Here is a 288,358-nt window from a genome sequence, read left to right on the forward strand (position 1 = left end):
GTCAGACTAGCAAGATACCCGTGCTTCGCTACGGTATTGTACTGAAATTTATAATTGAATGCATATTGTTTTAGATGTATAATCTGTCAAAATTTGCGATCTGACTCGTTTTCTGCAGGAATCCGCCAAAATTCGCGATCTGACTGGTTTTCTAACACGGCAAGTTTCCTCCCATTTTTCAATCTTTCTTTCCAGCAATCGATTTCGTACTTCCCGGGCTAGGTCCAGGTATTCCACCCGGTCAGTTGGGTCCCTAAATCTATGCCATCTTTTCCTATAAGCATTTTAATACGGATCAAATCCTTCAACAGGTCCGGCGTGGTGTCGTCTTGGGTGCCTTGGCGGTACTGAACCCGCGGCCGGACAGGATTCTTAGTATTTATCCGCCCCGTCCAGGACCCGTTTCCAGCGTGGTCCACACATTTGACGACGGTCCAGAGCATTATTATTATTATTATTATTATTATTATTATTATTATTATTATTATTATTATTATTATTATTATTATTATTATTATTATTATTATTATTGTGCCCTTGCTGGCAAGATGTAGTGTTTACGGTGCACTATGTCTTCTGGTATGGGCTAGAATAAAATTGTTACTTTCATTGACCTGTCTCAGTCTTATACTTGGCTTTGACAATATGAAAGTGGCTGAGGTATGAGTGATGCTAGTAATGCCATTCCTTATGTAGCCAGTCCCTGCTATGAATGGTGTGAAAATGTCACTCATAGGGTCGGTTGGTGCACGCAATTCGGTGGGCTTGGCAGACTGATGTGCAATAGCAACTTCTGGCTCAGTGAGGAAAGCAACGGGAAACTACCTCACTCCTCATTTCCCTAGTACACCTCTTCAGTGACACTTAGGCCATCTATGACAGCTAATGGTGAACCTGTTGAGGATTCAACCAGCCTTCGGGCTGAATACCCAACTTACACATACACATTATTATTATTAGATGTTCTGGACCCCACAGCAAGATGCAAGACCGTTACTTGGCGGTAAATTACATCTGCTGCCATTATCATTCTTGACAATGTGACCAGCACCATTGTCGCGCGTAGGCAAGTGTGCGGGATTTCTGGCGATACGAATGACATACTTCCGTGCATTATTGACCTTATTATAGAGGTGAACAATTTGACGGTCAATCGCATTCCTATCGTTCATTTCAAATGTGTTTAAATTTTGATTTATATGCCAGGAGATTCTACTGTAATCTAAGAACGTTCTCCGAAGAAAAAGATGGCTGTTGAAAACAAACCCAGGAAAGATTAAAAATGATCGGTTTATGATCAGAATAAGTACACTGACTGACAGAGCAAATGCAACACCAAGAAGGAGTGGTCAGAACTTTATGCCAATTGCAGGGTAGACTGACGTCACTGAGGTATGCTCATGATGTGAAATGCACCGCTGTGCTGCGCACGTAGCGAATGATAAATGGGACACGGCGTTGGCGAATGGCCCACTTCGTACCGTGATTTCTCAACCGACAGTCATTGTAGAACGTGTTGTCGTGTGCCACAGGACACGTGTATAGCTAAGAATGCCAGGCTGCCGTCAACGGAGGCATTTCCAGCAGACAGACGACTTTACGAGGGGTATGGTGATCGGGCTGAGAAGGGCAGGTTGGTCGCTTCGTCAAATCGCAGCCGATACCCATAGGGATGTGTCCACGGTGCCGCACCTGTGGCAAAGATTGTTGGCGCAGGGACATGTGGCACGTGCGAGGGGTCCAGGCGCAGCCCGAGTGACGTCAGCACGCGAGGATCGGCGCATCCGCCGCCAAGCGGTAGCAGCCCCGCACGCCACGTCAACCGCCATTCTTCAGCATGTGCAAGACACCCTGGCTGTTCCAATATCGACCAGAACAATTTCCCGTCGATTGGTTGAAGGAGGCCTGCACTCCTGGCGTCCGCTCAGAAGACTACCATTGACTCCACAGCATAGACGTGCACGCCTGGCATGGTGCCGGGCTAGAGCGACTTGGATGAGGGAATGGCGGAACGTCGTGTTCTCCGATGAGTCACGCTTCTGTTCTGTCAGTGATAGTCACCGCAGACGAGTGTGGCGTCGGCGTGGAGAAAGGTCAAATCCGGCAGTAACTGTGGAGCGCCCTACCACTAGACAACGCGGCATCATGGTTTGGGGCGCTATTGCGTATGATTCCACGTCACCTCTAGTGCGTATTCAAGGCACGTTAAATGCCCACCGCTACGTGCAGCATGTGCTGCGGCCGGTGCCACTCCCGTACCTTCAGGGGCTGCCCAATGCTCTGTCTCAGCAGGATAATGCCCGCCCACACACTGCTCGCATCTCCCAACAGGCTCTACGAGGTGTACAGATGCTTCCGTGGCCAGCGTACTCTCCGGATCTCTCACCAATCGAACACGTGTGGAATCTCATTGGACGCCGTTTGCAAACTCTGCCCCAGCCTCGTACGGACGACCAACTGTAGCAAATGGTTGACAGAGAATGGAGAACCATCCCTCAGGACACCATCCGCACTCTTATTGACTCTGTACCTCGACGTGTTTCTGCGTGCATCGCCGCTCGCGGTGGTCCTACATCCTACTGAGTCGATGCCGTGCGCATTGTGTAACCTGCATATCGGTTTGAAATAAACATCAATTATTCGTCCGTGCTGTCTTTGTTTTTTCCCCAACTTTCATCCCTTTTGAACCACTCCTTCTTGGTGTTGCATTTGCTCTGTCAGTCAGTGTATTTTCTTTCAATTTGATTAAACTGAATAGATGTGTTAAATTATGCAACAAGAAAAGTTTCTTGAAAAATGAAAGCTACGATCATAATGAACTCAGTTTTCCAGTTTAAAAATCACTCCAAACATCAGAAAATCTGATACATGTCCCTCTTATATTGAAAAACTTAACACAGCCTTATTCATCATAATGTTCTTCTATTGAGCATTATTCATCTTATTATAAACCAACCACTTTATAATGTTCTTGAATAGAACAAAATGTTTTATTATTTAAAATCTTAGAGGCCTAATTTTAAAATTTAATGTTCTAGGTGATCCAATTGAGAAAACAGGCTACAGCAAATGGTATCCAGGTGAGCCAAGTACTACAGGTTGTGGTTCTTCCTTAAATGATCAATTGTATGAACTATCCTGCAGCCATAAATTGGCCTTCATTTGTGAGTTTGAAGTACAGTAATTGGAGTAAATGGGTCACTTACTGAAATAAATATGAAATTCTCTTATAAATCTATCTGTTTTATTTTAGTCCTGAATACTTTAAAGAATATTGAATCTAGGAAACATACCTCAGTATCAACCAACAAAGCTGTAATGCTAGGAACAGAAGTGGAAAGAGAAATTATAGAAGCAGCATGGCTTTGTGAAAGGATGAACTGAACGCACTGATGGAATGAATTTCTGAAACCAGATGCTAAGTGTACAATACACAAAGTGTTAAGTAGAATCGTGACTTCATTTTCAGTTACAAATTTGTATAGGTTTCAAACTGAAATGCCCTCTTATTACAGACCATCAAGAAGAAAGTATTTAAAATAAGCAACAAAATCAAGTTAAGTAAGCAACTAATATTGAATTTTCACGACTGCATTGTAATCAAAATTCCCTTTCAACCTATTAGGTCGTGTTTCGTACATGTAGTATATGCTGAAGAGATGTTAAGTTGAACGTTGGTTTCAGTGAAGCAAACAAACTGATACATAGATGAAATGTACACCTTAACAAAAGTTTGGAATACCATATGATTGGTTTTATTGATATCTTTTACTGTACTTGTCCATATTTGTACAATAGCATTGAACAAAATAAACATTATTTCCTCCCAAACAATCCCACTGACTACTGACTCACAGAAATTACCAGGTGTGCTATGTTGTCTACACAGCGGTAGATGGTTTTGTGTAACAACATCTACGGGTGGTGAAAAGAAGGGGAATGTCGGAGTCAACACTGACATATTCTTCAAATTCTTCCTCGTGTAACTCCTGACTGGACTGAGATAGCCAGGCCATTCACTAAGTGTAGGATTTGCCTCATTGAGTTCTCTTTATGTTGTTAATATCATCAGTTTCCCTTTGATTAAACTCTAAAATTTTAACTTTCTGTCTTTGAACCTGCAAAGAAAATGTTCATTGGTTAATGAGTCATTATCAGTTCCTAGTTTGTTTCTTTCCAGTACTTATGAAGTCATTACATGTGTTTGTTATTGATTCCTCTTAGTTTTTGTATTAGTTAGTCTGTTTATCCACATTAATACCAGAATTGCTTCAATCAAATGGGCCATTATTGATTGATTGATTGATTGATTATTTATTTATTTATTTATTTATTTATTTATTTATTTATTTATTTATTTATTTATTTATTTATTTATTTATTTATTTATTTCCTCCTCTATCAACCATGTGACCTTGCCACGGTGGGGAGACTTGCGTGTCCCAGTGACGCAGATAGCCGAGCCGTAGGTGCAACCATATCGGATGGGTATCTGTTGAGAGACCAGACTAACGAATGGTTCATCGAAAGGGGGGTAGCAGCCTTTCGGAAGTTGCAAGGGCGGCAGTCTGGATGATTGATTGATATGGCCTTGTAATAATAATCAACATGGCTTAGCTATGTTGATACTGCCACATGGCTGAAAGCAACAGGAACCTACAGCCATAACTAACCCCTCAGGACATTCAATTCTCTCTGTACGAATGATGTACTGATGATGGCTTTCTCCTGGGTAAAATATTCCGGAAGTAAAATATTCCTCCCATTTGGATTCCTAGGTGGGGACTACATGAGAGGGGGCAATCATCAGTAAGATGGATACTAACATTCTGCGAGCTGGAGCGTGGAATGTTAGAAGTCTGAATCACTGTGGTAGGACAGAGAATCTGAAAAGGGAGATGGATAGACTAAAGTTAGATGTAGATGGTATAAGTGAAGTATGTTGGCAGGAAGAGCAGGATTTTTGGTCAGACGACTACAGAATTATCAACACAAAACAGGGAAAATGCAGGCGTTGGTTTAATAATGAATAAGAACATAGGGCAGCGGTTAAGCTACTAAAGCCAGCGTAATGAAAGGATTATTGTTGTCAAGATAGACACCAAACCAATGCCCACCACAATAGTGCAGGTCTATAAGCCTAGGAGTTCAGCAGATGATGATGAAATTGAAGGAATATATGAAGAGAGAGAAGATTTTATACATGTAAAAGGCGATGAGAATCTAATCGTAATGGGAGACTGCAATGCGGTAGCAGGCCACGGAAGAGAAGATAATATAGTAGGAGAATTTGGATTGGGACAAAGGAATGAAACAGGAAGTCTGCTGCTTGAATTCTGCATCGATCATAATTTAGTCCTTGCCAATACTTGGTTCAAGCACCACAAACGGCAGCTCTATACGTGGACGAGAACTGCAGACACTGGAAGGTATCGAATAGACTGCATTTTGATTAGGCAGAGATTCAGAAACCAGGTGTTGGATTGCAAAACTTTCCCCAGGAGCAGACATGGACTCTGACCACAACTTGTTGGTCATGAAATGCCATCTGAAATTGAAGAAATTGAAGAAAGGAAAGAATGCAAAAAGATCTGATCTAGACAGATTGAAAGAAAAGAGTGTGAGGGATTGTTTCAAGGAACATGTGGCACAAGGGCTAAATGAAAAGGCTGAAGGAAACACAATAGAGGAAGAGTGGATAGTCATGAAAAATGAAGTCAGTAGGGCTGCTGAAGAGATGTTAGGAAGGAAGAAAACATCAACTAAGAATCAGTGGATAACTCAGGAGATACTAGACCTGATTGATGAATGACGAAAATACAAGAATGCTAGAAATGAAGAGGGCAGAAAAGAATACAGGTGATTAAAGAATCAAGTGGATAGAAAGTGCAAGGTAGCTAAGGAAGAATGTTTGAAGGAGAAGTGCAAGGATTTCGAAGGTTGTATGGTCCTGGGAAAGGTAGATGCTGCGTACAGGAAAATCAAGGAAATCTTTGGACAAAGGAAATCTAGGTGTATGAATATTAAGAGCTCAGATGGAAAGCCAATACTAGGGAAAGAAGACAAAGCAAAAAGATGGCAAGAACATATCCAACAGTTGTATCAAGGTAAAGATGTAGATAATTTGGTTCTGGAACAAGAAGGGGCTGTTGATGCTGATGAAATGGGAGACCCAATTTTGAGGTCAGAGTTTGTCAGAGCGGTGAGAGACCTGGAAATGATGACATTCCTTCTGAATTACTGACTGCCTTAGGAGAAAGCAGCATGGCAAGGTTATTCCATTTAGTGTGTAAGATGTGTGAGACAGGAGAAGTCCCATCTGATTTCTGGCAGAATGTTGTTATACCTATTCCCAAGAACGCCGGTGCTGACAGGTGTGAAAACTACCGCACCATTAGTTTAGTATCTCATGCCTGCAAAATTTTAACAGGTATTATTTACAGAAGAATGGAAAAACATGTTGAAGCTGAGTTGGGAGAAGATCAATTTGGCTTCAGAAGAAATGTAGGAACATGTGAAGCAATCCTGACTTAACGTTTGATCTTAGAGGATCGAATCAAGAAGGACAAGCCCATGTACATGGCATTCGTAGATCCAGAAAAGGCATTCGATAATGTTGATTGGACGAAGCTATTTAAGATTCTGAAGGTGATTGGGATCAGATACCGAGAACGAAGAATTATCTACAATCTGTATAAAAATCAGTCTGCAGTGATAAGAATCAAGGGCTTTGAAAAAGAAGCAGCAATCCAGAAAGGAGTGAGGCAAGGCTGCAGTTTGTCCCCCATCCTCTTCAATGTTTACATAGAACAGGCAGTAAAGGAAATCAAAGAGGAATTTGGAAAGGGAATCACAATCCAAGGAGAGGAAATCAAAACCTTGAGATTTGCCGATGATATTGTTATTTTATCTGAGACTGTAGAAGATCTCGAGAAGCTGCTGAATGGTATGCACGAAGTCTTGGGTAAGGAGTACAAGATGAAAATAAATAAGTCCAAAACAAAAGTAATGGAGTGCAGTCGAACGAAGGCAGGTGATGCAGGAAATATTCGATTAGGAAATGAAGTCTTAAAGGAAGTAGATGAATATTGTCACTTGGGTAGTAAAATAACTAACGATGGCAGAAGTAAGGAAGACATAAAATGCAGACTGGCACAAGCAAGAAAGAGCTTTCTTACATACATACATACATACATACATTATCATTATAGACTGTTATGCCTTTCAGCGTTCAGTCTGCAAGCCTCTGAGAATTTACTAAACTTCGCCACAATCCTCGATTTGCAACTAGTGTTGTGGCCTCATTTAGTTCTATACCTCTTATCTTTAAATCGTTAGAAACAGAGTCTAACCATCGTTGTCTTGGTCTCCCTCTACTTCTCTTACCCTCCATAACAGAGTCCATTATTCTCCTAGGTAACCTATCCTCCTCCATTCGCCTCACATGAGCCCACCACCGAAGCCGGTTTATGCGTACAGCTTCATCCATCGAGTTCATTCCTAAATTAGCCTTTATCTCCTCATTCCGAGTACCCTCCTGCCATTGTTCCCACCCGTTTGTACCAGCAATCATTCTTGCTACTTTCATGTCTGTTACTTCTAACTTATGAATAAGATATCCTGAGTCCACCCAGCTTTCGCTCCCATAAAGCAAAGTTGGTCTGAAAACACACCGATGTAAAGATAGTTTCGTCTGGGAGCTGACTTCCTTCTTACAGAATACTGCTGATCGCAACTGCGAGCTCACTGCATTAGCTTTACTACACCTTGATTCAATCTCACTTACTATATTACCATCCTGGGAAAACACACAACCTAAATACTTGAAATTATCGACCTGTTCTAGCTTTGTATCACCAATCTGACATTCAATTCTGTTGGATTTCTTACCTACTGACATCAATTTAGTCTTCGAGAGGCTAATTTTCATACCATACTCATTGCACCTATTTTCAAGTTCCAAGATGTTAGACTGCAGGCTTTCGGCACAGTCTGCCATTAAGACCAAGTCGTCAGCATAGGCCAGGCTGCTTACTACATTTCCACCTAACTGAATCCCTCCCTGCCATTTTATACCTTTCAGCATATGATCCATGTAAACTACAAACAGCAAAGGTGAAAGATTACAGCCTTGTCTAACTCCTGTAAGTACCCTGAACCAAGAACTCATTCTACCATCAATTCTCTCTGAAGCCCAATTGTCAACATAAATGCCTTTGATTGATTTTAATAATCTACCTTTAATTCCATAGTCCCCCAGTATAGCAAACATCTTTTCCCTCGGTACCCTGTCATATGCTTTCTCTAGATCTACGAAACATAAACACAACTGCCTATTCCTCTCGTAGCATTTTTCAATTACCTGGCGCATACTGAAAATCTGATCCTGACAGCCTCTCTGTGGTCTGAAACCACACTGGTTTTCATCCAACTTCCTCTTAACGACTGATCGCACCCTCCCTTCCAAGATGCCTGTGAATATTTTGCCTGGTATACTAATCAATGAGATACCTCGATAGTTGTTGCAATCCTTCCTGTTCCCTTGCTTATAGATAGGTGCAATTACTGCTTTTGTCCAATCTGAAGGTACCTTACCAACACTCCACGCTAATTTTACTACTCTATGAAGCCATTTCATCCCTGCCTTCCCACTATACTTCACCATTTCAGGTCTAATTTCATTTCTGCTGCCTTATGACAATGGAGTTTATTTACTATCCTTTCCACTTCCTCAAGCATAATTTCACCAACATCATTTTCCTCCTCCCCATGAGCTTGACTGTTTGCAACACCACCATGACGATTTCCTTTTACATTGAGAAGATGTTCAAAATATTCCCTCCACCTCTCCAGTGATTCCCTGGGATCTGTTATGAGTTCACCTGAATTACTCAATACACTGTTCATTTCCTTTTTCCCTCCCTTCCTAAGATTCTTTATTACTGTCCAGAAAGGTTTCCCTGCTGCTTGACCTAGCCTTTCCAGGTTATTACCAAAATCTTCCCATGACTTCTTTTTGGATTCAACAACTATTTGTTTCGCTCTGTTTTTTTCATCTACGTACAAATCCCTGTCTGCCTCGGCCCTTGTTTGGAGCCATTTCTGATAAGCCTTCTTTTTACGTTTACAGGCTGTTCTCACTTCATCATTCCACCAAGATGTTCGCCTTTTCCCATCTTTACACACAGTTGTTCCTAGGCATTCCCTTGCTGTTTCTACTACAGCATCCCTGTATGCCACCCATTCACTTTCTATATCCTGAACCTGCTTACTGTCTACTGTTCGAAACTTCTCACTAATCATATCCATGTACTTCTGTCTAATTTCCTCGTCCTGGAGATTTTCTACCCTTATTCGTTTGCAGACAGATTTCACTTTCTCTACCCTAGGCCTAGAGATACTTAGTTCACTACAGATCAGATAATGGTCTGTATCATCGAAAAATCCCCGAAAAACTCGTACATTCCTAAAAGATTTCCTGAATTCAAAGTCTGTTAAGATATAGTCTATTATGGATCTGGTACCCCTAGCCTCCCATGTGTAGCGGTGAATAGCCTTATGCTTGAAGAATGTATTCGTAACAGCTAAACCCATACTAGCACAGAAGTCCAGCAAACGCTTCCCATTCCCATTAGCTTCCATATCTTCCCCACATTTACCAATCACCCTTTCGTATCCTTCAGTTCTATTCCCAACTCTCGCATTGAAATCGCTCATTAGCACTATTCTATCCTTGTTGTTGACCCTGACCACGATGTCACTCAATGCCTCATAAAACTTGTCAACTTCATCCTCATCTGCACTCTCACATGGTGAATACAAGGACACAATTCTTGTCCTAATTCCTCCCACTGACAAATCTACCCACATCATTCGCTCACTTACGTGCCTAACAGAAACTATGTTGCGTGCAATGGTATTCCTGATAAAGAGCCCTACCCCAGACTCTGCCCTTCCCTTTCTAACACCCGTCAAGTACACTTTATAATCTCCTATCTCTTCCTTCTTATCTCCCCTTACCCGAATATCACTTACTCCTAGCACATCCAGATGCATCCTCTTTGCTGACTCAGCAAGTTCTACCTTCTTCAAACATTGATATGGGAATTAGAAAGATGTTTTTGAAGACTTTTGTGTGGAGCGTGGCATTGTATGGAAGTGAAACATGGATGATAACTAGCTCAGAAAGAAAGAGAATAGAAGCTTTTGAAATGTGGTGTTACAGAAGAATGCTGAAGGTGAGATGGATAGATCGAATCACGAATGAAGAGGTACTGAATCGAATTGGTGAGAGGAGGTCGATTTGGCTAAATTTGACAAGAAGAAGAGATAGAATGATAGGACACATCTTAAGACACCCACAACTTGTGCAGTTGGTTTTTGAAGGAAGTGTAGGTGGTAAGAACGGTAGGGTTAGACCAAGATATGAATATGACAAGCAGATTAGAGCAGATGTAGGATGCAGTAGTTATGTAGAAATGAAAAGGTTAGCACAGGATAGGGTGGCATGAAGGGCTGCATCAAACCAGTCTATTGACTGATGACTCAAACAACACATTTATTTATTTATTTATTTATTTATTTATTTATTTATTTATTTATTTATTTATTTACTTGTCTTGTTGCCTAGCTATATAGATGGCTCATTGCATAGCCTGAGCATACACTATCACTCTGAACCAGTTAGCACAGGCACTTATGCAAAGTGAATTCAGTACTGACTGGCCTATGCCCACTGCAATGGTGCCACTATGTCAGGTGAAAGAATCTATATTCATTCTCCCATTATTATCACTTCCTTGTCTTTTGTGTGCCTCTTCCAAAATCTCTTCTGCGTTTAACAGGCTGCGAACAAAAGAACTCCTATAAAAACATTTAAAGTTCTGGATTACCCCTTGATCCATTGGGTGAATCAGTCACATAACATTAGGCGGCAGAAGTGTAGCAAATATATTTCCAGAAACTAACTCAGATACTGGTGGATGCACTTTACAGTTGTCCAAAAGAAGGATGGCTTTGCTGTCTTCTGGTAGACCAACGTTTTTGAAGCTTTCTTTGACTTGTGGCACAAAATGATGAAAGAACCAGTCTTTGAACCATGCATTTGATTGAGCATCATAATGAACAGGCAAGTTCGTAACATTTTTAAATGCCCAAGGTTTTCTAGATTTGCCAATTACAAAAGGAATTATTCGGTGGCTTCCAGACACATTAGCACATAGCAAAACTGTCAATCTGTCTTTGGTTTTTTTTAAACCCTTTGGCCGCCTTTTCACCTCCCGCAGCTAGAGTAGATATTGGTAAGCACCTCCATAGTAGGCCTGTTTCTTCAGCATTGTAAATCTGGGATTATTTCTTCAAACTCATCTTTGTATTTTTCTGCTGAATCTTGGTTTGCTTGAAAGTGTCTCTCCAGTTACATCAAGTCTTCAAATTCCATGCCGAAACTTGAAGTTTCTGAGCCACCCATCAAAAAAACTTCATTCACTTTCTGCAACACCTAAGTCTTGTCCAAATTTCTTTGCCTTTTCAATAACCATTGGCCCCGTTACTGGCTTTCTTTCGGAGCGTACTGCACTGAACTATTTGTACAATAAGCTATCTAATTGTTCCAGTTTTTTTTTTTTTTTTAATGTTTGTCTGGAAGTAATTTTTCAGTTGTTACCGATTGAGAAGCAAATTTCATTAGTTCCTTTTTTTCTTTTTTTTTGTGTCGTAAATGGTTGATGAGCCAATATTAAATTCATTCAACAAAATTTTAATATTCTCACCTTTCTCCAGGCGTTTGATGATTTCCAGTTTCTGGTTGATGGTCAGAGTTACATGCTTACGTTTCTCTCCTGATTTGGAACTTGAAGAAGGTTTTGGTTTTGAGAACATTGTCACTGCTTAAATACCAAGAAAACTTCCACAGGGCACTTTGATATGTATGTCCACTACACTACTGCACTACTGTAATATGGAACCTAGATTGCAAGAAAAAAATGCTGTAGCAAAAAGTGCTCGCAATCAAAACAATGAACTGAACCTGTGTGTGGTGACAGCCAAAAATGCTGATTGTGTCTAACAATAGCAGATGCGTAGTGGATACTTCCAGGTGATTTCGAATCGTGCTGTCGCTTTAAGTGTCACAATGTTAAAAAAACATTTTAAAATCCTGGAATGGTGCCGGACCATCGGGTGTTTTGGACTGTTGTATGCCAGACTAATGGAATTCTACTGTACCTGTAAATATGATGTATAAATCCAATGTAATGTTATGCAACACAGGGTAATAGTACAGAACAATGTATCTTTGTCACTACAGAGTTACAGAACATTGGATCCATTTGTAAATAGGTTATTGGAGACTCTAGAAATTATGAGAAAACATGTTGTGTCATATTTTCTAGAAGCCTGGCCAGGCAATGTATATAAAGTGGCAGTCTTGGGAGTTGGAGTTGAGTTGTTAGCAAGAGTTGCTAGTGAAAGTTGTGAACTCCTGTTGTGATTTTGCTGTGTTGGTAGTTGGTTGACATGCTAATGTTGCAGTCTTCTTCTTCTTCTTCTTCTTCTTCTTCTTCTTCTTCTTCTTCTTCTTCTTCTTCTTCTTCTTCTTCTTTGTACCAGTGCTTTGTTGAAAATGGTGGATTATTAATGTGTGTCTAATTTGTAAATAAAACAGTGTACACAATTGACAGCATCACGTGTGTGCGTCCTTGTAGTTACAACAAGGTGTTATGAGTACCTTCTTTGAACCTTCACTATTCTGCAATTGTTGGTGGCTACCATTCGATGGTTCAATTCTGGATGTGCTTGCTGCGGGTACAAAAATTCTCAAGATCAGTACTTGTGTGACCTTTCCAGGGAAGGAGATGGAGAACTGTGGAGCAGCCAAAGAGTTAAACTTCTCCTGGGCTTCTGGGTAAGATAGTTTATCCAGTGTTTTGATCTCCTGGATCTTTTTCTCCTTCCTAAAAGTGGGACAGTCCTTGGATATTGGAGAATGCACACCAGTGAATTTGACACACATAGGTGATGGTGTGCACTTGACACCAGCGTGCACCAATTTTCCCCAGAGCCCACAGATCGATGAACCTTGACAACGCAATGAAGTGTGGCCAAATTTTTGGCAGTTATGACACCTCATTGGTGCTGGAATACAAGGTTGGACTGTCAGACAGTACATGGCGACTTTGATTTTCTCAGACAATGGCTGGGTGTCGAATGTTAAGATGAAAGCGCCCGTATCGAGCAGCTTATCACCAACTCGCCTTTCTAACCTATGCACATCCATAACGCCCTGACGTGAAAGGTTTATCATGTCATTGTCAGAGGCCTTGACCAAATCTCTGTAGAAAATAACTCCTTGACAGGAGTTCAGGGATTTGTGTTTCTTTATCTTAGCCCCGCCACATTTCCAAACATCATAGCCGCAAGCAACCATCTACTTTGCTCTGCCATTGAGGTTTTGATCAGTACCGATCCATCTTGCAACTTCCACATTTCTTCCACTTCACCACTAACAATATCTTCAACAGAATTGCTTATTAAGAAAGGACTTTCATTCAAAAAGCTCTGACCATTGACCCTGGAAGCTACCAGGAATCGAGGGAGCTGATCACCACTTTCTGTATTCAGTTCAACTGGCGTATACCTTTTTCTCATTTTAAAAGATGCTGTTTTTTGGAGGGTGCCACCCTCTTTCGAATTATTCAAACCTAAAATATCAAAACCCATGGATAGTCCCACAAGTACCCAGGATATAAGACGTCGACCTTTGGCAGAACCTCAACGTATCAAAGGCAAGGCTATATACTCCAGAGGGCACCCGGTATCTGGAGGTATCTGGAAAGGGTCACTAAGAACTACTCTCCCAGTAGTCATGCATCTCCTTGCCACAACCCGAAACTTGTGATTGGGGAGGATAAAACCTCCGTACTTATCTTTTCTACCCAAGGCTGAGAGGTTGGCTGGATAGGTAGAGGAATAAAATTTAAAGAGTTGAGAATAAAAGAGTATAAATGGTAATGAAGAATAAAGAGCCCAGACACCTCTCAGGCAACTCGGGGGATACCTTGATAGTCTGGCCCTACACTGAGGCCAATTCAGCATGAGTAACCCTGTGCTGACACAGCCCTCGGGATCAACAAGCACACAAGCCCCCACACCGACGTCAAGGTCATGGTGTCCCTAGAGGGGGCTGGTTTGAGGTCCACTCAACATACGGGACTGTCTGATGGGAAAATAGCAGCCCCAGTCTAGAGAGCCAAGAATAATGGCCGAGAGGATTCGTAGTGTTGACCACATGACAAATCGTAATCTGCAGGCCTAAAGGCTGAGAAGTGGTCGCTTGGTAGGCCATGGCCCTTTGGGGCTGTTGTGCCATGGGGTTTGGTTTGATTTGGGTATTTATATTACATTTCCTTTGTTCATAACTGCTGGAGGCTATTACTTTATAAATTTTGTTGTAGTTGTTTTAAACAGATTAATAAAAATAATACAAAGGCCCCTAGTCCGTGGCAGACATTAAAATGTCAAGGGGTGCTAAGAATCCTCATGGTGAATGATCAACACTCCAAACCTACCGGGCGAGTTGGCCGTGCGCGTAGAGGCGCGCGGCTGTGAGCTTGCATCCGGGAGATAGTAGGTTCGAATCCCACTATCGGCAGCCCTGAAAATGGTTTTCCGTGGTTTCCCATTTTCACACCAGGCAAATGCTAGGGCTGTACCTTAATTAAGGCCACGGCCGCTTCCTTCCAACTCCTAGGCCTTTCCTATACCATCGTCGCCATAAGACCTATCTGTGTCAGTGCTACGTAAAGCCGCTAGCAAAAAAAAACCTCCAAACCTACTTCTAATGGAGACACTTTAATGATCAGTATCTCAAATGTCAGAAGTATGTACCAGGTGTATGCATAGTTTTTGCCAGTTTTTGTGGTTAAAAAAAAAACCACATATTTTTAAAGGGAAATTCATTTTTTTTATTCAAAATATTGGCCATCGGCTTCTAGACACTTCGCCCATCTTTCAGGTAAGTTATGAATACCATGCCAGAAAAACTGCTTGTCTTTTGTGGCAAACCATTCGTTGAGCCATTTTCTAACTTCCTTGAAATTGCTGAAGTGATGTTCTACGAGCACGTGCCCCATTGATGCAAAGAGGTGATAGTCAGATGGCGTTAGGTCAGGTGAGTACAGTAGGTGCAGAAGGATGTCCCATCCAAGCGATTTCAAGATGACTTTTATTAGTTTTGCTGTGTGAGACACCGCATTGTCGTGTAACAAAATCACTTTGCCATATCTTCTGGCTCATTCTGGTTGCCTTTCAATCGATGCATGATTTAAATTTATCATTTGTTGGTGATAGTGTTGTACATTAGCGGTTTCACCGGGCTTCAAGAGTTCGTAATACACAATACCGCTCTGTTACACCAGACACAAAGCATGGTCTTCTTGCCAAAGAGATTTGGCCTTGGTGTTGAAGGATTGGCTTTGCCAGGTGACAGCCACAATTTTTTCCACTTAGGATTTTCAAAATAAATCCATTTTTCATCACCCATTGCAATTCGGTACAGTAATTATTTTCTTTCATAGCGTTGAAGCAGCATTTCACAAGTTACTTTGCAATTTTCCATTTGGCGTTCATTCAAATCATGTGGGACCCATCTACCGAGTTTATTGATCTTCTGCATTGCTCATAAACGCCTGATGATTGTTTCTTGTGACACATTTAATGCTTGTGCAAATTGCTGTTGAGTTTGAGTTGGGTCATCATCCAGTAACGCCTGCAATTGATTGTCTTCGTATTTTTGTGGTCTAGCAGAGCACGTACTGTCTTTCACATAGAAATCACCACATTCAAATTGTCGAAACCATGTCTCACATGTTCTAATTGATGGAAAGTGTTCACCATATGTTTCTACCAGCAAATGATGACTTTCCACAGCCTTTTTCCTTTGATTAAATCAGAAAAGCAATGTGTGCCACAATGTTCCCTTTCAGGCACAAACATCGACATGATCACTGCATGATACAACACAGACGCTACTGTTGGTAGGTTCATGTCAGATGAACAAACTGACATATGTGCCAAATTCATACGCTGCGTACTGTTCGCTGGTACAATCTCTTAGTGAAACCGGAAAAGACTGGTACATGGCTGGTAAACTACATAATGCAGTTAAAGATATGTAAAGACTAAAATTGAATGTTCTTGGAATCAGTGAAGTTAGATGGCCTGGATTGGGAGAAGTAGATGTAGGGGGCTCGTGTAAGTACTACTCTGGAAGTGAGTTACCTCAACATTCTAATGGAGTTGGAATATTAGTGGACAAACGAGTGAAGAAATCTGTCATTAACCTCCTACCCTATTCTGATCAAACTATGCCAATACAGCTGAAGGCAGAACCAAGAAATATAAACATAATAATATAATAAGTTTCACGCAGAGATTAACAGATTCTATTCTGAAGTAAGAGACCTACGATCATGAGTGACTTCAATGCTAAAGTTGGAAAAGAAAGAGTTGAAGATGTTGTTGGAGAATTTGGACTGGGAGAGCATAATGACAGAGGATACTTATAAAAATTTTCCATCAACAGGATTTGAACCAACTAACCACGGTGTCAGACCACAGAGACTTGATGCCTTAATGATCATGGCCACCAGAAAGGTCAATAATAATAGTTGATATAGAAAATCCACATTTGATAATGATAATCCAGAGCCTGTTTCCTTGAAAAGAAGTGCAATGTACGATAGTATGAAAGTTATTGTTTACACAACTAATGTGATCTCAGTAACAAAGAAACTACAAAACAGCTGAAATAACAGATCAGCTATGATTGCTGGTGCAAACAAGTATAAACAATGTTAACAGCATATTCAGAATGAAGAGTTAAAGGCTAGTAAGGGAGTGAAAATGTTTGATGAAACTTGTTTAAGATATAGTCAAGTGAGAGGAATACAAGAGTATAAGTCACCTATGAGACTAGCAAGATCAGAGGAAGACTCAGTATTGTCCTCTTAAAACAAGAATAGAAGGGGAGGATCCCACAGTGCTAGATGTGATAGAAAATAGGCATTTCGTTCATCCCAGGTGGTAGTCATCATCATCATCATCATTTCCCTTTATCCAGCTGTAGCCGGGTAGGGGCAAATATGGTTCCTCTCCACTTTCTTCGGTCTTTCCACCACTCCTCCTCCAACACTGTGTCCCAGTTCAGGTTTCTTTCTATAATGCTGCGTTGGATGGTATCCTTCCATCTCAATCGTGGTCGTACACGGCCTCTCCTTCCTTGGATTTGCATTTCTATCATCTTTTTTGGCATTCTTTCGTCGCTCATTCGCTTTATGTGCCCAAACCATCTTAGTCGGCTCTTCTCTATTCCATCATTCATTTTTTCCACTCCAATTTCTTCCCGGATTTTCTCATTCCTTATTTTGTCTCTTCTACTCTTCTGTATCATACTCCTCAAGAATTTCATTTCGGCTGCCTGTATTCGACTCTCATCCTTCTTTGTCATTGTCCAAGTTTCTGCTCCGTAAGTTGTTATGGGTACGTAATACATCTTGAACATAGTATCCTTTGCTTCCATTGGCACATCTTTGTCCCATAACATATTTCTTACACTATGATAGAAACAACACTCCCCAGGTTTTTAAACATTTCCACTACTTCCAGGGACTTGTCTGCAAGTCTAATCTGACCTTTCCCTTCTTTCTCCCCTCTAGTCATAACAAGAGTTTTACTCTTTTCTACACTTATTTTCAATCCACATTCTTCAGTCTTCCCATTCCCTACATTCAACTGTTCTTGAACCTTCCTGTCGTCTTCTCCCCAAATCACAATATCATCTGCAAATAACATCATGTTCATTTCTCTTCCTCCATATGCTGCTTTTGCTGTTCTCATGATGTCATCCATTACTATTGTAAACAGGATTGGTGATAAAACACTTCCCTGTCTCAGCCCACTAGTTATTTTGAACCAACTTGTCCTGCCAACTTGTGTTTGCACGCAACTACAACATTCCTTATACAATGCCATGATCATTCTTATTAATCCCTGTCCAATTCCTTTTTGCACCAGACTGTCCCAAACTTTCGTCCTAGGGACACTGTCATATGCCTTTTCAATATCAATGAATGTCATAACCATATCATTCCCGTACTCCCAATGCTTTTCCATTAGTTGTCTCATAATGAAAATGGGCTTTATTGTTGACCTTCCACTTCTGAAACCAAACTGATTTTCCTGTATCTGGTAGGTGGTAGTATTCTAAGTAAAATTGAGTCAAGGTGCAGTAAAGCTAATGCTAATGCTTGCATATGCAATCAGCCATATTCTGTGAGGAAATGAGTCAGTTCCCAGATGAAACTATTTTTACATTAGTCTGTTTTCAGACTAACTTTGCTGTACAGGATTGACAGTTGGATGGACACAGGATATCTTATTCATAAGTTAGAAGTGACAGACCTGAAAGTAGAGAGCAGCAGTGGCAGCTGGTGATTATTCTGATGGTGATGTCATAGAATTCAAAAATTGTAAACAAATCATTCAAAGTTTCAAGTATTGACAGTGTATATTTATGCTACAGTTATATGAAGTCACATTATTTAAATGTGATATTGTACAAGACTGTTCTCTTAATGAAGTATCAATTGAAACAAATTTTGGTAATTATATCAATTTTATTTATTTTCTTTAATCCACATGCACTTTTCTTAAATGTTGTGAAATGGACAGCAGACATTGATATGAAGCTTGCCCTCCTGATAAAGCTGGGAAGCAGAAAAAAGCTCACTGGGGGCTGTGAAGAAATGGATATAGAAGAACAGGGATTGATGAGGAGAGTCAATCTATTTGACTGAAGATGTGGAAACTGTCCTTGTCCATTTGTGCTTTTCTTGTCTTTCCTATTTCTCCTTCCCACACTAACGTTTCCTTGTGATTACCCTATTCTGTGTTCCTTTTAATGTTCCTATTTTTCTTATGATGATAATGATGATGTATAGCCTGTTTCCAAACAACATGTTTAAACTTGAAAATAAGTACAGTGAAAGATGATATGAAAGTTATTGTTTACACAACTAACGTGGCTTGCTCCACATCCAAAAACCTTCTTTTGCAGAGGGTATCAGAAATATACCAGATAGTTCACCAGCTCCTTATTTTTTCAGAGGTAGGTAACCTAAATAACGCGTATATCATAGTCATGTGAAAAACGTTAGTACCTGCTCATTCATAGCCTTAGTACAACTATACTGTTTATATAATGCTCGTGAATATGTTAGAAATCATTAGCGGCAGTGTTATTTCTATTATTTAAACTATAAAGAATGTGTAAAACGATCACATCTGCGAATAACACTATCCTACGTTTGGACAGGAATTGTCCATAAGGACTACACAGCTATGCACCATGGCTCGCGGAGGCTAAGGTGGCTAAATCACGCATCACTGTTATTGGATCAGCCAAGCTGTCTGGTAGTAGGTTCGATACACAGGCTGGTACACCTTTTCTCTTTTTCGATTAATGCCATTTACAGTGACTGTAATATAGCCATATGTCATCCTGTTCTAAACAGAGAATTTTTATTTGGTCCTGAAAAGGACCGTTTTTATCCAATGATACGTAGCCAGGTTGGACTATAACATGATGGTCTGTAGGTACCCTGCATATTCAGTGTAACAAGTGTTTGAAATGTTCACCACCTAGGTTTATGCAGATTTCAGCACGACATTTTAAAGGCATTCTTGCATGCTGTAACATGTCAGGTATAACAGCTTGGCATGCCTCGGTGATCAGTTGCCGAAAGTGACCAGGATTTGTTTGTTGTTTGTTGTTTAAAGCCCAACAGCTAGGTCATGTGACCAGGATCTTCTGGCTCCTGTGCATACATTGCCTGCTTTAAGTGATGATCCCACAGAAAGAAGTCAATTGACGTTAGATTGGGTGATCTGGCGGCCAGTGAATGGGTCCGCCCCTTCCTATCATTTTATTTAGATATGAAGCATGAAGATGGTTCCGGACGACTACTGATCCGTGAGGTGGAACCACATTTGTAATCGCTCGCACAGTGGAACATTCTTCAGCAACTATGGGAGTTCATTTTGAAGAAAATGAAGATAGTGTGCTGCCATTAGGTGTCCATTGAAGAAATATGGATCGATGAGATAGTCACGCAGGATGCCATACAAAACATTTACTCCCCACTACACTTGAAATGGGCCCTGTTTTACCCAATAGGGATTCCCCGCACTCCAATAGTAAATATTGTGCCAATTCAAGTCATTGTTGTAAAATCGTCATCATTGTTGTAATATCATCATTCGTCTGAACACAGGACTCTTTAAAAAAAAAAGCTAATTATTGGTCACCCTGCATAATGCCCATTGACAAAATCTTACTCTAGCATCAAAATCACGTCCGTGGAGCTGCTGGTGTATGTAACTGCAGATGGTATGGGCAAGGGCGCCCATACCCGGGGGCAAGGTGGGGCCGCGGCCCCCCTCTAGCTCTCAGGGAAAGGCGAAAATCTAGTGTAATCATGTGTTTTCCTTTCAAGAAAATGATTTAAAAGTCAGTATTATGTAAAAGCAGTAGTACCGTCCACCACCAACAGGCAGCGGACACCGTGGATTATTCTACCGTAGAATACAAATCGCCATTTATCTTCCAAAATACTAAAATTACTACGTACCTAGGTCTGCCCCCACCCCCTCTAGAAACTGTCATATGGGCGCCCATGGGTACGGGTGAAATTTCTTGTTATACAGTATACGCATGATTGATGACCGGCTGATGGTAGTCTGTTGTGCAAGTGTCCGAGTACTAATATGAGGATTATTATGGTCAGCGTCCAAAACAGCCTCTTCATTTGGACCAGATGTTATGGGAGCATCTCTAATGGAAGTTACCCTTCCAAGTCCCAGTTGACAGCAATCTCATTTCAAGGTTTTGGAACATATCGGTAACCAGTAGTCTTCTGTCAGGAAAATGATGTCATTGCAACTGGACTGCATTCTGCCTTGTTTCCCCATAAATGACCAACACATCAACGTACTCATCACCGGAATACACCGCGAGTGAATGAATACATGCTGTGATGTGACCAGGTAAGTGTGCATAAACACTGTGTGTCCGTTAAAATGGGTCATGATCTGTCAGTCAAAAAAAAAAAAAAGTGCACAACGTTGGAATTGAACCACTGCATTACCGGTATTCAGATACCTTGGGTCACCATCCCGTAACCGACTCAGCCACAAACAGAACATAAAAGATGCTCGCTAAAGGATTATTACTTAAGTATGGCCGTTCGACATCGAAAGTTAATATCCGTGTCAAAGTCTTCAATAATGCTTTACAGTGTTCATTAAACTTTTTACCATTGGAGCACGTGGCATACATATTAATTTGACCGTATCTTCTCCTTAAATTAGCAACAACTCAATGTACTCTTCATAGGAATACATCATGAGGAAATTAATAAGTGCTGTGATGTGACCTCGTAGGCGTGGATTATTATTTGTGTGTGTTGGACTCGGAAGGTTGTGGATTCGAATCCCATGCTGGCCATCCTGAAAATTCTTTTTCCTGGGTTTCCCATTTTCACCACCAGGCAAATGCCGGGACGGTACGTTAGTAAAAGACCAAGGCTGATTTCCTTCCTCCACCTATCCTTAAGAGAAAGACGCCAAATCAGAGCGCACCCCTTAACACTAGAACGGCCAGAGCGGTCATTTTGACCGTTAGCGAATTTCAAGATATTTCCACGCTCGTAATTTTTTACGCATGAGGTTGTTCCTTTGTGACTTTTAATCTTTTAGGGTTATGTACATTCACGCCAAAAATTACATCCGTAGATGATAAGGGAACACCGATATTGTCCCTTATACCTAGGAAGGCCATAAGCGTAAGCGGGCATTTTGACCGCTTCACTTCCTTGATACGGAGAGCTCTATTCTGCTCACTGCTTGCTTCCTGTGATATATTTACAAGTGGCGCTATAGGGGCGTATGATGTAACTAAATGGTATGCCTCTAGCAGTGGTTGCGAATGGACGAGTTAGTGCCTATCCCTTGATGTCGGATAGTGATGGTGATTCGGCTGATGAAAATATGCACACAGTGGACTTCGCACCTACGATAGACGCAGTTACTCCTTCAACCAGCCGTGATCAATCTTGCAGCAGAGGACGATCTCTTAGCAGCGGGCAACCTGTTCGAAGAAGAAGGGGACGAGGGGGGGGGAGGTCATGAACTGGTAAAGTCTTCTTCATTTGCACCAGGGGATCAGTTATGTGGTAACGATGGAACAACTATTTGGACTGTTATCGACAGTAGTGGGAACACCCGTGGAAGGATGGCTGCTCAGAATATACTGAAAGAGGCAGCAGGGCCTACTTCTCATGCTAAGCGTAACATAGAGACTAATAGCAAGGTTAGTGCCTGGCGTTTATTCATTGACGCATCCATGTTGAAGCATATAAAGATGTACACAGAGACCGAAGCTCATAGACAGGCAATGGATAATAATTGGTCTATTTCTTTGGAAGAATTAGATGCTTTCATTGCTTTGTTATACGCCCGTGGAGCTTATAAACTAACTAGTCTAGCTGTAGATCATATGTGGTCTTCTCTATGGGGTCCCACTGTTTTCACTAACATTATGGCAAGAAATAGGTTCAAAGAAATTCTAAGGTATTTGCGCGTTGATCTCCGTAAAACTAGATCCACTCGTTTGCAGACAGATAAATTTGCTTTGGCTTCGGCTACATGGAATAGATTTATTGAGAATTGTTATGCGTGCTATAAACCAGGAGCGAATGTCACAGCTGATGAACAACTCTTCCCCAGCAAAGCTCGGTGCAGTTTCATGCAGTACATGGCCAACAAGCCAGATAAATTTGGCATAAAATTCTGGCTACTGGTAGACATTGATTCTAAGTATGTGTGCAATGGGTTTCCTTATCTTGGGAAAGACGAAATGCAACCCGCCAATGAGTCACTACCTGAAAATGTTGTCATGAAACTTATGGACCCATACCTCATGACAGAACGTAACGTGACCACTGATAACTTCTTTACATCGGTAAAGTTGGCTGAGAGACTGAAAGAGAAGGAAACTAGTATTGTTGGAACAATCAATCGAGTGAGGAAGGAAATCCTGGTGTCAATGAAAGCACTACATATGAATCTGTACGAGACTGTCATACTTCAGAAGTAAGATCACACTACTCTCACAGTATATCAAGGGAAAGTGAACAAAAATGTCCTTCTGCTAAACACTCTACACCCAAGCGTTCAAGTCAGTGAAGATAACAAGAAGCTCCATATTACTACTGAATTTTATAACGGAACTAAGTATGGTGTGGATGTAGCTGATCAAATGGCGCGTAAATGCACCACTAGAGCTGGATGCCGAAGGTGGCCTGTACATGTATTTTACAACGTACTTGATCTAGCAGCAATAAATTCATGGATAGTCTACAAGGAAGTTACGGGACAGAGAATCTCTCGACATGATTATATTCTTGAAGTAATACAAGAACTAAGATCTGATTTTGTGAAGACAAGATCCCGGTTGATTGAACTCCCTACACTTCAGCCTGAGCCTCATATTCAGGTTCAATGTGCCAGTCGTAAGCGACGACAATGTCAAGTGAACTCCAATTGTAAACAGAACAAAACCTCTGACACATGTTCTTCGTGCAACAAAGTAGTCTGTGGAAAATGTTCGTGTAAGGTTATAACTTGCATAAATTGCTTATCAAGTGCCTAAATAGGCTTGTAAACAAATAGAGACTGTTACTTTTACCGTATTTTTTACAAAGGCATTCAATAGCAAGTCTGCCGAAATATTTCATTGTTACATATTAGAAGTGAGAGAATATGAACAATTATTAATATTTAACAATGGATTGATCTGTATACAATACATCCTAATGGTTTACTGTTGAAAATAAATTATTGAACATTCGCATGTTTCCCAGATCCTGGACCCTAGGTATATGTTTGTAAGCGGCAGCGGTCAAAATGACCGCCTGCGGCCTTTATAGGTATGAGGAATGTTCGGCCGTTCTAGTGTTAAAACTAACATGAAAAGAAAAGATTATTATTGTATTCCCGCTAAAATGGAGCACCTCTGTCATTCAAAAAATTTGCTTTATGCTGGATTCAAACCAGTACGCTGCTGATACTCACACACCTTGTGTTCCAGCCCTTAACCAATTTGGCCACGAAGTCAACACACGATACTTGCTAGACTTTAGTACTTACGTATGGCTGTTCTACCCCGAAGGTTAATATTAGTGTCAAAGTCTTCAATTATGTTTTACAGTGTTCATTTAACTTTTTTTTTTTACATTACAGAACACATGGCATAACCTATTAATTTGATCATATTACGGGTACCTATTTTAATTCAAAGCACAATAAATCACGTGTTTGCAGAATGATCCTTAGTATTTGGTGCAGAATTCTGCATAGTAGTTTTTTCCTTTGCTAGGTCCAAGGATCAATTTACAGTGATGACACACAGGTAGCGGAGAGCCTTATCAACCATAAGCGGAAATTTCAATTTATTTGGAGTTCATAAAACTAATTTATTTATTTATTTATTTATTTATTTATTTATTTATTTATTTATTTATTAATATTTAATTAATTATAGAATGTCCCAGTCTGCTAGTGGCTCAAGGAGGGACTGCCCTTTACAAACACAGCTTGGCAGCTTTTAGTTTCAGTTAACAGATAAGGCATAGGTCTACATACATAACAAGAAATATTTTACAATTATTGATTTACTTCATAATATCATTTTTTTTACATGGAAAAAAGAAGATATTAAAAATAAACTAAACTTAGGTGGAAAAATAGCTACACAGTGGTTATCGATTTATTCTCCAACATACTGTTCAAGGAAGTACCTGCATACTTCTTTCTTAAATCTGTACAACTTATTGATTTGTTTTAATTTGGGAGATAGATTGTTAAAGGCTGTGCTTGCTGAATAAGAAATGCTTTTAACACCATATTTGGTAGTGTTAGTGGTATCTTTGTAAAACTGGTTTGCTGATCTTGTGTAACGGGTGTGAATGTCTTTGCTGTATCGTAGTTCTGTATTAACAGAAATCATATTATTTTTATACCTGAACATTTATTTCTTTATTTATTTATTTATTTATTTTATTTATTATGGCTTCTTTCATGTGGCGAAGTTAGGGCACACGGCCCTCTCTTACACTTAACCGCAATACAACAAGTAATATTAAGGTTGGCTATTACTAATTATACTACTTATACTATTTCCTAAATTAAGCTTAAGTTACACACTCACACAATATGCAGCTTGTTACCTCGTTACTTCAGTCCTCTTTTCTATCTCACACAGACACTTGCACACACACTTACAATGTACACACTTATCAACTACCCTTACATTTACATTATATAAAACTAACAGAAACCATTTTTAATTTTACAATTACCAATCACACGCACACAATACACACTTCAATCGGTAACTCTCAACAGGAAGTCTCAGCAAGATATTTTAAATTTGAGGAAAGAGTCAATGCCCCTGACACTTACTGGCAGAGAATTCCAAAGCCTGGAACTGGTTACAATGAAAGAATTATTATACACAGAAGAGTGGTGAAGAGGAATAGCTAAAGTGGAGCCCGAGCGAGTGTTACGGTTATGGAAGGAAGTGAGGAAGTGAAGTTTAGATGAAATATACTGAGGGGAGTTACTATGCAGAAGTTTGTGTATTAAGACAAGTCTATGATATAAACGTCTCTTATCACGTTTTAACCAGTGCAGTGCTTGATAGTAAGAAGTAATATGCACATCATACCTTAAATGAATCTAAGGCAACAGTTCATAACATGCTGCAGTTTCCTAGTTTGTTCTTTAGTAGTGTCTACCAAGATAACATCACAGTAGTCAAGGATAGGAAGAATTAGGGTCTGTGTTAATCTTTGCCACATATTTAGTGGTATAATATCTTTATTTAATTTCAGTGGGTGTAGAGTAGCAAACACCTTCTGACTTACATTTTTGATATGTTCTGTCCAATTTAGAGTTTCAGTCATAGTCACCCCAAGATTTCTCACTGTTTTACTTTACGTCTACCTATCAAATGCTTTCATTCCCCACCCTGAATGGGTGGGGCAGGCCACCTAGAGGATGTCACCCTCTCTCTGGCCAAGAGATGCAGGCAGGTTGGGGAGATGTGAGGGAAGAAGTAGGTGGATAAGGACTTGAAGAAGTAGGAGATGAGAGAGAATTTGCATCTTGTCTAAGTGCTTGTATAGAATACTTTATTGATATTTTAGCAAGTTTTACAATTCAGAGTGATGGATGAGGTGATACAATTCTTAATGATGAGTATGCTGTGCCTAAGTCGGTCGGAAGTAGGGTCCGGGGTAGCTATGGGAGGCTAGGAACTGGAGGATGGTGGTGATGTGTATGGAGAGATAGAATGAGGAGGCGAAGAAGGTCGTATATTTGGAGAGGTAGAGGGATGGGTCCAGTTGGGAGAGGGAACGGAGTTTGTTGTGGATATGGGGGAATACCGGGGAGGGTTGGCTGGGGGCGGCGGTGTGAATTGTTCGATGGTTGACGGTTTCGTGGGGGTAGGGGTGGGGAGTGGGAGGGCTCTACTCGATGGCGGCGACCATAGACTTGTGCGCCGGTACTGATGAGGTGCTGGGCATCTTCTTTACTGGGCATCTGGAGGCGCATCATGAAAGTAGGTCCATGGCTGTTGTAAATTCTTATGGCTCTAAGTACATTGACTCCAGTTTTCCGTAGTTCTTGGATTATGTCTTGCTCGGTGACTTCTGGAGATATCGCACGTAGTACGCAGCTGAAGACGGCTGGTGGGGGCGTCTGTTGTTGGTTTATGGTGGTGAGACTGCGGCGTCCGGCCGAAATTGCAGTGGTGGGGTGGCTGGGGTCTGCTGGGATGATGATATCAAGCAGGATGATGACATTACTGGGGATGGGTGGGAAGTTGTGATGGTGGTGAATATGTCTGGGGAGGGGGTACAAGTTGACGGAGTTATGGTTGTGAGGGTAGTTGTTGTTGTTATTGTTGTTGTTCCAAAGGTGGGTAAGGTTGGTAGGGGCGATGGGGACACCTGGATGATGGGGATGAGATAAGGGTCGGCTTTTATTTGGTTCAGGATGCATGGGGGGGTTGGCACCACTGCGTAGGTTTTATTATGGATGTTTGCTCTGGTGGTGAACAGGCGGCGTTGGGCTTCTCCTCCTTCTAGTTGGACTAAAACATGAGTAGATGGTGCTGCGGTCTGGCCGTCCTGTAGTCTGAAGGCGTTGAGAACTGGAACGTCGTCTGCTTGGAGGTCTTCATATATGTGGTCTTCGGGAATGTGGAGTTCCACGCCAGGGATGAGGCAGTAGGTCATGATGAGGGTAAGCGACTGCCAACTAGGCGTCTGCCTGTTTGTGTTTATATTGGGCCAACTGAGTGGGCGATTAAAGGTGATGGCCACCCAGCCGAAAAAGTTCGGGCGTGTGATATGCGTTTTCCCTCTGCTGAGCTTCCCAGATCTGTCCTAGAGCGTATCCCTTTTCCCCGTAAGGAGCGTTCTTTACTTTACAGGATTGTACTATTATTTAGGAATGATCGAATCGTTGATCTTCTGTAGGAGCTTCTGGGAACCGACAATGATTGCTTGCGATTTTGATGGATTTATGAGAAGTCTGTTTGTGAGAAAATATTCACTGAGTTTTTTCATGTCATCATTTATGCATTTTACTGCATTTGGTAATTCGCTTAAGAAATGTCAAATGCTTTTACAATAAATACAGGCCCCAGACAAAGTGACAGATTATCCCCACTGCTTTTCAATGTGGCTCTAGATTACATCATGAAAATTTGGCAAAAAGGAAACCCACCTAAAATCAATATTTGAGCAAAACCATCAATAAGGACAAACTGCCTAGGGTTTGCAGATGATTTAGCTCACTTAGCCCTTGAAATGGAAGAAGTCTGTGCTAATGTTACCAGTCTCCAGAAAAGTGCATTAAAAATACGATTACAAATATCCTTTGAGAGAACTGAGATCATGCCAATGAAACCCTTTGACATAAACGGTCATCATAAATGATAAAAAAATTAACATAGTCCTACAATTTAAATACCTTGGAGAAATCATTATGCACAACTTAAGCAAGAAAGCAACATGAATAAATAGATCCAACAAAACGAAAAAGCACAATTTCTAACTTGGTCAACTTATAACAAAAAATGTTAATAGACACTTAAGATCCAACACTACAAAACTGTAACTTTGCCTGAAGCCACTTAACGGTTGCAAAACTTTGTTTCAAACTAAAAATGAAGTAGAACTGATCAGCTCCTCAAAACTGAAAGAAGAATTATCAGAACTTACATAAATAAAAAGTAGCAGGTTGAAGGAGTCTGGAGAATTCTCCGCAATGAAACTCTCTATCGAGAGATTGACCCAGTTACCAGCACGATGAAGAAGAAAAGATCTCCTATTTCTTTCACATCTTACGATGATCAGAAAACAGGATGAGAAATCTGGGAAAGAAGACACGAGGGCATTGAATCAAAGAAATTCAATAGGATCTCAAAACAGTTGGACTCAAAATTATAGATGCAGAGAACAAGAATAAGATTACCACCTTTCTTATGAATCACAAATTTTCAACTGAAATAATGCACAGAAGGCCTGTAGAGATTTCAGACAAATTAAGAACACTGTGATCAGAACGAATGAAGAAGTACTGAGTAGATAAGAAGAATCAAACGGTACAACCTTCAAAGAAAAAGTGTACATGAAAGACTCAAGTGATCCAATGTTGCCAATAAAGTTAATAATAATAATAATAATAATAATAATAATAATAATAATAATAATAATAATAATAATAATAATATATGGTTTGATTTGTACTTGTACATTCCTTTTCATTACTTATACTATCAATTAAGACAAAATGTTAGGTAGGCAGGAACATACAAAAGAATATACACAATGATAAGCCAGTATGGACAAAAAGAAAAGACAAGGGTAAACATGAGAAAGGTAAAGGAGATATTCTACATGTTCACACATAGTCATCTTTATAGACAAGTTCTTCCATCACTATTTTCCATATTTTTAGCTTCTCAGCACCCAACAAGCTTGTTTCTGATTCCCAAGTACATCAGGTGATTGGACATTTATACTCACTGAGGAGATAGTCTGTGAAAATCCTCCTTTCTTGATGCAGGAAGTGTAGGATAAGGAGAAGATGAAGTAGTAGTTTGATACAGGAGGCAAAAATAAAATAAGCACCATAGGACAGGCACAGAAGTAGAAAGAGAACCCAAAAGGTTTAATGTAAGTACTAAAAATGGAACAAGCATTATACAAATATAAATTATCAAAGATAGGAAGCTGTTGTTCCCTTAGCCCACTCTAATTTGTAAGTAATGGAAAGGAACAAACAAGAGGCATCACGTATAAAGAGATAGGAGTACATAATAGGATAAACACACTGACAGGTCAGTATTAAAGAACAATCTCTACATCTTCGTATACTACTGTCTTCATACAGAAATAATCTACTTCTTCAATCTCAATTATTCTACATCTGTTTCCCTTAGCCCATGATAAGCTTGTTTCTGCTTTCCTGCTTTATCCAGAGGGCAGGCTGCAACAAGATAAGCCCAGATAAACTCTGTATTTATTCATCTTTCTCCTTATTTTACACTTCCCACATCAAGACTGAGGTTATGCAATTATTTGCCTTTCTCCTTATTCTACACTTCGTACACCAAAACTGAAGATCTGTCAAAATGGCTCCTCAATAAGTATTGAGTCTTTTGATGAAGGTGGGAAGCCAAAACAAGGTTGTCATGGGCTGAAAAGACACAGATATAGAATAACTGGGTTTAATGATGAGAAAGATAGCAGTGTATTAAGATATAAAGACTTTCCAAGTTCTTTTGTGTGAGCCCCCAACAAGTTTGTTTCTGCTTTCCAGCTTGAGGGCAGGCACCAACACTTGTCAAGGGCCCATCTCGACAGATTTTCAACCGAATAAACACAGGGAAAGGGAAGAGATGAAATAGTAGAGATGAATAACTTACAGGTGGTGAAACACTAGGAACAAAGGACAAACACAAAAAAGAGAAGTTACTATCCTTTGTGTGTTTCTTTTGATGTTCCTCTCTTTCTATATATGACTTGATTTCCACTTGTTTGTTCCTTTCCAATACTTACCCTGTCATTGCACTTATCCTAGTTTGCCATTGTGCTTATCCTTATCTATGTTCCTATCCTCCTTCCTAGCTTCTTTGATGATTTATAACCATACTTGTTTCCATTACGTACAGTATATACAACATAGGAAAAAATATCTTAATTTCAGAATATCTTTTCAACAATATTTTATGCATACAATGATAATATTTCCTTCAAACTTAATACAAACTCATTCCAAAATAAGTAGTATATGTGTCATTAAAAAAAGAACTGTTTTCCCAGTTGCCACATCCAAAATTACTGAAACTTACAATAGAGAAAAAAGACAGAAAAATCTTCAGTATTAAAATAGGACAACATTCGTTTAAAAGGGGAATAAAATTTTATTTATTATTCAACAAGCAATACAAAAATATAAATTTACTGTATAAATAGAAACACTTCACCTTAAGACAAGTACATATAATGTTTTACTAGTAGGTATTACTTAGCCATTATACTTTAAGTACACAAAGTAATAAACATAAATTAGTAACATTCAAATAAAGGAACATCCATAACCACATTAGGAATTTGTATTCATGGAAAGAGGAAAGGTTAAAATTTGCTATTAAGATATGTTGAAAAAAAAAACAGATCAGCATTATTCATTTCTTTCTTAAAATGCTATATATCAAACATCTCAAAATTTTTCTTTACAAGGAATTACACCACACCCAGGAAGCTGGAGCCGGAAAATAATGATGATGATAAATGAATGAATGAATGAATGAATGAATGAATGAATGAATGAATGAATGAATGAATGAATTACACATACTTCACTATAACTAAATACAAGACACATTTAAGTTCTAAGGTCTCCTATTTATTTCTTGAAAATGGTAGCATGCAGAAACATGGAACACATTTTTAAAACAAACATGAATCATTCATGAATAAATGATACAGATGGCAGCATCATCTGACTCAGCAGCAGCTGGAACTAGAGACATTTCAGATACTTAAAACAGCGACTTTCACATTGCAGGAACAGAGGTAATCAACTGTTTTCTTCATCTGTGTGGTGTCACCCCATCATCAGTTGAGTAAAACATATGGTGAAGATGTCATGGATCTGAAACTCATCCACTTGTGGGTGCAAAAATTCAACAAAGGTGGAACGTCATATGTGAAGGAAATGAAGCAGCCTCAGGTATGCACCGACTGATTTGGGAACCTGATTGCATGAGTGGAAGAACTGAGTATCTTCCAACGTCGCAACAAAAACAGCCAGAGAGAGGTGCACTTGTGCTTTTCCATCAAGACATTGTTCCTGCACATCTCAGAGGTTTCTTCACAACAACAAAGTGTTTCCTCATGCTCTTTACTCACCTGACCTTGCACCCAGCAATCTTTGCCTCTTCCCAATGCTGAAGAACTCTCTCTAGGTTTCTACGTTTTCCGGTCATGCTGTTCTTACACCAGCAAATTTTCCAGTGTGCAACATTGACCCCTAAAGAAGCCTTTGCAGCAGCCATGTCATTATGGTGGCAATGTTGTGAAAACTGTACATGTGTAGAGGGAGACTATGTGGAAAAGTGACAAAAGTTTCAGAATTTTGGTGCAAGCAGTTTTTTAGAGAAAAATAAGGAACCTTAGAGCTTGAAAGCATCTCATGTGTGTAGTGAAGTATTTATAATTAATTATGTGTTACTATTATTATCATCATAATGCAATGAATATCAATATCCATGAATTCATTTTATTGACATGAAAACCTCTTAAGTATTGTGCTGCACTTATACAAGATTGGACTGAGTAAAGAAGAGCAGAGTTTGATGGTTACAGTAGCCTGCAAATGATTTTTATTTTCCATAGTAAGAACTCCAAAAGATGACTGTTCAGTTTTGATACACTCAATTCAAAAATAAATCTCAGTTTGTGATACCACATTTGGATTTTTGGCAATGTGGCAAGTTGCTTTTTCTCCATAGGTCAATTTATTAGTAGCACGGCAATGACTGAAATGTTGTATCTCTTATGCTTGAGTACAAAAATATGCACACTTATGGTAACAAAAGAAAATTATTATTGTCTGTAAACATTTACAGTAAAATAAATACAAAAATTTTGTAAATAATAATCGTAATGATGATGATTTTCCATTAAATCTAATGCATACTCCAATTTTAAAAGGCATGAAATCTAAACAAATCTTTGCTGGTGACTGGAATGCACAGCTGCAAAATTTAAGTTTTACTGCACACAACAAGCTTCATTTGTATGTTGAGTATTTATCCCAAAGGTGGGTTTGATCCTCAACAGCTATACCATCAGCTGTCATAGATGACCTAGGTGTCACTGATAAGGCATGGTAGGGAAATGAGGAGTGAGGTAGTTTCCCATTGCTTTCCTCAATGAGCTAGAAGTTCCTATTACATATCAGTCTGTCAAGCCCACTGAAATGCATCCAGCAACCAACCCTATGAGTGACATTTTCACACTACATCAACATAAAGCATAATTGAAAAACCATCAATATGGAATTAAATTCATACTGGGCAATTTTCACAATATTCATGGCACGGACTGACTGTATAAAGACTAGCCTTACTAGAATTGTTCATACTTCAGTCAATTTCATTTTGTCAAAGCCAAGGATGAGACTGATACAGGTCAATAAAAGTAACCAGAAGACATTGTAAAACAGCAGGTATCACTAGCAAAGGCACAAGTAACATTTATGGATTTCAATTTTACAACCATCATTACAATAGAAAATATTGCCATTTTGTGTTGGTGCCACAAACAAATCTTGCTCTCAGCTATATTGAATTCTCCTGCAGCTAGCCTATTTCCATGGCTTTCTGCATCAAGTATTACCTTTCATTTGAAGCTCACTTCATATAAAACCCTTCGTTTTGTCTTCCATCTCTTGATAAATTCAAAATCACAAGTCACAATGAACATTTTATTATTGGCAATGCCTCCAAAAGTACATTATCAGTAGCAAAATAAAATATGAAAGCATGCAAAGTGGAAGAGAGAAATGACGAACAACAAAGTAACCTGAACAGAGCTGAAGTACATGCAAGAGCAGAAACTTAAGCGTAATTTTTGAGTCTGCATACAAATCTACTGTTCCATCGATTCTAATACACACATGAATTTCGGACACTAAATTTTTCTGAAAAAGTATGCATTAGATTCAAGTACATATAACAATGCAATCATCATCACAAAAGCAAGTCTCTAATCTCCACAGTAATGACCCATTACTAGAATGACAGATAAAACTAAAGATCTGGCATCCTCTCTGTCCAGAACAAATATAATGTGCAGTCACAGAGATCTGAACCTAGGGTGCAGTGGTGGAAGATCAAGTTTAACAGAGGTACTGCTATTTAGGAACACAAACTAAAAATAAATAGCTCTCAACATCCTGGCAAGAAATAAAATAATCCTATATACTTTATTCTAAAATCTTTCTTTATAAGGTAACTTTGTAACTCATCCATGGCACTCAATATCTGGTAACTAAAAATTTATAACAAAATATTAATTTACCAACAATATTCAGGATTCTATATGATATATCTCTGAAATGGAGATAGAAAACCAATATTTCTAGTTTACCTTATTCTCAGCTTCTGCACTAAAAAAAGTATGAAGATACAGCAAAACTGCTTAACTAACACTTCATTGAAATCCCCATACTGGAGATTTTACCAAATTGAAGATTTTATATTATGACCAAGTGTTGCACTAGTCTAGCATTTCACCGAGCTCGATAGCTGCAGTTGCTTAAGTGCGGCCAGTATCCATTATTCGGGAGATAGTGGGTTCAAACCCCACTGTCAGCAGCCCTGAAGATAGTTTTCCGTGGTTTCCCATTTTCACACCAGGTAAATGCTAGGGCTGTACCTTAAGTAAGGCTATGGATGCTTCCTTCCCACTCCTAGCTGTTTCCTCTCCCATCGTCGATCGTCGCCATTAGACCTATCTGTGTCGGTGCGACATAAAGCAAATTGTTAAAAAAAAAATAGTCTGGCATCTCAAGTTCAATGATTGGCTGAGCAAAATTGTGGTTAACTCTGTCAGCAGTATCTTTTTATGGTATTGCTGATAGAATTGGGGTATATAATGACCAAAGAATGAAACGTCCATCACCATACAATGGCAGAAGAAACTGGCAAACTTTTCTGATTGAAGATGGAGTATATCTGAATTCAGAAACTACCTGAAGTAAACATTGAATAACTTCTACATAATTTAGATAATAGCCCTGATTAACTACTGCATAACTGTTGGCTAGCCATCTAAACAAACTTGAGAAAGATAATAAATAATAATAACTGTATGGCCTCAGCTATCATGAACAAGCATTTCAATTTGATGCAATCTGGCTGCTTGCTCATCAATTTTCACGGTGTGTTTTACTCTAGGCCTCCTAAATGGCAGAGTAAACCGAATCTCTCTTGGGCGTCTATGGCTGAGGTTTAGTGAATTTTGTGGGATGTACACCAAATGTGCCATCAGAGATCTGTTACATACCGACATCATACGCAGACTTCTTTCTGCCCTTCAAAAATCTAACTACCTCTGCCAGGTTTGAACTCGCTATCTTGGGATCCAGAGGCCGACACTCTACCACTGATCCACAGAGGGAGCTAGAAAGTTGATGACAAGCCATCAAACAAAAATCCTTGACAACAGTCCAGTTTCTCCAAAATGTTATATCTTTTACCATTAAGTAACCTTCAATACCTATATTACATAAGAGGGGCTGAAACAGAGTTTCCTATTCCTATGGTTTCCTATTCCCTATCACTTTGACAATCTTCTTCTTTATGGAAAGTGCTTTTCCCAATAACTTCTAAACAGGAACTAGATATTTCAAAATAATTCAGATTTATCAAAATTTATCACAATAATTGATTTTTAAACTAAAATATATTATACACAGTATTTTGACTTACTGCAATAAATACCAGTATATCAATTACTTGGCACAAACAGCTGTTTAGGAAAGTAGGTGTTATATGAACATATCTCTACAGACATATACTGTATTGAGATATTCAGTGGAGAACCATGCAAGCCAAACAAAAGAAATGAATCTTCCTTGGCTGGGTTAAAAAAAAGTTTTTAGAAAGAAGCACAACTACTTTCTAACAACACCAGAAACTTAAGAGTTCATCTTCTCTATTAAGCTAAAGTAATGTTAGTTCAATTTCAAACTGCTTCATTCCTTAAAGAAACATTATCTGATTGAAAAATTCTACTTATGACTTAACAAGAGTATGCAAGTTATTGAAATATTTTATTAGTACAAATTTGTCAAAACAACTAGGCTTCTTGATTTATTGCACTGATCCATTTAAGAGCTTCCCACAAGGAACATAGTAAGCACAAACTGAAAAGTAAGACTTCTCAAACATTCCATTAGAAATTCTCATCATTTAGTTCTCGCTAAGGACAGATCTTAAATTTTTACTCGTAACATAAATGGAATTTTCAACCATTTCTCATCACAAGCCACATCTAATGGGCTGAAGGCATTTTTTTTTTTTTTTTTTTTTAAATTTTAAGACTACTAAATTTGAGAAACATGTACAAACCAAAGATCAATTAAGGAGAATTACTATATTTCATTTAAAAGTTTCTCATACATATCTATTCCTACTAAATTACTACTTCAATACTTTACATGATATTAAAATTCAGAAAGTTCTTCATTTATTTACAAAGTATTTATTTTATTATAAATTCTTCTGCCACCAAGTGGCTGCCTGAAGACAATGAATACGCAATACCGTGAATAGTGATTATAAGTAGGTACACTCTGAGCTGTTTTACATTCATACCTATTTATTTTCTGCTCTCTTACTTATTACAGCTGTATTTAGAGGTATTTGTTCACACTTAACAAGTCTTTATTCCAGGTATAATATTTTCCTTAAAACAGCCATTGTATACATTACATCAGTCCTTAAAAAAGAGGGAAAATGTAATTTAGACCTAGAAAATTTGTACAGCTCAGCTAGTCATTAAAAACAAAACAAAAAAGTAAAAGCCATTTTATCCGGCACCTTTGGAACCAAGAGATTGCCAGTTATTGCAATTCTGCAGATATTAGAATACCATTTCATAATCACTAACATAATATACCATTACATCTAATTTTTGTATACCATGGTGATTCTTGAAACTGGCAAACTAAAGGTGCACTCCTCTGTCGGTTCAATTTTCTTGTACAATTCTTTAGCCTTTTCTATAATCATGGGACCAAAGACAATCATCAATGATCTGCATTTAGGGCTGTCGCCTGGGTGGCAGATTCCCTACCAATTGTTTATTTAACATTTTCTTAAATGTTTTCCTTAAAACACAGCATCCAATGTTGACGTCAGTTGATTCAGTGGTTAATTGGAATTTCAGCAATTCATCTTTCTGCCTATGTATGTCATAAATTTCTAAATTCTTTGCAATTATTTAAGAAAAGACTAGGTAAACAGCAGACAGGGAATCTGCCACTTAGGGAACTGTCCTAAATGCAGATCAGTGGCGACTGATGAAACTCTTTTAGATAGTAGATAATCCAAAGCCATTCATTAATTTATTACAGTTTCTGCCATGCCCAAGTCTATGAAAAATGCCAATTCTTTTATAGTTAAGACCATTCTTTTACTCTTCTTACTTTCTCCTTCCATGAAACTGTAGTAGTGTCAGATAACAAAACAGCACAGAAAATATTGAGTACAAAACTGTATGGAGGAAACAGTTATATTGCACCATGTGTCGGGTAGAATTGCATGGGATAAACTCCTGTTGTCTGTTTATGGGATAATAAATTCAAGTCCAGCTCCATGGCTAAATGGTTAGCATGCTGGCCTTTGGTCACAGGGGTTCTGGGTTCAATTCCTGGCAGGGTCGGGAATTTTAAGCATCATTGGTTAATTTCTCTGGCACGGGGGCTGGCTGTATCTGTCGTCTTCATCATCATTTCATCCTCATCACGACGCACAGGTCGCCTACGGGAGTCAAAAGACCTGCAGCTGGCGAGCCAAACATGCCCTGGGACACTCCGAGCACTAAAAGCCATATGCCATTTCATTTCAATGAATTGAAATAAAATACTGTACTTCAAGTATTTTCTGGTTAACAGAACTTTCTGAATGTTTAATTACAAGATAAAACAACTTCTTCTGCAAGTTAAATATCATTAATAACAAAAATGTTATTTGCTTTATGTCCCACTAACAACTATTTTACGGTTTTGGGAGACGCCGAGGTGCCGGAATTTTGTCCTGCAGGATTTTTTTTCATGCCAGTAAATCTACCGACACAAGGCTTACGTATTTGAGCACCTTCAAACACCACCGAACTGAGCCAGGATCAAATCTGTCATGTTTGGGTCAGAAGGCCAGCACCTCAACTGTCTGAGCCACTCAGCCCGGCAGTTAAATATTATTGATTTCATATGAGTGAGCAATTCAAGTCTATCATAAAGGCCATCAGTCTATGCTGAGATGGCCTTCACTTGAACTGCAATGGTTCATATAACTTAGGGGGTTTGTTTAGAAGAGTGATAGGGAAGTACATTCAAGGAAACAAGGTTGACTAGGGAGTTGGAAGTCAAGTAAGGCTGACAGAAAGTTGTTAGTGTTAATCTGTAGAAGTATTATAATAAAAGGAATAGAATTAAGTAACTTAACAGATATAGTTAATAGATGGATTCGAAGGGACTGAAAAATCAAGACACTGTGTTTGAAAAATGTGTTAAATGAGTACCTGACTTGTACAGTTAGAATATGAATCACTTTATTATAGAGTACTGGTACAACTCTGCCATTGTCCGGTCCCAAGTCCGGAATGAGAAAGGAAAAAGGTTTGCTGGTCTAGAACCCAGCTGTAAAACTGCTAACGCCGCGTGTTGGGCAGCGGGAAATAACCTGACTCCCTAAGGGGGCCAGTGGCTTTGGGCGAACGAGCCCCTTTAGGTGGGGTGATGGTTGCCACAGTGGAGTAAATGCCACTGGAATCTATTATGCAGTGTCTGTTCTCCAGGTTAGGGGCGGTTGCACAAGGCGTCTGTACTCCAGAGGAGCGGCCTCGTTATCACTTCACTGGATCACATCCAGAGTTGTAATTCGGGACCTAGTCTCACACAAGTGACACCTTGACAGTCAACCGTGGAAGGTCTTTTAAGGAATACTCCACCAGCTGAACCAAGAGTTCAGAGAAGGCAGCATTCAGATATGGTGGGCTGCCACTTAAAAGATACCATGAAGTCAGAGGCACAGAAATACCCCAGTACCACATACACGAACGAGACAAAATCAAGAATCAAACCAAAGCAGATAACCTACTTCTCTACACACAATATAAACTCACTCATGCAAACCGGTAAACTAAAAGTGATCACCAACATAATGGACCAACACAAAATTCTTATCATGGGATTACAGGAAATTAGAAACACTGACCAGGATGCCTTGGAATCTCAAGGGTACAGACTTTATAAAGGTATACCCAGGAAGAGAGTGTTGAAGAATGTCCCACAATTTAGAACAGGATTTTTGGTCAGCCTTAAAATAAACTCAGTTCAAGAATTCAAATCACAGTCTCAACGCCTCTCAATGCTCACCTAATCTAATAAAATCTCTACTACAACAAATGCCCATGCTCCCACTAATGATAAAAACAGCTCCTCAAAAGACCATGAGGAAACAGAAGAATTTTGAGACCTATTGGACCAGACCATACATTACATCCCCAAACACCATGTAAAATTATTAATATGTGACTTCAGCACTCAACTAGGCAGAGAAAGAAAATACCGTGACATCATCCGAAAATGCCAGCACACAAGAAAACAAATAAAAATGGAGAGAGACTAGTCGACCTGTGTAGAAACCATAACTTAATCTCAAAATCTACATGTTTTAAGAAAAAAACCTCAAAAACTCAAAACATGCAAACACCCTGACTACACTAAAGGAGAATGGCAACTGGATCACATCTGCATGGACAAATACTACCATAAATATATCTATAACGTCAAAGTCCTCTGAGGAATAGACACAGGTTCAGATCACTACATAGTTAAAATTCAAATTAAACTCACTCCACAGAGGAGACAACAAAAGCAAGCTCCTAAAACTAAAAGAAAAATAAATCCTACCCAGCTAATCAACAATGAAAATTACAAAAAATCAACCGAAAAAATAAAAATCACAGATAAACTTGAAGACTTAGTACACAACCTTAAACAAATTGCAGAAGACCTGGCTCCAATCAAACCATGTAAAAAACACCAATGGTGGAACAGCGAATGTGATGAAACAGTGAAGAAAAGACATCAGGCATGGCTATTACATCAGTCCCAAAAATCAGAAATATCCTATCAAAATCTAGTAAAGAAGAGGAAAGAAACTACCCAAGTCTTAAGAAGAATAAAAAGATAGCATCATAAAGACACACTGCAAATAACTGAAGAAGAATTCAATAAAAATCAAAACCTTCAGAAAACAGCTCCAAAAATATGAACCCCTGACCCTACTGATGAAGGATGAAAATGGGAAGCTGGCTCATAACAATAAAGACAATGCAGAAATTGTGGCTAAATATTTCAACAAGCTTCTAAATTGTGAGGAACCAGCAGAACTCCTTCATTTGGACACCAACACCCCAATAAAAACACCGCCAGAGAACATCAATACCCTCACAATAAAGGAAGTCTACCAAGCACTGAATAAATTGAAAAACTACAAAGCGCCAGGAGATGATCAGACCTTTGCAGAAATCTGGAAATATGCAGGAAGATCAGCAAAAGTTGCCCTCCATCAGCAACTACCAGAACTACCAGAACACTGGACAACAACCCTCATTCACCCACTGCACAAAAAAGGAGATAAAACCGACCCTAATAACTACAGGGGAATCTCGCTCTCAGAAATAACATACAAAATCTTTTCAATAATTATCCTTACAACTTGAGAAAGAACTAGGAGAACATCAAGGAGGTTTCAGACCCTAGAGGAGCTGTCCTAATCAGATCATGAGTCTTAAGTTGATAATGGACTATAACAGGAGAAGAAACAGAGATATGGTGATAACATTTGTAGATTTCAAGAGAGCTTACAACTGCATCCATAGAGAATATTTGTTTAGAATTTTAAGACACCTTGGACTACACCCCAAATTAATAAACATGATAAAATTTACTCTCACTAACACCAAATCAAAAGTGAAGTTTAGGGGCGAAATATCAGAGTCATTTGAAATTAAAACTGGATTACGGCAGGCAGATGGGCTCTCTCCACTATTATTTAATTGTGCCCTAGAAATCGTAATGAGGGAATGGTTTAGGAAATGTCCCCAAAGAATAAAGATTGGTCGAAAAATCAAACAGACTGCTTGGGTTTCACCGATGATTTAGCATTACTAGCAGTTGACATAAAAGAAGCAAAAATCCAGATATCAGAACTTCCAAACATTGCAAATAAAATTGGCCTCAAAATATCATTTGAAAAAACATAAATTATGCCCCAAAAACCAATACAACTAAAAGAAGTAACAAGAAGAAGTAACTCAATTTAAATAAAATTGGAGAAGTGATAACACATAACCTAAATGAAAAAATCTGAATACAAATAAGAACAAATAGATTAGCTAAAGCACAAAAATTAACATGGGATATCTACAAAAGAAAATATCTGTCAATAAATGCAAAAACAAAATATTACAACATAGTTATAAAACCGGTAGCTACATATGCAGCAGAAACACTTTTTCACCTGAATAAACAATCAAAGACTGACAGATTTCAGAAAATTGAAAGGACGATTGGAAGAACCTGCATTAAAAAAAAAATACCAGAAAGATGGACACTGGCGGATAATACCTAACAAAGTCGTGTACAAACCCATTACAGATACTATGCGTAAGAGGAGACTGGGATTCTTTGGACATATCATGAGGATGTAGGATTTGAGACTTCTGAAACAACTAGTACAACACAATCTTGTCTCAAAAAATACCACAACAGGATGGAAATGGATCAGAGAAGTAATAGAAGATCTGAAGTAAATAGACCTTACAACAGAAGACACCACAAATAAGATAAAATTCAATACAAAATTCAAGAATACAAACCTCCGGTTTACCCTTACAAAAAACAAACCAACAACACGCATATTTTCAATCAAGGAAAGGGCATGAAGATCGGAGTATCTGAAGAAGTACTGGGAGGACTACAAAGCCCTAACAATCCCTTCAAAGAGACCTGAACGATGGCCTTACTAAAGTGATCCTATGCAGTCATAAAACAAGAAGGAGGAGAAAAAGAATAAGAAGAAGAAGAGTTCTGGTACATAGTACAGATACTACAAGCTACTGTTAGGTACTCACGAGTCATTTTCGGGAGAAAAATTAAAGTATGTTTCGCTGTTGCTCTTGTGAATGAAAGTGCCTGGTAACTTCACGATCAATCATCAATCATCAATGATCAGCACTTAGGGCTGTCGCTAACGTGGCAGATTCCCTATAAATTATTTACCTAGCATTTTCTTAAATGTTTTCAAAGATCTTAGAAATTTATTGAACATTTCCCTTGACAAATTATTCCAATCCCTTACTCCTCATCCTATAAATTAAAATTTGCCCCCAATTTGTCCTCTTGAATTCCAACTTCATCTTCATATTATCCTATGTTACCGGGTGAGTTGGAAATGCGGTTAGGGGTGTGCAGCTGTGAGCTTGGACCCGGGAGATAGTGGGTTCGAACCCCACTATCGGCAGCCCTGAATATGGTTTTTCACAGTTTCCCATTTTCACACCAGGTAAATGCTGGGGCTGTACCTTAATTAAGGCCACGGCCACTTCCTTCCCACTCCTAGGCCTTTCCTATCCCATCGTCGCCATAAGACCTATCTGTGGTGGTGCAACATAAGACATTGTTAAAAAACCAAAAATATCTTTCCTATGTTTGAAAGTTCCACTCAAGCTTATTTGTCTACAAATGTCATTCCACACCATTTTTCTACTGACAGCTCAGAACATACTACTTAGTCAATCAGCACGTCTCCAACCTCCCCAAGTCTTCCTGACCTTTACCCAGTTACTTGGGGGTCGGTACTACATGTGGACTGAGCTCAGTTTTACAGTTTGATGCCTTTCCTTCTGTCAACCCTATGTAGAGAGAGGTATTCACTCTTGCATGTTTCTGTGGTAGTAAGTAATGTGATGTGTTGTGTGTAAATGAAGATGTGTTTTAAGATAAACATACAACCAAACTACCAAACCTCAACCCAGAGGAATTAACCAGATGTGGATAAAATCCCCCCACCCAGCCTAGAATCAAACCTAGGGCCCTCTGAACCAAAGGATACTATGGTGATCACTCAGCCACAGAGCTGGACAAAAAAATAACAAAAGGAACATACATTAAAAGAATTTAAGGCTTTGAATTTTTATCAGAGTTACTTTCCACCACATAATTATGTTTTGTGCAGTATACCTCAAAACTACAATAACTACAGTTTTAATTGTAGCCTAAAGAACTCGTCAATGATCCTACATTTTGTAACATTTTACTTGTTATGTATTGCAGCCTAGACATGAAACTTGCACATTTATAGATAACCTTCAGTAGTAATTGCACAAGCTTCATGAGGATCACTTGTTGCCTTACCTATGATGAAAATACAACACCAACATGCTACAGCTGAAGAAATTAAGGATCAAGTAGAAAAATGCAAGTCAAGAAATATAAAATTTAAAGATACCTTTGAGTACAATTTCTTTACTAAATGGGCCACTGAGATTTCATTCACTATATTTGTAGCATTTACTCAGGACAGCCTGGAGAAGTTTGGAAAAATAGCAACAGCCCATTCATCATTATTTCTCGTTATTAGAAAAATATTTCTATACGATGATTTCAGAAACTCTGGAGGAATATGATTCACTTCTTCCATGGACTAGCATTATCTATGTCCTGAATTCATTTTGTGAAGTAATTCACAACACATAGAGATTGGTTTGTCTTTAAGCTAACTGGGAAATAATTGCCCAAATATGACATGTTACAGTAGAGTCAGGAAGGAAGCTCTGATGATATCATCTGCAACACACAAATCACCACAGATATATTTAAAAAACTTTTGCATCAAGCCTGTTCATGAAATAATTTAATTATTTCAGTTGAGCTAGAAACATATAACTTTATTTCAATTTATAGCATGCAATACAGTCAAATGCCAGATGAGGATATTAAGCAGAATACAATTACGTATACTATAGTAGAACCTTGATTTTTGCCACAATGAAAGGAGGGGAGGAACAGAATCGGAAAAGACAGATAAAATCCATTTGACTTGTTCTTACCCACATTTTTATGTGCTTTTAAATGTCTTTAACCTTCGTCTGAACTTTACTACCAGCAATTTCTTTTCTGATGATCATTCTAATTCTCTGGAGTAAAATAATTTCCAAGAATGAAGCATCATCTTCTTGCTCCATAAACTGGATGACATCCACCAATTTACTGTTTTTGAATCTTTCAATAATTCTAACTTTTGTTTCAGTTTCCACTTTGTGTTTTCTCATATTAACTTGTTTTGAAGACTTTGTGTTCCATTTATGCTCAAAGTGAGAACTGAAGCCAAACTGACTATAGTTAATGAGGCGAAAACTTGACCTTTTAAAACTGTCATGGATGATAGGATTGGTGATATTCGCTAAGCTTTCACATTTTTATTTTTATTTTTTACAATTGGATTTACCTTGTACCAATACAGATAGGTCATATGTTGAAAAGGGGTTAGGAAAGGGCTAGGAGTGGGAAAGAATGGTCGTGGCTGGTGTGAAAATAGGAAACCATGGAAAACCCTCCTGAGGGCTGCCAATGGTGGAGTTTGAACCACTACCTCCCGAATGCAAGCTAACAGCTATGTGACCCAAACTGCGGAGCTTCTCACTCAGTCATGCTGATCTCAGTACTTACAGTTATGAATTTCATTGGTTCCGTATTGAAGTGGGATTACAGTAAAATTAAATTCTTTCAAGGTCCACCTATTCAGTGCAATGACGTATTATTGTGATTTAATCACATGTCAAATGGTCAAATGGTACTAGTGTTGGCATCTATGTGCCATCATCAGCCTTAAGAATAAATTAAACAATATATATATATATTCCTAAAACATATAAAGCACATTTTAACACATTATAAAATACAATTACTATAGTGATACATGAGATAAGTTAAAATTATGATACAATTGATTGTTATGATATAAAATTCTTAAAATTCTGGCTGTTCGTTACATAGTTCAGTCTGTGTAACAACAAATTTAACATGCTGCTCAAGGTGAGTCAATCATCATTCAATGATCCTAATGATTCTAGTAACTTCCATACATTGCTTCCAACATCTAACTTGGCTATTTTCTCCTTCAGGTTTAAACTGAAGTGAGAATTCATCTTTATTTATATCACGGTCTTACATGATCAAAGTAAACTTCACCGGAACCACCTAATATCAAAGGAATAAATGTCACTCGCATATATAGCATACAACAGCACAAATTCACTTATCCCGGATGTATACAGACTGAACTATGTAATGAACAGCCGGAATTTTAAGAATTTTATATCACAGCAATCAACTGTATCATAATTTTAACTTATCTCATGTATCACTACAGTAATTGTATTTTATAATGTGTTAAAATGTGTTTTAGATATTTTAGGAATATATATATTGTTTAATTTGTACTTAAGGCTGATGATGGCACATAGATGCCGAAACTAGTACCATTTGACATGTGATTGAATCACAATAAAACATCATTGTATTGAATAGGTGGACCTTGAAAGAATTTAATTTTACTGTGATCTCAGTAGCAGGCTATAAGGCTCCCATAACGCTGACATATGAGAATACAAAATATTGAAAATGGCTACTGTAACCTTGTACAGGGTCAGATTTTGGATGCTTTATATCTTACTTTTATAAGAAACACCATGCTATATTACATTTTTGCAGCCACGTACATATTTTACCAGGAATTATTGATTTCAAAATATGAAAAGACCATGGGATAATCCAATGATCAAGAGACAGACAATCAAGGTTCTACTGTATATACTTTATATACTGATTTTAAACTGAAATTACAAATGATGTACATTGAACTCTTCTATTACTTCTGCCCATTTAATTTTATTACCAATCATTCAGTCCCATATATTTTTGATATACACATTGGATAAAATGAAACAACATCTTTCCTTTCTCCTCCTCCTCACAAAATTTTAACAATGCCCATCCTTCAGCTTGTATAATTTGTAGCTAAGATGTCTGTCACTTGCACTCAGGATGTGAAAGAAGGAAGGAAAGATATTCAAATAATTATAACCAGGATCATCATTTAATATATAAGTTGTTCTGCTTTCTCACTAACTTCAATATCAACAAAGCAGGGTCGTAATTTGTATGTCTTATGAGACTGAAACTTTACCAAATCATCTCAAAGCACACAAGCTTGATTGAAAAATTATACACACAATCAAATCTTCTTCTTATTATCCTCCTCCTCCTTCCTGATACATTTCCGGTTATGCAAGTCATTCAACATATGAATTCGGGAGATAGTGGTTCGAACTCCACTGTTGGCAGCCCTCAGGAGGGTTTTCCATGGTTTCCTATTTTCACACAAGCCACGACCACTTCTTTCCCATTTGTAGCCCTTTCCTAAACCCTTTTCAACATATGACCTATCTGTATTGGTACAAGGTAATTCAAATTGTAAAATATATATATATATATTGTGAAAGCTTACCGAATATCTCCAACCCTTATTATTATTTATAATTTTCATATTCCGTATTGATTGGATTCAATGTAATAGACCCTATCATCCAGGACAGTTTTAAAAGGTCAATCACAAGTTTTCACCTCATTAACTATTCAACATATGAATTTATAACCCTTGGTCATTCAACAATCAAATATACTGTCATTTTTACATCAGCAGACAGGATGTAAAGTTTTATTTAAAATTCCCACCTTAGTAAATATGATATGTTACATATGTGACAAGATTTCAAAATTTGTAATACATGCAACATATAACAATTGTAAACAAGGAAATGACTAGTTCAAGTTTAACCATAATTTATAAGCTATATTTGTTAATGAAAATCTCATCCACCACAATCTGAGATAAACAAATATGGCAAACTTACCTATTAACTAGATGATCTCCTGGAAAGGGCCATGTAGAGACCAAGGAGTGATGAGAGAGTACCTACAGCACCGACCTGCCAGCGGGAAAGTTTCCCACCCCACAGGTATCCCTCAGGCAAGCAACTAACTGAGTGAACCAAGTCCAAACAGCACCGTATAATGGACAAGAACTCGCGACGCTGTTGAACCAGTAATTGTGATAGGGCCAGACTGTAACACATCAACAATTTTACACATAAGATAAGTATTAAGTTCCTATCCTTCTTTCCAGTAGATTGATTTATGTTGGTTTTAATCTAGAAATAGTATTAGTGTCTCTAAACAGAAGCAGCAGTTGTAACAGTTACAGTAGTTAGTTTATTATCTTCACTTTCTACTCTGTTATTCATTTTGCTTCATAGGTTGATGCAAGTGTAATGGACTAGTGTAACTTGGAAACAATTCTCTAACCCAAGAGTAAAAATAGGAAATATCGAGCTTGGCGATTATGGTTATCATTAGAGACGGGAATTTGCTTATTTGCCTATTTTATTCCTGTGTTCAGAAACGTAGGCTTTTGAGATGTAAATCCGTTTTAGAGTGCAGCAGTTGTAACAGTTACAGTAGTTAGTTTATTATCTTCACTTTCTACTCTGTTATTCATTTTGCTTCATAGGTTGATGCAAGTGTAATGGACTAGTGTAACTTGGAAACAATTCTCTAACCCAAGAGTAAAAATAGGAAATATCGAGCTTGGCGATTATGATTATCATTAGAGACGAGAATTTGCTTATTTGCCTATTTTATTCCTGTGTTCAGAAACGTAGGCTTTTGAGATGTAAATCCGTTTTAGAGTCTTTTTAGCTATATTTTGTTGGTTTTATTGTGCCTATAAATGCCTACTTCAGGGGTTTGTGCCTATTTGGAGTATAATTGCCTATTTGATGCCTTTTGACTGTAAGAAAGCCGATTTTCTTCCAGTGCATTATATTGAAGCTAGTGCGCTTGACAGAATTATCTTCTCTTTTCTCAATACCTGTTTACTACATGAACAAAAATGGGAATTTTCAGAAGTTACCAGGAACAGTTCTAGAAAAATTTCCATCAGGAGAAACAAGGAACAATTTCGACCCAAGACTTCAACCCCTCCAACCTCCTAAGTCATATCCGAGAACCAGTCATCGTCGAACTATGTTGCACAACTCATATGCCCTGCACCTCCCTTTTGATGCGAACTGTTGTACGCGTACGCTTTATGTTCAGAACGTGTTGTGATTTACTGTGAAGAAGAAAAAAAAGAAGTGTGTTTGCGGCAATGCCCAAAGAAAAATCGTTGAAGTGCTACTGGTTGAAGCCATGGATCACAGGGGATCCCAATTTCACTACGGATGGAAGGGTAGTCTGTCAAGCTTGCTGTAAGGAGGTAAGTTTGTTTGTTCCTTTTATCTTTTTTGTGATTGGAAAGTACGATCGCATTTCATTCTAGAATTTATAGGCCTAGTTATGTATGTATTGTGGCAAGTTGTTTTGTTGCAATGCTGTATTAGTCAGGTACTTTCAATAATTTATATTGCTAAAATGTAAATAATCATTAAATTACTGAACGAGGAGTTAGAACGCTGGTGGTCTCTTGTCACAGAATGGATGCAAATTAAATTGGTATTTTGAACTGTGATTCATTTCCTGTGAAAATAGAGATTTACAACTGAAATGCAATTTCTAAACTCCCTTAAAAAAATCGTTAATTCTATTACATGCTAAGCCTTTGCAAAACACAGGTTGCAGATCCAATGGAGCCCAGCTAGGACGATGCCACAGCGTGTTTCACAAGGTTGCCAAGATTATCTTTACAAGACCAGGCCAGCGAAAAGACTGTTGGTCTGGACTGGTGAAGTCCAGTTAGTAACCGTTGTGCTTTGAGGGGGGAGGAAGCAACGAGAGTCTGAGGGGCGTAAGCTATCAGGTTAGCGCCGCGAAGTCGCCAACAAACCTCTAGCATCCCCTCTAGAGTATTGCTAAATTGTGAGAAAAATAGGGTTATAGGCGCACGCTACAACAATTTCAAATTAAGCGGTTTTTAATTTTCAGCCGGGCTGAGTTTCACCCGGTGAACGAGAAACGATACTGCCAAATTATAACCGAAAATCCTTGAAGACCTATTTCCATGTAAATTACAAATTCCCTTGTTCCTACTTCAAAGTTTTGTACTTCTAGAAACATCATCTCTAATAGTCTTGTTTTATGAAACAAAAGCATGATATATACTAAGCATTATTGCCAATTAGCCCAACTGTAGAAATTTAAGATATAGGGACAATGTAATTTAAGTCAATTTTATTACTTTTCAGATCAAATGTGAGAAAAATACCACATAGATCAACTTAGAAATACTGCGATACATCTGATACGAGTACAGAAATCTGTATCAACGCAGCCTTTCTACCAGTCCACTTTCGGCAGCGACCAACAACTATTTTCTTCAGACCTATGCACTATAATGTTGGGAGCTAATATGCCCCTGCATAAACCGGAGCATCTTCAAATTTCAACAAGCTGTCGGGAGCAATCACCAAGTTAGAGAAGCGTGGCAAGCATCCTGGTGGGGTCATTTAGGATTGTGGAAGAAGTCGGAGGAAGTTCTGACCGACCCTCTGGAAAGGCAGCCGCTGTCAGGGAAATAAAACCAGATGAAGCGACTTCATTGTGGTTTTGTCCAATCACTTCATGTGATGTTGAGAGATCTTTCTCTCAGTAAAAAAAAACATTATGCATGACAGGAGAACAATCGCTGGATACTCTCAAGGTCCCTTTGTAATTCTGAGCAATCCTCAATATCATTTATTTCCTATAAACAATTATGTCATCTGCATACAATCTTATTTTTGATGTTATATTATTCCGCACATCATTTACGTATATTAAGAAAAGTAACGGACCGATTATACCACCCTGTGCAATTCCCTTCCAAACTTTCTCTTCCTGTGATACATTATTTCCTACTTTGACTTTCTGAACCCTTGAATTTAGAAATGTTTTTATCCAACATGTAACCCTTACGTCCAATCCTATTCCCTCCAATTTCTTTAATAATATTCCATGTTCCATTCTATCAAAGGCTTTAGAAAGATCTATGGCTATGCAATCTAACTGGCTTCCTGAATCCAACTGATCTGATATGTCCTGCTGAAATCCCACTAGTTGTGCCTCACCAGAAAATTTCTTTCTAAATCCATACTGGCTCCTCAAGAACCAGTTTTTATCATCACATATCCCTCTGATGTACTTTGATATTAAACTCTCCAGTATTTTACAAACTATACTGGTCAGGCTGATTGGTCTGTAGTTCTCTGGTTTCTGATTATCACCCTTTCCTTTATAAATTGGTATTATTATAGATCCCTTCCATTCCTTTGGTAATACACTATTATTTATGACATAGTCAAAGAGAAATTTTAAATAAGGCACTATGTACCACCCCATTGTCTTTAACACCTCCCAGTAATATGATTTTCCTGTTTACTATTCTACATTTTCTTTTTAATTTTCTTATTTCCCTTGTATAATAAACAGGGTCTGAGGTCATTTTACCCTTCTTATCAGGTACAAATCTCTTCTCTCCTTCCCAAATGATTCCTTTAAATTTAGCCCAAAGTGTATCCACATTACTCCCTTCACTTATCCAACAAATGAATTGTGATTTAAGGTAAGTCCCAAATTCATCAACTTTAGTTTTTCTGTACAATTTCTTGTCCTGTGTGACGCTCTTATTAAGCCTTTTTGGTACCAGTCCTACATCCATTATTACAGCCTTATGGTCACCTATTCCTTCAATTACCTCAGTTTTATCAACAATTTCCCATGGTTTAACCAAGAATACATCTAGATGAGTCAGTTCTTGTACTACTTGTGTAAATCCTCCCTCCCAAATTAACTTATTTTCCAGTTTCTGTTCATGGGCTTCACTTTGCAGCTCCATTTCATTCAACTTCAGGCAAGTTTAGATCTCCCCTAATTATTACCATATCATTATTATTGTTTTTATGAGTATAATCTATTATTTTCTCAAATATTTCCATGTCTCTTTCCTCTCTTCCAGGCCTGTATGTTCCTATAATTCCCACCTCCTTCATGTTATCACAAACTAATTTTATCCCTAATATTTCATCCCTTTCATTGGTAAACCATTCATGTGAACGATAAGTTTCCTTCACCAGAATATACACCCCCTTCCCATTTTATCTCCTCGGTCTCTACGATAGACTGTATACCCTTCTGGAAATACTTCTCTAATACCCACCCCTTCTCTCAACCACGATTCTACTCCTATCACCACATCAGTCTCATACGTTTCCATCAATGTACTAAATTTTAACTGTTTATTTACTACACTCTGACAGTTTACCAAGAGCAATTTCAGACCCCCTTCCTTCCTAAAACTTGACTGTTGCAATTGGGTAACTTGAAATTCCTTACTTTCCTGAGTTTCATTTTCTAGTTGACTGCGCCACCTTGAAGTACAACTGGCTCTTTCTACTAGTTTTCTTGGTCAGTATTATAACTCAGGGGAGTTACCTTTTTTACAGTATATATCTTAAGTTTAATAAAATCTAGAACAATATTTGCTATCTTTCATTTACCTGAATTGTTTAGATGAAGGCCCTGCTTTGTGTAACAGTGTCTCTCAAAACTGCTGCTATCAATTACCTGTGTATTACGAAAATGTTTACAAATTTTAACCATATCTGTATTAACTTTGTCCACTTCAATGTTCACACACGAGTCTCTAATCAAATCATGCCTGTGGGGTACGTTCACTACAAAGATGTTAGTGTGAGTCAGCTTACCTAGTGTACATTTAAGTTGAGAAATTACATTCTTAGCGTCGTTATGATCTACGTCGTTCATCCCGCCGATGATCTCTACTGCATCATGACTTCCGAAATTTCTTGCTGCCTGTTCCGTGTTTTCCAATACCTTCTTGATTGGGGCCTCAGGATAGATGACAGCCAATGCTGCAATATCTTCATTGTTCATTTTCTTCGCAATTCCCCTCGCCTGGCTATCACCAAATATAATAATGTTCGACACTTTCGCCGGTGCACTGTGTGGGATTTTAGGCCTAACTTTGCCACTTCTCGTAACGGATTTTGCGCTATACGTTTGACTGCTTCCCATACGGATAAGTCCTTGCATATCGCTTACTTCCCTCAGGGCTGAAAATCTAGTTTTGGTGTCAATTACAAAGTTGTCCTTATTTAACTGTACACTTTTCCTCCTAGAATCTGAAGCAACTTGACACCACGCGGTAGAATTCACGGAGCCACCTGTGTTCTGAGTGTTTACTGGTACCGGTACTTTCGATTCCAGTAAACGTACCTTCTCCTTTAAAATCTCATTATCCGCTTTTAATGCTTGTAACTCCTGTTGCAATAAAGAGAGAATTACAAGTACATTATCATTACCTCCATCCTCTAAGGAATGAGACGCCAGCGATTCGTTGACCGTTGTAGGCCTAGGTTTGTTACCGCTATTCAAATTGCTTTCGCCACAGCTCACATAGGTCCAATTATCTTCAGTTTTAGCAAAACAGCACTACATATACACTCAAAATGGTACCAAATTAAACACTTTTCACACTGGATACCATTCTTCACTCACTTCTTGTTTACACCACACTTATTCCCGATTATTTCGCAAGAGAACCGGAAGCTATCTTCACTTACAACCTTCGCTGACGCCATCTTAAAACTAAAAATATTAATATAAGTTTATTTAATGTACGAACACGTAGTTAATAGTATATAATTTATTATTACCTGTATATATGATGTATAAATCCACTGCACGTTGTGCAACACATGGAAATGGTCCAGAACAACGTATCTTTGGAACTAGAGAGTTACAGAAAATTCCATTCATTGCAAGTAAGTTATTGGAGACACTCGAAATTACAAGAAAACATGTTGTGTCATATTCTTCTAGAAGCCTGGCCAGGCAATGTACATAAAGATGCAGTCTTGAGGGTTGAGGAGTTATTTTAGTGAGAGTTATGAGTGCAAGTCGTTAATCGAGATGTAGTTGGTTGATAAGTATTAAGTCATATCCTTCTTTCCAGTAGATTAATTTATGTTGGTTTTAATCTAGAAATAGTATTAGTGTCTCTAAACAGAAGCGGCAGTTGTAACAGTTACAGTAGTTAGTTTCCTATCTTCACTTTCTATTATGTTATTCATTTTGCTTCATAGGTTGATGCAAGTGTACTGGACTAGTACAGCACAAAAAGAATGAGATAGAGAGAAATCCATGCCAGAACAGATAAGGAAAGAGGGGAAGATCAGAACCTCAAGCAAGTTTACTGGGACAAGAAACTGAGTTAAAAGAGTGGTAGAAGAGGCAAAGATGAAAAGCTGTGAGAACTTACTAAAAAACTGGAGGAAGACAGCAGATGAAATACAAAACTATTGTTTGGAGCAATAAAAAACAAACGAATGCAGTCAAAAACCATCAAAACAATTGCATTGGCAGTTGGTTGACATGAAAGTGTTACGTTCTCCTTCTTAATCTTCATAGTAGTGTTTTGTTCAAGAGGGCAGTTATTAGTTTGTGTGTGTATATAATTTGTAAATAAAACTATACACAATTGACAGCATTTTGTGTGTGCATCTTTGTAGTTACAATAAGGTTTCAGTACCGTGATTAGTGCAACTGAGGTACAATTTAATATATATGTTCATGCCATCAAGAAATATGTAGGCAGTAAAATATTTACTAATGAAAAACAATCTCTATATCAAACAGATGTTCTTTACATACATCAGATCCAGAGCTGATCTACTGAATACAAGAATTACACTACTTGCCAAACACAATGGGAAGGTACTACGAGCACCTTAATGTCAAGTGGCACCACTACCTCGAAACAGCTTTGGAACACCTACATCTATTTCAGCTGCAAGGAACATCAGCCTACAGCTCACAACAAGGTGACATGAGTAATGCCAATGAGAGTAGGAGCCAGGCAGATAGGATATTCAAAACTTTCTAAAGTTTTGGAGATATTGGATATTCCTAATTCTATGATTGTCATGTATGTTCTGGGAATACCTCATTAAAGTCATTACAATACATTTTTGGACAGTGCAGTAGCCAACCCCAGTTGCTTAATGATCATAACCAAAGGCATCGGTCCAGAATTATCCATGGTAACAGAACAGTAACACAGAAACTTTCAATGCAGGAGGTACCAGGTGCATATTCAGCAGATAAGTGTAGAGCTATTTAACTATGAAATTTGGAAGCAGAATATCTACCCAACTGTCCTTGCTAATAGCCAGGCACACATCTCTCCTTTGCTCAAGAGGTCACTAATTAGACTACTGAGGACTGGAAACATATAGAATGGTCAAATTAAGTTAAGATAAGAGTTGTTTGGTGTTACTGACAATTGCAAGCCAATCCTGCTACCATATGTGACAGTTAATGGTAACAGCTGTAACTGTCTGGCTGAGGGTTGGGTGGCCATTACCAAACCTGACAAACTAAGGGAGAACCAATGGCTATGGGTGGAATAATTTACCCTTAGGAGGCTTTGTGTAGGAAATGGCACATAAATTCAACAGGAAGATGCTGCCTTGCATATGTGGTAGAGGACTGCTGGAGATAACCCTGACAGAAAATCTTCTCTTACGTTAGAACTAACAAGTCAGTTGGAGAGTAACTGCAATTGCTCTCAAAACTTATACAGGCCTTAGATACAAACAGAGAATTCAGAGTGGACAACAGCACCCGCAGGCCCATTATGATGGCTTACAGCCTGATGATTACATTCTTTCAGCATAATTTATCCTACATTAAAACCTCAGGTAATAATAACCACAAGGAAAAAGGAGTTTTCATATCTACGATCAAAAACATGGAAATGGCACACCAACAAACTGAAGACATCTATAATAACGATCAGTGTCCTTCAACACCAAGCTTAGACATTACTATACAGTCTTTTGCCCAGAGGCCTGGTATACAGCAGCATACCTTGCAATGATTAAAACTGGTTGTGAGTGTGCAACAATCTAGGAGAAGACAACACACTTGGATAGGGACAATCAATGTATTAAATTTGACTGAGAAATGTGAAGAGTTTATGGACATCATGAAGATAAGAAAAATATCAATACTAGGACTGAATGAAACTAAATGGAATTAAATGGAAAGGTAAAGAGAAGAAGCAGCTGAGGAAGAACTATATCCTGTACTGCAATGGTAACAACAAAAAGATGAGAAATGGAGTAAGACTGATATTGGCAAAAGACTCACCAACTGCATCATTACATTCTTTCAGCATAATTTATCCTACATTAAAACCTCAGGTAATAATAACCACAAGGAAAAAGAAGTTTTCATACCTATGATCAAAAACATGGAAATGGCACACCAACAAACTGAAGACATCTACAATAACGATCAGTGTCCTTCAACACCAAGCTTAGACATTACTATACAGTCATTTGCCCAGAGGCCTGGTATATAGCAGAATGCCTTGCAATGATTAAAACTGGTTTGGTAGGGAAACTAGAAACCAAGGAAAGGAAGATCCTGAGAAAAGTCCTGGGCTCAGAAAAAGAAAATGGTGAGTACAAAAAAATGCACAACCATGAGCTACATTTACAAAAGAAAAAGATAACGGACACTAGTGCTGGGTAGCCAGTCAACAGCTATAGCAGTCAAGTGGGAGTGGTGCCACACGGCCGGTCATGTGTTGTTTGGTTTTTCTGTGCTTCGCAATGGTAGACTGCTGGAGAAGTTCCACCTTCATGATATCTAGTGGTTGTCTTGCGAGTCTATAGTTACAATTCGAGCCACCGGATGCCAAGTGCAATCAGTCAGAAAGTAAGGGTTTGAGTGACCTTCCCACTTGTCATTTGCCACTTAATTGCAGTTCACTACCAAAATATTAGAGCCCATGTAGGTAGCTCCAATGCATTGTGGTACCATATTTCATAATGCATGAGAAACTGCATACCACGGATGAGGCTTTAATCCTCCTATCGGGTAATGATTTTGAAGAAAATGAAGACAGAAAATATTTAACTCTGCCAATGATCTGCTCAAAGCCACAGATCTAAAAGAAGGATGGGAGGCTTTGCATGAATGAAATTGACTAATACATGCACAAATATATTTGACCCAACTATATACATTTTTTTTTTAAGTCAACCTGTCATGTCTCAACAACATGAACAAATGCAAGTGAGATAGCGGAGAGTGGAAAGTATCACGTACAAGGGAAGGACTAGCCGCCATAAGAACCCATCCCTGGGGTCACACGTCCGCTCTCACTTTGCTGGAGTGAAAAGGTTAATTTTTCAATTATAATGCTGGACTGGAGAACAAATAAAAATAATAATAAAAGTAAAATATAGTGATTACACAAAAACTAAATACTAAGACAGATAAACAATATTGTTCATATAAAAATAATTAAAATTAAATTCTTAATACATATAGGCCTACAAGGGGTGTACTATATTGTTTTACACTTTATTTTTACAACTGGACACAGCTGTCAAGGCATGGGTATGCAGCACTTTGAAAGAATGGTTTCAGGAAGGTCTGGAGAGACTGACACATTGATGGCAAAAGTGCATACAGTTACATGGAGATTATGCTGAGAAGGTGGACATAACAACTGACATGTAATAATGTACTTCATTTGGGTAGAAAAAAATAAAGTGTAAAACAATATAGTATGCCCTTTGTAATATTATCTCAATATCTGCACCAAATAGTCAAGTGAAATGAATTAATAACAATATTCTTATAAATGATAGCAGGAAATATAAACTACTAAACTACAGTTGTGTGTTTTGCCTATTAATTACTAAACAACATGATGAAAGTATAAACAATTAGGATCAGGTTACAAATTAGTAAGGCAATAATAATCATAATAATAAAATAAATTTGGTAGACAAACTGTTGTTGAGTTTGTCTGATACAGAAGTCTTCTAAACTGCATTTCCTCAAAACAAGCCTTTGTGCAATTTGCCCTTACTACCCATCATCCTATTACCCAGAACACCTCATAAAATCAATGCATAAATTATCTGAATTGTAGGAATCTTTTACTTACTAACATAGACTTGCATTTTAACAATAATCACCTTAACCAAAAATTAAGTCAGAGAAGGGAGGGGGAATAAGAAAGGAGCAAATAGAATATGGTGAACACAATGGGAAGAGGGAGCAACAGAAATATGAGACGAGGACAAATATGGAAACACCAATCTCCGCATCTTCATACACTGCTGCCTTCAAATAGATAGCCTCTAGCATCAACAATTCCAGTTCTTCTACATCCATCTCATCTCAGCCCCCAATGAGTTCGTTTCTGCTTCCCGGCTTCATCAGGAGGATGGGCATCAACATTCACTGAGGAGTCATCTTGACAGATCTTCAGTCTTCACATGGGATAAGTAAGGATAAGAAGTAAACCGGATAAATAGAATGAATGTTGATGCCCACCCTCCTGATGAAGCTGGGAAGCAGAAACGAGCTCATTGTGGGCTGCGATGAGATGGAGGTAGAAGAACTGGGATTGTTGACGTGAAAGACTATCTATTTGAAAACAGCAGTGTATGAAGTTGTGGAGTTTCAACTTATCAAATGAGAAGTTCTACCCAATTCCACATAATTTGTATTACATTTTTCAATTATACTGTACATTATTTTACAATAGGAATACATGCCTTGTCCCATCGTGGGGACATCTTCAGTTCCTTAATGTAAGACTCAATATTACAAAAAAATACAACAAGCACATTTAAATACTTAAAAATAATGATTTCTAAGTAAGGCAAGTAGTATCAATAAGCATCAGTATTTGTAATCTGTGTAACACATTGTCACATAATTTATTTGAGGAAGTTAACCGTAACCACACTCCTTCTGCCTACACGTCACCTCCTCCTCAATACCTGTCCAACTCAATGGGACAGCCATTAGTATCATGAGTGCCATATAACAGTGCACACGTATCACCTTTCCAGAGGAAGCATTCATACTTTTCATTTAACACAATATTCATTCTTCTCTTTTTGTATTCTCTTCTAGACTCTCTACACCCTGAAATAATTGCAGACATGGCATTTTTAACATGTTCCTGAAGATTATAATTATCATCTGAGGGGAGATGTCTCACTACTATATTAGCTATAATTCAAATGGAACGTAACACCGCAACTAATGGATAACAATAATAAGGATTTTAAAGAATTTCATTTTAATTAATAATATATCAATTAACTTCCTCAAATAAATTACATAACAAAGTGTTACACAGATAACATATAACAGTGCTTATTACAGCTACTTATCTCATCTAACAACCATTATTTTTAAGTATTTAAATGGACTTGTTGTATTTTGTTCTTTGTAATACTAAATCTCACATTAAGGAACTGAAAATGTCTGCTTGATGGCAAGAAACATGTATCCCTATTGTAAAATAATGTAGCCTATAAGTCAAGCTAATTATAAAGTATAATTCAAATTGTGTTGAATTGGGTAGACCTTCTCATCTGATAATTTGACATCATAGTCCACACGAATATTTATTATTATTAGAAAAGCGCACGAATGTGCATTACAAAGAGATGAAATTCATCAATTGTGATGTGAAGATCGTCCTTGTCTTTTTGTGTTTTCGTTTGTCCTCATCTCCTATTTCTGTTGCTCCTTCTTCCCACACTGACTTGCCATTATGTTCATCCTCTTATGTGCGTTATTTATTCTCCTCTCCCACCTTTCTATCCATGGATTTGACACTTGTTTGTTCCTTTGCTATACTTAACCAAAAATAATTTATAGTAAGACTGAATTCTTAAAAGGAATGAGAAATTATATATGTATTTTGTTACACAACCTATTAGTTTTACATACCGGTACCTCCTCATTGTCAAACTGACAGACCCTTTTTTCTTTTATTTCCTTTACTATTTCAATGATGATAAAAATGTTGGAATGTGAAAAATGACTAAATAAATATAACATGCAGATTACTTGATGTGAAATGTGTTAAATTTATCCATTACATGTGCTCAGTGAAATCTTCAACATTCAATATCCATGACTGTTAAGTGAAGCAAAAATATCAATACATAATTATGTTTCAGACAGTACCTGACATCACAGTCAACACCCTTCAGGCATCTCTTATGATACTGCAGAACAGTAATTGACCGCAGAGCCCTGGAAAAGGTAACATATGGTTTCAAGGTTAATGTTCTCCAATCTTTTAATTTACAAAATACACATTATATGGAATGTCACATACCTCATGAGTGCAAGATAAACAGATATAACCCAAAATGCAGTGCTAATAGTTGACCAAGGGTTGTTTTTCACGGTTATGTAATCATTTTCTACAAACCAGGCATAGTGGTCAATTGGGTAGAATATTTGGTCAAGGAAATTGGACAAAACACCAATAAATCGCAGTACTCCATCTTGTTCCTGGAAATTAATAAGCCTATCAACAAGTGCACCAATTTACAGCATTCTATAGCATTTGAACAATATGATGACACTGTACTAACCTGTCTCCCAAGACCATAGGATAGAGTACAATCTAACATGGGTATGTCATCCAATAATCTTAAAGTTGCTCGGCAAGCACTCATCTGGCTACTAAAAGAATTTAATTTCTTGGCAGCTGTTGGTGATGATACTACTCCAGATGCCCATTTTGTACCGTAACATAGTGTTCTAATAACTTTGTCCCTGCCATTGTAAGTTTGCAAAAATTTCGCAAGTTCTGAAACATTCATATTTAAAAGCAAAACACTGAAACTGCACCAGAAAATTACAATTTATTCCCTAAACGGGATTGTCACAATGCCATTACCAGCACGTCAGGATAACAACACAGATTACACAGCATTAATTTATTGCACGGTAGTGCTTACGGCCAGCGTCGTGTTACTATAGCAACGTAACAGCTGTCATCCCATGGACACTCGCAGTTTGTCAGTCATTTGTTGTTGAAATTTCACAGTAGTCGTAAGATTTGGTGGCAGCACTGCAGGGATTTTGGAAAATGGCAGTTGTGGACATGAAGTGTATTCGTTGTATTTAGTACGATTTTTTAATTAATTGTTTCTACACAGTATTATTCAGGTAAATTAGCTACCCTTCTTGTAGAAATATTTTTAAAATGTAATTGGAAGGCTAATACATCAAATTTATCTTATCTTGTGTTCATGAGCATGGTTTTGCCGTATTCAAGGTTATGTGATAAATTTCAAATCATTCCTGACATTATTATGATCTTCAGTTTTTAGAACTGATAAAGCTGTTACACAATTGAACGTTGTTTGTGGCGTTCTAAAATCTATAGTTTCCTTAAATTCTCTTTTAAGTTCTGTGTGCAATGGGAGGGGTTATCATGTTGAAATTCTTGGTGATAATGCTTGTTGTTTAAAGGGGTCTAACATCTAGGGTCATCGGCCCCTGTTGAAATTCTTCTCCACACTGTCCTCTGAATATACATCTTCATTGTCATTTGTATCTTTATATTAACAATAAGGCCCAATGATACAGTATGTGTTTATTCCATTTCTGGCAACTGATGGTTGTCATCCCTTCAGGAGCTCCCATTCGGCGAGACGTGTTTGCGACGATCAGAGCTGAGTCTGATATTGTTAGCAGTTACTTAAGTATTGTACTGGATTCTGGTAATCATTTTTCTCTCTCGATGTTGTGGCCTCTTCTGACCCTGTCGCTATTACAAACAACCTACACAGTGTAGTAATATCCTGCTGGAAGTATTCACTTTTTCATTAGAGAACACAGTTTTCATGAAGACAGGTAACCTGTTGTATTGACAAGTAGGTTTTTGACAGAGAGATGCCCAGAGCATTACTGCGCACCCTTCAGCTGCCTGTCTCGTAATCATAGTGCACGTAATTATCACCTCGAGGTAAATTGTATGTTTTTAAATGCTTACTCCACCTAACAGAGATTCAATGGTGACCGAGCAGAGATTCAATGGTGATCATTGTTTTAAACAGCAAAATAACTGGGTTACCTGGTCCTAATTCAGAATGTTCAATCCGTCCAATCTTGTTGCACTTGCCTACTCATAGTTTGCTATTTGCTCATAGATAGTTATTTAATCAGCTCATGACTATTACTGGAAAGATCATTTATATCAAGAAAATCACTCATGATTCCTTCTTGCAAACATAAATTTGTTCTGTACAGTAGCTGTCAATATTGCTGTGCCTTGGTTTTGTATACAGTAAGTGGATCTAGGTTGTGTGCAATGTACCAGTAGATTGTGTGTTTGAGTCATCAGTCCATAGACCGGTTTGATGCAGCTCTCCATGCCACCCTATCCTGTGCTAACCTTTTCATTTCTACGTAACTATTGCATCCTACATCTGCTCTAATCTGTTTGTCATATTCATACCTCGGTCTACCCCTACCGTTCTTACCACCTACACTTCCTTCAAAAACCAACTGAACAAGTCCCGGGTGACTTAAGATGTGTCCTATCATTCTATCTCTTCTTCTCACCAAATTTAGCCACATCGATCTACTCTCACCGATTCGATTCAGTATATCTTCATTCGTGATTCGATCTGTCCATCTCACCTTCAGCATTCTTCTGTAACACCACATTTCAAAAGCTTCTATTCTCTTTCTTTCTAAGCTAGTTATCGTCCATGTTTCACTTCCATACAATGCCACGCTCCACACGATAGTCTTCAAAAACATCTTTCTAATTCCTATATCAATGTTTGAAGTGAGCAAATTTCTTTTCTTAAGAAAGCTCTTCCTTGCTTGTGCTAGTCTGCATTTTATGTCGTCCTTACTTCTGCCATCGTTAGTTATTTTAATACCCAAGTAACAATATTCATCTACTTCCTTTAAGACTTCGTTTCCTAATCTAATATTTCCTACATCACCTGCCTTCGTTCGACTGCACTCCATTACTTTTGTTTTGGACTTATTTATTTTCATCTTGTACTCCTTACCCAAGACTTCATCCATACCATTCAGCAACTTCTCGAGATCTTCTGCAGTCTCAGGTAAAATAACAATATCATCGGCAAATCTCAAGGTTTTGATTTCCTCTCCTTGGACTGTGATTCCCTTTCAAATTTCTCTTTGATTTCCTTTACTGCCTGTTCTATGTAAACATTGAAAAGGAGAGGGGACAAACTGCAGCCTTGCCTCACTCCTTTCTGGATTGCTGCTTCTTTTTCAAAGCCCTCGATTCTTATCACTGCAGACTGATTTTTATACAGGTTGTAGATAATTCTTCGTTCTCGGTATCTGATCCCTATCATCTTCAGAATCATAAATAGCTTGTTCCAATCAACATTATCGAATGCCTTTTCTAGATCTACGAATGCCATGTACGTGGGCTTGTCCTTCTTGATTCGATCCTCTAAGATCAGACGTAAAGTCGGGATTGCTTCACGTGTTCCTACATTTCTTCTGAAGCCAAATTGATCTTCTCCCAACTCAGCTTCAACTTGTTTTTCCATTCTTCTGTAAATAATACGTGTTAAAATTTTGCAGGCATGAGATACTAAACTAATGGTGCGGTAGTTTTCACACCTGTCAGCACCGGCTTTCTTGGGAATAGGTATAACAACATTCTTCTGAAAATCGGATGGGACTTCTCCTGTCTCATACATCCTGCACACTAAATGAAATAACCTTACCATGCTGGTTTCTCCTAAGGCAGTCAGTAATTCAGAAGGAATATCATCAATTCCAGGTGCCTTGTTCCTGTTTAGGTCACTCACAGCTCTGTCAAACTCTAACCTCAAAATTGGGTCTCCCATTTCATCAGCATCAACAGCCTCTTCATGTTCCAGAACCAAATTATCTACATCGTTACCTTGATACAACTGTTGGATATGCTCCTGCCATCTTTCTGCTTTGTCTTCTTTCCCCAGAAGTGGCTTTCCATCTGAGCTCTTAATATTCATGCACCTAGATTTCCTTTCTCCAAAGGTTTCCTTGATTTTCCTGTATGCAGCATCTACCTTTCCCAGGACCATACAGCCTTCGACATCCTTGCACTTCTCCTTCAAACATTCTTCCTTAGCTACCTTGCTCCTTCTATCCACTTCATTCTTTAATCGCCTGTATTCTTTTCTGCCCTCTTCATTTCTAGCATTCTTGTATTTTCGTCGTTCACTTCATTCTTTAATCGCCTGTATTCTTTTCTGCCCTCTTCATTTCTAGCATTCTTGTATTTTCGTCCATCAATCAGGTCTAGTATCTCCTGAGTTATCCACTGATTCTTAGTTGATCTTTTCTTCCTTCCTAACATTTCTTCAGCAGCCCTACTGACTTCATTTTTCATGACTCTCCACTCTTCCTCTATTGTGTTTCCTTCAGCCTTTTCATTTAGTCCTTGTGCAACATGTTCCTTGAAACAATCCCTCACACTCTTTTCTTTCAACTTGTCTAGATCCCATCTTTTTGAATTCTTTCCTTTCTTCAATTTCTTCAACTTCAGATGGCATTTCATGACCAACAAGTTGTGGTCTGAGTCCACATCTGTTCCTGGGAAAGTTTTGCAATCCAACACCTGGTTTCTGAATCTCTGCCTAATCATAATGAAGTCTATTTGATACCTTCCAGTGTCTCCAGGTCTCGTCCACGTATACAGCCGTCGTTTGTGGTGTTTGAACCAAGTATTGGCAAGGACTAAATTATGATCAGTGCAGAATTCAACCAGCCGACTTCCTCTTTCGTTCCTTTGTCCCAATCCAAATTCTCCTACTGTATTACTTTCTCTTCCTTGGCCTACCACTGCATTCCAGTCTCCCATCACAATTAGATTCTCGTCACCTTTTACATATTGTATTAAATCTTCTATTTCCTCATATATTCTTTCAATTCTGAACTAGTAGGCATATAGACCTGCACTATTGTGGTGGGCATTAGTTTGGTGTCTATCTTGACGACAATAATTCTTTCACTATGCTGGCCGTAGAAGCTTATCCGCTGCCCTATTTTCTTATTCATTATTAAACCAACTCCTGCATTTCCCCTGTTTGATTTCGTGTTGATAATTCGGTAGAAATAATAACATTAAGTTATTTATTAGACCACCTAATCAATACAAAATCGTCTTGGATGATTTACATAAGTTTGTTAGCTAATAGTGGTACATGTTTCGCCTTCCCTGAAGGCATCATCAGCCATAGTCTTAACCTTAAATTAAAAATAAGCGTCTAAATAACATGTAGTAATGAAATGAATTTTAAAATCTTGAAGAGATTTGAAGTAAAATAATATTAAAAATAACAATGATGGTTTGATAATACAATGTGATGAGATATAATAGTGGAAGTATTAACAAAATTAACATTAGAAGGCTGCTAAAATAAGTACAATGGATAAAACAACAGATTGTTATACAACAAGTAATAAGATTGCATAAAAGTAAAGTTGATAGTCTGGCGGTTATAATTAGACGATGGCAAAAAATCGTATATAATCAAAGTAAAGAAGAGAGAATAAAAGTCAAAGTTAGTCGAGAGATCTGAAGTTAATCATGATCTTGAAGATAAAAGACGAAAGTCAGATGCATATGGTGAAGTTGTAGAACACGTTGAGGATATGAAGTTGGTGAATAGAAGTTGAAGAACAGTTTCAAATAGGATCACTATGGACCATCTCAAAATTTGAAGTGATGTTCAAATGTTGTAAATTGTGAGTTTGTAGATATTCTAGTTGAAACAGTATATAAAAGTGGAATCTGTAAAAGGAAGCAAGAAACGTGGAGTTAATTGTGTGAAAAGATATTTGAAAATATTGAAGTAGAATCGTGTGCACTTACCATTTGACGGTGACAAAGATAGCTTGTAACATTATGAGTTAGAAGTATTTGCAACAGTAGACTTCTTGCTACGTGTGTTATAACTGAAGTTTTGTGCTGGAGGGGGATCTGTTTGCGTTGACGTAACTATTGGAGGGGGGCTGCTATTGGTGGGAGGGAAGGAAGGGAGTGTATTACTGCGCGTGTTGTAACGGTGTAAGGCTATTGGAGGGAGCGATGTTGCGGTGGGTGTGGCTATAGGTTTATTGGTTGTATTTGAATTAGAGGTACTAGCGGCGGGGGGAAGGGAGGGGGGTATATTAGCTGTAGGGGAGGTGGGAACTCTAATTGATGTGAGGTTGAAGATTTTTAAGAATTTGTTGGTGAGGGAAGTTGATTCTCGTAATAAAATAAGAATCTGTTCATACAAGGGGCTTTTTTTATCAATAGTGTCATTTAGATTCTTATCTTTATTAAAATGTTGGTCGAGGAAAATAAATAAGTTTTCATATTCTGTCATGAGTTTGCTTTTATCGACTCTTTTTAGAATATGGAGGTCTTGTTCTATTGTGGTGAATTTATGCCCGGTGTCCCTCATATGGTTGGTCATTGCGGAGAATTTGTTGTGTCTTTGGGCATTGTAATGCTCGGCGTATCTGGTAGAGAAGCTGCGGCCAGTCTGGCCAACATAAGAAAAATTACATGTAGAGCACTTCAGTCTGTATATTCCTGATCCAGAGTAACTATTGTCTGTGATGTTATTAACTAATCGTAATTTATTCTTCAATCACAACTCTATTAACATCACAGACAATAGTTACTCTGGATCAGGAATATACAGATTGAAGTGCTCTACATGTTTCTTATGTTGGCCAGACTGGCCGCAGCTTCTCTACCAGATACGCCGAGCATTACAATGCCCAAAGACACAACAAATTCTCCGCAATGGCCAACCATATGAGGGACACCGGGCATAAATTCACCACAATAGAACAAGACCTCCATATCCTAAAAAGAGTCGATAAAAGCAAACTCATGACAGAATATGAAAACTTATTTATTTTCCTTGACCAACATTTTAATAAAGATAAGAATCTAAATGACACTATTGATAAAAAAAGCCCCTTGTATGAACAGATTCTTATTTTATTACGAGAATCAACTTCCTTCACCAACAAATTCTTAAAAATCTTCAACCTCACATCAATTAGAGTTCCCACCTCCCCTACAGCTAATATACCCCCCTCCCTTCCCCCCGCCGCTAGTACCTCTAATTCAAATACAACCAATAAACCCATAGCCACACCCACCGCAACATCGCTCCCTCCAATAGCCTTACACCGTTACAACACGCGCAGTAATACACTCTCTTCCTTCCCTCCCACCAATAGCAGCCCCCCTCCAATAGTTACGTCAACGCAAACAGATCCCCCTCCAGCACAAAACTTCAGTTATAACACACGTAGCAAGAAGTCTACTGTTGCAAATACTTCTAACTCATAATGTTACAAGCTATCTTTGTCACCGTCAAATGGTAAGTGCACACGATTCTACTTCAATATTTTCAAATATCTTTTCACACAATTAACTCCACGTTTCTTGCTTCCTTTTACAGATTCCACTTTTATATACTGTTTCAACTAGAATATCTACAAACTCACAATTTACAACATTTGAACATCACTTCAAATTTTGAGATGGTCCATAGTGATCCTATTTGAAACTGTTCTTCAACTTCTATTCACCAACTTCATATCCTCAACGTGTTCTACAACTTCACCATATGCATCTGACTTTCGTCTTTTATCTTCAAGATCATGATTAACTTTGGATCTCTCGACTAACTTTGACTTTTATTCTCTCTTCTTTACTTTGATTATATACGATTTTTCGCCATCGTCTAATTATAACCGCCAGACTATCAACTTTACTTTTATGCAATCTTATTACTTGTTGTATAACAATCTGTTGTTTTATCCATTGTACTTATTTTAGCAGCCTTCTAATGTTAATTTTGTTAATACTTCCACTATTATATCTCATCACATTGTATTATCAAACCATCATTGTTATTTTTAATATTATTTTACTTCAAATCTCTTCAAGATTTTAAAATTCATTTCATTACTACATGTTATTTAGACGCTTATTTTTAATTTAAGGTTAAGACTATGACTGATGATGCCTTCAGGGAAGGCGAAACATGTACCACTATTAGCTAACAAACTTATGTAAATCATCCAAGACGATTTTGTATTGATTAGGTGGTCTAATAAATAACTTAATGTTATTATTTCAATCAAATATCATCAATACGGACCAAAAATGATATTTATTACATGTAATGATAATTCGGTAGTCGCCTGACCAAAAATCCTGTTCTTCCTGCCAATGTACTTCACTTATACCAACTACATCTAACTTTAGCCTATCCATCTCCCTTTTCAGATTCTCTAACCTACCACAACAATTCAAACTTCTAACATTCCACGCTCCGACTCGCAGAATGTCGGTATCCATCTTCCTGATGATCGCCCCCTCTCATGTAGTCCCCACCCGGAGATCCGAATGGGGGACTAGTTTACCTCCGGAATATTTTACCCGAGAGGAAGCCATCATCAGTACATCATTCATACAGAGAGAGCTGCATGTCCTCGGGAGGTAGTTACGGCTGCAGTTTCCCGTTGCTTTCAGCCGTGTAGCAGTATCAACACAGCTAAGCCATGTTGAGTATTATTACAAGGCCCTATCAGTCAATCATCTAGACTGCCGCCCTTGCAACTACCGAAAGGCTGCTACCCTCTTTCGATGAACCATTCGTTAGCCTGGTCTCTCAACAGATACCCATCCGATATGGTTGCACCTGCGGCTCGGCTATCTGCATCATTGGGACACGCAAGCCTCCCCACCGTGGCAAGGTCACATGGTTCGCAGAGGAGGACCAGGAGATTATGGTGAACAAATTTCACTTCTCAAGAAATACCTGATGGGTAAAGTTTTATCTGACCTTCAGAGTGCTAGACAATTTACTCTAGAGGGAACTGAGAATTATGCTGCCAGTACTGTTACCTGGAAGTCATCAAAATATTTTTTTGTGATGGATACATTACTTTATCAGTAAATGGTAAAACAAATCCTAACTCATATAGGTTTTCGATAGTTCTTGATTATTGTAGTGAAAATCCACTCAAAACTTCATTCTTCATAGCCTAGCTTGTTGTGTCAACTCATGATACAAAACTAATACCTATATTATAAACAAATTCCAAGATTACTTCTGGAAAGTAGCTTCACAAACATGTTTCAAATTATACAATAACCTACCTAATTACCCCAAAGAATTATATTACTTGCACACTTTTTAGTGATAGATGGACACCCAGTGCTGAATCAGTCGACCTTGGTAATCTTCAAGATTCGTATTGGCAACCTTTGAAACACAAACTATGAATCGCTTATGCATCGCTGCGCGACATCTGGCGTGCACTTCACGTACTAGCACTGCTGTTGTTTACACAACAAAGCCAAACTATAGAATTCGTGCTAGGAATAAGATTCGCATTGACAATTGTTATATAATGTTCTATAATGTGTGTGTGACGCAGTTGTTGGCTTAAGATAATAAAGATCTAGAAAATTCATATCCATCGATCATATTATCGATTCATTTCAGATTTCATTTCCATTTAGTTGGCAGCATTTCCGGAACCGGGAGAGCTCCCTCCCTACTTCTCACCCCGTACACAGATATATCACTAAAAAGTGTGCGAGTAATAAATTGTAGGCCTAATGTACATCTTTCTTCTTCTTTTCCTACCACTTTTTTCCCCTCACTTTTGGGGTCGCTGGTGCGAACTGCGTCGCACATGTGGATTTGGCTCTATTTTACGACCCGATGCTCTTCCTGACACCAACCCTATATGGAGGGATGTAATCACTATTGCGTATTTCTGTGGTGGTTGGTAGTGTGGTATGTTGTCTGAATATGAAGAGGAGAGTGTTGGGACATCCACAAACACCCAGTCTCCGAGCCAGAAGAATTAATCAGAAGCGATTAAAATCCCAGACCTGGCCAGGAATTGAAACCGGGACCCTCTGAACCAAAGGCTAGTACGCTGACCATTCAGCCAATGAGTCAGACAAATTGTAATCTACATCATCCTCTAATAATCCATGAAGGGTACCATTCTAATTGAATTGCTGACTAGCAGTGAAAGCAGGATACTACTGAATGGTTCCTATGGCCAAGTTAATTGTAATTTTGTCAAGTGACAAGTGCACCACCAGAGTTCTTCAACATGGAGTGCCAAGAATTTTGACCACCCTTCAAAATCGACTACTTCAGCTAGGATCAATCTGCAAACTTGGGACAATGAGTCAGACATTACCATTGATCTACCGAGGCAGCTGTCCATGAAATAATGTAAAATTATGCAGTTTCAAACCTAAATATAGTATCATATAATTCAGAGATTTGAAGGAAATGTCCAAAATTCTGACTTTTGCTGTCTTCAGGCTCTAAAAAATAAGTATTGGGTAACCTATTGTTTATCTTCAAGAGTACAAATACTAATTGGTCAACTGGTCTTTTGACACATTTCAGATGAATTTGATAAAATTATAATTTTGTCTGTACTTAGAATTTGTGCCTCACTTCATTTATTCTCAGATTAGGTATACAAAAGTCAGAAGTAAGTTCAGTTCAATTTTTTTTTTTAATTTTTATGTCGCATCGACACAGATAGGTCACATGGCGATGATTCGACAGGAAAGGCCTAGTAATGGGAAGGAAGTGGCCGTGGCCTTAATTAAGGTACAGCCCCAGCATTTGTCTGGTGTGAAAATGGGAAACCATGGAAAACCATCTTTAGGGCTGCCAACAGTGGGGCTCGAACCCACTGTCTCCCGGATGCGAGCTGACAGCTGCTCACCCCTAACCGTACAGCCAACTCGCCCGGTAGTTCAATTTTTGTCTGTCTATTCAGACATCATGGAAAAAGGGCTTAACATAATTTCTTGAATCTTTGTATTTAAGTTCAGGGATAGCTGAGGTACACATTATTTGATTAGTAGCAAAAACTGTAATGCAAAGAATTTTAGACACCACAGACCTTCACAAAGGTGCTGATATTGGGCACATACAAGAAAAATTTTAGATCAGGTATCATTGGTTTCAAAGAATCCAGAATGTAGTAAACATAAACAGATAACTATAAATCTACAAAAGAAAATCAAAGAACATGGATTATACAATGAGGGTGAAATATGCAGATTGTAATTATGAAGGTAATAGATGTGTTGTCTTCATCATAATTTCATCCTCATCACGACGCGCAGGTTGCCTACGGGAGTCAAATAGAAAGACCTGCACCTGGCGAGCCGAACCCGTCCTGGGATATCCCGGCACTAAAAGCCATACGACATTTCATTTCATTAGTTACACAAAAGTGCAGAGCTGACAAAGTAAATTCTTGAATTAAATCTGTGAAACATTTGAAGCTCACAAGAGTAAGAATGATTCACAAGATATGTTTTGCAAAATAAAACACATAAAACAACACTTTTTCTCCACAATATACTGTGATAAAGACTAGACAATGAGACACTAATGAAAGATGTAAGAAAAAGATGGAGAGAATATTGTGAGAAATTAATGGAAGCTGGAAACCAAGACGGAACAAGTATGGAATCACCAACACGTAACACAGAAGGTGAACTAAAAGTATTTTAAAAAAGAAGTTCTGAAAGCCCTTCAGAAGCTGAAACCATTCAAGGCTGCAGGAGAAGATAATTCGATAATACAGCAATAGAAATTTTGCACACAGCCAGAAATCGGGAAATCTAATAAATTGCCGTCTGATTGGACAGATTCAATCTACAGTCCATTTCACAAAAAATGGACCTCGAGAGAATTGCGAAAACTACAGAACATTAGCCTTCATATTGCATGGTAGTAAAGTAATGCTCTATATCATACTAGAGAGAATCAACTATCTTCTGCCACAAATACCACCAGAGAGGCTGGATTCATGCCAGGAGAGGGAACTCTTGAACAGATCCTGAATACCTGACAAATCATTGAAAAATACAGAGAATTCAATGTTTGGGCAACCATCTGCTTCATCAATTATAAGAAAGCATTTGACTGTTTGCAGTGGCATAAAATGTAGATGATACTGATTTAAATGGGAACGCCAGTCCAGCTGTTCAACTTAATAAGATCTTTCTATGAGAACAGCACTGGTAAAGTCAAAGTTGCCAATAAACTGAGTGATCCTTTCGAGGCTGTGTACTGAGCCCTGTTTTGTTCAACATCTATAGATAATGAGGAAAGCAACAGAAAACTGGCAGGGTAGTATCAAAATAGGTGAATAACCTGAGGTTTGCTGATGACAGCCGCTGTGATAAAGACTTCCTCTGAAGTTGAAATGCTCAGTCTCTTTCACAGAGTTGAAAAGGTAAGCATTGAAATGGGCTTACATATTAATAGAGAAAAGACCAAGGTGGTGATCATTGACAGGTCAAACCAGTTCAAAAATATGAAACATGTGAACAACTTTTGGGTAGTGGACCAATTTATTCATATAGGGTCATTTGTTACAAACACAGGTGGCTGCACTGCTGAAATAAAAAGGAGAGTAGCTATTGCCAGAACTGTTATGGAGCAGCTTACTAGAATATGGGACAGCCTTGATATTACCATCACTACCAAAATGTCCCTAGTCAACTCACTGATGTTTTCCATCTTCCTATACACATCTGAATTTTGGATGCTGAAAGAGATTGAATCATTACTGTATTAATGCCTTTGAAATGTTTTGTTGGAGGCAGATGCTGAGAATTCGATGGACTGCCAAGAGAATCAATCAGTTGATACTTGATGAGCTGCAGATCAAAAGGCACTTGAATTCCATAGTGAAGTAAAGAATCGCAAAATATTTCAGGCACTCTATTAGGAAGAATGGCTTTGAGAACTTCTCTCGCAAGGGATGGTTGAAGGCTCAAGAGACCATGAAAGACCTCCAACAAGATATATCAACCAAATTAAACACATTGAAAATGCTCCTTTACAACAGTGCATTAGAAGGGCAGAAAACAAAACTGTATGGCTCAACATTATAAGTATGATTAAAATATAGTCCAGATTTCACGATACTCAAATCGGATGATTGACAAAGCAGCATTCAGTAGCTTAGCTATATGAAGGGAACCAAAACTGGGAATATCAGTTTCTTCTGTTAAGGTCAGCTATATTGAAGAACTATGCATAATAAAAGTTGTGCAAAATATAATTTCTTATATTCTGTGTTTCATGCGTTTTAACCATACAAGGAATAGTAACAGAGATCTTTGCGACTATTACACTGATAAGGTGGATTCCAATTAAATTCCTTGATTCATTATTACATTTTCCACAGACTTCTAAATATCTCCCAAATTATTAATTCTGTCTAAAAACTGTACATAACAAAGGTTATTGAAATGACAATATCCTATCATTTATGTCGCATACACTTTTACTGTGTACCGAGCTCGATAGCTGCAGTCGCTTAAGTGCAGCCAGTATCCAGTATTCGGGAGATAGTAGGTTCGAACCCCACTGTCGGCAGCCCTGAAAATGGTTTTCCGTGGTGTCCCATTTTCACACCAGGCAAATGCTGGGGCTGTACCTCAATTAAGGCCACGGCCGCTTCCTTCCCACTCCTAGCCCTGCCCTGTACCATCGTCGCCATAAGACCTATCTGTGTTGGTGCGACGTAAAGCAAATAGCAAAAAAAAAAACTTTTACTGTAATTTTACTGTAAGGGCTAAGCTAGCACTTATATTCACAAATTTAGATTTTTATGCCAAGCATTGCTGAAGTGGAAATATTGTTCAGTCGTCATTGTAACAACTTAACTGGTGATGGTGGTTGGTGTCATGATTAAAATACAAAAATGTGTGGGCATCAGCCGATATTGATCAAGAAAATAATGAAGATGGCCATTAAAATAAGAAGGAAAATGTGGAGAAACAATCACTCAAAGAATAAAAGTAAAGGGAATCATGAAAGAACGAGAAAATGAGAGACTCCTTTGACCTCGGATGACCTAATATTGCTGTGATGACCTAATATTGCTGTGCTGGAAGAAAACTAAATGTGATGACCTTCAATGTCCTACACTCATAACATTGATCAGCAATAACATTACACTGACTGTTGCTAATAGAGGTTTTCTCCGTCTCTTCTGATGATGCTCATCTCTGCTAAATGATAATACTGCTTGTCGTCTGTAACTCGATCCGAGTATGTGTAACTTCTTCCTGCATACATTGACCAGTTCACCTCAGGTTATGGATGTGTTTGCAATGACTAAACAGACCAATCCTAGCATAAACATATGCCCACACAAATCACACTGAATGGATGGAGGAGGGCGAGGTTGTAATTGACGGAGTTTTCTTGCTTGTCGCTTGGCCTCTTGATGTCTGCAGTGTTCTCTTTCAAGCAAGTTGACAGCAGTGGATGTAGTGTTCCGCCACAGTGAATGGTCGGTCCACAGTACATTCTTCCCATGTCTGTATATCTATACCAGTTGTCTTCACGATGTGTTTCAGCTGGTCCTTAAAACGCTTAGGAGGGTCTCCATGAGGTCACTGCCAGAGCAAAGTTCACCATAAAGAATTTGGCGGGGAAGCCTGGTATCACCCATGCGGTGAACATGACCTAACCATCTCAGTTGATGATCGATAATTGTTGCCTCAATGCTATTTAGCTGCACTTTATCGAGAACTGCTGTGTTGGTCACATAGTCCTCCCACTTAATATTCAAGATGAATCTCATGTTCTGTTGGTGGAAGCGCTCAAGCTTTTTGATATCATGGCGATAAGAGTGTCCAAGTTTCACAGCCATACAGCAGCATGGAAATGACAACAGCTTTGTACAGCATGAGTTTGGTATGCAGTTTTAGGTTGTTATTCATGAACACTCTGTGATTTAACCATCCGAATGCTGCATGAGCAGCCCCAATTCTTTTATCAACATCTTGTTTGCAGGTACACTGTTTAGACAAGACGCTTCCGAGATATGAAAAGTGATCAACCTGTTCGAGTGTTGTGTCTAAGATGGAGATACTGAACTCAGGAAGAGTTAATCATGGGACAGGTTGTGCAAGTATCTTTGTTTGTTTTTTTTGTTTTTTTTGTTTTTTTGGCATTAATGGCAAGACCAAAGCAATCACATGCAGTTTTAAAGCAGTTGACTGGCTGTTGTTGTTCTGTAGGTGTTAGAGCAGGAGATGCAGTGTCATTGGCATACTGCAGTTCTGTCACCGGGTAACCAGATTATGTCTTTGTGAGCAAAGTCTTGCCAGATTGAAAAGGCCTCCATCAAAACAAAATTTAATCTCCATGCCTAAGTTGTTTGCAGATGATTCATGCAGCATGGCAGCCATGTACAGTGCAAAGAGTGTAGGAGCAAGCACACAGCCTTGTTTCAATCCATGAGTGATTGGGAATGAATCTGATACTGAGTTACCATGAAGAACCTGTCCTGACATGCCATCATGAAGAGCTTGAACCAATTCCACAAAACATTCAGGACATCCAAAATGTCTCAATACTTTCCACATAGCAGATCTTGGTACTGAATCAAAGGCTTTTTCCAGATCATAGAAAACTAAATACAGAGCCTGCTGTTGCTCTCTGCATTGTTCCTGGAGTTGTTGAGCACTGAAGATCATATCTATTGTGCTTCTGGAGGTTTGGAAACCACATTGAGACTCAGGCAAAATCCTCTCTGAGATAACTTGGAGCCGGTTTAATAGAATTCTTGTGAGAATTTTACCTGCAGTTGACAAAAGCGATATACCACGGTAGTTCCCACATACTCTACAGTAGCCTTTCTTGAAGATAGTGATGATGGTAGCATTCTTCAAGTCGTCAAGTACTTCTAGAGTTTCCCAAATCAAGAGGATGAGTGTGAAAAGTCTAGTCTTCAAGGCTATACCTCCATTTTGTGTCAGTTCCAGAGGGATGTTATCAGGACCAGGAGCCTTTCTTGGTTTTAGTTGATTGAGTGCTTTGGTGAAGAGTCTGTATGTAGGTGGAACTGCCATCCATGGTTGTTGGGGCTTCTGAGGGACATTACGAAGAAAGTCCTCAGCAACATTGGAGACACAATTTAGAAGCTCAGAGAAATGTTCCTTCCAGCGCTCCAAAATTTCACCATTATCATTCAAAATGGCGGAGTTGTCAGCATCCTTCAATGACCCCAATGAAGATCGAATATGATCATATAGGCTATCTCCTTTATGCCAGCATAGAAGTTTTGCAGGTCATGGGAATGAGATAGTCTTTACAGTTCTTTAGCTTTTTCTTGCCACCAGTTATTCTTGATTTCCCTAATTTGTGCCTGACATTTTCCTTTAAGTTCCCAGAAATGTGATTTCTTCACATTGGTGGAGTGATCTTGAAGATAGGATAGATGGGCTTCCCTTTCGGCATTGATCAGACATTTAATTTCTTCACTATTTTCATCAAACCAGTCCTGGGTGTCTCCGAAGACCTTAAAAGTAGTTAGTGGGACGTAAAACAAATAACATTATTATTAAACCAGTCCTGTCTTTTTTTTCTCACGAAACTAATTGTTTCCTCAGCTGACTCAGTGATGACCTGAAGCGTGGCCCATTCCTGATTTGTACTATCACTGTTGACTGGATGACTAGCCAGTTTGTTTGAGATTGCATTTCTGTAATCTGTAGCAGTGGATTCAATTTGATGTTTAGAAGTATCAAATTTCTTTCTGCGCAGGTTGTGGATGAATCTTTTTGGTTTGTGACAGATTGAGATTCTCAACCAGCAAAAAAGGAGCTTATGATCTGTCCAGTAGTCATCGACTTTTCTTGCGGTCCTTGTAACAAGGACAATATTTTATCACATTGCCTGGTGATGATATAATCAAGGAAGTGCCAGTGCTTTGAGCAAGGATGCATCCAAGTGGTCTTGTAGTGATTAGGCAGGCGGAACTGAGTATTAGTAATGAAGATTTCATGTTCAGCACATAAACCAAAGAGTAGACATTGGCATTACAGTTGTGAAGTCCATGTTTTCCCATCACACTGCCCCATAATTGGTGATCTTCACCAACTCTGGCATTGAAATCACCAAGTAGTAAGAGTTTGTCTCTTGGTGGTACTTTGGTGATGGTAGTGCTCAGCAAGTTGTAGAATTGGTCTTTAGCTTCTACATCAGCATCCAGAGTGGGAGCAGATGCAGAGTTGAGTGTCATAGATTTGGCTCAAGAGAATGGGATTCAGAGAGTCATAATTCTTTCACTGACAATGGTTGGAGTTAGCTGATAATCATTCATTAATGTGGTCTTCACAGCGAATCCCACACCACGAATGCGGTGTTCTCCCTCATGTTTTCCCTTCCAGAAGATTGTATGGCCTGAGCTGAACTCTCTAAGTTTACCTTCGCTGGACAGTCTGGTTTCATTTAAGGCAGCAATATTGATGTTCATTCGTCCAAGATCATGGGTGACAAGCGCTGTTCTTCTCTCAGGCCTGTTATTGTCTTTCAAATCAAGTAGGGTTCGAACATTCCAGGTTCTTACAATCAAAGTTTTGGTAATCTTCAATTTTCGATCGCATAAGGGGTGACCCGCTGGGTGCGCCCTCCCAGCCGGCTGAGAGTGACTATCGATGTTTAGCCCACATTTTCTAGGGCCTTCCCCATTCAGGGTGGGCAGCGGTGATCCTGAATAGGCCTGCTCAAACACAGATGCAGGACCGAATTCCTTAGTAGCCACGGGGTCTCAGAAAGATGACCATCACACATCTGCTGCCAACGTGCAGATCCGAACTAGAGGCTTCCAGTTTCACCCGAAAACCTGCCTCCACCATCCTTATCCCATCGCCATTGGACTTGAGTTGAAAGGGATGACAGCAGGAAAAAGTGCCACAAATGGGAATTTGTTGAAGGTTGATCGCAGCTTGCAAGGAATTGACCCGTGCACTATGATCTTGGACTATACCCTGTGGCATAAATGATATACGGCATGCAGGTTCTAGTACCACGACTGCAATGGACTGCCGCAGACTCAAAATACCATTGAGTTACGCCTTCACAGCCGGTCCGTCTGGCATGACCTCATCTGCCTCCACGACCAATCAGAACCACAAAAAGGAGGTCCCTCCGTCCATTTTGCTGTTGAGCCAAAGACACAGATGATGGGTTCCAGTGTCATTTCCTACACTGAGGGGACCATCACCCCATCCAAAGGGGTTCATCCGCCCGAAGCCGCTGGCCCCTATGAGGGGGTAGAGTTACTTACCACTGCTCGACACTCGGCGTTAGCTGTTTTTACAGCTGGTTGCCAAGCCAGATAACCCTCCTCTTTCCCATTCCGGACTTGGGACCAGACAATGGTGGAGTTACTGCTACAGTTATATAAAAACACTCATCAATGATGAATACAGCATCTAGTATTAAATGTGATACATTTTCTTTGGGAGTCTGCAATTAAGAGTCTAGTTCATATATGTATGTGAAATTCTTTCAGTAGTCTCATACCATCTTCAGCATTCTCCATCTTTCAGTATTATTTTTTCGTGCATATTTATGGGCCATCGGTTAAATTATCAGTCATAATTAACTGTGTGAAAGATGAAACATAAATGAAAAATCAGAAATATTGATTTCTGCAGTAGCCTATACAATATATAAAACCACCACCGCCATCACCACCAAACACCATCCTACACTTGTACATAAATAATAATGTTATTTCTTTTAACATCCCATTAACTACTTTTGACAGTTTTTGGAGATGCTGAGGTGCCAGAATTTTGTCACACAGGAGTTTTTTTCTTGACAGTAAATCTACCAACACGAGGCTGATGTATTTGAGCACTTTCAAATACCACCGGACGGAGCCAGGATTGAACCTGCCTAGTTTGGGTCAGAAAGCCAGCGCCTCAACCGTCTGATTCATTTGGCCCGGCACACTTGTATATAATGTGTGTGCATACATTATTTTATTTACCATACCATACAAGTTAACTGTAAAATATCTTTTAGACCATTGAAACTGCCTGAAATTCACCTTGGTCTAAATAAATGTGACATTATTTACACATATTCTTAATAATTTATGTAATATAATTACCTGATCATTGTACTGTACTGGTTCATTTCAAAACTAATAAGTTATGTTCCTAACGTATTGCCTCTGTAATCTCACTTTGCTCTGACAACATTTTTACTTTTTAAACACCTGCTTTGTCGTGCTAGTTTTTAAATTCCATTAATCAACAGAAGTTTGTTTTTTTTTCAGTCCCACCGGTACTCCATGCTTCGATACATCTCTTGGAGGGACGGTTGGCGGTTACTGATTCGCTTCAATGGCCAGGTACTTCCAGCTAGTTCTTCATCTCCTTCTGCAATTGGACTCAGCCTCACACCATGTAGTGAGTTGTCAGAGGAAAGTCAGATGACAAATTTAAGTTCAGAGGATTCCAGATCCAGCTCAAATATTGAAAGTCCTTCAACAAAAGAAAACCACTTGTTGGAGAAGAAAGATTCACCATCAGTGAGAACCTACCCTAGAAAAGGAAAGCAAAGTACTTTAGTAGCTTCTGCCTTTGCATCTATACAAGCTGCACAAACTGAACCAAAAAATCGTTCATCCTATTTGGATGAACAGATAGCTGCAGCAAAAACAGTGAATACCTTATTATCTGTTTCAAAGTCATCGCATATAACACGGACTCATGCTCTCAAGATTGTTTCTATCTTGGCAGATTGGGCTGCTGCCAAGAGAGTAAAGCTTGCTGATTTTGAAAGTGATCCTCGGTTTATAAAACTATGTCATCTTTTAGGAAGACATGCTTCAACTTCTCCTGATGATGCTTCAGTATTAGGGGACCTTGCGACAGTGCTTGGTGTTACTGGTGATGATGAGGCTGCAAAATTAGTGTCGAGTATTTCACTCTCTCAGATGATACGTGTAAGTAGAGAAACTTCTGATGGTTAATTTTGAAAGATGTTATTTGATGTAGTTTATAGAGTACTATATATCAGCAATTGAGAAAATAAGATGTTTGGTGTGATATTAGGACTTCTGGCCCTTTCTTTGCTCTTGATTAATTAACCTCTTTATGCTAAAAATTAAAATTTGACTTAGTAATTTTTTTCCATTCTTATTTCATTATTTCACTGTATTGGAAAAAGATATACAAAAGTTCGCCATGAGCTACTTTAGAGTAAAACAAACCGTAAGAGAGATATATCCAGCTTTATGCTTTAGGCCCCTTCTGGAGTACTCTCTGGTGGTGAAATTTTTTGAATAACTTATAGCTAAGATGCCTCGACCTTATTCTAAACTGAAATATCAAGTTTCATCAAAATCCACCCATCCCTTTTCTCATGATGCTGTAACAGACAAATATTAAATAACTTGAGATAGGTTCTTAAAATGACACCAGTATTCTTGTCAGAATACAGTGTTAACTGACTGAAATGTCACGGTTAAAAACAATGCTAGCATATAAAAAGCTTGGTCAAATGAAAGCAGTACAGTTTCTTGCTTTTCATGAACAGTACTACGCTGGCCTTCTAACAGTAACCAGTTCTACTGCTGGAGGAGGAATGGCATGATAAAAAAAGAAAGTTATCTAACTCGCCAACTACTTCCTGCCGGTATTCAAGCAGGCTGTTCTACTTGGGATGTAGCAGTAATTCCATCTGTCAGAGATGAGTGGCAGCAGAGAAAAAAAACATACATATCACAACAAACAGTAGTCATTGTAATGTTATTGTAGATGAACTTTATGATGATGGGCTTTTTATATTGTAGGTTTCCACATTTAGTTTCCTTCTGACTCTGTGATAGTACGGCATCTAATGTACAGTGAGTCCTTCTTCCTCCTTTCATGACCACATCTTGTCTTATTCTTTAAGCGATCGTTCCTATACGATTTTTTTTTCTCATTTTGATAACCATCTTCACAGTTTCCCTTGCCAAAATGGGCTGATGACCACATAATTTATTTTTTTTACCTTAAGACAGTTGGCAGCGAAAACTGCCACCATTGTCAGTTAACACAGCTGAACATCATTTCCATGTGGCGATATTTGACATTGATATGTACTAATAATAATAATAATAATGTTATTTGTTTTACGTCCCACTAATTACTCTTTTACGGTTTTTCGGAGACGCCGAGGTGCCGGAATTTAGTCCCGCAGAAGTTCTTTTACGTGCCAGTAAATCTACCGACACGAGGCTGACGTATTTGAGCACCTTCAAATACCACCGGACTGAGCCAGGATCGAACCTGCCAAGTTGGGGTCAGAAGGCCAGCGACTTAACCGTCTGAGCCACTCAGCCCGGCGATATGTACTAAGCAACAAGAGCCTAAATTCATGAATTCTGTTATCATAGACAGTACGGCAAAACTCTGTAAGGCATAAATGATTGGAAATTGTGTTCTTTATAAGTTTTGTTATATAGTATTTATGGATAGGACCACCAATAACATAGTTATTTGAGAATTACATTTTAGGCTTTTCTCTAAACTACCATTTCACCCAGCGTGAAGAAAATTATTTATAGCCTATAGTGCCTTATTCTCCAACTTTACACACCGATTTTTATTAAATTGTGTTCACCCATTTTCTTGTGGGTCGGTGTTGATGTGCACTATGCAACAAAATTCTAAATTCATGAATATCTTTGTTATCACAGCCAATATAGTAAAACTGTATAAGACATATATGTTCAGAAATTGTATTCTATGTAAGATTTATCAATAGGACGACTAATAACATAGATTTTTTTATGAAATTTTAGGCCTTTCCATAAACTACCTTTCACTCAGCATGGAGAAAATTACTTATAGCCTAATGTGTAGTGCCATTTGCCAGACTTTGTATACAAATTTTCATTCAATTCTGTTCAGTCATTTTCTTGTGATACATATACATACATACAGACAGATGATTGTAAATTAAAAATTGCTCTTCCTTCTGACTTTGGACAGAAGCGATACAGAGATGCTGTTCTTTTTTAATTCTGTGCAACGTACAGGCAAATCTCTTGTTTTATGTACAGTATATAGATGAGTTACAGTTGGTGTCTGACTCTTTGGCTGAATGGTCAGCAGTGAGGCCTTTGGTTCAGAGGGTCCCGGGTTCAATTTTCTGCCAAATCAGGGATTTTAATCATGTGTGATTAATTCTTCTGGTTCGGGGACTGGAATTATTTGTTTATCCCAACACTTTCCCCTTCAGTATATGTTGACAATCAGCCGCCCAAAGTTTGTAACATTATAAGGAAATGAAAATAATGCAAATATTACTTGGTATTCCTTTTAGAGGGTTAAAGTGGGTTAATGTGTTACCGAAAGTGAGAATGGAAAAGTCATACATAAAACCAAAAACATATAATGTGAAGAACATGAATGCTTATATGTCTACCAATCCTCTGATTATCAGTGAAGATGATATTTGTGATGTGATAGTAAACAAACAACAGTTATATGCAGGAAGCCAATAGTAGTGGTAGGCCTATAAGTCAGAATTATAAAGCAAATAATGACATTCAAAGGTAGGCAATATTGCCCGTGGATGGATGGGACACTTTCTACCCTCATTGACCAAAAGAATAAACTGTACAGTAAATTAAAAAAACAACAACGTAGAGTAAAAATGGGCTTTGTTCATGCATCACAGCAATTGCGCCTCCAGACCCTCTTTCCTTGATCACAGTTGGAATATAAATTAATTAATCTTTTCCACACTGTCCAACGTAGAATGAGCTGTTATTGCCTTACAGAATGCTAGAGACCTAAAAGCCGCTTCGCAATTAATAAATGACTATAAACTATTATGTAATCAGATAACTAAACTTAAAAGAGAGTTGGAAAATGCATATTTCATAAATAGATTAAGTTATACCAAAAACAATCCTTGGAAAATTGTCAATGAAATCTTAACATCAAATTTTGACAAAAACAGGAATTTCCAATTCAAGTTCAATGTGAGGTTGTGACTTGTCCAGTAGAAGTAACGAAATTTGACTTTTTTTGCTAGTTGCTTTATGTCGCACCGACACAGATAGGTCTTATGGCGACGAGGGATAGGAAAGGGCTAAGGAGTGGGAAGGAAGCGGCCGTGGCCTTAATTACGGTACAACAGACCCAGCATTTGCCTAGTGTGAAAATGGGAAACGACAGAAAACCATCTTCAGGGCTGCCGACGGTGGGGTTCGAACCCACTATCTCCTGGATGCAAGCTCACAGCTGCATGCTCCTAACCGCGCGGCTAACTCGCCTGGTACCATTTTATTAATATAGGAAAAGGCTACAAATAATCCTACCCACAAATCACCTAATATTGGAACTGGGCCGAATAATTCACTGTTGTTGAGACCTACTAATAACCTTAAAGTTGCAGAAATAATAAGAAAATTAAAAAATTCCAGCAGTAGTGATGAGTACGGTATTAGTAATAACCTACTTAAGAGTCTAGCTGTGCATTTAATTCCGTACATTACAAAGTCCAATGGTTTTGTCACTAACTGGACCACTCGTTAGCTGAATGGTCAGCGTACTGGCCTTCGGATCAGAGGGTCCCGGGTTCGATTCCCGGCCGGGTCGGGGATTTTAACCTTAATTGGTTAATTCCAATGGCACGGGGGCTGGGTGTATGTGTTGTCTTCATCATCATTTCATTCTAATCACGACGCGCAGGTCACCTACGGGTGTCAAATAGAAAGACCTGCACCTGGCGAGCCGAACCCGTCCTGGGATATCCCGGCACTAAAAGCCATACGACATTTCATTTCATTACTAACTGGACCTAATCAATCCAGACCAATCGCTTTCTGACTGACCCGAAATATAAATTATTCAGCTTTTCCACACTGTCCAATATAGAATGCGCTGCTATCAGTCCATTGTCACTAGTCTTAGTATCCAAATGGGCAGGTTGGCAGCATTGTTAGACCGTCCGAGCACATACTCACATGAGAAGACAGCGAGAAATAAACGACAACAGTCATTCCGCGCGCTGCTGAATGTAGTGAGTATTGGGTGGCGCGGCGTTAACTAATGATCTCCTCTTCATATTCAGACAACACACCACACTCAAAACCACCATAGAAACACTCAGTAGTGATGACATCCCTCCACAAAGGGTTGGCATCGAGAAGGGCATCCACTTGTAGAACAGGGCCAAATCCACATGTACGACATAGTTCGCACCCGCAACCCCACAGTGTGGGAAAATCAGCAGAATAAGAAGAAGTTGGAAAGGAAGAAACCACCAGTTTAGAACCTAATATTGCATTCTGTTCCTGGCAAAAGAGATTGTGTGCAAGTTCCCACTCGATGGTCAGACATTATCAATAGTAAACTTTCTTGAACATCTTTGGTGCAGCCTGTTGGAATATTACATCATTGTAAGGGTACGTGAAGTCCATGAAGGGCTACAAGCAGTAGCAGTCACTGGTCAATTACTTGTTTAGATTGATCAGTAGATCCAGTCCATGCCATGTGAATACACTCCAGACTTATTGACAACTGGGTCCTTGGCTTCATGAGGCCTGCACCATATCTGAACCCTATCATCAGCTCGAAACAACTGGAACAGTGACTCATCTGACTAAGCTACATATCACCAGTCCTTCAGAATCCAATTAGCAACATCACGCATTCAGGTGAGGCTCTGTGCCCAGTGTCGTGGTATTAATAAGGGCACTGTGGTAGGTCTTCTGCTACCATATCCTACTGATGTTAAAGAACGATGCACTGACCTGCTGGATATGTGTCTGGAACCTCCTGCATTGAATGTGGATATTGATTTGAGCCAGTGTGGCTTATCTGTTGCCACAGATAATACTAGCCAAACTCTGCTAATTGTGACCATTAAGCATCTTTAGTCGGCCACTGTGCTGATCACTATGGGCGTTAATGCCTTCCATGAGGTATTCCTGATACACATTTGACAGCATCGATCGAGGAACGTTAATTGTCTGCACAACTTCAGCAACAGAATGTTCCATCCAGCTGGCCCCCATTAGCATGCCCCATTCAAAAGACAATAATGCACATCACCATGCCATGACCAGCGTAGATATGTTTACACTCATTTTCGTGATCTCAGATCATATCTGATACAGATCTGGGTAACATTTGGTATGTCAATGTCAGTTAAAAGTTCTCTGTGAATGCTCACCCTGCCAGGAGAGAACTGGAAACTGGAACTGAAGAAGATTATGAAGATTTCAGAAAATTTTGTTTCACCCATACATTCTTGAAGTCATTGGACAAAAATACTATCAGTTGGAAACAAGAAATTAATAATACTAAATAGTAACTCAGAAAGTTGCAGTTTACTACGTAGTAGTTCGGAGAAATTGTGTACATCATTGTGGACATAATAGCTGAATAATATTCTCTCTAGCTTCTCACCTAGGTGGCCACAGTTCAAATCTTGGCTATGGCATTTGGGATTCATGAAAGGATGATAATTTGTGATGACTTTAAAGTCTCTTCTTATATATGATGAAGGTTGTTAAAACCTTGCTACCTTCCTTAATAATAATGAAGTTACTTTTAAAGTTTTCTTTTTAATGACTGTCAAGACAGGACACTGCCATGTGAAAAAACATCTACATAGAATTGGAGTTATAAGAGACAATATATGTAGGAAATGCAGTGAAGCAGAGGAATCAGCTGAACACATACTTTTTGAATGTGAGGCGCTGGGTAGAATCAGACTCTCCACTCTAGGACTACCAGGTGAAGAGAGAGAAAAAATCCAAGAAGACCCAATAAGAACAACCTGCAGCTTTATGAAGGGAGCAGATATATCTATCTAGGTGGGAATGAAGGAAAAACATGGTAGCAAAAGATCTTAGAAGTCAATGCTAATTAGTAACTAATATTTAGAGGCCCCATGAAGAAAAGAATAAGAAGAATGACTGTCAAGAATTTTTCTTTGATGAATGTCGAGACTTTTTTCTTTCAGGAGTTCTTTTATGTTCAGTGAGTTTTTCAAGATGTTTTTTTTTTTTTTATATATGGGAGACGGTAGAAAGCAACAAAGAAACGACAAGCGTGAATTATGAAGATAGGACATTCCATAAACTAAAGTCGCATGCCTTTGGATTGTTCATCGTATGGCATTTACAGATTACAGTAGTCCGAGAGGTACATACCATATTTACTCACGTTTATCTCACACTTTTCTTTCTGAAAATTTTAGCTTAAAAATTAGGGTGCAAAGTATAGGCTTGTAAAGAGTCACAAAGTTCCCATCTATACAACATAAGTTTCTTCAATTTATTTACATTGATTAGTACATCTTTCGTCCTTAACTTTTACTAGTCCAGCTTTATTACGAGTTAAAAAAACGCCCAGCATAACATAAGCCAAGGTTTAATATTTACATCCTCAAATACCAAAGGCTGCATTTTAATGTCAAGAATGAATCTGGTTCATTTCAAGATGAACTTGCGTCATCGTCGCATCATATGATCTTCAGAAGACACTTTCGACTGACATGAACTTGTCATTTTAGCCTCAACGGAGTTTTAGCTTAACGTTTACTCTCTGATACCTTTTGTTTTAGTTTTAATTTTTATTCAAGTTTTAGCTGATGATGTCCAATATTCTAGGATGAAACATGTACTAATCAATGTAAATAAATTGAAGAAACTTATATTGTATATTGCATTGTATGTTTGTGACTGTTTTACAAGCCTATTAAGTGACAATACGGAGATAACATGAAGTTTATATTAATGTGTGAGGTATATGCAAAAAGTAAATCAGACTTGATTTAAATTAAAATACCTTTTAATGTAATGATTCCACATGATTTCACATATTAGATTGCATTTTACACTGACTGACAGAGCAAATGCAACACCAAGAAGGAGTGGTCAGAACTTTATGCCAATTGCAGGGTAGACTGACGTCACTGAGGTATGCTCATTATGTGAAATGCGCCGCTGTGCTCCGCACGTAGCGAACGATAAATGGGACACGGCGTTGGCGAATGGCCCACTTCGTACCGTGATTTCTCAGCCGACAGTCATTGTAGAACGTGTTGTCGTGTGCCACAGGACACGTGTATAGCTAAGAATGCCAGGCCGCCGTCAACGGAGGCATTTCCAGCAGACAGACGACTTTACGAGGGGTATGGTGATCGGGCTGAGAAGGGCAGGTTGGTCGCTTCGTCAAATCGCAGCCGATACCCATAGGGATGTGTCCACGGTGCAGCGCCTGTGGCGAAGATGGTTGGCGCAGGGACATGTGGCACATCCGAGGGGTCCAGGCGCAGCCCGAGTGACGTCAGCAAGCGAGGATCGGCGCATCCGCCGCCAAGCGGTGGCAGCCCCGCACGCTACGTCAACCGCCATTCTTCAGCATGTGCAAGACACCCTGGCTGTTCTAATATCGACCAGAACAATTTCCCGTCGATTGGTTGAAGGAGGCCTGCACTCCCGGCGTCCGCTCAGAAGACTACCATTGACTCCACAGCATAGACGTGCACGCCTGGCATGGTGCCGGGCTAGAGCGACTTGGATGAGGGAATGGCGGAACGTTGTGTTCTCCGATGAGTCACGCTTCTGTTCTGTCAGTGATAGTCACCGCAGACGAGTGTGGCGTCGGCGTGGAGAAAGGTCAAATCCGGCAGTAACTGTGGAGCGCCCTACCCCTAGACAACGCGGCATCATGGTTTGGGGCGCTATTGCGTATGATTCCACGTCACCTCTAGTGCGTGTTCAAGGCACGTTAAATGCCCACCGCTACGTGCAGCGTGTGCTGCGGCCGGTGGCACTCCCGTACCTTCAGGGGCTGCCCAATGCTCTGTTTCAGCAGGATAATGCCCGCCCACACACTGCTCGCATCTCCCAACAGGCTCTACGAGGTGTACAGATGCTTCCGTGGCCAGCGTACTCTCCGGATCTCTCACCAATCGAACACGTGTGGGATCTCATTGGGCGCCGTTTGCAAACTCTGCCCCAGCCTCGTACGGACGACCAACTGTGGCAAATGGTTGACAGAGAATGGAGAACCATCCCTCAGAACACCATCCGCACTCTTATTGACTCTGTACCTCGACGTGTTTCTGCGTGCATCGCAGCTCGCGGTGGTCCTACATCCTACTGTGTCGATGCCGTGCGCATTGTGTAACCTGCATATCGGTTTGAAATAAACATCAATTATTCGTCCGTGCCGTCTCTGTTTTTTCCCCAACTTTCATCCCTTTCGAACCACTCCTTCTTGGTGTTGCATTTGCTCTGTCAGTCAGTGTATTATCCTCCATAATATGTTATAGAATATTAACAAAATGTAAAGTTTGTAGAATACTATTCGTAGCTGTTATGTGCTCCCCTCCCATTTCCACTTCCTCTTCATGAATCGCACTATCTGTCTCTGGCTCTTCTTCTGCTCCATATAGCTAATACCCTGCTTTGCCACTATTTCACTTGCCTTAAATTGTAGCATTTCATGTGAAACACCATAAACATCACCACGTAAACATTTCGCCTACTGAAGCAATCCATAATTGACCTTAGAATACTTTACACTTTTCAGTCCCCAGAAAGCTTTTCTTGATTTGTTGGTGTTTTCAAGAGCAACTTTCTGTTTTTGCCAGTAACATATATTAAACTGTCACATGCAGCACAATTCCCATGTTTCTCCACAACTTGAATCACTCAAATATTAAAACTTGTCAAAAAATTTGAACACTTCTCCATGACAACAAAATTTGAACACTTCTCCATAACACACCTGTAAGCAAAGTCACACTGGAAGGCAAATTACAATATCGTAATACTCTGGACTTAATCATAATTTATGCCTCATACATACCCTGTACTGGTGTACTAAAATTGAAGCCAATTCAACAGTGACACATTCTATCTAGATATTTTGGCCAGGGCATACCATAGGATGCAGAACCCATTGCATGCAAATTTTGCAGAAATGCAAGTGATTTTTTATAATGGCTTGCACGTAGCTATGGCTAAAGCCAACCTGAACATGAATTTCTTCCTCCGTGATTCTTCGGTTTTCCGGGATAAGGCCATCAATCCGCCCTATCACATCAGGAGTACTGGCTCTGTGGGCCTGTGCTGGACGCGCATCCTCTTGCAGTGATGTGCGCCCTTCTCAGAATCTCCTATGCCACTCGTGCACACTCGTCATGGACATGCGGTGTTTGCCATACAGAGCAGACATGCGACGATGAGTTTCGCGTATTCCAGCACCCTCGGCCACCAGGAAACAAACCACACTTCTCTGCTCTTCTTTGCTTGCCTCCATTTCTACAGCAGGCCGAACACACTAGACAGTCCACGTACCAACAAAGACATAACATAACAACTGCATGCACCTGTGAGTTGTCACTCTGCAGTTCTCCTACCACATTGATGGCAGTATCAATACATAACAACAGTGTTGCCACCTTTTTGTGTGGAATGTGTGTTATGGCAGGTGTTCGGCTTTCATTTGACTGCCCCTTATGTATGAGGAGATTATTTTTCTCTTTCAGTTCCATATATAAAATTGGAGTGCATGATATACATTATTAAATACGGTATATAAGAACGAGAAATACCAAACCTAACTTACTCTCTTTTTTTTTTTTTTTTTTTTTTCATTTTTATGATATCTGAAGCCATCTCATTTTAGTTTTGACTCAGTTAATTTATAACTATTAGGTTTTTCAGTCTGCTGAAAGTAATTTTGAATAAATAAATGTACAAACTACCTGGGAAAAAATAGTAACAGTGTTATACCTGAAAAATTTAATATAATAAATTTAACTTATTACATTAAATTGTTTCTTTTTCAGATATAATTCTGTTTCCATGTTTTCTTTTTCAGGTGGTTTACAAAATTCATTTATCAAAGTTTTAGTAGACTGAAGAATCTAACAGGTTGCTTTTAACCTACATCATAGCTTTCTTAATAGATGTTGACATTACCGTATGTATTTGAAAGTGGTAGGGATATAGGATGATGATGATGATGATGATGTAAATTTGATGTCCCTTCAATTACTATTGGTCTTAAATACACCACTATGTACAATTTTGTCCTAAAAAGGTTTTCTTAATAGGTCAATGAATCTTACAAGTCACTTGAATGACAACATAATGAACTGAGATTTGTTCCCGTAACCTTCAGCATAGCAAGTAAATGCTTAATAAAATGCTTAATAATAATAATAATAATAATAATAATAATAATAATAATAATAATAATAATAATAATAATAATAATAATAATAATAATAATAATAATATTTGCTTTACATCCCACTAGCTACTTTTACAGTTTTTGGAGATGCCGGAGTTTAGTCCCACACGAGTTCTTTTGTGTGCTAGTAAATCTACCGACACGAGGCTGACTTATTTGAGCACCTTCAAGTACCACCGGACTGAGTCAGGATCGAACCTGTTAGGTTGGGGTCAGAAGGCCAGCACCTCAACCGTCTGAGCCATTTAGCCCGGCAAGTAAATGCCTTATTTGTGGTGTCTTCTGTTGTAAGGCCTATTTCCTTGAGATCCTCTCTTAAGATGTACATTTATAAGAAGATTCATTATTTTTGTCTCTAGGTATCTAGATTGAAATGTTGAATGCAATTTCATTTGTCCATTTTCTTCAAGAAGTGGACAGAAATTTAAACATCACGAAGGAATTACCTTTGGTTATCACTTCAGTGACATTGACTAATGACCAGTAGAACATTTTCAGTAACATTAAGTAATATAGCCTTGATATTTCAGTGTAGTACTAGTAGATTGTAAATTGTTTAAAACAGTGACTCCTTCAAGGTAATCAAAAAGTATTACAAGCAACTACTTAAAAGGAAAGAAATATATAGGAAGTTAGGGACATGTAACAGGTCATATTCTGGTCAGAGTGCAAAGAGGGAACAGTTGAAAGAGGAGACAAGGACAAACATGAAAACACCAAAGGACAAGGACAATCTCCACATATTCATACATTGTTTTCTTCAGATAGATTGTATATCTGCTCATTTGTTGTTCTTCAGCCTCCAACTTCCTGTTTATTTGGTAGCTATAGGCTATATACTTTTCATGACTGATGTTTGTTAACCCTGTGTCACTAAATCATTTATTCAGGTGATGACAGCACTAGCACAGAAAAAGCGTCGATCTACTCCACTTCTGCGAGCATTATCTTCGAACATCAGTAGCTCTATGAATATTCTCAACATGAAGCAAGGTGCTGATGTCCTGTATGCCATGGCTGTATTGAACTTTCCTGATGATGTGCTGCTGGAGAAGATCAGCGCTGATTTATGTCATGGTTTGGCAGACAATGATCGCCCAGCTGTTGTTGGCTCCGTACTTACCAGCCTGGGTATCATGCGCTACAAGGATGTTGGTATGTTGTAAGCTGATTACTAGCAGTGCATTACATTTCAGCTTCTATTCCCTAGTATTGACATTTGAGGGATCTGGTGAAAAAAAGAGGCACATGCCACAAAATAAGTTCACAAGAAAGAGGAGTTTGTTAGTATCTGTTGTGTAAATATGAGACAGTATATTGAAATTACTGAAACTTGTTCTTGAAAGGGACAACCTTACTCACAATTTATGAAATATTGGCTAAAATACAATCTCATGCTATACATTCAGTACACATTTTGGTGAAAAGAACAGTGAATCTGTGGCATTTGCTCATTTTGTACATGATACTTTGTTTGTAAAAGGATTAGTTTCGGGAATTCAGTACCATTTTAATTAAGATGGTGGGTATTGTAGTGGGAGTTTGTTCAAGTTTTATTGTCATTAGTACAAGAACCAGTGGGCAATGAATGGTCTGATAGAGCACTTTTGTAGTATATCCCCTCATCTATGCTTCCTAGTGTAAGGCTTTCTATACTGTTATGACATTTGAGTGAATGATAATAGAATCATTAAATAGGTAGTACAAACTATAGTAGACTCTGCAGATCCCTAAATTTTGCAGACTTTATTTCAATCATATTGACCAATGTGAAATTCTGACTCACAAGGATGATGACACGTGGTAATGAAATGGCAATCAGTTTGTTCAAAACTTCATTTTTCCAGATGATATCCACACTTCGGCTTACTTTTTTTTTTTTTCATTTTCGAAATAACATAGGTGAAAGTGTGTGTTTAATTTCATTCTGAAAAAATATAGTATCACTCCAGAGGCTTCTGTGGCAGATGTTTGTTTCCTTATTCAAACAGCGTCACCGAACCTAACCATATAGGTATCTTGAAAACATATTTCAAGCGCCCGTAGAAAAATAATAACTTCCTTGCTATAAATTTACATGGGAATAACCTTTCCAAAATTTAATCAGATGCAAGAAAATATGGTCTTCTGAAATCAGTGATGCACTCTGCCGTTTCTTGAGGTGTATCATATTCTTACTTAGTTTCAATGTATATTAAAATAAAGCCACCATTTACTTCAGCCTTTATTTCTACTTACATAACAACTGCTATCGGCCATGTTATTTACGCATTTATTACAAAAACGTGTTATCATCTTTCATTCTGAATTTTCTTTAGAGAACAGCAGTTGACGGGTATTACTAATCGACTCCGACATTGCTTTTGAATGTTGATGAGAGAGTTCGCAAGTGCATATAGTAAGAAAACGATACCAAAGATGATCACATTTTGTGGCAAACGTTTCAGTTTTCTTATTCACACAGCATCACCTAACCTAACTGAACCATATATGTACCGTTCAAACCGACACCATCCTCAAGGTCCCCGAAACAACCTTCGGACGATGGGTTTATAACCTCACACCCCTGGGAGTGAGGCCTCCAGGTGAGAAGGTTGGTAGCGTGTCCGCCCCAAAGAGGGAGTTAAAGCGAACACCATAGAGAGGGCAAAATGATCAAGCAAAAACAACAACACACAAGAATCCACCAATCAAGAGGAAAAAGCACACTTACTTTAGAAGGTGGAGGGAAGCAGAAAAAGGCCGCAGTCAGAAATTGAATAAGAAACAGTGACAGTGCATCATTGATTTAGTGAAATGAAAACCCATGATTTGTAAATACAAATGATTTTAATTTGCTTAAGAAAAATGTTTCAATAAGTTAAAAGAGAAAATTAAAATTCAGGTTGAAATTATAAGTGCTTAAATGTTATTAAAACTCTCTGGATAACTCTAGTAAACTATGGAAAAATCTTTCTCTTTTGGAATGCTCAAAAAGCAACAAGTGGAAAACCAATTAACTTAGTTAAATAAAAATGAATAGTTATTTAAATTGACATTACTATTCAGGAACAATAAAATATAAGTCAAACAGAATTGACTTTTAAAGAAAAAAAAAATAGTAAAGTGCTGACCTCAATAAGGAAATTAATGAAACAAGAAGGATTAAAGCTTACCTACATGACTGGTCGCCTACCTTAAATTGATTAAACGTAAAATCTAGAAAACTATTAGGCCTAGGTTGCAGAAAAATTCACCACTAAGGAACCTCTTTTGCATCACGGCGAGCCTGCGCAAGAGATATAATATTATCCCACCAAAACACGCGAATCCACATTTCAAAAAAACACCAAATCGGGAAAATAAATGGCAAATAAAATTTAGAATAACATTACGCTTAGAGCACATGAAAATCAAACGCATCCACGTTACTGAAGGTACAATTAAGCTGCCACGGATCGATTAAAATCCCAGTTAGTTCAACAATGCCATCAACAACACGCATGTCCGCAAGGACAAAAACCGACACCAAAATAGCCCTAAAAGGAAAAAACAAATTACAAGAGTCAGATAAAGGAGAACAGAAAACAAAAGATTAACCCGAAAACCCAACCCAAAAAGGAAATTTAGAAGGTTAACCAAAATCAAACAGAAACTTGTGCTGGCTCACTATTTACATGAAGTTCTAGAAAAATTTACCAGCTAAAATCATGAACATAAAATTAATTTTGATTATCTTTCCACACCGCTGATTTCCTTTAAGAACACTAAGATGAAGCTTCTTTGTGAACACATGGTAATGTAACAAACATGCAGTCATTACAAAAGTCAGAGATTTTTTTTTTTTGATTCGTTGTGCCCAACTGTGGAGCGCGTTTGAACTTATTTTGCACAATGTTTCTTCTTTTCTTCCCAATATCTCTTCATTTTTTCACTGTGTTCCTTTCTGCGTGTTTCTGTCCAGCCTGTATTTTTTCTTGTTGGTTTCTCTGCAAATTTATGTTTGTTTACTAAGCTTCTAAATTTCATTCTATCTTGAATGGTTTCGTCCTCAATACCCATTTCTTGTAGATCTTCATGAATTTCTGCTAACCAATTGTTGCGGATTTTCAGGGTTAGAGCTAGATTTAGAATTTTCTTTGTCAGCCTGTTGTTATCCATTCTGTGTAGGTGTCCGTAGAATTTTAGTCATCTCTTTCTGATGGTATCTGTGATTTTTTCTGTGAATTGAAAAATTTCGTGTGGTTTCTTTTTCATCCAAATTCCATTTTCGAACTTTGGTCCTAGGATTTTTCTGAGAATTTTCCTCTCTTGTTTCTCAATGCTTTTCATTTGTGACCTGCCGCCAGTGATCAGTGTTTCAGATGCATAAAGTGCCTCTGGTTTGATGACTGTATTGTAGTGTCATAATTTTATTTTTATATACATCTTTTGTTGTATCTGTTCCATGTGATTTTGTAAGCCCTTTGCAGTTTAGCAGTTCTTTGTTAGCTTCCTGATTTAACCCTGCTGGCTGAATAATTTCACCTAGATACTTGAATTTGTCTACTTGGGAAATTATTCCACATTTGGTGATTAATGGTTGATTGTCGAATCTTGATTTAGTTCCTTCCATAAACTGCGTCTTTTCAAATGAAATTTGAAGTCCGGTTTTTGCGGCTATTTCATGCAATTTTTCTGTTTAGTGGATTGCTTCTTGTCTGTTGTTCAAAAGGATCGCAAGGTCATCGGCGAAAGCTAAGCAATCAAGATGAATTTTGTCTTTAAGAAGTCTGCCAATGTTTATACCTTTAGTTTCTTTTCTCCATTCACAAACCACTTTTTCCAAAACTAAATTGAATAGTAGTGGGGATAGTCCATCTCGCTGTCGGACACCAATTCTGATTTCTCCCAAGAACGTAACTTTTGATGTTGTGTTGGTCAGAGTTTGAAATTTCTCCCAAGAACGTAACTTTTGATGTTGTGTTGGTCAGAGTTTGTTTAATCAATTCCCTCGTTTTCCTGTCGACTTGAAATTCCTCTAGTATGTTGAACAGGGTCTGCCGATCTATGGAATCATACGCCTTTTTGAAGTCAACAAAGGTGATTACTGTTTGTTTGGTTTTGCGAATCTGTAGTATGGTTTTTAGGTTTAGGATTTGTTCTGCGCAGGATCTCCCTTTTCGGAATCCAGCCTGATAATCTCCGATCAGGTGGTCTGTTTGTTTCTCTAATCTATTAAGTAGAGCTTTAGAGAAGATTTTATATACGAGTGAGAGAAGAGAAATTCCTCTGTAGTTATTAATATCTGATTTGTCTCCTTTTTTGTGAACTGGGTGAATCAATGCACATTTCCAATCCTCCAGAATTTCTTCAGAAAACAAGATGTCCTGTAAGATTTTTTGAATACTCTGGGCCAGTTTGTCACCTCCAATTTTCAACATTTCAGCGATTATTCCATCTTCTCCTGGTGCTTTGTTGTCTTTTAAATCTCTGATTATTTGTTTGACTTCTTGTAATATGGAGGGGTTCTGAATCTGGATTAGGTATTGGTTTTTCATAGGTGAATTGTTCTTTCAGAGATTCACAGTTTAAAAGGTCCATGAAATGGTTTGCTAGGAGTTCACAATTTCCCTTATTACTTGTTTCCAGGTAGCAGGTAGGGACCCTCTTCAGAGGCAGCCCTACCCAGGGAGTGGCGCCCCTGCCTATGTGAGTCCCAGAAAAAACACACTGACCCGGTGTGTAACATCTGGTATGGGTCCCAGCTCAGGGTTACGAGTGAAGACCTCAAAGGCATCTAAGGTGGACTTTGGTACGGCGGAGATGGCGGAAGCGGCATACCCGTAGCGTCTGTACTCCAGAGGAGCGGCTACGAAAGGCGTCTGTTTCCATGTTAGGGGCGGCCTAATTTTGAACCTGGCAGTAGATATAAAATGCCTTTGGGTGTGGCGAGCCCATCGTAACTATAGCCTATATGGACAAAGCAGATGTGGTGCCTCGGAAAAGGTTAGGGCGTCCCCTGCTAAAAGCGACGCGCAGCTCTTCAGGTGCTGGGGGAAATGTGAAAAATGGGCAACCAGCACCAAACTACATCAAAATTGCAACAGTTAATGTACTGACACTGACGGGAAAGACAGAACAACCGGTTGACTTCATGATAGAAAAAGATATAGTCATACTTGGACTGTGCGAGACCAAGAAGAGGGGTACAGGGGAGATCCCTCTGAGAGAAGGATACAGGCTGTATTACAGCAGAGGACCTGAAGCAAAAAATGGAGTGGCCATCATACTTAGAAGAGAAATCCAAGAATATCTGGAATATACAAAGTACCTCAGCGATAGGATGATAATGATGAGACTCCAGTTTGAAAATGGCGTGAAAGATCTATTTCAGTTGTATGCCCCACAAACTGGTTGTATAGATGAACATCTAGAGGACTTCTTAGAGGAAGTGGAGAGACGGATAGAAGATAAGGAAGTACTATTGATGGGAGATCTAAATGCACAAGTTGGAATGGAAAGACAAGGAAAGGAAGATGTTGTAGGGCCCTTTGGATATGGAAATGTAAATCCAGAAGGCGAGTTGTTGGTGGATTTTTGCATGAGGAATCAAATGATTGTTGGAAACACCTGGTTTAGGAAGAAGAATAGTCAGAAGATTACAAGGTATGGTTGGGGAGACAGACGAACAAAGACCATGATTGATTATATAATCATAGAGAAAGAACACCAGAAGAACCTTGTAGATGTAACAGCCATGCCTGAAGAAGCCTTTGGTGGAAATCATAGAGTTGTGATAGGAAAATTGAAAGTTGGAAAGATTGAAAAACCCCAGTTAAGAAGAGAGAAAAGAATTAAAGTATGGAAGTTGAAGGAGAAAAGCATACAAGAAGAATTTCAAAGGGAAATAATACCCTTGGTACCCAGGACAGAGGTGGGGAATGTTGAAGACGAATGGAAAAGATTTAAGGAAGCACTGGTTGGATGTGCAGAAAAGGTGTGTGGTAGAACATCAGGAAAGGTGAAAGACAAAGAAACACACTGGTGGAATGATAGGGTAAAGATTAAAGTGAAGGAAAAGAAAATGGCATGGAAAGCATGGAAAACATCTAAGACTGAAGAAAGTAGAAGAAAATATGTGGAGGCAAAGAATTTGGCCAAGAAAGTAGTGGAGGAAGAAAAGAGGAAAAGCTGGGCCTTATTCACACAGAAATTGAGAGATGATACGCAGGGCAGCAAGAAATTACTGTATGGTATCTTAAGAAACAAAAAGAGAGATCAAGTAAACACCAGACTTGTGAAGGATGAAGGTGGCATAATTTTAACAAAGCCAGAAGAAATAAGAAAGAGATGGAGAGAGTATTTTCAGAAGCTGCTGAACATAAGAACGGATGGCAGTCATTCAGTGGACGACCAGGAAAGGGAATTATTTGATGAAGAAATGGATAAAGAGATTACAATGAATGAAATTGAAATGGCAGTAAGAAAGATGAAGAATGGAAAAACTGCTGGAATAGATGAAATTTCAGTGGAGATGATAAAGGCAGCTGGAGCTGTAGGCCTGCAGTGGACATATCGGGTTCTCAGGAATGTCTGGGAGAATAAGGAGGTTCCTGAGGATTGGCAAAAAGGAATAATCATCCCAATTTTCAAGAAAGGTGATTAGAAAGTTTTGAAGAACTACAGGGGAATTACTCTAATATCCCATGTTGCTAAGATAATGGAAAGGATACTGGAAAGTAGAATAAGGTTGAGGGTTGAGAATCAGATACAGGAAAATCAGTTTGGTTTCAGAAGTGGAAGGTCAACAATAGAGCCCATTTTCATTATGAGACAACTAATGGAAAAGCATTGGGAGTACGGGAATGATATGGTGATGACATTCATTGATATTGAAAAGGCATATGACAGTGTCCCTAGGACAAAAGTTTGGGACAGTCTGGTGCAAAAAGGAATTGGACAGGGATTAATAAAAATGATCATGGCATTGTGTAAGGAATGTTGTAGTTGCGTACAAACACAAGTTGGCAGGACAAGTTGGTTCAAAATAACTAGTGGGCTGAGACAGGGAAGTGTTCTATCGCCAATCCTGTTTACAATAGTAATGGATGACATCATGAGAACAGCAAAAGCAGCATATGGAGGAAGAGAAATGAACATGATGTTATTTGCAGATGATATTGTGATTTGGGGAGAAGACAACAGGAAGGTTCAAGAACAGTTGAATGTGGTGAAAGGGAAGATTGAAGAATGTGGATTGAAAATAAGTGTAGAAAAGAGTAAAACTCTTGTTATGACTAGAGGGAAGAAAGAAGGGAAAGGTCAGATTAGACTTGCAGACAAGCCCCTGGAAGTAGTGGAAACGTTTAAATACCTGGGGAGTGAATTAATGGAGAATGCTCGACTGGATGCTGAGATTAGTAAAAGGATTCAAGCTGGAAGTTGTTTCTATCATAGTGTAAGAAACATGTTATCGGACAAAGATGTGCCAATGGAAGCAAAGGATACTATGTACAAGATGTATTACGTACCCATAACAACTTATGGAGCAGAAACTTGGACAATGACAAAGAAGGATGAGAGTCGAATACAGGCAGCCGAAATGAAATTCTTGAGGAGTATGATACAGAAGAGTAGAAGAGACAAAATAAAGAAGGAGAAAATCCAGGAAGAAATTGGAGTGGAAAAAATGAAAGAGAAGAGAAGAGCCGACTAAGATGGTTTGGGCACATAAAGCGAATGAGCGACGAAAGAATGCCAAAAAAGATGATGGAAATGCAAATCCAAGGAAGGAGAGGCCGTGTACGACCACGATTGAGATGGAAGGATACCATCCAACGCAGCATTATAGATAGGAACCTGGACTGGGACACAGTGTTGGAGGAGGAGTGGTGGAAAGATCGAAGAAAGTGGAGAGGAACCATATTTGCCCCTACCCGGCTACAGCTGGATAAAGGGAAATGATGATGATGATGATGACTTGTTTCCAAAGTCCCATCTGTACGTTTGAAATAGAGACTAGGTGCCTGGTAATTGGATAATTCTTCTCTGAATGTTCTGTAGAAATTCCGTGTATTGTTTTTCATGAAATCTTCTTCGATTTCTGCCAGTCTGTTTTGATCATATTTTCGTTTTTCAGATCTGATGATTTTTGAGGTTTGTTTCTGTGTTTTGAAGAATTCATCATGATTTTGATCAGTTTTATGGGAACTCCAGTGTAGCCAGGACCTAATTCTGACTTCTATGGCCTTGTCACAGGTGTCATTCCACCACCTCTGTTTGCGTTTCCTTGGGGGGTTGCTGATGATTTGTGAAGCTTTCAAGAATGTGTCCTTGAGTTCTAGCCAGTTTGAAGGAGCGTCGTTGGAGATCTTCGCAAGGAAATTGTCTGAGTTCTGTCTCAGAAATTCAGAGTCGATTCTTGGGTTTCTGATTGTTTTGGTTTTCTTCCTGTTGGGTTGAAACTTTACTTTAACAAGAGATAGGTGGTGGTTGGAGTCAATAAATCCCTTTTTGACTTTAACGTTCATAATTTCTTTTTGGTTTTTCTTGGAAATAGCCACATGGTCTAGTTGAAATTCTCCTAAATGCTTGTTCGGGGATCTCCATGTCATTTTCTTTTGTGGAAGTGCCAGGAAATGGGTTGACATCAATTTTAGATCGAAATTCTCGCAGAAGCCAATTAAATGTTCTCCATTTTTATTGGTTCTTTTGTGAGCAGGGTAAAGTCCTACAGTGGCCCGAAATTTCTTCTCTTTGCCAATTTGTGCATTGAAGTCTCCCAGCAGAATTTTGACATGACGTTTTGGAATTTTGGCTGTAGTTTCTTCTAGTAATTCCCAGAAGCCATCTACCTTCTGTGGCTCTTTTTGGTTGTTATTGTTTGTAGGTGCATGTGCATTGATTAGTGTATAAGCTTTGTTTCCTGATTTGATTGTCATTAGCAAAATTCTTTCAGAAGGAGATGTAAAGTATAATACCGAATTTGTGATATTTTTCCTCACTGCAAAACCAGTGCCAAATTGTAATATTGTGTTAGGGAGGAGGGTAGCTGATTTACCTTTATAAATTCTATAGTTTCCTGATTCAAAATGATTTTCGTCACTGTACCTAGTTTCTTGGAGTGCCAGAATTTGGATGTCGAGTTGGTCTAATGTGTCTGTTAAGTGCTTCAACTTTCCAATGTTGCGAAGCGTGTTGTTTAAAGTGCCAATAAAATGTTTTTCCTTTGGGCAAAGAGATTTGGGAAGCTCCGATACATTCCTGCATGATGTTCTCGATCCCCCAGAACCCTATGACCGAGAAAACCTAGTATGAATACTAGGGCCTGGGGTAGTAGTATCATTAACTGACGTTGCCATCATGCTGGTAAGTTGAAGATAATGGGGAGATTGATCTTTGTTAATCTCATAGTTACAACTAAGGTATTGAGCCTCAGAGGTTGCCTCAAGATGTTTTCTGGCTGTGCCTGTTTTTGGTCCGCGAGAGGTATTTTATTTCCCTCAAGCCCTCCGGACAAGTCTGGCGAGCCCCCCGATCCGCCATCTGGGATGCGCCCGATAGGGGAACAGGCAAAAAAAAACCACGGGAGAGATTATTATTATTATTATTATTATTATTATTATTATTATTATTATTATTATTATTATTATTATTATTATTATTGGTAATCACTTTTGGAGTAATTGACCTAAATCATTTCTTGGAATTTTTCACAGTTCTTAGTTTGAAGGTAGAATTCCCATGAGTAAATTAGAATGTAACTTACAGTTTACGATCCATGAACAGCGAAGAGACGCCGAGAGCTACATTATGTTGCCTTACACAACCAGGCTCAAAGTAGAAGAAAAATGCAGTTTAACTGCTCGTGCACCAATTGTAGATTAATCGAGGCCAACAAACAGGTTATAAGGGCACCAAACGCCCACAGGGTCCTGGTTTTAACCAGGATCGAAGCTACCGACCCGAAGCATACTGCCGCTGCAATACACACGATTACTTCTCATGGCGATTCCACTTTAACTACTCGCATCCCACGCCAAGCAGCGTCGCTTACCTTGTTGCCGCATGTACACGCGCAGAATCCCGGCAGACTCGAAAGTTCAAAGCCTAGTCGCCAGAGCGTAGCACTTCATAGCGCGACTAGATATGATAAATTCGAACAAGAATGGCAAGATATTTCACATTAAATGTGAAGCAGTAAAGTTCTTTCACAAGGTTCATTGACACGAATTTCTAGCGGCACAGATACCAGTCCGAAAGGTTTTCTGGGGAGGTACCTTACACTAAATACTGTCACACCATGAAAACATATATCAGGTGCCAGTAGAGAAATGATAACCTTCTCGCTATAAATTTACATTATTCTGGAGATGTTTATGCATAAATTTACATAGAAATACTCTTTCCCGAAATTTAACCAGATGTGAGAAACTATAATCTAACCTCTGAAATCAGTGATGCACTGTGCCGTATCTTGAGGTGTATCACATTCTCACGTAATTTCTGTATATAGTATTAAATTTAAGCAATCGTTTAATTAAGCCTTTATTTCTGACAAGTTCAAAACTGCAAACGTTATTTATGTATTTATTACGAAAACATGTTCGTTTTCATTTCTAATTTTCTTTACAGAACAGCGGTCGACGGGTATTACTAATTGACTACGTCCCCTTCGAATGTAGACGAGACAGCTCACAAATACATAAAGCGAGAAAACGATATCAAAGATTATCAGTCGCATTTTGCGGCACATGTTCGTTTTCTTATTCAGACAGCGCCACCTAACCTAACTGAACTATACTATATGTATCATGGGAACCTATTTCAAGCGCCATTAGAGAAATGATAACCTTCTCGTTATAAATCTGCATGATAATAGCCTTTCCAAAATTTAACCAGGTAAGAGAAAATGTAGGTGTATCCCATTCTTACTTAATTTCAGTATATAGCATTAGAATTAAGCAATCGTTAATTTCAGCCTTTATCTTTAATGAGTTAACAACTGCTATCAGGCACATTATTTACGCATTTATTACGAAAACATGTTCTCTTCTTTTCTTTTCTTTTCTTTCGATTTTTGTTTACGGAACAGCAGTTGACGGGTATTACTAAGCAACTCAGACATCACCATTAAATGTTGACGAGAGAGCTCACTAGTGGACATAGCGAGAAAGCGATACCGAGGATGATCAATCAGGATGCATAAATATCGGTAACGGAAAACCTCCACGCGCTTAATCGGTCATAATAATGGATGCGTCAGTGATAAGGCTCTTGCTGTAACTGAAGGATAATACACAAGAAGAACTCCAGTGCTGGAATGATAGGTTCCAACGTGTGCTGCACGTTTTCATTTATATGATTATTTTTGTTTATGCTTGTTGTGTTGTAGATCAGTGAAAAGTGATCTGTTTGGTAATTGCTGTGTATTTGTATAATTTTAGTGATGACAATGATCAAGGTGAATTTTAAGTCGATGCTTGTGTACTGTGAATAAGAAACAAGGGAAAATATATCTAATTTTTGCATTATTAGTTCCTACATATATTCATATTATGAGAGATTATTAGATGCTGAATCAGATTGATTGATATGACTGTGTAAATGTTTGCCAAGCTGTTTTCACTGTAGAAGATCTCTGCTGGTAAAAATAAGTAGACTTTACCATAATAACACTAAAAACATTTGCGTAGAGACATCTATTGGAGGACGAGAGATACTAAACATGAAATAAGTGTACTGTTTATTGTCAGGGCTTATAAATCTGGATTTAAGTTTCAGTTATAGTTACAAGCACATTTAGGTAACTTACAGGTAACTGTGGTGTACCAGAAATTGGCCATAAGCAGAACACCACTAATATACACTCGCCAGTCATCATAACTTAACTGGTCAGTTGTAACTATTTGAAGACTACCAATAAATAATAAAAATATATATAATTAATGAACGGAGTGAAATAAGTATAAATACCAAGACAATGGGCGCCACCTGCAAAACAATTGCAGGAATATTTAATGGTGTAGAGCAACGAGCCACTCTCTCTCTCAAGGCGACGGTCATCAGGCTGACGAGGCTCCAGACTTGCTTTGTAACCTTACCTGTTTACCCCTGAAATTAGATGAAGGTAGCATGCCAGGTTCATCCTCACTCCACTGATAAAAGAATTTACTGCAAGTTTGATACCAGAACTTTACTCCCAAAATAATAAACAAAAATATAATAAATACCACAATAATCATCACTTAAAGAGACCCCCTCCTGATTGCCGTCCGCAAAGGCAACGTACAAACAACTACGACCAACATTAATCATTACCTCACGAGACCTACTCGCTTGTCGTTTACAAAAGCAAATATACACACCACTAACAACAACCAAATCATTACTTCACGAGACCTACTCGTTTGTCGTTTACAAAGGCAATATACACACTACTAACAACAACCAAATCATTACTTCACGAGACCTACTCGTTTGTCATTTACAAAGGCAAATATACACACTACAAACCATCAATAAAATTGTTGATACTATATATACATTTCTTAACATACCTCCAGGTAAGAGTCCCACTACACTCACTACTGTTATAGAACAAAAATCGTATTCTGGTAGAGAAAAGTACGACGACTTTCTCTACGTACGGATGCAACCTTCTTTACGAAGAGCATCCCTAACCTTATTTACACACTTCATCGACGTCTTGAGTTCTTCTCGAGTGCCGCACAGATTGGTGTAACGCCTCAGGTTTCTGCAACTGAAAGTGGATACTCGGCCGACGATTTCCTCGACCAAGAATCAGCTCTGTGCTCAAACACACATCCACTACCGAATCTCGATTCTGTACGCATCACCACATCCACTGTACATAATCTCGTAGAAGAATTGTAGTCCAACTTATTATACAGAGTTGAAGTTACAAATAAACACTTAAGTAGCGTCTTTGACCTAACATCCGCCAGAAACTCATTAGCATCAGCAACATATAGCGTGCTCACTCCGAAAACGATACTCAAGAACAAAAGATTCACAATGAAGTATTTATTTATTTTCCGCCTAGTCGATACAATGATTGCCTAAGGCAATTTTTATTGGTCAAAAGTGGTACATGTTTCGTATATTATCAACATCTTCAGCCACATAACACAGTTTAGATGAAAAATATAAAATTGACAAAGTAATGCTTTAGAGGAAGTGTCCTTGAAATTAACATAAGATTGACAAGATTAAAACAAACAAATAACTCAAGAGAAAATATATAAATTATTTCTACAATAGAAAGCAGTCGTCAAGGAAACACTTGTACAATATTCCATAGAGAAATTGTCCTAATAAATATTCTTTTCTTAATAATCCATGAAAAAAGATCAATTTATAAATTAAAAATTATACATTTTATAAGTAATTATCGAAATGAAGAAATCCTGATATCACAGTGCGGCTCTTATTATTAATGTAGATGAAAATATAACTAATTCCTAGTTGTCAAATCTTATTAAGCCTGCTTTCCTTTGGAACAGTAACTCCTGTCATTCTTTCACTGTGAAAGAGTTACTGTTCCAAAGGAAAGCAGGCTTAATAAGATTTGACAACTAGGAATTAGTTATATTTTCATCTACATTAATAATAAGAGCCGCACTGTGATATCAGGATTTCTTCATTTCGATAATTACTTATAAAATGTATAATTTTTAATTTATAAATTGATCTTTTTTCATGGATTATTAAGAAAAGAATATTTATTAGGACAATTTCTCTATGGAATATTGTACAAGTGTTTCCTTGACGACTGCTTTCTATTGTAGAAATAATTTATATATTTTCTCTTGAGTTATTTGTTTGTTTTAATCTTGTCAATCTTATGTTAATTTCAAGGACACTTCCTCTAAAGCATTACTTTGTCAATTTTATATTTTTCATCTAAACTGTGTTATGTGGCTGAAGATGTTGATAATATACGAAACATGTACCACTTTTGACCAATAAAAATTGCCTTAGGCAATCATTGTATCGACTAGGTGGAAAATAAATAAATACTTCATTGTGAATCTATTGAAGTGCGATACGGACCATGAAGCTGATTTTATGTAAACTCAAGAACAATACAACATTGCCTAGGACTATGCGCAAAGTAGCTCCCGCGCGCCGGTCCGAGTGAGAAAACACACAGAATCAGAGACAGAAACACAATCAGAAACAGCATTAGAGTTCGAATCAGAATGACTTGCCGCTTTTTTTTTTTTTTTTTTTACGGGGGGCCCCCGTAGCCCGCTCCCCCGCCGTGACCATCGACTCAATCTACATGGCCTCCGACATGCTATTAATTTCTAAGTAGAAAAGAGATAGCTGGGTAGAGTGGGAAATGATACAAGGAGTATCTGCCGGTTTCCGAGTCAGACTCGCTACCACGGCAAAGTTTGTATTGGTTGGATAGTGTTAAGGTATGGTATTGAAGGGTCAGGGAAAAACCACATAGGCAGAAAGAAGAAAGAGCCTACATGTAAAACCTGACATCTTTTGATAGCACATGCAAGGATGTGGGCTGGAAAAAGACCAGAGGTTATGTTAGTTAGGAACAGGTAACATGCACAAACATAAACCAATTCCTTGCAATTTTTTGTTATTATGGGGATCAGTAATTCTTGTCACTGCCGGGTCGGCTCGGGTCTGCTAGCATCTGGGCTTTGGGCCACAGGTTCGTCCCATTGTCCAGCAGCCAGCAGTCCCTGGTGCCAAGTCTCCTTTTGGAGAGGGGGAATTAGAGCCAAGCCTTGCATGCAAGGGGCTATCTTCTTCCTCCTGTCGATGTCCCTCTATGCGGTGTTGTTTGAACACACTTGTCACTGCAGATCTAAAACTGAGATTATTAATAACATATGTATATACAAGTTCTCATTGGAGTGCCGGCTGTTTGCCTGCTCTCATGTCCAGCTTACAACCTAGATAGGAAAGAGATAACAGATAGATATTAGTGCTGTTTATAGGGCGCGGGCTGGTGTTCCGCTCCCATGTCTCTGTAGGGGGGCGGGGGTGGATTGACACGTCCTTGGCCGTCTGGCTGCGTTGCCGTCGTCTTCTTAAGTTGTACTCTTTGTCAATCTTCCTCGCCTGGTCCCTGGGTCTAGGACAGCTGAAACATATTTACATATTTACATAGGTGTCTGCAGTGTGTGGGTGTATGTGGTATATAGGTGTCAGCTTGGCGGGAGTGGGTTGGCTATCGGCCCCTCGCCCACCCAACCCTGTGGCTGAACAGAATGTGCTTCGGTGTAGGATACTTTTTGTACAGATCAACGTCGTAGCGTCCGATCCCGCTTATTAACGGGTTGATCTTATTACTCCATGACTTTCTGTACATGTTTAGTGTCTGTTTACGTATTTGGTGCCTTATTGAGCTGACTTTCGCAATACTGCGTAGTTGGCGTATTGGCGTGTCGAAAGGGAGTCTGGTCGCTGCTCGTAGGCATTTATTTTGTATTAATTCCAGCTTATCCAGGTTCGTCATTGCAGTGAACCCCCACGCTGGGGCTGCGTACATGATTATTGGTCTGATTAAGGCCTTATACATGTTTATGGCTACTTCCGTTTTAATACTGACTGGACTTTTTGTTCAGTTGACTTGCCGCACACGCGTACATGCTTATATAGGCTTGCTACACGTGGTAATCGCGTCCTGAAAAGTTTAGTGGTAGCAACGCTCACACCGGCACTTCTTCCCGCGTCACTCTGTCAACACAAACCTCGCTCAAAACAAAGCCCTCGCATTGGCTATCGAGTATATGATGTGACATAGACCGTCCACTCATGTATGTCCACATTGATTCACTCCAATTCTTCAACCGATACAACCTGCCGTACCCCGTGTTTTCCAGCCATTTGTTGCAACACATCCAACTGACTTCAACCGTCCTTCCCGATATAGTCGCAGTTTTCCCAGTTGCACAATCCTTACGGCTAGGCCATATTTACGGACTCTTACCCAAACGGAAATTTATACAAAATATAATGATGAACATATGGAATATTCCCTAACTATACATTCTTCTTATAATATTACGTTTTTTACATGGTAAATAAACAAAATTACATGATTTTAACCTAACAAACTATATACGAAAATTTCCTAACCTAAAAACTCGGGGATCGTACATACGTACGGTTACAAGTTGAGGTATGAAGATGCAGCCTGAAAAATCCATGTGCCATTTTCACCCATTGTCTTCTGTCTACCACATTTGTTGCTTTCTCTTGTGCCTTAAGAGTTCGTAAAAAAATATTTTTATATCTCACATAAAATGGTATTTATATTTACCTGACACCTAACCAGAGTCCCTCATTAACAGCCTGCATTCTATTCGTACCAAGGTTAAATGACCAATGCAGTGCACCTGACCATCCTAGATTCTGAGAAAATATTTGTGTTGTCGTATAGAGTTGAGGCACTCGGACCTACTGCATTTCACAGATAAAGAGTCAGAAATCCCAATTTTAAAGGAACTATTATTTTAAGCCAACTTTAGGAATTGAAATGTTTTCCATATGAGAGGAAATTCACCAAAATATTTTACTAGGGTCTGAAAAGTAAAACAAAATGAAACCCATTTTAAAAATGTTGAATAATTATGTAGATATGTACAAAAATGTAACTTTCTTCACATAATATGTACAATGAAACCTAAGTATAACCTTATCAGAACCACAGATCAGCAACATTTTCAGTTGCCTACAAGTAAAGGAATGGAATATGTAATTGCATACGTAGTCGTGATGCACCCATAGTGAGACGTAGTTACAACAGTGATCAGTTGAACAGGCACACAGTCGTAGACCAGATTTGGGGTGGCCACCTAGTACTGACATAGATAAAAATCTGCATGTTGTTAAGGCATCACTAGCAGACCGTAATGTATCCGCAGCAGAAACTGAGCGAATGTGGCACCAGGAGTTTGCACACGTACCATGGGGAACTGTCTACTTACAGCAGGACTACAAACACATGTGTTTTATTACAACATGGCCATGCATGTCTTCTGTGGAGTTGGGCAACGAATGCATGGAGAAGGGAATGGCGCTCTGTTGTGTTTAGCAATGAGAGCTCGTTCAGCCTTCATGCAAGTGATGGTTGTTTACATAATTATGCAGTGTCAACCTGGTGGCCATGATCTTCCGGAGTGTATTTGTCCCTGATGTGGGCACAACTCCTAGCATCATGGTGTGGGGTGCAATGAACTCCAACCTCTTTTCACCTTTAATGTTCCTGGGGGACTGTTGAACAGTGCTGCACAACATGCTCTATGTTATATTCAAATCTCCGGACCTGTCTCCCATTGACCATGCTTGTGACATGATGGGGACGACATCTGACCCAGCTGTACGGCCAACTGCTAACCTTGCACAATTGCATAACAGGTGCAAAAGGCTTGGAACACTATACCATAGGATGATATTCATCACCTGTATGATTGTCTGCGTGCGAGAATACAAACATGTGTGGCTGCCCAAAGGGGGTTCACTGAACATTGATATGGCGCTACGTGGTTTCCCATTTTCACACCAGGAAAATGCTTGGTTTGTACCTTAATTAGGGCCACGGCCGCTTCCTTCCCTCCTAGCCCTTTCCTATCCCATCGTCACCATAAGACCTATCAGTGTCGGTGCGATGTAAAACAAATTGTAAAAAGATATGGCACTAAGCACCTGTAGTACTTGGCATTTGTTGCTTGGTTTGTTCTGTGTTGTTGATTATGTAATGTCATCAAGCTATATTACCTCTTTATTGAGTCATCAGTGAAGTGACATGTACAGTCACAGAGTTGCATTTTTTATTCTTTTATGCTCCGCTACTGTATTCTTGTTGTTGTTGTTGTTATTATTACTACACTACCCAGCATGATTTTTGCGGCAAAGCATCTGATACGTGATTTTAACTAAATAAGGTCTCCTGATTTCAGAAATGTCATTGGTTCTATTGTAGCACATCTAGTTTTCATGTTATTTGCCATTTACTGTCTGAAAATGTGTCAATGGGGCACAGTGCTGCTTTGTGGTAACAGCGAATATGCTGTTGTTAGAGTGGCCGTGATTTGCTTAAAGGTTGTACTACTACATGTGATATATGGATATGTTGATTCCCACCCTAGCACACGAGGGCGAAACGCTGGTAACCAAGAATGAGTTAGCTGGAAAATTTATAATGTCCAATAACGGACCATTTATATTGTACTACTACATGACGGAAACATTCTAGCTTTGATTTCTGTGGCACATTCTGTTTCACTAAAAGGAAATTATATCACAATGCAAACTGTTTTAGATAAAATAAAATATCATGAGCACCGGTGGGATGTGTGTAGTGACTTGAAGGTGTGTGGTATTCTATTAGGACAACAAGCAGGCTACACTAAATTCCCTTGTTATTTATGTGAATGGGACAGCAGAGCTAGGGACAAACACTGGTCTACACGGTCTACACCTTCCTGGCCCAAGAGACAAGTTTGGACACCTGGTGTGAAAAATGTTACAAATGCTGCCGTAGTTGACCCACAAAAAATTATTTTGCCACCGCTACACATCAAACTGGGAATCATAAAGCAGTTCGTTAAGGCCTTGGACAAAAGTAGCCCCTGTTTCAAGTACATTGCAAGCAAATTACCACATTTATACGATCCAAAAGTCAAGGAAGGCATTTTTAATGGACCACAAATTAGAAAGCTTCTGAAAGACAGAAACTTTGAACAGACGAATGCCGTGGAACTTGCTGCATGGAATTCAATAAGACACATCATAATGGAGTCCCTAGGAAATGTAAAGGATGAACAATACGAAACAATAGTGAAAACAATGTTGGATGATATGAAATAGTTGGAGTGTAGAACGAGTCAAACTGCACTTCCTTCATTTTTATCTCGATCACTTTCCGGAAAATCTTGGGACCGTTAGTGAAGAGATGGGAGAGAGGTTCCACCAGGACATCAAGGAGGCAGAAAGAAGATACCAGGGGAGGTGGGATGAACCAATGATGGCCAACTACTGTTGATGTTTGAAAAGAGAAGACAAACTTGATGCAGTCAAACGCTGGGCAGCCAAGCGTTCATTATAAGGGGACATCTAGGACTGTTAAAGTTTATTTTGTTCACATTTATGAATTCATAAAGATACTGAATAAAAGTTACATTGTTTGCTTGTAAATGACGTTTAATTGTCAAAATAAATTGCTTTCATTCCCTCAGAGTTGTTTGTTTATGTGTTTTTGTGTGAATCAGTATTATATCACAATAAATGCTAAATATTTCATTGTAATTTTGTACTCAATAATTATTCATTGTATATAATAATTCAAGACAGTATTAGACTATTTCAACACATATATATTAATACAAAAAATTATAAATAATTCCAAAATTATCAACATTTTCAGTACTTTTTATATGCAATATTCAGATCTATCTCTTATTTTGATATACTTATTGCGAGAAAACGTGACGTGATACGTAGAAACGGACAACAGATTCGTGTTCAGCGACCCAAAATTAGTTAAGATCACCTATCACACCTCTTGCCGCAAAAAAAAGTTTGAAAATGCTGGGTTGTGTTATTATTATTATTATTATTATTATTATTATTATTATTATTATTATTATTATTATTATTATTATTCCTGTTGTCCGGTCTCGAAAGCCCAGAATAACGACCAATAGGATGCATTGTGCTGACCATACAGCCTCTCGTTGTGAAACAAATGTTGGAGAAGTGTTGGGAACGGGGCATAGATGTGGTACAGATGTTTATCGACTTTCAACAAGCATACGACTCTATTGACAGGGATAAATTAATGGAGAGATTAAGAGAGTTCAAGATACCAGAAAAGCTGGTGCGACTGGTGGAATTAACTATGAGTAATACGATGTTGGGAGTGAAAATTTAGACTGAAGTAGGCAGCTTCTTCGAAGTGAATCAGGGATTGAAGCAAGGAGATTGCTTAGCACCAATTCTATTTAACCTGGCACTAGAATCAGTGATTAGAAAGTTAAGGGTGGACACCAGTAGAACACTTCAATACAAAACAGCTCAACTAGTTGGATATGCTGATGACATAAATTTGATGGGAAGAACAACAAGGACAGTTAAAGAAGCATTTGAAGACTTGAGTAGAGAAGGCAAAGAGATTGGACTTAAGGTCAATGAACAAACGACGAAGGTAATGGTGCAGGCTCAGAGAAGGAAGTATACAAATGACCAACTTGTCCCTGAAGGATCTAAAGTGGAGGTGGTGGATGAATTTAAATATCTTGGTGTACATCTAAGCAACAAGAATGAGGAAATGGTGGAAATACAGGCAAGAGTTCAAGCTGCCAACAGAGCATACTTTGCAGTAGTACCACTTTTCACAAGTAGAGATATAAACCAGAACTTAAAAGTTATGCTATACAAAACCCTCATTCGTGGTATAGTGATGTATGGAAGTGATACGAGGACCCTCCCAAAGAAAGCCATGGAGAAGATAGATTCCTTCAAAAGGAAAATCCTGAGGAGAATTTATGGACCCATATGCGTACAAGGAGAATGGAGAATTAGATATAACAATGAACTATATTCCCTGTTTGGGGAGGCACCCCTGTCGCATGCCATTCAAATGAAGACTTAAATGGGCAGGTCATCTAATTAGGATGGAAGAACACCGGATTCCAGAGAAGGTATTCTTAGGAGACTTTGGAGGAGGAAGGCCTGTGGGAAGGCCACGTAACAGATGGGAAGATGGTGTACATCAGGACGCAGCACACATCCTCAAGATCCGGAATTGGAGAGTAGCTGCACGAGATCAACACGTTTGGCGGAGAGCAACTGAGGAGGCCATGACCCGAAAATGGGCCGTCGCGCCTTAGCTAAAAAAAAAAATACGGCCTCTCGTAATCTGCAGGCCTTCGGGCTGAGCAGCGGTCGCTGGGCAAGCCAAAGCCCTTTCAAGGGCGTTAAGTGCCGTGGGGTTTGGTTTTTTTGCTGCTGCTGTTGTTGTTTTTATTATTATTATTATTATTATTATTATTACATTAATATATGATAGAATATATGATGTGTTGAATAGGAGGATACACTCAATTTTTTTACCTTTGTAAAGTTATTGTTGTTGTTGTTGTTGCTGTTGTTATACTGTGCTGAATAGGAGGTAACTCAGATCTTTATATGAATCTTATGTTTCAGTGTTACTGGATGCATTATGTGATTGGGTAGAGAAGAATCACTCTGTATGCAGGGTTCATGACCTTGTAGCTCTGCTTCTTACCTTAGCCAATGTGAATCACCAACCAGCAAATGGTGATAGTTTGTTCAAAGTAAGTAAAACATATTATTTTTAGTTTTGAAAAGAATTCTGAAGATCTTTACAAGGATTTAGATTAGACTACAGTAGAACTCCGCTTAACCGAACTTTGCTTAACCGAAACCCGGCTTAACTGAAATTCTCTGGCAAAATTTTACTTTAATATTTTGATTTTACCGTCTCGTTCTTAGCCATCAATATTAGTAATTCTCTTCCTATATGTGCTGAGAGCTACTAGGCAAACCTTATTTTTATATTATGACTTAAGCCAGAATGCACATGTAGCATAAAACGGCTTCTTACCCTCTAGTTCGTTCCATGATACATTTTTTCTTGAACAAGCAGGAATAATTATTATTATTACTGTTACTGTATTATTTGTCATGGAGTTTATGTAGACCGTGGTTAGCGTTGCTTCAGTTGTGGGAGTTTCATCTTGTTTACTCCTCGGGCTATACTGCAGCTTCTGTTAGGAAACCAGGGAAGTTCAGCGACACTTCTCCATTCATATTTTTCTTTCACCCAAGGTCGTTCCACTTGCCTTGCAGTTCTATAATCTAGTTCCAATGCTTTTCTTACACCATTGCAACATGAACTACCTGCTCATAACAGTACTGTATCTTATTCTTATTCTACCAATGCTGTCCCAGGCATCTGGACTGGATTCTTTTGAAATACAGTAGCAAGGTACACTACAGTAATCTTTTGTGTTAAAAGTACAGTGGCAAGTGCGTGCTTATCGAATGATGTTGACTAAACAAAAACGTATTGTTGTAAGCATCGAAAAAAAATTGAAGCAGTGAGACAGGTGGAAAATGGTGCAATATTGCGAAATGTTGCTGCGGCTTATGGAGTTGGTGTGTCAACAGTGGTGGATTGGGTAAAGACAAAATCTAATTTATTTGAGCATTTCTCTAAGATATCAAACCGCAAAACTGTGAAAGAAGGGTGGGTATGAAAAGGTAAACAAAGCAGTATTTCTTTGGTTTACACAACAACGTGAAAAAAGAATACTGTTATCCGGTCCTATGATTCAAGAGAAGGCTAAATTATTGGCTGCAGAGTTAGGGGATGATGGAAAGGACTTCAAGACTAGTTCAGATCAGTGAAGGATTGACAAAAGATCAGATATATAATGCTGATGAAACAGGGTTACATACCTGCCAACCCTTCCGATTTACCCGGAAACTTTCTGTTTTTTAACTCATCTTCCAATTTATTTTTAATTCTTCGTATTTTTTTTACCAATATAACCTCCAGTACGGTCAATACTCTTCCCCTAGGATAAAGGATAAATTCTTATGTGCTCGTGTAATTTTCCCAACCTCATTTTCAAGCGTATTTATTTTATGCTTTATTTCATGAGTGTATCGTTCATCGCCTTCATGTATCGTGTTTCCTGCTCGCTACAGCAGCATGTGTGCTTTACAGCTGGGGATTCGGGACAGTAATCGTCCTACAAGCAAGAGAGGCTAGCCCGCGCTAGCGACTCAGTTAATCAGGATGAAAGTATGAGTTTCTTAATGTGTGGTTCACGCACTATTAACATCGTTTCTGTGAGTAATTTCGATGGAATTGTAGGCCACGTGTTTTTTCTAGTGCTTCTGTGCTTTTCCCCATGTCAAAGTCATATGTTAAAAATGTATGAGACATACCAATCTGTTTTCTGTGTGGTAGTTTCACGTATTTCAGCACTTTTTTGTTCATTCCTACTTCATAATCTTAATGAGTTGAATGAATTTCAGTGAGTTGTGTCGGTGGCAGTTTCTGGTATTTTCTCTTCACGTTATGGCCAAAAACATAACAGACGTTATCTCCAAGTGTTCAGAAATACCTATAAAATTAAATTTCCGTTCATTTTAAGTCTAATAAAGGAAACTATTATGCGTTTTGTTGCGCGTGTCAGTGTGATATCAATATAGTGGAACGTCAATCTCTCTAATCACCTCGGGAGATACATTTTATTTCGAGTTATCGAAATTTCTAGATATAGAGAATACCGTTTTTGAGCATGTATAGCACATAATTGAATCATATGTATCAACGGTATTTTAGTGAATACATTATTTTTAACAGTACTTAATAATATACGAAGAAACTCTAATTTACGGCATCACTTTAATATTATAACACTTATTATAGTAACTTTTTAGAAGACAGGATACAGTAGTGAAACGGCAAAAATCCGTTAGTCTCTTGTGTTTGTTGCAGTTAACCTTTCCTCCCTTCACGTTGAAACTTCTAGTCAATACCACGTAGCCTAGTTTCGTAAATGGAACTTATCATCCGTGACTTCTGGGCTTGCTTTCGTACAGGACCGGTAATTGATACCCGAGAAACAGCGAGGCTTTGCCGATTTTCCAATCACTACAAGTTTGAGTTTTTCGGTTCCCGTCATATTAGTTCCCAGCTTCACTGTAACCCTTTCTTTACTTGTTAACTGTTCCTCACAAACCACAAATGCCGTGTTGTACGGTTAATGTTGCACAAAATTCGAGTAACAGAGTATCTTTTGCTTCAAGGGAGGAAATGTTTGCTTCCAGAAATCGAGAAATTCGTGTAACCAAATTTCGGGTAATAAAGAAGTATATTCATGTGTAGAACAAGACAAACGGCCGGAAAATTTAAGTTACTTCGAGATATTGTAAACTCGAGTAATGGAGGTTCGAGATATCGAGGTTCGACTGTATTATTATTTGTATGTGTGTGTCGTAAATGAGGGTGATTAGGTACATTTTCTTGTAACCATTTTGTGTTTTCTTAGTTTTAAGATTTTAAATTAATGGTCAATTCACATTGTAACTGTAGATATATATGCCGTTTATCCTGTCGTTTTTTCACTAAGACCGTGGCGCAATATATGTGATGAAGTCCAAGAATTTTAAAATCTTCCTATTTTTGATTTCGAAAAGTTGGCAGTTATGGGGTTAAATTTTAAAATGTTCCCATAAACATCCTTAGCATCAATAAAAGAAAAATCTACACCTGATCACAAAATGAATAAGGAGAGGATTACAGTTTTAGCATGTGCTAATGCTTCAGGCACTCATAGCCTGCCACTAATGTGGATAGGAAAATCAAAGATCCCTAGAGCTCATAAAAATATTGTCACCACTGCCTTACCAGAGCTCAAAAGAGTGCCTGGATGTCGTTGCAACTTTTCGACGAATGGTTCTTTCAAAAGTTTGTACCAAGCATTGAATGTTTTTTGAAGTCTAAATGATTGCTCAGAAAAGCAGAAACCGTTATCCGGTCCTATAATTCAAGAAGAGGCTAAATTATTGGCTACAAAGTTAGTGGATGATGGAAAGGACTTCAAGGCTAGTTCAGATCAGTGAAGGATTGACAAAAGGTCAGATATATAATGCTGACAAAACAGGTTCCAAGAAGGACATTCCAGGAATCATTAATGAACAAGGGGAGTGTTTATGCGAGAATCTTCAAAAGGCAGAAGTATTCAGTCAGCAGTATGTAACGATTGTTGATTACAAGGATAATGTCCAAATAGAGGAGGTGACTGACACTAAAGATGTATTAAAATTTACCTATGATAACAATGACATTTACAGTAAGGTACAAAAGTTGAAAACTAGAAAAGCGGCTGGAATTGATAAAATTTCTGGGGATATACTAAAGACTATGGATTGGGATATAGTACCATATCTGAAGTACTTATTTGATTATTGTTTGCTTGAAGGAGCTATACCAAATGAATGGAGAGTTGCTATAGTAGCCCCTGTGTATAAAGGAAATTGTGATGGAATAAAGCTGAAAATTACAGGCCAGTCAGTTTGACATGCATTGCATGTAAGCTTTGGGAAAGCATTCTTTCTGATTATATTATACATGTTTGCAAAATGAATAACTGGTTTGATAGAATGCAGTTTAGGTTTAGGAAGGATTATAACACTGAAGCTCAACTTATAGGATTCCAGCAAGATATAGCATATATCCTGGATTGAGGAGGTCAAATTGACTGTATCGTGATTGACCTATCTAAGGCATTTGATAGGGTAGATCATGGGAGACTACTGGCAAAAATGCAATTGGACTAGAAAAAAGAGTGACTGAATGGGCTGCTATATTTCTAGAAAATAGAACTCAGAGAATTAGAGTAGGCGAAGCTTTATCTGACCCTGTGATAACTAAGAGGGGAATTCCTCAAGGCAGTATTATGGACCTTTATGCTTTCTTATATATATCAATGATATGAGTAAAGAAGTGGAATCAGAGATAAGGCTTTTTGCAGATGACATTATTCTGTACAGAGAATGGTAATAAATAAGTTACAAGATTGTGAGCAACTGCAAAATGACCTTGATAATGTGAGATGGACACTAGGCAATGATATTGAGCCATATCACGATATACCTCGTTATATTTATCAGAACACTGTGGCATAATTTTATTTAATATATCATTGTGTCGTTGGGGACAAAGACAGGAACCCTGGAAGGCTCTATCCTAGGTCATGTGAATCCCGTATCGAACCGGTAGGAATGGACTTCTAGAGTTTGAATTGAGCCGTTAACCGTGAATTCAGTCATGCAGCCCCAATTTGAACATAGAGTTAAACGGCCACTAGCTGGAGGGGAGGATATTTTAATGTGGGGAACCACACAACAGTTGTATCAGTTGTATCGCTATCCCAGGGCTGGGATCATTGGAGATCAAGTCATTATTTCCGTTACTGAGTGAGATTCCAGAGGTCCTACTACATACAAAATTGAATATAGAATTATCATAGGCTTGGAGCCAATAATAGTGAGTACTTGTGCTAAATTGAAAGTAATGCTCATTTGAAAGAAAGACCGTTGACACGAGCTCGCCTGTTATAAATAAAGGCTCAGTGTTTGTTGGGGAATCACCTCGCTGGCGGCATCACCTCAAGGCTATATAAGCTGGCCTGGAGTGGTTAGCTTTCTCGTTCCATTCTACTCATTCTGTTTTACTTAGTCTGTTCTACTCATTCATGTCATTCTGTTTTCTCATTCATTTTTTGTGAATGTCATGTATGTGTTGCTCAGACTTGTTTAATATTATCACTGTGAGACTTTGAAAAATGAGAGACCATGAGTTCTCTATTGGTTTAAAGAAATGCCGAGTGCGGCCTGGCGTAATGTGCAAATCTTGCTAAATACATTTAATTTGTGAGTCTCTTAAGATTAGTACTCGGTAACTGTGAGTGTGCTCACAAGAAATAATTATGCTATTAAGTAGCACAAACTGTTAATATGTGTTCGCAAGTCACGAAGTAACATGTGCGTTCTGCATATATATTTACCACTGAGAAGGACTGATTTTGACCGGGCAAGTTCCCGTACATTAATGACGCACAAACCGGACTAATATTTGTGTGTAGGCTAAGCAAATTATAGTCTAACAGTAAGGTCGAGATCTTGTGTACGGTCATGCTAAGCGGAGAAGCCGAAGTCCATAACATTTAGCATCATTGCAGACTACTCCAGGATCAAGCAAAAGGCAACCATGGCATCCCCTGGATTCGACAGGAAGACCATTCAGCCTTGATCTGTGCAGTGATGATGGGCTAGGCAACTTTCTAGTTCAATAGTAATTGATTTAATGTCAGCCAGAGTGGCATTTGTTTTGATGAATTTTAATAAGAGTAAATGCATACGGGACTGTAATGCATGCTCATGCCCTGTGCAATCTGTATATATTTTAATTAGGTGGGATAATGGGTAAATCAGGTCAGTTGTAGGTGTGTGTTTCTTTGTTTTCTTTATTTCAGTGTATTTTATTCCCATGGGGTTTGATTTTGATAGAGGTGTTGGGTAGAGTCTTTACTTTATTAATTAGGCTGTATGCCATCAGCGTTGCGTGTGTTATAAAACAGTTTAGAGATATCATTAGAAGAGGATGTATTTCTATGCATGTAGCATGAAGATTTCAGCTGTTGTGAGTTATGTGACAGTACTTCATTCATCGTTGAAATTAGATCAAGATGTTCGATTTTCGGGGCAGGCGAGTTCAAGGAACACTAGGGTGTTGAACCTATGATATGTTGTGTGATAGGATGAAGAGGCCATGAAATGCTCATATGGGCTAAATTTATGCGAGATAGGTGACTAAGCCATTATATATATAGACTGGGAGCGCTGATTTTATTGTGGAAAGGAGCCAGCCAGCGAATTAGCTTGAGAATGCTTTGGCTGAGCGAAAATATTGTAAGAGAGATTTTGTACATTGCTGCAGAGATAACGTTCAGCCTTGGTCCCAATCTATTGTTTGTTGCCCCATCAGGTAGCCCTTCGCCAGCTGAGTGCTGCTAGCCCATTGAGAGAGAAAGTATTTATGTGTCCTCCTGCTGTTTTCCAAGAACCACTGTAAGCCTGTCCTGGTCATTTAAATGTTGTCGTTTTACAGCTATCGTCTAAGCCACTTGGGGGTTTACATCAAAGTGGTGTCTTGTTGAAACACGTGTCTACGGAGCCTGGATATGTCAAGATAGATTCCCGACAACTCTATCGTTCCCAGTGTATTTGTTTTATTTACAGGTGTTTTCATATCTTTACTGTGTGCTGTTTATATTTTTTCTTGTCTTATTTTGTTTGTTTGTTTGTTTGTTTGTTTGTTTGTTTGTTTGTTTGTTTGTTTGTTTGTTTGTGACGATGTCTTGTGTTGAGTCAAGGGGATACTTTAGCCTGCATGACTACTAGAGGGAAGCAGATTTATCCTGATCTGCTTGCCAATGGGAACGCGCCCATTATTAGAATCTGTGTTATTTTGGAAGGGAAAACTAGGGCTAGCCCTGAACAAGTGTTTAATTTCATTGTATCCGTTTTTTCGGAATGTAAATATGTTATTCTGACAAATTACTAGTATACCGATTATTACCTGTGCATATAATGGACGGTTTTAGATCAAGCCTACAGGCAACAGACATAAGAATTTAACGATTCGGTTCACACTTTCCAAGCTATGTAATGCAACATCATTTAAAGTTAAAAACTTCATAACTGATCCGTATTGAACTAATAGTTACAATGCTAAAAAGAGAAAAATGTTCCACCTTTTCAATACAATAACACTGTTGCACGAATCAGTGTAGCAACATATTTAATTTATTAAGGGACCGGTTTCGACATCTGTCCATGTCATCATCAGCCTACACAAAAATGGCAAGAAGTCAACACAATTGTAACACTTGGCAGAGATATACTTAGATTTTCTGGAACACAATTTTATTGATAACAACGATAATTTCAAGAATATACTTTTTTGGGCAAGATATGTGGATGATACATGGGTAATTCTAGATGATAGGATTATTAATGCATCCTCTACTCTTAATAATCTCAACAAGATTGATCCTCATATTAAATTTACACTTGAAACTGAATCCAACAGTTCAGTCAATTTTCTAGATACAACAATTAGCAGATTACCTTATTCTTCATCTTATATGATTTATAGGAAACCCACACAAACAGGTACTACCATAAGACAACACAATCACATAAATGTGCCACTTACAACAGTATGGTTAACCGTGCTTTCAAAATACCTTTATCTAAAGAAAATTTAAATAAAGAACTTAATATCATACGTTCCATCGCTAAATTTAATGGTTACACCAGATTTTTTATTGAACGAATAATCAATAAATTTAAACACCGATCAAATACAACACTATCAAATGACAATCCTAAACCAGCTGCTTACTCTACCTTCACTTTCAATGAAAACGTCTACTGCATTGCCAATATTTTCAAAAAACATAATTCCAAAATTTCCTTTCGAACTAACAATAGAAACATGGATGTATTTTATAACTCCAAATCTATAAACAGAACTAATATATTTTCAAAGTCTGGCGTATACTGTTTTAAATGCAACACCTGTGATTCTTCTTACATTGGACAAACTGGACGCAGCTTCAAAATTAGATATTCAGAACATGTTAACGCGATAAGATAAAATAAATTCTTAGCAATAGGGCAACACATGCAAGACGTAAAACATCATTTCACTACGTTAGACCAAGACATTGAAATTATCAGTACCCTAAACAAAGGCCCTCTTCTTTATATCACTGAAAATTGTTTAATACACCTTGATCAATATTTTAATCCTAACCAAAACCTTAACGATTTTTCTGAAAAACCGAACATTCTTTTTGACTTCCTTATTTTAGTTTTCAGAAGCTTCAAGTTGACCAGTAGGTGTTCAATCTTCCACGTAATACACAACACCTTCTCACACTACTTGCTCTTACCACAACACCCCCATGACCCACCTTAAACTACTTCCCTTACTCCCTAACCCCCTCCTATCCCCTACCTATATTCAAATTTCAGTTCTTTCTTCCTCTTGTACTTCACGACAAGGCTAAATTAATGTGAGCCTCATAATAATACTTACCTTACCATTTTCATTTTTCTATTTCTTATTTTTAATTTCTTTTCTTTTCCTTAGATCTCAAAAAATCCATATCAGTACTAATAGTCTCATATTCTAAGAGTTTTTATATATACCACTATCCACCTTTTGAAGTACTAAAACAAAATCATATCATTTGTTACCTAGCGACAAAATTTTATTCCTTGAATAACAACAATTATGAACTATACTGCATCATTTTTTTAACCTCAAGATCAGCAAGAGTGCTCAAGAACCTCTTCATGAACTTCTATTTTTAATTCAAGAAAAGTGTCATAAGTGTTACAATTGTGTTGACTTCGTGCCATTTTTGTGTAGGCTGATGATGACATGGACAGATGTCAAAACCGGTCCCTTAATAAATTAAATATGTTGCTACATTGATTTGTGCAACAGTGTTATTGTATTGAAAAGGTGGAACATTTTTCTCTTTTTAGCATTGTATGTAATGCAACTCCAATTCCATGTAATATTATTGGTTCAAAGTCTGGGAGTAACCACAGATGATACCCAAATGGCAGGCATTTGCAGTTGTTTGTTGGCAACATGTCAGGCATTTCAGTTTTAAAGTAGGATAGGTAACTTCGAACCTGGTGCATTAAAAATGGTGAAGTTTGGTCTCTTGTTCGATGCCCAGACAGTGTCATGAAATCTGGCAACCCAATGTAGTAGGCAGTGTTGTGTCTAAAAGTCCGATATTCGATACTACATGTGTTTGGTATGCGAATATGAAAGGGCGAGGTTTCTGTTGAAATCAAGTGTTTAGAGAGATCAGTAAATCCTAGATACGAGAGATCACGTTCGGTATAAATCGACAGTGAAGTAATGTAAAGTTTTATATTAGATAGGAAGTGAATGAGAACTATTTAGCCGATAATTAAGGCGTGTCAAATTAATTGAGTAACTCGACTCGAGTTTGTGAACAGTGAAATGTTTTCTCACACATGAGATATAAGTGGACGATGTTATATCCATTAGATATAAATCGACACAGGCAGAGCCTAGGATTTGTTTTGTACAAGAAATCTGGATAGACTGTCAGTTAGATATTTGTTTGTTTAGAATAAATTAGGTACACAAGATAACCTCAGTCTCTAGTGAAATTGTATAACGATAGTTGCATCATTATCAAAGGTTAGGAGCGTATAAACCTCAGTTTCAGTATATATGAGCCTCAAGTCGGAGATATGGTGTAAATATGGTTATGTGTTGATGTCTTACAAATAGCTTTGAGCCCAAAAAGGTCATCGTGACTTTATAAAAACATGAATTTAGTTTCTTAGGCAGCTTCTAAATGGCGAGTTGTTGAACCATATTTCTTTGATATGTGTAACGTAATATTATTGAAGCTGGGAAATTTAAAGTCATTAATGAAACATGGAAATTTGGTGATGAAAAACAGCTGCGCTGTCATATCTTAAAGAAGTATTATCGCAGTAACCTTGGAGGATTTGTTGGCGAGAATGGACTTGGCAACGCAGGAGGTTGAAAAACACAAACAGGAGCGTATGAACGAAATAATGACACAAAAGAACATTCAAGATATATTCACCAACCATGTCACGTGAATTTAAGACAGATTCTGGCAAATCACTTCATGACAGGAGAAAATTTTGAAGACTTCACTCCATGTTTCTTGCCTGCACAAGAGTCAAACTCTGCCAATCACTTTGAGGGACATTTTCCTCTTCCACCTCAAATTCACGTGGATTTCCATCACTCATAATTTCTGCCACAATTTCATCATCAGTGATTTCTTTTTGCACCAACACATCACAGTCCACATTAATGTAGTAGTCAAGATTCGCACTTTGAGTTTTCCTCTGTTACCGCATCATGCAACACTTCACTTTCTGTGATGTTGTCTTCTGCACAAAACATTTCAGCTTTTCTAAAGCAGTTTGCATTAACCTCTTCTTTCAGTGAACTCTATGCAGCACTGGACATCTGCATTGCTCCCATTAATGTCCCTCACCTCGGCAGTATTACACAGGAAACTGCCTTTAATTTGTGCTTTATTTACAAGAAATTAATCGTACATAATGATGTTCTCCATAACTGAATTTAAAAAATAAATTTGCTTTAAGAAAGGCATCATAACCTTCACTTGCTGTTGGCTAGGCAACCCGCCAATCAGATTTATCATGCAGTTTGCCTACCTTCCCCTGATATTTGTAATCGGCTGTGTGTTGTAATAGCTGGCCATACGCGGAAAGGAATTGTGACAGACGAGGCCTTTTGTGACGCGTTCCAAAAGACTAGGACTGCTCGTTAGTGAGCGAGAACAGTTCAAGGCGTTATCTGCTACAGGCGAGACCTGTTGTCAGCGCCTCAACGGAAAGACCTCGCCTCACAGATGAAGCCTCTTGTAAGGAAAGCATGGAGTGGACAAGGGCACTGCTGGAGAAATTTATTGAAATGTACAAAGAGCGGCCGTGTCTCTGACAATTAAAACATTCTTCAGTATCCTCCTTCTTCAGCTTAGAAGCTACAGTATCCACAGTAAGACTGTTATCCAATAATAGCTATGCAAAACAAGTAATTTTTTTACTAGTAGCTTTACGCCGCACCGACACAGATAGGTCTTATGGCGACAATGGGATAGGGAAGGGCTAAGAGTTGGAAGTAAGCGGTCGTGGACTTAATTATGGTACAGCCCCAGCATTTGCCTGGTGTGAAAATGGGAAATTACGGAAAACCATCCTCAGGGCTGCCGACAGTGGGATTCGAACCCACTATCTCCCGGATGCAAGCTCACAGCCGCGTACCCCGACCGCACGGCCAACTCGCCTGGTACGTGCTTACCCAACAGCATATCACAATCGCTGTAATTCTTGTAATCGTCCGGTTCATTTTCTCTCAGGTGTCGTGTCAGACTCGTGACTAAAGCTGTCTTGGTCTCCTATCCATGATTTCATCCACTTCAATCGATTTTTCTGTTTGCATGATTTAACATATAGCAGGGGCCGATGACCTTCGATGTTAGGCCCCTTAAAACAACAAGCATAACATATAGCAAAATGCACATTCCAAGAGCCGCAACAGCATTTTTTTTTTCCCTCTCGACACTGCCTGCTTTGATGTCCATTGCACAGTTCTAAGTACGGCAGACCCGACCGGCAAGGATTTCAAACTAGTTTGAAAGGCCAGCGGATGAGGCTTGGCCTGCCGAGAACAAAGGGATCATTCCATTAACGGGAGGGTCTGGAATGTTGACAGATTATGTTGCACAACACCACAGGCTTGGTGTCACAGTTGATGGCAAGCAGCAGGCCAGGTCTCTGAAGGTCACGCCTCGCAGGCGGTCTGTCAGATCTGGCCCCAAAGGCGAGGCCTGCGACAAAATCTGTCCGTGTATGGCCAACTATTGAGTGTGTTGTCTGGTATTACCTGCATAGGTATGCGTTGGGCAACATGCCGGGGAATTAAAACAGGATGAATTTTAATTGTCTGTCTGTCTTTCTGTCAGGCCATCAGCCCAGAGGCTGGTTGGATCCTCAAATAGCAACACCAAAGTTTATACGGTTATAAGGAAACTGAAACAACCGATGTCGGCACCATAATGAGGCGTACTAGACAAGACAAGGAGTGAGGTAGTTTGCCATTGCTTTCCTCACTGGGCCAGAAAGTGCTATTGCAGCACAATTGACCATATGAGCTAACTTTTCATAATGAACGGACACACTAGTTATGCCCCGAATGCCATTACTCACCACTACCCATACCCCAGCAGCTTCCATATTGTCACAGCCATGGATGAGACTGGGACTTTCGTGGAAGCTACACTTTACTCTGGCAGAGACTGATGCACAAGTACTGCATCCATCAAGAAATGGCAGTAGGCAGGAATTTCAACTATTAAAAAAAAGTTAAATATAGGCAACATCAAAAGAGCATTATTCAACAAATAGAAATAGATCACAAAAAGACCAATTCTAGGGATTACTATAAAATATTTAGTAAACAACTTCAAAAATATGAACCGCCAACACTTATGCTAAAAGATAAGAACGGAGAGATGGCACATAATAATAATAATAATAATAATAATAATAATAATAATAATAATAATAATAATAATAATAATAAAGATAATACACAAATTCTAGCAGACACATTCAGTAAATTATTGAATTGTGAAGAGCCAAAAGAACTACTTGATATAAACACAGACATGCCCATTAAAACTCCACCAGAAAATATCGATCCACCCATCTTTGATGAAGTTAATCAAGTCATTAAAGAACTGAAAAATCAAAAAGCTTGTGGGAAAGACCAAACATTTGCTGAGTTGGGGAAAAATGCAGCAGAATCAATTAGAGAATCACTTCACCAATGCTTGATTAAAATTTAGAATGATGAAAAATTACTGGACCATTGGACAACTGCAATAATCCACCCTTTACACAAAAAAGGAGATAGAACAAATCCTGATAACTATAGAGGAATATCACTCCTGGATTGTACTTATAAAATATTCTTGAGAATAATTTACAATCGGTGCAAATATCAACTGGAAAAAGAATTAGGGGAGTACCAGCGAGGATTTCGACCATGGCGTAGTTGTCCAGGTCAAATCATAACACTAAAATTGTTAATGGACATCTACAAAAGAAGACAGAAACAAATGATTATCACTTTCGTAGACTTTCAGAAAGCTTATGATTGCATTCACTGACCTTCAGTATTAAAAATATTACAAAATTTTGGATTACATCATAAATCAGTTAAAATGATAAGCTTAACGTTAACAAACACTAAATCAAAGGTGGAGTTTAGAGGAGAATTATCCAAAGCATTCATGATCAGAACAGGACTAAGACAAGGTGATGCACTATCACCACTTTTGTTTAATTGTACTCTGGAATACTTGTTGAGAGAATGGTATAAAGACAATAACAAAAATATAAAAATTGGATATGCTAAAGATGAAATTAACCTAAATTGCTTCAGATTTGCAGATGATCTGGCACTACTAGCTAATAACCTTAATGAAGCTCGGAATTAAATCACAAGTCTCCAAACTATTGCTGGAAAAATAGGATTAAGAATTTCATTTGAAAAAATTAAAATAATGGCAATAGATCCCCTTTTAATAAGCAGTGTTCTGATATGTGAGAAAGAAATAGAAATTGTAAAACAGTTTAAATACCTTGGAGAAACTATAACATACAACTTAAATGAAAAAATTTCTTGGACAGAGAGAACGAATAAATTATCAAGAGCCCAAAAAGTAACCAGAAATACATACAACAAGAAATGTTTGTCAATAAATACAAAATTGAAACATTATAAGACTGTAGTCCAACCTGAAATAACTTACGGAAGTGAAACATTATATAAACTAAAGCAAAAGAATAACATAGACAAAATTTTAAAAATAGAAAGAAGAATAGTAAGAACATGCATTAATAAGAAGTACCAAAAAGAAGGAGAATGGCGTATCATTGCAAAATCAGTAGTATATCAGGAAATAGAACCTATAACGGATTTCATGAGAAAGAAGAGAATATCATTCTTTGGTCATCTGTTGAGAACACCTCAAGACAGGTTAATATGCAGAATTTTGGAAAAGCTTTGGAAACAAAAGCAACAACCTGTCTGGATAAAAGAAATAAAAGGAGATATGAAAGAATTAGACATAACAGTGGAGGATTTAAAGAATAAATCAAACAAAGTAAATAAATTGAAGAATAGTAAAGTTAGATTCCTACCAAAATGTGATAAAAGAGAAACAACTAAAAGGGTATTTTCAGAAGAAGAACGACAACGAAGATCAGAGAGAATGAAGAAATGCTGGAAGATCAGAAAAGAAAAAAACATAAAATATCATAGAAGACTGGACAGAAATTGACTACAGTGGTCCAGTGCGGCTGTGAAAGCATAATAATAATAATAATAATAATAATAATAATAAGAAGAAGAAGAAGAAGAAGAAGAAGAAGAAGAATAAGAATAATAGGTAAGGTAAGGGTTATTCTGCCCAAAGGCAGGTCCGAACCTCCGCAGAGGTGTTCCTGAGCCGGAGTTTACGTGCGGTAGGGTGGCCAGTTCCTTTCCGCTCCTCCATTCCCTTACCCCCCCACCAACAGCGCGTGGCAACCCATCCAACCCCTGACCACGCCCAATGTTTCTTAACTTCGGAGGTCTCACGGGATCCAGTGTTTCAACACGGCTACGGCCGTTGGCTAATAATAGGCAAAAGGGCTAAATATTAATTTGTTATGCTGAAAGTTCAAAACTCATTAAAATGAACTATTTTAAAACACATTAAATAGGAAAAAGGGAAGGTGGCTTAAAAAAATTGTGCAATTCTGAACATTTTGTTACATTGGCATTCGTTACAGCGATGTTTTACTGTACACATTTAACCACATACCAGCCCTCTTGCCAATCTTAAATTTTAACAGTACCAGGAATCAAGCCCGGGCCCCCGAGAACGGGAGTTTATAATGCTAACCGGTACATTATGTAGATGGAGTGTTAAATCAATAATATGAAACGTGAAGCTTCCACAGCCCTTAAATTACTATTTAGGTTTTTTTAACCATACCTCCCACGTAGAGAGGAAATATCTGTCAAGATGACACCTTGTGTGTAGAAGCCTGCCCTCCTGAGGAATCAAAATCAAGCTAGCTAGGAGCTTAACAAAAATGAATGTAGAAGAATTGGGATTGATGAGAAGATTCTATCTATTGTATCTCATTTACAGATTGCTGACATTTCAAATGCATTGCAGTATTCTTGATCAAGGCAAGTGATGTACCCCTACTCGATTCAAGGTGATCAGTTTCCTCAGGCAGCTAAAATCAACATTATGCATTACTTCTACGGAAGTGGTCACTATGCCTCGCCTCAAATAATCTATCCTCCCCTTGGCTATCACAAGCTTTGGGGCATCCTGAAACATCTGGAACATACCTCTTGTTCGACAGTCAGCTAGGATTTACCAGTGCTGTTACTTGAGGGTGCATCTTGTATTTTCATGATCTAGAAGAAAGCTACAAAGTCAGTAATTATTGGATGCGTATTATAAAACAGATCAGACATGAATACAGACATAATTACTTTCAAATATATACATACGGTAATTTATAGTTTAAAACTTCCCAGTGATCTTCAAACTTCAGCAGACAAAGAATGGAAAATATTCAAATTTCTATGGGCTGTTGTACTCAGAATAATTAACATTGCAATTAATGCTGCCACAATATTGACCCACTGGGTTCCTTTTCTCCTTTTGTGTTTGTCGTCTGTTCTTTGCCTTTTATCACCTGCATTTGTTATCTCTTAGTCTCTTCCCTTTCATCTCTCTTATCCATCTTTCTTCTAATCCCACACCTCCCACATAGAGAGAAAATATCTGTCAAGATGACTCCTCGTGTGTTGAAGCCTGCCCTCCTGGGGAATAAGAAACAAGCTTGCTGGGATCTTAACAGAAATGAATGTAGAAAAATTGGGATTGAGCAGAAGAATCTATCTATTGAAGATGGTAGTGTATAATGATTTGGAGATTATCCGTGTCCTTTTGTATTTTCATGTTGGCTCTTCTCTTCTGTTCTATTGCTTCCTCTCTGATGTTGACCCGTTATTGTGTTTATTCTACTGTGAGTTTCTTTTCTTGTTCCTATCTTCCTATATGTGACTTCTTGGTTAATGTAACTAATATTTCAGAAGATGGTTACAGATTAATACAGGGCACTCTTCCCTTGATGCTCAAGTGTTGAACATGTTTGACCCAACTTTGTGTGGACAGTTAGGTAGCCAGTTGAGGAAAGATAATTGTGAATCTTATTTCATAGCTTTGGATTTGTTGCAGAGACTATGACTAGTTTTCAAATTTCAATTTTTTAAGTAGATTACTCATCAGTAAAATGGTATCTTTCTCTCATATCTAATGAAATGTTTCTCTTCTTCTACTGTATGAATTAACTGAGTTTTCAGGACAATTTTTGGCAGGTTGATATGTATTTGATATTAATTTCAGAACTCTGGAGATTAGCATTATTCAGTAAAGTTCTCTGTTGTTGAGTTGGCCTAATATTTAGTTTTGTCTTTTCTCTAGTTCTTACATCTATACACTATTGTGTGGTACTCTCACACTTGCTTTGTAATTATTTGTTGGCAGGTGGTGTTACCCCAAGTGAGTATAAGTGATGTACCTCGAGCAGCTGCCTGGCTTGATTTGGTGTGGGCTCTTACAGTGCTAGGTCGAGCTGAACACTCCCATTTGGAATCTGTGCTCAGCCCTGAAGCAGTAGAAAGGCTCGTTGTTACAAATGGTATGGTAACGATGCTTGATTTCAATGGAAATTGTTGTGAATGAATGAATGAATGAATGAATAAATGCTCCTCTCTCTCAGCCATGCATGATCAACTGTGGAGAGTGTGTATTCATTTATTGTAATCATAATTAATATGTGCAGTGTCAGACTCGTTGGCTGAACGGTCAGCGTACTGGCCTTCGGTTCAGGGGGTCCTGGATTCGATTCCCGGCCAGGTTGGGGATTTTAACCTTAATTGGTTAATTCCAATGGCACAGGGGCTGGGTGTATGTGTTGTCTTCATCATCATTTCATCCTCATCATGACGCGCAGGTCGCCTACAGGCGTCAAATAGAAAGACCTGTACCTGCCGAGCCAAACCCGTTCTGGGATATCCCGGCACTAAAAGCCATACGACATTTCATAATTAATATGTACAGTTAGTTTTTTATAATAAAAAATATTAAAGATAATGCAAATAAGAAAATGTCACAAGATTATTTCAGTTTACTAATATGCTGTATATTTCATTTTATTTATTCTCCAAAAGAAATGAAATGGCGTACGGCTTTTAGTGTCAGGAGTGTCCGAAGACACGTTCGGCTCGCCAGGTGCAGGTCTTTTGATTTGACTCCCGTAGGCGATCTGCGCGCTGTGATGAGGATGAAATGATGATGAAGACAACACATACACCCAGCCCCCGTGCCATTGGAATTAACGAATTAAGGTTAAAATCCCCGACCTGGCCAGGAATCGAACCCGGGACCACTGTGACCAAAGGCCAGCATGCTAACCATTTAGCCATTCATTCATTCATTCATTCATTCATTCATTCATTCATTCATTCATTTAGTTAGCTTCCATGGAGCCGGACTCTCCAAAAGAGATATTAGCTTACAATTAGTATTTAGTATTTATTAATGAACAAAACAGGCGTTCAGCCCCGAATACATGTTCACAATAATAATAAATAAATAACTAATAAGATTAATAAACGTAGTCCAACCTAAGCCACCCCTCTCCACCATATACAAAATAACATAAAATGAAATGAACAATAACGCCCCGGTTTTATACCAGAACCAACTCCATCTACATCAGTTCACAACAGCCTGGTCAATGTTTACATTCTACTGCTGGTGTTACAACTTCCTGCTTGTTATCACTCACACGTACGCAACCTTCTTGCTTCAGCATTTTCATCACCTCTATTGTTCCCTGACCTACTCCAGAATAAGCTACAACAGCAACATTACCAGATTGCATTCCAAACCAGCCACATTCCGTCATTGCATTCCAATCCATCATACCACAGCTTTTACCAATCCGCGTTAACATTGCTTCCTTTCATTTCATTCCGCCCTAACACTCCATAATAAAATTTACCTCTCCATCTCCCAACAGTTTCGGCAATGAATAACAAATACCAATCACGCATATACCAACATCTCTCCAACCACATATTTCTTCCTCCTCTCCATACAAACAAACCAAAATTTACAAAATGATAGTAAACTCACCTCTCTCCAGCTCCAAAAATTAAATACTCATACCAGACACAAATACAATAATACCACCTCCCAACTCCCACGAAATCAGCCGTAACACCAACTCCACATTATATACCCGATATAACACTTATCCAACACCACATTTACCACCACTCCTCCAACTCCAAATATCAACAATCTGCCATCCACCATCTTATACCACCACTTCTCCAACACCACATTTCAATCCTATAACATATCATAACTTATATGCCACTTCTCCATCCAACATTTCAGCCTCCACAAATAAATACCATAATAATAATAATAATAATAATAATAATAATAATAAACCACTCAGATCACCAAAAAAAGAAAAAGAAGAGAAAATTATCGTAATCATAGTAATAATAATAATGAAAGTAATAATAATAGTAATAATAATAATCTATGTATAAGAGTATTATTCGTAACAGTCATTTGCTGTAGCAGACTCTTACTCAATAATCAAGCATGCTCATCAAGTGCCCTTATTTCGTTCTGCGCTTTTGTCACTTTATTGTTACTGACCTACACCTAATCAATACTGCAAACAACACACATACCAATCACGCATATACCAACACCTCTCCAACCTCATATTTCTTCCTCCTCTCCATACAAACAAACCAAAATTTACAAAATGATAATAAACTCACCTCTCTCCAACTTCAAAAATTAAATACTCATACCAGACACAAATACAATAATACCACCTCCCAACTCCCACGAAATTAGCCGTAAATAAACCATCTCAATACCAAACCATACATCACCTAATCATAAATACTAAGCCTTCAATACTTCCAACACCACATTTCAGCAATAAATAAACCATCTCAATACCAAACCATACATCACCTAATCATAAATAAATAAACCATCTCAATACCAAACCATACATCACCTAATCCTAAATACTAAGCTTTCAATACTTATTACTTTTCATAGCTCTCCACATGTCTGTATAGCTTCTATTTCTCCCTCCGCTCCGACTCTGATTCTGCTCGAAGCTCTCACGGGTTAACTCAAACCTTACTTTTTTACCCTGATCTTGTCTTACTACACCACTACGCTCCGCTCTCTCAGCTTCTTGTTGCTCACTCTCCTTGCCCCCCTCACCCATTTGTTCTTCAGCCTCTCCCCTGCACTGTCCGTCCACTGCTCTTTCCTTGCCGTTGTTCATACTTCCACTTAGCACCTCGCTCTGCCTCTCTTGACACTTTTCAGTACTACTTCCGATAATTACACTTCTACCCTCGTTATCTTTCACTTGCCTATTACCTTCCACTCGTTTGTCTTCCCCATTATTCACTACACTTCTCTTAGCCTCCTCATCTTGTTTCATCCTCCGTTCTAGATCCATCAGTCTATTCACCGACCATATTCTCCTCCAGTTGTTGCCTGTCACCACTAATTCCTGTCCTCTGATGACTGCATTCAACCCCTGCTGCCTAGCTCGTATCATGTGTTTTTTAAGGGTTCTTTCATTCCTCCATGTTTCAGTTCCCATGTCCCTCCTTATCCATATTTTTTCCCTTTGCACGTTACCTGCATTACGCACCACTGTGTCAGCCATCAATGTAGAAAATAATTGCACTTTGATAGGCCTATTACCTCTAAATCTTCCCACTCTTGTCACATCATCAATGTCCACTTCACTGAAATTTATTTTCATTTTACCCTGAATTATGTCCACTACTTTATAAATTATACTCGTCTTATCTTCCTTCTTCCCCTCTTGCACTCCATATATAAATAAATTGTATAATTTTTAATTTATAAATTGATCTTTTTTCATGAATTATTAAGAAAAGAATATTTATTAGGACAATTTCTCTATGGAATATTGTACAAGTGTTTCCTTGACGACTGCTTTCTATTGTAGAAATAATTTATATATTTTCTCTTGAGTTATTTGTTTGTTTTAATCTTGTCAATCTTATGTTAATTTTAAGGACACTTCCTCTAAAGCATTACTTTGTCAATTTTATACATTTTTCATCTAAACAGTGTTATGTGGCTGAAGATGTTGATAATATACGAAACATGTACCACTTTTGACCATTAAAAATTGCCTTAAGCAATCATTGTATCGACTAGGTGGAAAATAAATACTTAATTGTGAATCTATTGAAGTGCGATACGGACCATGAAGCTGATTTTATGTAATGTTAGCAACTATGTCGGCTTTCAGTTTCGACATCTCCTCTTCCAGTCTCCTTATCTCCTCTCTTAATGCTGAAACTTCTGCACCATTTCTTCTCACCTGTGAAGCTGTGTCTTCTACCTTTTCTTGAAACCACCCCTTCATTTTTTCAAACTCCCTCGTTTGTTCCTTGATCATGTTTTTGATTTGTTCGAAGGGACATGTCTCTGCTACCACCTCTTTTACGATTTTTCTGATTGTTTCCATGTCCTCCCAGCTCATATTTCCCCTGGAAGTCGGACCTGGGTTGAGTTCTACTCCCCCGATCCAAAGCAATATCAAGATCACCGCTGCAGAAAGCATAAAGTATCCTATTTTATCCAGTTCTATTCTACATCCTCTTGTCTTCACTTCTTCTTTCTTCTTTCTTCCCTCCCAACCACCTATGCTCGCCCTGTACTGTTCTACACTAATCATTGCCTGTAAGCACCTCGCTGACTTCCAACACTCCGCACTTACACTACCTTCTCCCACTCCAGGGACCCTCCACTCCGTACGTCTGCACTCGCCAGTGGCTCTAGGTGGACTGCCAGCTTACAATTAGAAAGTGCCCACTGGGGTCTTGAAACAAGAACACACTTACTTGCATTGTTCAGTACCACTATGCATCGTTTGGTATTAAGATGTATCTTTAATGATTATATAAACTTAGCCCTTGAAGTATTTCCTAGACTAAAACTAAGTCATAGAGTCTAGGATACCTTCTCATGTATAACCTTGTACTAGCTACATGCGTCTTCTCTGTTTTCACCTTCTTTAGATTTCTTTTCCCACATTCCTTTTATAATATTAACATAGTTTTGCTGTTTTCCCTGGTGGCTCAAAATATCTCCATGAACGACAGCAGTTCTTCTCCTTCTTCTTCTTCTTCTTCTTCTTCTTCTTCTTCTTCTTCTTCTTCTTCTTCTTCTTCTTCTTCTTCTTCTCCTCCTCCTCTTTTTCATTATGTCAATAAATATCATATCATGTTATTATAATGGTATGTGGCTTCTGATGAAGCCTGATGCAGGTCTTTCGGGTTGACGCCATATAGGCGACCTGCGTGCCTGTGAGTATGGGGCCCTACCTATGATGAAATCTAGTGCTGAAGACAGCGCGCACACACCCATACCCCGAGCCATTGAAATTAACCAATGAAGGTTGAATTCCCCAACCCAGCCGGGAATCGAACCTGGGTCCCCCTGGTCCAAAGGCCAGCACATTAAACATTTAGCCATGGAGCTGGCCATCACGTTATTAAAAGTAAGCAGTAGAGCTGTAGTAGCACTCAGCTGTGGTTCCCTGTTTTAAGTAATCCTTATCCCGATCTCTATTTTGTGATATTTATTATCCATAGTTGTAATATGATTGCTAAAACTTTCCTCAGTATACAAAATTTCTGGTACCGCTATTAAACATTAAATTGTAAGTCATATTACAGTTATCCAGATTGTTGTTGTTGTTGATATAATCATTTATATTTTAATTTCTTTGTAGGTATTGTACTTAAGAAACAAAATGTCCATTTACTTTATATTGTGTAGTATATTAGATATTTTATGTGCAACAAGATAGCACAGTAGCATAGTAATTTGTTGCAGTTTATTTTACTCATGTATTCACAGGTTTGGTGTAAGACAAGGACATGTATCCCGAACTTCGCTAATTGAAATGAATCGTATATCTATCTATCCATCTTTTTCTTCCTCTCCCCAAACAAGTATGTCTGAGCAAATATTCCTGCCGTATATCCAGCCTATCACACCTTTGTTTCATTAGTCATTTAGAATTTACAGTAAGACCTTGATCACATGATAAAAACTTGGATCAAGAAGTAATTAGCACATTCAGTGAGACTTTCTTTTGGAAAATGGGTACTGTGATTGGTGTTTATCTCTCTTTAACTGTTCAGTTGAAGAGTAATATTACAATAGTATAGTGTATTTTCACATTTGATCCCTCCACTACGGATTACACCAATGTAAACTAGGCCAGCATCACAAACCAAAACTTTGTCCCAATATTCATGTTTTCAATTTCGACAATACCTCCGTGTAAAGTCTCATCAACCTTTCACATAGCATTCAAAGTTATCAAGAGGTAACGAAACTCACTTTAAGAGAGTGATTCTAACCCCACAACATGTTCCCTGTAAAAACCATTTTCAACAAATAACGGCCGTCATTGTTGCCATTCAAATGCACCCATGTACTTAACGACCTTTCTTTTCATCAAACACCGAAATTATACCTAAATATTACCACACCCAATCGAGTTTCTTTCCATGCCAGCCAAATTCACCATTGCTTATGGAGTCATATCCACGAACCCAGGAATTCAACCAGACTGTTTCAGTACGACTACTTTCCTAATAGAGCCTCATTTGGCATTCTCTAAAAACATTGGAATATTTTTCCTAGCATTCCAAATAATTATGAACTGAGGTCAAACCACTGCTGCATGTTACTGTGTAGTTGCTTTGCCAAAACTGTGGTCACCAACCAACGGCAAAAATTAATGTTATGTACATGGTGCCAAACACTTTGTATCCTTTCTCCCCAAACTGCTCCCACATAAATATTTTATTATAAGCTTTGTAATTTCCCTACTTTTCAATAGAGTAACGTCAATATTACTGTGTAGCTGCCCTGTCAATACTGTGATAATCACCCAACAGCTGAAATTATTGTTATGCACATTGGCACCAGACATTGTATACTTTCTCCCCAAACAGCTTCCATGTAAATATAATTATAAGCTTTGTAATTTCCTAAATTTTCTAATAGAGTAGCGTCAACGATTTATGTCAGACCACCACTGCTGGACACTGTTACAATGCCCTGTGGTTTTACGCATTAGTACTGACTACTTCTATCTTTTACCTTAGACTGCCCCCTTGTAAATATGTTAATATAATCCTCTTTAACTCCATATTATTAATGAACATTGTTTTTCTCATTGAAATTTAGTAACATTTCCTAACATTTCTGATAGTGTAACGTCAATATTTCATATAGACCGCTACTGCTGGTGGACACTGTTAAATACCCTGTAATCTTACCTATTGGTGCCAGTCACTTATCTTTCCCATAGACTGCCCCCATGTAAATATGTTATAACATTGTTTTTTCTCATTGACTATCCCTGCTGTAATATGTCAGTATTATTCCGTAGTATTTATAATTTAATTACAAATCAAGTACCTGATTTATGCCTTGAGGTAGTACTGTGACTGATGATGCCTTCAATGATAAGACGAAACATGTCTCGTATGGAAATCGTAACCGTTACTTCAGCGGCTACACTAAACACAGAAAGGGAGGAAAGAAAGTGCCATTACACAGTACCAAAAACCACTACACTCTCAGTGAAACATCAGCTGAAACTATGCTGATCTCCGCCAATAACGACACTAGTAAATATCAGTAGGGCCAACTAGATGACAATAAACCAGGAAGGTGGGAAGGAGCTGGAAACCTACCAAGGGCACGGAGATGGCTTAGGTTGCAGTTTCCAAAATAATCAACCGTGATCCTTAATTTTCAAAATATTATTTACCAATGAATTCCGAACAAATTCAGCCATGCTGAAGGTACCGACACACAACTTGTAAACTACGAATTACATGTTCTGTGAAACACACAACTTAGACGTGCCTTGATAATAGCTTCCTACAAGTTCAAAGATTCAAACAAACTATACATTTAGTTACAAATCCAGTCATACAATGCAATTTTGTAGGTAAGAAGAAACGTAATATGCTATTACAATTTATAGTGAAGTTAAACATACTTTTCACTGGCGTACATCAAGTGACACAGAACTACTAGAGGCAAAACCCCAAGGTAAATACATAAAACTACAATTTACATGTTTAGCGAAACAAGGAACGGGGAATGCCTCGAAAACAAACAGGCAAGCCCAGCTGAAAAGCTAAGGCATCAGAAATAATTGAGTGGCGAATCTAGGTGAGGTTAGGGCAGACTCCTATATGAAAAAGCAAGCGAACATTACAGGAAATTTAAGGTGGAACGAAAATCAAGAGTGCTTACCCCAAAGTGGAGTGGCCCATCCCGGTAGCGAGGCATCGCTGACGATGTCAAAACTTCTGACAGTCAAGTGATAGAGGATAGAGAGACAGACCACTCACAGACCACAGACAGACCACGAAATGCTGCCTCGCTCTCTTTAAAAGGAAAACCTGGCCTTGGAGTAGCCAATCAGAACGCAGGGGCCTGCCTATTGCCACCCAGATTCACCAATCACAACTCTTACTTCAGTCACAATCTTAAAATACTTTCTCGAATACGTACGATCGTGAATCTTCCATTTCCAGAATAGTCAGAAAATACTTTCTAGAATACATAACCAACAAAAGGCAACACACCCTGTTCAAAAATTCATGTAACAACTTTATGGATAGTTCCAGTAAATATAGAACTGAAATCTACTATTTACAAATACCATATGTTACCAAAATATTACACTGTACAGGTTAGGTCGTTACATGGAATACAAATAAAACATATCACCACACTTCAGATCATACAGTAAGTACTACTTAACAAGACATTCCACTTCCAATATATTCTACACCTGTGACAGAAATAAATATAAATTCCTAATTGTTTAAAAAAAATTATGTATTGAATAGGTGATATTATAAACAAATGGCAAATAGGTTAACATGGGAAGGACAGCTGATTCAGAAAGTGATGGAACCAACCAGAGGGAAAAATATCCTGGATGTCGTGCTGATAAAACCAGATGAGCTCTATAGGGAAACTGAAGTAATAGATGGTATTAGTGATCGTGAAGCTGTTTTTGTGGTAGTTAAAAATAAATGTGATAGGAAGGTCTTAAAAGTAGGACTGTTAGGCAGTACCATATGGCTGATAAAGCAGGCATGAGGCAGTTTCTAAAAAGTAATTATGATCGGTGGAAAACGGTAAATAAAAATGTAAACAGACTCTGGAATGGGTTTAAAGAAATTGTTGAGGAATGCGAAAACAGGTTTGTACCATTAAGGGTGGTAAGGAATGGTAAAGACCCACTTTATTATAATAGAGAAATAAAGAGACTAAGAAAGAGGTGCAGACTGGAAAGAAATAGAGATAGAAATGGCTGTGGAAGTAAGGAGAAATTGAAGGAACTTACTAGAAAATTGAATCTAGCAAAGAAGGCAGCTAAGGATAACATGATGGCAAGCGTAATTGGCAGTCATACGAATTTTAGTGAAAGATGGAAGGGTATGTATAGGTATTTTAAGGCAGAAACAGGTTCCAAGAAGGACATTCCAGGAATAATTAATGAACAAGGGGAGTGTGTATGTGAGGATCTTCAAAAGGCAGAAGTATTCAGTCAGCAGTATGTAAAGATTGTTGGTTACAAGGAAAATGTCGAGATAGAGGAGGAGACTAAGGCTAAAGAAGTAATAAAATTTACATATGATAACAATGACATTTACAATAAGATACAAAAGTTGAAAACTAGAAAAGCGGCTGGAATTGATCAGATTTCTGGGGATATACTAAAGACAATGGGTTGGGATATAGTACCATATCTGAAGTACTTATTTGATTATTGTTTGGTCGGAGGAGCTATACCAGATGAATGGAGAGTTGCTATAGTTGCCCCTGTGTATAAAGGAAAGGGTGATAGACATAAAACTGAAAATTACAGGCCAGTAAGTTTGACATGCATTGTATGTAAGCTTTGGGAAGGCATTCTTTCTGATTATATTAGACATGTTTGCGAAATTAATAACTTGTTCGATAGAAGGCAATTCGGTTTTTGGAAAGGTTATTCCACTGAAGCTCAACTTGTAGGATTCCAGCAAGATATAGCAGATATCTTGGATTCTGGAGGTCAGATGGACTGTATCGCGATTGACCTGTCTAAAGCATTTGATAAGGTGGATCATGGGAGACTACTGGCAAAAATGAGTGCAATTGGACTAGACAAAAGAGTGACTGAATGGGTTGCTATATTTCTAGAAAATAGATCTCGGAGAATTAGGGTAGGTGAAGCTTTATCTGACCCTGTAATAATAAAGAGGGGAATTCCTCAAGGCAGTATTATCGGACCTTTATGTTTTCTTATATATATAAATGATATGAGTAAAGGAGTGGAATCAGAGGTAAGGCTTTTTGCGGATGATGTTATTCTCTATAGAGTGATAAATAACTTACAAGATTGTGAGCAACTGCAGCGTGACCTCGAAAATGTTGTGAGATGGACAGCAGGCAATGGTATGATGATAAACGGGGTTAAACGTCAGGTTGTGAGTTTCACAAATAGGAAAAGTCCTCTCAGTTTTAATTACTGCGTTGATGGGGTGAAAGTTCCTTTTGGGGATCATTGTAAGTATCTAGGTGTTAATATAAGGAAAGATCTTCATTGGGGTAATCACATAAATGGGATTGTAAATAAAGGGTACAGATCTCTGCACATGGTTATGAGAGTATTTAGCGGTTGTAGTAAGGATGTAAAGGAGAGGGCATATAAGTCTCTGGTAAGACCCCAACTAGAGTATGGTTCCAGTGTATGGGACCCTCACCAGGATTACCTGATTCAAAAACTGGAAAAAATCCAAAGAAAAGCAGCTCGATTTGTTCTGGGTGATTTCCGACAAAAGAGTAGCGTTACAAAAATGTTGCAATGTTTGGGTTGGGAAGAATTGAGAGAAAGAAGAAGAGCTACTTGACTAAGTGGTATGTTCCGAGCTGTCAGCGGAGAGTTGGCGTGGAATGACATTAGTAGACGAATAAGTTTGAATGGCGTTTATAAAAGTAGGAAAGATCACAATATGAAGATAAAGTTGGAATTCAAGAGGACAAACTGGGGCAAATATTCATTTATAGGAAGAGGAGTTAGAGATTGGAATAACTTACCAAGGGAGACGTTCAATAAATTTCCAATTTCTTTGAAATCATTTAAGAAAAGGCTAGGAAAGCAACAGATAGGGAATCTGCCACCTGGGCGACTGCCCTAAATGCAGATCAGGATTGATTGATTGATTGATTGATTGATTGATTGATTGATTGATTGATTGATTGATTGATTGATTGATTGATTGATTGATTGATTGATTGATTGATTGATTGATTGAAATTAGTATCCTATGTATTTCGGGTATCCAAGGATCATCTTCTGTACCAGGAATTTCCATTGCAGGCAGTATCGTCACTGAACCACTCTCGATTGCTAAACATCTAGCCAGTCATTTCGCGGATGTGTTGGCTGCAGGAGGTAGAACATCATCACCTTAGTTTTGCACTCAAGCTTCAGAGGACTATAATGTGCCCTTCACAGAGTGGGAACTCCGCAGCGCCTTGGCGCTTTACAAGGACACGTCTCCAGGACCAGACAATGTCTATAACCAGATGTTGAAACACCTTAGTGAGGATAGTCTATTATATCTCCTTCGTGTGTTCAACTGAATTTGGATAGAGGGTGAGTTTCCGTCTCAGTGGCGAGAGGGCATAGTCATTCCTGTGCTCAAGCCTGACAAAAATCCTAAGTATGCAGGAAATTACAGACCTATTTTTCGTACAAACTGCTTGTGTAAGCTATTTGAGAGGATTGTAAATCGCTGACTGGTGTGGTGTCTGGAGAAACAAGGACTTTTGTCCCAGTACCAATGTGGTTTTCGAGCCGCTCGCTCGACCACTGACCACTTGGTACGTCTAGAGAGTTCTGTCCAGGATGCATTTCTCCGCAAACAGCATTTGGTAGCTGTTTTCTTTGATTTAGAAAAGGTCTATGACACCACATGGCGATATGGTATCTTTTCAGTCCTGCGTCAATGGAGATTCCGAGGTAACTTGCCGATATTTATTGTGAATTTTTTGTCCCTCCGTCTATTCTTTGTCCAAGCAGGGAGGGCTTACTCGCAATACCACATTCAAAAATGGAAATTCTAAGTTCCCATGGAGGGAATTAGATATTTTTCCACCAATAGAGCATATAAAAATCAGATGTATGGCATTTCAGGCGTTTGCTCTATTAACCAGCATTCCGTCTTCGGTCTGACACTAGACTCATGAGAGTGGGATGTGTCAGACCCTACCCACTGACGCTGGGGTGTGTGCAGGTGAACTTATCAGAAGCCTATTTAAGAGGCACAGTATTGCGCCGTTCCCGGCTCCCTGAGAGGACGCATAATATCCAGGCTAGCTTAATTATGACCTTTCCAACTAATATAGTTCTATAATTTGGGTGGTGAGTTCCGAATAAGAGAAAGACATACCAAATAAGACTTAAATCACCTATAGAAACGACTCTCATATGTTGCTCATTCTAATTCTTATGCTATCAAGGTGTTACCACATTCATTCACTTAAATCTAGGTCTCTATACTACGAACACATTGAAAGAACTGTTTAAAATTTTACATATTTGTTTATTATAAAAATGTTTCAATCCAGAACTCGAATGTTGAGCTATCCTCCCACAAGAAAATCTGATAAAGGAAACTGTATGATCGACTGTTCACTTGGCCTGTTTCTAGGGAACATGGACTTAACCTCATAAGTCTACCTATTTCTCCATTCGATTATATAATTAATCATTTCCTTTTCTCTTCTAATTGCTCCATATCACTCTTTCATTCAGCACTTCCGCATTTCTGGGTAAAAAGAAGAACCGAAGAAATGACGGTATCGTGCAAAAATATATGTACGCAACGTTTATCGAGAATCTGCCGGTATTTGGCACATCCGGCACCCACTATGCATTCTAAAGGAAAAGTTGCTTGATTTCGTCATCATTTATAATAGATCTACTGAAATCCATTGCACTAAGTGCTCAGGTCTTGCTTGCCCACCAAAATCAGGGACAGAATACAGTATATGGCAAATTATTAAGTTCCGCATAAGCCATTATTCAGCTGAATATTATTATGATCCAGCTCATAATTATCAAATTAAAAATCATAAGTCCAAAAGAAAATGTCAAATTCTCCCTCTTAGGCCCTTAAAGAAATAATCAAATCGGAATAAAGCGTACAATTAATGGATTGAAACGATGAAGTCAAATATGTTTGAATACTTAAATTAGTGATATAGTTTATAATATAGGTGAGTAATTAAAAATTTGTATAAGTAATTAAAAACATACTTGGGTAACTAAAGAAAAACTTATCTGGATAACTAAAAGACTTATCTGGGTAACTAAAAAAAATTTATTTGGGTGCACCCTAGCAAAGGAAAAGAAAAATATTTACAACATGAGTTCCAATAAGCAAAAATATAGACTGAGGGTGTCTTTTTCATGGTATCCAGGACGCATTTTGAGATTTATAACCATATCTCATGGATTGGAATTTCCCCTATTGCATATCAGGTTTGAATTAACTATTAGCTCTCCCTCGGAGCTCATATTCATTTACTGCCATATAATCATTCCTATCTTTCTCAACATACTAATAAATACCTATGGATATTAACCTGAGAGGATAGTTCCCTAATGCTTCCATACACAATTAAGTCACAATGTTGGATATTGAATATTCATGCTCCTTTATTTACGTTGTTTTATTCTGCGTGAAGTCTGATAAGTCCTCTTTTTAAATCAATGTAGTTCTCATAAAAGGTTCAATCAGTACCAATAAGATACACATACCATTTAAAGATCCGAATCCTCTCGTCATTTTAAGCTAAACATACGTGTGATATTATACTTGTTAACGACTACTCTACTAGTCTCATCTGAAATATGCTATCTAAAGTGGTGTGAAGACTTGACCGTCGAATATGATTCCTACATTTTCATTTAGTCATCAGTGATGGGATGTCGCCTAAGAAGCTACTACGTTCCTCTCGTCTGAGAATAGATTGGTATTAGAAAACATTTGTGACAGTACATGTGTTTAGTTCATCCTCCTAACTGAGATTTCGTTGACACTACCAAGTGTGCGTTCTAACCAACAGATGTCACTCCGATCTTATTTGTATCTCTTTATGCTTGCTCGTAAGATAAACAGTACATGAAACTGCTACACGTTCATTTCCTTATTAGCAAAACTCTGCATGAAAACCATCAAGTCCACTACTACATCACCGTGCTCATCCTCGCGAAGAATCAATAACTATCACTATTCTAAATTATCAATCACATATCAACTTCTCTTAAAATATTATTATTAAACTTTCAAAAATATATTCTGTCTCCTTACTAAATACGGGTTCACTTCTTACAATCGTGGCCCTTATTATTCTAATCACGGTTCATGGACATATTTCCAGATACTATGACCTTCATTCCGTCATAACCTCCAATTATCATAAACACATTTGTCTATCTAGCAAGCATATCCTACTGCTGGTTCCTAACTTGACATTCATTCGCTATAACCAATGTACACACGTACCTACATCGCTCTTTTACATATCATACAACTTACTGTCACCTTGACTAACTCAGTACTTCACACTACATGGATCACATTTCGAACGTAGGCTTTCATCACTGAGTGACTACCTATCTAAGGATTTGTCATGCATATCTGAAGATTACCTATCCACCTTTATTCTAACTTATCACACCACTCTTGTCGCTTAATCATTTCGCACGGAACAAATTAATAAATCATATTACACTTACAGTTGAATATAAACATTATTACACTAATTTAAAAGTAAGACCTATCTGAATTCAGCAGCTCCAGTCGCCGTCACATGTCCAGCTGACAGGACATATTGAAACGTCGCCTCTTATTTCCCTAGGTGGACGGGAAATATTCGCATAATTCTCCTCTGGGCTTAGTCATCTCGGTCGGCAACGTCATCCGGCGGCACCCATTTGGGCAGTCTGGCTTATCATCTTCTTAGAACATCTTGCTCATCTCTGGACTAGTTGGAATAGAATAGCATATAAGATTAATTAGCATTTCCATTGTGAATAGCTGTGAGAAACTGTGTAATGCAAAGATTGTTCCTTTTGAAAGAGTTGATCTACTTGTCGAATATTCTCCTTGGGGTGATGTAATTTTATAATTTGAAATGATCAAATTCTCTTTCTTCACTCAATTTCGAGTTATTGTAGGATTCCCTTTCTGTAACTCCTCACTTCGGTAATATCGTGAAATACGTCAGCAGAGACTGCGGTGACGTAAGCTTGTTGCCGTTATTTTCCACTCTTCACGTATCTTGGAGTTCGCTGAATGAAATTATTAGTCTTCTACTTAATTCGCAACGTAGCTTCTAAAAAATCCGTTCTATCCCGCTGAGCTGATTTCTTGTTGTACCGTCCTTAAAATTCCTGGAGTTACTTCCGTCTTCGACTCGTATTTTTCAGGTAGTAATCCAATCTCGTTTTTCTTATTTTTTTTTTTAATATTTGTTAGTAACAATATTCCCGTTCGATCCTTTTCACTGCCTTCTGGATCTTAATTCTTTTTCTCTCCCACTTGATGTGAATACTTTCGCCTTCGCTTGCGGTATGATCAGACCTTTCGACGTTAATTATTCTAAGATACCTGGGTTCCATCTTTGCTCTACTTACGGACGGAACTTCTTATAACAGTGAAATGGCACAGTATGATAACTGCATACGGGAGATAAAACTTCACAAATGGAATTAATGCCCACCTAGCAATTCCGAATTTGTATCTTTTATCTTGTCTTTTTTTTTCACCGAGACTTTGGTGCAATATATGTGAACAAATCCAAGAATTAAAATATCTTCCTATTTTTGATTTCTGAAAGTTGGCAGGTATGCTCTATGTAATCATTTAGATTACAATAAATTAATACTCTAGCCCCAGTTGGTGGTCATCCGTAACTGGGAGAGAATAGCATTCATTCATTCATTCATTCTTTCAATCATTCATTCTTTCATTCATTCATTCATTCATTCATTCATTCATTCATAATTCTATCTCTCACATGGTCTCTCACATCTTCTACTGTTGAGTCCTCACACCATAGTACTACCATCTCCTCTGCAAAATTTTCTAACATTCAGCAGTTTATCAAATACTCCTTCTGTCTTCTCTTTATTTCTTCTGGATGTGTTATCAGCTCTCCACCTTCCTCTTTCATCAGCTTTGTATAAACTCTTTTTTTTTCTTTCTTTCTCATTACTTCGTATAATTCCATACAGCCTTCTTTTAATGCCAGTTCCATCTGTTTCCTTCTTTTGTGTAGAGTAGAAGTCCGGTATAGTGATTAAGGCATATAACGAGAACCTCGTTATAACAACAATTTTTGTCTGTCCCTTCAAAATTCCTACATTAAACTGTGCATTATCCTTTTTTACCTTTGGTTACAGCTACAGCCCTATCACTGACGCATCCATTAAGCGTGTGAGATTTTTTTCGTTGCCAATATTTATGCACCTCAGCGATTATGTTGCATGCAATCGATCACCTTTGATATCGTTTCCTTACTATGTCCACTAGCGAGTTCTCTCGTTGACATTCGAAGGCGATGTCGGAGTTAGTGTAGATATCATCCACGAAAACACAAAATTTAAACAAACTGATTGCTATTCCTTACCAATTTTAATTTGTATGGGGTTTTTCCCGACTTGTACAAAAAACTAATATAACAACAATCCACTATAATGAGTAAAGTTTGTGCTGTTATGAATTCTTACTGTAACAGACTTCTACTGTAAATTCTTCCCACCTTTTCTTCTTTTTTTATCTATATTCCATTCTTATCATGCTTTCTTCTTTTCTTTCACTGCTTCTCAAAACTTCTCATTCAACCATGGTGTCTCTTTCACTCTCATCGATGTTCTATCATAGGCCCTCTCTGCCCCACTTACAAATGCCCTTTGAAGTTGGACTATTCATTTTCCACATTTCCTACTTCATTAACCAGAATTTGTTGTTTCAATCTCTCCTATCATAGTTCTTAAAAATTTCACTGGCCTGTATTTTATTCTTCTGCCTTTTTTCAGTGTCAGGTCTCTGCTGCATATGTCAGTATTGGGTACTAGTAAATTTTATACATCACCTCTTTATTCTTTATTGTTACTTCCTTCTCCCACACCAGGTTTCTCACACACTCGCAGAATGCAGTTTCCTGTTGAATCCTTTTACTGATCTCCATGTCCAGCTGCATCCTGCACCAGTTTGCTTCCCAGTTACTTGAAGTTCTCCACAGTTTCAAGGTTTGTCCCTTAATTTTTATATTTCCTTTCCCTTTCATTTCTACTCTAGTCAACACCATTGTCTTACTCTTTTCCATGCTGATTTTCATTCCATATTTCAATATCTCGCTCAGGATGTCCATTTGCATTTGTACTTTTGTTTGCTCCCCACACCACAATATAATCTGTAAACAGCATTACCTTCAGTTCCCTGTCCCCATATTTTACCTTTGCCTTCTTCACAATTTCATCCTTGATCATTACCAGTATGAATAACAGTGGTGACATCCTGCTTCCTTGTCGTAGTCCAGTTTCATTCCAAAACCACTCTGTCTTTGGCACATGTCTGGACACTACTGCAACAATTTTTGCACATTGCTTGCCCATATTCCATACTTTGTTTCTTCAAATCCTTTCTGTTGCATTACTTTCTAATGCTTTTACTCTGGGGACATTATCGTAAGCTTTTTCTAAATCAAGGAATGCCATCACCATATCTCTTCCATATTCCCAGTGTTTTCCATTAAATGTCTCATACTGAAGATGGGGTCTAGGGCTAGTGTTGATCTTCCATTTCAAAAGCCATATTGCTCTTTTTGTAATTGTCCTTGCATCTTTCTTCTCATTCTTTTTTCTAGTACCCTTTCAAATATTTTTGCTGCCTAAGATATGAGTGTGATTCCTCGATAACTGTTCGGTATCTTGCGCTGGCCCCCTTCTTAAATCTAATCACCTTATTTTCATTTCCTAGTACTTAATTCCTTTTAATGCCTATTCCATACTTACTATGCTTTCTTATTTTTCTCTGCTTCCTTTACCCTCTCATTCCATCATGGAGTCTCTTTATGTTTCACTCTTTCTACTATTCTGCCTCAAGCATTCCCTGTACAGCTTACAAATGCCTTTTTTTAACTTGCCCCATTCTACTTCTACGCTATCCTACTGAGCTCTGGATAAGTGTTGTTTCAATTTATATTGGAATGTATATTTAACTTCCATACTTTTACTTTCTTCTCTCTTATTTGGTTTATTTTCACTTTTTTTTTTTTTTTAAGCTTCATTTTTGCTACCACTACTTTATGGTCTCCATCAATGGCTATTTCTGGCAAGGCTGTTAAATGTAACAACTGTCTATGATTTACTCTATATACCAAGAAGTAATCAGTTACTGGCTTTGCCCTGCTGTTTCCCCATCCATATCTTGTAATCTTTCTATTACTATTCTTCCTGAACCATGTATTGTCCACACTTAACCCATTTCTCACACAAAAGTCCACCAACTTCTCTTCCTCTTCATTCCTCTTTCCATATACAAATGGTTCCATTACTTGTTCTATTCATTTTCTGTTACATCCTACCATGGGCATTGAAATCTCCAATGACAGTGACCTCTACATCCTTTATTTCTTTCTCCAGTGTCTCCAGGAATTTGTCCGTATCTTCTTTGCCTCCAATTTGGGGCGCATACATGGGGATAAAATCCTTTACTCCATTCCCCTTCCTTGTCATTATTATTCTATCACCTATGTAGACCACCTTATCCAAATACTCATTTAAGGTCTTGTTGCTAATTATCCCTGCAACATTCTTTGCCTTATGTTCTCCAATTCATTACAGAATGTATCCCTTCCTCACCATCTCCATTCCTTTTCCTCTCCTCTTAACCTCACTCACTTCCATCGTAACTGTATTCTCCTTCTCCATGAAATCAACCATCTCTTCTTACTTTCTGTCGTCAGTAAAATAATTACATTTAAAATAGTTTCCAAAAACCAGTCCAGAAATTTTAATTTTTGCTGATAGAGACTGTATTTGGATTTGTTTACTATCGTATTGAATTATCAACGCTGTTTTTAAATGTAGCTTTGTCATTTTATGATGACTATGGATCGAGAATAATAATGTGTTATTTGATGGGGCCTTCATTGGCATTGGTGTTTATGTTTGGTAATTGGTGGAGACACACTCTAGATTTCCTCGAAATAGCTTCATTGGTGTTCTCTACTTTCTTCCAGTTGATCAGAAAATTGTCTGCTTCATTGTTGGTAGCATAGAAACATTGATTGTCTTCTGTTTTGCATTATTTCAATTTTTGCAGATGTCCAGCTCGCCTTCACCCATGTCTAGTTTCAGATAAAGGTCTAAAAACTAGGTGACTTTAGTCATTGCTGTTATCTCTGAGTATGAAAATATGATGTGCATTTTACTGAGATTGACCAACTGTACAGTGTTGATGATTAATATTGCTGTGCTATGCTAAAGTTTGTAGAATTGAATCCCTTTGCAGTTGGTTGGCATCTAACAGTGAAGCTAGCTTATTTTTATGGACTGTTAAAAAGAAAATATTTTCTTCTGTTTTAGGGGATAACAATGGCAATGGTATTCCGCCAGCTGCACGAATTAAACTACTGAATATTAATGCCGCTGCCAAACATAACACCTCTGGATATAAAGGTATGATTTCTTCATGAGGGTTACCTGTTAAATATATAGATGCAGTGTCATAACATTAGCTCTAATTACCGTATTTACGCGAATAATCCCTGCATATTTAAAAAATAAAATTGTGGTATGGAATTGGGGGGCGGGTTTTATTTGTGTCAAAGTTGGCAGCATGCTCCTGGTTCATGTAGTTTTCTATGTTGGGTATACAGTTATGCCTTGTATAACCGCAGATGGAATAAAACTGCCCCCATATGTCATATTTAAATGGAAAAAAATTCAGATTTTTAATTCAAAACTGCCTTCACATTTTTAAAAACTAATATTTTACAGAGTAATTTAAATTCAAATTTTCTCGGCATCATGATAGAAAGCATCTTCCATAACATACAGGGATAGCTTTCCGTACATTCACTTGCTTCGGTGTATCTACAGTGTGTTTCGTAGTTGCTAAGTTTCAGTGAAATCATAATTCGTTTGTATTCGGCGTTTTAAGGAACGCCAGAACATCACATAGCAGGCAGTATGCGGAGAAGGAGAATCAGTTGCTAAGTTTCAGTGAAATCGTAATTCGGTTTTATTCAGCGTTTTAAAGAACACCAGAACATCACATAGCAGGAAGTATGCGGAGAAGGAGAATCCGCGAAGACTGGCGATGCCTACAGTTGGTGAAAAAGCGTGGCTTATGATTATAATCAATTCGTATGCACCGAACAATATTGTCAATTCCAATGAAAGTGCATTTTTTTTTAATGCCGAGATCAATGGACTTACGGTTTTAAAGGAGATGGGATCACTGTACTGTGTTGCAGTGCAGACAGAAGCAAAAGACTTCCTCGCCACAATGTTTCCGTGTAAGTATACGGCATGTAAAAATGCAAACATTACAGTAATCCAAAAAATAAGGCACTTGCACAGGGGAATCAGCATAATTTGCCCTTGTCTTTAACTTTTTTTTTTTCTTTCGTTGCATGAGGTTATGTTTACCAGTGATTTATCCAAGTGCTTTATTTGAATAATGTAAATTCACCTTGTTGGATACATTCCGGAAATAGGCATAGTCTTTTTCCATAGCATTTGAAAGGTTTAAACTGTGAATTAAGGTGATTGTATGCATTAATGGATCTTACAATAGTTTTTGACAAGGCAAAGTTTGGCATTTCTGAATTAAGAGAGATATGCAATGGCGTCAAATCGTACAAGTATAGAATCACAGTCCTGTGTGCAATGCAGACGGAAGCGAGAGACTTCCTACCTGCCTTCTTCCTTCCTTCCTTCCTTCCTCCCTCCCTCCCTCCCTTCGTCATAGGAATGTTCGGTAAGCCATGATGTTTCAAGGGCATCGAGTACTTTCCGTGCAACTACAAGGCATCTAAAATACATACAGTTCAGTAATCCAGTGAATAATGCACTTGCACAGGGGAGCCAGCATAGATTTCTCCTTGTCTTTGAATAATTTTGTTCTTTCGTTGCATGAGGTTATGTTTGCTAGTGAGTTATCCAATTGCATTATTTGAATACTGTAAATGCGCCTTGTTGAATACATTTTGGAAATAGTTTTTTCCATGGCATTTGAAAGGTCTAAACCGTGAATTAATGTTAATTGCTTGCAGTAACATGTTTTTGAATGTTTTGTGATGCGGCAAGGGTTGGCATTTCTGAATTAAAAAGTTGGCGGTTATTTCGTAATCATGTAATTCGAAGTAACATTTTTACACCCCTACGACTATGAATTAATGAGGTTTTACTGTATCGCAAAACTAACAAACGAGTTCGCTGGTGTGTCTGTTTCAAGTGTTTACACTGCACGAAAGAATTATCCACCAGTGGTCGTGTTACTATTAGAGGAAAAAGAGACCGCGTCTGAGAAGTGTTTTAGACATGGAGTGTGACGTATTTGTAGGTAATTTAGGAAAGGATTATAGTGATGCAAGAGACAAAGAATCTTCCTATCTACAGCGAATTGAGCCTATTGCAAGTTCAGATTAATGAAATATCTGTCACGTAAGAAGGCCTACTTGCTAAATTTTATGGCAAATATATTTTATAGCAGTGATAATGCATTTTTATCACCTCAAATATGTTAAAGCAAAGTAGCTATATCCGTCATGTTCATATTTGTGTAAATAACACGTGGAACTCGAGGAGTGACATGAAATGTTTGTTTATGGCTATGTTACTCTTTCAGTTGAAGGAATTTTAGTTCATTTCATTTTTTTCAAATTGGCCTTTCCTAAAATTAAGGTGTGGGTATTATTCGGCAACGGGGATTATTCGCGTAAAGACGGTACTAGATTTTTTTAGGTTTCAGATTGCAGTCACAAAATGGAAATCAGCAACAGCCAACGTAATAACTATTTTAGACCTGATTCAAGATATAGAATTCCATCTCTTGGCAGATCATATTGTGTGCTTAATTTTATTCCTCAGAATGACATGTATAGACGTAAAGAAGACCTATGACTGTGTACCAAGGCAGTTGGTTTGGGATCCACTGAGGAAAAAATAAGTAGATAGAGAAGTGCAAATGATAAATACAATACTTTTTGGTTTGTTTGTTATAGGGGGGGAAGCCGTTTATTTTCAGTTTTGACTTAAGTATGTAACTGTGAAGCTATTCATTTATTGTAACTAATGCAGGATGAATAAAATAAGAAAGTACCTGAAAAAAAATTAATACAAGATTGTACCTGAAAAAGATAGCTTCTTCTACTTCTTCTTCTCCTCCTCCTTCGTAGGGCACCATCCTCCGATGAAGGTTGATGATCCAACTGATTACTCGCGAAACAACAGCTCAAAAGATTTCCATGTACGTTCGTCGATACCAGCAGCACAAGTCTTTAAGCCAGAAATTTCTCCATATCCCCACAGATCATTGTCCGTCAGTTTCTCCTGTATGATGAATTGGAGAAGTTCATATTGTTCACCTCTCATGATGTGCCCAATGTACCTGAGCTTTTGCTCCTTGATGGTTGTTAGAAACTCTTTTTTTTTTCTTTTTCTTCTTCTTCTTACATAACAAATTGAGAACTTCCTTCATGGTCTTCCCTTCTACCTACAGGGGAAATGCAACATCACAACATCCGAACTCTGAGCTGAAGGTTGAGATCTGTACTGGTGAATAGGGGCCTTATACTGGTGAACAAATATTTGGCTTGCCCAATCCTGGATAAGATTTAATTCTTGGGATCGCAATGCTCATTCACTATAGTCCCAAGATATTTGAAGGATGACACTTGCTGATTGCTGAACAATTGTGCTGTTAATGTGTAAGGAAACCTGCTTGGGTGTCTTCAAAAATATAATCAGCTTGGTCTTGCCCGTATTCATGAACAGATTATATGCTGCATTGAACCTTACAATGTTACTAATAATAATTTGAGGATCAATAAGGTTACTGGCTAACACAACGGTATCATTAGCAAAGCGGATGTTATTAAATGACATTGCCATTTATCCTGATGTCTATGTTAACAACCTCAACAGCTTTTCTGAACACAGCCTCAGAGTAGATATGAAACAGAAGAGGGTACAGAACACAACCCTGTCGCACACCTCTCTGCATAGGTATGTCCCTAGTTGTATCTTCTATTTTGACCTCTGCTGTTTGGTTCCAATAGAGCTGAGTGATACAGTGATCACCAGTATTTTTTCAGTAAGTTTTTCATGAGATATGCAATCAAAAACTTTTCAATAGTCACTGCATGCGTACATGTTGACATGCATATCCAGGCACATCTGAATCAAAACATTCAACAAGAAAAGAGCGTCGTGAGTTCCTAGGCCATTTCTAAAACCAAACTATGACCAATTTGGTGTTGGCATCTCTCATAGATACAAGTGTAGATGATATGCAGGAATACCTTTAAGACATGGGTCATTAGGCTGATCATGTGATGCGCTAGCTTTTTTAGGTATGATGACAATAGTTGATATTAATCAGTTCAATGAAGTTCTCCTAGCCTTATATATTGCACTGAATAGTCCAGTTAGCAGGTTTAGGCCTCTTCCATCACCTTGAGCAATGAGTTTGAGAGATAGCATTTAATAAAAAACAGAATAACATGTTTTGTTCCTGAAGGAACATCATCATATTCTATCAAATCACACTTTTATTTTATTTTGTTTTATTTTTGTGAATTGGTAAATATTATGAACAAGTGTAAAAATATTTGTTAAATTTTGGGTACCTTTCTTATATGTTCAACCTTATCTTAATGATGTACTCGTATTTTCCTTCCTCTCTCCTCATTAGTCCAACTAGGACTGCATTGTGTTGTGTCTGACATTTTGCCAGATTGCTTGTTTACAGGTAACTTTCAATTACATTATGTTCCAGTGACATCATCGATTTTCAAGGAAACTGTACTTGTAGTCTTCTATTATTCTCAAAACAAAAGTCTGAAGGTTTAATATGCATTTATGATTGTGATGTCATGTAGCGTCTTGGTGTGAACTACATACTTGTCAATGCTACATTTGAGTGGAATGCAACCGCACTCATTGGGGAAATATTCTTGTTAAAATAATTGAACAATCATAATGATTAAGAATGAGATTTTAAAATATGGAATACCTCCTTCATAAAACTCCAAACAAGCTTTATACTAGCCGTGCCTTTCGGTACATCTTAGAAATTAAAAGCCAAATTCTTTTGAGGATCCACTCAGCCTCTTATTATTGGGCCCCTGTTATTATTATTATTATTATTATTATTATTATTATTATTATTATTATTATTATTATTATTATTATTATTATTATTATTATTATTATTATTTTATTTGTTTTACGCCCCTCACCGGGCGAGTTGGCCGTGCGCGTAGAGGCGCGCGGCTGTGAGCTTGCATCCGGGAGATAGTAGGTTCAAATCCCACTATCGGCAGCCCTGAAAATGGTTTTCCGTGGTTTCCCATTTTCACACCAGGCAAATGCTGGGGCTGTACCTTAATTAAGGCCACGGCCGCTTCCTTCCAACTCCTAAGCCTTTCCTATCCCATCGTCGCCGTAAGACCTATCTGTGTCGGTGCGACGTAAAGCCCCTAGCAAAAATAATTTACGCCCCTCCCCCTGAAACGAGTGTGAATACGCTGACCATTCAGCGAAAGCACCGGATGGGGAGGATAACTTAGTAACGTACATGTTTTATTAAGATTTCGGAAATGAGAAGCTGTAATAAAGGAATAGGATTGACGAAGAACAAAGCAATGTAAGAATTTATAGGAACTTTACATTTAAATTACTTGTGGCCATTCATCATCATCTTCATCATCATCATCATCAATGTCCCACTCCAGTTGGCCGGGTGTGGTTTACAAGCCTCCTCCACTCCTTTCTGTCCTTCCACTTTTCCTGCTCCATTACTTCTGCCACATTCAATCCAGCTTCTTTAATGTCCTTTCAGATCTGATCCGTTCACCTTCTTCTCGGTCTTCCAACTGGTCTCTTTCCCTTAACTTCTCTTTCCAATTCCCTTCTTGCTACCTGTTCCTTTCTCATTCGTTTTACATGTCCGAACCATCTCAGTCTTGCTTTCTGTATCTTCTGTACTAAAGGTTCTATATTCAGCTCTTCTCTGATTTCTTGTCTTTTTAACCGATGTTCTTAAAAATTTAATTTCTACTGCTTGGATCTTATTATCTTGTCTCTTATTAGTAGGGCCCGGATATTTTAAAAATGCATATGCAATTCCATATTTTGACATATTTTGAGGGTTAGTGCATATTCTAGACGTAACAGCGTATTCCGGTATATAATGTCTGAATTTATGGACAATTACAAGAACTACTAAAATAAATTTGTTTTGTACATCCCTAGCTAGTTGCCTATTTTATGTGCATCCCTCACTAGTTGGTATTTTCGACTCTCTGTGTAACAGCACTTTACTTTCACAATTGACAATGGCAACAGATAGCTTAGGTGTGAGTAGGCAGGCTGGACTTCCCTGAATTACTTTCTCTATCACAGCAGATAATAATCTCAGGGGGTTGGGCACTTGGTCAGGACAGAAGTATCTTCATTTCTCTAGTTACATTCCATTTTAATGCCCTGCATCTCATTTTTAAAAGTGTTAGTTTCTAAAAATGCCTAAGGAAAAGAGCAGCAGAAGAGATTTACTATATCAGTGGGTGTCGGGTAATAGGGACTATTCAACAGATTGTGTCATCATGTGCTGTCAAGTTTGTTCAAAGGAAGTGAAATGTGAAAAGAAATTTCAGCTTGAACAGCATTCAAAAACAACTGCACATATTAAAGCAAAGGAGGAGAACAACAGCACACCACACAACTACTTCTTACGCAGGTAAAGCCCAAGTCCTGTATTTTTATTACATTTTCAAGTGATCTTTGTAGGGCTTTCATATGCAGCAACATTCCATGGAATAAATTAAATAATCCAGTTCTGCGATTATATTGTGTAAATAAAAAAATACCAGATGAATCAACTCTTAGGAAAAATTACCTACCTCTGCTATATGAATCTACCCTGGAATTGATCCGTTCTGATATCGGAAGGAACTGTGTCTGGGTGATATACTAACAATTTGTTGGTTATTTTGATCCACCTTTTCAATACAAATTACAGTTTGTGTTGCTAAGTTGTAATGTTACAACACTAATTTACCGGGACATGTTTCGCTTTTATTCACAAGCATCATCAGCCTATACAATTGCCTCAAGGTTTGTCATTTTTGGTTTGTTGTTACAAATTTCATTACATTGAATGTAAATCTAATTTCAGTGATAACAATATTTAAAACAAGAATAATATACACATTAAAAATTATGACAATATGTTCTGCGATGTTAAAATGGTTTAACTCTTAATTCTAAAACACATTGACGTCCAAAACACAGTTTTTAATTTGGCTAAAAATTGTTTGCAATGTTAAAATAAAATTGATTCAACTATAATTTGGCATTAAAATTTGAGTCATAAATATAAATATAAATATTGGATGTTAATATATAAGAGCCATAGTTTCTGAAGTGCGTTGGTTTCTAGAATACAGTAACATTTCAGTATTGCAAATTATAGTTAAGAATTGTGCTCTCTAAATAATGTTATTTAAAAAACTGTAGTTTTGCATTATGCGTGATTAGTCATGATGATAATCTAGAATTGAAGTCTTGAGTTCGTTGGAAAATGGCTTCTAGATTTGATTAGGCTTGCTGCTGCAATTTGGCAATTTGATCAGAGGAAGTATTGACATATTTAATTCTTGTTTGTAGCGACCAGACTCTCCGTTGGAAGTTGATTGTTTTGATGTAAGTTATGGTTAAAAGGGGCTTCAATCCAAATTTTGAGTACTGGTATCTGATTATGTTACTTTTGATTTATGGAATGGAAGAAGCATCTGGAACAAATGGAAATGACCTTAAGTAATATTGTGTGTGTGTGTGTGTTGTGCTTATAATGTGAGTGTTGATGTTGCATTATCACTTACCCCTTTGTCTGCTGCTACAGAATCTTGTGGGCCTTATTGCGTTACTGTGACTATTGTCTGTTGTGGCTCTACTCCTTGTGTTGTACGTATGAAAGAGCTGTTGTAAAGGGCGGGTAGGGGGTTGAGGGGAAGAGATGTTGGGCGGGGCGTTTGCTATTGACGTGCTACGTGGTGGGAAATTCTTATTTGTTGTCGAGGTGGGGGTAGAGGACGATCCTGCAGGCGGGGCGTTAAGCTTTGGCGTGTTATGTGGAGGGGGACTTTTTTGCGTTGCCGAAATGGTTTCAGTTGTGAGTGTATTTAGATTGAATATTTTAAAGAATTTGCTTTTATCTGATTTGAGATTTCGTAATAATGTTGGCAACTGCTCTATTAACGGACTTTTTATTTCGACCGCGTCATTCAAGTTTTTTTTTACTTTAATACTTTACTTTAATAAAGGAAAAAACTTGAATGACGCGGTCGAAATAAAAAGTCCGTTAATAGAGCAGTTGCCAACATTATTACGAAATCTCAAATCAGATAAAAGCAAATTCTTTAAAATATTCAATCTAAATACACTCACAACTGAAACCATTTCGGCAACGCAAAAAAGTCCCCCTCCACATAACACGCCAAAGCTTAACGCCCCGCCTGCAGGATCGTCCTCTACCCCCACCTCGACAACAAATAAGAATTTCCCACCACGTAGCACGTCAATAGCAAACGCCCCGCCCAACATCTCTTCCCCTCAACCCCCTACCCGCCCTTTACAACAGCTCTTTCATACGTACAACACAAGGAGTAGAGCCACAACAGACAATAGTCACAGTAACGCAATAAGGCCCACAAGATTCTGTAGCAGCAGACAAAGGGGTAAGTGATAATGCAACATCAACACTCACATTATAAGCACAACACACACACACACACAATATTACTTAAGGTCATTTCCATTTGTTCCAGATGCTTCTTCCATTCCATAAATCAAAAGTAACATAATCAGATACCAGTACTCAAAATTTGGATTGAAGCCCCTTTTAACCATAACTTACATCAAAACAATCAACTTCCAACGGAGAGTCTGGTCGCTACAAACAAGAATTAAATATGTCAATACTTCCTCTGATCAAATTGCCAAATTGCAGCAGCAAGCCTAATCAAATCTAGAAGCCATTTTCCAACGAACTCAAGACTTCAATTCTAGATTATCATCATGACTAATCACGCATAATGCAAAACTACAGTTTTTTAAATAACATTATTTAGAGAGCACAATTCTTAACTATAATTTGCAATACTGAAATGTTACTGTATTCTAGAAACCAACGCACTTCAGAAACTATGGCTCTTATATATTAACATCCAATATTTATATTTATATTTATGACTCAAATTTTAATGCCAAATTATAGTTGAATCAATTTTATTTTAACATTGCAAACAATTTTTAGCCAAATTAAAAACTGTGTTTTGGACGTCAATGTGTTTTAGAATTAAGAGTTAAACCATTTTAACATCGCAGAACATATTGTCATAATTTTTAATGTGTATATTATTCTTGTTTTAAATATTGTTATCACTGAAATTAGATTTACATTCAATGTAATGAAATTTGTAACAACAAACCAAAAATGACAAACCTTGAGGCAATTGTATAGGCTGATGATGCTTGTGAATAAAAGCGAAACATGTCCCGGTAAATTAGTGTTGTAACATTACAACTTAGCAACACAAACTGTAATTTGTATTGAAAAGGTGGATCAAAATAACCAACAAATTGTTAGTATATCATAGCATAGTTCAATACGGGTCTAATAATGAGATTAGTTACATGTAATACTGTGTCTGGGTGTCGGTGGATGAGACAATGGATTCGTGTGGCCGTTACATAGCAAATTTCGTGGTTGGTAAATTACATCCAGACGAACCCGGTAAGCCGCATCTTCTTGCTTGTAAAGTACTAGAGAAAACCAACCATAGCACAATAGCAAGATTTGTAAATGATTCTCTGTGACTATTGTGGCCATCTGAAATTGTGAATAATTGTTGTAAAGTGCTTGTACTGCTCATAGATCCAGCTTCGTATATGTTGAAAGCAGCAAAGGCCCTCCAAGTATTTTATCCAAAACTCATACACGTAACCTGTTTAGCGCATGGATTACACCACATTGCAGAAGGAATACGTGCACAGTTAGCAGCTGTTAACAATTTAATTGGATGTGGGAAGAAACTGTTTCTGAAAGCACCAGCTCGTGTCCAGTTTTACAAAGATTGTCTACCTGAAGTTCCTTTGCCACCTGAACCTGTCCTGACTAAGTGGGGGACATGGTTATCTGCAGTATCATTTTATCAGGAGAATTTTAATGAAGCAAAAGAAGTGGTTACAAAACTTGAGGATGAACATAGTGCTTGTGTCCATGATGCAAAAGTTGTGTTTGAAACCGCTACTGTTTATCAAGATGTGAATTTCATTCATGCACATTTTTCTAAACTTCCAAAAGTCATTGAGAACTTAGAATCTTCTGGTACTCCCCTCCATGAATCACTTGATCTCTTTGAGAAAGCTGCATCTTCATTGAATTCCACTCCAGGCGAAATTGGAGAGAATATTAAATGCAAGTTAGAAAAGGTGCTGAATTCGAACCCAGGACTGAAGAAGATTTAATTAGTCAATACAGTAGAGTCTCGCTCATCCGACCTTCGCTTATCCGACATTCCGTGTTATCCGACACTGGTAGACTTAATTTGATCTTTTGGTGGAGACTGAATTCAGGCACACCTGGTGTGGAGGGTGCGACCATGGGACAAACACTGGCCTGACCAGTGGCGGTAGGACGGTTTTCTTTTCTCAAGGACAGGTGCAGTGAGTCTTCAGTCATTGTTCATTGTAGTATTGGTTGGGTGCGGATGTTATAGTTTTCATATCCTCTGTGAGTATAGCGAGTAAATGGAAGAAAGTGATTGTTTTTATGGAAGACAAGTTGAGTGCATTAAAGAGACTGGACAAAGGGGAAATTCTTCAAGATGTGGCTTCAGATTATGGTGTTGGATGTGTTGCAGTGGGAGACTGGAAAAAACAGAGGGAAGAAATTGAAAAGTGGTGCTCTACGAGAGCAGAGAAAAACAATGAAACAATGTGAGTACGAAAAAGTAAGTGAAGCACTATTTCTTTGGTTATCTCAACACCGGGAAAAGGGCCTGCCAATATCTGGCCCCATTCTGCAGTTAAAGGCTGTGTATTTCCAGAAGGAGTTTAATGAAAGGGACCCTAATTTTCCCGCCAGTGCTGGGTGGCTTGATCGGTGGAAAAAAACGGCACGGCATTAGGCAGCTTAATATCTGTGGAGAAAAGTTTCTTTTCGTAAGACATCTGGAATGTTTTCGTTCAATACTGCATGTACTGTACAATTGAATTTATAATTCAATAAATAGAGTACCGTAAAACATGTCGTTATAGTACTAGCGTATAGCTTTCCTGTTTCAGTTCATTTTCAAAGTTATTCTGTATTATCCGACATTTTCGGTGATCCGACGTAGTCCAGGTCCCGTTTAGGTCGGATAATCGAGACTCTACTGTACTTGAATGGGACTAGGGTATCCTTGCCAGATGTATGCTCCAAAACGTTGGTGCCCATGTATAAATACTGTCCAATCACGTCAGTTGATGTAGAACTATCATTCTCAGCCTATAAACTCATTTTGACGGACAGTAGACATAGTTTGTCTCCAGAAAACATTGAAAGTCTACTAGTTACCTATTATAGGTAAGTGAATAAAATTCCATGTTTTAAAGATCATATTTCCATATTTTCTGTGCATATATTCTAACTTTTTAGTGCATATTTGCATGTATATTTTCAGGTTTTTTAGTGCATATAAATCTGGGCCCTACTTATTAGTGACCAGTGTTTCTAGTCCGTATGTTACATTTGGTATGAAATACTGTTTATATAATGTTAATTTTGTTCTCTTGGGTACTTTGTCATCCCATAAAAGCTCTCTGACTTGATGATAAAATGTTGTACCTTTACTGTTAGTAATTTCAGGGTTGATTTCATTACTTCCATTAATAATGCTACCCAGATATGTAAACTATTCTACATTCTCTAACCGTTCTCTATCTATGTTCACTTGGCTTCTCTTTTCCACAGTGCATGACTTCAGTTTTCGTTTTGCTAATTACCATTCCAAACTCTTTCAGATTTTCATTCCAAATGTCCAGTCTCCATTGTACTTCCTTTTCTTCCTTTCCCCAAATCACCATTTCATCTGCAAATTCCAAAGCATTCACTTCATCACTACTGATACCCTGTTTTAACCGTTTTATGATTTCATGTATGTATGTATGTTCAGTCCGTCAGTGATTCCACTGGTGGGATCCTCAACAGCTCTGCCATCAGCTGTCATAGATGGCCTAGGCATCACTGAAGCGGCGTACTAGGGAAATGAGGAGTGAGGTAGTTTCCCGTTGCTTTCCTCACCAAGCCAGAGTTGCTATTACATATCAGTCTGCCAAGCCCACTGAAATGCATGCACCAACCGACCCTATGAGCAACATTTTCACACCATTCATAGCAGGGACTGGCTACATAAGGATTGGCATTACTAGCATCGCTCATACCTCAGTCACTTTCATATTGTCAAAGCCAAGGATAAGACAGAGACAGATTTATGAAAGTAACAACAAAATTTCTCTAGCCTATACCAGAAAACACAGTGCACTGTAAACACTAGGTCCTGCCAGCAAAGGCATTTATGATTTCATCCAGCAATATAATAAACAATAATGGTGACAGTGCACTTCTTTGCTTGAGACCATTTTTTGTATAAAATATTTCAAAGTCACCACTCCCCACTTTTACACGGCTTTTACTTTCATGATGCAACATTTTTATCTTGTTAATTAATGATTTTGGTACATTCGTTTTCAATAGGCATTCCCATACATGTTTTCTCTTAACTGTATCATAAGCTTTTTCCAAATCTGAAAATACGAATATGATTTCCTTGTTCCTTTCCAGGTGTTTTTCCATTATCGTTCGCACTGTAAATACCAAGTCTGTTGTTGATCTGTTCGGTCTAAAGCCATATTGTTCTTCCTCTGTGTTTCTACTATGTCCCTCAGTCTTTTGTCTATGTCCTTTTCCATTATTTTTAGCCCATGTGGTAGTAAGGTGATAATAGGGTTAGGCCATTGATGTTTTGCATTTACATGTTTATATATTTATTGTATACAACCCCCTACGGGTGGAAGCCGTAGAATGCATCCGTAGTTCGGGGTGGTGGTGCTGATTACTCTTTTAAGACGAAATATAACTGGGCAACCATTCTCTGTTACCTCTAGAGAAGGGAAAGTGTAAGAGGTCCAACACTTCTAAAATTGAAGGTATCAGCTATAAAAGGGGAAGGGCCACGGAGGGTGTGAAAATGAAAGACTCCCTAGACCTTATAAACCCAACACCATTGGAGTCAGAAAAGAATACGAGTTGACCAAGGAAGATTGAATGGTAAAAGGTGAAGGTGAGGAGCCAGGCACAAGTGGAAGCAATGCCAGATTCGGCTTGGGGAACCGTGGTCGCCAAACCACGCTCCTAAAAGTTGAGAGTTCCTGATTCCTCTTTTAGTCACTTTTTATGACAGGCAGGCGATACGATGGATGCTTTCCCTGTGGAAGGGGGTGGTAGAATAATATCCACGGCATCCCCATTTGGGACAAATATTTCAGGTTCCCTATAAGCATCAAAATCTATATCACCTGATGGCCTGGCAGGCATCAATTTTTGGTAGTGAGACGAAATCTCTAATAGTGCAGTGGCACTGCTAGTGGCTCCAAGTAGCCTACGCAGTGGCCTCCACGGTATGCACTAGCCATGCGTCTTGGTAGGTGTGCTATTTACCAACTGATGAGCCCAACTTAGCACAGTGGGGCAAAACGCTGGTAACCAGGAATGAGTTAGCTGGAAAATTTATAATGTCCAATAACGGACCAACTATATTGGTATTATAGGTAATATATTATCGGTAGAGGAGATTTACGTAGTGTTATGGTTATGTGGCTGCATTTTTATGGATTGGGGATAAGTTTCCAGGTACGGCACCAGTTTGAGAGAACATTAAGGAGCGCTGCATGTACTGGATTCCTAATCTCCCTAAATATCTTGCAGTCTTCAGCAAAAAAAGGGTATTTGCTGTTTGTTGAGTTTGGACAGCAGGTTATGTTCATTACAGCATGCTTCCCCCACATATCTAACAATAGAATCACCCATGACAGAGTTTCAACCCCACCCAACTTATTGGATCCCCTCCTCTCCTCGTCTCTCCTGGTCTCCCATAACTTTGTTGATGGTTGAAGAACCTACTTCCTCCTCCCTTCTCTTCCTATCCTGACCTTGTTTAACATCCCTCTTCCTATCCCATGACTAGGACTGTTAGCTGAACGACTACTACTATTACTACTCTCTGATACCATCAGATATGTCTCATCAAACTCTGCGGATCACATGAGCAAATGTCTGAATCCTCTTATCCGTCTCCTCATCCCAAATCAGTCCCATATTCTCAAGTTCCACATCCTTTCCATGATACATAAGGTCAACAGTCTAGGATGCCCCATCATTTCCAGCCAAGGTTCTTTCACAGAACCCATATCAACAGTGGTTTACTAACATTTTCTACCCATTGTACTTACCTTTGACTTCTACATTTGTGACACTGGTCATTTACTAGAACGTCTTGCCACTCTCCACAAATACCTCCCCTCAGACTGCCTTCTAGTCTCCATTGATCTCACTCATTTTGCACTAACATCCCTCACACTGGAGTCCTTCTTGAACCAAATAAATGGTCCATTATTGGACATTATAAATTTTCCAGCTAACTCATTCCTGGTTGCCAGCATTTCGCCCTTGTGTGCTAGGTTGGGCTCATCAGGTGGTACCTAGCACATCTACCAAGACGTTGGCTAGTGCATATCGTGGAGGCCACTGCGTAGGCTACTTGGAACCAACGGCAGTGCCAATGCACTATGAGAGACTTTGTCTCTTTACCAAAAATTGATGCCTGCTTGGCTATCAGATGATATAGATGTTGATTCCCATAGGGAATCTGAAATATTTGTCCCGAATGAGTAAATTTATAATACCAATATAAATGGTCCGTTATTGGACATTATAAATTTATATACATTTAAATTGGTCCGTTATTGGACATTATAAATTTATATACATTAACATTTATATTGGTATTATAAATTTACTCATTCAGGACAAATATTTCAGATTCCCTATGGGAATCAACATCTATATCATCCTTCTTGAACACCCAACCCTGCCCTGTAATTCCTTCCTCATCTACCTCACACACACTCAACTTTTTCCAACTCTAAGGGGCAATTATTGCACCAGATTTGAGGCATCGCTATTGGCACCAGGATGGTCTCCTTCTATGCCAACCTCTGCATGAGAAAATCTTCAAAAAGCCGGGCTGAGTGGCTTAGACAGTTGAGGTGCTGGCCTTCTGACCCCCACTTGGCAGGTTTATTGGCACGTAAAAGAACTCTTGCGGGACTAAGTTCCGGTACCACGGCGTCTCCAAAAAACCGATAAAGTAGTTTGTGGAACGTAAAGCCAATAATATTAAAACAAATGGATTTCCTTGCTAGTGACCCTCTGCAGTCCCTAGTCTGGTGGAGGGGCATTGATGGTATTTTTCTCTTGTGAAACAACCTACTTGATCTATTCCTCCACTGCCTCAACTTTAATTACAATGCTCATTTCACTTGACAGATCATCCCCATTTCTCTCATTTTTCTTGACATTACATCCACCTGCAGGATGACTGAATCAATACCTTTGTACACATCAAACCTACCAAACATCAGCAGTATCTCTACTACAGCACATTACACCCTATCACACAAAAAAATCACTATAATTCAGCCTTGCTGTCCAGGCCAAACAGATTTGTTCAACCCCTAAAGCCTGTGCCTCCTACGATGACAACCTGAGGAAGACATTTATTATTAGAGGTTATGCCACGCAATGGGTCAACCGCCAGATTTTCCGAGCCTTGACTTCTGTCCCCAGACTTCTAACAAGCTGACTCAGTACCCTTCTTAACGACATATCATCCTTGTGTTCACAGAATCAATCACATTTCAAAACAAGCATTCAATTCATTCTCAATCCACACCCATGATCTTCTTCCAAAAAGCCCGTTAGTCACACTTAGGCGCACATAAAACCTCAAAAACACTCTCACTTGCTATGAACCACACCAACTCCTGCCCATTTCTGTCTCTTTCCTCTGTAAACACAACCACTGTAAGATCTGCCTTAACCCTTTAGTGCTTGAATTAGTTTTCATTTCTGTTTGGTGATGAAAATGTCAAGCTTTAAGGTTCAACTTGTGTTCAGTGTCTTAAGACTTACCAACAGTTCATAAGTGGAGCTAATACCTTAACCTTAAATGCTGAGTTACCAGATGACTGTTTGGTACCTCAGTGCTGAATTTTTTCATTCGTATGTTAAAAAAAAAATTGTAGAAGCCTCAATTTTTTTACTTATCAGTGGGGTGATTAGCTTAAAATGTTTATAAATGTTGGTTCTGTATAAATCTAATCCAGGTCCATGGCTAAATGGTTAGTGTGCTGGCCTTTGGTCACCAGGGTCCCGGGTTCGATTCCCGGCAGGGTCGGGAATTTTAACCTTAATTGGTTAATTTCGCTGGCACGGGGACTGGGTGTATGTGTCATCTTCATCATCATTTCATCCTCATTACAACGTGCAGGTCGCCTATGGGAGTCAAATAAAAAACCTGCATCTGGCGAGCCGAACTTGTCCTCGGACACTCCATACGCCATCAAAATGAAAATGGAAAATCCTACACTTATGTTCACTATTACATATTTTGAGAGAAAACAAAATTACACTTTTTGTGCCTACACGTACATCATCTTTATACAAAGTAAAGATCTCAAAATAAAATTATTTTCTAAAATCTGTAGTCAACTAATACATGTAACTCCTTACAAGTATGTAAGTTGATATTTTAAAAAAACTTTCTAAATCTGGAATGTGGTGACAGCTCAATGTTTTCCACCAGTTGTTTGTGATACTGATTTGTTTCATTAACAAGCAGCTGCACCAACTCCACTGGCACAAGAGATTTTAAAAATAAATGATTTTGGGGTTGTCATCAAACACTATATGGCTCCCACATTCTGTCACAGTTATTTGAAAGTCTGGTGGAGAAAAGTCATCCATCCACCACAAAAATAGTGATGAAATAGCTTTTGAACTCACCGTGATTTTCTTCCTTCGTTTAGAAGCAGGCTCTGTTTATTTCTCACTTACAATATTTTCAGCACTCTCTGTATCACCCTCACTTTAAAAATTGCTTACCATTTCATTAAAATCATGATCATCATCACTTTGCGCTGTGATTAATAACTGAAAGATTCATTGATCTGAAATAACATTGCTGCAAGAGCAAGTATCTTGTTGTTCCACCATGCTTGTTTTCATCACAGATGAACTCCACAGACGTCTACAAAAACCTCTGTAAGTTACTTTCCGAAGCTATAAGCCGTGATCAATTAGTTCTACACAATGCCCAACAGATGGCAGAACATGCCAGGGATCGAATCAGCACTCAAGAGTGAACCGGGAAACTCAGAAAAGTTTAAGTTCTCATGCACCGTCTGTAGACGGGCGTAGCAGTGCTGGACCGGTCGCATCAGCCCGTCTATAGGCAGGCGTAGCACTCATCAGGTTAACACTCGCATGTGATGAGTTTTGCCATAGTGGAATATATATACGATTTTTTTGCAATTTTTCACTAAGCTTTTAACATTCAAAGACAGATTATTACTGCCTACTGGTCATGGGTACGTATTGCAAGGTGCAAGTACACTTGTACCGACCGTAGGTCAGTAATGTCTTAGAGGTTGAGCCAGAGGTACTCCTGAAGCCTGTCGGAATGTGATGCGCAGAGCCCACAGATTTTAATGGGGTGGAAGGAGTATGTGTTTGATTGGCTGTACGATTGAAGCTGTACCGTAAAATGGGTAACAGGTTAAAGCAGCAAGCTAGAAAATTGTATGATTCAAATATGAATCACTGTGCATTGTAGCATTAAAGATTTACCCCCATCTTCCCACTGTCTTGCTCCGAGAGATTCCGACGTTGGTCATGGACTGCTGCTGCTCAGGTCTAGGGAAACACCCAGCCGTAACACTAGATAACTGCTTCTTTTTTTCTTGCTTATCCCCTCCCTCTCCTTTTACCTCAATGCAGCGGCTATTGTCAACAGTGACCACTATGTTTCTTATTCTATCCTTCAGTAATGAAGGCTGCAGCTGAAAATTTTGGATTCATGCCTTAATTTTATATGTACTGTATCTACATGTGCTTATATGGCAAGGAGCTGCTCTCTGTCTGTTTTCTATACATATATATATTTTGCTCCTGCTAACTTACTTACCTGAATATTTACAAATCATCATAAAATACTGTATTAACTTGTAATACCATATTTACTCACAATATTTTATTGCTTTTTTTTCTCTTTTTTTTTAAACCTCAAAAGATGTGGGGAGGGAAAATAGTACTAATTTTGAATGTAAAATATCAGTGTAGTCCTAAGGCAATCACTGGCATACAGATGTCCTCCTTCGAAGAGAAAGGTTGTTCCTCTTCATGAATCTACATAGTCACCCTCTGCTTGCTTTAAACTGTGAGATTCTTATATTGCTTTTCTCTTTGATCTCCAGTGCCTTTTACTGTGGCATTTCATGTGAAACTGAATAGCTCTTGTTTCTTAATCCAGTTACATATTTCAACAGTTCTTTTTTTAGTTTCTGGATACTGGCCTGATTTTTTTGTCTTTGTATGATAGGCTGTCTTCTTAGCATACTGCAACTATACTTTTTGTTTATGGTAGTAGCGTTCGTATGATGTCTATATACAAAACTCACGTGCTGCAGCATATTTGTCATTATTTTCTGCGAACATGATCGCTATCTTTCTTACCCATCGCTGAGTGCTAAATCAAAATAATTTTTTCGTGCCAGGGCTTAAGACGGCATTAGGATGGAGAAGGCAACGGGAAACCACTGCATTAAAGATCCTGAGAGATATTCCAATAAATTCACATGGCATGGCTGCAACATCAAGATCAGAGCTGGCCGTGTGGATCGTCTACCTCTGTTTGGAGACGACGTCTTAAGAAGAAGAGGGCTTAAGACTACTCTAAAATAGCCAGATTTCAAGACAGAAGTTTGAAATGTAAAAATCAGAGACAGTATTAAGAATATCAATCTATTTCAGAAAATATATTTATTTTCACTTTTTAATCATTTTCTCCTGGTAACTGTTGAAAATTAAATCAATGGCTTGTACTATGAGGACCCAATGTAGCATGGTATACTCTTAAACCCTGGCATGAAAGAATTAGCACAGAGACCAGTATATCTTATAGACCAAGTTTGTATCTTCCACATGGTTACTACAAGCATATTAATGATGTGTTGATGCATGTGTACATATACAACGTGTGCGTAGCTTCCTGAGCGGTCTCATTACTGTAGTGCTGCTGCTTGCACTTCTCAGTCACCACAAACAGTCTGATGACTGGCTATGGTTAGACAGATGTTGTTAAATATAACAGGTTTTGCAGAAATGAACATTACATTTTATTCCATCCACCCCATTTAGACCATGTATTAAATAATACTATTATCTATGCATTAAATGATGCAGCATTCAGAACGCACCAGCTACACAATGTTTTTTTTTTAACATAGTTGCCTTGTAGAGCCTCAGTGTGCCTCAGTGTAAACTGTCATGCATTTTCAAAGACGTTAAGTGTTTTGAAAAGTCATGACAGAATTAAGCATGGCATCAAAGGCTTTTTTTTTTTTTTTTTTCAGACAATGTCATGAATGGAGAAAACAGAGAAAGTGGTTGATACATCAAATAAATTGCTGATTTACCCAATCACTCATGTAACCACCAAAAGTTTCATCCTTTACTGGAAGATTATAGGCTACGATCCATTCATCTGAGTTGTGACCGTGAAGGTCCCTTTGCTATTGCACCTAACTTCTTTAACATCTAGCCACCTCATATTGCACACCAATATGTGCATATTTCTTGCATTATTCACTGGATGAATGTTAACATTTGAAAATGCCTTACTACTCATAGCTTGGGTGTTTTAACAACTACACATTTAGTGAAAATTAAACAAATACAAAACACTCTGACAACAGAAAACTGACATAATCGTGGCAGAAAAAAATGCAAATTCTTATATATCCTCAAATTTTCATTTCAAAATTAAGGGTGGGAAAATTACAAGGGTAAGTATGGTATTTGTGTCAATAACATGTAATTTTGAAATTGAATATGTATTACACCAAGTATTAGCATCATATTCATACAAACTTCTATACTTCAGACTTTAGGCTAGTCAAAGCCAGCTTGCTGGCTCACTGCTCTATTTGCATTATTCAACAGACAAATGTTATGTTTAAAAGCACCTGTTAAACTGTAGCCTTAATATTTCACAACTCCACATTTTTTGAAAAAATAAATGAATAGAAAACACACTAATGATGGAAAACGTTTACTTAATCATTGTAGGAAGATTACGTAGGTACATACAGTATAGCATGAAAATCACTTTTTGCTCATCACTAATATTTCTGGATATTTTAGCATTCAGTTTGAAGGAATGAACTTGTAAATTCTGTGTGATCCAGGAAACATTGATTGGTTGACAACCGCATTCAGGAACTTCTCATACACTTACAGTAGGTAGTCAAAGATGGATTACCAAACTACTGACCTAAATCTTTGTACATCATTGTAAGCTGTCATATCTTGGCAGTTTTAATATCCTGTATTTATCATTACAAATATGGTATTTGTGCTCTTTGTAGATGGAGAAATAATATGATGCTGTTTGCTTACAGGTCCTTTTCTGACTTCAGACTCGACCCTACTGAAGGTCACGCTAAGTCGTTCAAAAGAGAAACAGCTATTGGTGTCATCTGTTGTGGACTCACTGTCTAATTTATTGCCATCATCCACATACCTACGTACTAATATTGAAACAGATATGGGGTTCCTAATTGGTAAGTTTCCTATATATTTTTTTGTAACTTATAGAAATAAGGTGAACAAAGACTTTTTTTTTAAATCTTGATGAGATTTTGCTTGGATCATCATGTAAAGGCTTTGCTAGAAATTTGCCACGTCTGAACTTCAGGTAAGATCGATCGAGAACATAAACTACAGATTTAATCTGAAAAAGAGAAAAAAAAAAAACTGTGAGCAGTGAAAAACTTACCAAGGTGGGTGAGGTTTTTTCTATTTATTTTACGCCGCATCACCACAGATAGGTCTTTTGGCAATTATGGGATAGGGTCAAGACTGTAATGGAAGTGACTGTTACCTTAATTAAGGTACAGTCTGCTGTGAAAATGGAAAACCGTGGAAAACCATCTTCAGGACTGTCGACAGTGGGGTTCAAACCCACTATGTCCCAAATGCAAGCTGTGTGCAATATGTGAGAGTAAGCAAAATTTTATTATGACTTACATATGTACAGTGTCTAAATCTTCTCACTTCCAAGATTATTTTTTATTCTCTATATACTGATCAAATCAGTTGCTTTTTTAATTATACATTTGCAACCTTCTAGGAATTAAATGTCTCCTAGTCCCTTACTCAAACAGGGTGGATGCAATGTCATACAAGACACAGTAGGTTAGGGCCAATTACAGATGTGTCTATTCACTGCCATTTTGACATCAAAACTGATACAATTTTTTTTTAAATTATATTATAGACTATGGGATGTAAATAGTTGAAATCAGACGTGATGACTTACACCATGTAACAACTACTGTTGGAGCATTCAGTAAAGGCATAAAATCTGACCATAAGACTTTAACACACAAGCAAATTTTTTTTAAGTGATACCTTTGGTCTCCTATTGAGTACAGAGTTATAATGCAACTAAGCTGCATGCTCCAAGTAGCTGTGTGGAATTAAGCAGGGGAGATAACTGGCTTCTCAGAGCTGTGAGGGTTCAAACCTGCATTCACTCGTGCCTTATGTTATTTTTGATTTTGTAATCAGCTAGCCATCCTTTATGTTGATTTGACCTCTTGAAGTATCAGATATCCTTATACAAAGTTAAAATAAAGTAAACATAATAAATATTGCCACCTAAATACAGACTATAGACGAACGCATTGTATGAACCATTGTCAACATTATGGTGGACCCATTTAAGCGAGTAATTGGTATATACTCCACTCATTGGGAATACACTTTGTATTTAAGTGATAACTTTGTGGATATGATGATATTACTCTATGGGTAAGAAAGACTTAATACATAGGAAACACAATGTTTATGCCAATAACGATTTCTTGGACTTAGACTACCAACTACGGGTGTATTTTGAAGGGTTGAAAGAGACCTGTGTCAGATGATGTTCATTGGAAGGGAACAACCTGTTCGGGATGCTCCAGTGACGTCCGGTTACAATGATAAAGCTGTCCTTAATGCAGTTGAGAACAACCTGCACACCAGCCATTTTAAGCACTTGCTTCATTAATCAGCTCTCACCAAGCCAGTTGGCCATGCAGTTAGGATCATGTAGCTGTCAGCTTGCATTTGTGAGATGGTGGATTCAAATCTCATCATCTGCAGCCCGGAAGATGACTTTCCATGGTTTCCCATTTTCACTCCAGGCAAATGCTGGAACTGTACCTTAATTAAGGCCATGGTCATTTCCTTCCCTTTCTTAGCCATTTCCTATACCATCATTACTGTTAGACTTACCTGTATCGGTGCAACATAAAGCAAATTGTAAAATAAATAATACGTACCAGAAAATATAAACATGAGACAAAGCTCTTCCCAGATATCAGCATGTTGAGCTGTAAATAAGTATAATTTATCTTTTAATCCAAGTCCAGACATGTTTCTACCACAACAGTTCATCAAACCCCTCTGAAAATAGCACTCCGGAGTAGATGGAGGGTGACTGCATCCATAGTAGCACAGGTCCATCGACGAAAATTTCTGGAATTTGCTCAACAGTATGTCGACTGGACCACTATTGTTTGGCGACGGGTAGCCTTCTCCAGTGAGTCTTGTTTTCAGCTGCATAGAATGGATGGACGTCAGCATGTCTGGCAAGAAACATTGGGGAACCAACACCCTGCAGCAAGGCGTTGGGGGCAGTTTATGATAATTATCTTTCCTTGAGAGAATGGGATCTTCCATCATGGTAATGCGCTTTGCCGCACAGCTAGAAGTTTCCGCAGGTAACTGGAAGAGCGTGATCAAGACTTGGAAGTTCCTCCCAGCCCCGATCTCAGTCCAATTGAACATCTATGGAACCATCTCAATCGTCGTGTTTGCCATCTGTCTCCTCCTCCACATACACTTCAACAGTTATGGGGCGCATTGCAGATAGTATGGTTTCAGATACCCGTGGGGACCTATTAGCATCTGACTGAGTCACTACCAGCTCATCTAGCTACTGTCCAAACTTCGAATGGCAGTTACTCTGAATACTAGTTATGTGGTCATTATAATATAATTCAACTGTTTTAAATGAATATGAAGAATTAAATGAGTAAGATAGAACCTTGATGCATCATTCCCGGAACAGTCGTTTTCCCATATTCATTGTTCAATTTAACCAGTCCCAAAAATGTTCCATATAAACCAATGTTAAATTTGCCCACATCCATCGTTCCCTGAACTATCGTTTTATCACATCGATCATAAAAAAAATCTTTGTCCTCAGCCTCAATTTTCCTACATGGATCGATCGTGCATAAGAAAAATTTGTGCAAAAGTTTTTGAATTTAAAAAGACAGCTCAATACTCTAGCATATAATAGCGGCAACCTGTTGCGCGAGAATGTATACGCAATTCCTAGTTGCTAGTTTTGAGCAAGGATCTTGTAGGCTGGAGTGCTGTGCGCAGGTTATTCACACACAACTTCACTATGAGCCTCCTGGCGCCATTGCTTCTCCTCGACCCACTAACCGACCGCTAGCAATATTCTTATTCACAAGAATTAAAATGGAGGCACTGTAAAACTCAAATTTGCCACCTTTTCTGTGTTTCTATTGGCTTGCTAGGGCTGCCTTGTCAGCCTTGCATAGCCCGCTGTAACATTGTCCGAGACACGCCGTGTTGTATTTCTAACCTCTGTGACCACTGTTGCCAGATGGGACATACAAGTTGTACCTACAGAATCGCCAAAATGTCCCTGTGTTTTCCCTACTGTGTTATGTTTTTCCTACTTTGAATTTTAGTACCAGTTATTTTGTTCATGGTTGTAAACTTTAAAATATCACCTTATCATAATTTGAAATAACCCGACCCCAGTATAGTTGTATCCACAAAGACGCACACAAAATGCTGTCAGTTGTGTACACTGTTTTGTTTACAAGTTATTTACATATTTTACATGCACTAATGAACCTCCATCTTGCAACAAAACACTTTCTCAAAGAAGTAGAGAAAGACCGGAGATTGCAGCACTTGCATGTCAACCAACTACCAACGTAACAAATTCACATACTTAACTTCAAACCCTCAGCCAATACGACTTCCACACGAGTCTCATTAAAACAACTCCACTCTACCCTCAAGACTATCTCTTTATATATGTTGCCTGGCCAGGCTTCTAGCAGAATATGACATAACATGTTTTCTCTTTTTTTTTTTGAGAGTCTCCAATAGCCTATTTACAATATAAGGAAGTTTCTACACAATTCAAGTCACACACTGCATTGTCCTAGACTATTACAGTGTGTAGCACAATATTGTAGTGGATTAAACATCATGTACGAGGACGGTTTGAAAAGTTCTCGGAATCACCGCTAGATGTCAGTGCTAGAGCAACGAGGTTCGCGCGCAATAATCACACATCCTTTGTGAGTGAACACGTGGCGTGTCAGTGCTCTAGCTGCAGGAGTGTGGTAGTGACGACTCTTTGTTGTTGTTCCCGCGTAGTGATTTGTGACAATGGAAAAAACTGAGATTCGAGCAGTGATTAAATACTTTGTAAAGAAAGGTATGAAAGCAAAGGAAATTCGTGCCGACTTTCAGAACACACTGGGGGACTCTGCTCCTTCATTTTCAACTGTTGCCAAGTGGACCAGCGAGTTTAAATTTGCTCGGGAGAGCTTGGGCGATGATCCGCGTAGTGGACGGCCAAAAAGTGTTACGACCCCAGAATTTATTGCAAAAGTGCATAAAATGGTCATGGAGGATCGTCGACTGAAAGTGCGAGAGATTGCTGAAGCTGTAGGGATGTCTTCTGAACGGGTATATTATATTTTAACCGAAGAATTGGGTATGAAAAAATTATCCGCAAGATGGGTGCCGCGGCTCTTGACATTGGACAATAAACGCACCAGATTGGAAATGTCCGAACAAAGTCTGGCCCGTTTTCAGTGCAACCAACAAGATCTTTTGCGCCAGTTTGTGACTACAGATGAAACTTGGGTCCACTACTATACCCCAGAGACAAAACAGCAGTCAAAGCAGTGGAAACGTGCTGATTCACCACCACCAAAGGAAGCAAAGACAGTGAGTTCGGCTGGAAAGGTCATGGCCTCAGTTTTCTGGGATGCAAAAGGCATTCTGCTGATAGATTATCTTCCTACTGGCCAAACAATTACGGGGCAATACTATGCAAACCTCCAAGACCAACTGCAGGAAAAGATACGCGAAACAAGGCCTGGTTTGGCAAGGAAAAAGGTCATTTTTCATCAGGACAGTGCTCCGCCGCACACAAGTGTTATTGCCATGGCAAAACTTCATGAACTGGGGTACGAATTGTTGCCACATCCACCTTATTCACCTGATTTGGCACCATCAGACTTTCATCTATTCCCCAAGCTGAAAATTTTCCTCGGTGGACGGAGATTTTTTACAAGGGAAGAAATGACTGCCGAATTGGAGAGGTATTTTGCAGGCCTGGAGGAATCTCATTTTCGAGATGGGATCAAGGCATTGGAACATCGCTGGATCAAATGCATTAGTCTACAGGGAGACTATGTTGAAAAATAAAAGCAGCTCCACTCATAACAACATATATACAGCAGATTTCATGACATAACCTCAAAAATAATATGATTTTCGTTATACCAAATAAAGTTTGTGCACAACTACGTAAATAATAAGAAGAAGAAGAATAGATGTAAACAACCTCATAGCCATAACCTCACAAGTCATAATAATGGTAATAATAATGATAATTCGAGCCCGACTTTTGCATTATTTACCCATGGGTTAAAGAATGGTGTTCCCAAGTTATATTAGTCTATTCCACTTGTGTCAGTATGTTATCATGGTTGAGATTAATGCACATCGTGAGCTGTTTAAAATTGGGGGACATGATTAGCTCAGTGGCTTAACAGCTGGCTTCCCTCCTGAAAGGCTGGGGTTCAAAATCCAGTCAGTCATGGTTTGAGATTTTCATCTTATCAATGAATTGTTTCAAATTACATAAATAATTACCACAGCCTAGGCCTAGATAAAATTAAATACGAGAATCAGATGGTTGTGAATGTAGAATTGGTGATTAGTTATCCTCATCACTGCTGATGTCTCATACTCAACAATTTGATAGACACTTTGTTGGTCTATAAAGAGTTCTTAATATTTTGCACAAACTATTTGCAGTTATGCCATCTGCATCTATTTTAACAATCTCCAGCAAACATATACCGGTATCTTTACTATGACATAATCTGACTAAAATGCATAAATTCTTCGACTCTGATATGTCTTTCATCTACCACTTTAAATTCATTTTCCTCCAACCGTTTATTTAAAAATGCTTGTTTTCTCCATGCTTTTTCAATCTTTAGATGTTGTTTCCAATTTTCACATACCATTTTAGGTGTAGGCAGGCCTTACTGTTCTTCAGGTGACATATATGGTACTAAAATAAATTAACAAGAAAATACACTCTTCCAACTCATTAAACAGAACTGTAAAACACACGCCTACAGTACTAGTGGCAGAGGATACTAGCAGTTAACAGCAGACAAGTGAAGCACTGAGTCAGCACCGCTGATCGAACTTGGATTCACACCCAGTAAGTATGATATACGAACTTTTCCACATACTATCTAATATGTATCCTACATAAACAATTAAGTTTCAGGAAGTTGTTTAAAAAATTTGTTAGTGCTGGAACGTTAATAAATTTACCCATTTAAAAATGTTTTAATATGGAAAGTACCTACGATTTAAACATTTTTAGATGAAATTCCCTACACAAAATTCATGAGTATGGAAAAATCTCCTACATCTGGCAACACTGTCTGTGACATCGTCCGAACAGCGCCGTGTTGGATCTTGGACCTATTGTTGGCAAAGAGTTTACGGAATGGGGAGTGACCATGAACATTTTTGCTATTGCATACAGAGGTTAGTTGGTTGTCGAGAGGCAAAATGTTGACTCGCTCGTTTGAACCTACATATGACTTCGCCTATTTCTTCTCAATGGGTTATGCAACTTCAAAGACTTCTTAGGTTTTTTCGTTGCCTGCAAGACTTGCTTATTTGGGAGATATATGTAGTCACTTGAATGACTTGAATTCATGTCTGCAAGTAACGAAAGTCACCAGCCCTGCGGTGTAGAGGTAGCGTGCCTGCCTCTCACCGGGAGGGCTCGGGTTCGATTCCCAGTCGGGGTAGGGATTTTACTTGGATCTGAGGGCTGGTTCGAAGTCCTCTCAGCCTACGTGATTACAGTCGAGGAGCTTTCTGATGGTGAGATGGCGGCCCCGGTCTAGAAAGCCATGAAAAACGGCCAAGAGGATTCGTCATGCTGGCCACACGACATCTCATGATTTGCAGGTCTTCGGGCTGAGCAGTAGTCGCTTGTTAGAACATGGCCCTTCAGGGCTGCAGCGCCATGGGGTTTGTTTTTTTTTTAAGTAAAGAAAGTCACACTCCTCACAGTAAAAAACAAAATATATGGAACATAAAGAGAGTGAGTAATTGGGCACGCTATATCAGCAAAGCCAAATTTGATTCTTTCCCAACACTTCATGCTTTCCTGTCTGCAAATGAAGAAATACTACCAAATAGTGTAAATGATGTTATTGTAAAACACCTGGAATTGCTAGGATCCACACTCAGATAATATTTTCTGCCTCTGACTGAAGAAAATCTCATGGATAAGAAATCCCTTCTTGGAAACTGAACATGAACTGCTCTCCCTCGAGGAAGATCAACTAAACAAAATATCTTGCGACTCTCATTTGAAGACCCTATACCACAACTACTTGTCTACTCGTTACAAGGATAATGTCAAGATAGAGGAGGTGATTAATGCCAAAGAAGTATTAAAATTTACGTGTGATAACAGTGATATTTACATTATAATACAAAGTTGAAAACTAGAAAAGCGGCTGGAATTGATAAGAATTCTGGGGATATACTAAAGATAATGGGTAGGGATCATATCTGAAGTACTTATTTGATTATTGTTTGCATGAAGGAGCTACAGCAGATGAATGGGAAGTTGCTATAGTAGCCCCTAGGAAAGGGTGATAGACATAAAGCTGAAAATTACATGCCAGTAAGTTTAACATGCATTGCATGTAAGCTTTGGGAAAGCATTCTTTCTGATTATATTAGGCATGTTTGCAAATTTATTTTATTTTTTGTTTTTTTGCTAGGAGCTTTACGTCGCACCGACTCAGATAGGTCTTATCAATCAATCAATACTGATCTGCATTTAGAGCAGTCGCCCAGGTGGCAGATTCCCTATCTGTTGCTTTCCTAGCCTTTTTCTAAATGATTTCAAAGAAATTGGAAATTTATTGAACGTCTCCCTTGGTAAGTTATTCCAATCCCTAACTCCCCTTCCTATAAATGAATATTTGCCCCAGTTTGTCCTCTTGAATTCCAACTTTATCTTCATATTGTGATCTTTCCTACTTTTATAAACGCCATTCAAACTTATTCGTCTACTAATGTCATTCCACGCCAACTCTCTGCTGACAGCTCGGAACATACCACTTATGATGATATAGATGTTGATTCCCATAGGGAATCTGAAATATTTGTCCTGAATGAGCAAATTTATAATACCAATATAAATGGTCCGTTATTGGACATTATAAATTTTCCAGCTAGCTCATTCTTGGTTGCCAGCGTTTCGCCCTCGTGTGCTAGGGTGGGCTCATCAGTTGGTACCTAGCACACCTACCAATACGCTGGCTAGTGCATACCGTGGAGGTCACTGCGTAGGCTAACTGGAGCCACCGGCAGTGCCAATGCACTAAGAGACTTTGTCTCATCACTAAAAATTGATGCCTGCTTGGCCATCAGATGATATAGATGTTGATTCCCATAGGGAATCTGAAATATTTGTCCTGAATGAGCAAATTTATAATACCAATATAAATGGTCCGTTATTGGACATTATAAATTTTCCAGCTAGCTCATTCTTGGTTGCCAGCGTTTCGCCCTCGTGTGCTAGGGTGGGCTCATCAGTTGGTACCTAGCACACCTACCAATACGCTGGCTAGTGGATACCGTGGAGGTCACTGCGTAGGCTAACTGGAGCCACCGGCAGTGCCAATGCACTAAGAGACTTTGTCTCATCACTAAAAATTGATGCCTGCTTGGCCATCAGATGATATAGATGTTGATTCCCATAGGGAATCTGATGGCCAAGCAGGCATCAATTTTTAGTGATGAGACAAAGTCTCTTAGTGCATTGGCACTGCCGGTGGCTCCAGTTAGCCTACGCAGTGACCTCCACGGTATGCACTAGTCAGCGTATTGGTAGGTGTGCTAGGTACCAACTGATGAGCCCACCCTAGCACACGAGGGCGAAACGCTGGCAACCAAGAATGAGCTAGCTGGAAAATTTATAATGTCCAATAACGGACCATTTATATTGGTATTATAAATTTGCTCATTCGGGACAAATATTTCAGATTCCCTATGGGAATCAACATCTATATCATCTGATGGCCAAGCAGGCATCAATTTTTAGTGATGAGACAAAGTCTCTTAGTGCATTGGCACTGCCGGTGGCTCCAGTTAGCCTACGCAGTGACCTCCACGGTATGCACTAGCCAGCGTATTGGTAGGTGTGCTAGGTACCAACTGATGAGCCCACCCTAGCACACGAGGGCGAAACGCTGGCAACCAAGAATGAGCTAGCTGGAAAATTTATAATGTCCAATAACGGACCATTTATATTGGTATTATAAATTTGCTCATTCAGGACAAATATTTCAAATTCCCTATGGGAATCAACATCTATATCATCTGATGGCCAAGCAGGCATCAATTTTTAGTGATGAGACAAAGTCTCTTAGTGCATTGGCACTGCCGGTGGCTCCAGTTAGCCTACGCAGTGACCTCCACGGTATGCACTAGCCAGCGTATTGGTAGGTGTGCTAGGTACCAACTGATGAGCCCACCCTAGCACACGAGGGCGAAACGCTGGCAACCAAGAATGAGCTAGCTGGAAAATTTATAATGTCCAATAACGGACCATTTATATTGGTATTATAAATTTGCTCATTCAGGACAAATATTTCAGATTCCCTATGGGAATCAACATCTATATCATCTGATGGCCAAGCAGGCATCAATTTTTAGTGATGAGACAAAGTCTCTTAGTGCATTGGCACTGCCGGTGGCTCCAGTTAGCCTACGCAGTGACCTCCACGGTATGCACTAGCCAGCGTATTGGTAGGTGTGCTAGGTACCAACTGATGAGCCCACCCTAGCACACGAGGGCGAAACGCTGGCAACCAAGAATGAGCTAGCTGGAAAATTTATAATGTCCAATAACGGACCATTTATATTGGTATTATAAATTTGCTCATTCAGGACAAATATTTCAGATTCCCTATGGGAATCAACATCTATATCATCTGATGGCCAAGCAGGCATCAATTTTTAGTGATGAGACAAAGTCTCTTAGTGCATTGGCACTGCCGGTGGCTCCAGTTAGCCTACGCAGTGACCTCCACGGTATGCACTAGCCAGCGTATTGGTAGGTGTGCTAGGTACCAACTGATGAGCCCACCCTAGCACACGAGGGCGAAACGCTGGCAACCAAGAATGAGCTAGCTGGAAAATTTATAATGTCCAATAACGGACCATTTATATTGGTATTATAAATTTGCTCATTCAGGACAAACATTTCAGATTCCCTATGGGAATCAACATCTATATCATCTGATGGCCAAGCAGGCATCAATTTTTAGTGATGAGACAAAGTCTCTTAGTGCATTGGCACTGCCGGTGGCTCCAGTTAGCCTACGCAGTGACCTCCACAGTATGCACTAGCCAGCGTATTGGTAGGTGTGCTAGGTACCAACTGATGAGCCCACCCTAGCACACGAGGGCGAAACGCTGGCAACCAAGAATGAGCTAGCTGGAAAATTTATAATGTCCAATAACGGACCATTTATATTGGTAACATACCACTTAGTCGAGCAGCTCTTCTTCTTTCTCTCAATTCTTCCCAACCCAAACATTGCAACATTTCTGTAACGCTACTCTTTTGTCGGAAATCACCCAGAACAAATCGAGCTGCTTTTCTTTGGATTTTTTCCAGTTCTTGAATCAGGTAATCCTTGTGAGGGTCCCATACACTGGAACCATACCCTAGTTGGGGTCTTACCAGAGACTTATATGCCCTCTCCTTTACATCCTTACTACAATCCCTAAACACCCTCATAACCCTGTGCAGAGATCTGCACCCTTTATTTACAATCCCATTAATGTGATTACCCCAATGAAGATCTTTCCTTATATTAACACCTAGATACTTACAATGATCCCCAAAAGGAACTTTCACCCCATCAACGCAGTAATTAAAACTGAGAGGACTTTTCCTATTTGTGAAACTCATAACCTGACTTTTAACCCCGTTTATCATCATACCATTGCCTGCTGTCCCTCTCACAACATTTTCGAGGTCACGCTGCAGTTGCTCACAATCTTGTAAGTTATTTATCACTCTATAGAGAATAACATCATCCGCAAAAAGCCTTACCTCCGATTCCACTCCTTTACTCATATCATTTATATATATAAGAAAAGATAAAGGTCCGATAATACTGCCTTGAGGAATTCCCTCTTAATTTTTACAGGGTCAGATAAAGCTTCACCTACCCTAATTCTCTGAGATCTATTTTCTAGAAATATAGCAACCCATTCAGTCACTCTTTTGTCTAGTCCAATTGCACTCATTTTTGCCAGTAGTCTCCCATGATCCACCTTATCAAATGCTTTAGACAGGTCAATCGCGATACAGTCCATTTGACCTCCAGAATCCAAGATATCTGCTATATCTTGCTGGAATCCTACAAGTTGAGCTTCAGTGGAATAACCTTTCCTAAAACCGAATTGCCTTCTATCGAACCAGTTATTAATTTCGCAAAAATGTCTAATATAATCAGAAAGAATGCCTTCCCAAAGCTTACATACAATGCATGTCAAACTTACTGGCCTGTAATTTTCAGCTTTATGTCTATCACCCTTTCCTTTATACACAGGGGCTACTATAGCAACTCTCCATTCATCTGGTATAGCTCCTCCGACCAAACAATAATCAAATAAGTACTTCAGATATGGTACTATCTCCCAACCCATTGTCTTTAGTATATCCCCAGAAATCTGATCAATTCCAGCCGCTTTTCTAGTTTTCAACTTTTGTATCTTATTGTAAATGTCATTGTTATCATATGTAAATGTTATTACTTCTTTGGCCTTAGTCTCCTCCTCTATCTGGACATTTTCCTTGTAACCAACAATCTTTACATACTGCTGACTGAATACTTCTGCCTTTTGAAGATCCTCACATACACACTCCCCTTGTTCATGAATTATTCCTGGAATGTCCTTCTTGTAATCTGTTTCTGCCTTAAAATACCTATACATACCCTTCCATTTTTCACTAAAATTCGTATGACTGCCAATTATGCTTGCCATCATGTTATCCTTAGCTGCCTTCTTTGCTAGATTCAATTTTCTAGTAAGTTCCTTCAATTTCTCCTTACTTCCACAACCATTTCTAACTCTATTTCTTTCCAGTCTGCACCTCCTTCTTAGTCTCTTTATTTCTCTATTATAATAAGGTTGGTCTTTACCATTCCTTACCACCCTTAATGGTACAAACCTGTTTTCGCATTCCTCAACAATTTCTTTAAACCCATCCCAGAGTCTGTTTACATTTTTATTTACCGTTTTCCACCGATCATAATTACTTTTTAGAAACTGCCTCATGCCTGCTTTATCAGCCATATGGTACTGCCTAACAGTCCTACTTTTAAGCCCTTCCTTTCTATCACATTTATTTTTAACTACCACAAAAACTGCTTCATGATCACTAATACCATCTATTACTTCAGTTTCCCTATAGAGCTCATCTGGTTTTATCAGCACGACATCCAGGATATTTTTCCCTCTGGTTGGTTCCATCACTTTCTGAATCAGCTGTCCTTCCCATATTAACTTATTTACCATTTGTTGGTCATGCTTCCTGTCGTTCGCATTTCCTTCCCAATTGACATCTGGCAAATTCAGATCTCCCGGTACAATCACATTTCTTTCCATGTCGTTTCCCTCATAGCTGACTATCCTATCAAATAATTCCGAATCCGCGTCAGTGCTACCCTTTCCCGATCTGTACACTCCAAATATATCAAGTTGCCTATTATCTTTAGAAATGAGCCTTACACCTAGAATTTCATATGTCTCATCTTTAACTTTTTCGTAGCTTACAAATTCTTCTTTCACCAGAATGTACACTCCCCCTCCCACCCTTCTTATCCTATCTCTACGATACACACTCCAGCGCCGTGAGAAAATTTCTGCATCCATTATATCATTTCTCAGCCATGATTCAACTCCTATTACAATGTCTGGTAAATATATATCTATTAAATTACTTAATTCTATTCCTTTCCTTACAATACTTCTACAGTTCAACACTAACAATTTTATGTCATCCCTACTTGATTTCCAGTTCCCTGTTCCCTTATCACCGCTCCCTAGGCCATCCCGTTTCCCTGAATGTACCTCCCTATTACCCTTCCAAACAAATTTCCTAACTTATACGTACAACTGCGGTTTAAATGAAGGCCATCTGAGCGCAGATCCCTATCTCCTACCCACCCATTAAGATCTAGAAATTTCACTCCCAGTTTCCCACATACCCACTCCATAGTCTCATATAAATCCCCAATCACCCTCCAGTCAGTATCCCTTCTACACAGCATTCCACTAATAACAATCTCCGCTTTCTTAAACTCCACCCGTGCTGCATTTACCAGATCCCACACATCTCCAACTATGTTGGTACTTATATCAGTTTGCTTAACGTTGTTTGTACCAATGTGAAACACTACCACCTTCTCCTTCCCCTCCTCCGTCTCTTCTACTTTCCTCAACATCTGCCTCAACCTAATTCTTGGATAACACTCTACCCTGGTACCCTTTCCTCCACACACTTTCCCCACGTGTCTAACGATGGAATCCCCCATGACCAGAGCCTCAACCCTACCCACCTCATTTGATCCCCTCCCCTCGTGGTCAGCCCTATCTTTCCTGATAGCTGCAGAAGCTACTTCCTCCTCCCTTTTCTCCTTCCCATGACCCTGTTCCACCTGTCTTTTCCTATCCTCTATTCTACGTTTTCCTTTCCTACCTTTTCCCTTCCTCCTACTTCCACACATCTCACCAACAGTTCCCTGTCCCTCATCTTCCCTCTGTTGTTCTACCTGGAGTGACTCGTACCGATTTTGCACAGACACCTGTCCTGAATTCTGATCCTGAATAGAGCAGATGAATGAGAATTTGCTATAGTAGCCCCTAGGAAAGGGTGATAGACATAAAGCTGAAAATTACATGCCAGTAAGTTTAACATGCATTGCATGTAAGCTTTGGGAAAGCATTCTTTCTGATTATATTAGGCATGTTTGCAAATTTATGGGATAGGAGAGGCCTAGGAGTTGGAATGAAGTGGCCGTGCATGGTGTGAAAATGGGAAACTACAGAAAACCATCTTCAGGGCTGCCGACAGTGGGATTCGAACCCACTATCTCCCGGATGCAAGCTGCAAAATTAGTAACTGGTTCGGTAGAAGGCAGTTTGGGTTTAGGAAAGGTCATTCCACTGAAGCTCAACTTGTAGGATTCCAGCAAGATATATCTTGGATTCAGGAGGTCAAATGGACTGTATAGCAATTGACCTATCTAAGGCATTTGATTGAGTAGACCATGGGAGACTATTGGCAAAAATGAGTGCAATTGGATTAGACAAAAGAGTGATTGAATGGGTGGCTATATTTCTAGAAAATATAGGGTATTTCATAAAGAATGAACCAATTTTATCAAGCTATATTTTCCCAACAGTCAGTAGTACAAGATTAAACCTAAGACACACATGTGTTTGACTGATGTTCAAGTTTAGTCCTACAGCTGTTCAATATGACCAACACCAGCAGCACGGACCACATCAAGGCGATAAGACAATTCCTCCCAAATGCATTGCAGCATATCACGATCCACTGAGTTGATCACACATGTTATCTGCTCTTGAAGGTCATCCAGTGCAGTGGGTAGTGGCGGAACATAAAACTTTGTCCTTAACGTATCCGCACAGGAAGAAATCGCAAGGAGTAAGGTCTGGGGATCTTGGAGGCCATGCAAATAGAACACGATCTGTAGCAGTGTGTCAACCAGTCCACTGTTGAGGCACTCTTTCATTCAGAAATGCTTGCACTGGTAAGCTCCAATGGAGCGGGACTCCATTTTGTTGGAAAATGAAGTCGCATGAGTGTGTTTGCAACAAAGGGAAGAGCCAGGTCCGTAACATTGCGAGATAGCTTTGTCCTGTGACAATGTTGGTGTTGAAGAAGAAAGGGCCATAAACCCTGACATTACTGACCGCACAGGAAACATTACACCTTGGGAGAATTCCATTCGTGCTCGATTGTAGCATGTGGGTGTTTGGTTCCCCAAATCCGAACATTGTGACGATTGACACAGCCATTGATATGGAAGGTTGCTTCATCACTAAAAATGAGGCATGAAAAGGTGTCTTCATCATTTTCCATGTTCAGCATCACAGCACAGAATTCTATCCGTTGTTCCTTGTCAACATGTCTCAGTCGGTGAACCAGCTGAACTCTGTATAGTTTCAAGTATAGGCGTCTTTTCAGAACACGCCAGATACTGATACTGCTCACCTGAAGGTGACGGTGACCTTGAGATATGGATATGGATTTCTGGGGGCTCCGAGTAAATGCCTCTTGGATTCTCCTCACAGTTTCTTCTGACCGTGCGGTCAACCAAGGCTTTTTCCTTTACACAAACATCCTGTTTCCTGGAACTGTTGGAACCACCATCAGATGTTCTTGGGAGAGGGCCTGTATGCGTTGTCATTAAATCTCGTACGGAACTCACGTTGCATCATGACTACAGACCCGGTCCGTGCGAACGCAACAACACAGAACACTTTGTGCTGAGGTGTTGCCATTGTTAGACTCACATGGCAATTGAGTGAGCTCACTGCTGTCCAGGTTGAATAGAGTCAGGGGGAGGGGTGGGGAGGGGAGGAAGGTGTGGAGCGCTCTACTGACTACTAATAGAAATGTGAGGCCACGCCCTTCGTAACGATATGCGACTCGTTCCGCTGCATGACTTGAGTATGGTGCAATAAGCCTTCGAAATCAGTTCATTCTTTTTGAAAGACCCTGTAGATCTCAGAGAATTAGAGTAGGCGAAGCTTCATCTGACCCTGTAATAATTAAGAGGAGAATTCCTCAAGGCAGTATTATTGGACCTTTATGTTTTCTTATATATACAAATGATATCAGTAAATAAGTGGAATCATAGATAAGGCTTTTTGCAGATGATGTTATTCAGTATAGAGTAATAAATAAGTGACAAGATTGTGAGCAAGTGCAAAATGACCTTGATAATGTTGTGAGCTGAACAGCCGGCAATAGTATGATGATAAACAGGGTTAAAAGTCAGGTTGTTTCACAAATAGAAAAAGTCCTCTCAGGTTTGATGACTGCATTGATGGGGTGAAAGTTCCTTATGGGGATATTCTGTAAGTACCTATGTGTTAATATAAGGAAAGCTCTTCATCGGGGTAATCACATAAATATGATTGTACATAAGGGGTACAGATCTCTGCACATGGTTATGAGGATGTTTAGGGGTTGTAGTAAGGATGTAAAGGAGAGGACATACAGGTCTCTGGTAAGATCCCAACTAGAGTATGGTTCCAGTGTATGGGACCCTCATCAGAATTACTTAATTCGAGAGCTGGAAAAAATCCACACAAAAAAGTAGCTTGATTTGTTCTGGATGATTTCTGACAAAAGAGTAGTATTACAAAAATGTTGCAAAGTTTGGGCTGGGAAGACTTGGAAGAAAGAAGATCAGGTGCTCGACTAAGTAGTGTGTGTGTGTTTTTTCTTTAGGTGGAATGTTCTGAGCTGTCAGCAGAGAGATGGCATGGAATGACATTAGTAAACAAATAAGTTTGAGTAGAGTCTTTAAAAGTAGGAAAAATCACAATATGAAGATAAAATTAGAATTCAAGAGGACAAATTGGGGCAAATATTCGTTCATAGGAAGGAGAGTTAGGGATTGGAATAATAAATTTCCAATTTCTTTGAAATCATTTAAGAAAAGGTTAGGAAAACAACAGATAGGGAATCTGTCATCTGGGCGACTGCCCTGATTGCAGATCAGTATTGATTGATTGATTCCTACATCCAGGCACACCCCCTGTACCCTGCCATTTCTAGTAAGACAGTGCTGTTTTATTGCCTTTCATGGAGACTTTACTTGTGTGAGTGAATCTTTTCTGCTCTTATACAAATGAAAACAAAGTACGGAAAAAGAGCTAATACAAAGGCTGATCTTCGACCTCAAGTGACTAAGCTTGAACCAGACGTAAAACGCTTGGCCTCTGGAAAACAGCACCATCTGTCTTATTGATTCAACAACTGTACCAGGTGAATGTTCTCAAGTAAGTTTCCAGATCCAGACTACTGTAATTATTAGCCAAGTGTCACATTGTTTTATAATGTTTATATAAATCGGAAGTATGTTTATGTACTGTAAGTGAAGTTAAGTTAAAGTTTAAAGGAAAGTAAATATGAGGCATATGTTATACAAATAAAATTAAACATGGGAACTTTACCATGTCGTTTTCTCACGTAAGTATTATGTTCTGTGGCCTCAGATACAAAATGTTTGGGAAACCCTAAGGGATTAGTATCCAAATAGTGAAAAATCAGCTAAGTTCTTTCCCTCCCTGGTTGTAACTCGCTGGGGTTTCTGGATGACATCTGTCCTCTACATAGAATAATATCTGGAAGACATTACCGGCTATTTCAAAGAGTGGAAATTCTAAGTTCCCATGGAGGGAATTAGATATTTTTCACCAATGGAGCATGTAAAAAACAGATCAAATGTAAGGCTTTTCAGGTGTTCGCTCTATTAACCAGCGTTTCATCTTAGGTCTGACACTAGACTCATCAGAGTGGGATGTATCAGACCCTACCCACTGACACTGGGGTGTGTAATGGGCTTCTGATAAGTTTACCTGCAACAGGGTTAAAAGTCAGGTTGTTTCACAAATAGAAAAAGTCCTTTCAGTTTTGATGACTGCATTGATGGGGTGAAAGTTCCTTATGGGAATATTCTGTAAGTACCTATGTGTTAATATAAGGAAAGCTCTTCATCGGGGTAATCACATAAATATGATTGTACATAAGGGGTACAGATCTTTGCACATGATTATGAGGATGTTTAGGGGTTGTAGTAAGGATGTAAAGGAGAGGGCATACAGGTCTCTGGTAAGACCCCAACTAGAGTATGGTTCCAGTGTATGGGACCCTCATCAGAATTACTTGATTCGAGAGCTGGGAAAAAATCCAAAAAAAAGCAGCTTGATTTGTTCTGGATGATTTCTGACAAAAGAGTAGCATTACAAAAATGTTGCAAAGTTTGGGCTGGGAAGACTTGAAAGATAGAAGATAAGGGTCCAACACATCCCACTCTGATGAGTTTAGTGACAGACCTAAGACGAAACGCTGGTTAATAGAGCAAACGCCTGAAAAGCCTTACATCTGATCTGTTTTTTATTTCAAAGAGTTGTAAAGCAATTCAGATTCAGCTGCACTTGCATATTTTAATTACCTTACTCCTGGAAAACTTAAGGCTGTAAAGTGTCAAGCTACATTTGTGAAAGAACTTTGCCATTCTGTTGTTAAGCTGATCACTACTTTGGAGGGAACAACCTATCCTTATGCTCACAAATTATATCCCAAGCTTCATGAGCTATTAAGTGAGTGACAACTCATCGAATAGTCCATACTAAATTACCAACGTCCTTGCTGCACTAGTGAACAGAAGAAACAGATAGCAGTAGGATGAAGCAAGTGGCAAAGAAGCATGTTGCCAAGAAAGAAAAATTGAAACATGATCCTGCAGGGGGAAGTTTTTTAAAGATACTGCCAATCTCTTTAATCTTCCTTCTCTTCTCAGCAGCCCTGTCAACTACACCCTTCAACATAAAGTGAAAAACATTGTCGCACTAGATGATGTCTCAAAATCAGATTTCTTAATTAAGGGATTACCAGGTTCTACAAAGCCTAGCAAAAGAATCTATGAATGCTATTTGGTAAACAGTAATTTAACAGGCATGCTTGAGGATTACAACTGTTTTGCCTCTAAATGTCTATGTTCACTGTGGTTTTCTGCATCAGACGTTAACAGTGAGAGTGAGTTTTCAGTGTATGAAGATGTATTACATGATAGACAACTTAGCTTGTCATGTGCAAATGTGAGGGCTGTTTTAAGTCTTTTCATTCAGTGTCATGAAGATTAGGCAGTGGCATGGTTTCTTTTTGTCTTTACCTATAAATGTGTATTTTAAGATTTAAGGTTGGTAAACATGTTTTGTTATTGTAATATTTGTTTTGTATAATATAATTTGTTGTGTCATAACTGGTATTTCCATTAAATAAGCACTAAAATTGTTAAATACCAAAATTGCTGCAAAATATGCAGTGAATTGAGATAAAATAAACACCACAAAATCACACCTCTACTGATGTTATCATACTTTTGCTTGAAAATACAAATAAACAGTTGATGAACATCCATATTATACTTGTAACATTTCTCCAGGAATTGTTTAAGTGTAAAAAATTTGATCTGTGGTGGACCTATTAGTTCTAAATCCACACTGGTATAACCAAGATATAATTCCATGTACACCCTTAGTCCTTTTTTTTTTATGTCACACCGACACAGAGAGGTCTTATAGTGATGATAGGACTGGAAAGGGCTAAAAGTGGGAAGGAAGTGGCCATGGCCTTAATTAAGGTACAGGCCTGGTGAGAAAATGGTAAACCATGGAAAACAATTTTCAGGGCTGCCGACAGTGGGGTTCGAACCCACTTTCTCCCAAATACTGAATACTGACTGCACTTAAACAACTGCAGCTATCGAGCTCGGTATACACCCTTAGTTACCTGCTATGATCTTTGCTAATATCATAATTATAGCAGCCAAGCAATGCTATCCCTATGTAATTCCCATAGTTTGCTTTTGTCATGTCTCTTGTATTTGGGGCAGAGTATTGCCGTATTCTACTGTTCTGGCATTTCATTCTTTAACCATATTGATCTTTAATAAACTCATGTAGATACTCTACAATATGGTAGCAGGTAGGGACCCTCTTCGGAGGCAGCCCTACCCAGAGAGTGGCGCCCCTGCATATGTGAGTTCCAGAGCACACTGACCCGGTGTGTAACATCTGGTATGGGTCCCAGCTCAGGGTTACGAGTGAAGACCTCAACGGCATCTACGGCGGAGAAGGTGGACTTCGGTACGGCGGAGATGGCGGAAGGGGCATACCCGTAACGTCTGTACTCCAGAGGAGCGGCTACGAAAGGCGTCTGTCTCCGTGATAGGGGCAGCCTAATTTTGAACCTGGTAGTAGGTATAAAATGCCTTTGGGTGTGACGAGCCCATCGTAACAATAGCCTATATGAACAAAGCAGATGTGGTGCCTCGGAAAAGGTTAGGGCGTCCCCTGCTAAAAGCGACGCGCAGCTCTTCAGGTGCTGGGGGAACTGTGAAAAATGGGCAACTAGCACCAAACTACATCAAAATTGCAACAGTAAATGTACTGATACTGACGGGAAAGACAGAAGAACCGGTTGACTTCATGATAGAGAAAGATATAGCCATACTTGGACTGTGCTAGACCAAGAAGAGGGGTACAGGGGAGATTCCTCTGAGAAAAGGATACAGGCTGTATTACAGTGGAGGACCTGAAGCAAAAAATGGAGTGGCCATCGTACTTAGAAGATAAAATCCAAGAATATGTGGAATATACGAAGTACATCAGCGATAGGATCATGATGATGAGACATCAGTTTGAAAATGGCGCCAAAGATCTATTTCAGTTGTATGCCCCACAAACTGGTTGCATAGATGAACATCTAGAGGACTTCTTAGAGGAAGTGGAGAGACAGATAGAAGATCAGGAAGTACTATTGATGGGAGATCTAAATGCACAAGTTGGAATGGAAAGACAAGGAAAGGAAGATGTTGTAGGGCCCTTTGGATATGGAAATGCAAATCCAGAAAGCGAGTTGTTGGTGGATTTTTGCATGAAGAATCAAATGATTGTTGGAAACACCTGGTTTAGGAAGAAGAACAGTCAGATTACAAGGTATGGTTGGGGAGACAGACGAACAAAGACCATGATTGATTATATAATCATAGAGAAAGAACACCAGAAGAACCTTGTAGATGTAACAGCCATGTCTGAAGGAGCCTTTGGTGGAAATCATAGAGTTGTGATAGGAAAATTGAAAGTTGGAAAGATTGAAAAACCCCAATTAAGAAGAGAGAAAAGAATTAAAGTATGGAAGTTCAAGGAGAAAAGCATACAAGAAGAATTTTAAAGGGAAATAATACCCTTGGTACCCAGGACAGAGGTGGGGAATGATGAAGAGGAATGGAAAAGATTTAAGGAAGCACTGGTTGGATGTGCAGAAAAGGTGTGTGGTAGAACATCAGGAAAGGTGAAAGACAAAGAAACGCACTGGTGGAATGATAGGGTAAAGATTAAAGTGAAGGAAAAGAAAATGGCATGGAAAGCATGGAAAACATCTAAGACTGAAGAAAGTAGAAGAAAATATGTGGAGGCAAAGAATTTGGCCAAGAAAGTAGTGGAGGAAGAAAAGAGGAAAAGCTGGGCCTTATTCACACAGAAATCGAGAGATGATACGTAGGGCAGCAAGAAATTACTGTATGGTATCTTAAGAAACAAAAAGAGAGATCAAGTAAACACCAGATTTGTGAAGGATGAAGGTGGCATAATTTTAACAAAGCCAGAAGAAATAAGAAATAGATGGAGTGAGTATTTTCAGAATCTGCTGAACATAAGAATGGATGACAGTTCAATGGACGACCAGGAAAGGAAATTAGTTGATGAAAAAATGGATAAAGAAATTACAATGAATGAAATTGAAATGGCAGTAAAAAAGATGAAGAATGGAAAAATTGCTGGAATAGATGAAATTCAGTGGAGATGATAAAGGCAGCTGGAGCTGTAGGCCTGCAGTGGACATATCGGGTTCTCAGGAATGTATGGTAGAATAAGGAGGTCTCTGAGGATTGGCAAAAAGGAATAATCATCCCAATTTTCAAGAAAGGTGATAAGAAAGTTTTGAAGAACTACAGGGGAATTACTCTAATATCCTATGTTGATAAGATAATGGAAAGGATACTGGAAAGTAGAATAAGGTTGAGGCTTGAGAATCAGATACAGGAAAATCAGTTTGGTTTCAGAAGTGGAAGGTCAACAATAGAGCCCATTTTCATTATGAGACAACTAATGGAAAAGCATTGGGAGTACGGGAATGATATGGTGATGACATTCATTGACATTGAAAAGGCATATGACAGTGTCCCCAGGATGTAAGTTTGGGATGGTCTGGTGCAAAAAGGAATTGGACAGGGATTAATAAAAATGATCATGGCATTGTATAAGGAATGTTGTAGTTGCGTGCAAACTGTGTTGGCAGGACAAGTTGGTTCAAAATAACTAGTGGGCTGAGACAGGGAAGTGTTCTATCACCAATCCTGTTTACAATGTAATGGATGACATCATGAGAACAGCAAAAGCAGCATATGGAGGAAGAGAAATGAACATGATGTTATTTGCAGATGATATTGTGATTTGTCTTCAAGAACAGTTGAAAGTGGTGAATGGGAAGATCGAAGAATGTGGATTGAAAATAAGTGTAGAAAAGAGTAAAACTCTTGTTATGACTACAGGGGAGAAAGAAGGGAAAGGTCAGATTAGACTTGTAGACAAGCCCCTGGAAGTAGTGGAAACGTTTAAATACCTGGGGAGTGAATTAATGGAGAATGCTCGACTGGATGCTGAGATTAGTAAAAGGATTCAAGCTGGAAGTTGTTTCTATCATAGTGTAAGAAACAAGTTATGGGACAAAGATGTGCCAACGGAAGCAAAGGATACTATGTACAAGATGTATTACGTACCCATAACAACTTATGGAGCAGAAACTTGGACAATGACAAAGAAGGATGAGAGTCAAATACAGGCAGCCGAAATTAAGTTCTTGAGGAGTATGATACAGAAGAGTAGAAGAGACAAAATAAGGAATGAGAAAATCCGGGAAGAAATTGGAGTGGAAAAAATGAATGATAGAATAGAGAAGAGCCGACTAAGATGGTTTGGGCACATAAAGCGAATGAGCGACGAAAGAATGCCAAAAAAGATGATGGAAATGCAAATCCAAGGAAGGAGAGGCCGTGGACGACCACGATTGAGATGGAAGGATACCATCCAACGCAGCATTATAGAAAGAAACCTGGACTGGGACACAGTGTTGGAGGAGGAGTGGTGGAAAGACCGAAGAAAGTGGAGAGGAACCATATTTGCCCCTACCCAGCTACAGCTGGATAAAGAAAAATGATGATGATGATGAAATACTCTACAAGCTTCTCTTTTCAAAATTTTATCATTTCTATTGTTGTATGATTTTCTCCTGGGGCCTTAATGTGTTTGAGTTCCTGACTTTCTTAACTGTCTTCATTGGGACTGTTTTATTGTTCATTTCTTCTCTGTTTCATACCTGCATCACATGATCTAGATATTCTACCTCATTCCTACATCCTATCTTCACCACCAGTTATGTTTCCCTCCTCATCTCTGTAAAAGGCAGACCTAGGACGAAACCCTTTCTTTTTATCTTTTACTCTCATTGAAAATATTCTTATCTCCTGATTAGTGTTTCTCTCCTCTAATTCATCAATCCATTTTTGTGATAATCTCTTTTCTTCTGCAGTCCTCATCAGCTTCTCTTTTGCTGGTATTCCTCTACAGTACCTAATCCTTGTTCTTCTCTGTAACATTCTTCTTTTTATTCTGGCTTCATTCCTTTCTTCAGTCTTAATCCTACAGGATTCATCAAACCACACCTGTCCTCTTAGTTCCTCTTTTTTATCCCAACACATTTTCAGCAGTCTTTCTTACGTTATGATTCCCAGTTTTTCCTCAGAGCTCTTTTCCTTCCTGTTCTGTGTCTGATGGAGGTTGGTGCTCATTTTGTTTTATATGTCTGGGCTATATCTTCATTCTTTCTTAGTTTGGAGTCATCAAATATGACAACTGCTGCCCTCTTACTTGCTCTGTAGGAGGCTGCTCTTTGTTTATATTTCATGCCACTTGTGCTCCTCTGCAACTATCTACTTCACATGTCTGAAGCAAGCCATCTTTCTATTAGTATAGAGTCTATTTGATTCTTTGTAACTCCATCAGGATAACACTAGGTGACTTTTCTTATGTCTTTCCTTTGGAACCAGGTGTTTTGTTGAAAAATCAGTCGGTCTAATACTATCACTGTAGGTCTCATGGAGACTCTCCTTTTCTCCTGTTCTGTGGAAAGCATTCTCCTTACCTTCCATAGCATAAAAGTTGCCCATGATCACTTCAACTTCATGCCGTGTTACCAGTGCTAGTTCCTGCTCCAGTTGCTCATTTAAGAGGTCCTTTCCCATCTCAAATGGGATATATTGAAGAAACAGGCTTTCATTCATAGTCCACACATTCTTTCACTAACAGTTTTAAAGCTGCCGTATGCCACCTTATGCTCTATCCCCAAAGTTATAAAACATTGTGTACTCTCCAGTAGTTAGAATTCCATTTCCTTTCCATTTCAGCTCTTATAGGAATCCTGCTACAGTCACTTTGTATTTCTGCAATTCCTGCTTTAAGTTTTCCAATACTCCAGGTTTACCCAGTGTTCTCACAGTCCGTGTTATGTTGCTAAATACCAATTCATATTCCTTTTCCGTTGCCTTGATCATTTACCTGGTACAGCTGACCAGCTTTTATTGTCCCATGGTTCCGTAACAAAAGAGTTTTTAATTATTTTATATAGAGTTGTTGACCCTAGGAGTAAACCCCAGCCAGGAGGGCCAGGTAATTTTTGATCAAGGTTTTCTTCCCCTAGCCTTTGGAGACACACTCCCCATACTACTTGGCAGAAACGTCTTCACCAGGCTGCCGTTAGCCTCATTTTTTCAGGGTTCTTCTAAGGGCTTCACTGGTACCACAGTAGTCCCAGGGCACACCATGTCTCCACTGTATTTCGCCCCTACAGAAAATTCCTTATTTCATGACGTTACCCATCTTCCATGATGTGAACATGAGGTTGGTCTTCTGGGAGACAGTGGAATGATGTTAAACCAATAGTGAAACCTTGTAATTGCATTCCTCATTAACACGTTTTCCTGCTTAGCATGTCGTAAAATTGAAGTCCCAATTCTCATCGTATTGAATCTATATAAAAATACCTCACATATTGTGTCATGGATTTTTGCTATTACCGCATAGTACGAACACATTTTTCCTAGCCCTGAAAATGTTATTTGTCATGTCTTGTGGAAGGAACATGATTTCCAACTCGGGTAAGAGCCGTCGCCACAGTTGAGTGATTACAGAAAATGGCCTTAAATTCCTAAACTTCACAGGATAAGTTGCGCCTTCGGGGAGCAAGCCGTTACTGTAGCCTCAGGAATGTTCAGTTTTCCTTGCTCATTACCAGCGAGATTGCTGAATAACACAGTGAGCCTATAGCTTGTATTTCGCATTCCATTCGGAAGTCAAAATTTTATTTGGTGAGTGGTACAGTGAAGTGTAGAGAATATTTGTCACTGAAACAATTAGCCTGTATCTGGATTAGGAACATAAATGTGTGAAATTGACTAGCATGGTGCATATTTACTGCATTGATGGGGTGAAAGTTCCTTTCGGGGATCATTGTAAGTACCTAGGTGTTAATATAAGGAATGATTTTCATTGGGGTTATCACATAAATATGATTGTACATAAAGGGTACAGATCTCTGCACATGGTTATGAGGATATTTAGGGGTTGTAGTAAGGATGGAAATGAGAGGGCATATAAGACCCCAACTTGAGTATGGTTCCAGTGTATGGGACCCTCACCAGGATTACTTGATTCAAGAACTGAAAAAAATTCAAAGAAAAGCAGCTTGATTTGTTCTGGGTGATTTCCGACAAAAGAGTAGCATTACAAAAATGTTGCAATGTTGGGAATGTTGGAAAGACTTGGAAGAAAGGAGACGAGCTGCTTGACTAAGTGGTATGTTCTGAACTGTCAGTGGAGAGATGGCGTGGAATGACATCAGTAGACGAATAAGTTTGAGTGGTGTCTATAAAAGTAGGAAAGATCGCAATATGAAGATAAAACTGGAATTCAAGAGGACAAATTGGGGCAAATATTCATTTATAGGAAGGGGAGTTAGGGGTTGGAATAAATTACCAAGGAGATGTTCAAATAAACTTCCAGTTTCTTTGCAGTAATTTAAGAAAAGGCTAGAAGAACGACAGATAGGGAATCTGCCACCTGGGCGACTGCCCTAAATGCAGATCAGTAGTGATTGGTTGGTTGGTTGGTTGGTCGGTCGGTTGGTTGGTTGGTTGGTTGGTTGGTTGGTTTTATGATAGCCTAGTTACTGTACAAATATGGAAAAAGTCATGAAATTCCTTGGTAATGAAGTCAAAATTAAAATCTGTCAGAAAGTGGACTGGCATCCGCATCTTAAAGCACGCAGAGGTCGCAAGTGTTGAACTCGCACCTTCGAGTTTCGACTTGGTCACTCGAGTTGGTCAAAGTGGCGCCCAAATTCATTCCTGCATGTCGCACATGGTCGAGTGTAACCTCCAATTCATTTTCTAAGTGTATGTCCAGAAAATAACATTTTATAACCCACTGTTCTGAAATAAAAGACTTCTACTAACATTTTGTTTAAATAGAGTGTGATCTGCAATAATACTTTGATATTTTTATAAGCCCCCGCGCACATGTTTTCATATTTTTGTTGTTTGGTATTTTTCACACCCTTCAGAGCACTTGTTATTTTATAAGCCCCAGTGGAAAAGGTTTTCATATTTGTTATCTCATGTTTTTCACACTTTTTAATACTTTCCTCTCATCTTTAGGAAAGGTAGATGTGGTTTTCACTGTACCCGCGAGTACACATCGTAAAATGCCTGTACGTCGGAAAAAATCGTATCGGGTGTTTCCGTATCCCTGTTGGATAGTTTTTATTTGTATATTCAGTAGTACGTTTTCTCGCTTAACACAGTTTTTCTTTTTTATTGTCCCCTGCAGAAACGTCTTAACGAGGTTTTACTGTATAATAATATTATTGGCATCAGGAAAGGTATCAGTCATAAAACTGGACCAAGTCCTCATGTATAACACAGATTACACCCATGATATCAGAAGAAGAAAGAAAAAATAAGCACTTTGAAGAGAAAGATAAAGGCATAAATAAGATGATGTACAATGTAATTTTCCATTAAGGGGAGAAGGAAAAGAGTTCCCTAGGAATTTACTAGTTACGACTGTAGATTGTAAGAGAAATAGCTCCAAGATCAAGGCCATACACATTATTAAGTGGTTTCTTAATAAGGAAGAAAAAGAAAATGTTACTGCAAACTTAAAATAGTAGATTGTTGAAGAATTTAGTTTGAAGGTTTGTAGAATTTTCAGCTCCTTGGCAGAATTGTCAGCATACTGGCTTTTGGTTGAGAGGGTCCGGGGTTTGATTTCTGGCCGGTTCAGTGATTTTAATTTTGTCTGGCTAATTCTTTTAGTAGCTCAGGGACTTCTTTTTTTTTCATTTACATACAACACATCATGGTACAAACCACCATAGAAACATGTATTAGTACTTCCCTATACATAGGGAAAGGCATCTGGCCATAAAACTGGGCCTATTTCCTGTGGCCATGGCAAAAGTGAGTGGAGCGGAATAGTGACCTCTACTCTCTCCTCCATGAACCATTACACTTCCAAGCTGTTTTTTCAAATATTATTTTATATTATATTTCATATTATTTTATTATTTCACAGCAACTGTATAAAGGATCCAGATCATTCTTTGGAGACCACGTAATAAAATATCCAATAGCTTGCTTAAAATGAATCAAAGCCACCAATTTGTATGTTATGACACTCCTCATGCCAAATAAAAATCTTAAAGGACCGAAATTAATTTTTAGTTTAATTCATAATTTGTATGGTCTACATTTATAAGCAGCAATATGCCAGGATCAACACAGTGACAGGTTAGTGTGAAAAGGTAGAACCCCAGGACGGATAGGAAACGACAAACATCTAAACCTAAAAGGATAAGAACAAACTCCATATACTGCCGTTTTCACATAGATGGGCTGTCACCTCATTAGTCCTAGTTTTACGTCCATTTCTTTTATGTCCCACCACCTGATATCTGCTTCTTGGTTTCATCAGAGAAGGAGACATCCATACTTGATAAAGCCTTATTTGACAGATTGTCTCTCTGGATGTAGGAAGTGTAGGATAAGATTGAAATTGTATAAAGACATGAAAATGAAAGGATTATACAGGTTGACGGTTATAAGGGGATTTTTGACACTTCATGAACAGAATAAAAATATTAGAAATATGGATGAAGAGCACATGATTTCTTCAATGTAACATTGCTCTCTGATGGCAGAATATTTCTGGTTAAGCACAAAATCCGTAGAACATACAACCTACTCTCTCTTGTGACATTTTTATTTTCAAAGTCTACATTTGGAGCAGCATGTTTTGAATCTGTAGATGAAATGAAAGCAAAAGCCACAAAGGCAAACCAGAAAAGAGCCCAAAGCATTGCTTCTAGCAGTTGTAGGTTAGCACGGAACAGTGTAGGAATCAGGGAAATAATAACATTACCATTGCTAATTTGTTAAAAATTGGATTGTATCACATAAGTCTGATTAGTTGACCATTGTAATTTATTTATATATTGGTACCTATTATTTGTTGTAACTAGTAATCAGAACATGAGTGGCAACTGAAAATGCAATTCAAAGATTGTGTTGATAACATAGTAATAGTTAAGTCACATACCTACTTTTATTTTTCAGATGGTGAATGTGTTTTGGATTCCAACTGTAACCCACTTCCTGTAGAAGAACAGTCTTTGAATAAAAAGATAACGCCCAAAAAAGGAATCAGGTAAAGATTTTAACTATGTATATACAGTGAAAAATTTTCCTGAAAACTATCCCATATTAAAAAATCCTCCCCTAGTAGCAATCAATTTTTCAAAGTCGATGGTCTTTCTGACCAACAACCAGGCATTTTCTTGGTCTGACTTCTTTTAACACATTGGAGACACTGCCCATAGAAACTATAGGCACATAGGCTGATAGACTGATGAAATTAGGAGAATCTACAGACGCATGTTTTCACTGTGGCTAAAAATAGAAACCACCATTCCAGCGAGCTGTGACTTCACCAGAAAACTGTTGTATGCTTCTAGTAAGCATAAAATGTACTAGTTATGAGCATAAGTCAAGAGCTCTTCTTTTAAGGCATTGATAACACAATCGCGTTCTTACATAATCTGTGGCTACGTTATCGTTCGCTCTCAGCTGTGAAGTGAGCAGGAAAGTATGTGCCTGCAGACAAGGTGTGTTTGATAGGCAGGCTTGTTTGAGTCATTCTTGTGTATATTTAGCATGTCTGATGCAAACATTCAAGTGAACAAAATGCAGACTATGAATCCATACTGAATGTTCATACGAAAGACTTTGGTTCTGAAATTGAGAACAAGGATGACAGACACCAAGTGATCATGATAATTCTATGATATCCTATGATTTATATCCTATGATAATTCTGACACTTCAAGCAAGTAAACATAGATAATGAGCTAATTTCAAATACAGTAGAAGTCTGTTGTAGCGAGAATTCATAACGGCGAAAAATTCACTCGCTGTAACGGATTGTCATTATATCCAATTTTGTCAAAATCGGGAATTTATGGCAATCAGTTTGTCTGACTCGTTGGCCAAATGGTCAGCGTACTGGCCTTTGGTTCAGAAGGTCCCGGGTTCAATTCCCGGCCGGGTCGGGGATTTTAACCTTAATTGGTTAATTCCAATGGCACGGGGGCTGGGTGTATGTGTTGTCTTCATCATCAGCTCATCCTCATCACGACGCGCAGGTCGCCTACGGGAGTCGAATAGAAAGACCTGCACTTGGTGAGCCAAAACCATCCTGGGATATCCCGGCACTAAAAGCCATACGACATTTCAGTTTGTTCAGAACTTGAGTTTTAACAGATAATATCCACACTGCGGCTTACTTGTTTGTTGTTTTTCGAAATCCGATACTACGTGCAAGTGTGTGTTTAATTTAATTCTGAAAAAACTATATTTCCGTATTTCACCGAATCCAAGACGACCCCCACTTTATCCTTTAAAAATTTTTAATGAGCCTTAATAAGTACTTTGTTAAATCATATGAATGTCTTTCTTATACAGTACGCATTTTAGACTATTTGTAGACGTCGAACATTGGCTTTAGTTATGCCGTGTTTTTGCGGCTGTACAATTACGCTTTATTTCAGTGGGTTTAATAACCATTAACTTAAAATTGGCATCATAATATCGAAGGGAACTCATTGAAAATTTGCGGGCAATACATATTCCACGTGACTCTACAATACGACAATCACGAAAATAATATTCTTTCACTCAACGTCGAATATAACTGGCTGTCGCTACACGCAAGTCTTGCTTGCTGGATTTGGCCAACTTCAGCGGCTAGCAAAGTATAGATCTTAATCGTGGACTTTGAAAGTCAACGAAGGAGTTTATTGCGCCACGGTATGGCAATTCCGCCCTTGCATTTTTGTGCACATACCTCACAAATTTTATCTTCGACTTCTTTAAAGCGTCCTTCTTGCGGGCCACTGAATGCATTTTTTGTGCAGTAGGGGAGAGTGGGGCAGTTTCATACAGGGGCAGTTTCATACAGTTTTAAATTTCCCACCTTTAAGGGTAGAGAGTGCCATCTTTTTTATTCTTATTAACTCCTTTTGACTTCATCTACTTCCTGTGCAAGTTGTAGCATCATAGCATCTGTTGACGAGAAGCTGTGCTGAAAAGTTTAATTTTGGTGATTTTTTAAAAAATCTTCATGCTGTGAAATAGTTAGGTAAGTCTTTTGATTCACTGTGTTTGATTCTGAAATAAGTTTCACATCATACTACACTCTTCACTGCAACTTATGTATAAGTTACAGTAGTCTCCATAACTTATGAAAAGCCAGATGGCAAGATTAGTAAAATAACTGCCTATGGGGCACTTTCATACAATGGTTTGGGGCACTTTCATACATCCCCTTATATCTATTTTTAAAGCAAAAAGGATATAATTGGGGCTCCTAGGCCTGGGCTGGGTTGCAGGAACATCTTTTCTTGAAATCATCAAGCATCTCCAAAAGAGATGCAAGTCTTCTAAGGATGATCCCGTACTTGTCTTGTTCGACAAATTTGGTCCATTAAAGACCAGATGCAGGCAAGCATTTAATACATGGATCTATGAAAATCCAGGAAGGACCATATCAATTTATAACATACCATAACTGACAAATGTACCATTCAGTCAGTCATTTTTCAAGATCAACATTGTGTCTTCATTCAGGAAGACCAGACTTTGGTCTCCAAATTGTTTTGTCTTTACTGACAAAGACTTTGCTGCATCTTTGACAACAGATCGCTCATGCCCTCCACAGGATTGCACAAAAATTTCTACATCTTCAGATCCTGCCCATCATGAGGAAGTCATGTCCAAGAACCATCCAGTAACATACCCACTTCAGCTTCTCCCACTTCCACGCCAACACCCAATTCCAAGGCAACCCTCAAAAACCTACAATTACACCAGAATATATCCACCCTTACCCCAAAGCAAATCCTATAACACTTAAAGACACTGGACGAGCTAAAGGAAAGTCAAGAATTCTGACTACCACCACTCTTGAAAAAGAAAGATTGGAGGAAATGATGAAGCTTAAGAATAAAACGAAAAGAAAGTTAAACAAGATGACATCCTCGAATCTCCCTAGACGAAAATTATTTAAATCTGGCAAGGAATCTGTAGGCTTCAATTCTTCAAGCAGTGAAGAAAGTGTTGCTGTAACATGTGGTGAAAGTGAACTTGAGTTTAGTGACCAAGATGTTGACTTACCGCTGCTTGATAAAAGCAGTGATATTGAGCTTAATGACTTTGTTCTGGTTGAGTTTGCAACAAAAAGAACAAAGAAATACTTTGTTTGTCAAGTTGATGAGAAAATGAATGATTCAGAGTTTCTCAAACTTTTCACGTACAAATTATAAAAAAAAAATTGTTTTCCATGAAAAGAAAGATGTCGGTGAAATTTCTCAGGCTGATGTTTACACTAAATTTCCACAGCCTACCATGGTTGGAGGAACAGCTCGAGCAATTTCCTTAACTTTTTCTGTAGATCTGACTGAATTCAGTTTAGGATAGGCTAGTGGTGTTTTTGTATGTATAAAATCATGTTTTGTCAATATTGTAGAACATGTATGAAAGTGCCCCTGCAATGTATGATACTGCCCCATGTCGGGGTACTTTCATACAAATTACATGTTTATAAATATTTTTAAATTGTTTTATAGGAATTAACTAAATGAGTAATTACAAAAGTCCAACTTGTTTCTAATATGACAATGTTTGTGTAACACTTGTTTTTAGCCATTTAGATTGCAAAATACAGCCACTAAATCTTCTTAAGTGTTAATAGGTAGAATGTGTATGAAACTGCCCCACTCTCCCCTACACATTTTTAAGCTATCTTTGTCTTCATGGTAACGTCGAATATTGGCTGTAGTTAGGCCTATGCCGTATTTTCTTGCGACTACACAATTATTACACATTTTCGAGTGTTTAATAGCCATGAACTTAAAATTGGCATCATAACATTGACGAGAGCCCGTTGAAAATTTGCCAGCAATACCTGTTCTACGTATCTTTACAATGCAAAGATCCATCACGAAAAATATTCCTGCTGTCTATAAAACTTAATTTTACTAAGCGTCAGGTACAGCAGATGCGTTATAACTCTGCTACTGAGTAGCCGTGGTCTTTCTAAGAATTCGAAAGCTCGCGTGTTTTGATGCCATTCTGCAGATTTCAGAAACATTTTTATGGAGGATAATAGAATGTCATTCTCTCTTCACTATTTCCCGAGATCTAGTGACGTTACACATAGGCACGTAGGCCGCGGCTAGTGATGTATGATAAAGAGGCGGTCGTTTATTGTCAATGAGTTTTGTGTGTGCGTGCACGGGGGTGAAAAGAAACAGCGTGGTTACGGCGGTAGTTGCCAGTGGTGTTCATTACTACCAGGCCGCGAATGCTAAACGACCCTTGATTTTTCACATGAGATTCAGAAAAGAAAATGTCGTCTTGGATTTGGAGAAATATGGTATCACTCCAGAGGCTTCTGTGGCAAACATTTCAGTTTTCTTCTTCAAACGGCGTCACTTAACCTAACCGTATATGTATCATGAAAACCTATTTGAAATGTATGTAGAGAAATGATAACCTCCTCGCTAAAAATTGACATGGGCATAGCTTTCCGAAATTTAATTAGACGCGAGAAAATGTAAACTATCCTCTGAAATCAGTGACGTACCCTGCCGTATCTTGAGGTATATCACATTTTTACTTAATTTCAGTATATGGTATGCCATTAAAATTAAGAGATCGTTTACTTCAGCCTTTATTTTTAACGAGTTAACAACTGCTATCGGCTACGTTATTTACGTATTTACTACGAAAACGTGTTATCCTCTTTCATTTTGAATTTTCTTTAGAGAACAGCAGTCGGCGGGTATTACTAATCGACTCCAATATCGCCTTTGAGTGTTGACGAGAGAGTTCGCAAATGCACATAGCGCGGAAACTATACCGTACCGAAGATGATCGATCGCACTTTGTGGCAAACGTTTCAGTTTTGTTATTCAAATAGTGCCACCTATCTTAACTGTACTATATGTAGTTATGATGAAAACATACTTCAAGCACCAGTAGAGAAATGATAACCTTCTCGTCATAAATTTACATGATAATAGCCTTTCCGCAATTTAACGGACGCTCGAATATATGAACTAACCTCGTAATCAGTGACGCACTCTGCCATCTCTTGAGGTGTAGGCCTATCTCATTCTTACTTAACTGCTGTATTTAGCATTAAAATTAAGCAATGGTTTATTCAGTGTTTATCTTTAACGAGTTAACAACGGTTATCGGACACGTTATTTACGCATTTTTTACCAAAACATGTTCTCCTCTTTCGTTTCCTTGCGGAAGAGCAGTCGACAGGTATTACTAATCGACTCCGACATTGCCTTCGAATGTCGATGAGAGTGCTCGCTGGTGGGCATAGCGAGAAAACGATACGGTACCGAAGATGATCGATCGCATGCAGTATGACTGAGTGCATATAAGTATCGGCGACAGAAAAATCGAGCGCGCATAATAGCTCGCAATAATGGATACGTCAGTGATAGAGCTCTCTCGCTGTAACCGAAGGATAATACACAGTTTAATATAGGGATTCCGAAGGGGCGGACAAAAGTTATCGTTATAACGGAGTGCTCGTTATATGCCATACTCGTTACAGCGGACTTCTACTGTAGATATTAAGTGGATTCTGTAATACAGTTTTATACCGCTCCCTAAAAATTTGGGTTGTTTCCTGTGTACAGATGTAATTCTGCAGCATCTTGATGCAAGTCTGTTGTCTGGCAGCGGACAGCAGGAAAGCAAATTACTGGTTGTAAACAAGGATATCCATGCCAATTGACCACTTAGGTTAGACTCTATAGATTGAATTAGTATGTTTTAGTAGATGTGTCCTCAATATTTGTCAGATTTCAAAATTCTTATTCAGATTATCAAGTTCAGAAGCAGGATAATAATAATTTTGTGTGGCTATTTCTAGCTGAGTGCAGCCCTTGTAAGGCAGGCCCTCCGATGAGGGTGGGCAGCATCTGCCATCTGGTGGAGGATAGTGTTATGTGTGGTGTGTGAGTTGCAGGGATGTTGTGGACAGCACAAACACCCAACCCCTGGGGCATTAGAATTAACCAATGAAAGTTAAAATCCCCAACCCGGCCAGGAATCAAACCCGGAACCCTCTGAACCAAAGGCCATTATGCTGACTATTCAGCCAATGAGTTGGACAGCAGGATAATTCTTGGACAGAAGTAAGCAGAATACAACTTCATGTTTCATCTACTAAAGAATAAAATGATGAAAGTGCAAAGAAATGGACATCCAGCAATACACATGTTTGCTTTACTAGAATAGAATAGAAATGTTCTTGAGTTACTAGGCAAAATTATTACTTTAAAACCTCATTGAAGTTTCTCCAGTCATTTAGATATTATTAGAGAAACACACTCCTAAAATAGGCTAAAAATATCAATGTACTTTTAATACACATATGGTAAGGTCTTCTAACAAACATCTGTATATATAAAATAAGAGTTTTGTCTGTACATTGCTCAGAATTTGAAAATAATGGTATTTCTGTATCGGTTATGTCCTCAGTAACCAGGAAATGCACTTTTCACTTTTCCGTAATGTCTGTCTGTCTGTCTGTCTGTCTGTCTGTCTGTCTGTCTGTCTGTCTGTCTGTCTGTCTGTCTGTCTGTCTGTCTGTCTGTCTGTCTGTCTGTACACGCATCACTAGAAAACGGCTACAGAGAATTTAATGAAAATTGGTATACAAAGTCGGGGAATAAGTCGCTACAATCTAGACTATAAATCGTTTAATTCACATTAAGTGAAATGGTAGTTTAGGGGAAGGCCTAAAATTTAATTTTCAAATATTTATGTTATTAGTGGTGCTATCTTAATGGTAGTTTAGGGGAAGGCCTAAAATTTAATTTTCAAATATTTATGTTATTAGTGGTGCTATCTTAATAAAAATTGGTGTGCGAAATCAGGGAGTAAGTTGCTACAATTTAGGCCATAAATAATTTTTTTCACGCTGAGTAAAATGGTAGTTTAGCCTCTTCAGTCCTGAGCTTGTTTTTGCACTCGATGGATTATAGTTTTCTCAAATAAATTTTTGAAATTTTCCAAAGAATGTAGTATGTTTCACTAAGTTGTTTTATGACGTGTAGCATATATGCTACATCAGGACTCAGAGTTGACTTTCCTACCATTATTATTTTTGCTTTAAATTGTTTTGTATTAATATAAGTAAAGAAAACCACATGTAGAGCATATGCTACATACGGACAGAGGAGGTTAGGGAAGGCCTAAAACTCAATTCTTAAATATTTACATTATTAGTGGTCCTTATCTCATTGAAAATTGGTATGAAGAGTCAGGGAATAAATCGCTCCAATCTAAAGTATAAATCGTTTAATTCACGTTGAGTGAAATGGTAGTTTAGTAGAAGGCCTAAAATGTAATTCTCAAATAATTATATTATTAGTGGTCATATCGATAATTACTACATAATCAAAGTTATATAGAATTAAATTTCCGACCATTTATGTCTTATACATTTTACCGTACCGGCTATAATAACACAGATATTCGTGAATTTGTCCATATCGATGCCGATTCAGGAGAAAATGGGTTAACATAATTTAATGAAAATCGGTATATAAAGTCGGGGAATAAGAAACTGCAGTCTAAGCTATTCACCCTGGATGAAATTGTAGTTCAGGGGAAGGTACCTAAAATGTAATTTTAAAATACCTATATTATTCGTCCTATCGAAAAGAACTACATAAACGTTATAGAGAATACAATTTCCAGTTATTTATGTTTGATTCAGTTTTACCGTATCGACTATTATAAGAGTGGTATTTGAGAGTTGGAAGAAAACTAAATGTGAAAGCCTACAATATCAAAAACGCATAACATTGATCAACAATAACATTACACTGACCATTGTTTGTTGTGATGTTCTTTGTCTCTTGTGCTGCCTCTCAACTCCGATAAATGGGATTACCGCTGTGTACACAGTATAATACCTGACTGAATACTGGCGGGAAATAGCCAGGGAGTTACAAAACTTTCTTTAGTATGCCATCCCTCTGGTTCATAGATTTTCTGATACAGCTGGTTCGTGACACACTGGTTCATCATAGTATTCAGGCTATTTGATCCCTACTCTGACGCGCTGTTTTGAATGAGCAGTGGGCATACTTAAGGCAGAGGCTCACTTAGTAGAGTAGTTGTATGACCTGGTTTAGAATAACAGTTTAGGCCTATTCCAAATTATAGCACCACAATTCACAAAATAAATTCAACCCTAAAAAGAGCCGTTTCATAAGAAAAGCTTCTTCCTCCTTCACTTGTATTAGATTCTACATTCATTTTATTCCAAATTAGCAGTGAAGAGGGGGTTTCTCCTCTGGCTTGGAGGAAAAATTTGCCTCCAAGTCAGATAGATTTTTCCGCCGCCATCGTAGTGAATTGATACTTTCCGACTCATCGGGTACTCCTAGGAAACCGATTAGTACAAGGACATAGTTTTTGCCCTGGGATTCGCCGCTATTCGACCCCCTCCCCGCCGAAAAGGGACAAAGAGTTTTCACGGCTCACGGCTGTCTGTGGCTTGGTCATTCCAGCTCTGGAACTTTGGACTGTTAGATCGGCAGCTTAGTACTGTTCGTTAAAAGTGAAAAAAATGTGTGGTTTTTCATTTGATCGAGTATTTCATGTGGAAGCATTGTTTTTAATCTCGCCATTCCTCCTGACGTCATTGTAATGACCTATGTTCATTTCAGTTGGGAAAACCACTGAGGATGTAAAAAGGCAGGTGGAGAGCAAGTGCCTACCATTATAATGAAAACTCCTCAACCTCATTGTGACTGATGCTATGCAAGCGGGTCTACCATTACAGTGAAAATTCCCTAACACAGTCTTATATGAGAAAGGATGTTTGGTGACTTCCCAGTCGCATTTCTAGGGTAACGTTAAGAGCTATGCAATTTCATAGTCTTGCTCACAACGTGTACACTACCTAACCTAGAATTCTGTATACAGTGTAGAATACCGTAGCGAAGCACGGGTACATCAGCTAGTTTATTATAAACTAGCTGTCGTACTCATCATTGATGGGTAATAGTAAACTTGTGTCCTCATCCCGAGGTTGTGCAGCTCTTTTCAGGCACACCCCTGGGTTAGTTTTAGGATAATGGCAGCAGTAATGCCATCTAGTGCAGGGTTACCATATTGTGCAACATGAAAAAGAGGACACTTTCAAACAAATATAATAAATCAGCATAATGATTATGCATGAAAATGCATGTATAGTCACTCAAAAAAGAATGAGCACATGTTATTGTATCTTCCTCTGATTTAATATTTTATCAGTCTTAATTTAATTAAATTAATGTATTACTTTGAGCCTCCGTGGTTCAGGCGGCAGCGCACCAGCTTCTTACCGCTGGGTTCTGTGGTTCAAATCTCGGTCACTCCATGTGAGATTTGTGCTGGACACAGCAGAGGCGGGACATGCTTTTCTCTGGGTACTCCGGTTTACCCTGTCATCATTCATTCCAGCAATACTCTCCAATATCATTTCATGTGTCAGTCATTAATCATTGCCCCAGAGGAGTGCGACAGGCTTCAGCAGCTGGCACAATTCCTATCCTCGCCGCTAGATGGGGCCTTCATTCATTCCATCCCTGACCCAGTCGAATCAATGTAATTAATTTAATTTTAATTTTTCATTTGAATCGCAATGATATGTATAAGTTACAGGGTTTGTTTAGGTGAGTTATTGGGAGGTATATTCAGGAAAACAGGGTGGACTACGGAGCAGTGATGACAGTATTGGAAGCAGGAAGTCAATTAAGTATGACATAAAATTGTTAGTGTTAAACTGTAGAAATAATGTAAAGAAAGGAATAGAATTAAGTAATTTATGAGACATATATTTACCAGATGTTTTAATAAAAATTGAATCCTGGCTGAGAAATGATATCATGGAAGCAGAAATTTTCTCCTAGAACTGGAGTATTTGTCATAGGGACAGGTTAGGAACGATAGGAGGGGAAGTATTCAGACTGGTGAAACAAGAATTTGTAAGCTACAAAAAAGTTAAGGATGAGAAAATGGAATTCTAGGTGTAAGACTTATCTCTAAAGATAATAGGCAGCTGTGTGCTTTTGGGGTGTACAGACCTGGGAGGCCTGGCACTGACACTGATGCAGAATTATCCGTTATTTGGGGAATGACACAGAAAGGAACGTTATTCTAGTGGGTGATCTGAATTACCAAATGTTACCTGGGAAGGTAGTGCAAATGACAGAAAGCAGGACCAAAAAATGGTTAGTGAGTTAATATGGGAAGGACAGCTGAACCAGAAAGTGACAGAACCAACTAGAGGGAAAAATATTCTAGACATGGTACTAAAACCAGATCTCTATAGAGAAATGATGATGATGATGATGATGATGATGATGATGATGATGATGATGATGATGATGATGATGATGATGAATATATGCTGCTTGTTTAAAGAGGTCTAACATATAAGTCATCAGCCCCTATAGAGAAACTGAAGTGATAGATGGTATAAGTGATCATGAAGCTGTTTTTGTCATAGTTAAAAATAAAAGCAATAGAAAGGAAAGTTGTAAACGTAGGACCATTATGGTTGATAAGAGAGGCATAGGGGAATTTTCAAGAAGCAGTTACGATCAATGGAAAATGGTAAATAAAAATGTAAACAGCCTATGGGATGGTCTAAGGCAATTGTTGAGGAGTTTGATAAAAATGATAAGAACCTATATACTAAAATAGAGAAATAGAGAAATAAACCTATTAAGAAGTAGGTGCAGATTAGAAAGAGTTAGGAATGGTTGTGGAACTAAGGACAGATTGAAGGAACTTACTAGGAAACTGAATTTAGCAAAAAAAGTCAGCTAAGGATAACATGATGTCAAACATAATTGGCAGCCATTTGAATTTTAGGAAGCAATGAAAGGATATGTATAGATAATCTAAGACAGCAACTGATTCCAGGAAGGATATTCCAGGAATCATTAATGAACAAGGAGAGTGTATATGTGAGGACATACAGAAGACAGAAGTATTCACTCAGCATATGTAAAGGTAGTTGGATATAAAGATTTTTTTTTTTTCAACACACTGATACAAAATAAATAAATAAATAAATAAATAAATAAATAAAGATAATCTCCAGATAGAGGAGGCGACTAAATACTGGTGAATTACTGAAAAGTACCCATGGTGATAAAGACATTTACATATCGATACAAAAGTTGAAAGATAGAAAGGCAGCTGGGATTGACAAGATTTCTGGTGATATATGGAGTGGGATATAGAAATATTTATTTTATTACTGTTTGCATGAAGGAGCAATACCAGATGAATGGAGAGTTGCAATAGTGGTCCCAGTATGCAAGGGAAAGGGTGACAAACATAAAGCAGATAATTTCAGGTCAATCAGCTTGACATGTGTTGTTTGAAAGCTATGGGAAAGCATTCTTTCTGATTATATTAAGGCAGTTTAAGTTTAGGAAAGATTGTTCCAGTGAAGCTCAGCTTGTAAGATTCCAGCAAGATATAGCAGATATTTTGGATTCAGGTCAAATGTACTGTATCGCTATTGATCTATTCAAGGCTTTTGATAGGGTAGATCTTTTTTTTTTAAATGCTATTTGTTCGGGGCGTCGACCTATAGAGATCTTTTGCCCCTCCTTGCACCATATGATAATGAACCTGCGTGTAATTGGAATTGCGGAAGTGTAGAGTGTTAAATGTGAGGAAAGGAACGTAAAGGATGACACAAACACCCAGTCCCCAGGCCAGGGATATTAATCATTTTCAATTTAAAAACCCTTGACCCGGCCGGGAATCGAACCCGGAGCCGGACACGTTGCCCCCTACACCGCGGGGCCGGACAGAGTAGGTCATAGGAGATTACTGAAGAAAATTAGTGCTATTGGACTGGACAAAAAAAGGTTGATCGGGTGGCTAAATTTCTAGAAAATAGAACTCAGAGAATTAGAGTAAGTGAAGCATTATCTGATCCTGTAATAATTAAGAGGGGGGGGGGGTCCCACAGGCCAGTATTATTGGATACTTTGGATGTTTTCTTATATATATAAATCTAATAAACTCATGGCTTGGAAGCATCCTGATTGGAGAAAAGGGGAATGGTAATTAGACCATGTTTGTATGGATAAATTTTTTCATCAGGAAATTGATACTGGTTCTGATCATTACATCATCAAAATTAAACTTAGTATTAAGGAAGAAGAAAAGAAATACTACTGTATTTACGCGAATAATCCCCACATTTTAAAAATTAAGGCACGAAATTGGGATGCAGGTTTTATTTGCGTTAAGGTTGGCAAGTTTTCGATGCTGGATGTACAGTTACGCTTTGTCTAACCGCAGATGGAAGACAACCGCCCCCTTATATCATGTTTAGATGGAAAACAATTCAGACTTTTAATTTAAAACTGCATTTACATTTTTTAAAATAGTATTTTACAGAATAATTTAAATTCAAATTTTCTCCGTGTCACGATAGAATGCGTCTTCTGGAACGTGCAGGGGTAGCTTTCCACCTTTTTTTCACTTTGGTGTGTCGACAGTGTGTTTCATAGTTGCTAAGTTCAAGTGAAATCATAATTCTTTTGTATTTAGCGTCTTAAGGAACGCCACAAAATCACATAACACACAGTGTGCGGAGAAGCAAAATCCGCAAATACTGCCGATGCCGACAATTAGCAAAAAAGTGTGGCTCATAATTATAATTATAATCAATTTGTACACACCAAATAACACTGTCAATGCCAATGAAACTACATTTTTTTTTATGCATAGCCAAAAACGGACATTTTTAAACTAGATGGGGTCACTGTACTATGTTGCAATGCAGACGGAAGCAAAAGACTTCCTCCCCTTGTCATAGGAAAGCTTGATAAGCCACGATGTTTTAAGGGTATCGGGTACCTTCCGTGCAAGTAGAAGGCATCTAAAATTGCAAACAGTACAGTAATCCAAACATTAAAGCACTTGGACACGGGAGCCAGCATAATTTGTCCTCATCTTTGAATCATGTTTTTTTCTTTCATTGCGTGAGGTTATGTTTGTCTCCGAGTTATTCAAGTGCATCATTTGAATACTGTAAATGCACCTTATGGATACTTTTTGGAAAAAGAAATTCCATGTCATTTGAAAAGTTTAAACTGTGAATCAGTGTTAGTTGCATGCAGTAACAGTTCTTGAATATTTTGTGACATGGCAAGGGTTGGCATTTCTGAAGCACAAGTTGGCAGTTAATTCAATATCACATCATTGGAAATCAGATTTTTGCGTCCCAAAAAGTTTAAATTAACAAGGTTTTACTGTATCGCAAAACTAACATCAGTGTTCGCTGGTGTGTCTGTTTCAAGTGTTTACATTTCACGAAAAGAATTATCCACCACCAGTCCTATTAATCTCCGAGTAGAAGAGACCCTGTGTGAAAAGTGTTTTAAACGTGGAATGAGACGAAGTTGTAATTTAGGAGAGGATTCTAGTGATGCAAGAGACAATGAATCTTCCGATCTACAGGGAATCGAGCCTATTGCAAGTCCAGATTAATGAAATACCTAGGCCTACTTGTTAATTTTCATGGCAGATATATTTTATAGCAGTGATAATGTATTTTTATCATCTCAAATATGTTCAGGCAAAGCAGCTATATCCGTAACGTTCATATTTGCATAAAGACCACGTGGACCTTGCGGAGTGATATGAAATATTTGTTTATGCGTACTTTACTCCCTCGATGGAAGGAATTTTATAGAATATTAAATAGAAGAAAGGATCCACCTTTCAATACTCTGCTATTACGTTGAACCAAATAGAAGTTACAACCTGTTCATTTGGGACTGGTTTCAACACATTTGAAATGTCATCATCAGCCAATTAGTAAAGCAGTGCAAAAATTAAGTCATAAAGATCTAAAAACACATAACACAATGATCACAGACAAAAAATTAACACTATTTCATGCCGAAGCAATTCCAGTTGATGTTCATAACACAATGATCACAGTAAAAAGAACACCACCATTTTGTGCCAAAACAAATCCAGTTGAAGTTCATAAGCTGGTCTGGTACAATCCTGTTATGCCGCATTCCCATATGAAGACGTACATGATCGATAATGAGTTAAAGGGCTTGTTCTAATATGAAAACTTGAAAGATAACTCGTTATGAAATTGAACTTGTGATATGCAACTATGTATAGTTGTTGCTATGCAGGTCTTGTAAGCATTTGTTTCTCCGGCCAAAGAGTAAAAGGTGATGTAATTGAAATCTTAGGAAAACAGTTTAGGACTTAATTTCGACAATTCAAAGCGGATATATGAATTTTAAAAATAATTTAAATCAATAAAATAATAAAACCAAATAAAAATTAAAAAATAAGAAGAAATTTTAAAGAAATTACAATGTGAGGCTCAACTCGAACAGCTTGCCGTGGTGATTGATAAATGAATGGGAGATGATAAATAGAGAAAAGGGTGGGAATAATGAGTGCTTATTAGAGGGAGGGAGGGAAAGGAAAAAGTAGGGGGTGTATCTAAGGAGGATCATGGGGGTGTTGTGGAAGGGGCAAGTAGCATGAGAGGGTGTTGTGTAAATTGTGAAAGATTGATAATACCAATATAATGGTCCGTTATTGGACATTATAAATTTTCCAGCTAACTCATTCTTGGTTGCCTGCGTTTCGCCCTCGTGTGCTAAGTTAGGCTCATCAGTTGGAACTTAGCACACCACCCAAGACGCAAAGCTAGTGCATACCGTGAAGGCCACTGCATAGGCTACTTGAAGCCCCAGCAGTGCTATAAATTTACTCATTCAGGACAAATATTTTAAATTCCCTATGGGAATTAACATCTGTATTATCTGATGGCCAGGCAGGCATCAATTTTTGGAAATGAGACATAGCTCTCATAGTGCATTGGTACTGCTGGTGGGATTGGGACGTTAAGTCTTGAGCTATTCGAGAGGAGTGGGCTATGTGCCGATGCCGGTTTTTATCCTCTTTTTTTCTTACTATCATGTGATGTCATTCATTTCATCTCATTACTCATGGTCAATGTAATGTTATTGTTGATCAATGTCATGCGCTTTCGTTATTGTAGGCCTTCACATTTAGTTTTCTTCCAACTCTGAAATACTACTTTTATCATAGCGGTATGGTAAAACTGAATAAAACATAAATGATCAGAAATTGTATTCTCTATAAATTTTGTTATGTATTACTTTTTGATAGGACTAATAACATAGGGATTTAAAAATGAAATTTTAGGCGCCTTCCCCTAAACTACAATTTTATCCAGGGTGAATAAAATTGTTTCGTAGTTTCTTATTACCCGACTCTATATACCGATTTTCAGTAAGTTCTGTTTACCCATTTTCTCGTGGCTCGGCATTGATATGGACTTGGCAACAAAAATGCAAATTCATTAATATCTGTGTTATCATAGCCAGTACAGTAAAAATGTATAAGACATAAATGTTTGGAAATTTAATTGCATATAACTTTAGTTATGTAGTACTTATCGATAGGACCACTAATAATAGAAATATTTTAGAATTAAATTTTAGGCCTTCCCCTGAACTACCATTTCACTCAGCGTGAATAAAATGATTTACAGCCTAGATTGTAGTGGCTCATCCCCCGATTCTTTTCAAATTCTGAGCAATGTACAGACAAAAGTCTTAATATATATATATACTGTATATAGAGATTGCTTTTCTTCTTATGAAGTGTGTGCTGTATATCGAGCAGGAATTGATAGCAAAACAAGCAGTATTGATGATATCTTAAGATATGCAAAACATAGGCTTGAAAAAATCCTTTCTTATGAGTAAAAAAAATTATAATGTGAGTATATACCATTCTGATGGCTTTTCTGGTGAGATGTAGTGTCTTCTGGTATGGGCTATATCAAATTTGTTACTTTCATGCCCTGTCTCAGTCTCATCCTTGGCTGTGACAATATGAAAGTGACTGAGGTATGAGCGATGCTAGTAATACCATTCCTTATGCAGCCAGTCCCTGTTATGAATGGTGTGAAAATATCGCTCATAGGTGGTGGTGGTGGTGGTGATTATTGTTTTAAGAGGAAGTACAACTAGGCAACCATCCTCTATCGCTCATAGGGTCGGTTGGTGCATGCATTTCAGTGGGCTTGGCAGACTGATATGTAATAGCAACTGCTGGCTCGGTGAGGAAAGCAACGGGAAACTACCTCACTCCTCATTTCCCTAGTACGCCTCTTCAGTGATGCCTAGGCTATTTATGACAGCTCTTGGCGGAGCTGCAGAGGATCAAACCAGCCTTCGGTCTGAATACCCAACATACATACCATTCTGCTATGGTTTGATCTCCAGCGAGTACTTAGCTGTCCACAATCAAATACTTCTGTGTTCTTCTGTAAATCAAAGTTCTCAGTATACAATGTAACAAGCTACGCCATTAGTAATAAGTAGGGCCCGGATGTTGATGACATCTTTTTACTGAGCTGTCTAAAACAATGCCAAAGCACATATAAACTCTGGCCGGGCAACCCCGTCTTCTAATGTCATTTTTAATTTGCATCTTTTTGCCTTTTTTGCTATTTTTCCATTGTAAGAGCATTTTGTAAGTTTGGTAGATTTTTGGGTCATATTTTAGAGAAATCGGCCTTTTAAGGTCTTTTTTTTTTTTCAATTTAGTCCTGTCACATCTTTATATGAGGGAGTTACATCTCTCAGAGTTAAGAACAAGCTAGTAGCTGATAAAAGATAATTTAAAATATTTTAGTATTGCTATTAGTAGTAAAATATATATCTTGGATGCAGAAGATTATGGGGGCAGGTATACAGATACTCTCGTTTTCGTCACAAACCAGTTATTAGCAGAATGAAATGTTACCTGCTCTGTTGACCATGGTCAGCTGTGGTGGGGTAGAAAGGGGAAGGGGTGGATATTCTTGTCTCAGTTCCACATAGATCATGACATGAGATATTAGTTCATTGCCGCTTTCAAAATGCCTAAAATAAAACCGAGTGTGTCAGTGCATTTAAAACAACTATATATAGTATCTGAATTTGGTGACATTGTGTTTTCTACCGATGGAAGCATACTGTTTTGTAAACTGTGTGAAACTAAAGTAGCTACTGGAAGAAGATTTACTGTAACGCAACATATCGGTCACGATAAACACATTCGTGCTCTTCAGCGTGTTTCAAATAAACCTGTAACTCAGCGCTTACTGCCTTCAGTTGCTTCGACTTCCGGCAAGTCCTCACAGTTCAGTAAAGAATTGTGTGATGTATTTGTATCTGCAAACATTCCGCTGTATAAACTCAGCAGCCCGAAAATACGTGGATTTTTGGAAACCATATGAATCAAGAAATACCAGGCGAATAACTTTAGGTAAGAATGATTTGCCGCAGTGTTACGAAGACACATTAAACAAAATAAGATATGAAACTCGCGGGAAGAAGATATGGGTGTCAATCAATGAAACTTCAGATGCTATGCGGCATTATATAGCCAACGTTGTGATCGGAACTTTAGAAGTGCATACACCAGGTGAAATATTTTTATTGACTAGCAAAGTGTTAGAAAAGACCAATTATTCTACCATATCAAAACTGTTTGATAGTGCTATGTTTCTCCTGTGGCCTGAGGGCATCAAACATGATGATGTACTTTTATTTTTAACTGATGCTGCACCGTATATGGTACGAGCAGCTAATTCATTGAAGGCAATCTATTCTAAAATGGTCCACGTTACATGCCTTGCCCATGGACTGCACAGAGTTTGTGAAGAAGTGAGGGCTCTTTACCCCAGTTTGCTTATAGCAAACGTTAAGAAAGTTTTCTTAAAAGCACCCTCCCGAGTCACACGTTTCAGAACTGAAGCTCCAGACATTGCATTACCTCCACAACCTATCATAACATGCTGGGGCACATGGTTAAACGCGTGTATGTAATATTGCAAAAACTTCAAGTTAGTGAAGGAAATAGTGCAGAGTTTTTACAGTGAAGAAGCTGCAGCAATAAAAATTGCCCCAGGACATGCTATCTGAACCAAACATTGAAGGTAGTTTGGCATTCATAAAATCAAATTTCGCCTTATTGACAGCAACAATCACATCGTTGGAGAAAACAGGCAAGGAAGTGGTTGATTCCATTTCCTTAATCAACCAGGTGGAAACTAGTCTAATGCCTATTGCTCACGGTAAAATGTTTTGTAAAATTTATTGTACAATTAATTTTATAAAAATTTGGTGAAAACAAGTTGTGTTGCCCACGGTAAAATGATTTTATAAAATCCATGGAAACATCAGGATGGCCATTTATGAACTTACTTTTGAACTAAGATGTGTATGTGCTGCTATCTATCGATAAACTTTTAAACCAAGAATCAGCTGTTCAACTTAAAATGTGTTTGAGAGTATGGCTCCAACAAACAAAGCAAACCTTGCTGCTTTAGCTGCAATTATATGTTGTACAGTGGTAAAAAGGAAGAAAAGTGAACATAAACCTTTTGTTAAGTGCTAGAAATCTATTTTGATTGACTTTTCAGTTTGAGCTTAAGATGTCATTTTTGAAATATTGGTGAGTTTATTATTATAATATCATTTTCTCCATTTTATAGTGTATTTTTAAATTTTTAGATCATTTATTAAAGTCATTTTTAAACATTTTAAGGGCATTTTTAAAACATATTTTACGGCATCAACTTCCGGGCCATAGTAATAAACAAGGATATTGTTTATTGTGGCATGAAGGCATTTCAGGTAGATCAGGAAATGATATCGCAAGTACAGTAATAAAAATCTTAGAGTTACTTTTTGAAAGGCAAACCAAGTGTAAATAAAATCATTTTATGGTCAGATGCATGTGCTCCACAGAACTGAAATGTCCACATGTCTATTGCCTTAATTATTTTTTTTGGAAAGGGACAACCATAATACAAACATTATAGAACATAAATACGAAGAACCTGGTCATAGTGCTGTTCAAGAGGTCAGTTCAGTGCATGCAGTTATAAAACGTCACATTAGAAATATGGAACTCAATAGCCCACTGTCAGTGTTCAGGGCTATTCTGAACTGGAGGTCAGATAAGAAATTCAAAGTTATCCATATGGTACCAAAAGAATTTTGATCAGTTGCTCTTAAATCAAATCTAAACAAAGTGCCATACTCAAAATTAAAGCATATACAATATGAAAAAGTTAATAATTCAGTGAAATACAAATGCTCATTTTCAGATGGTGATTTTAAGGAAGTTAACATAATATAATAGCGCACATTAAGACAAGGTCTAATTGGGCCGTAAATTTACCACAACCGAAAGTAATTAGCACTGCAAGCTGTAAAATTGATGCAAACAGGACAATGGACATTAAGTCACTTTACAGGTATTTCTCATTAGAAGACAGTGAGGTATGGAACTGTTTCCTGAAGTGAAACTTTTATCAATGATGTCAGAAACTGAAAATGAAAGTGTATTACAGTTATTTGTTAAAATTAATGTAACTAATATGAATCCTAATGTTCTATATACCGAGCTCGATAGCTGCAGTCGCTTAAGTGCAGCCAGTATCCAGTAATCAGGAGATAGTGGGTTCGAACCCCACTGTCAGCAGCCCTGAAGATGGTTTTCCATGGTTTCCCATTTTCATACCAGGCAAATGCTGGGGCTGTACCTTAATTAAGACCATGGCCGCTTTCTTCCCATTCCTAGGCCTTTCCTATCCCATCGTCGCCATAAGACCTATCTGTGTCGGTGCGACGTAAAGCAAATAGCAAAAAAAAAAAAAGTTCTATGTCCTTCATCTCTGATATAAATCTATTTCTGTAAACCATTTTGTTCTATGTCCATCACCATCACCTCCTGTCGCCTTTTTCGAATGTTTTGAATGGTTTGTTCATTAATACATTATATAATTACATAGGAACCTAATAAATTGATATGATAATATATAAGGTATAAATTGATGCCCAGAAATGAGATTGCTTCTACTGTAAAATGAGGTAAATGGGACTTGGAACAACAAGGTAATAGACCATCGATATACAGATTATATGAGTAAAGAATTAGAATTGTAGATAATTATCATTTACAAACTTCGCTCAGTTAAAGGTTGCCACAATGGTCAAAGCATCATCATCATCATCATCATCATCATCATTTCCCAACTCCAGATTCCCGGGTGTGGTGTACAAGCCCTCCCCTTCTCCTTCTGACTTCATACATCATCTGTTCCAGTACATCCTCCCATTTGTGTCCTCTCTCCTCCACATCTGATTTTACAGTCTCTATCCAGCATTTTCTTGGTCTTCCCTGTGACCTTCTTCCTATTAGATTTTTTGGCAGGTCTATTCCTATTCATTCTCATTATGTGCCTATACCACTGAAGTCTGCGTTTCTTTATGACACTGGTAATAGGAACCTCAATACCAGCTACTTTCCTATTCACTTCATTTCTGATCTTGTCCTTTCTGGTAGTTTGGTTCATGGTTCTAATGAATCTCATTTCAGTTGCTTGAATTCTACTGAAGTCTTTGTTTAGTAGGGTACATGTCTCTAAACCGTACATTAGGATTGGTACAAAGTAAGTGCGGTACATGATTGTTTTTGCTTTTTGTGGTATTTTGCAGTCCCAGAGAATATTTCTGACTTGACTGTAGAAGTTTGATGCTTTCTGTGTCCTGTTGACTGTTTCCTGCCTAACAGTGTTGTCATTGAAGATTGTGTTTCCGAGGTACTTGAAGTGGAAAGCTGATTCCATATTTACTCCTTCCAGAAATATATTTAAGCTTCTTCCTTCCCTATTGATGGTCATTTCCACTGCATTTGTTTTGCTCATGTTCAGTCCAAACTTTTTGAATGTATTGTTCCATTCGTTAAGTTTTTTCTGAACTTCAGCTTCTGTCTCTCCCCATAAAAGCACATCATCAGCAAATACCAGGGCATTTGGTTCGCTGTCCATTTTCTTGATAGATTTTATGACCTTGTCCAGTACTACTACAAACAGGAGTGGTGATAGAACACTTCCTTGTTGGACACCTCTCTTTGTTTCAAACTATTTTGATCATCCATTGCCTATCTGGACACAGCTGTAGCACTTCTGGTATAGGATCTTGACTTTGTCAATTAAGTACTTTGGCACCTTTAGGTTTTCCAGACATTCCCATATCTTGTTTCGAGGAACACCAACATATGCTTTTTCCATGTCCACAAATGCAATCACAAGATTTCTTCCATATGCCCAGTACTTTTCTGTCAGCATTTTTACTGCAAAGATGAGATCCACAGTGCTTTGACCGTTCCTGAACCCGTGTTGTTCTTCCTCAAGCAAAGGTTTTACTATCTTCCCAAGTCTCATTTCTATGATCTTTACCAGCAGCTTCAGTGTGTGTGACAACAGCGTGATGCCTCTGTAATTTCCACATTTCCATCAGTTGCCCTTTTTGAACAGTGGGATGATGACTCTTTTACTCCAATCTTATGGGATTTTGTTTCTTTCCCAAATCACTGAAAACACTCTATATAGCCAATTCAAGCCTGGTATTCCAGCTGCCTTTATCATGTGTGAGCTGAGATCATCAAAGCCTGGGGACTTCCCATTTTGCATATTCTTTAGTGCTGTTTCTACCTCTGCCGTGTTAATGGATATTTGTTATTTTTGGCCTCACCTATACTACAGTCATGGGTGGTGGTGTTGCCCCCATCTCCATTTAACAGCACATTGAAGTACTTCTTCATTTCATCCCTGATCTCTTCTTCTGTTTGTATTAAGCTACCAATCTCTTTCCAGTGCAAGGATGTTTATATATTCATTTCTTTTACTGTTTACTGTTTGTATAGTAGTTTCCTACTTCCTTGAAAATCTTCCTCTATCCTTGCAGTAATGTCATCCCAGCACTTTTCCTTTTCTTCCTGGATCAGTCTTTTTACAGCCACTTTCTTTTTCCTGTATTCCTGTGCTAGATGTTCAATTTCTAATTCATTTTGTTTATCATCTGTTTTCTGTTTTTCGAGGTCTAATTTTCTTTTTAGCATATTTCTTTTACTGCTGTCTTCACTTGGTCAATCCACCAAGGTGTTTCCTTCTCTCTTGGTGTGGCACTTGTTTTTCTACAAATTTCTGTGGCTTCTTTTACAAGGATTTCTTTGAACAAGGACCATTCTTCTTCTACTACTTCCCCTTTCTCAGTTTTGGGTAATTTGGCTGCTATCCTCGCTTCATAGTTTCCTTTCTTCTCCATGTCCTTCAACACCCATGTCTTAATCTTTGGCATTTTCTATTGTTTAATTTTGGGCACATGGACATCTTTTAGGTCAATGATTAATAGCTGATGGTCACTATCTAGGTACTCGCTGGGTACAACTTTAGCATCTGTAACTTACTGACCTGCTTTTCTATCAGTTATGATGAAGTCGATCATAGTCTTGAGCTTTCATTCCCAGCCGTATCTCGTTATTTTATGGCTCTCCCTCTTCTGATACCATGTGTTCTGTATGGTTAAGTTGTTTTGCAAACAGAAATCAATCAGGTTCTCTCCTTCAGAGTTTCTGTTACCATAGCGATGGGGGCCAATGATGTTTTCACAGCCTAGTCTTTCTTTACCAACTTCGGCATTCAGATCACCCATAATGATTGTGTTCTCCTCTGTTACTTGTTCCTCAAGTTTGACAAGGAATTGCTCTTTCTCTTCTGTGGTACATCCTGTCTGTGGTGAATATACTTGCAGAAGAGTATGATGTGCATTACCAACACTCAATTTTCATCTGGATGATCCTGTCACTCACATATTTGACATCTGTCTGTGTGTCTATATCCTTATGAAGGAGGAAGCCAATTCCGTTTTTGGATTCGCTATTGTTCCCACTCCAGTACAGCACATATCCATTTCTCAAGGACTTCTTCCCATATCCTTTCCATTTAGTCTCACTCAACCCCAGTATCTTGAGCTTACACCTCTCCGTAAGATCCACAAGTTCTTCATATTTGTTGGTGAGAGTGAGGATATTGAGTGTACCAATTTTCAGTCGCTCCTTCTTGGGAGGGTTTGTGTCTTCCGGTATCTCCGATGAGCATGTCTTTTGGCCATCATAAATTTGGACAATACGAGGAGAACAGTCATGTCCAGTATTTAATTTATTCTTCCATCCGAGGCTTGTTTTATGTTTGAAGGTAGTATATTCATACTCAACTGTTGACTTGCACAGGTGAGGATTTTCTTTCGGGGTTTACTCCTTTAGCCTTTGAAGATCCCTCTTCTCCACAAGGCAGTGGTGTCCTCTTCTAATTATCCCCAGGGAGGATGGGTTGCCTCATCTGCCATCTCTGCCATTCTGAAGGTCTCCTTCTCTGCTGAAGATGCTCTTAAGGTCTTCGCCCGTAACTCTGGGCATGGGTTATGGTCAAAGCATAATGAAACAAATGTAATTATAATTTTGGCTTACAATAATTTTGTTGTTTGCATTATTCTTATAATGTTCTTAGACTACAAGAGTTATAGCATGTAGCAATGATTTCTGAGCAATGAAATAGTTTGCAGTCTGGAACGTCTAAATTAAACTGCTTCCAAGAATTTACAATGATTTGAGGAATAGTCCCTCGAGCTCCTACCATTAATCCTATCTTTAATGTCCTTCAATCCAAATTTATCTTTATAATAAGTTATGGTCGGTTCATATCAATGTCTTCTGGCTGTTCTGTGGTGATTTCAAAATGAACTGTGGAGTCTATTATGTATTCCACACCCTCTGATTCGTGATACTGTGTATAGTGGTAAATAAGTTACAGGATTGTGAGTGACTGCAAAAAAAAAAAAAAAATAGACAATGTTGTGATATGGACAGTAAACAATGGTATGATGGTAAACAGGATGAAAAGTCAGGTAGTAAGTTTCACTAAGAGGAAAAGTCTTCCCAGTTTTAATTACTGTGTTGATAGGGTGATAGTACCTAATGGGGATCACTGTGAGTATGTGGGTGTTAATAGAAGGAATGATCTTCATTGGAGTAATCTCATTAATCGAGGTCATAAAGAAAGGTTACAGATCTCTTCACTTGGTTATGGGGGTATTTAGGGGTTATAGTGAGAATGTAAAGGAGAAGGTGTATAAGTCTCTGGTAAGACCCCAATTAGAGTATGGTTCCAGAGTATGGGGCTTGCACCAGGACTACTTTATACAAGAACTGGAAAAGATTCAAAGGAAAGGAACTCTATTTGTTCTTGAAGATTCCCAATAAAAGAATATTGTTGCAAAAATGTTGCAACCTTCAGGCTGGGAAGACTTGGGAGTAAGGAGATGAGCTGCTCGATTTAGTGGTATGTTCCGAACTGTCAGTGGAGAGATGGTGTGGAATGACATATTTATAGGACGAGGAGTGAGAGAATGGAATAATTTATCAAGAGAAAAGTGAGGTAGTCAGTTCGAAAAATTCCCAAGTTCTCTGAAAACATTTAAGAAAAGGCTAGGTAAACAATTGATAGGGAATCTGCCAGCTGGGTGACAGTCCTATGCAGATCACTGATTATCAGTTGATTGTCAAAACATAATTCACCTCCAATGTAGATACAGACCCTGTGGATAATACCAATATAAATGGTCCGTTATTGGACATTATAAATTTTACAGCTAACTCATTCCTGGTTGTCATCGTTTCACCCCATTGTGCTAAGTTGAGCTCACCAGTTGGTAAATAGCACACCTACCAAGACACATGTCTAGTGCATACCATGGAGGCCACTGCGTAGGCTACTTGGAACCACCAGCAGTGCCAATGCACTATGAGAGACTTTGTCTCGTTACCAAAAATTCACTGGGGGGAAACACTACAACCAGGGATGAGTTAGCTGGAAGATTTGTAATGTCCAACAATGGACCATTTATATTGGTATTAAAACATATATCTATCAGTTCAGTTGTTTCTAAGAGAAGTGTAACTGTGAGAAATTACATAGGGAACCTGAAATATTTGTTCCGATTGAGTAAATTTATAATACCCATATAGTTGGCCCGTTATTGGACATTATAAATTTTCCAGCTAACTCATTCCTGGTTGCCAGCGTTTCACCCCAGTGTGCTAAGTTAGGCTCATCAGTTGCAGGTGCTATTTACCAACTAGCCCAACTTAGCACACTGGGGTGAAACGCTGGCAACCAGGAATGAGTTAGCTGGAAAATTTATAATGTCCAATAACGGACCAACTGTATTGGTATATCAGTGTAATGTTGTTGTTGTTGATAAGTTTCAGAGACTCAGGACTTGGGACATTGTAGGCCATCACATCTTAAAGTATTCAAGACCTAGGTTTCCAACCCCTCTTGTTCCTTCGCATTTTTCTACTAATTTTGATAGTCATCTTTATAATCTTCCTGATCAATATTGGCTAATGACCATGTGTTTTTTCTGCTTATAAAAATCACAACCACCATCACCAGCAGGTTTGTTACCATGACTGAACAATATTTCGATGTCAGCAATGTTTGCCATTGGTGGACTTGGTAATAAAAACCTAAATTTGTGATGCTCTCCATTATTATAGATTATATGGTAAAACTATGTCGGATATAGAAGATTGAAAACTAAATTTTCTATCATTGTTTTTATGTTCTGATGGAACTAATTTTCCTGAAAATATTTGTTTAGAAAGTTTTAGAAAAATGTGCTAATCGCAAATATTCAATTTTTACTCCTCATATGGTAAAAGAGCACGAAACCTTAAATGATCAAAAATTATATTTTGCACAGCTTTCACTTTTTTGTAAAGTTTTCCTATGCAGATACAGTACCATTAATGGAGAAATTTGACATTTCTTGTTTTGATCCCCTTAATTTTGCTGTCACTGTACACCAATTAAATAATATTGGGTTGAGGCAAAGTCCTTAGTATTTGGATATAAGTTGGCACCTCTAAGATAGCTAAGATCTTGTTTATCAAGTGTCATTTGGAGTGCCATTGTTGTGCTTGTGAGTATGTTTTGAATTGTACTGCTCTAAGGAAGGTGAATTGTTAGAATTTGTGATTCTTTCCATTATTATAGATTATATGGTAATAGTGTGTTGGATATAAAATATTGAAAACTACATTTTCTATCATTGAATTGCTAGAATTGTTAGATGCAGTGTCAATTGGCAAAAATGAACATTTACCGAGCTCGATAGCTGCAGTCGCTTAAGTGCGGCCAGTATCCAGTAATCGGGAGACAGTGGGTTCAAGCCCCATGTTGCAAGAGAATGAGGCCTTCGTATTGAAAGTTGTTTGGTCCCATGAGGCACAATTTAAGTTAAACGGAACTGTTAACCGGCATAACTGCGTCTGCTGGTGTGCAAACAATCCACGTGTTTTTGTGGAAAAGGCTGTTAATTTTTCTGGAATTAATGTTTGGTGTGGGTTGTCATCTAGTGGTCTAGTTGGACCATTCTTTATTGAAGGAACAGTAACTGGCCTAATGTACTTGAACATGACACACACATCTGTCTTACCTGCCATTCGCAGACTATGGAAATGAGGAATTTTACTTCCAACAGGATGCTGTACAACGACATTGCCACCAAGATGTAGGTGCATACCTTGATGACAATCTTCCAGGGCACTGGATAAGTCAAAGAGGTGCGATTGAGTTTCCACCACATTCTCTGGATCTTACTCCATTAGAGTTCTATCTATGGGGAAATCTTAAGCATGTTGTATACCGTAGAAAACCAGTTACACTGGCAGCACTTCGGGAAGAAATTGAAACGGCATGACCTGCAATCTCTGAGGACACTTTAGCAAACATTGTTCGATCAGTAGTTAAACGTACCCAGAACTGTATATCGATGCCGATGGTGGGCATTTTGAGCAACCGTTGTAACTGGGAAACTGAAAAAGTCAAAGCTGATTGGATGCTCATCATTTTCTGTTTGTGTGAATTCATCTTCGCTATGTTAACACAGTTTTTTTCTTTGCTTGAAATGTGTATACATTTTATTGACACCCTCTGTATGTGGAAGTGCTGGTAGATTTTATTCAGGGCCAGTGACCTTAGATGTCAGGCCCCTTTAAACAACAAGCATCAGCAGATTTTATTCACAATTAATTAGCAGTCAATACTTAAGCAATCTGAACCATTTTGTAAAGAATTGTGCACCACATGTGCAGGACAGCCAACACCTATTAGGCTACTCATTGTATTTTGTTGCAATTTATAGAACAAATTGTTTTTCCCTTTCCTCACCAAAATTACATTTTCCTCAAGTTCATTTTTTTTAAACATCCAACACATAATTCTGAAGTAAATCTGAAGTTTCTTCAGATAAATTAACCAGTTTAAGCACTTTCACCATGATACCATTTTCAGGATGAAAATATCTTATTCCATCTCCACTGTCGGCAGCACTGAAGATGGTTTTCCTTGGTTTCCCATTTTCATACCAGGCAAATGCTGGGGCTGTTCCTTGATTAAGGCTGAGCGATCAGTTCCGCTGTCAGTCGCAAGGCAAGAGATGGCAGCTCTATTACCACTCACCAGCCACTGCATGTGTGTTAGTGACTTGCACAACCTTTTCCTTACCCCCTACTGCTTCTCCTCAACCCACAATGTCTGTCTCTCTACCTGTGTTTGCATTGCCTTTCTTCTGAGTCACACACTAGACCTGCTTTTTGAGTCGTATGACAAATTTGTGAACAAGGCACTCTCTCCCTGTTCAACCCAATAAAAAAGAGATTGGCATGTATTATGATATTGCACCATATTCTGTCATCAGTTGGGCTAAGCTTAGGGTAAAGCGCGCGGTTACGTTTGGAAAATAGGCGACATGAAATTCTCTAAATAAAACTTATACTAAAGTATATGGACAAGAAATACGTATACATTAATTTGTGAATAAGAACACAAGTTAATGGCTATGATGGATTTATAGGTGTAAAAACATAAATTTAATTACAGTAATTCTAATAAAAATGGCACAGTTCAATTAATGAAAATTGACCCTTAAAATGGTCATAAAATGTGACATGCACATGAGCTATAACTACATATTGACAAACAATCTATACAAAGAAAGGCGGGTAACGACCCGGAAATATTTCAAAAATGTATACATGGAAATTTTGAGTCGCGTTACATCTTTGGACGGTGTGTCGGCGCCGCTAAATTCCTAAGTCCATGCCCGCAGGCTCAGTATTAAACCGTCTATTTGCTGCTTCAATAATAAACAATACGCTAGTAAATGGTCTGACTTTACATATTTACATTCCAAGAAACTCGGACACAAAGAAAATAAAATACTGGTTCAGGGCTGTCCCTAATTAATCCCACCAAAATGTCACTAACTCTATTAATGGGTCCAAACCCATATGCAAATAGACCAGGATAGAACCAGCTTCCCTCAACTAGCCAGCGACCTAATATCACGTTAACCTCTCGCGGACCAAACACACACCCCCTGTGGATGGGGGAGGCAGACGAATAATACACCCACGGTATCCTCTGCCTGTCGTGAGAGGCGACTAAAAGGGGCGACCAAGGGTTGATTGTATTAGAACCATGAAACTACTTGTGATTCGTACCACCACGCGGAGAACACCAAGGGTCGCTTTTACTTGTGCGCAGTACCACTACATTAGGTACGAAATTGGTTTGTGATTAGTAGCACACAGGAGCACCGTGCGGTCGGCTTTTGCAGTACCTATGATAAGTACCACCATGTGAGCAGGACCGTGGGATGATAGCTACCATGGTTCTGCCTTGCCTATGATTAGTACCCACTATATGAGGAACACCACGGGTTAGGGAGAGGTCCCTGTGGTTAGTACTCTTATGTGATGAACACCATAGGGTTGCGTTGCCTGTAAATGGCGCCGCAAAGTGAGAAAAACATAGGTCTGTATTATATGTCGAATTTCATAAGCTCTGAGTAGTACAATAATGTGTGGCATACCGCAAGTCTCTCCTACTTTTGATTAGTACCGCAACAGAACAAATACCATGGTTCTACTTTGCTGGCGATCAGTACCGTTATGAGGGGCCGATAACTTCGATTTAGGACCCCCTTTTGACTGCACGCATAATCGATTGTGTTATGCTATAGCAGTACTCCCTTGGTCAGTAATACTCTTTTGTCACGTCAGTTTATGTGAATGTGCGACATTGCGGGTCGCATCCACTGATTGTTTTAAATTCATGTCCATCCATTCATTCTTCGTTCTCACGCTTTTGAATTCTGGTCAGTGGAGAATTTTAGACTTTAAATAGGTCATTCCATTTCATCTTATTTCGTACCATTAGGGGCCGATGACCTCGATGTTAGGCCCCTTTAAACAACAATCATCATCATCATCATCATCATCATCAATATCACGTTAGACAATGCAGGACAAAAACATAACACAACAGTAAAACACTAGACAATGAAATAAACAGACAAGATACACACACCTGCAACATAAAACATATAAATATGTATACAACATGATAGAGTTATCGGGACACGATTCCTATATATTCAGGCATTGTGGAGTTGCGTCTTATCAAGGCACAACACTTCATCTCTTTCTCTCTCCACTTGGGTAGGTGGATCAGGTGGGGGATCGCAAACATTATCTAACAAAGGCGAGGAATAAAGAGTTCTCGGAATCATAACGACCCTTGTAAATTCACTTTCACTTAAAAGAGGGCAACACAGCACATCAGCTGTCAAACTGACCAGCTCACTGGAGTAGCTTTCATAATTGGTCGGGCCTGTCGCCGACAATACATCTTGCAAGCGAGGAACAAAATCTCTCAAATATATGCGTATAACCACTGCTTTCATAAGAAACTCACCGGCTTGCTAATTAACACACACACAAAATCGCAGCTCCCAGTGACAAATACGGTATTCTCGCCTTTTTCACATATATTTAACCCCTTCAACATCCCTCTGTCATATCTAACCTCTCATTTCACATATCTATGGTTCAATCCCATGATGTCCCAGAACTTGCCTCCTTCCCAATATTAAAAATCCTCTTTTATTTCAACGTCAAATACAGCTCTCCCGCATGTCTTGTTTCATGGCCGAAAGGTTCCTGCTTCATGTACAGAAATAATCCTGCTCTACTGATGTTACTAATAAATCTGAGAAAGTCGCAACGCTGAAGGTGTAAAGCCTATTTAATATATTAAAACTCTATCCAAATATCTCTATCAAAATTAAAACACCTACCACTATCCTGTCTTGGCCCTTCGTTCCCATCTAAATTAAAGATATACACTTGTCACGGGCTAGAACATGCATCAGCCCTGAACAAAATTACATTAATAAAACTGAATAAAACAAGTGCCACACTGGCTCACATTTAATCAGTGACAATCTACTTGAAAACTTACCTAACTAGCATATTGTTAATACTATCAGCATGCTTAAAGGACATAGGAACATACCTTTCTCCAAGCCGGCATTATTAATGTTTCACGTACTGTATGTGGTTTTTTGGCCTTTATGGTAAGTTTAGTCACCTTATAGTTAGCTTTCTGTACTTTTTCTAAAACACATACTGTTGCAGTCATGAATGCTGTTTGTTTTTTGTTTTGTTCTGACATCTTTGCTTGACAGAGAAGAATGTTTTGTTGACAATGTAATTTCAGTTCACTATGAAACATTATTGAGTTTTCACCACAAACAATACAGTCAGGGATTGGATGTAAGGCATTTCAGGTGTTTGCTCTATAAAACCAGCATTTTGTCTTAGGCCTAATGCTAAGCTCATCAGAGTGGAACCTGTCAGGCCCTACCCACTGATGCTGGAGTGGATGCAGATGAATTACTACTACTACTAAAATGTTTTCATTCATCTCCTGAAGGGGGAGGTGGGCCTTGTAGATGGTGACGCCATCTAGAAGGCCAAATGATTTATTATGGTGAAGGAGATGTACGGAGAAGGTGAGAGGGTTGGCAGCCGTGGCCAATACTAGGAACTGTCCGGCATTCGCTTTAGTGCAGGAGAATGGAAAGCCACGGAAAACGATTCTCAGGACAGCTGACGATGGGTACCAACCCCTCTTTGTCTCCTGAATGCAGAGGCGTAGAGCCGCGGCCACCCCTCCTTTGCTCGGTTGGTCAGTCGGAGTGCAGAGCCGTCAGACCAGCCAAAGTCCAGTCTGCACCCGCCGACCCAGGTGAATTTATCGGAACCAAGCAAGTGAGATGCAGTTAGGGTCGTGCAGCTGTGAGTTTGCATTCGGGAGATAGTGGCTTCAAACCCCACTATTGGCAGCCTTGAAGATGGTTTTCCGTGGTTTCTCATTTTCACACCAGGCAAATGCTGGGGCTGTACCTTACTTAAGGCCACGGTCGCTTCCTTCCCACTCTTAGCCCTTTCCTATCCCGTCGTTGCCATACGACCTCTCTGTAGATGTAGAACAAATTGTAAATAAATAAAATTTATCAGAAGCTGATTAGCAGATGTACAGTCTGATAACTGCATACAGGAGATAAATCTCCACAATAGAATTATTGCCTGCCTAACAATTCCTAATGGAAATTCCCAATGAGGGAATGAGATTTTTCACACATTTCCTCTAAAAAACAGCTCAAAAAAATTAAGATAAATGTCACTATACTACTACTTGTTTCTTCTTTTCAAGCCCAATGCTTTCACTATTTGTACTTGTTGACGGAACACTTCGTACAAGGAATTCCTCCATCTTGAAAGAAATCTAATAATAATATTGGTCAGCAATCCAATTTTTGGACTACTTCAGAGCACGGCAGTAACAGAACTGAAGTAATTGCAAGACACAAAACCTCCCCTCTTTAAAGAGAAGTCTAGCAGTGCGTTGATGAATTGCTGTAGGAAGAAAGTAATTATGTTGAAGAAGTACTAACAAACAGGGATAAGTACCCATAACAGCATAATAAAGGATTGAGAAAGTTTTGCTAATCCCAGCAGTTTGGGGAAAAAACAACTTGTGGCAAGGATAACAAGGATAACAGAGCAGCTTCACAGCGCAAAGGGAGAGGCAAGAAATAAGAAGATACTACTATGAGCAAATAATTTACATTTAATTTCTTGGATTACATAAAACTTTGCAGCAAGTAATAAGAGTAAACAAAGATCATATTATTTCATCAGTGCTGCAGCAGAGAATGAAATAAAAGCATGTGAAACACAGCAACCCATGATAAAATACTTCTTTTTTAAAAAATAAATAGAGTATGTTAAAGTTTGCAGCACACCTGTCACCTTGTGACAGCAAATCAGTTGTGGAACACTGGCTTAGGGTGCTCTCTGGATATTTCTGAATTTAAATACCGAGTTTCAAGAATTTCTGTCAAGCTGTTCTCCTGTCATATTTAGACAGACAGACAGACAGACAGACAGACAAAAATTGAACAGAACATATTTTTGACTTCTGTATACTTAATGCAAAATAAATACACAATAGTAACCAAAATTTGAAGTGTACAGATAAAATTTTATTTATATAGATATATTAGGATTTGCCTCATTTGATGCTCAGAACTCAGCTAGTATTAGCATTTTATGAATATAAAATGTAATTAAATTGATTGTAACTTTTTATAATATTACATGTTCTTTCTTGAAAAGCATACCTTCTTTACTACACCTACATTATTTTTATTTAATATTCTAAAAGACTGTTTTAATTGTCTGCAACATTTATTTTTTATTTATTTTTTATTTATTTATTTTTTATTTTCTAATGTGGCACAGCTGAAATCTACCAGTAATTTAATATATAATATTCCATAGAGGTAACTACCATTTATTTTATAATATAGAAGTCTTACAAAACATTTATTGACAGTTTCAAACATCTGCTTATGATTGTAAGACCTTCAGTTCCAGATAATACTAGGGCATTTTAACTTAGAAAATACAAGAGTCAAATAGAGCAGTGTAATAGCTCTCTGACTCTGGAATGGCTTGATTGCCGTCAATAGGAAACCCAGGGTGCGATAACCATCAGCTGAGAACTTACAGAGGTGCAGGGTGAATGACAGCCCCTTCTCAAACAGTACTCCAAGGACGTAAATAAATAAATAAATACTGGATTAAAGCCACTAAATTATTAATTTAATGAAGCCGAACTTTCAGCCATATTGCATTGGCCTTCTTCAGGGCATGTGAAGTTCTGCCTCCGACAGTGAGCAGAGAAATTCAAGGGAACATGGAAGTCATGACCATACTATCCACGGCCTACCCCACTAATTGGACTCCAGGATCGTCGCGCTGTGATTCACCGCCCTCTGTCGACAGTTTCTTGAGTGCGTCCCGCTGTGCCATGGTGGTGTTATGCATGTATTTCTGCAGCACAGATCTTCATGTATTTGATAATTTGAAGCCGTATAAAAGACCTATGCTCAACTGGTAAGGGAAGCTATAGAGATAGAGCTGCGCCCAAATAACATCAACAGGTAAGACGGCTTCAAATTATCAAATACATGGAGACCTGTACTGCAGAAATACATGCATAACACCACCATGGCACAGCGGGACGCACTCAAGAAACTGTCGACAGAGGGTGGTGAATCACAGCGCGACGATCCTTGAGTCCAGTTAGTGGGGTAGGCCGTGGATAGTACGGTCATGACTTTCATGTTCCTTCGAATTTCTTTGCTCACTGTTGGAGGCAGAATTCACATGCCCCGATGAAGGCCAATGCAATTTGGCTGAAAAATTAATAATTTAGTGGCTTTAATCCAGCATTCATTTATTTCTTTACGTTAATACAATGAATCACGAAAACTTACGTTCAATACTCCAAAGACGTTTACTTCAATCACCCGCTGTGGTATGTCCATTTCAAGGGAAAACTGAAAGCAGACTTACTTCTAGTGAAAGACATTGCAGAAAACTTTGGTCTGTTAAGATGTAGTTTATTTACACTTCTCCATAGTAGTACCTGGACTATGTCATTTTGTAATAATTCACATTCCTGTTGACAGGGTAGCAGTTTTGGTGTGGGATTATCATGACATGTGCCGTGGACGCCAAGAGCCTATTGGTGCTGCAGTATTGAGTTCCCAGCTCCTAGAAAAGAAGGGCTACAAAGTGTTGACAGTTCCATATACAGAGTTCAACCCTCGTGAAAAAGTTGTGACAAGAGTACAATATCTAGAACATAGACTCAAAAGCTTAGTACGGAGTGCTCTATGCTAATGTTGTGCCTTTTAATGTGTCTGTTTTCAGCCAGTGTAGTATAAGCTGATAATATTGTTGGTGTGAAGACTGGGCATGTGAAATCAACAAGAACCAGAATTTTTTTACCACCTATTTATTTGTAAAAGTGCTTCTTTGTCTTCTCTACCATTATGCTGAAAAATTGTTGTTTTAGTTTTAATTGTAATTTAAATAAATAATGAAATATTTATGTTACAAATTGATCAACAAAGTTAAAGCATGTACAAGAAATCAATTAGAATATGAAAAGTGTAGTATGTAAGAGCAGAAAAATGAACAGACACATCTGGTAGATCACAATTATATAAAATGAAATTTGTTAATCAGTGAGGAAGAATATTCCTGGTAATAATTCATATTGGCATTTAGAATATTACATTCATTGGGAGAACAGAGAGAAAGGGTCGGGCAAGGCGAAGCTATCTAGTGTTCAGATATGGGTGCCCTGAATTTGAAAATGATGAGATATGTAATCTTGGAATCTCTTTGCAAGATAACTATTAAAAGCAGTGTATCAGTTTTCGGATGCAGCATTATGGTAGGAGTGTCTATATAGAAGGCAGTATAATTTCTCTAGGGTTTATAGGTAACATTCATGTCTTTCATGGGATAGATGTTATTACTTTGAGAAGAGGTTAATTTCCTTCGGGAAATGGTGGGTTCAAACCTCAACCATTGGCAGCCATGAAATGTTCTGTGGTTTCCCATTTTCATGCTAGGAAATGAAACTGAAGTCAGATGCAGCATTATGATAATTTCATTTGAACAGAAATGTCTATATAGAAGGCAGTATCATTTCTCTAGAGTTTATAGGTAACATTCATGTCTTTCATGGGATAGATGTTATTACTTTGAGAAGAGGTGAGTGTGTTTGACTCAGTGATTGATGGTTGTGATCATTATTTTAAGGGTTAAACAAGATTATCTGTACCAGGCGAGTTGGCCGTGCAGTTAGAGGCGCCCAGCAGTGAGCTTGCATCCAGGAGAACCCACTATCTGCAGGCCTGAAGATGGTTTTCTGTGGTTTCCCATTTTCACACCAGGCAAATGCTAGGGCTGTACCTTAATTAAGGCCACAGCCGCTTCTTTCCCACTCCTAGGCCTTTCCTATCACATCATTGCCATAAAACCTATGTGTGTCGGTGCAACATAAAATACATTGTAAACAGAATATCAACACATCATTACTAAAACAGGAAGAGGAAGGAAGGTTCCATGGAAGATGGGAAAACCAAGTGGTGCTGACCGTATAGCAGTTAATTTGCTTTGGGGAATGGTGGGTTCAAACCTCACCATTGGCAGTCATGAAATGTTCTGTGGTTTCCCATTTTCATGCCAGGAAATGAAACTGAAGTCAGATGCAGCATTATGATAATGAGTGTTATGGATACAAAGGAACTTACTGCAGGAAGGAAGCCCTAAACAGAGGGATGTTGTACTTAAATTAAGGCCACAACCACTTCCTATACTGTCGCCATCAAAAACCTAAAAGAGTAAGTGCAATGTGTAACAAATAGCAAAAAAAAAAAAGAAAAGAAAAGAGAAAAATACATCTTAGGCTTTATAAGCGTAACTCCATTGGAGTAAAAAAAATAACAGTCAAGAATTCAGTCATCAAAAACCACTGGTCTGCACATATAGCTGTTACCCAGACGGCAGATTCCCTATGAGTTGTGTACTTACACTTTTATCACGAGTGATAAATTTCATCTTTTGTTATATATAATTGCAGTTCTTAAAAATAATTTGCTTGTCAATACAGTCTGATTGTATTGAATAGGTGGACCTGTGGACCTAAATAAGTAACTTCTTGTTAAGAATTTCAACTGTACCTAGACTTTTAATAAATGATTTCAAAGAAGCTGGAAATTGATCAAAGATCTCCTTTGGTAATTTATTCCAGTTCCTCTTCTTATATACAAAAAATAATATTTGCCTCAATTTGTCCTCTTGAATTCTAACTTTATCTCCGTATCATGATCTTTCTTGCTTTTACAAACTCTATCCAAGCTTATTTATGTACCTACCAATGTAATTTCACACAATCTCTTCACTGAAAACTCACAATATACCACTTAGTCAAGCTGTTCATCCCCTTACTTCCCAGTCTCCCCAGTCCAAAGTTTACTATTTTCATAACACAACTGTTTTATCAGAAATCATCCAGAACAAATTGTGCTGTTTTCCTGTAGATATTTTGCAGTTTGTGAATCAAAAAATTCTGGCGAGTTTCCCATACACTGGAACCATACTCTAATTGGGGTCATGCCAGTGACTTACACATCCTACCTTTACATCCTTCCTGAAAATGAAAACCTACAACCTGTTTCCCAGTCATTGACCGGGTCAGGGATGTAATGAATGAATTACGTATAGGCTATTTTTACAATGGGGTTGCCACTCCCAAAGTGATGTATATTAATGACTGATAGATGCTACGAAATGAGAATGGAGAGTGTTGCTGGAATGAAAGATGACAGGGAAAACCGGAGTACCCGGAGAAAATCCTGTCCCACCTCCGCTTTGTCCAGCACAAATCTCACATGGAACGACCGGGATTTGAACCACGGTATCCAGCGGTGAGAGGCCGACGCGCTGCCGTCTGAGCCACGGAGGCTTACAACCCCTAAATACCCTCATACCTATATAAAGATATCTGTAATCTTTATTTACAACCCTTTTCTTAATTACCTCGAAGGAGGTCTTACCTAGGTACATATGGTGATCAACTTGAGGTACATTCACCCCATCAACACTGTAATTAAAAACTGAGAGGACTTCTCCTCTTGGTGAAATATTCAGCCTGACTTTTCACACCATTCACCCTGTCCATCTCACAAGGTTTGTGGTATTTTGCTGTCGCACATATTTATTACTCATTACAGTCATCGTCAGCAGCGGCGGCAGTTACTCGTTTCCAAGTTTACAGATTTCCTGGGCTAATAACACACTTCAGTTCACAGCCCTTTGTATTTAAACTTCTGGTGACTGTACAGGCCAATTCTTGCGTAGAACATACGTCCACACATCGCGCAGCTGAGGGACAGAGGAGATCTTGGCTGAGTTTGGCGAAGTTCACATTTCTGTCATCTAATATCTTCATATCTGCGGCGTTCTTGTTCGAAGTGTTGAACTGAGGCATAGACACTTTGCTGCCATAGTAAACGGTCCTTGGTAAGTATTTCCTAGGTTTGTGGGTTTATTTCTGCCATCTTTAAGGTTTGTTTCGGTTGGTCTTTGAAACATCTCAGGGGGGCACCCCGTGGTCTTGAACCAGAGCTAAGTTCTATGGTGAACTCAAAAACCTTATCTGCGATCCCAGTTCTTCATTCATATAATTTACTGTATATACGCATATGAAAACATAAAAATCCAATTATACCACCTTGCAGAACCCTGCTCTTCATCATTACAGGCTTAGATAATGCTTCACCTCCTCTAATTCTCCAAGTTCTAGAAATTTAACCACCCATACAGTCACTCCTTTCTCTAGTCCAATAGGCCTCATTTTGTCAGTTGTCTCCCAAAAGCCTTGAATAAGTCAGTAGAGAGATAGTCCAATTTGACCTCCTGAATCTAAAATATCCACTATGTCTTGTTGCAATTCTACAAGTTGAATCTCATTGGAATAACATTTCCTATACTCGAACTACATTCTATCAAACCAGTTAGTAATTTTGCAAACATGTCTAACGTAATCAAAAGGAATGCTTGCCCAGAGGTTACATGCAACACATGTCAAGCTGACTGGCCTTTAATTATCTGTTTTATGTTTATCACCCTTTACTTTGTACACTGGGGCTACTGCAGCAACTCTCCATTCATTTGATATAATTCCTTCATGCAAACGGTTATCATACAAATACTTCGGTTATAATACTGTATCCCAACCCATTCCCATTAGTAATTCCCCAGAAATATGAGTATTATCAATTTCAGCTGACTTTTTTTTTTAAATATATATTTATCATAGGTAAATTTCAGTACTTTGCTAGTATTAGTCAGCTCCTCTACCAGGACATAATCCAACCAACTGCTGTCTTTACATACTGCTGACTAAATATTTCTGCCTTCTGTAAATCTTCACCTACACTCCCCATGTTCATAAATTATTTTTGGAATGTCCTCCTTGGAACCTGTTTCTGCTTTAAAGTACCTATACATACCCTTTCATTTTTCGCTAAAATTCATATGACTGCCAATTATGCTTGCCATCTTGTTACCGTTAGCTTTCTCTCTAAATTCAATTTCCCAGTAAGTTCCTTTAATTTCTCCTTACTCCCATAACCATTCCATACTGTATTCCTTCCTAACCTGCACCTCCTTCTTAATCACTTTATATCTTTGTTATAATATAGTGGATCTGTACAGTTTCTTACCACCGTTAGGGCATATCTCTTTTCACAGACCTCAATAATTGCCTTAAACCCATCCCGTAGGCTGTTTAGATTCTTATTTACCATTTTCCACCAATCATAATTATTTTAAAAACTTCCCATTGGCTGTCTTATCAACTGTATAGTACTGTCTAGTAATTCTTTTTTTTATAGCCTTCATTTCTATCACATTTATTGTTAATTACAACAAGAACAGCTTTGTGATCACTTATACCACCTATCACTTCAGTTTCTCTACACTTGTCATCCTCATTGCCTTCCCACTTAACTTTCAGTAAATTGAGATCACCCACTATAATCACATTCTTTTCTGTATAGTTTGCCACATAGCTGGAAATAATTCTGTATTGGTGTCTTCCCTTCCAGGTCCGTACACACCAAAGGCATCAAGTTACCCATTATTTTAGAGATGAATTACACCCAGAATTTCATGTGTCTCATCCTTAACTCTTTCACCAGTATGAATACATCCCCCTCCTTTTGAATCTGTTCTCTCTCTACAGTAATCACAGCAGTTCTGGTTAAAAAAATCTGCATCTATATTGATAATATCACTTCTCAGCAATGATTTAACTCTTTGTTACAATATCTGGTAAATGTATACATGTATGTGTGTATATATATTCAATTACTTGATTATATTTTCCATATGGTACTTCCACAGTTTAACACTAAGAACTTTGGGATGTATGCATAAAGTCTAGCAAATGCTTTTGCTACCTCCTTTGTAAGCATATGCTGGATTAAGTATGAATAAAATAATCTAGCAGTTGCTTTACTTACTGGTATTTACTTGCTAGCAAGCATTTGCTTAATTTTCCAGCAAATGCTGAGTTCTACATGAATAAAACCTAGCATGTGCTAGTACTATGCAACCATTTGCTTAAGATTTACCAAGCTAGGCTCAGTTAGCTTGAAGTTTGTTCTGTGACAACTTAGTGTTGCCTTCTGGTTGATTTAATGGTGAAAATTGTGAATATCTGATGTAGGAAACTCTATAATCCCAGATGGCATAGTGATGAACGTGCATATAAACATTTGTATAGATTTAACAAAGAAAATGTTGAATTAATTTCAAGCTCTTTCTTGGGAGAAAGTGACAAGACGCATAGTGGTGCGTTAACATCGAAGGCCGAATGCAGATATTTCTTTGTTTTGCTGGCAATCCGGGTGTCCAGGTTGGAATAGGAGAAGATACGGGAGTGCATCAAAGTACTGTTAGTAGAACCATTGATTTTGTCAGCGAGAAAATTTTTCAAAAAGCACATCACTGGATAAAATTACCGTCATGACCACAAGAAATCAGTATACCTAGAGACGAATGGCAGCATCACTTTAACAGTCCTTGTGTGATCGGTGCTCTTGACTGTAGGCTACACATGTACCAATTTTAAAGCCACGACTACATGGCGATGATTACATCAACTGCAAAAATTTCGCTTCTATCGATGTACAAGCAACGTGCAATTCAAGCAAACTTTTCACAAGTATTGATGCTAGTTGGCCTGGTTCTGTTCACAACAGTCGCATATTTAAGAATTCACATGTGTATGAAGGATTGCGAGACCACACGGGAGCTGCAATACTCTTGGGTGATTCAGGTTAAGGGCTTGTACCTTGGCTGCTAACTCCTTACCGAAACCCTCAAAATCCACAAGAAGAAAATTACAATCGCGTGCATGCTCAAAACAGACTAATTATTGAAAGATGTTTTGGTCAGCTGAAGAGATGTTTCCCTCTACAGAAAATTTCACGCATTATTATCTGTTGCTTTGTGCTGCATAACGTCTCTAAGTATTTAAAAGATGAGGACAATTTTGATAATGTTTATACTGAAGAAAACTATGATGATAGTGCTGGTGATGGGTGTGAACAGGAATATGGTTATGATGACATGAGAAGACTGGTGCACAGAGAAGAAATGAAATTTCTAATATTTTGTTTCAGCAAGTTGTTGTAAATTAACTATGAAAGTAGTGAAGCATTGTGTTCTGGGAATGACAACAAAATTGAACAGTTGTGTGGCTTGTATTTTTCATTTAACTTATACTCTTACATCATTATAAATTTATTTGTGATTAACTACTGTATCATTTCACCTCAGTTGAATACAAACACTTATCTCTCTGATTTTATGGTCCACACATCATTCAAACTGTATGTAGGTTTGTTCACTTAAGTTTAAGTTCAGCTAATTTCTGTTCTTCTACTTCCTGCTGTTGCATGCGAGCTAACTTAAGCTGTTCCAATAACACCAGTCTCTGAAGTTCCATGATCAAAAGTCTTTCCATCTCCTCAGTCTCTGCAGCTAACTTCATTTTCTTGTATTTTCTTGGTGGTGGTGTCGTACTCCATAGTGGTATGCTGTCATCATTGATAATAGTTGTGTGTTCCTTACTTCCTCCTACAACGCATCCTCCTGAAATGTTGATGAAATACAATTACTGACTTTGATCTACAGATTAATAAAATGAACTCAACATGAATGATTCATAAAAGAAAGAAATACGTTAGGTCTAATAATTCTTTTTCTAATTACTACACAACTTGCGGAGTGATACGGTATCTCATCAATGAGTCTAGTGAAGCTTAATACCCGGGCGAGTTGGCCATGCAGTTAGGGCCCCGCAGCTGTGAGGTTGCATCTGGGAGATAGTGGGTTCGAACCCCACGGTCGGCAGCCCTGAAGAGGGTTTTCCATAGTTTCCCATTTCACACCAGGCAAATGCCGGGGCTGTACCTTAATTAAGGCTACGGTCACTTCCTTCCCACTCCTAGGCCTTTCCTATCCCATCGTTTACCTGCTACACGAGTGAATGTTGGATTTTGTTGTCCTTCCTACCATTTCTTCAACTGTATCTTCCTGTTTCCTGGAGTGTTATGGTCACTCTTGTTATACACTTTGGTCTTCATGTTATGGATGCGTTTTTTCACCTGATCTGCTGTAAATTGCTGTCCAAGAGTCTTCTCACAACTCTCATGTAACAGTTCAACAGCTTGTAATTTGGCTGTTTTCATCGAAGGAGTTTGTGATTTACTTAATGACACTGGTAACAGTTTGATCATTGAAATGAAGTGATAATTTATGTCAATTTCTACATCTGTTTCTGATATCTCTGACATCGTGGAACACTGAATATGCACTGCAGGAAATGGAAATGAGCTGAATGAATGATTCATAAAAGAAAGAAATACGTTAGATCTAATGATTATTTTTCTAATTACTACACAACTTGTGGAGTGATACGGTATCTCATCAATGAGTCTAGTAAAGTTTAATACCCGGGCAAGTTGGCCATGCGGTTCGAATATTCTAAGAAGTCAGCCTATGCTCGAAAAACTTGCAACACTTTCTAGTCAGCACAAGCAAAAAGTTATTCATATCAATTTAAGCAAATGCATTTACTTGCCAGCATTTGCTGAAAGCATATGCTTTTACTTATTGCATGTGCTTATTGAATGTTCTACATTTTTTTGTATATGTATTTTTGTCATCCTTACTTGACTTCCAGCTTCCTGCACTCTCATAACCACCGCCCTAGTCCTCCTGTTTCCCTGAATGTACCTCCTTATAACCATTGCAGTTCAAGTGAAGGCCATCTGATTGTAGATTCTTATCTCCTACCCACCCATTAGGATCTACAAATCCCACTCCCAGTTTCCCACATACCCACTCTATAGTTGTATTTAAATCCCCAATTACCCCCAGTCCTACTGCCTCCTACGAAGAATCCCACTGGTAACAATCTCTGTTTCCATAAACTTCTCCCGCACTGTCTTAACCAGGTCCCACATATCCCCAACTGTGTTGTACCTAAACTCGCAAGCTTTACATTCTTGGTACCAGCATGAAAAAATACCACCTTACCCTTACCCTCTTCCTTCCCTTCTGCTTTCCTCAGTAGCTGCTTTAACCCGATTCCCAGATAATACTCTACCCAAGTTCCCTTTCCTTCGCATACTTTCCCCACATACCTAACAATGAAGTCATCTTTGACCAAAGACTCATCCCCACCCACCTCATTAGAACCCCTCCCCCTCCTGGTCTCCTACATCTTCCCTGATGGCTGCAGAACCTAGATACTTCCTCCTCTGTTTTGTCCCTCTCATGACTTCGTTCCATCTCCCTTTTCCTATCCTATACTCTACATTTCCTCTTTCTCTTACCTCCCTCCTCCTGTGTAACACTTGCCTGTTTACCATCCCTTTCCTGTTCTACCTGCAGTAACTCTCATATCGTCCTTTAAGAATTAATACCGCGTAACTGACAAAACTCAAAGTTTACAGGAGAGAGAAAAAAATTGTTTATTTCAAAATAATAGGAAATTATAAAGTTTTGTTTTGTTATTGTAATGTAAACGCATCATTGGATACTCGAATAGTGCTCTTAAGTTAATTTTTTTTAAATCCATAGCGTCAGTTATGTGGTATTGGAATACTTAATTTTTTTGAAAACAGTGCGTTATGTGGTATTGAATTCCATAATAAAAAATTGATATTCTGCCCGTTTAAGCCACGACTAACATATTACAGACACACATATTGACATGTTCCATAAAAGAAGATGGTGTGGATCAAGGAAATGGGCAGATATCAGTAAATAATGAACCATCGAAATACAAATCACTGGTGGATGATATATTACAAAATAATTCCGTCCTAAGAATTACGATTGTGTGAGATGATCACTAAAATGTTTAATTTTACCTTAACTCTTGCTGTACAGCCAAAAATTTAAAGCAGATGGGATGGTACATGTTAATGAATTCGCATTAATTCTGACAAAATTGTTTTCATAAAAGTCATATTTTATCGAATATTATTTGAATGTTAAATTTGATTTTGTTTAGAGAATGATGCTCGTACGCATGTCAAATCATGCCGGAAAATCTGGAACAAGATTTTAAATGCTTAAGTTACAGGACTGGTCAAAAGATGAAATTAAAAAATAATAATAATAATTTTTTAAAAAAACTTATTTTCACTTGCTAATTATTTCTCCAATTTAACTCGACCTTTTAGTGATTATCTGTTCAGCGTAACCTCAGAATACACGTGACTTTACGTGATAAAAGTAAGCAGAATTTTTTTTAAATTAAATCAAATCTTCAACCATGTGACCTTAACACAACGCCGAAACTCAGAACAACGATGGTAACACACACATCAATAATTCACAGTAAAAATAAAATCACTAAACCTGTAGAAATAACAAAATAAAAAAGCACGTAATAAGTCTCCCGTTACCATCATCCACCAAGGAAAGAATTGTAACCAACTACAACTAAGGATACTATTTTACAAATATACACACGCGTCCACACGTTATCCGTCCATTTCATGGAAATGGAAGACTCCCATAAATAATGGTTTGCACCTATAAGTAATCCATCCGGTACAAATAGTCTGAGTAATAGTGACTAATAATATCGCCGATATCTGCGTCGAACTCAGGACGTTACCAAAATTTATCAAATATCGAGGAATTGAGTAATATTATACAGCTACAATTTTGATATTATTGCGATGACGCTCATCCAGTATGACAAAAAGGCTCTAATCATCTCATGCACTCAATTTTATTTTGTAGGAAGACGTGGTTTACCTTGTGGTTCAATAATATTTTATGAAGACGCTATCGCCTATGGTTCTCTCACGAAAACAACTACTCGTAAATACATCAAAATGACGATACATTATTCCTAAATATCCATTCATCATTGCACACAACATCGCAGAAAATAGATTGCATGTGCTTCTGTTCACAGAGACGCGAAGATTCGCCCCCAGATAGCACATAAATCACTATAATCCATGCAACATTTCTCCACATGGCACAACGTGAGAGGTACAATATCGAAAATAATTCGCAACATCCGTCCAAAATATCAAGGGAAAATTCTCATAAATGACTGGAACCACACGTAAATATAATAATCAGACAATGTCCTCCCTTAAATGTATGAAATTGAATCCAAGAGAAAGCTGTCCGTATCGTCAACGTAGCATTAATATGTCAGATGAGCCTGCTCCCTCATGAAAAATGTAGCAAACACTTTCGGTAAAATTTAGGAGAAATACATTCCGAAGAATAAAAATATCACGCGCACCCAATCCTCAATATTATAGTAATCGAATGGAAACGTAATATTCTTTAAACGTTAGCCGATGGCTGATATTTAAACCAAATACTTGTCCGACCCCCTGCGGGTGAGGGACGCACATGTAGAATACACCTGCGGTATCCCCTGCTTGTCGTAAGAGGCGACTACAAGGGGCGAGCAAGGGTTGATTGAATTAGAACCATGAAACTACTCTTGATTCGTACCATCATGTGGGGAACAACATGGGTTGCATGTACTTGCGAGTAGTATCACTAAATTGATACGAAATAGATTTGTGATTAGTTGCAGTAAAAAGCCTGGCCTGGTGGATTCCAGTACCCGTGCGTTGTACCCATGTGAGCAACACCGCGGGTCTGGGAGTAGCCTGTGAGTTGTACCGCTATATGAGCGACACCGTGGATCAGCGTTGCCTGTGATTGGTACCCACTGTGTGAGGAACACCACGGGAATACCGGCGCCCGTGACTAGTACAGCTAGGTGAGGAACCTTACCGGTTTGCGTTGGCTATGAGTGGCACCATTGTGTGAGAAACACCATAGGTCTGCGTTCCCTGTACGAATTGCAATACTTGTGAGTAGTACCATCTTGTGTGGACCACCGTGAGTCTTGGCTACTTTTGATCAGTACCCCAAAATGACAAATGCCATGGTTCTACTTTACTCGCGACATGTACCATTCTGTGTGGCCTTAGACGTGAATTTAGCACCCCTTCAGACATCAAGCATCATTGTGTTTTATAAATGGTCCCTTGGTCAGTAATACTCTACCTACCTTCTTTTTGAGTCTGATCCACTGTTTTTGTTTGTTTGTTTTTGTTTTTTGTAGGGTTCATATCCATCCATTCATTCTTCATGACATTTTTATTTTATTTTAGTCTGGATGAATTTGATTTTTTTGTTATTTCATTTCGTACCATTACGGGCCGATGACCTCGATGTTAGGCCCTTTTAAACAACAATCATCATCATCGATACTTGTCCGATGACATGACTTATTGAAACCCGCGTGGCCGATGATGTTGACATACCGTCATCACGCACCTTAAAAATCGTATAGTAAGAGAAAATGCTAATTCAACGTCGTATAACACAAGAAAATGACATGGTAAAGATACTAGAAATCTACTCAAACTACAGTTCAATCAGTAATCCCTTCAAGAAGAAAGTTAACTACTTATTACCGCTACATAGAACAGATAATACCCAGTATAAATGAAATGTCGACTTAACTTGGATGTCTTGATGACCCTGGTCTCCTTCTAGGCTGGATTCATGGCATTAGGACGCTGTCGGCATTGGTCCTGTCTTTTAGTACTGCATCCTGATCTGGGCGATGTCTCCGGGGCACACGAATTTCTTACTGTAGGTCTTCATTGCCTTGGCCGGTATCGAACTGTTACTACTTGATGTACACTGAAACTTTCACAAAATTGTTAGTACAAATTCCCCACTCGTGGTTTCACAATTGACATTTAATGATACGTACCTTCTTCCTAGACACTATTGACGTCTGTTATGACTGTAGATGGTCTGTTAAACTATCAAGATATGATACTGTTCTTCTCATGGTGCAAGTAACAGTTGTCCAGCTCTATAAAAGACCTCCCTGCGTAGTGAGCTTCTGAGCAACACGCGTAGCCAGCAGATAAGCAAGAGTAAGAAATTTCTCGTCCGGTTCGCCACCTATATTCTGAGCTCTGACGTCATACCTCGTTATTCGATTGACCCTGAATTCCTCGACGTTGTAATTAACATGTCCCCTAATTCCTTGTTAATTAATTAGTTAATTCCACAATTAATTTAATTTCCAAATATTATCATTTATGCCATCCTGAAATGTGATATCACAGCTCTTATGCACTCTTGTTGGAGAATGTTTATTAAGATGTCGAATCTGAAGTTGTGATATTACGAAAGATTTTGAATGTAATACTTCTCGTGGCTGGAGAGTTCAGCAGTATTAAAATTTTTCCCGTCTTCTCTTGCGGTGATAACATTGTCTTTTACCCCTCAACAGGTTATACAAAAAAAGGAGAAAGTCATCCCTTTGGGTTCCGCTGCCGACACACTGCGCGGAACACATGGCGTACAGTCCGGTCACATAAAATTCACTGCCAATTACAATAAATCTAAAATGTCACATTATAACCTAATTGTTTAAATGACTGGGCGACTTGGCCGTGCGGTTAGGAGCGCGCAGCTGTAAGCTCGCATCCGAGAGATAGTGGGTTCGAACCCCACTGTCGGCAGCCCTAAAGATGGTTTTCCGTAGATTCCCATTTTCACACCAGGCAAATGCTAGGGCTGTACCTTAATTAAAGCCACGGCCGCTTCCTTCCCATTCCTAGGCCTTTCCTGTCCCATCGTCGCCATCTGTGTCGGTGCAACGTAAAGCAAATAGCAAAAATTGTTTAAATGATTTTCATTCCAATGTTTACTATTAAATTTAAAATATAACCTTAAAACACATAAGTTCAACATTCTTGATTTTTATTGTATCCAAATTGGGCCACATGAAATGAGTCATCAACTATGATCATGAATCGCAATTAACACCTTGTCTTCATTCTTACGAGTGTGAAATGTTGTAATAAGAGTGGCTGTCTTACACTTTTCAGTTGCTAAAGATGATCCAAATTTGTATTCTTGATCTTTGAGCGCTTTTGGTAAAGTTTTGGAAGCTCTTGTTCACTTGCTGGTCTAGGTCTCCTGGGCATCTCCACAAAATCATCCTCAAAATCCAATTTGTAGAAAAATGACTCCTGCCGGATCATATTTGATAATTCTAAGATCCTTAACAGTTGGGTCATACATTTTTCATCTGGGACGAATGGAGTCGTAAATCCATGAATCTTTTATGGCATAATTGGTGAAGACTGAGTAAAAAATTCATAATTGATCTGTATTGGACTGAGAATCACAATGCTAAAAAGAGAGGTGTTCCACCTACTCAATACAATGATAAACACACTTTTATCGATAACAACAATAATTTCAAGAATATACTTTTTTGGGCAAGATATGTGGATGACATATTGGTAATTCAAGATGATAGGATTATTAATGTATCCTCCACTCTAAATAATCTCAACAAGATTGATCCTCATATTAAATTCACCCTTGAAACTGAATCCAACAGATCAATCAATTTTCTAGATATAACAATTAGCAGACTACCTTATTCTTTATCTTGTATGATTTACACGAAACCCACAAAAACAGCTACTACCATAAGACAAGTTTCCTCACACCCACAATCACATAAGTGTGCCACTTACAACAGTGTGGTTAAGCGCGCTTTCAAAATAATTTTATCTAAAGATAAATAAAGAACTTAATATCATCCATTCCATCGCTAAATTTAATGGTTACAGCAGATTTTTTATTGAACGAATAATCAATAAATTTAAACACCGAACAGATACAAAGCTATTAAATGATAATCCTAAACCAGCAGCTTACTCTACTTTCACTCACAATGAAGACGTCTACTGCATTGCCAATATCTTCAAAAAACATAATTCCAAATTTTCCTTTCAAACTAACAACAATAGAAATATGGAAATGATTTTGTAACTCCAAATCGTTAAACAGAACTAATATATTTTCAAGATCTGGCGTATACTGTTTTAATTGCAATACCTGTGATTCTTCTTACATTGGACAAACAGGGAGCAGCTTCAAAATTAGATATTCAGAACACGTTAACGCGATAAAATACAATCAATTTTCAGCAATAGGGCAACACCTGCAGGACGATAAACATAATTTCACTACGTTAGACCAAGATATTGAAATTATCAGTACCCTAAACAAAGGCCCTCTTCTTGATATCACTGAAAATTGTTTAATACACCTTGATCAATTTTTAAATCCTCACCAAAACCTTAATGATTTGTCTGAAAAACCGAACATCCTTTCTGACTTCCTTATCTTAGTTTTCAAAAGCTTTAAGTTGACAAGTAGGCGATCGATCTTCTGTGTTATACACAACACCTTCTCGCGCTACTTGCCCCTACCACAACACCCCCCTGATCTACCTTAAACTACTCCCCTTAATCCCTAACCCCGTCCTATCCCCTACCTGTGCTCAAATTTCTGTTCTTTCTTCCTCTTATACTTCATGGCAGGCTAAACAAGGTGAGTCTCATAGTATTACTTCAGTATTCGGGAGATAGTAGGTTCGAACCCCACTGTCGGCAGCCCTGAAGATGGTTTTCCGTGGTTTCCCATTTTCACACCAGGCAAATGCTGGGGCTGTACCTTAATTAAGGCCACGGCCGCTTCCTTCCCACTCCTAGCCCCTCCCTGTCCCATCGTTGCCATAAGACCTATCTGTGTCGGTGCGACGTAAAGCAACTAGCAAAAAATAGTATTACTTATCTTACCATTTTTTCACTGTTTTTATTTTTTATTCCTAACTTATTTTCTTTTTCTTTAGAGCTCATAAATCCATATCAATACTGATAATCTCATATCCTACAACAGGTCCATCCAGTCATTGCGCTCCGAGAGCGCCCTCGCGCAACGAGGAGACCTGAGACAGACGGACGATGTTCGGACCGTGCTGACTAATTACGTACAGACGTTTGGCCGACGGATTTTGTAGGCTTGTTGACGTCATATTGATAGGGCTGTTTTGCCATCACAAATACACTGCATATATAAATCGAAACGTACACCGATTATGGAATATGCAGGAAACGAAGGAAATTAGAACGTTTTATGGCATACGATTGCAAACTTAGTTTAGAGTCTGTGAAATAACAAATACTGACTTACGTTGATCAAATGATTTGGAATTTGCATCTAAAGCTTCAGGGGTAAATAATGCAGAGTATTGGGATCTGGAATTTTAATGAAAATATTTATTTTGTCTTTGTTATAAGATAAAGCGATTAATTTGCATACCGAACAGACCTACTAATAAATTAAATCTTTTGAAACTACATTATGTAATATTTAACGTGCTGGAAACAAACTTACTTGATTTTGCATTTCCTCTGGGAATCGAAGCATTTGCAAACGAGAATCCAAGCTGTGCTGTTATTTCATGTTCCAAGAATGTATTATCATCAACATCGTCAGAGTTCTCAAGTAGTATTTCCTCGTCACCAAAACACGTATCATGACTGAGAAAAGAACAGTAATTTTCTTCTTTTCCTTCTGAACCCACGTATATCAGAGGCTTTAATTCTGACTTTTCTGGATAATAACTGCCACAATTATTTGAACAAAATATTATCATTACTTTAACACAAGCACTGTAGGGAACTCAAGACAAACTTCTCCCACCACCAGAGTATGATTACACAATTATCGTAGACCTGGGCTACTGATTGACAGCCGCAGAGTTGGCTGCCGGCAACAATACTGTGCTACTTTCAATTCACTACGCATGAATCGGAGGGGGTAATAAAAATGCGAGGGAACTCCTCTTGATTCACAAAACCCCACCAAACGCAACAATGCAGTTGCGCGGTATTTCAAAAATATGTGAGTTAATGTAATTACACGGTATTGTTTCACCTCCAATTTTTCGACAACAGTGCGTAACTACGATATTTCCACCGCTGAAACAGATGAGGGACTCATTAAGGATGCCAACAGTGCTGTAACTGTTCAAATCCCATTACAAATGCTTCTCTGTATTATTATTAGTATTATTATTACTATTATTGTAACTATTATTATTGTGTGATTCATTCTGTAATCTGATTTCGCTATGTATTAATTAATTATTGCTTGCTTTATTGTATTTAATTTATTATGTATATATATGTGTGTGTGCATGTTAGTATCAAAATCATGCAGATTGAGACTTACTGCCTAATATCGCAGATGGATATATTATTTGTGATACTACTTTTAAAACATTGCAACGTATTGTGCAATACTGTCACAGTAACTGTCGAGTCATCGCTCTGTCATTGTATGCATTTAGACTTTGAGATAATATTCTGGGAGTTTCTACTTTGCCTTATTCTATTTCATCACTATATGTAATAATTTGGTGCTGGGTGGGAGTGACATCATGCTCTCTTTTAGAGATGACGTGGGTGTGACAACTTGTGTCTATATATAGGGCTCTATCCTATAGCAGTGAATCAGTTGGTTGGAAGGAGTTGAATGGAGAGGCGTAGTCAGATGGATGGAGCCTTGGTCGATGGATAGTCATTTGGAGAGTGAGGCCACAGTTGGTCAGTCAGTCAGTTGAAGATAGAACAGTGACAAGGATACACAATCATCAGTGACGAAATGGATTATATGTTCGGTATGTGTTTCGTGTATCTGTTCGGTCGAGTTCTTGTGTCAGTTCGCTGACAGCCGAATATTGAGTCGTCGTAATGCAGATTAACAGTTGTCAGTGAATTACTTGTAAAGTTGATTGTGAAGTGTGATTATATTTTCAAGCCATGCTATATTTTGTTAGTGAAACCAAAAGGATACTTCACCAAATTAGGCTTGAAATACCTACAGCTGATACCAACTCAAAGGAATACGTCGTAATAACACTCAAAGTGTTGAAGGTACTGTTAAGTGAACCAGTGAGGGATAAATTTCTTGTACTCGTACAACTTTTAAATGTCCGGTCAAGAGTATTTTATATTTAATGCCTAGATTTTCTTTCAGTTTTAATGTCAGAGTTTTATATTATTATGTGGACAGACAAGATGGCGCATGTAGTTAAACGTGTGTGAAAGTGCTCCGTAATTCGCCTACCGAATATCAAAATATATCACACATATTTACCGTGAGTGGGATCCACTAGATTTATTGAATATATATATTTCATTTTTAGTGCATCAAACATGACCCTCAAAGCTGTGAATGAGAAGATTAGTGAATTTGAAAGACGTATGTCTCAATTCCAAGGGCGCCTGGAGGAAGCTCTAACTGCTACTACTAACAATGCCACTAATACCAAAGAGTTGTTACGTGTGCTTGAAAGTGACTTCCGTGACTTTCGAGAATCGATTTCAGCGGAAATATCCGATTTGAAGAGAAGTATAAGTGAAATTGAACAGCGTCTTGAGATACAAGATGCATTGTCAGATGAAGCGGCCCAATACAGCAGACGCAATTGCCTCCTGTTGCATGGTGTTAAGGAGACTGCTGATGAAGATGTGTACACCAAGGCCTTGGATACCATCAGAGATAAACTGCAGATTGACCTGAATATTGAGTGCATTGATCGATGTCACAGATTAGGGCGACAACAGAGATCGACTGCTGATGTGGTGACTTCAGGAAACAGGCCAATTATCATAAAATATCTTAGATATCAGCAAAGAGATAGAGTGTAGCGCGCTAAGCGGCTGCTAAAAGGCACTAAAGTTCTTATTACTGAATCTCTGACAGCTACAAGGAAGGAGATGTTCCGCAAGGCACGTGATATATTTGGAATGCGTAACACCTATACGCAAAATGGCACGATTATCGTCCTCACAGCCGATGGAAAGAAGATGCACTTAAACACTCCTGCAGAATTAAATTCTTTGATTAGACGGTTAGGCGAAATCACTAGGAAATAATTATGATTGTGTTCTTGTTATTGCTAATGTATACTAGGCCAATTCTATGTTTTAGGTTAGTTATGGTTAGTAAGTGTGTGTGTTTGTGTGAATCAGCTGGAAGTTATATTTTATGCTATGTCGAGGTAAGCCGCTATCTGTTTATTCTCAACTTCTGCCTGAGGATTTAAGTATAACAATGTCATTCACTTCTATTGCGAGCATAGACTTGGACACAGACACCACCCCTCCTTTCTCTTTGGCACCGACTTCTAGTTTTACTCCTCTTACCCCTCTTTCTTCCCAGATTCTCTCTTCAGATCTATCTGTTCGTAGTATTTTAGAAACGGAAGTGAAAGCATTTCCACGCGCTTTGTTGTGTGCTCATGTTAACAGCCAATCTGTTGTAGCTCAACATGATGAACTGAAAGCTATATTTGAAAACAGTTTATTTCATATAATTGCTGTAAGTGAGAGTTGGCTATGTAGTTCAATTCCTTCCAGTATGGTTGAAATACAAGGGTATCATATTCATCGATTTGATAGGATGAGCAGGCGTGGAGGTGGTGTTGCATTGTTTTGTAAGCTTAATCTCAGGAGTACAGTGGTAAAAACTTCTACCACTACTACAAATCCTGTTCCTGAATTTATGTTTGTTGAAATTATTATAGACACTGTTAAAGTACTCATTGGGGTTGTATATAGGCCTCCAAATGCAGGGGGCATTGGTTAGTTAGAGGACGATTTAATGAGACTTTTACCATCTTATGAACACGTGATTATACTAGGCGACTTTAATACAAATTTGTTAACTCGGACTAGTGAAACAATACGTTTTCGAAATATTTTTCTCTCCTGTGACATGACAATATTGCCCTTGGAACCAACTAACCACGTTCATACTTCCACCGTCTCTTCCGATTCACTGATTGATCTCATGATAACCAATAATCCACACAAGGTTCTTAAACACGGTCAAATACCTGTTCCTGAAATATCAACTCATGACCTTATATACTTAGCCTATTCGCTAAGAGTTCCTAAATATAGGTCGAAATACGTGACTTTTAGAGACTTTAAAAATATAGATTGCAATCACCTTAAAGAAGATGCATGCAAATGTCCTTGGGGTGACATAATACTAATGAATGACATAGATGAAAAAGTGGAAAATATTAATTCTCATATTCATGGACTTTACAATAAGCATGCTCCTAAGCGCTGTGTGAAAGTAACACGGCCGCACTATCCGTGGCTGACAACTGAAATTAAATCTTTGATGGCTCAGCGTGATTCGTTATATAGACGTTACAAACGAAATTTATCAGCTGACACATTTGAACAATACCGTGTACTGCGTAATCGAATTAAACAAATTATCCGCAATAAGAAATTTGATTACTTCCGGCGTCTATCCAATAATATAAACGCTGGTAGTACTTGGCGACAACTTCGTTCATTAGGTATTGGAAGGCCTCCTGTGAACCATGCTAAACCAGAAATACCGGTTGACGATATTAATAGACACTTTTCAACATATATTTTTACTCCTGAACACGATATAGTGCAGGCCACCATCAAGTCTATAATACGACAACAATCATCTGATCGTCCATATTTCGAATTTCGAACTGTTTCAGAGTCTGAAGTGAGACGAGTACTGATTTCAATTAAATCTCATGCAACAGGGGCTGATGAAATCCCTATTTTCTTTATTACTAACATTATGGATATAATATTGCCGGTTATTACTGACTTATTTAATGCATGCCTCTCCCGTAGTTATTTTCCGACAAAATGGAAAGATACACAAGTTGTCCCAGTTCCAAAAAGGTCGCCAGCTAATGTAGCATCCGACTTTCGTCCTGTATGCATTCTTTCAGCACTGTCTAAAGCTCTAGAAAAATTGATCTATAGCCAACTTGAACAATATCTGGAAAAATATTCTCTGCGTGACCCCTTCCAATCTGGTTTCAAGAAAGGACATAGCACAGGGACGGCACTGCTAAGAATTACAGACGCCATTAGACGAGCTATAGATGAGCGGAAAGTGACTATACTTATTCTACTTTAATTCAGTAGTGCGTTTGACACAGTAAATATTGATATATTATTAGCGAAACTACAAAGATTTAATCTGAGTCCCTCTGCTATTCAGCTCTTTGCTTCGTACCTCTCCAATCGGCGACAACGTGTTGTCATAAACGGCACTACCACAGACTGGAAGACGAAGCAAACAGGTATCCCATAGGGATCCGTGCTTGGACCTCTTCTGTTTACTCTATATATCAATTATATATCTTCTCAGTTCAGTAACTGTAAGTATTATTTATATGCAGATGATCTACAAATATATTATCACTGTAAAGCTATTGATATTGAGTTTGGAATTCATCAGATGAATTCCATTTTAAATCTGATTAGCTCCTATTCTAATAAGAATTGTTTATTAATTAATCCTAAAAACACACAAGCTATTATAATAGGGCAACAAAGGCAGTTAAATATCCTTAATAAGAAATTATTGCCTTCACTTTCGCTTTGTGGTGTAGCTATACCACTTCAGAAGTCGGTAAAAAATCTTGGAATTATCATAAGTGACACACTAGATTGGAGTGAGCACATAACAAGCATCTGTAGGAAAATTCACTCGTCACTTCACCCTCTCAAAACTCGCCAATCACTTCTTCCACTAAGCTTGAAAATTAAACTTATCCAGACCCTCATATTTCCCATACTTAATTATTGTGATATTGTAATGATAGATGCCACCATGGAACAGACACTAAAATTACAGAGGGCAATGAACTCATGCATTAGGTTTATATTTTCAATTAAATTTTCAACTCATATCTCCCCCTATTATGAACTTCTCTCCTGGTTAAAAATTGATAAACTACGACATCTTCACGTTGCTACTCTCGTATTTCGTCTGCTGAATGAATCTAAACCCCAGTATTTATCCTCAAAGTTTAATTTACTCTCCTCCTCTCATGAACACAACACACGATCGACTACGACACTCTCAATTCCTGTGCATCGCTCATCTTCATTTAACCGCTCCTTTCAAGTGTCTGGTGCAAGGCTATGGAATTCCCTTCCAGTTAGTGTTAGGAATTGCACTTCCTTAGCTTCTTTCAAGCGGTCTTGCCGAGATTACCTATTAAATGTATAACCAGCTTGTATGAATGGCAGTATGAATGGAAGAATGAATGAGGTTAGGATTTATATTTTGTTAAATTATTTCATTATTCTGTTTTATAAAGTTTATTAGATATGTGGTTATTTCATTATTCTGTTTTATAAAGTTTATTAGATATGTGGTTAAGTGTAAGAGAGGGCCGTGAGCCTTAACTTCGCCACAAATGAAGGCATGAAATAAATAAATAAATAAATATATTATCTTTTGAATTATCGCAGCAGGTTTCCCCCGTTAAAGTCAACATTTAAAGAATATATTTTGTTTAGTATCAAATACAATTAATTGTTTTATTTCAATAGTAGATCAGATAACCTCAATTTTAGTGGGGAAACAAAACTTCAATGTCCTTTTCCAAGAACTTATGTGTTATGCGGTCAAATTAAGCTTATTACCTCACACCCTAGAGATATTCAAGACTCATTCTATTATCGTTACGTTTATTTGTTGCTGGCACCTATCAATAATTGTATGTGTAAGTAATCAGGTAAGTACTAAATGTGAATACATAGTCTGACGATTGAGTATTTTATTTCATGAATATTTTAGATCTGTTTAATGTAAGTTAATGAGTAAGCACAGTGCCAAAAGGTCATTTTCACCAAAAAAGTCAGTTACGCAGTATTCGTTCTTAAGGAACAATATCACTTTCTCACTGATATCTCTTCTGAACTCTGCCTTCGACTAGAGCCCTTGGCCCTCAATTCCTGCCCCTTAAAACATTAGCCACCTGTCTTCCACAATTTCACCCTTCCTTCTCCTCCCTGCTGTATACACACCGTACCCTGTACATTGTTTGAAGGAGACCTACCTTCATTCCTGACCTCCATTAGAATCCTAGAATCTCCCTCATGCTCCTTATGCCTGCTCACACCTACAGTTTGTACACCTGCATCCCCTAGACATTCTTTAATCTTCTTGACAGGAAAGATGTTAGGAGGAGTCTACCACAACTAGCTGGAATAGGGTTGCCATCTTTTATCATACAAAATAAATGCCACTGGAATTGAACTGCCTGTTTTAGAAGTGTTTTTATTTCATTTTCCTGCCTTTAAAACATCAGCATCATATTTTATTACATTATGGAATTCTTGATCTGACATTTTCATACCAGTTGAAATCAGAAGTTCATTATTTATTAAGGACACTGCCATCTACTTTTCATGTCAGTCCACTTGTTTGTCATCAAGGGGAATATACATTCAACAGAAGCATGGAGCTCATCCATACCAGTCTCCTTGGTTAACTGAAGATATTTAACTGCACTTTCTAGGCAGAAAAAATGAGAGCTTTTCTTCAAACTGAACACATGGCATTGCTGCATTATTGTCTTCAAAGAAATCATAGACTGGAGGAGATATTACAGACCTTCAGCATGAAATGGTATGCTACTTCCCTCTAATGTTTCTTTTCTCAGTCGTTTATTTCTTCAATTTTGTTATTGAATAATAATGGGCAACAACAGGTAATATGGGGCACACCATATTTACCTGAAATTCAGTGGATCTTTATAATATCGGGCAGATGGCAACCTTAAACTGGAAGTAGTGACACAGCTGGTGCCTCGCCTTATAACTTCTGATTTGCATGTTGGGACTTGACAAAAGGACCGAAGTTGGTAGGGTCAGTGAGGGTCCTTGAGGTTGAAAGGATATCTAGAGATCATATTAAGACAGCTCCAAGTTCTTCGTCAGAAGAGAGGAAAAAGAGGGTGTGGAAACCTTGATTGAGGAGATGGTTGATTTTATGTACCGCAGCACAGTTGTAGGTGGCAAACAGTACAAAGTGACTAATTCTGGTGATGACTACTAATTTCTTTATTTATTTCTAATATGTAAATCTGTCTGTCTGTCTTTTTTCTTCTTCTTCATCCATTCCCTTTTCCATATTATCTCTGGGTAGTGTAGTGTACCAAAGCCCTCCACCTTACTCGATCTTTTCACCACTCCTCTTCTAGTACTTTATTGCTATCGACTCCTCTATTTGCAATATAGTCCACAACTGAGCTCCTCCATCTCTTTCTAGGCCGTCCCCTAGGTCTCTTTGCAGTCTCTGTATCCATGAATGTTCTCTGTGGAATTCTCTCCCCTGGCATTCTCATTATGTGTCCAAACCATTTTAGCTTTGCAATATCAATCTCTTCTTGAAGTTTACACACTCCCATGCTTCTCCTTATTTCCTCATTTAATATCCTATCTCATCTGGTCTTTCTCTCTATGCTCCTCAAGAACCTCATTTCAGCTGCTTGTATCTTACTTTGGTTCCGCTTCGTCAACGTCCAGGCTGCTGAAGCATAAGTCAGGATAGGTTTATAATAGGATGAGTACAAAACCTTCTTGCACTTCATTGGCACATCTTTATTTCATACAATGTCTCTCACACACTGGTAGAAACTTGTGGACTGCTGTGTTCTTAAATCAATTTCTCCATCCAAATTTCCATCTTGTGACATCATGTTGCCCAAATATTTCAAAATTTTCACTACTTCAAGAGGTTCATTTCCTGTTTTATCACTCCTGTGGATTTTCTGTTACACCTCATCATGATCAAAGTCTTGCTTCTCACAGTTATAATCTTCATTCCAAAATTTCTTATCTCCTCATTCCATAAATCAAGTTGTGTCTGTACTCCCTCTTCATTATCTTCCCAAACTACAATGTCATCAGCAAAGAGCGTAGACTTTACTTGCTCGCCCATCATCTTCTCCTCGATATTAGCTAGAATTCTATCCATGATGATAATGAAGAGTAATGAAGACAATAAACTTCCTTGTCTTAAGCCTGTCTCAACTCTGAACCATTTAATTTGACCCACTTTGGTTCTAACACAGCTTTCACAATTTTGATCCAATGCTATTACCATATGCATTGTTTCATTCCCAATCTGTACCTCTGTCAAAGTTTTCCATACCAAAATTATTGGCACACTGACATATGCCTTTTCAATATCTAGAAATGTTACTACCATGTCCTTTCCATATTCCCAATACCTTTCCGCCATTTGACACAATGTAAATATTGGTTCAAATGTGGACCTACCTCTTCTGAATCCATACTGGTGTTCTGCCAATTTTCCCTCCACTCTGTCTGTTATTCGTTTATCCAAAATTAGCTGTATGTGGTATTAGTGTCACACCTCTATAATTTTCACATTGCTTCCTGTCTCCTTTCTTGAAAATTGGATTTCGTCCACTCTTTTGGAACAGTCTTTTCTATCCATATCACTCTGAAGAGTATATACAACCATCGTAGACCAACTGCTCCTGCTGCTATTATAATTTCTATGGTGACCTCATCAATTCCAGCTGCCTTGCCTTGTTTCGTTCTTTCAGTGGCCCACTCAATTTCTGTCATGGACACCTCGATTTCCTTATCTTCCATCTGCACTAAATCTGGTTCTTCGATTTCTCCTTGTACCGAGGTATTTTGTACGTTGTAAAGCTGCTGAAAGTATTTTCCCCACCTCTGCAATATATCCTGCTTCTGTGTCATCACTTCCTCCTGTTCATTTTTAATGAAGTTAGCACCTTCACCTGGGTTTTTCTTCGTTTTTACCCACTGGAATAAGATCTTTTTACTTCTGGTTGTATCTTCTTGCAGAGAATTAGTGAATTTTTGCCAGCATTTCTTTTTCTCTTCTTGAACCACCTTGGAGCACTCCTTCTTGCAGCGCCTGTATTCTGTTTTGCATTCAGTTGTTCTGTTTCTCAGCCATCTTTTCCAAGCTTTCTTCCGTTTAACTATATATATATACTTGTTTTAATGTGTATCTGTAGCTCTTCATTTATTTCCTTCTGCAGTTTTCACACCCTTAGCTTTCTCTGCCTAATCTCAGTCATATTTTGTATCTGTTCCATCTTTAACTTAGCTATCACAACTCTGTGATCTCCTTCAAAAGATTCACTTGGGAGGGCTGTTACATCTACTAACATTTTCCTGTCACCTTTCTCGACCAAAATGTAATATGTCAGAGTTTCAATTTTGTTATCTCAGCTATATCTTGTTATCTTCTGACTGTTTTTCTTTAGAAACCATGTGTAACCGGTACCAATGATCAGCTCATTTTTTCTACAAAAGTCTACCAAAATATCTCCAGCCTTGTTTCTCTTCCCATATCCAAATGGTTCTATAATCTCTTCATCTCTTTTCGTTTCCTGAACTACTTGGGCATTTATGTCTCCTATGATCACAAGTTGTTTGTCCTGTATATGGCCTTCCAGATATTCAGGGTATTCCTCTAGATCCATACCTGTATTTCCTGTTTGTGGATCGTACCCTTGAATTATATCTGTAACACCAGTTTCAAGTCTCAACCTGACCTTAACCAACCTGTCATTTATGTTTTCCACCAATTCTAGGTATTTCTTTAGGTCTTTTTTAATTATGAGACGTACACCATTTTTGGCTTCTCTTCCTCCACTATAGTATAAGGTGTATCCTTTCTTTAGATTCCTCTCACATTTTTCTTTCCATTTGGTCTCACTGATTCCCAGCAATGCTATATCTTTGTCAACCATAAAATCTACAATTTCTTCCAGTTTCTCTGTTAGTGTCACTACATTGATCATCGCTATCTTGATGTATTTCTCGCATTTCTCCCAGAATCACAAGAACTGCGCGTCGCTTGTGGGGAACTCCCTAGCATTTCGCACATCGCTTGTAAGGAACGCCCTAGCATTTTCAGAGGCTTCAGTACCCTTAAATTGAAATAACAAATAGCGTAGTTCAACCTATTCAATACAAATAAATACCAAATGTAGTGTTACATTTCTATTTAATTATAAGCGGAAGCGGTACCGGTTTTGACCCCAATCTGGGTCATCATCAGCCGAATAAAATGCAAAAACAATGCATAGGTAAATAAGAAATTAAAGAATGAATCTTTCACAAAAACAGTTGAAGACGCAAAATAAGATAATAATATAACGGGGGATTGGCACTGTGCAATTTTAAATCGTAAAATCTGGAAGAAGTAGAAGTTCTGTCACTTATATGATGTAAGGCGCAATCTTCTGAATAGTAGCACAACACACGCAAAGTTCGGCACTGTCTCAAAATATTTACGAGAATAGGTGAACAGTTAAGTGAGCCAGCATCTTGATGTATTTCTCACATTTCCACAATCTGACCTTAATCAACCTGTCATTTATGTTTTCCACCAATTCTAGGTATTCCTTTACGTCTTTTCTAATTATGAGACCTACACCATTTTTGGCTTCTCTTCCTCTCATCGAGTTAGTATATTATACACTAGAGGTAGCATTGGCGCTGCAGTCGCGTGCGAAGTTGAACAAGCGCACTGTTTAGCAAAAGCTGGATTGTTTGGCACTGTCACTACTGGAGCTTCCCGATAAACTGAAGTATATACTCCTCTGAAGGAAAATGCCAGTCTCCTGTGCAGCTTATGGCTGCATAGAGAGGTTAATAAAGGGCAGTGGCGTATCATTTCACAGGTACGTTTCCTTGAAATTCAGTTCCGTGCGTATAAAATAATACTTCGCGTGACACTTATTGTCATGTGAATTGGCCTACTTGGGCTGACTTCGCGTCTGATTCCCCTGTCGGCGTGAATGAGTTTCTTTGGATCTTTCCTTGAAGACTGAAATTAATGTTTTAGGAAATGTAAGGGATGACATTTTCCTTTCACTGAGTGGCCATCCCTATGAAAGCAAATATGCAGAAAAAGCATGTGCATGATACCAAGCGAGTGGCTGCAGGCTTTAGGTTACGTAGCAGTCAGCTTGAACCACACTGTCGGTAGCACTGAAGATGGTTTCCAATTTTTACACCTTAATTAAGGCCACAGTCGTTTCCCTCCCACTCCTAGCCCTTTCCTGTCTCATAGTCGCTGTAAGACCTATGTGTGTCGGTGCAACGTAAAGCAAATTGGTACAAAAAAGAAAATAAGAAAATTTGTGCATGATAGCTTGGAAATGTGCTCCGTTTTTCAGTTTCTGTTTGTATTTATAGTACTAAAAGCTAATGAATATATTTTCTGTATATACAGTTTGTTGCTTTCCCGTCGTATAGTTCGTGTAGCAGACTTTAACATTTAGAGCCTAAATATGCAACACCGTGTGAACATCTGAGTCCTTTACTTTCGTGAATATTATTTCCTTAAATGGCATATAGGAGTATATACAACCATAATATGTAAATTATTGACCGAGCGAGTTGGCAATGCGGTTAGGGCCACGCAGCTGTAAGCTTGCTTTCGGGTAATAATGGGTTAAAACCCTACTGTCGGCAGCACTGAAGATGGTCTTTCGTGGTTTCCCATTTTCACACCAGACAAATACTGGGGATAAACCTCATTTAATCCCATGTGCGCTTCCTTCCCAGTCCTAGTCCTTTCCTATCCCATCGTCGCTATAAGGCCCATCTGTGTCGGTGCGATGTAAAGCAAATTGTAAATATTATTGTATTTTTTCAGTTCTCTTCAACCATATAATTTACCACTTTCCCTTTCCATTAACAGAAATCATTTTACAAGTTAAAATCATAAACCAAATCATAACATTTAACGAAAAGCTAAATAAAAACACCATAATAGGCTGAAACCACAAGGGAGTGTGTCATATTTCCACTTGTAATCGCATTTAGAAAGCACCGATAATAATAATAATAATAATAATAATAATAATAATAATAATAATAATAATAATAATAATAATAATAATAATGGATTTACGTCCCACTAACTACTTACGCGGTTTTCAGAGACGCTTAGGTGTCGGAATTTTTCCTACGGGAGGTTTTTCATGTGCCGGTAAATTTATCTACAAGAGGCTGACATACGGTATTTGAGCATCTTCAAGTATAACCTTCCTGAGTCAGGCTCGAACCTGCCAACTTGGGCTCAGAAAGACAGCGTCTAAACCGGCGATGACAATAATATTTTGTCCACTTTACTCCAAGGCTTTTAGGCCTGAAAACTCTCTCATCCGCTTCGTGCGAGAGAGGATATTTTCGGCCATTGGTCAGAATTATAAAGCAAATTCCTGGCCATTTACACAAAAGATAGCGAAATATACGTGCCCTCCTTCTAAACGTATGTTGTTAGAGTACTTAATATGAACAGCAAATTGATTTTGTGTTACTTAACTGCACCTGAACACCGTCCTCTTTTATCACACATTTCTCCTGTATTTATGCTTTTAGGGCTTTCTTTTTTACTGGAGAGAAGTATCGCAAGTATACTGTAGTATTTGAGAATGTTTACATGTAAGAAATTTAAACCGTATCTATATCCACACAGTTTTAAAAGTCCCCAATTTACATTGACGAGTACGGCGTAGTGAGCTTTTTGCCAAACAGCTGCGATTTCAACTTGCTCCGCTCGCTACAGTGATTCTCTCGTAGACGGTGGCGCCAATGCTACCTCTAGTGTGTTATTTACTAACTCTATGCTTCCTCTACTATAGTATAAGATGTAGGCCTATCCTTTCTTTAGTTTGCTCTCACCTTATGTATGTATGTATGTATGTATGTATGTATGTATGTATGTATGTATGTATGTATGTATCTATGTATGTATGTATGTATGTATGTATGTATGTATGTATGTATGTATGTATGTATGTATGTATGTATGTATGTATGTATTATCCGCACACTTTATCTTGGTGCATTTACACCCTAGTGCTGAATTGGTCGACCTCGGCGATCTTCGAGATTCGTACTGGCAACCTTTGAAACACAAACTATGAATCGCTTACGCATCGTTGTGCGACATCTGGCGTACAGTTTACGTACTAGTACTGTTATTGTTTACACAACAAAGCCAAAGTATAGAATTCATGCTAGGAACAAGATTCGCATCGAGAAATATTTTATAATGTTATATAATGTGTATGTGACATAGTTTTTGGCTTAAGATGATAACGGTTTAGAAATTTCAATTCGATCGATCATATTCTCGATTCAATTCAGATTTCATTTTCATTCAGTTGGCAGCACCAGGCAGCACTATCGATACCTCGACAGCTCCCTCCTTACTCCTCACCCCCGTACACAAATGCACCAAGATAAAGTGTGCGGATAATATGTATGTATGTATGTATGTATGTATGTATGTATGTATGTATGTATGTATGTATGTATGTATGTATGTATGTATGTATGTATGTATGTATGTATGTATGTATGTATGTATGTATGTATGTATGTATGTATGTATGTATGTATGTATGTATGTATGTATGTATGTATGTATGTATGTATGTATGTATGTATGTATGTATGTATGTATGTATGTATGTATGTATGTATGTATGTATGTATGTATGTATGTATGTATGTATGTATGTATGTATGTATGTATGTATGTATGTATGTATGTATGTATGTATGTATGTATGTATGTGTGTGTGTGTGTGTGTGTGTGTGTGTGTGTGTGTGTGTGTGTGTGTGTGTGTGTGTGTGTGTGTGTGTGTGTGTGTGTGTGTGTGTGTATGTATGTGTGTATGTATGTATGTATGTATGTATGTATGTATGTATGTATGTATGTATGTATGTATGTATGTATGTATGTATGTATGTATGTATGTATGTATGTATGTATGTATGTAAATTTTGCACCCTAACTGCTGACTCTCACCTTATAAATGAAATGGTAATGTCACATCACCGGGAGGAGTTAACAGCGACATCTACCGTAATTACAAATGCATGTGTCAATATGAAAAAAAAATCATACAATGATGAAAAATGAAAACCTACAACCTGTTTTCCAGTCATTGACCGGGTCAGGGATGTATTGAATGAAGCAGATATAGGCTGTTAGTACGATGGGGTCGCCACTCCCAAAGTGATTTATTAATGAATGATAGATGCTATGAAATAAGAATGGAGAGTGTTGCTGGAATGAAAGATGACAGGGAAAACCGGAGTACCCGGAGAAAAACCTGTCCCGCCTCCGCTTTGTCCAGCACAAATCTCACATGGAGTGACTGGGATTTGAACCACGGTATCCAGCGGTGAGAGGCCGACGCGCTGCCGTCTGAGCCACGGAGGCTACTCATACAATGATAATGAAGTCATATTTAAATTACAACATTAAGCATACACATTATACTTAATTTTACGACGACTTACGTGTGACGCTAGTGCTAGTTGAATCAGATGATTATATAAGAATTCAGTATCTGAATTGGACCTATATTTCCGATGACTAAATGGGTGATGGTGCCCTACTTAAACGAAAAAGTACATCCGCTCATTCTCATTCTGATCTAGAATGTCGTTACGACACTCACTTCGATTCAGAACGTCAGTACGAGCTCTCATTCCGACCCTGACCGTAGCAGTGGACAGTAAGGCGACCAGTTAGGTGCCAGACGGGAGCTTATAGAAGTGTGCTTGCTTCCACAACTCAAACATAAAGCTACTTAGCCAACCGACGTCGGATGTTAATAATCAATAGTCAGAAAGTACGTATCATTCCATAATATTGAAAGGAACTGTGCCCAGGATTATTTCTAAATGTCTTGTACAAGTTTCAGTGAATTACTACGGAACTGCGGCCGTGAAGAGGACCTCCACAATCAACAGGATACAAGGATGGATTTCATCGACGTGTTCAACATGTATTCCACTATGAGCTGCTAAATCGTCAGACCGTCTTCAACGGAGAAGAAATGCAGGGACATCCGCCTTGAACTGTCAATTAAGGACAACTTCTCATCACTCAACGTGAAGTCTAAAGTTTTAAATTAAGTCGATTACATCTTATACTAGATATCTGTTCTATGTAGTTGTCTACTTCTTATGTACTCTTGCGGTGTGGTCCTGTATCTTATCATTTGTTCTATTTCTTATATTTCTTCTATTAATTACTCACCAGGTGAAATATGTTGAATTGTGGATTTCCGTTTGGACATTTGAGTTATATGGAATCGCAGGTTTCCTAACCACGTGTTACGTACTCATGACAGGGGTGAATCATTGAAAGTTTATCCGTGTGTCATCGTGATTATCCTTGAACATTTAAAGAATATTATGATATTTGTGAATTGACATGTGTAATCTGAATCTAATGTGGTAATATTTTCCATTTTCGATCATTTCGGTAATATTTGGAGCTTACATTCACGCCTCGTGGTGATTGAACTTACAAGCGACACCTTTGACCTCGAACGCTCGTAACCGCACAAAACCATGCTTAGAATAACAAGCAATCGTAAACAAAACAGTGGTGTGCTTCATTACCATGCAAAACTCCGCACTTGTCTGATAGTGCCACTAGACGGTGGCATAGTGTAGCTGCACTAACCAGTGCTCCAGTTGCGTGAGTGGTATAGCTGCAGTACGTATTTGTCTCTTGGAGTGTTCGCAAGAGTGTTACTGTGCAAACTGTGTACAGTGCAGTGATATCATGAAGAGAATCCATCCTACGCATGTGGTCCAAATATTAGGGACCAAGTTGCGGCGTGCTGAATATGGAAAAGACATCAGGGCTTAGGATATGGAGTTCGCGGATATATTATATAACATAAGTCAGAAATATAATGGCGATGACACAGAAATACACGACGTTACACTGGATAGATATACGGATTTTGAAGGACAGGAGGGACCTGAACCTGAAGGTGACTCTTCAAGTAGTACACGACATTCATCTCCAGAGCAACAGGAACAGTTAAGTCAAAGTGAGTACGGACTCTCTCCACCCAAAAAGACGAGGTCGATTGTATTAAAAGATGTTGATGACAGCGTACTAGAGAACATTTTTGAGGACTATTACAATTGTGGCTTCAATTCATATAGCAAACCAACGAAGCGCTCTAAGTGCATCAAAAGTAAATCAAATTGCACATTAATTCTAAATTATGTGTCTAGGAAACGGGGAGCAGGTGCTCGTTTCAAAGGAAACAGATTGTCGCAATTACAATCTATAAAACAGTATGTAATATCGCAATTGGTGGTGCAAGGAGGTATGGATCTACTGTTCACTATTGGCATCTGCAGTTGTGGGCACTAAAGGGACTAAAATGGTTGGTTTGGTCAATTTCAAAGCTTCAATTTCCTTTATCGACCATATCAAGGCTGAATATGGCATTTCATCCAGGCATATTACTACATTTGTCACACGTAAGGACATAGAAGACGATAATATTATACGTCAGAAGGCACAACAATTCGTGGAAGAGGAGGGTGTGGAGAAAGGTAATGTTTGGAACAGTGACCAGAGTCAATTCCAGTATGAAATGTCTTGAGGATCAACACTATCCTACAGAGGAGAGAAAACTACAGGTAGTGTGTTGCAATCTCTGCATAGCTCTACCCACAGCTAAACAATTGATATGGCTTTATCAATGGCAGGCAGACTAGCAAACAAAGTGTACATCTGTTTTCAAGCGACACAAGGCACTTTCGAACCAAATATTTTAAAGAAACCTGCAACAACCTGTCCACGAAACATTCATGTGGAGGCAAGCAAAAATGGAAAAATGACTAAATAACACATAAAAAGTGTTTTAACTTCAGTCCTCGGCAAACGTGTAACAAATGAAAAGAGCCTATTGTTGCGTGATTCCTGGGCAGGTCATACAGATCGTGCCCATCTAGAAGTAAGTTTTCCAAACAAAGATATTACGCTGAAGATATTGCCACCGAAAACAACAAAATATTGCCGACCTCTTGATATTTACTCTTTCGACAATATATATATATATACATACCAAAAATGTCACCAAAGGCTGTCCCCAAGGTTCTGCATTTAGTCCAGGATTTTGGACAATTCTATATGATGATTTACTGATTTTGGAATTACCTACTGACTGTCACATAATTGCTTATGCAGATGATGGATGCTCTTCTCTTACTTAAAAGTGATGATGTTTCAAATTTGACTTTTCGAGCTAATACAGCGCTGAATATAATTTACAAATGGGGATTTGAAAATAAATTGGAGTTCAACCCTCAAAAAACGAGCGGCATGTTCATTACGAGGAAGAGGAAAGCTGAAACACCTGTAGTACACATGAATGGACAAGTTATAAAATTGGTGGACCAAATGTCATACTTAGGTGTTGTTTTAGACAGAAAACTAACATTTAGAGCTCATTTCAATGCTCTGTCTACCAAAGCTTGCAAATTGCTGTCTGGCTTCACTATTAGTACCGGACTGACATGGGGTCTTAATCCAGAACTATTAAAGACAATGTATCATGGAGCAGTGGAACCATTATTACTGTATGGTTCATCTGCTTATCGTAATGTATTGAAAAGGAAGTGTATTCAAGCCAAACTAGCCCAAATTCAAAGAGGATTTGTACTCATAATTATTCGTGCATAGGCCTACCACACAATATCCACGGAAGCAGCCCTTGTTGTGGCGGGAATCCCACCTCTGTATTTAACAGCCATTGCCAAAGCTGAGCTCACATTAACAAAAAGGGTGTTTTGTATCCTGATAGGATATTAAGGGTTACTCCTGAACTGCAAGCTAATGCATTGACAGCAGGTCACCCAAGTAAATTTGCCAATAATCCTGTGCAAGAAGTGTGCAACATACAACATCATTACAATATTTACACGGATGGATCCCGGATTAGCAAATAAAAAGATGGCTGGCTTGTATTATGTGCTTTTGTAGTGCTACAGAATAACAGTGAGGTGCATGCTGAAAAATTTAGACTATCTCCCGCATGTTAAGTCTTTCAAGCTGAATTGTGCGCTATACAACAGGCAGTTATGTGGATTAAAAAACACAGTTGTGCTGCTCAAATATTGAGTGACTCTCAGGCAGCTTTGAGAGCAATCCAAGAAAAATATAACATTCATCCGGTAGCTGTTAATATAAGATCACACATATTAGGCTACAGTAACCATATCTGCATGAAATGGGTCCGAGGTCATGACGGAGTAGAAGGAAATTAGAGAGCTGATGAACTTGCCAAAGCAGCTACTACTTCGTCTGACGCCTTGTTGATATATGAAAAATCCCCTATGTATCATGTACAAAAGGAACTGAGGGAGTATACACAAGATATGTGGAACAACCAATGGATCACCAGCACTAATGGCTGGCTAACAAGGGAGTTGTTCTTTCCAAATATTCAAGACAGACTACAAAGTAGGTTTTTGCAACATGAACATATTATAACTCAGTTTTTGACAGGACATGGAAAGTTTGGATCATACTTCGAGAGGTTTGGAATCAGTATTCAGAAGCCATACAGCTGTACCTGTGAAATGCAACAAACTGTTCCTCATCTTTTATTTGAGTGTCCGATTTTTAACAGGAGTATATATGAATTATTAATGCATTTAAACATGTGTAATATAGAATACCAAGCACCTCTCACTATGGTATTTCAGAGAAGATGCTGTTATAAAGTGTTTGTTAAATTTCTCCATCTCATTTATAAGTCATCTCTATTTTAATTCAATTGTCATGTATTAACTTAGTCTCACTATCTATAGCCCTAATATACTACTCGTAAAATAGGGTTTGTAATGGGAAATTCAATAATAATAATAATAATAATAATAATAATAATAATAATAATAATAATAATAATAATAATAATATAAACTCTAACTTATATCAGAAGGATTACTGATTTATAAGACTACAAGACGCCAAACCACAAGTGAAGGTACATGATCGTTATTTCATCGTGAAACTTCACTCTGTGATTTACAATCAATTTGTTGCACCTATGTATAAGCCTATATTGCAATATGCTTGGCGAAAGCCAGGTTATGACATTGACATACCATCATCATCATCATCATCATTTGAAAATGTAATTGGTGTGGCTTTTGATATTGAACTGTGTGAATGCAAAAGTGATTTGGAATGTGATAACGTGGCTGTAGTGAGGTGTGCACATTGTTCTCTCCCACTTTGTTTTAACCACTTCATCGAATCTGCACTTTGAGGACTAATATAAGCATTTTCAAATGTGTGGTACTGCTGTATATGTGTATTTTGCGCTATTATAAGTACTTTAGCAGAGAGATTTTTGCGCTGCTGATTGAAAATATAATGATACACTGATGCCATTAAATTACATAATCCTTCCTATGGTATTGATATCTTGTTACTTTGTTTCTCTCCAATAAAATGTTACTTGAGGTAGAATGCAACGTTTTGCATGGAAAAGACGCACACCACTGTTTTATTTATGATTGCTTGTTATTCTAAGCATGGTTGTGTGCGGTTCCGAGCGTTCGAGGTCAAAGGTTTCTCTTTCTAGTATCATTGGGATGTTAATTCAGAGATCAGGAAATCGTTTAACTTTTGAGTACTTGAGTAAAAGTATATGACGACGAGTGTTAGATTTGATCTTCGAGATCGATTTCGACAAATTAATTCTTATATATTGTGTGATACCTTGTGTTTTTCCTGACCATGTGTTTCATGTCAGATAATGTAATGGATTACAGTTGTCAATATTGTGAGTGGGGGACGCAGACAAATGATCCACCCACGGTATCCCCATCCTGTCGTAAAAGGCGGCTAAAAGAGGCGACCAAGTGATGATCAAATTGGAACCATGAAATGTCTTGTGATTAGTACCACCACGCGGGAACACCATGTATCGCTTTTACTTGCGCGTAGTACCACTATGTTGGGTACCAAATAGGTTTGTCATTAGAAGCAAACGAGAGCGCGACGGCTTTTACTGTACCTGTGATTAGTAGCACTATATGAGCGACACCATGGGATGTAGGAACCCATGGTTCTGGCTTGCCTATGATCAGTACCCACTACATGAGGAACACCACGGGATAGTACGAGTCCCTGTGGTTAGTACACTTATGTGATGAACACAATAGGTTGGCATTGCCTGTAAATGGTGCCGCAATGTGCGAAACACCGTAGGTCTGTAATACATGTGCAGATTTCTTTACCTGTGAGTAATACCATAATATGTGGAATACGACGAGTCTACACTACTCTTGATTAGTACCGCAACTTGACCAAATAATAAGATGACCCATCCATCCATCCATCCATCCATCCATCCATTTATCCATCTATCCATCCACTGAACAAAAAGTCTGTTCTTGTTGTTATGGAATCATCGGTCACAAACAAACCTTTTTAGAAAACATTCTCTGACTTCGTGAAGAAGGCTACAAGATTTTCTACACAGAAGAAACATAGTAAGACAAGAACCACATGATGACGTACGCGTCGCATGAAAAATTATTAAAGCTCTGAATAGATATGATCATTTTGACCAATACCGATGACACTTGCAGGAAGTATATGGATGAAGGGGTGGTTTTAAAACTCCGTCAGGAGCTGAACAGCATGCTATAATCCTATATATTTGCAGTGGGCGGAGATTTCCTCAAGGATCCTAGCTCTGCTTCGTGGGAAATAAAGGAACAGAATATTGTCATCATGAAATAAATTCACTCCACTTTAGAGAATGTTTCAGGAAGTTTTTAAGCCTACTCCTGCCATAATCTGGTGTAGTAATTGACCACTCACCTTACCACACAATGCTGGACCCAGAAACAAACAACCCTACCAAGTCATGGTTCAAAGTCGACATTATTGCGTGGATTGATAAAAGAAACATCCCACTGTCACCTGATGCAATTGATTTATTTCCTTAACAAAAGCAGTGCTCTCCATCATGCTAAACCCTACTTCAGACCGCCTTAAAAGAAAATTGAACGAATTACTAAAGAAAATATTTTGAACTTATCTGGCTGCCAGCAGCTCACTATGAAATAAACACTATAGAAATTATTTTGGGGCATTTGTGAAGAACAAAATTGCAAAAATACACCTTACCAACGCTGAAATGCTCAACTGTAGAAGTATTGTAAATAAAGGAATTGAATGAAGTAATTTAATACATACTTACCAGATATTGTAATAGGAGTTGAATCATGGCTGAAAAATTGTATAATGGATGCAGAAATTTTCTCACGGAACAGGAGTGTGTATTCTTTCTGTATTCTTTATTCGTGTCAGAAGTATCAACTTTACTTATAGATATTTAACAAAAAGCAACAAGATATCTACATTCCTACTATACAAATATACAAGTCTATTATACAATCACAGATAGAGCAAGAATATTCGAGAGCTAGATGATGCTTGCCCAGTATTGGGCGACGTCAATAGCGTTGGGGGAGGCTGCAATCAAGTCTTTCATAGTGCACATTGAAGGACATAAAACACACTGACATAGATGTTGGATCGTCTGCTGCTCTCCGCAATCACAAAGTGATGAATCACTTGAGAAGCCCCACTTCCGCAAGTTTACTTTGGTTCTGCCGACTTCTGTACGGAGTCTGTTAAGGGCTTTCCATACTGTCCACTTCTCCTGGTGTCCACATGGAAGACTTTCCTTTGGCTCTATCCAGTTGGAAAGGTGGTGGATTCTTTCTTTCCACATTGTGACTCTAGCATTCTCTGCTTTCCCCTCAAGGTTAACTGATGTGCGGAGAAAACTTTTCCTAGATTTTAGCCTCTGTGTGGCTGGTTCGTATCCATAGAGAGGATGTGCTTCTGAAGAAGATGCCTGGAGCCGTTCTTTGTTAGCTGCTACCTCCCTACGAATCTCACCGGGAGCAATACCAGCTAAAAGTTGGACCTTCTCAATGGGTGTAGGTTTCAAACATCCAGTGATGATCCTGCAGCTTTCGTTTAAAGCGATGTCGAACTTCTTCGTATGAGCTGACCTGTACCAAACCGGGGAGGCATATTCTCCTGCAGAATAGCATAGAGCTAGAGCTGATATTCTAATTGTTTGTGGTTGTGTTCCCCAACTTGTTCCTGATAACTTTCGTAGAATGTTGTTTCTGGCAGCTATCTTTTGTTTCAGGTTTTGGCAATGTTTCTTATATGTTAATGTGTGATCCAGCATAACTCCCAGGTACTTTGGTGTAAAGCAGTGTTCCAGTAAGTTTCCCTTCCATAGTACTTTGAGTTTCTGAGAGGCCTGCGCATGCCGCAGATGGAACGCACAGATTTGAGTCTTAGCTGGATTTGGTTTGAGTTGGTTTTTCTCATAATAGGTACCTAGCTCTTCTAATGCAGCAGTTAAAGAGATCTCTGCTTCATCAAAGGTATCAGTTTGAGTAGTAAGTGCAAGGTCATCGGCATATTGTGTATTGAAGAGATAGAATAGGAATGAAGGGAAGGGGAGTATTCACTCTGCTGAAAGAAAAATTATAATCTATGAAAATGTTAAAGATAACAAACATGAAATTCTAGGCAACTTGATCTCTTTGGAGTGCACAGACCGGGAAATGTTAGCGCAGACGCTGATTCAAAATTATTTGATAAGATAATCAGCTATGTAGGAAACGATAAGGAAAGGAACGTAATTGTAGCGGGTGATCAATTTTCCAAGTGTCAATTGGGAAGGTAATGCGAACGACATGAAGCATGACCAACAAATGGAAAATAAGTTAATATGGGAAGGGCATCTGTTTCAGAAAGCGATGGAACCAACAAGAGGGAAGAAGATCCTGGATGTCATGCTGGTAAAATCAGATGAGCTCTATAGAGAAACCGAAGTAATGCATGGTTTTAGTGGTCGTGAAGCTGTTTTTGTTGTAGTTAAAAATAAACGTGAAAGGAAGGAGGATATCGAAACTAGGAGTATTAGGCTGTACCATATGACTGATTAAATAGGTATGAGGGAGTTTTCTAAAACTATTGGTGGAAAACGGTATATAAAAAATAAAAAACTCTGGGGTGGGATTAAAGCAATTGTTGAGGAATGTGAAAATAGGTTTGTACCTTTAAAGGTGGTAAGGAGTGGTAAAGATCTAATATATTTTAACAGAGAAGTAAAGGGACTAAAAAGGAGGTGCAGGTTGGAAAAAAATAGAGATAGAAATGGCTGTGGAAGTAAGGAGAAATTGAAGGAACTTACTAGGAAATTGAATCTAACAAAGAAGTCAGCTAAGGATAACATGGTGAGAAGCATAATTGGTGGTCATACAAGTTTCAGTGAAATATTGAAGAGTATACATACGTACTTTAAGGCAGAAACCGGTTCCAGGAATGATATTCAAAGAATCATTCATGAGCAAGGGGAATGTGAATTCAAGGATCTTCAAAGGGCAGAAATATTCAGTCAGCAGTATGTAAAGATTGTTGGTTACAAGGAAAAAAGTCCAGATAGAGGAAGTGACTAATACTAAAGAAATATTAAAATTTACCTATGATAACAATTACATTTACAGTAAGACACAAAAGTAGAAAACTAGAAAAGCAGCTAGAATTGATAAAGTTTCGGGAGATATACTAAAGACAATGGGTTGGGATATTACTATTACTACCATATCTGAAGTGTTCATTTGATTATTGTTTGCATGAATGAGCTATACCAAATGAATGGAGAGTTGCTATAGTAGCCCCTGTATATAAAGGAAAGGGTGATAGACATAATGTTGAAAAGTACAGGCCAGTCCGTTTGACATGAATTGCATGTAAGCTTTGGGAAAGCGTTCTTTCTGATTATATTAGACATGTTTGCAAAATTAATAACTGGTTTGATAGAAGGCTTTATGTGTTTAGCTCAACTTAGCTCAACTTGTAGGATTCCAGAAAGATATAGCAGATATCCCGGATTCATGAGGTCAGTTTGACTGTATCGCGATTGACCTATCTAAGAAATTTGATAGGATAGATCATCAGAGACTACTGGCAAAAATGAGTGCAATTGAATTTGACAAAGGAGTGACTGAATGGGTGGCTATATTTCTAGAAATTAGAACTCAAAGAATTAGAGTAGGGGAATTACTCAAGGCAGTATTATTGGGCCTTTATATTTTCTTTTATATATATCAATGATATGTGTAAAGAATTGGAATCAGAGATAAGGTTTTTTGCAGATGATGTTATTCTAAATAGAGTGGTAAATAAGTTACAAGATTGTGAGCAACTGCAAAATGACCTCTATAATGTTGTTAGATAGACAGTAGGCAACTGTATGATGATGAACGGGTTTAAAAGTCAGGTTGTGAGTTTCACAAATAGGAAAAGTCCTCTCAGTTTTATTACTGCGTTGATGGGTTGAAAGTCCCTTTTTGGGATCATTGTAAATACCTATGTATTAATATAAGGAAAAATCTCCATTGGGGTAATCACGTAAATACGATTGTAAATAAAGGGCATAGATCTCTGCATATGGTTGGGGGGTTGTAGTAAGGATGTAAAGGAGAGGGCATATACGACTCTGGTAAGACACCAACTAGAGTACGCTTCCAGTGTATGGGACCTTCACCAGGATTACTTGAATCGAGAACTGAAAATAAACAAAACGAAAGGTGCTTGTTATGTTCTAGGTGAGTTCCGACAAAGAAAGTAGCGTTCAAAAAGGTTGCAATATTTTGGCTGGGAAGACTTGGGAGAAAGGAGACGAGATGCTCGACTAAGTGGTATGTTCTGAGCTGTAAGTGGAGAGATGGCATGGAATGACATCAATAGATGAATAAGTACACTGGTGTCTTTAAGAGGCGGCCGGAGTCAGGTCTACATCCACCTTTTATTTCAAGATATCGCCACTAGTCTCGTTGCTGACGACAGCTAACTCGACTGATAGTTACACCGCGGGTGCAAAGATGTCAGTGAAAAAGGCCAAGGCCGAGCGAGCGATATCCGTCTCATCCTCCAGTAGCACATAGTCGTGTCACCAGGAAGTTGTGATACAGTACTTGCACGGAGCTGAAGGTATTGACATTTGTACGGAATACGAAACATTCCAGGAAATTATTGAGCATGGGTTAGTGCTGAGCAAAACAGTCAAAATAACGTACTGTTTTGCGACAAAAATAAATGAAATGGCACATGGCTTTTTGTGCCGGGAATGTCCCAAGACAAGTTTGGCTCGCCAGATACAGGTCTTTTGATTTGACTCCCTAGGCGACCTGCGCGTCGTGATGAGGATGAAATGATGATGGAGACGACACATACACCCAGCTCCCATGCCAGAGAAATTAACCAATTATGGTTAAAATTTCCGACCCTGCCGGGAATCGAACCCGGGACCCCTGTGACCAAAGGCCAACACGCCGGACACTGTTTTCGATGTTGAAATGAAGTAGTGCATCAACTCTGTCTTCGCCTCACATCTTTCCCTGTACCAGCCAGTCAGTGATACATAATATAATTCTATCCAATGAAAATACAAACTGATATAAAAGAAGTGAATTCATTTACGCATTTTTAGTCACACAGTGATACTTTGGACATGCGATAAAGATTGTAACTAGACCAAGAACAGAATTTTCCAACAACCCTGAGTAAAAAAGTGCCTTACAAATTTATAACAGTTTTTTCTTGGAAACAAACAGTTCTGAAATATATAAACAATGTATAAAACACCTCATTCTATAATGTGTTAAAATTTGGTTTCGATCAAATAACGTGTTTTCGGAGAGGCAGGGGTGCCGGAATGTTGTCCCGCAAGAGTTCTTTAACGTGTTGACACGAGGCTGACGTATTTGAGTACCTTCCAATACCACCGCACTGAGCCAGGATCGAACCTGCCAAGGGGCAGAAGGCCTGCGTTCCATCCTTCGAGCCGTTGTGAGACTCTCTTTGTCTTTACAAAGACGGATTTGAAGTATGTTTTCGTATAGGTTTTAAATAATAAATGTTACAGCATCTAAAGATCCATTATTTCTGTATTTCATTAATTGAGTAGAGTGTAATTAGAGTAACTATTAAGTAAAAAACCCCACTTTATTCTCGCTCTCGGTGACGTTAGGCGCTTTAGCCAATACCAGCGCTGCTCTCCGGAATGACCTCTCTGACCTGTGAGTTATTCTAGTTACGTTGGATAACCCCATTTCCAAGAAATATAAAGATTGTAAACGACGGTTTGTATACCTACCCGTTATGAAACTCTGAAACTCTGCTGGTGAAGAACGCAACAGCTGAGGGACACTGCTACTTCCCTCTGTAGGTGGGGATAGTAGAATAACACCCACAGTATCCCCTTCCTGTCGTAACTGGCGACTAAAGTGGGCCCTATGGGCTCTAAACTTGGGAGTCTCGGTTGGCGACCACGGACCCCTTAGCTGAGTCCTAGCTTTATTTCCACGTACTTGTGCCGGGCTCATCACTTTCATCTATCCTTCTTCAAGTGTCATCTCCTTTTTCTGCTAGTTGCTTTACGTCGCACCGACACAGATAGGACTTTTGGCGATGATGGCAGGAAAGGGCTAGGAGTGGAAAGGAAGGGGCCATGGCCTTAATTAAGGTACAGCCCCAGCATTTGCCTGGTGCGAAAATTGGAAACCACGGAAAACCATCTTCAGGGCTGCCCACAGTGGGGTTCTTCCCTACTATCTCCCGAATACTGGATACTGGCCGTACTTAAGCGACTGCAGCTTTCGAGCTCGGTTCATCTCCTTTCAGAAGATCGGCTACCATCATAGAGATTCTTGCTTTGGATGTTGCTCAGTAGTAGAATAGTTGAACCAAGTTTTCAAATTATCAATCCAAGGAATGCGCCTTCTTCCTGGTCTTCTTTTGCCCTGTATCTTCCCTTGAATAACAAGCTGCAGTAGACGATATTCTCTTCTCTCAACTATCCTACCCGACCACATTTGGTCAACTCTTGTTCTTTTCCGACCCCGACGGTAATACGCAAGGAGGCCCATGGAGTCTTTCATTTTCACGCCCTTCCTGGTCCTTGTCTTTCCTTGGCCGATACCTTCATTTTTCGATGTGTCGGATCCCTTCCATTTTCTCTCTCTGATTAGAGTTATATAGAGGATGGTTGCCTAGTTGTACTTCCTCTTAAAACAATAATCACCACCACCACCACCAGCAACTGAGAAACGGTTATATTCTTGTAACTGTTTCATTCAACAACGGCTGTGTTCACGAAACGATAGCGTTCTACCTGTCCCAGCTGTAATGGGTATTACAAACAGTGACTCATGCACGGAGCCTCAAGGAGGGTTGTAATCAAGGCCAACTAGATAGACAGGCCATAAGGCTCCCCCTCCACTTCGGGCGCTACGTCACACAAGTCGCCAGCCGCTTCACTTCTCGCCAGTGACTTGTAGGCTGATCTGAATCTCGCTGCAGTGAGGCTATCGATGGTGTAGAATGATTTAAACGTGTGTGAATATCGTGAATTATGGCCACGTCGTGTTGTGTACCTGGTTGTAGAATCAACTACAGTTCAAAACAGCCTAATATTTCAGTGTTTGAATTTCCTACTGACTTGTTTCGGAAACAAAAGTGGATCATAGCCATCCATCGAACCGAATTCGTCCCTTCAGCAGCTCAGTTGTGTGCATCAAACACTTCGACGAAGTTTCGTAATTAGGGACGATTCTGTTAAAAGACCTGATGAGTCTGTTTTAACTGTAAAACATAACCATTTAAAACTCTTAAACGACTCTATTACTAAGTTTGAAAATGTGCCTGCCTATCTGTCTAAAAATCTTCCAACACCGAGCAAAAATCCTATTCAAAGACAAGAAGAAATTGAAAAACGGGAAGAGGAAGGAAAGAATGAAAGCTGAGGAAGAATATGACAGGATCAAGGACTTCGATGATGTTCAGGGTAATTTCAGTATTAAACACAAATTAGATTTGGTCAAAGTTTTCGTCAGTTTTAACAGCCAAAGTCTCTATATTTTCTAAATGTATATGACTGAGGAAAATATTCCGAAAATTGGCACTTCCTTAACATTAAACGAGGCTCTTGATCTTAAAGCCATTAAACATGATATTTTCATAAGTGATAACCCTGACATACGTGTATTAGGTGACGGGAGCAAGATATTAAAATGGTCAAATTAGAAAAGTATTTGTAACTTCCTGTTTAGACCTGCTTGTAACTCAAAAGTGACTGTCCACAACAAAATAGAAACTGTGCACAAAATAATCGATGAAATTGAAAGTGAAGTTGATGAGTGTATCATTACTGATAAATTATAATTTTGTAAGGAACAGTTAAATATAGCCTTTGCAAAGAAAGTATCTTACTCCTGTATACTAATAGCATGGTTCAGTTCAATATTTTTCGCATTTCCTGGGGCGTAAAAGAAGATAAGACAGTCAACGTTTCTTACAATGCCTCACCCGGTTATTCACAGTATTTTACTGCAAAACTAGGCCCGGGAAATTCGGGTATTGATGATTCACACTGGAATTACTTGAAAAAGAAACTAAAATTGTTAAAGGAGCATGAAAGATTTTGTAACTTGTTGGATGGAGTCTACGTGAAACGTGAGCTGAACTATACAGGAGAAAAGGTTTTATTTTTTGTTTTTATTTTTGCTAGTGGCTTTACGTCGCACGGACACAGATAAGTCTTATGGCGACGATGAGATGGGAAAGGCCTATCAGCTGGAAGGAAGCGGCCGTGGCCTTAATTAAGGTACAGCCCCAGCATTTGCCTGGTGTGAAAATGGGAAACTACGGAAAACCATCTTCAGGGCTGCCGACAGTGGGATCCGAACCCACTATCTCCCGATACAAGTTCACAGCCGCACGCCCATAACCGCACGGTCAAATCGCCCGGTAGGAGGAAAGGTAGAGGGAGTTGCTTTTAGTAGTAAAAGTGGAGAAAATAACACTACATTAGCTACAACTCCACAAACTTTTATGTTGTCATCCAGTCTTTTAAAAAATAAAGACGTTGTTGATTTGTTTCCAAGAACCTAACGTGACATTTCTTAGAAGAACTAACTTTGCAAGTCTTTAAAGTATTAACAGATAGGCCTATAGCTTATAAGGTAGCATGCATAATTTCTAATAATAACAGTATTAGTAAGAAAATGTTTGAAAAGCTGTGCAAAAGCAATTTACAAACACTTTTCAAAACCCATTTGACGAAACACAAAAAATAAATAATTGTTTGATACTGGTCATTTATTTAAAATCTTAATAAATAACTGGCTTAATCAAGCTGACAACTTATCCTGACTTTGACAACCCTGAGTCAGACAAAAAAATGTCTATCTGAGTCTATCTAGTGCGGCCTTGGCTTGCTCCTGCCCTGGACCAAAAGGTGTTGTACCAGAATCCATTAGAGCTACAAAATGTAAACCTGTATACTAATGTTTTTACACGAGGATTCTCAGAGAAAAATTCTGATTTAGCTTGTCAACAATGTTCTGGAAAACGAAAACGTCATGTTTAAAACATGCAGTGATTAAACAAATAGTTTTAAACATTTCGTTGACAAATGTATATACATCTTTTGTAATATAACAATAGAAAAGTTACCGTAGACAAACTCATGGCTAAGAAGAAGAAATCCTCAGGAAAATAAAAAATGTATAAACTGAAACCTTAGGAATTGTTAGGTAAGTTTTAAGTTGCAGCTTAATTTCTAAGAAAGGTTTCAGACTATTGTTGTGAATTGCCATCATGTATTTTCCTAGTAACATTACAACTATTTTTATGCGTATTATGCATTCTAATCTTTTACATGATACCGTGTTCAGTTACAAGTGACAGATGTCAGCATAATTTTACGTAAAGAAATGTACATATACTGCCCAGTCAGTTTTCTCCCCGCATAAAACTCGTGTAGTATACAAGCCTAAGTAAAGCCACAATTGAAGGAGTGTTCAATTATATCGTTAAGGTTGAATAAATGAACAATATCATGGTGAAAGTGAGAGCGGGCCATACACTGCCATGCTGAACGCCAGCCACTCTCGTGACGTCACGGTCCGAGCCTTGTGGCCTGTCTATCTAGTGCGGCCTTGGTTGTAATGCAGAAACAGGGGAGGTCCGCCTGCAAGCCTCGTATCGAGAGCAAGGGAAGCAGTGCAACAGTGAGTTACAGTGCACACTAGTAACAAATGTAGATTTAAACCCATATCCAGAGATGATTCTAGCCCTGGCGGGGTGGGGGGCCTCAGTTTTAGTGAAATTATTATTTTAAAATTCCTTGATTAATAAAGAAATTGATAATTTACAGATATAATGTATTTGAAATAAACATGTTAATGGTTGTGCTAATGTTGTCCATTGTATTTTCATAAAAATGGTTACTTTTCTTTTGAATTCTGTTACCAAGACTTTCAATTCCAAACAGCCCCCCCCCAGTTTTAAGTATCTAGAACCGCCACTGCCCATATTGTAATAGGCTACAACTGAAAGAGGAACAACATATATTTATAGCAATTAATTCAATTTTTTATTCTTATTCTACTAAACCTTAAAATAGTTTTATAAATGTATACACAAAGAGAGAATACAGCAACTACTATTCAGTATGCAGATTCTCAACCATTACAGCATCTATTTCTGTAACGTTATGCCATTTAGCCATTCTTTTAGTGAGATATGTTGTAGCATATTCGAACTGACGATTCACCTTCGACCAACAATTACCAATAAAAATAAGTTAATTGTCTTAGTTTGAATAGTAAGCATCATTGCGTCATTAATATAACAAAGAAAATTCGATAAAATCGGATAACACCTACCTCAGATAAGGCAGCTGTTCATTCGCAATTTCATGGTGTCCTTCACCAACATATTTGTTATATTCTTCGGCGTGTTGATGAATGTTAATTTTTTTTGCTTGCTAGTGGTTTTACGTTGCTAGCTGAGAGCAGCATCGTATATTGCTGTAATGTAAGGTTTGTCGAAAATGGGAAACCACGGAAAACAATATTCAGGGCTGCCGACAGTGGATTAAAAATCCACTAATCATAGTACCAGGGTATAATAAAACACGACAAAATACAGGGTGAAGTGAAATTTGCGCACTCGGGCGTCGCAGCGCGACTCCTCACATGCCAGCAACAAAAAAATGCCTCTCACAAAAGTTCGTCCTGCGAGTATATCCAGGAGAAAAAGGACGTTGGAGAATGGCAATCTGGCAACACTGTAACCCCATGTAGGGTAACTACCTCTGTCAGCACATGTTAGTCGTGCTGTACAGCTGGTGCAGTGGATAGAGTTTTGGGTTAGAATGCAGGAGGTCGAGGGGTCGATCCAGGTTTGAGACGTATGTTTTTTATTTCGTAAATGTAGTCCAGGTGGTATGGTATTGTAACGGTTCAAATCCCGTTACAAGATGATATCTGTATTTTATTATTGTATGATTTTATCTGTATTTTATTATTATTATTATTATTATTATTATTATTATTATTATTATTATGTCAGTATTATTATTATGTTATCTGTGATATTGTACTATTATTGTAATTATCCGTTTTATTCAATTTTGCAATTGCCTGTTGCTTGCAAGATTGCACTTAGATGTATGCATATATACGTATGTGTAGATTATCATTAAACACCTGTACAGTGAGAATTGTTGTATATATCAGAGATTGGAAGTGACGTTGTTATATTGCTATAGCAGTGGAGATTCTGCCAAGTCATCGCCACTCCATGGCTATGTCATCGTATTTATTTAGATATGCGCTCAGAGAGTTAGTCGCTGCGGGCTATTTCACCACTGGATGTAATATCTGTCGCGTAGGTGGGAGTATGTCATTGTTATTTCTGGAGATTACGTAGTTGTGTCAACCAACGTCTATATAAGGTGGATGCACATTGTAGCGAGAGTCATTACTTATACGGATGCAGTACAGTGAAGTAGTCTACTAGATCAAGAGGCCTTAGGTGGTCAGCCAACGAGTGTGAACGAGAGATGGAGAAGACTCAGTTAGCCATTAATTATTGGTCATTGAGAGAGTGAGACCAAATGGTTGGTCCGTCACTTAGTGGAAGACGCGGACGCAAGGCTTACCAAGGAGTCAGAGAGGGCAACCCTGGACCTGCCAAGAGGTCATACCATATTGACTTACAAAGAAGTCAGATGATATGGAGAAGAAGCAGTCGCAAGGATGTATCACCACGTTAGGCGTGACACATCTACAGTAAACACCAGAGCAATGGATTACGTCGTAATTACACTCAAAGTGTTAAAGGTACAGTCAAGTGAATCAGTGAGGGAAATATTTCGTATAAATTGTTAAATGTCCGGTCAAGAAGAATTCAAATTCATGCCTAGTTTCTTTCTGTTGCAATGTCATAATTTCATATTCTCATCTGTTTTATCGCAACAAGACTCACTATTTTTTGATATATTATTTAAAGAATATATATTGTTCTATCAAACGAATTCATAGTTTCATTTCATTGAAAGTAAAATAACTTAACCTCAAAATTAATGGGGAAGCCGAACGCCAATCTCCTTTTCCCAGAACTTATATGGTATGTTGTCAAAAGTAAGCTTATTACCCCACACCCTAGAGATAGTCAAGAGTCTCATTCTATTATTGCTGTACTGAGTGACAGCTGGCGCCCTTCAAATAACGTATGTGTAAGTAAGCAGGTAACTAGTAAGTGTGAGTACAAGGTTCGACGAGTGTGTATTTTATTTAATAAATGTTAATTTTCATAATTTCCATTTTAAATGCAGATATTCAGATTTTTCAATTTAATCCAGTTTAATATGTTTGTAAAGTTAGTCAGCAAGTTAGGAACAAACTTACAGTATGTGGCATCTTAATCGTCAACAGCGATTGCAGCGCGTCATCTAGAAACCATTTGCACTTACATACTACGATCCTGGAAATGCACGAACATTCGTTTTCATTGGCCACGTCGTGGGCGTGAATTTATTCGCACCACTTCATCTACTAGATGCGTTACAACCTGTTCAGCGTTACTAAATTTTGTAAATGTAGGATACATGTGGCTTAAGAAACGGTATCTTACTGCATTACAGTATGTAATGTCGATGGAAATTAGCAAATAAGAAGTGGGCCTCAACTCAGGATCGAACCTTCGACCCCCTGCATGCTAACCCAACACTGTATCCTCAGACGCCCCTTTCACGTCGTGGGCGTGAATTTATTCGCACCACTTCATCTACTAGATGCGTTACAACCTGTTCAGCGTTACTAAATTTTGTAAATGTAGGATACATGTGGCTTAAGAAACGGTGTCTTACTGCATTACAGTATGTAATGTCGATGGAAATTAGCAAATAAGAAGTGGGCCTCAACTCAGGATCGAACCTTCGACCCCCTGCATGCTAACCCAACACTGTATCCTCTGCACCAAGTGTACATCACGACTAGTGTGTGCTCACAGAGGTATTTACCCTACAAGTGGTAACAGCGTTGCCAGATTGCCACTCTTCAACGTCCTTCAACGTCCCTTTTCTCCCGCACATACTCGAAGGACGAACTTTTGTAAGATACCTTTTTTTTATTGCTGGCATGTGAGGAGTCGGCTGCGACGCCCGAGTGCGCGTAAGTCAATAAGCAGAGCTTTATTAAAATCACGATTAAACATATAAAGAATCCCTAATTTTCAACCCTCTATTATTTACTGTTGCCGTTAGGCAACAAATAATATTTCACCTGTATAAATGGATAAATAAAGTAGACAGAGGTAGTTTTACGGCACACCTTCAACTGTACAGTCAATTAAACACATATCCGAGTGATGACTTGTTTTTTTACATAACATAAGACAAAACAGCCCTACAACCAAAGGTACTCCTTCCACCCCGTCAACATCCACGCGTTCCAACCACCGTTTATTTTACGTGGGCCATCCCCATCACATTACCACAGGCTTCAAGAGTACCTCTGCCTCAACCTCAAAGACATTACCGACCAATGGTCGTGGAAGTTGTACTTCGCGCCTTGCAGTATGTACCCATGGCCAATAAGTAGTTATGTTCGGTCTTTGAACACTTGCGGATTTAGCCTTGTTAAAATGGGAGACAATTCGACGGTGGCGCTCCAAGTGACTTTACCTGAAAAGTCGCGCTAAATTCAAATATCAATAGAAATGCATATATGAAAATGGTTAAAAATAAATTACGTCTAGATAGAAAGTATTATGAGATATTAACTTCGAAGTTGCTAAAGCAATTCTGGATAAATGAATGAAGAATTATTTAAAAGGTTATTATTTAAAGACTGAAGTTAGTCATATAAACAAGATGTGAAATGGACTGCTGTGAAATGGCTTGATCTTCCATTTATGCATTACTTTTTTTGCTTTAGCATTCCTGCCTGAACTTTTACGGTTATATTTGTCTTTTTTCTCATTTAAAAACCATTGTATCATCACATTAAGACACTTGTCAATAAAAAATATCGGCACATTCCTTACACACATGATGCAATGAATCTGGACAATAATCCTCTTAACATGAAGCCTACTAACAGAAAGAAAATCTATAAAATCCCGGCTTTACTCTGAGAAGAGGGATAAAAGAAACAAAAGTATGAAAATGTTGTCGATAGTGATGCTTTGAGGAATATTTACGTACAATTAGAGTTAAAATATAACATACACATGGCTGTATAGTCGAGGATTTCTAAAGTCGCTGGCCTGGAAATGATCAGAACAAATCTTATAATTCTTATATAAGCGTAACGTCCAACGAGCTAGAATAACATAGAGGGGTTGTATGCCCGACATCAGCGCTCCCTGCGGAAGCAAGTTGATAAAGGGCAGCCATGTTATCGTTTGTCAAAACAAAGCGAGCTGGCGCGAGAACATGTGTTAAGATGACAAGGAAATTGTGCTGGCAATTTAATTTCGTAAGTTTTGAAGAAGTGGAAAGATAAATTCTCGCTTTCAAGAATGCCAGCCGTATGCTCAGTGTACGGTTGTACTAATCGGAGTAAGAAAACCAAGGATATATCGTATTTTAAATAAGCATTATTGAATGATAGGCGAGATCACTTTTTGTAATTTCTATTTGTAATTTCTATTTGTAATTGAATCCATTTTAATGCTTACACAGCGGAAGTATTGGTAGCCATGGTAATTATTTATTGGATTATATTTCCGATTTCCTTTAAAGAACAAGGGATTAACGGAATAATGGGTTGTGAGGACGAAAAGATATAAATGGTATTCCAACAAATACAGTCGCTTACGCTCTGTACATTTCGATGATGAGAACATGTACGAATCAAATGACCAACGGCGGTTACTAGCAAATGCCGTTCTAAAACTATTCAATTTTCCTTGACATTTACATACAAAGAAAATGGAGCGCCTACCGCAAAGGAAACGTAACCACGAAAAGTCACCTATTTCGGTCAAAAGTACACCAAGCATTGTAAATACAGTACAGGTATTTTTCTGCTATTTGTAAAACTGATCCAGCCTTTATTGTAGATGTCAGATGCATTGGTATTTAAAACTAGGCTACATTTCATAATTGACACCTTTCAAGGTCAGCTTTCCGCTAGTAATCCCAGTATGATATGGTAATCGGAAAAAATTATATGCCCCTACATTATAATAAATAATGACATAAAACAATTATAGTGGGGCAGTACTCATGGACCGCCCCTGTGGTGTAGTGATTAGCGTGAGTATAGCTGGCACCCCCGGAGGCCTGGGTTCGATTCCCGGCTCTGCCACGAAATTTGAAAAGTGGTACGAAGGCTGGAACTCGGTTCGACTCACACCTCAGCCGTCCTCGGAATGGTTTTCCGTGCTTTACCACTTCTCCTCTAGGCAAATGCCGGGATGGTACCTAACTTAAGGCCACGGCCGCTTCCTTGCCTCTTTCTTGTCTGTCCCTTCCAAACTTTCCATCCCCCCACAAGGCCCCTGTTCAGCGTAGGTGGTGCGGCCAGCTAGATGAGTTAGTGGTCGTCCCCCCAGTTGTATCCCCCGACTCAAAGTCCCACGCTCTTGGGCACTGTAGAAATGGGATCCCTCGCTGAGTCCGAGGGAAAACCAACCTTGGAGGGTAAACGGATTAAGAAATAAAGACAGTACTCATGGGGAAGCAATACCTTTTAAAATATGATCAGAATGTGGTTGTAAAGTATTGTAGGTCCCTTTCATTTTAAGGATTTCTGTAATAAATATTTATTTATGTCCACGGTTTTTATTGTAATTTACGCTTAACCACAACAACCAAGCAGGTGTAACGCTCTTGTTCCGATTTCGAGGCCTATTCGTATGTCAAAGTGCAACGATTTCGAACTACCCTACAATCAGCTGATCGTAAAATTGACCTCGTGCCGCAATGTGATAAAGTGGCGGTATTCGCAGTCTATGACTTTCAATGCTTTAAAGCTTTCGGCTAACGGTCTTCAATTCTGCCCACGTGATTCTAAAATGCGTATTTTCTACACTTTCTCCGTTCAAGAGCCATGCTCCCTTGCTTGTGTGACCACAGGAAACATGGCGGACGTTCGTTCTATTAGCTTCACCCAGGCAGCGCTTCCGCTTCTCTACGTTATTCTAGCTCGTTGGTAACGTCCCTTCTTTCTTGTACACCATGTCTAAATCACTTCTGTGACATTTCAAAACCCACAGATTACTCCTACAACACATCGGTATTGAAGGTTAACTGCTGCATTATATAATAAAATATGCGTATTATATTTTAAGCCAGTTGAAATATGGGTCGAGCAGGTCAGAAGATTATGAAGTACTATAAAAATCTCTTTGTCACTGGAAGACTATATATGCAAACACAATATTACTTACATTTTCTTGTCACGAAAGAAGCTAAAGAAAGACCGCGAATTCTTCTCTACTTCATAGTTCCTGCAGCCAAACACAGCACATATCTTTCCCCTCATGGTGAGAGAAGATATCAAGGAATGACACACGCTACTATTAATTATGTCAACTCACTGAAAATGCATAAATAACAACAAAAACTTCACACACAAATACACGTACTCTTATGACAGAATCAGTAGTTCTCAGGTCTACCCGCTAGAGATAGCTCTAATAACTGACCCTCGATATATCGTTGAGTGTCGCGTATTGTCTCTACTCTATTTGGTACTCCTTCCACCCCGTCAACATCCACGCGTACCAACCACCGTTTATTTTACCTCCGACCTCCCCATCACATTACCACAGGCTTCAGGAGTACCTCTTGCTCAACCTCAAAGACATTACCGACCTACGGTCGTGCAAGTTCTACCGCAGTAAGTACCCATGGCTAGTAGGTAGTAGGGAGGTAGGTTAGTGAAAAATCGTATATATATATATATATACACTGACTGACAGAGCAAATGCAACACCAAGAAGGAGTGGTCAGAACTTTATGCCAATTGCAGGGTAGACTGACGTCACTGAGGTATGCTCATGATGTGAAATGCGCCGCTGTGCTGCGCACGTAGCGAACGATAAATGGGACACGCCGTTGGCGAATGGCCCACTTCGTACCGTGATTTCTCAGCCGACAGTCATTGTAGAACGTGTTGTCGTGTGCCACAGGACACGTGTATAGCTAAGAATGCCAGGCCGCCATCAACGGAGGCATTTCCAGCAGACAGACGACTTTACGAGGGGTATGGTGATCGGGCTGAGAAGGGCAGGTTGGTCGCTTCGTCAAATCGCAGCCGATACCCATAGGGATGTATCCACGGTGCAGCGCCTGTGGCGAAGATGGTTGGCGCAGGGACATGTGGCACGTGCGAGGGGTCCAGGCGCAGCCCGAGTGACGTCAGCACGCGAGGATCGGCGCATCCGCCGCCAAGCGGTGGCAGCCCCGCACGCCACGTCAACCGCCATTCTTCAGCATGTGCAAGACACCCTGGCTGTTCCAATATCGACCAGAACAATTTCCCGTCGATTGGTTGAAGGAGGCCTGCACTCCCGGCGTTCGCTCAGAAGACTACCATTGACTCCACAGCATAGACGTGCACGCCTGGCATGGTGCCGGGCTAGAGCGACTTGGATGAGGGAATGGCGGAACGTCGTGTTCTCCGATGAGTCACGCTTCTGTTCTGTCAGTGATAGTCACCGCAGACGAGTGTGGCGTCGGCGTGGAGAAAGGTCAAATCCGGCAGTAACTGTGGAGCGCCCTACCGCTAGACAACGCGGCATCATGGTTTGGGGCGCTATTGCGTATGATTCCACGTCACCTCTAGTGCGTATTCAAGGCACGTTAAATGCCCACCGCTACGTGCAGCATGTGCTGCGGCCGGTGGCACTCCCGTACCTTCAGGGGCTGCCCAATGCTCTATTTCAGCAGGATAATGCCCGCCCACACACTGCTCGCATCTCCCAACAGGCTCTACGAGGTGTACAGATGCTTCCGTGGCCAGCGTACTCTCCGGATCTCTCACCAATCGAACACGTGTGGGATCTCATTGGACGCCGTTTGCAAACTCTGCCCCAGCCTCGTACGGACGACCAACTGTGGCAAATGGTTGACAGAGAATGGAGAACCATCCCTCAGGACACCATCCGCACTCTTATTGACTCTGTACTTCGACATGTTTCTGCGTGCATCGCCGCTCGCGGTGGTCCTACATCCTACTGAGTCGATGCCGTGCGCATTGTGTAACCTGCATATCGGTTTGAAATAAACATCAATTGTTCGTCCGTGCCGTCTCTGTTTTTCCCCAACTTTCATCCCTTTCGAACCACTCCTTCTTGGTGTTGCATTTGCTCTCTCAGTCAGTGTATATATATATATTCCACTATGGCAATCCACATCACATACGAGTGTTAAGCTATTAGCTCCAGTTAAGAATTGCTGGTACATCTAAAACACTGAACGTATGTTGAACATTAAAGCTTGACATTTTCTTCACCAAACGACAACGAAAAATAATTCATGGAATAGAGGTTTAAAGTAGCCCATTAGAGAAAAATATAAACTTCCCTACGGTACAGTGTGCTTCTAATTTGAACAACATCTTAACTTAAAACAAGTTTAGGAAAACCGCGTTTCAGAACGCAATTTTATATGGAGATTCGTTATTTTAACTACCATATTATAACTATATTTGTATTTCTTTTTGAAATGTTTTTACACTAATGAAAAGTGTATCATAGACTACCGTGTGCTATAAAAACAAAATAATTTTTCCTTGTTCCGTTTCCTTATAAAAACTCTTACAAACTTTTGACCCATGTTACAACAACTATTGAGCTTGTGGCCGGCCGTTCCAGCTCCGGCCACCTCTTAAAAGTAGGAAAGATGACAGTATAAACATAAAGTTGGAATTCAAGAGGACAAATGGGGGCAAATATCCGTTTATACGTAGGGGAATCAGGGATTGGAACAACTTACCATCGGAGATGTTCAATACATATCTAAATTCTTTGAAATATCTTAAGAAATGGCTAGGAAAACAACAGATAGGGAATCTGCGTCTTGGGCGACTGCCCTAAATGCAGATCAGAAGTGACTGAAAACTAGTGATTGATTGAAGACATGGGACGAAGCATAAATATTTCAAGAGACCTATGCCCAGGAACCTTAAGTTCCGTAATATATTTTTAGTGCGCCATTCCGAGTCCAAATCTCGTAGCGTTCAAAAAATCCACGGTTAGGGTCGGTGAACATCTCAGGGTTTGTAGCAAAATATTCAAAAATATGTTTACGTGAATTCAGATGAGACTTAGCCAACGAAACACTTCCATTCATGCCAGACAAATATTGACGGATGTTTCTATGATATGTCAACCGCAGAATCAGCAAATTTGTACTCGCATTACCATGATCTTAACTTAAGTACTATAGTATAATATATAAATAATAAAAATGAACTAATTCTTACTATCATATATACAACAATATTAAATATGAAGAATCAATTTTTTCTTGAGGCTCAAAATTATTATCGAAATTGAGAATATTTTTTAAGTGCTTGCTCAATAACATTTTCACTTCATATAAATTGCCATAATGATCATTAAAAAGCGAAAATTTATCTCAGTTTTTCCTCAACGTGTGACTTTATAAAAAATTACATCATTCACATCATATAAGTCTTCGTAGATTGGAATTAGTTAACCAAATTTAATATTTCTAAACACAAATTGCCTCTCACATATTTGAAAACTAGGCTTCTGATGTTGGAGTTTTAAATTAAAATGTTAAAAATATTTTCATATTCAGATTGAAATATTAAAAATATCATGAAATTGAGAAGAAAATATTTTGATATTAAGAACGATTGTTTCGATGTGTCTTCTCAAATTAGACATACACAGAATAAGATCAGTTTCAATTATGTGTAGCTTGCACTGGCTACCTACCATATAACATTTTCTAAATTAAAGTAATCATCAACAAAATATATTCAAATATCAATTCTAGAAATAGATGAAATTGCTCTAAATAGTCTCGGTAGCTTCATAGTTGAATTGCAATTACAGTCTATCATCACAAAAAATTCAATCATTCCAATATAATTTAATAAGGAATACCATGGGTGAAAATTGTTAAGTCCTCATTAGTCATAGAATACTATTAAGGAGACTTTAAGATCGAACATCCTACTAACAACCTGTTATATTAGCTAAAATCAGCTTACAGCACAGATATAGTATCTATTTAACCTCGAAATTGTCATCTGATTGATGATCATGGGTTACTGGATTTATTTTTGATGACAAGTACCTATCGTTAGCTCGTAAGTTCAATACTAAGTTGCCATTTGCCATGCGATATGGATTATTTAGTATGTTAACAACATTATTATCACTCAGTCTACCATTGATCCGCATTTGTGTTACTTAACTACTCTTTAATCATTCACATATAAAAATCCTTCCTCATATCTCTTCGCATTTATCATAATTTATCGATTCTTTCCCTCATATAACATTATTTCATCATTTCACACTTCCTTTCTCATATTCCTTTTATATATTTATACCGCACCATATGTCAATATTACTTATTTAATTCTATGTAACGCACAATTCAATTCACCTCACATATAACCAAGATATCATTTCAGGGATCAACAACTATCTCATATCTCTGCCAATATGTACTTTATTTATCCATATACATTCATATTTAATCTGTACTGATTTATAACGTAATAAATTATAAATCTTTACGAACTTACTAAAATAAAACATACATCAACTACTTTCTACAATGGAAAATATAAAATGATTTGCAAACATTTTTGAAAACTTATCTTATTCTGTGTTCGTCTGCTGCCGGGATTGGAGTTGGTTCTGCTACATATTCCGCTGTACTCGTCCTCCTTTGGTTATGGGCTCAGTCATCTGGGATTTACGGGAAATGAGCTCTCATCTGCCGGTTATGTCAATCAATCAATCAATCAATACTGATCTGCATTTAGGGCAGTCGCCCAGGTGGCAGATTCCCTATTTGTTGCTTTCCTAGCCTTTTCCTAAATGATTTCAAAGAAATTGGAAATTTATTGAACATCTCCCTTGGTAAGTTATTCCAATGCCTAACTCCCCTTCCTATAAATGAATATTTGCCCCAGTTTGTCCTCATGAATTCCAACTTTATCTTCATATTGTGATCTTTCCTACTTTTATAAACGCCATTCAATCTTATTCGTATACTAATGTAATTCCACGCCATCTCTCTGCTGACAGCCCGGAACATACCACTTAGTCGAGCAGCTCTTCTTCTTTCTCTCAATTTTTCCCAACCCAAACATTGCAACATTTTTGTAACGCTACTCTTTTGTCGGAAATCTCCCAGAACAAATCGAGCTGCTTTTCTTTGGATTTTTTCCAGTTCTTGAATCAGGTATTCCTGGTGAGGGTCCCATACACTGGAACCATACTCTAGTTGGGGTCTTACCAGAGACTTATATGCCCTCTCCTTTACATCCTTACTACAACCCCTAAACACCCTCATAACCATGTGCAGAGATCTGTACCCTTTATTTACAATCCCATTTATGTGATTACCCCAATGAAGATCTTTCCTTATATTAACACCTAAATACTTACAATGATCCCCAAAAGGAACTTTCACCCGATCAACGCAGTAATTAAAACTGAGAGGACTTTTCATACTTGTAAAACTCACAACCTGACTTTTAACCCCGTTCATCAACATACCATTGCCTGCTGTCCATCTCACAACATTTTCGAGGTCACGTTGGAGTTGCTCACAATCTTGAATCTTATTTATCACTCTATAGAGAATAACATCATCCGCAAAACGCCTTACCTACGATTCCACTCCTTTACTCATATCATTTATATATATAAGAAAACATAAAGGTCCGATAATACTGCCTTGAGGAATTCCCTCTTAATTATTACAGGGTCAGATAAAGCTTCACCTACTCTAATTCTCTGAGATCTATTTTCTAGAAATATAGCAACCCATTGAGTCACTCTTTTGTCTAGTCCAATTGCACTCATTTTTGCCAGTAGTCTCCCATGATCCACCCTATCATATGCTTTAGACAGGTCAATAGCGATACAGTCCATTTGACCTCCAGAATCCAAGATATCTGCTATATCTTGCTGGAATCCTAC

At 38.5% G+C, this 288,358-nt stretch overlaps 3 protein-coding genes across 3 annotated transcripts in view; 2 read left to right on the top strand and 1 right to left on the bottom strand.

The window, feature by feature from the left end:
- LOC136878636 (hemolymph lipopolysaccharide-binding protein) overlaps positions 1-3,221 on the top strand; it is a 121,710-nt gene extending 118,489 nt beyond the window's left edge. The window contains exon 5 of the mRNA XM_067152096.2: positions 3,039-3,221. Within this exon, the coding sequence (XP_067008197.2) occupies positions 3,039-3,184 (146 nt within the window). The 3' untranslated portion in view covers positions 3,185-3,221. The remainder of the gene's footprint in view (positions 1-3,038) is intronic.
- Positions 3,222-41,617: 38,396 nt separating this feature from the next.
- Positions 41,618-59,401, bottom strand: LOC136858305 (peroxisomal membrane protein 11C). Its single transcript, XM_067137746.2, has 5 exons — positions 59,046-59,401; positions 58,784-58,962; positions 58,630-58,698; positions 46,473-46,683; positions 41,618-43,344 (listed from the first exon to the last, which is right to left on the bottom strand). The coding sequence occupies exons 1-4, from the start codon at positions 59,274-59,276 to the stop codon at positions 46,476-46,478; spliced, it is 687 nt and encodes a 228-aa protein (XP_066993847.2). The 5' UTR covers positions 59,277-59,401; the 3' UTR covers positions 41,618-43,344; positions 46,473-46,475.
- An 89-nt stretch (positions 59,402-59,490) lies between these two features.
- Positions 59,491-230,142, top strand: LOC136858306 (FAST kinase domain-containing protein 4). Its single transcript, XM_067137747.2, has 9 exons — positions 59,491-59,625; positions 77,617-78,288; positions 89,455-89,719; positions 110,729-110,859; positions 127,378-127,531; positions 146,693-146,785; positions 167,177-167,338; positions 195,803-195,893; positions 229,720-230,142. Exons 2-9 carry the CDS (start codon positions 77,632-77,634, stop codon positions 229,931-229,933), a joined length of 1,767 nt encoding a protein of 588 aa, XP_066993848.1. The 5' UTR covers positions 59,491-59,625; positions 77,617-77,631; the 3' UTR covers positions 229,934-230,142.
- Positions 230,143-288,358: the final 58,216 nt, after the last annotated feature.

The sequence above is a fragment of the Anabrus simplex genome, chromosome 1 (genome assembly GCF_040414725.1).
Source record: "Anabrus simplex isolate iqAnaSimp1 chromosome 1, ASM4041472v1, whole genome shotgun sequence".
NCBI classification, from domain to species: Eukaryota; Metazoa; Arthropoda; class Insecta; order Orthoptera; family Tettigoniidae; genus Anabrus; species Anabrus simplex.

What these genes read in the sequence shown, in the direction of transcription:
- LOC136858305 (XM_067137746.2), bottom strand. Translation starts at nt 59,276, where the DNA reads ATGAATGTTTCAGAACTTGCGAAATTTTTGCAAACTTACAATGGCAGG. An exon ending in CCTATGGTCTTGGGAGACAG is followed by an intron (nt 58,963 to 59,045) that starts GTTAGTACAGTG and finishes ATTAATTTCCAG; the next exon opens with GAACAAGATGGAGTACTGCG. An exon ending in GTTTATCTTGCACTCATGAG is followed by an intron (nt 58,699 to 58,783) that starts GTATGTGACATT and finishes TACCTTTTCCAG; the next exon opens with GGCTCTGCGGTCAATTACTG.
- LOC136858306 (XM_067137747.2), top strand. Translation starts at nt 77,632, where the DNA reads ATGCTTCGATACATCTCTTGGAGGGACGGTTGGCGGTTACTGATTCGC. An exon ending in CATGCGCTACAAGGATGTTG is followed by an intron (nt 89,720 to 110,728) that starts GTATGTTGTAAG and finishes CTTATGTTTCAG; the next exon opens with TGTTACTGGATGCATTATGT. An exon ending in AAGGCTCGTTGTTACAAATG is followed by an intron (nt 127,532 to 146,692) that starts GTATGGTAACGA and finishes CTTCTGTTTTAG; the next exon opens with GGGATAACAATGGCAATGGT.